This window comes from Apostichopus japonicus, chromosome 16 (genome assembly GCF_037975245.1).
Source record: "Apostichopus japonicus isolate 1M-3 chromosome 16, ASM3797524v1, whole genome shotgun sequence".
In the NCBI taxonomy this organism is placed as follows: Eukaryota; Metazoa; Echinodermata; class Holothuroidea; order Aspidochirotida; family Stichopodidae; genus Apostichopus; species Apostichopus japonicus.
Genome location: NC_092576.1, coordinates 34684747 through 34966428, shown reverse-complemented (window position 1 = coordinate 34966428; position 281682 = coordinate 34684747). Strand labels below are relative to the sequence as shown.

The window sequence follows — 281682 nt, the reverse complement described above, 5'->3', positions numbered from 1 at the left end:
TTGTCCCTTTTGTTACTGTTACTTGTCATTTAGCCTCTTAGTAAGATCCTGCAAGGATCGAAACGTTCGGCCAACTTACGTTTACACACTAAATCATTTTCTTTAAGGGAAGATAGTCGGGGCTTAGCCAAACGTACAGCATTTAACTTCTTATATGCTTAAGCTTACTGACATAAAACAGTGCCTGCTTCCTATATTTATATGTGTAACTTTTGAAATACACATCTCTTTGTTATAGACCTATTGTTACAAGCATGCAATGAATTATGCAACGAGACTAGGATAATTATGTTCCATGACCTGTTTGCGATAAAGACAGTCAATGTTTACATCCTTCACAGCTTTCGAGAAGACAAGAATATACTTTGCCGAAATCCTACCAAGGATTATGACAATGGAAACGTCAAAAATGGAGTTGTTGGTGTAAGGGGTAGGCTGAGGCGCACGCCCCTTCCATAATCCTCGATCCGTCACTGGCTACCCTGTGTATATGTAATAGGGATCAGCGCTGTTATTATGTCACTGTTCCTCTTTCTCTTCCCGGTGTCTTGGCGTTTTTCTTCTGTTCCCTCCTTTTCTCATTTTTCTCTTTCTTCTTTTTCTTTTCCCTTCCTTCCTCTCCTTCCTTTACCCACTCTTTTTCCCTTTTTTCTTTCTCTTTTTTTTCTCTCCTCTTTTTCTTACCCGGGGGGGGGGCGCCCCTAACGCCCCCTGGATACGCGCCTAGTATTGACCGCAGCTGTATGTACTGACTGTACACTAGTGTCTAATTACCGACGGTAGCAAATTGTGTGTATTTTCTGGGATCGATGGTGATGTTTAACACTTTTGCTTCACCTTATTCGAAACTAGGTCAAATTACCGGCATTAGACGTTTCTTTTTGCGCGAGGCTTCACACCCTTTAAGTAAGCCTAAGTCATTACTTCAGCTTTATCATATTTTAGTCTTTTAATATATCTACAATTATGTACAAATATGCAACACAGCCCCCATTTGCAACATTTTCCCAACGATTTACACTTATGGCATAAGCAGTATGGCCATAGCCAGTAATCTGAGTTTTGAGATAGGCCAAAGCCTTCTCAGTCTAGCCAATATGTTCTGGACGGTAACTCTATCTATAGGCTATTCAAATTTACTTAAAGGGTGTGAAGAATCGCGCAAAAAGAAACGTCTAATGCCGGTAATCTGACCTAGTTTCGAATGAGGTGTAACAGAAGTGGTAGACACCACCATCGATCCCACAAAATAAGCACATAGCTTGCTACCGTCGGTAATTAGACACTAGTGTAAAATTAAGTCAGTACATACAGCTGCGGTCAATATACCCACAGCACAATGTACAAACGAGACATCGATGAACATCTCAGATCCAGCTAAAGATTACACGTTATCACGTTTCATTACTGGCTGCATTTTGTAGCGACACGAACAAAACGTCACTTGCAAGCAACAGTAAGATAACTTTTTCAGATGGACGCGCGGTTTGGGGCGAGTCTTCAATGTCTTTTACTGTGATTTTAAGGCCAAATGACATGCACTTACCATGTTCGGACAAAGGTTTGTAGGAAAAACGACACACTGAAGACATTACTCGTGGTAACATATCACTCATTTGATGACTGTGACTGAATGTATACATGCATCGAACTTTGTGTACTATTACTTCATAAGGTGGGATATTTTGTCCTGCATAAACTGCTACATACTTTTCAACATTAACATTTAATTGAGAAATGCATGCATGCACATACCAATATGGAAGTATAACACAAAAACAGGTGTTTGTGTGAACCGGGGGAGGGTGAGGGGCTGCCTTTTCACATTATTTTCCTTGGACAACTATGACAATCTCACGGTAAAATAATACAAACAAGTTAAATGTTTATTATGTTCTTTGCAGATACCGGAAATGACACTTTCCAGACATTAATACTTACATAAAACAATCCACTTACTCGAGTCAGTAGAAGAAAGAAAAAAGTTTTCAAAGTTATTTCGTGATTACTAGATTCACTTATATCTCTCTTAAGTCATTGGTAGAAAGGCTCATGCAAAGTTCCAGTGATTAGCATTAGTCTTTGATTTTAACTTTTCAATTATAACTGTAGGTCTGGAGAGAGTTATCTACCAGAAAGTTAACGACGTCCGAGGCTTCCCCCAAAAAACATCTACAGTACTGGTTCCCTTTGTCCGCGAAAGGTCTTTTCTTACACCTTTCCATCACTGGTGACTCACATAACTCGTCCGCATGTCGCAAATGACGACTAAATATTTAACACTCTATCTGAATCTGTTTCGATCTAAATAGCATAATTCGTAGGACAAGACCATGTGGCAATGATTTTTTTTCTTCCAAATATGAAAGTTACTTTTGGTTTCTGAAAGTAGCTGTCTGAAGCTCATTCAGCTAATAATGATTAGCCAGCTGTATGCTTGCATTGTGGTTATCCACACAGGTAAATTACTAATTTACTAACATTGGATCACTGTAAACAGTTTAGTTTACGCCTATATAGCTATCGTAATAGTAATCGGTATTGCATCTCAAGTTTTAGTTATATAATACCATAGTTATTTAAAAGTATTTCCGAGGACATCAGGAATCGTGCTTGTATCTGCTTGTATCATGTGAGGGTCTTCAATAAATAAAAAATCAATAAAAAATCAGGCAGGACCCAACACACCCTTTGTTTGAACACTAGATTTACAACCGCTCTGGATTGCGTTTACGCCCACCACGCTATAGATTATCATGTGTGCCTAATTCTATCCATATATTTAATTCAAAAGTGAGAAGATAAGTTTCTTATTTTAGGACTTGCTGTATATATGTTTGTATTACTGTATGTATATCGCAGTCTATTGATACTTTTACTATTGCTTTTCTTATTTCCTTTTAGTCTTTTTCGTTTACGACCTGTGGAAAGCCGAATTTCCGATTGTGGATATAAATTCAAATTCAATTCAAATCAATCTCAAACATATTCTTAAACACTGTGGAATCATCGAATAGATTTGTATCAGTGAGGACAAAGACTTTTGAGTTAGGCAGTAAATGAATACTGAAATCAGAACATCAATAACCAGTTCTGTTTTTTTTACAGTTTTGTGTTTTACAGTTTTACTTTCTAACAATACTTAGGGGCAACTGATGACCCTTCTGAATCTAATCCTTCCTGATCAATTGGATTATAGTGTTGTGTAGGTTGTCCACAAGACAGTTGAATGAATATCGGAATAGATTCACACAATGTTTGCTCCAGAATAGATATTGCGAATCGTTGTGAGCTTTGGGTTAATCGTGTCCTTTGGGTTCATAATAGGTCATGGTGAAGTTCTTTAACACGTCTTTCGTATAACACACTGTCGAACCTATACAGACTTAACAGCTTCGGCTTTTATTTCAGCCCATATTTCACTTGTCGGAGCGGTGATTCACAAGAGTGGAGGGTCGGGATCTAGTGGAGGTGTGGGGGGGGGGGGTTCTTCCATCCATACCCGTAGCCGGTTATTCAAACGTATGTAAATTGTGGAGAAAGCAATCTAAGCGTCATAACATTTCGTTCTTGTTTTGCCTGACCTTTATTGTGTTTCGGATGAAAGTACATTTCCATTGTGTTTTTGTGGTCGACATAATATCTTTCACTTTCGGAGAAAACAGTGTGCAGTAGCTGTCATCGTGTCGATATATGTCAGTCGAGAAAAGAAGGGGAAGAAAAGTTGAAATAATCAAGAGGGAGACATCAGTATATGTATCCTTGTCAAAGAAATGTTGAATTTCGTTGACGAGTTGCGGTAACAAGCTACACTATCTGTATCACGACATCGATATCCGCCTTCAAGTAACAATTGCCCATCTTAAGTGCTTCCTTCAAAGGTAAGTTTGAATTGGTGTTTTAATAAGTGTTTTACTTTCGCTAAACATATGTTAATATACCACTCATCAGTGCATGTGTTGGAACTGCGAGAGCATTTATTGTATGACTTATGGTTCTCACTCATAAATTCACCAGGTGAGTGGTTCCTTATAATCGTTCTTGTTCAATAAATATGATAAATTATGATACTATGAATCTTAAAGTTATGCAATTATCGGAGGAAACGTTTTGTTGCAGAAATAACAACAACAGAAAAAATACTAAGCGAGTAAAATGTTGGAAGATTTGGTACAAACATGCATTGACAAGAAGACAATCGTCAGCATTTCAAAGGCGATAGTAATTAAAATTGTCAACAATCCATATCATCAAGCGCTTGCTCAATTTCAACCATGTTTCGTCACGGTCATTTCAGTTATAATAGTAAACTGCGATTGTTACTTATTTCACTGTTTGTGCATGAACAATTAAAATTGTGCGTTTTCTTTTATCATGTTTAGTAGACTAAAGGAAAACAAATTGTTAGGTAAGTTTTATACTCTGATTTTTAATTGAGCAATCTTGCCAAGAGAATATTGGTGATGAGTGTCGGTTATTAATCATATTTTCACTATAAAAATTTGACTTTTAACAAAAGTAACAGTTCAGTTTGAATAAAAATAGATCAGCAATTGAATATGTTCTTTTCATTGGACATTCACATTTTAGTTGGAAGTAATGCTGGGGCACAGTTCTCTGTTATTGTTTTGTTTTGTATGCACGTGACATCATATGAATATTAAATAACAGTGTTTTAAACAACTTTACAACTGTAATAGTTTTACTACAACTCTGCAAAGACAAGAAGTGTTAGCCCATTGGTTAACGCCGGTGCCTTCTAATCATAAGGTCCCCAGTTCGAGTCACTCCAAGATTAATGTATGCCGTCCAGTTACAGAGTTGTTGACAATTGGAAATTCATATCCATAGACGTTAAAAATGATTCTAAGATAATGACTTTGGTCAGCTTGCGGCTTTGATAAGCCAATGAGGCTTCTTTGCAAGTTCCTGCTTGCAGGGGGAAGTAAAATACATACTTCAAAAATCGTCTTTGAAAGTCAAACATTAGTCGATATATGCTGATAAGTTAGGACATAAAATATGGAATTCAAGTGCCATTAAAAAATTAATATTTAATTATAGACACGCTGTTTCTCTCGCAAACCATGTTGACTCGTGTCTATATTCAATGTAAAACGTACTGACAGCTTATAAATTGTTGAATTTTCAAGGAAGTTGCTGTAAAAGAAGATATGAAACAGTAACATCATACTTCCCCTTTCACATTAATAATGCGTCATTGTTTAATTTTTTTAATTTACAATTTAGCCTGTTTTCATTTTCATTCATTGCTTGTCACGTTAAAGTGAGTTAACCGTATGAAAAAAGGTGCAGGCTTATATCATGTGCTTTATCTTCCAATTTTGTTTTTGACTTCCCTATCTGTTGCTTACACATGTTCCTGATTCAAATAAGTTTGAGATTTTGGTTCATTGACAATATTAGGTAACATTAACAATATATATATATATATATATATATATATATATATATATATATATATATATATATATATATATACATATATATATATATATATATCTCACATACCCTAGCTTCAAGACAATGTCACAAATTGAAGAGGGATAATGTCACGCAAAGAGTTAAGTCTTCTGGTGAAACCCAACTTGAAACCTCAAAAAGAACCAGGTCTCGCAGATTCCGTCGGAAAGAGATACAGACCGCATGCAACACCACCAAAAGTGCAGTTGTTACCATTGATTGCCAACTCTCGGCAGGAGAAACAAACCTACTCTCCAAAGGTCTAAATTTTTGCCCTAAACCACGGCAAGTAAACGCTCAGAAACTTTCTCTTGACCTAAATCTGTTCTATCGACGCTTACGTCTCCGTGAATTTTTTGCCGACGAAAATGGCAATAACACCACGCAAGAAACCAACGACTTGCATTCCAATTTTAAGCCAAAAAGCTCGTGGAATCCACCCAAGGCCCATTGTGCGCCTCTTGAATCATTTATTTCGGCCATTGAAGAGGATGTCAAAACACACACCTCCGCCCCAGACTTCCGCGACAATCTCAACAAAACTGAGAGACAGGCCATTCATGAACTGCGGAAGCGCGATGACATTGTCATCAAGCCATCCGACAAGGGTTCTGCAATTGTCGCTATGGGCAAACAATTCTACAGAGAGGAAGCCAACAGACTACTCGGCAACCCTCAACACTACAAACTCCTGGATTCTGATCCAACTCAAGAAATCACACAAAACGTGAAAAGAGTCATCCAAAAGATAGTCTCTAACGGTTCCATTGACCGCAAGTTAGGCCAAAACCTCCTGGAAAACGACCCAAAACCTGGTCGCTTTTATTTTCTGCCTAAAATTCACAAAGAAGGCAATCCCGGGAGGCCCATAATATCGGGTAATGGCACAGCGACTGAAAAAATTTCCAAATTCGTGGATCTCCTCATCCAACCTCTCGTTTCGGCCCTACCGTCCTATGTGCAGGACACTACGGATTTCATCCGGAAAATTGGGGAAATAAAAAATCTTCCCTTATCTTCTCTGTTAGTTACCTTGGATGTGTCTTCGTTATACACAAATATCCCTAACGAAGAGGGCATTTCGGCCTGCACAAAAGCATTCAAACCGATACGTGGCAAAACCCCCACGAAGAAAGAATTGGCCGAATTAATGCAACTTATCTTGACCAACAATAATCTGGTATTTGGCAACAAACACTACCTCCAAATTCATGGCACCGCAATGGGTACCAAAATGGCACCGTCTTTTGCCAACATCTTTATGGGAAACCTCGAGAAAGAATTTTTATCTCGACAAAACTTGAAACCACACACGTGGTTACGTTACATTGACGATATCTTTATGATATGGACCCATGGTGAGGCTAATCTAAAACTCTTCATTGATGACATAAACTCGTTTCATCACACTATCAAATTCACTGCTGATTTTTCTGGACATGGCGTTCACTTTCTGGACACCACCGTGACCCTACAAAATGGTTCACTCAAAACAGACTTGTTCAATAAACCTACGAACAAGCACAACTACCTCTTACCAAGCAGTTGCCATCCACGTCACTGTACCAGAAATATTCCGTACAGTCAAGCGTTGCGCATTCGACGCATTTGCTCCTCTGAAGTCGATTTTGATTCACGCACTAAAGAACTGTCACAACACCTCCTAAACAGACAGTATTTTCGGGGTACTATTGAAAATGCCATCAAAAAGGCTAAAAGCAAACCCCGTACCGAAACATTGACGTACAAAACTCGTCAAACCAGTTCCAAAAGGGTACCATTGGTTACTGAATTCCACCCTGGTCTCCCACCACTGGCTAATATCATTCAGAAGAATTTTCACCTACTTCAAGGTACCGAACGCCTGAAATCAGTATTCCCAGAATTACCTGTCATCGCTTTTAAAAGACCCAGCAACCTACGGGATATCTTAGTTCGGGCATCCTTTCGGGATGACACCCCATTAGGGGAAAGCAAAACAGAAAATACAGGATCATCGCCCTGTACACAAAATTGCAAAACGTGCTTACTTGTCGATTCGACCGGGGCCTTTCAGAGCAACCAAACCAAACGCACGTTCCAAATTCGGCACAAAATTAACTGCCTATCCAAAAATGTCATTTACCTCATCTACTGCAATATTTGTAACTTACAATACATTGGAGAGTCAAAAAACACTCTTAGAATGAGAATGACACAACATAGATCGGCGATCAAAACAAAAAAGATCAACCAACCTGTTGCAAATCACTTCAATCTCCAAAATCATTCAATTGAGAATTTGCGTGTTATTGCCATTGACCAGAACGATTCTTGGACAGATAAATCTAGGAAAGCGAAAGAAAATTTCTGGAAACTAAACCTAAAGACCACGGCACCATTCGGTTTAAACATCAGAAACGATTTGCCGTCCCAGATAAACCAAAACAATTCCTTTACAATTACGACGGAATCGGATTAAAATAATCCGACGCGGATTAAAATAATCCGAATTTCTAAAACTTCTGCTCTATTCAGCAGAAATCAGTAAGTCGCTTTGCCTTTACAACCATGCCGACATCTTCTCTATAAAACAGTTTCAATTCCTGCTACTCCTTGTCACTTTCGGTGATCATGCACTGAAGAAGAGCTAGTTTTGCTCGAAAGCTCTGCAAAAACCAAACATTGGCTGTTTTACTTCCAATCACTTACCTAATTCAATTATTGTATCTCACTCGAGATCCAGCCTTTCTCTAAATGCAGCATAGTTGTTTAACAGTTTTTCCGTTATTCCTATATATATATATATATTAATATATATATATACATACATACATAAAAATATATATATACATACATACATAAAAATATATATACATATGTATTCCGGCTTGCTTTGAAATCACTTTCTGTAGCCGTCAAAATACGTTGGAATAAATACTATCATGACAAAGACGCAATGCCCAGTTAGGGTTGTCCGAATATGAAAGTTGGGGGTGTCCGTACATACAGCGGGGGCCTGGGCTCAAATCCCGGTAGAGACTGGAAGTTTGTTCACTGTTTTGGAGTTTTCAACTTATTACAATTTCAGTTATAGATAAATATTCCTTTTCATTTGTCATTTATTTCCAAGTCATTTAACAGATTCGGTTCAATGTATCGCTTTCGAGGTCCTGCGCTAGGAATGAAAATGATTTCGAGTTGGATAGCACCATGTTTGATATATAGAGTAAGGCAAATTACGTCACTAAAAACAGAACTATAGTATTGTTCAATACAGGTGACAAATTCGAACCTCTGGACGTACTGGACGTATAGATATATTTATCACATATTTATATAAAATATATATATATATATATATATATATATATATATATATATATATATATATTTATATATATATTCTAAAACAGAGCGATCATCAGACAACTTTGAATATGGTATGAGTAACAGGAGAATCCTGACAGACTACCCCACCTTTAAATTGATGAGTTGTGACAAACAGTACGCAGTCTACCCATATTGATAGCCAATACACAAGCATTACCCGAAAGTTCCAATCTATTTTCTAAAACAGTACTAATTTTCAATTATGGGTCATTTGTTATTTATCTGCCATATATGACACGTCGTGGTGAGGGTCTTAGTCTTTTTTATGTTATCATTTTAATAGAATCTCTAAAATGAAGATTGCCTTTAGTCTGTTATTTCTGATATTGGTGACGGAAAATAGTGCCGTGACTAACGACGCAGAAGAAGGCTACGATATATATCGTCTGAAACCAATGGTAAAGGTTTTCTTGTATTTCTAAAATTTACACGTGACCATTCATTTTTCTTGCTAACTCAATTATATTTTCAGTGAATAATATACATATGCTTTTGATATGTTATACACAACATGGTAACAATTATTAAAATTGTTGTTTTTAAGTTAATATTTAATGTGATTTTAAGCAAACCTGAATGAAAGTTAATTACTTCAAAATGGGTGCTGGTAATCGGCAAAATACACATGAGTACAGTTCCTGTGATATCTTGGAAGCTAGGGATATTCAATGGTCGTTCTGAGGGAGTGCAAAGTCGCCGAAAATAAACATTTATTTTAATATCACATGACTCGAATATATGTTTTTTTTTCAGCATACCTTCCCCTTAAAAATAAAGTAAATATATATCACGTTTCAATAAATACCAAATCTCGATAAAATTGCAAAACATAATTACCTATACGGAGTGCATGATACTTTGATTTGTCAATCTTTAGAACTACCATATGCTTGCGGTTCCAAAGGAATCTGTAGATGTAACGAAACGAGGAAAGGTTATAGTGTTGATTGTTCTAGAAGAAAACTGCATAACTTGTCACTGGTTATTCCATCAAATGTTACATTTGCGTAAGTACGTCTACCTCTCTAATGGTTTCTTCAGCGAAAGTAATTCTACATCTTTAATGGTTAATTATTATTCAACTCATTCAAACTCTCCAGAAATTAAAAGAAACATGGATAGTAACTGCATACATGGTACGTTATACATAATGTAATAACCCCACACAGACCAGTTTATGGAATGGTTGACAATCAACAATTTATTTGAATAAATGGTGAAAAAAGGGACTTATCAGCTAAGGTAGGATTCGATCCCTGTCTGTGTCACAGACCGAAGTCCGTATCACTCGACTACAGTGACTTTACTGGTGTGTGAAAGCGTATAAACTGGCTTCTTATAACTACCGATGAGGGCGTATCACCCAGTGCTATGATTGTACAAAATACACCCCTGTTGTATATGTGTGTGGGTGTATTAATTTTGTCGGAATAATATTCTAAAAGTATATGTGGTTTTTATTTATTAAGAATCACTTGTTTGTAGTCTTTAAACATCAATACATCTTTGTAGCAAATACAAAACATTTTGTTCTGCATTATTATTAATATATGATGATGCATTTCTTATTACACTGTTCATCTCTTATCAGCTGAATATACATACCATAACCTAAAACTTTCACAAAAGTAAAAGGATAGAGGTGTCCGTATTCATTTACCTGTTTTCTAATGTCTCAACAGTGACTTCTCTAGAAACTACCTCAGTTTGATTCCAAAGGACACCTTCAGATTGACCACCTCTCTTAACCTGTTGTAAGTTACTGTTTCCTTGTCTGATTTATATCTTAACAATATATTAGTTCTGTGTTTCCTTCAACAACAACTACAAAATTATTGCCTTTTCACCCGTTTTTCATGCCTTTATTATTTTTAAACTGTTAAAGGTATGCACTCGTTAATCACTTGAAAATGATGTGTGTAATAACTTATTAACACGTGTCAGTTGCTGCTGAGAAGGACCTATTTTTAAACGGAAAAGACCAAACACACAATCCTCTGCATAATGATTGACTGGACTAACCAGACATCTCTAAAGGTTTCGTCAGCATTTCGTTCACATATTTACAACAAGCGGATGACAGTTTACTTTAAAACGCTGAAAAGCTGTCATTTGACCCATCTAACCAAGGTACACTCACTAGTCAGACATTTAGGGACATTTGCTTTGACTCCTCACCAGCCATTCGTAAAATAGTCTTTGGGTAATGAATTAGTATGTTAGTATTTTTTTTCCACAGTAGCATCTGCTGACAGGTCTATCATGTGTTACGGTTTTATAGCACACTTCAGTTTATACTGATTAACGGCTTTGTGTTATCCAAAAAAAAAAGAGCAACAGTCAATAAAAAGTTAGTACCAGTTTCGTAGAATAACAATGAACGTTTCTTTCCTTCACAACTAATAAAACAAATGCTGTTCAAATCCAAACAATGTTTGAGAGAGAAAGTGCGATAATTATTTAATAAAAAAAGCGTGAAACCTGTCAACAGTTATCTTACTTTTCATTAATCTTTCAACGTTTGATTATTATAGTGTCTCATCCCACTTAAGTTGATTCATCATCTATTACAAACCGTTCCTAACAATAACATATATTATAAAACATGATTACATGGTGTGAAGATGATCAAGATGATGATGATGATGATGATGATGATGATGATGATGATGATGATGATGATGATGATGATGATGATGATGATGATGATGATGATGATGATGATGATGATGATGATGATGATGATGATGATGATGATGATGATGATGATGATGATGATAATGACGACGACGACGATGACGATGACGATGTTTTGTAAATAGTTTAGTTAATTGCATGCTGGCTGATATCTGCAATGTCACTCTCTTTATTATTTTTATTGTGGAACATCATAATCGTTTTGATATCACAGAATTTTTTTCTAATGACTTCGATACTCTACACGTGTTACGGTTTTATAACACACTTCAGTTTATACTGATTAATGGCTTTGTGTTATTCACAGTACAAACGTATCAAGCAATTTACAGTGGCCTCTCTTAACGTGGCATAGGCTTCTTTACAGATGTGCAAGTGATTTGTCATTGGTGGTATTGGGTTTATAAAAAAAAGAGCAACAGTCAATAAAACGTTAGTAACAGTTTCGTAGAATAACAACGAATGTTTCTTTCCTTCACAACTTATAAAACAAATGCAATTCAAATCCAAACAGTGTTTGAAGTGAAACCTATCAACGGTTGTTTTACTTTTCATTAATCTTTCAACGTTTTGCTATTATAGTGTCTAATTCCACTTTAGTTGATTCATCATCTATACAAACCATTCCTGACAATAACAAAATATACCCAATGCACAACGGATCTGACAGTACTGTTGGTAGTGGTAATAACCAGTATTTGTATTTTAGCTGAACATATGTACGAATTAGTTTAAACCAGTATTGTTGAAATTCCTCTGCAGAAATATTTCAAGAAACAAGATATCAGAGCTTCACGAGGAAACATTCTATGACACAACCCAGCTAACAGCCTTGTAAGCATACTCTCGTTACATTTATTAAATTTTAAAGTTGTCTTCTTTTTTTGTATATTCATAACAGCATCTAACTTTATTTTGGTTTACTTCATTACTTAGTATTAATGATACCACAATTAAATGATAATGTATCTTGACAGCTCTTTATTTACTGCTAAAAGTAGTATACAATCATGTATAATTTAATTTAAGCTATTCATGACTATAATTGGTTTATCTTTAATATTTAACATATGTCATGATGTTTCAAAGTTGTTGTCAGCCTAAATGCTTGTAATAATTTTTTGTCTTCTTTCTATCTCATTTGATTAGTTAATGATTTGGTATAGCTAACGACTAATGATTACAATTTTGTTACGCCTTTGAGAACAAACCAAATACATGATTTTCAATTTAAATTGATAGCATTATAGAATAGTAAGACATATTTAACTCTGCTACTAAGAGCACCTAACACGGATATTTGGTAACATAACAAGATTAGAATTAAATTGACTATGCAATACATGTTTTTATTACTATATAAACTGTTTTAACCCATACTTATTGCTTAATTAGTGTTGATTGCATATATGGTATGTTCTTTGGAAGGTAATATGGATTTCTATCATCGTTACATATCATTTTTACAGTTTGTTTCCATTTTCTTTTACAAAGACATATCAACTACAACGTCTTGACGAAATTACCCACAACAATTTTCAAGAAACTTATACATTTGTCTTTGTTGTAAGTAAATATTAAGGAAATTGCTTGCTGGCAGATATCTGTTATATCACTCTCTTAATTATCATTTTATTTTGGAACATCATATACGTTTTGAGGTAGGACCCCAACGTAGATAAAAGACACCAACACATGTGCTGAATATTCAACAAGTTGCGACACTTTTCTAATGCTAATGTTGTACTAAACTCATGTTTCAAAGCATTCGTATTGACAGTATGCACAGTTCCTAACATTTATCTGGAATTATATATATATATATATATATATATATATATATATATATATATATATATATATATATATATATATATATAATATAATGTAACGAAATCCACGTTTACTCCGAAAGAAAACATTATTAGAGAAAACCAGAGAAATTAGATATGACTCATAATTGACAAATAAGGAGTAAGTTTTAGAAAATATATTGGAATATTCGAGGCAATTAAAATACATTTTACGTTTTTTTAGAGAATGACTATGAAGATTGAAATGTTCGGAAACTGGGAATCCTGCAAAATTATCACGAATAGATTTGTTTGTGAACGTAAAGAAATCGATTGGATCTTTCGTATTAAGTCTCACATCACCGGCCTCAACAAAGACTTGGGACCCCTTAACAACTATCAGTTCTACAAGCATATATAATCCGTTCTTTGCTCCTTAATCCGCTTCCTGTATAGTCATGGTTTATTTGGTTTTAATTCCATCACTGCAACTTACACTTATCTAGCGTCATACTTTCATTGTGTCACATTTTGTACTTCTCATTCGACTGCCAAGTATTGCTGACGAAGGTCCCAGGGGGACCAATTATGAGTCATATCTTATTTCTCTGGTTTTCTCTAATAATATATATATATATATATATATATATATATATACATATATATATATATATATATATATATATATATGTGTGTGTGTGTGTGTGCTGGTGTTTGTGTGTGTGTGTGTGTTTATAAAAACATCTTTAATATTGAAATACAATACCGAAAATGACACAATCGACGAAATTTCACAATCCTAATTATATAAAATAGATCAATGATACTGATCATGATCGTGATCATCGCCATTGTCATGATAATTATAATAATAACGATATTTATAAAAATTATAGCGATTATTATGACGACGATGATGATGAAGGTGATTATAATGATAATGATCGCCGATATCACAGACACATTTGCTAATGAATTCGATACTCTGTCTAAAGTGAGTGGTTTAAAATATCAACATTAATCAAACTGACACTGTAATTTAATGATAAATGTTTGTCTTTCTAGGGATTTGTCGTATAACAACCTGAAGAGTCTACCGAAAGGACTTTTTGATAACACTACAAGCTTGAAATTGTTGTGAGTTATTTAATAAGCTTCATTATTCAGGATTAACAAAATATTCCTGAGATATTATCATAGTAATCGATTCGTCACTTGGATATAATCTACAAGTTAATATCACTTGATATGTCACAGCAGGTATGATGGACTAACAAATAACAAAGTAAGCGAGACCGAAAGATAGATATAGATATATATATGTATATCTATATATATATATATATATATATATAATATATATATAAATATATATATATATATCTATATATATATATATATTTATATATATAAAAATATATGAGTTTATGCATTTTCGAAAAAAAGTTTTGTTACTTGTAAGTCTATCATATCTGCATTGAAAAATCTAGTAATATTAACTATCAGAATTTTATTTTTCAAAGTGAAGTATTGATTACTATGAGAATATCTCAGGAATGTATTCGTCAGCCTAAATGCTTGCATTATTTCTCATTTTATCTTTTTTATTTGATTATTGAGTGAAATATTAAAGCTAACAACAATAATATTTACGATTTTGCTACGCCTATAAGAAAAAAAAACCAACAACATGCTTTGCTAATTTGAATTTGATTGCATCCGAAAAGGGTAAGACATTTAACTCTGTCTTTGTGCTACTGAAAGCACCGAACACAGATATTTCCTACCATAACAAGATTAGGAGCGAGTTGACTATGCAATATATGTTTTTTTTATCAATATAACAACTATTTTCAACACATATTTATCACTTTATTAGTGATGATTGTATTCATTGTATGTTCTGTGTGAGGTTATATGGATTTCTGTCATGGTAACATACAATTTTGTTCCTTTCTTTACTTAGATATATCAACGACAACCTCTTGACGCAATTACCCAAAAACATTTTCCAGAAACTTGTACATTTGTCTACCTTGTAAGAAAATATTAAGTAAATTGCATGCTGGCAGATATCTGTAATGCCACTCTCTTTATTTTTATTGTCGAACATCTTATACGTTTTGATGTAGAACCGCGAATTTAGAAAGGAAATATACCAGCACATGTTCTTAATATTCAGCAACCTTGCGGACCTTTTCAAATAATAATACTTCACTAAACTCTTGATAAAATCAGTCGTATTGGCAATATGAACAGATCATATCATTTATCTGATAAAAAAACATGTTACTCGAACTGCTCATACTAACAATACAAGTTCTTTGAATTGGTATATAAAAGTAGAGATTAGAACAAATAAGGACACAATTGGGTGTTAATATCAAATGAGAGGTAAAAGTAATTAACTTTTTATGAAGCTTTAAGACCAAAGTATGTAAATATGCTCATAACATGCGCAAGAAATTGCATTTAAGTGAATACTTTGTATCTTAATCATTTTAGGAGGTTGTGTTATAACAACATCAAAGAGCTCTCAGAAGACATCTTCAATGGAAATTCGAACCTTAAAGAACTGTGAGTAACCTACTTCAATATATATATATATATATATATATACATATATATATATATATATATATATATACAAACATATATATACATATATAAATAGATATATATATATATATTAATATAAATGAACATCGTAATGAGTTGGAAAATCAAGAACAGTGAAAAAAATTTCAGCCTCCACTGGGATTTTATACATATGATAATGATAAAGAATATGATAATGATAATAATTATGATAAAAACAATGATAATGACAATGATAATCATGATGAAATTATGATGATCACCGATATTACAGAAACATTTTGCTAATAATTCCGATGCTCTGCTCACATCGAATTGTTTGTAATAACTATGTGGAACACACTTACACTGTCAATTAATGACAAATGTTTCTTTTACTCAGGGATTTGTCGTATAACAGTCTGACGAGTCTACCGAATGGAATTTTTGATAACACTACAAAATTGAAATTTGTGTGAGTTATTTACTAAATTTAAGTATATTTGATTCTGCATTTGTGCTCTATTTAGTGTAGGGAAAGAGACTGATGGAGAGAAAATATAGTTATGCTATAGTAATTTGCTCAAAGTCTCAACAAAACCCAAGAAAAGGGAAAATTAACACGTGTTACCGTGCATTTCGAATCATTTGATTTGATTTATTTTGTTTTTTTCACGTGCAAATATACATACAAATATACATACAAAAAATCATAATAAATCAAAATAAATAAGAGTAAGAAAGACAGCGATAAAAGACACAAAACATGTGCGCATGTTCTGCATACGTATATCTGGTACTCAATTTCACCAGACACATAACAGTTAGCGGTTTCAGGTCCACGCTCTCTTCACCTCTCTCTTTTCTCTGATGCTCATTTTTATGGTTTGCCTGCAACTATCATTAACGCATAACGATGACTTAGATAACACTGTTACTACAGTTATAACTGTTTTAAGTTAAAAGTCTTGCTTCAATGCCATGTTTGAAATTTTCTTACGATTTTAATACAGTAATCACTGCTCATTAGTTACTTGTCTCATCCACACGCCCGGTACATTGTACACATCACACACCTATACCCACCAAATGTGAGCCTGGTTAATTCTACACACCAGCACATATACTCACTAAATGTGAGCCCTGCAAATAGTACATACCAAACACCTATACTGAAGGAAAAAAGAAACCCTCGTAGCTGGTCAATATTAACAAATGTAGAAGGTACCTCAGAAATTCTTGACATAACAATCACAATGATGTTGAAATATTAGAGAGCGGACGCGTTGTTCAAGTAGAAGGTATTCAATTGCCATTCACTCCGGGCGTTCTTCGTCAGATTTAGATATTATAGCAGACTCTGTAGTAAATTTAAAATAATTTGTAACATTCCATTGATGAATCGCTTAGCAACATTCAATTGATGAATCGCTTAGCAACATTCTATGATTTTCTTTCTCTGACAGGTCAATTTGCAACACCCAAATAACACATCTCCCGCCGGACTGTTTTCGACAAATTGAAGCTTTGAAAGTTTTGTAAGAAACAGGAAAAGGAAACAAGAAGTCGTTTAAAATTAAAACATCATAGGGTTCTTCTTTATTCCTTTGAAAATATTATTTTTCACAATTTATTTGTAATGCAAGCGATATCTGGGTACCTGTGTACAATGTGTTAAATAACACATCGTGAAGGGAAATGCAAGAAATGAAAACAAAAAAACTTATATGTGTCTACTAGGTCAAAGTTTTGAAATGATTAAAACAGAACTCATGACTGTTAGATCTTTCAGAGGTACCTAGATGTACATTACTTTTATACCATGTTTAAAATAACAATTAATCTTTTACACTAATTTTCGTACTTGCTTTGTACAATTATTATGTAAGTTCCATTTGGACAAATATCATATCTGGTGGCACCGCATGAAAATGTGATTATGGTGGCTAATTTGTTGATGGTTAGGTCGTATTAAATTGTTTCTCCTTTTGTCATTTCAGAAAACTACATGAAAATGAATTGACAACATTTTCGAAATCTATGTTTGCTAAAAATATTTCGTTAACACACTTGTGAGTACTTCAATGTCTAAGAACTAACAGTAAGCATTGTTGTATACACGTGATGTTGCCACTAGTTTCTGACTTCCTGCTATCAGGTATTTAATGATTGTAGATGATTTACACAAGGCTTGTTATTTCATATATAAAATATCATACAAATATGCGGTATATTAAATTAATACACATGCACACATCATCTTCTCTTCGATATATTTAAGCTTCCAATGCCTTTTCGATTGGTAATGCACCAGTATTTTCAACGCAAAGTTTGATATCAGCATATATGTACATACATACAATGTGCTCAAAATGTTGAAAAATGTACAAGGAAGTTGGACATTGATAATGATTAGCAGTAGTGGTTCTCGATTTGTTTTGACATGTGTGCATACTAAGAAGTTTTTTTCCCAATCCTTGAAACGAATGTTAATTTTGGTGTCTTTATCTTCCAACAGAGATTTGTGTGATAACAATATAGCACGACCAACTGCGGACTTCTTCCCCGAGACTAAAAGATTGTAAGACAGTAGTTTTAGCTGTGTATCTATATTACTCCATTTATGTGAAATGTAAATATTGCGTCATTCCTATAAACTAACATACTGTAAAACCCACATATGACTAACTGTCTCACTGAGAGATCTAAAAGTGGTAAAATATAATTGCCTGCTGCTAATTAGCGAGATAGTATAATATGTGTCACAGGGATGTTTAATCCACGCATAGAGAAATTTGTGTCAGACAAGGATTGTTTGCCTTATACTCTTGTAGTTCATACCTTGTTAAACCTTTTCGCCTATTCATATCACATTGACTGATACGTTGCCATCAGCATGTACCTGATCTAAAAGTGTCCAAATGTCTAACGAAGTTCACACGGTAACAAATAGCGGTGCACACTTATCTTTTCGATTATGTTGTTATGAGGGATGCTTAAGAATAACAGGAGCACAGATACTGTTGTATATTACGTTGATGATAGTCATTGTATTTAACAGCACTGTGTGTTACAGATTCACTTTTCTCATGGAAATATTGTTTGCAATAATCGTTATCACAATATAAAATGACGCACCTCTTTACAACTAGGGCAAATAACATATTCCTTCGGTTTACCTCTTTCTCTTAATTTTAAAATGCTTGTTTCAAATAACATAGCCTACATACCGGAAGGCATGTTTCAATCTCTCAAAAATCTGAGCGACATGTGAGTAATAATATCTTACAAACTCTTTGTGCACTTGTTTACTTATTGCTGCTGCTGCAATTATCTTTATCTAACTTTTACCAAACACATTTGTTTTTCGACAGATACCTTTCAAACAATAAAATTGAAACTCTATCGAATACCTCATTGCTTGGTTTGAACCTTGTTCACCACATGTAAGTTCTACCAGCTGTTTGCTTTATAAGGTTTCATTTTCATATTTAACAAAATTCGGTTGTCTATATTTGAAATAGGCAAATCATTAATATTACCCAATATTACACAAACTAATATATTGCGATCTTCCTTGAAGATTTCACAAGAATTATAATATTGAGACCTTCTTCACAAGAAATGTACTCATTATTTCGTTTAGAACCTTTTATGGAAACAATCTTTCATCTCTTCCCGCCGGGCTGTTCGCGACAATCAACTTGACATTCAGTTTGTAAGTTCAGTGTATATTTGATTCATTGCGGCAACTGGTGAGCGTAATGTCCAATGTATTATTATCTTTCTTAGCAGAGAAAAATATTATCGACCACTGTTGACATTTACTCGCAGTAAATGTTAATTGCACTTTATATTTTCTTTGGGCTTAAAAAATGATCGTGTGCGAATAATACTAGTAAAAATGTATTCTTCCATGTGTTAGTTGTGATGACACCGTTAAGCAGTAGTTACTTTTCACAGATGAGTGGTGTCTCCTTACAACAGTGCAATACATATATGTACTCTTAGCTCCTATAAATCGTATTTCTTTTTCATTTTTTCGAATATTCAGGGACTTGTCGAACAATAGTCTATCGATAATTCCGAGGGGACTCTTCAGTGCTTACGGTGGAAATCACGGGCTGTTGATATTACAACTGCATAGAAATAATCTTACTTTTCTATGGAATGATACTTTCCAGGGATTAGGCAGTTTAGCATACCTGTAAGAATTCAACGCTATCATGATTTTATACCAAATGGATCGTTGTAAGCTAGTCTCTTTAGACATAGTTGAAAAGACACACACATATAAGTTTTTCAAGTTTTTCTTAAGTGATATATTTAGTACTATGGAACACACATTTAGCAGATTATCAAATACGTTCTTCACTAAAAGATTTCGTAACGCTTTCTGACAGAATACTATATGTTAGTTGCCGTAGTTTGAAGTTTCAAAGTTTGTATATTACTAAGGATCGTTGGGCTCCGCTACCACATTCATTATTTTGAACACGGTTGCTTAAGGAATTTACAAGAGTGGTATTGGATGAAATGCCCGTACATGTTATTTACTCTCATCTGCCTGCAAGATAAATGGATGCTTCCACAGTAATCATTTTCTATTATGTTTTTGCAGAGTTCTTAACAGGAACCTAATTCATTCCATCGCAGAACGAGCCTTTTTGGGCACAAATCTCACATGTTTGTAAGTAAACTTTATTTTTCTGTACATCTAAGCTTTAGACGAGTGCTGCAAAATCCTTGTAAAGTTATGAATTATTAACGTTATTGATCTCTAATACAGATACCTGGTTGCGAATAACATCTCGAATGTTTCCAACAACTCGTTTGCTCTCGAAAACATTCATATGTAAGTATACACGTGCTTGGGAACAAACAGAGTTTCACAATGTTTATTATATGTAAACGTTTTAATATAATTTAAAGTTTTATCCCAAGTCCTATGACAAAGGTGACACGCGTTAACGGGTCGTTGATACCTGAATTTATACTATAACTAACTGGTTGTACATTATTGATAGTTGACATTTATTGATTACAAAAAAAAAAACTATATTCGAATGACACTGTTATCTTCCATAAATATTAATAATATTTTATTATGGAATGTAATGATGGTTGCATTGTTTATAATTTACAACTCGTATCACATTGTTCATTTACTTAATTAAAAGCGGGATTTCTCTTGAAATCCCTTCCCTGTAAAGCTGTTTGATTTGTAAACGATGAAACTGATGTGTGGTTCTTAGTTACTCGGTATTGCATTCACTGTGGCTTCTGACTTACATTCCAACGAACAATGACTATTAGGGATCGCCATAAACTAAGGACTGGATAGCTCAGTTGGGAGAGGACAGGATTACTTACTTGAAATCATAGGTTCGAATCCCTTTCAAGCCAAAGCATTTCCTAGGCAATTTTCCGATGTTCATATACTTTGTAATTGATTACATGGGGACATATGACATATTTTACTACAATAATATTCTAATGAGGAGTACATACACCATATGATTATACCCGATAATATCTGTATGGAAGTTACGATGTGTGTTTGTATATTCCATAGCCACTTGTACAAGAACAAGATCCTGAATATTTCCCAAGTAGCGCTGGACGGAGTTGGAAATGGAAGCACCTTGTGAGTGCTTTAAACATGTATCAGCTTGATCATATCATTGTTTAATACATTTTTCTTTACAATTCAATTTTTGTTCTTTATTCTAAAATCAATACATATTTTCTCAGGAACCTTATTCGAACGACAAAAGTAAAGAAGTATAAAAAAAAATCATCTGAGATAAATCTGCAGACATGCTCAAGACGATTCATTGTATGTTAATGAAACAGAGCACTATCTTGTGCTACGAAATATGAGAGGGCTTCTTTTTTTTGTCTTGTTAAGATATATGAACTGCAACCAACTAGGGAGACTACCTTTGTCTACAAACGACAATATGTAAGTTTTATTCGCTTTCTCAGTGTCTTTGGTTCACTTTTGCATTATCTTTGAAAGGGAATTGAAGGCAGCACGCAATCATAATCCTAATTGTTGATGTGAACATAGGTTTTACAATGGAAGCACTTCTTGATCCCAAGAACTAATCTAAAATTTAGCACCGACTTTTTGAAAGTTGAGAATTGTGCCGTTGGCGCTCATTGGGGTTGATTGAACAAAATCGCTGGAGATCGCCATAGATAGTGTCTTTGGTTTAATTTTAATTGTTTTATCTTACCCTTTCTCCTAACATATCAATATCATCAAAACATAAAAGCCGGTTCCCAAGTTTATAGATATATGCGTAATTTTTGTTGACAATACAGAAAATTATTTGCCAAATATTTACTAAACATGTTCACTAGTACATATCATTTATAAATCGAAGGAAGCAATGATCTTAGCATAGTAAAAGACAATTTTCTAATATCAAGAAAAGCACTTCCTGCCTGATTTTTATCCCATTTTACTGATTTTCTAAGTATCGTCTAAGCATGCACTGGTCTACATTTTCAGAGTTATCAATAATTCATTACATGTAACGTTAGTCTTAAGTCTAAGTTTTAAGCTCATGTACTTCAAATATCATTTAATTCAAGCTGAGCAAGTATGCACACAGTTCTTAACATGCCACTAAGGACTGGAGATGTACTAATATTACCCCAATTTTCAAAAAGGGTGATAAGTCTAAGCTCTGTTATTATAGGCCCGTTAGTTGCACTAGTGTTGTTTTTAAGGTCATGGAGTCTATTTTTAAAAAGTCTATGGTCTGTCACTTCAGCAGTCAGTCTTTGATCAGAGAGTCTCAACATGGCTTTGTCAAAAAAGGTCTTGTCTCACTAAATATCCTTGAGTTTATGGAAGATGTAACAAGCTCACTCAATAGGCAGAAGTCTGTAGATGTAGTGTTACTGGATTTCCAGAAGGTCTTTGATAAAGCTCCCCACCAGCGTCGTTTACTTAGGTTGAAGAGCATGGGTGTCAATGGGAATTTATTGTCTTGGGTCGGGAATTGGCTTGGTAATACGGAACAGAGGGTGGTAATTAAAGGCTGTGCTTCTTCTTGGCAGGACGTTACTAGTGGGGTTCCACAAGGGTCTGTATTGGGTCCCTTGTTGTTTGTTGCCTATATAAATGACATCGACGCAGATATTTTGTGTACAGCTAAGAAGTTTGCTGATGACACCAAATTGTATTCTGAGGTATCTTCCAAAAGCGATTCTGAGAAGTCTCAAACGGATTTGGATAACATTTTTGTGGTCTCAGGGGTGGCAAATGCTTTTTAATATTGACAAATGCAAGTTAATGCACATTGGTGGTAGCAACCAAAAGTTTCAATACAATTTTAATGGTGTGGAGTTACAGGAGGTCTCTATTGAGAGAGACCTAGGTATCTACATTGACTAAACTCTGCAACCTTCTAAATATTGCCTTGAAGCTGCTAAAAGAGGTTATAGGGTTTTAGGTATGATCAAGATGAATTTCAGTTTTCTGAAAGAGGACATCGTAGTTAGGCTTTATGAGCAGTTGGTTAGGCCTCATCTGGAGTATGCTGTGCAGGTTTGGAACCCATATTTTGCTAAGGATAAGGATGTACTTGAAAAGGTCCAGAGGAGGGCTACTAGGATGATTAGTTCCTTAAAGAGTGTTCCTTATAACAGGCGGTTACAACTGTTGAATCTCACCACAGTGGAGCTTAGGGGGTTACGTGGGACTTGATCCAGGTTACCAAGATTGTGTTTGGTTTCGACAGTTTATCCTTTACCGACTTTTTCATAATTGCTAACAGTAGTTGTACCATAGGTCATTGTCTTAAACTCCAAAAGTCACATAGTAGGATTAATATTCTAATAGGGTTGTGAATGAGTGGAATGGTTTGCAAGTAGTGTCAATGGGTTTAAGAATGCTTTGGACAAGCACTTAAAGCATTGTTATTGGGACTGAGTGTTTGTGTCTTCGGTTTTTTTATTTTCTCTCTTTATGGTCCTTGATTGGGACTTAAGTGTCCCGCCTGATCCTTTTTTCTACTAAACTAAACTAAACTAAACTAAACTAAACTAAACTAAACTAAACTAAACTAAACTAAACTAAACTAAACTGAACTGAACTGAACTGAACTGAACTGAACTGAACTGAACTGAACTGAACTGAACTGAACTGAACTGAACTGAACTGAACTGAACTGAACTGAACTGAACTGAACTGAACTGAACTGAACTGAACTGAACTGAACTGAACTGAACTGAACTGAACTGAACTGAACTGAACTGAACTGAACTGAACTGAACTAAACTGAACTAAACTAAACTAAACGATTATGCGGAATGATAACATTGTAACATAAATAAACAACATTGACATAAAATTAACATCATAAATTAAAAGATGACATTCACATCCTCCCACTCTGTCTGTTTCCTTCGTTTTTCTTCTCTCATTATAGCATATGTGTCAACGATGAAACTTTTCCCTCTTTGGAATTTCCTTCGAAAGGTACTTTTGCATTGTTAGTGTCATCCTATGAGAAGCAAGGCTTCGAATGCCAAAATATTGGTAAAGGCATGAGTGAATGTAGACCATGTCCAACGGGTACACTTGGTGGAGGATTTCGCAAGAAGTGTAGAGGCTGTCCGAAAGGTGCCGTAAACATTTGAATTTCAATCTAAAGTTCATTCTAACCAATTATAAAGCCATTTAGTCCCACTTACCCGCTTCTTGTGTCTTAGATATGACGTATATCATTTATTTCATTTTGTGTGAGGTAAATTCTCCTTTTTTTATTTTTATAGATGAGCATGTTATTTTGTATCAAGTATAAAAATCACTTCGTTTCCTAAACAGCTGACTAACTTATAATATCTTCTAATGCCCTGCACTTAAAGACATTTTTCAAAATTAAGATGCTAGATCGACTAAATGATCTTCCATTCTAGTTCAATTACTCTACCCCGAACTTAAATCAATCTCTGCATTTTTACGATTAGGTGGATTTTACCAAGACGAAATAGGAAGCATTGAATGCAAAACCTGTAACGATGGAAATTTTGTAGAAAAAGGCAGCGGTTCTTCTTTAGTCCAATGCAAAGTTTGCCCTGAAGGAACGGACAAAAATGTATCCGCTGGCTATCGAGCTTGTGTATGTAAACAAAATTACGCTCGAAAGCATCGGTTTGGGGAATGTTTTCTTTGTATTGCCGACGGCTTAAATTGTTCTGAAGATTACATATCAATTTTACCCGGCTTTTACTGGAACTGGTCTTTTCCGAATACAAAACCAGATCAGTACTTGAAATTTGTGAAGAATCTAGAAACTAAGACCGACGACTATGATAACACAACGATGCAGTATGGATACTCTATGCCGTTTGTTTATCGTTGTCCTCGAAATAGGAGTTGTGACAGTAAAGACGGTCTTCCAATGTATGGTAACGACAACTGTGCTGCTGGTTACACCGGTTGGATGTGTACCAAATGTCGATCGGGATATTATTCGGTTCTGAGTTCCTGTCATCCTTGTCCCAGTAAATTATGGGTGCTGGTAGTGTTCCTTTTTGTTGTTCTCTCGTGCGTTGCTCTACTTTCGTTCATTGTCTGGAAGAAAAACAAGATAAGCAACCAAAGATCTGTGATTGACAAGCTATCGTCAAGAATAAAGATTGTTCTCGGCTTTTATCAAGTGATTGGTGATTTATTCGAGACTTTCCACAACGTACAATGGCAAGGTCCTCTATTAATTTTCGGTGAATTTCTATCAATGGTAGTTGCAGATTTCTTTCAAGTCTTTGTTCGTCCTCAATGCATCAATGAACAATTTGAGATAAATCCTTTGCTTCAGTTTACAATTGTTCTAATATTTCCAGTTGCATTAGTCATCACGTACCTTTATCTAAGTTGTACAGTCTATTTCATATCAAAGTGCGGATTCTTCTCACTCACTCTTCGACAAAGGGCCAAACAGACAGTTTCAAAGCTGTTCACCTTAGTTGTCCTTGTGCTGTTTGTGACGTACACACCAACTTGCAATTCCATTTTCGCGGTATACCCAGCAGCGTGCTCTACGTTCAAATTATACAGCGTCGGCAATGAGTCCATAACTCTTCTTCGAGCAGATTACGGCATCAATTGTAAAGATCTTGACTCCTATCATGTTGCGGCATACATTGCTACAGCGGTGTACGTTGTTGGGTTTCCATTGTCGCTGTTGATTTTGCTACGAAAATATCATTCCAAAGGCAAACAGGCTACAACTTATGCCGATTTCGATTGCAGTTATGGTGGCTCTATTGACGAAACCACTCCACTGGTCACCGGGACCGAAAGGAGAAAATATGACTCCCCAGTTTGGTTCAGTTTTCTCTGTGAGAATTACAAGAGTCAGTTTTGGTACTGGGAGGTCATTGAGTTGACCAGGAAGGTCACACAGACTGTGATGGTTACACTGCTTGGATGGCATAACTCATTGACACAGCTCTCAACCATCGGGATGTCGGTTCTGTTTCTGACTCTTCATGCTAAATACAGTCCAATGAAAAACAAATTTGAACAGAGGTTACAGGTAAGTCCAGATAAGCAAAGCCATGTCACCATCTTCGTTGCATTATCATTCAGATGTTATAATTACTAACATCAAATCTTTTATGAAATTGATTCAGTGTAATGAACACGGAACACGGATAATAATAATAATGATGATGATGATGATGATGATGATGATGATGATGATGATGATGATGATGATGATGATGATGATGATGATGATGATGATGATGATGATGATGATGATGATGATGTTGATGATGTTGATGATGATGATGATGGTGATGATGATGATGATGATGATGATGATGATGATGATGATGATGATGATGATGATGATGATGATGATGATGATGATGATGATGATGATGATGATGATGATGATGATGATGATGATGATGATGATGATGATGATGATGATGATGATGATGATGATGATGATGATGATGATGATGATGATGATGATGATGATGATGATGATGATGATGATGAATACTAAAAGGCCCTTAGGCCCCTTACCAAACCCAAAAATAAAAAAAGAAAAGAATAAAAAAAACAGAGAAATCAAAGGAGTAAAAAGTCTAGAAAACACATAAACGAAAAATAAGCAGTATGTTAACTACGAACACAAAAAATTAAAAACACGAGAAGATTGTACAACAGACCAAAACCTATAAAAAAAAGGATAAGCACAAAAAATAGAGTTGTACAAGTAAAAGTTTAGATAAAAAACAAGTATAACACAGTAGCTATATATATGAAGTAATATTTGGTCTTGAATGTAGGCTAAATAACTTTATTCATTCGTTCATTTGTCTCGAAAGTATTTCAAATATGTTCTTTTCTAGTATCACTGTCAGTAAAAAAAAGAAGGAAACTATAAATGGAATATATGTTAAATATGAAGTTTATAGACACAATACCTCAAATTTCATATAACAACTAGTAAGTGAGCATTCTTTGTATTGATTACATTTTGGTTCCTAGTTCTTCATTTGTCATCAAAAAAATAGTCAGTGAACAGTCATTATATTGATTAAATCTTGATTTCATTGCAGTTTTTTTCTTTGGCTGCGATATTTATAAATATCATGATTGTGTCTGTACGAGTGAGCTCCGAATACGGTACAGCAATATATACTGGTCTCTTTGTTCTCGATATTTTTATCATATTTATCGTCTCAGGTGAGTAATGTTTAAATAAATGTCAACATAACCCAATCACATTGAAACGAGCTCTGAGTGTGTTTTCGGTCTGAAAGTAATTTGCCCTGTAACCTTAAAGTGAAATCAAGGAATCGAACACATATTCCATTGGTAATAATGGATAGTATCGTTATATTTCTTCTTTGTCGGAGGCTAATTCATATGCATTAAGAAATGCATGTTGCATTCGATATCGTCATAACATTTCCATGATACAATGTACAAGTGTGTTTGATTGTTATCTTATTTAGACACTCCGACCATTCTTGAAAGAAAAAAAAAAACATAATGTTGCTCCTGCTTTTCTATAACAGCCGAGTTTTTATTAAATCTTTTTGTCAAGTGTAAATCTTGTCGCCACGTGGTATTATTTTTCTCAAACTAAAGTTCCAACACGCGCTAGGGCTGCTAACACACATCTGCGTGCTGCAAATACAATTGTCCATTACGTTGAGTAACATTGAAGAATACAAAGTTTAAAACAGAGTTTTTACATTTTGAGAACTGTGTTATTTGATTGGAGATCATTCTTTAGTGCATTCTGAGACAACTTCTGTTGAAAAGAAAATATCGTGTTATGATATCGGACATTCATTTTTCTTTATAATTACAGCTGAGGCACTCCTTCTAATCATCCGATTCCTCGCTCGAAACTTTAAACGTTCTAACAGTGATTAACAACGACGTTTCTAAACTGATGACTAATAAGGCTCATGCATATCTGTATTTTAAATAAGATGTATATATTAGCATTGACCACAGTTTGTAGAAATATTCAAACCAACATATCACCATGGGAGAGAAATGGTCACTCTCCGTGAGATGTAGAGGCCTTTTGAATGGCTGTCTTTGCATTTCATGTACCTCCAAGTGCACTGTTAGAAAATGGTTAGTTTTTGCAACAATTCTATACGTACACACGCCCATTTTTCAAATAAATAGTTAAATATTTAGTAAAATATGATGTACTCGAACACTTTCTATAAAGTCAGTTGTAGAGAACATACGTCAGAAATAGAACTTTGAAAATAACTGTATATATCTATATTGGGCTGGCTTTACGGAAAACATCTGTACATACATTTTACTTTGTAAGACTGTGTATAATTATAGTTGTTTCATTTAGCATACATGGTAGAACCTGCACGTTGAGACCAGTCTCTACATTATTACACTAGCCTATATATAGCCTATGGCGCCAAAACATTTCCTGTAATATAATGTTTACCCACTAACCTGTATGCAATTCACTCTATATAACACTATATATCTATATGGAAAAATTTACAAATGTATATGTGAAATATGGTAAGAAGACGTCTAAAGATGAAAATCTGCAGTTAACCAAGGCGAGGAAAACAATTTCACTCGGATCTTTTTTTATCATTTCTGGTGACAGATCACCGTTTATTAAGTCGTGTAATTCAGAAACTGTTATCACAAATCTTATCGTAAGGAGAACTCTTTTTCATGTTTAATAACGTCTTCACGGAAATTATAAATCCGTTAAATGGTCATTTTCGCTATTAAATATACATGACGGCATCCGGATAAATTTAATTATTTCCTGGTAAGAATCAAATTCTCATGTGACGTAGACCCTTTCCTTTACTGCATTTCTTCGCCAATGGACCCTGTTGGATCTTCAACATTAGAGCTTGTGTTTCATATAATATATCAATGTACCCTGTTGGATCTGAAACACAAGTGCGTGTGTTTCATTTAATACATCACTGGAGCCTGTTGGATCAGAAACATGAGAGCGTGTGTTTCATTAAGTATAACACTGGTACCTGTTGAGTATGCAGCATGAGAGCGTGTGTTTCATTTAATACATCGCAGGAGCCTGTTGGATCTGAGATATGAGGACGTGTGCTTTACTAATTATATCACTGTTCACTGTTGGATCTGAAACATGAGAGCGTGTGGTTCCTTTAATACATCACCGCACCATATTTATATATTAAGGAAGAATCCCCTATCTTTACCGAAATGGTTAGTCTTCTGCTTAGGCAACATCAAATCTCATTTCGAATACTTAAACATTAACTAAATTGTATCCACGTTTATTATTCGTTGTATCATTGGGATAATGCTGTTAACATAGAAATATTTGTATATACAATAGTCAAACATTGTCGAATTTCACAATTACTGACCTGCAGAGCGTTTGCCTACGATTCAATTCTGTCTTTTTGATCATGCTTTTTACCGTACTTGCTGTGAGTTAATCTGAATGAAAGATATAGCAAAGCTTTGCTAATTAAATCGTCACTTCTTTTACACTCTCATAATGTAATTATAATTAATGCTAAGTCGTCTTGCTTAACTATTCATTATTAAGTAGATCAATATAGTACACTTGATACCCAATAAATTTAACCAGTCAAGAAACAATTTCTTTTCAATGATTCTACTCATCTTTGTGTTAACCTTCTTATAAATGCATGTATAATATTGTCTTCTACACGTTCTTCCTCCGAAGGACACTAAATAGCTTAATTGAATCAAAATTAGAAATGTTGATACCGTTTAAACATTCCTAATAAAAGCCACAGGAATAAAATTCCGTGTCCCACATACACAATGGACAAACCTTTCAGAGGGGAGATTTTTTGAAAAGAGACCAGAGCTTATTAACTGCTCAATCGGTAGTTACTTTATGAAAGTCAGAAAACCTAATACTGACATAAAGAAAAGTAGGTCATTTAAGAGAAAATGACGTTTGAAAGTATAACCAAGCCCCCCCCCCCCCAAGAAACATGTGAAACGATTGAATAAATATGTGGCTTGATGATATAATAATAGACTTGCTAAAGTCTTTGAACTTGCATGTCATTGCCAGTAATGAAAAAATGAGTAATCGGCAGGTGAAATTAGGACTTCAGAAACTTCAGAAAACAAATGGTATACACGATATCATAGCAAAAGCTGGATTCCTATGATTTCCTAATGCTACCGACTTGAAATTTGAGTAAATCATTTCTCATAGCTCTCTTCTACCCTTTTTTTCTCCACACCTTTCTGTCTTTGTCCTTCTCCAGCTGATTCCCTACCCCCTTTCCTTAATCCTCTCGTTGTCCCTCCACTGTTTATCTCCTACCTCCCCTCTTCCCCTGTTGGCTTCGTTTTTTCTTCTCTCCATCCCTTGTCTACTAATCCCCTTACATCAATCTCTGTGTATTCACCATGCCCATTAACATGTCTGTATTCTGTGCGTGTTTTTGTCCCTTTTGTTACTGTTACTTGTCATTTAGCCTCTTAGTAAGATCCTGCAAGGATCGAAACGTTCGGCCAACTTACGTTTACACACTAAATCATTTTCTTTAAGGGAAGATAGTCGGGGCTTAGCCAAACGTACAGCATTTAACTTCTTATATGCTTTAGCTTACTGACATAAAACAGTGCCTGCTTCATATATTTATATGTGTAACTTTTGAAATACACATCTCTTTGTTATAGACCTATTGTTACAAGCATGCAATGAATTATGCAACGAGACTAGGATAATTATGTTCCATGACCTGTTTGCGATAAAGACAGTCAATGTTTACATCCTTCACAGCTTTCGAGAAGACAAGAATATACTTTGCCGAGATCCTACCAAGGATTATGACAATGGAAACGTCAAAAATGGAGTTGTTGGTGTAAGGGGTAGGCTGAGGCGCACGCCCCTTCCATAATCCTCGATCCGTCGATGGCTACCCTGTGTATATGTAATAGGGATCAGCGCTGTTATTATGTCACTGTTCCTCTTTCTCTTCCCGGTGTCTTGGCGTTTTTCTTCTGTTCCCTCCTTTTCTCATTTTTCTCTTTCTTCTCTTTCTTTTCCCTTCCTTCCTCTCCTTCCTTTTCCCCCTCTTTTTCCCTTTTTTCTTTCTCTTTTTTTTCTCTCCTCTTTTTCTTACCCGGGGGGGGGCGCCCCTAACGCCCCCTGGATACGCGCCTAGTATTGACCGCAGCTGTATGTACTAACTGTACACTAGTGTCTAATTACCGACGGTAGCAAATTGTGTGTATTTTCTGGGATCGATGGTGATGTTTAACACTTTTGCTTCACCTTATTCGAAACTAGGTCAAATTACCGGCATTAGACGTTTCTTTTGCGCGAGTCTTCACACCCTTTAAGAAAGCCTAAGTCATTACTTCAGCTTTATCATATTTTAGTCTATTAATATATCTACAATTATGTACAAATATGCAACACAGCCCCCATTTGCAACATTTTCCCAACGATTTACACTTATGGCATAAGCAGTATGGCCATAGCCAGTAATCTGAGTTTTGAGATAGGCCAAAGCCTTCTCAGTCTAGCCAATATGTTCTGGACGGTAACTCTATCTATAGGCTATTCAAATTTACTTAAAGGGTGTGAAGAATCGCGCAAAAAGAAACGTCTAATGCCGGTAATCTGACCTAGTTTCGAATGAGGTGTAACAGAAGTGGTAGACACCACCATCGATCCCACAAAATAAGCACATAGCTTGCTACCGTCGGTAATTAGACACTAGTGTAAAATTAAGTCAGTACATACAGCTGCGGTCAATATACCCACAGCACAATGTACAAACGAGACATCGATGAACATCTCAGATCCAGCTAAAGATTACACGTTATCACGTTTCATTACTGGCTGCATTTTGTAGCGACACGAACAAAACGTCACTTGCAAGCAACAGTAAGATAACTTTTTCAGATGGCCGCGCGGTTTGGGGCGAGTCTTCAATGTCTTTTACTGTGATTTTAAGGCCAAATGACATGCACTTACCATGTTCGGACAAAGGTTTGTAGGAAAAACGACACACTGAAGACATTAATCGTGGTAACATATCACTCATTTGATGACTGTGACTGAATGTATACATGCATCGAACTTTGTGTACTATTACTTCATAAGGTGGGATATTTTGAACTGCATAAACTGCTACATACTTTTCAACATTAACATTTAATTGAGAAATGCATCCATGCACATACCAATATGGAAGTATAACACAAAAACAGGTGTTTGTGTGAACCGGGGGGAGGGTGAGGGGCTGCCTTTTCACATTATTTTCCTTGGACAACTATGACAATCTCACGGTAAAATAATACAAACAAGTTAAATGTTTATTATGTTCTTTGCAGATACCGGAAATGACACTTTCAAAGACATTAATACTTACATAAAACAATCCACTTACTCGAGTCAGTAGAAGAAAGAAAAAAGTTTTCAAAGTTATTTCGTGATTACTAGATTCACTTATATCTCTCTTAAGTCATTGGTAGAAAGACTCATGCAAAGTTCCAGTGATTAGCATTAGTCTTTGATTTTAACTTTTCAATTATAATTGTAGGTCTGGAGAGAGTTATCTACCAGAAAGTTAACGACGTCCGAGGCTTCCCCAAAAAAACATCTACAGTACTGGTTCCCTTTGTCCGCGAAAGGTCTTTTCTTACACCTTTCCATCACTGGTGACTCACATAACTCGTCCGCATGTCGCAAATGACGACTAAATATTTAACACTCTATCTGAATATGTTTCGATCTAAATAGCATAATTCGTAGGGCAAGACCATGTGGCAATGATTTTTTTTCTTTCATATATGAAAGTTACTTTTGGTTTCTGAAAGTAGCTGTCTGAAGCTCATTCAGCTAATAATGATTAGCCAGCTGTATGCTTGCATTGTGGTTATCCACACAGGTAAATTACTAATTTACTAACATTGGATCACTGTAAACAGTTTAGTTTACGCCTATATAGCTATCGTAATAGTAATCGGTGTTGCATCTCAAGTTTTAGTTATATAATACCATAGTTATTTAAAAGTATTTCCGAGGACATCAGGAATCGTGCTTGTATCTGCTTGTATCATGTGAGGGTCTTCAATAAATAAAAAATCAATAAAAAATCAGGCAGGACCCAACACACCCTTTGTTTGAACACTAGATTTACAACCGCTCTGGATTGCGTTTACGCCCACCACGCTATAGATTATCATGTGTGCCTAATTCTATCCATATATTTAATTCAAAAGTGAGAAGATAAGTTTTTTATTTTAGGACTTGCTGTATATATGTTTGTATTACTGTATGTATATCGTAGTCTATTGATACTTATACTATTGCTTTTCTTATTTCCTTTTAGTCTTTTTCGTTTACGACCTGTGGAAAGCCGAATTTCCGATTGTGGACAATAACCAGTTCTGTTTTTTTTTTACAGTTTTGTGTTTTACAGTTTTACTTTCTAACAATACCTAGGGGCAACTGATGACCCTTCTGAATCTAATCCTTCCTGATCAATTGGATTATAGTGTTGTATAGGTTGTCCACAAGACAGTTGAATGAATATCGGAATAGATTCACACAATGTTTGCTCCAGAATAGATATTGCGAATCGTTGTGAGCTTTGGGTTAATCGTGTCCTTTGGGTTCATAATAGGTCATGGTGAAGTTCTGTAACACGTCTTTCGTATAACACACTGTCGAACCTATACAGACTTAACAGCTTCGGCTTTTATTTCAGCACATATTTCACTTGTTGGAGCGGTGATTTCCAAGAGTGGAGGATCGGGATCTAGTGGGAGTGTGGGGGGGGGGGGGGGGGGGGTAGTTCCATCCATACCCGTAGCTTGTTACTCAAACGTATAAGCACTGTGGAGGAAGCAATCTTTGCATCATAACATTTCGTTCTTGTTTTGTCCGACCTTTATTGTGTTTCGAACGAAAGTAAATTTCCATTGTGCTTTTGTTGTCGACATCATATCTTTCACTTTCGTAGAAAACAGTGTCCAGTAGCTGTCATCGCTTCGATAAACAGTATGTCAGTCGAGAAAAGAAAGGGGAAGAAAAGTGGAAAATATATCAAGGAGGATACATCAGTATATGTATCCTTGTCAAAGGAATGTTGAATTTCCTTTCACGAGTTGCGGTAACAAGCTACAATACCTTTATCACCACATCGAGACCCGCCTTCAAGTATCAAGTGTCCATCGTGTGCCTCCGTGAAAGGTAAGTTTAAATGGGATATTCACACGATAAGTGTTTTACTTTCGCTAAGCATATGTTACTATACCACTCATTAGTGCATGTGTTGGATCTGCGAGAGCATTTTTTGTATGACTTATGGTTCTCACCAGGTGAGTGGTTCCTGATAATCGTTCTTGTTCAATAAACATTATAAATTATGATACAATGAATCTTAAAGTTATGGAATTATCGGAGTAAACGTTTTGTTGCAGAAATAACAACAAGAGAAAAAAATACTAAGCGAGCAAAATGTTAGAAGATTTGGTAAAAACAGGCATTATAAAGAAGACAATCGTCACGTTTTCAAAGGCGATAGTAATTAAATTTGTCAACAATCCATCTCATCAAGCGCTTGCTCAATAAACAACCATGTCTCGTCACGTTCATTTCAGTTATAATAGTAAACTGCGATTGTTTCTTATTTTATTGCTTGTGCATGAACATAAATATATTGTGCGTTTTATTTTATCATGTTAAGTAGACTAATGTAAAACAAATTGTTAGGTAAGTTTTATACTCTGATTTTAAATTGAGCAATCTTGCTAAGAGAATATTGGTGACGAGTGTCGGTTATTTTTCATAGTTTCACTATAAAAATGTGACTTCTAACAAAAGTAACAGAACAGTTTGAATAGCAATAGATCAGCAATTGAATATGTTCTTTTCATTGGACATTCACATTTTAGTTGGAAGTAATGCTGAGGGATAGTTATCCGTTATTGTTTTGTTTTGTATGCACGTGACATCATATGAATATTCAATAACAGTGTTTAAAACAACTTTACAACTGTAACAGTTTTACTACCACTCTGCAAAGACAAGGAGGGTTAGCTCAATGGTTAACGCCGATGACTTCCAATCATAAGATAGTTCGAGTCACTCCAAGATTAATGTATGTCGTCAGTTACAGAGTTGTTGAAAATTGGCAATTCATAATCATAGACGTAAAGTATGAATCTAAGAGACTGACTTCGGTCAGCTTGCGGCTCTGATAAGCCAATGAGGCTTCTTCGCAAATTCCGGATCGCAGGAGGATCTCAACTACATACTTCAAACATCGTCTTTGAAAGTTAATCATTAGTCGATATCTGCTGATAATTAAGACCATATTTAGTATATAACTCAAGTGCCATTACTTAATAATTAAAGATCACGCCTTTTTTTCAAACCATGTTGACTCGTGTCTATATTCAATGTATAATGTACTGACAGCTGATTAATCTAGAATGAATTTTCAAGGAAGTTGCTGTAAAAGAAGATATGAAACAGTAACATCATACTTCCCCTTTCACATGATCAATGCTTCATTGTTTTACTCTTTTATTTTTTATCCACCATTTAGTCTGTTTTCATTTTCGTTAATTGCTTGTCACGCTAAGGTGTTATAAACGTATGAAAAATTAGATGCAGGTTTATATGATGTGCTTTATCTTTCAATTTTGTTTTCGACTCCCATTCTGTTGCTAACACACATTGCTGATTCAAAGAAGTTAATGGTTCATTGTTATAGATAAATATTCATATTCATTTGTCATTTATGTACAAGTCATTTAACAGATTCTGTTTAAAGTATCTCTTTCGAGGTCCTGCTTTAGTAATGACAATGATTTGGAGTTGGATAGCATCATGTTTTATGTCTAGAGTAAGGCAAATTACGTCACTAAAAACAGAACTAGTATTGTGTAATACAGGTGACAAATGCACACAGTGGCATTGCGACCTTTCTTACCGGTTTCGAACCCCTGGACGTACAATATATCTTTGGACACACACAATAGATACATATATATGTATATATATATATATATATATATATAAATAAATAAATATATATATATATATATATATATATATATTATTAGAGAAAACCAGAGAAATAAGATATGACTCATAATTGACAAATAACGAGTAAGTTTTAGAAAATATATTGGAATTTTCGGTCACCCTGGGACCTTCGTCAGCAACACTTGGCAGTCGAATGAAAAGTACAAAATGTGACACAATGAAAGAATGACGCTAGATAAGTGTAAGTTACAATAATGGAATTTAAACCGAATAAACCATGACTATACAGGAAGCGGATTAAGGAGCAAAGAACGGATTACATATGCTTGTAGAACTGATAGTTGTTAAGCATATGCTTGTAGAACTGATAGTTGTTAAGGGGTCCCAAGTCTTTGTTGAGGCCGGTGATGTGAGACTTAATACGAAAGATCCAATCGATTTCTTTACGTTTACGTTCAGTGGTTGATTTGAAGTTCCAGGCAATTAAAATACATTTTAGTTTTTTTTTTAGAGAATGACTATGAAGATTGAAATGTTCGGAAACTGGGAATCCTGCAAATTATTATGAATAGACTTTTTGTGAGTATTAAAACGTAAGCGGAACCGTGAGCCTGTTTCACCTACATAATTGCCCTCTTTGCAAAGTACACAATAGAAAATGTAAATAACATTAATAGAATCACAAGCGAGGGAAGGGGGTCTTAGACTAAAGTCAACATTTAGAATCTTGACCACGGTGCCTGGGGTAATATGGGGACATATATAGCATCTAGGTTTACAGCAAGGAAAATATATATATATATATATATATATATATGTATATATATATATATATATATATATATATAAGATATATCCACAAGAAAAAATGGGGGGAAAATGATACTTTCATTTCCAACTTTATTACTTAGAACGTTAAGTCGGTTACAATATATTTCGAGCGTTAACACGGCTGTTCTTCAGTTGTGCTAATGAAATGGAAGAAACTAGACCTTATTGGTATTTAGCTTAGCATGTATAGTCCTAAAAGAGAGATCCCTGTTGAGCCCATTGTTGTGTGTGTCGAGGCGTTTTTAGTTCCCGGGTGCTTCGTTCATGAACGGTTTTGAAGAAGCCGTATAGAATGACAAATTTGAAATCAGATAAGTTGTGATTGGGGAGATTAAAGTGTTCAGCAACAGGGAAACCTGGATTATTTTCGCGGATACTTAGTTTGTGATTATTGAAGCGAAGTCTGAACTTAGTGCTGGTTTCGCCAATATAGGTGACCTGGGGGCACTTGCAACAATATAGGAGGTAGATGACATTGCTGAGTCGCAACCAAATCTACCAGGTCTCAGAGTAGTGCCTGAGGCCCGGTGGAAGAAAGCGGGGGGGGGGGAGGTGTCGAGGTGTGTGCACACCAAGCATCTAGGTTTGTTACAGGGGATGTTACCACTGTTAGGCTCATTATACTGGGTGGGGCGAGATTCGTGCGAACCAGCACTGAGCGGATGTTACGTGGTTGTCTATACCATGTCCATGTCCATTGTCCAATATATTTTCTAAAACAGTACTAATTACCAATTATGAGTCAATTGTTATTTATCTGCCTTATACGACACGACGTGGGTGAGGGTCTTAATCTTTTGTATGTTATCATTTTTATAGAATCTCCAAAATGAAGATTGCCTTGAGTCTGTTATTTCTGATATTGGTGACGAAAAATGGTGCCGTGACTAACGACGCAGAAGAAGGCCACGATATACCGTGTGAAACCAACGGTAAGGTTTCCTTCTTTTATTTCCAAAGTGTAAATGTGCCCATTCATTTGTCTCGCTAACTCAATTATATTTTCTGTGAATAATATACATATGTTTTTAATATGTTATACACAACATGGTAACATCTTTAAAATAGTTGTTTTAAGTTAATATTTAATGTGATTTTAAGCAAACCTGAATGAAAGTTAATTACTGCAAAATGGGTGCTGGTAAACGGCAAAATACACATGAGTACAGTTCCTGTGATATCTCGGAAGCTAGGGATACTCAATGGTCGTTCTGAGGGAGTGCAAAGTCGCCGAAAATAAAAATGTATTTTAATATCACATGACTCAAATATATGTGTTTTTCAGCATACCTTCCCCTTAAAAATAAAGTAAATAGATGTCACGTTTCAATAAATACCAAATCTCGATAACATTGCAAAACATAAATTACCTATACGGAGTGCATGGTATATTGATTTGTCAATCTTTAGAACTACCATATGCTTGCGGTTCCAAAGGAATCTGTAGATGTAACGAAACGAGGAAAGGTTATAGTATTGATTGTTCTAGAAGACAACTGCACAACTTGTCACTGGTTATTCCATCAAATGTTACTTTTGGGTAAGTACCTTTACTCTTTTATGGTTACTTCACCGTAAATACTTCTAAATCTGTAATGGTTAATTATTATTTAACTCATTCAAACTCTCCAGAAATTAAAAGCAACATGGATAGTAACTGCATACATGGTACATTATACATAATGTAATAACCCCACACAGATCAGTTTATCGAATGGTTGACAATCAACAATTTATTTGAATAAACGGTGAAAAAAGGGACTTATCAGGCTAAGGTAGGATTCGATCCCTGTCTGTGTCACAGACCGAAGTCCGTATCACTCGACTACAGTGACTTTACTGGTGTGTGAAAGCGTATAAACTGGCTTCGTATAACTACCGATGAGGGCGTATCATCCAGTGCTACGATTGTACAGAATGCACCCCTGTTGTATATGTGTGTGTGTGTGTATTAATTTTGTCGGAATAATATTCTAAAAGTATATGTGGTTTTAATTTATTAGGAATCACTTGTTTGTAGTCGTTAAACATCAATACATCTTTGTAGCAAATACAAAAACATTTTGTCCTGCATTATTATCAATATATGATGGTGAATTTCTTATTACACTGTTTATCTCTTATGAGCTGCATAAACATACCATAACCTAAAACTTTCAAGATAGTATAAGGATAGAGGTGTCCGTATTCATTTACATATTTTATAATGTCTCAACAGTAACTTCTCTAGAAACTACCTCAGTTTGATTCCAAAGGACACCTTCAGATTGACCACCTCTCTTAACCTGTTGTAAGTAACTGTTTCCTTGTCTGATTTATATCAAAACAATATACTAGTTCTGTGTTTCCTTCAACAACAACTACAGTATTTTTGCCTCTCCAGCCGTTTTTCATGCCTTAATTAGTTCTAAACTGGTAAATGTATGCACCCGTTAATCAGTTAAAATTAATGTGTTTAATAACCATTTAACATGTGTTAGATTTATGACCAGTTGCTGCTGAGAAGGAGTTATTTATAAACGAAAAAGACTGAACATAAAATCCGATGCATAATGATTGACTAGACAAACCGGATTTCTCGAAAGGTTTTGACAATATTTCGTCCACATATTAACAGCAAGCGGATGACACTTTACTGTAAAACGCTGAAAATATGCCATTTGAACCATCTCACCAAGGTACACTTAATAGTCAGAAATTTGGGGACAGTTGCTTTGACTCATAACCAGTCATTCGTAGAACAGTCTTTGGTTAATGAATTCGTATGTTAGTATTTTTTCCACAGTAGCATCTGCTGATAGGTGTAACACGTGTTACGGTGTTATAACACACTTCAGTTTATACTGATTAACGGCTTTGCGTTATTCACAGTAGAAACGTACCAATCAATTCATTGGGTGGCCATAGGCGTACGGGGCCATTTCGCTTTGGGGGGATAGGAACTTTTGTGCCCGAAATTTTCCGTGACACTATCTAAGCGGAGCGCCAACATCGGTTGGCGCGTAGCGTACCAGAATGTTTTTGGCAAAATATGCCTCTCAGATTGCCGGAAATGGCACTTCTGAGGCCTTACAAGTTGCATCTAAACATTCATTATTTTATAATCTCACGTTTAGAAATTTATACTTCCCCAAAATTTGGTAAATTAGAAGAAGAAAAAATGGTAACATCACTTTGACGGGGAAAACTAGGACAGTATATTATTTAACTCCTATTTAGTTACGGTATTTATTATTTTAACACAGTACTCAGCTACCCCAGAAAAACAAACATTGTTCAACGACACGTAGGCGGGAAAAATGTCGCTGTGTCGGGTGAGACTGCGATTTGTCTCAAGTATAAAAAATAGCAAAGTAGATGATAAACCTGTACTTTTAGGCTCGTAGGCACCCACCCCCCACCATCTATGAAAAAGAAAATGTTTGTTATATACACTCATGTCTGGGATGTCCAGGTATACAGTTGACTAGTTAGAAAAAAATGTTTACTGCGGGTTTTTTTTTCACTTCAGAGACTGCTAATCTCCATGCATGATTGTCACCACGATTGTGAGCGGCGTTCCCTGTTAATAATTTTGGGCGATAGTGCAAAAAGCGTGGTAGCCCAGATGAGCTGCGCTTACGGTGGTGTTACACGGAAATATTCGGGCATCATGATGCTAAATAAAAAAAGGGCCTATATTAATACTAATTTCACAAAACAAATAAAACTGAACGCTCTCCACGGAATCTTCGGGCAAAAATATGAAAAAGATTCGGGGAAGCTACTACATATTTATATATATATATTTTTTTCTCCTCTTAGCCTGCCCGAATTTTTCAGGACTTTTGCCCGAATTTCTCGTCCTCTGGAAATTTGGGGGAGGGGGCAGTCTGCCCCTGCCCCCCGCCTCGTACGCCTATGTGGGTGGCCTCTCTTAACGTGGCATAGGCTTCTTTACCGATGTACAAGTGATTTGTCATTGATGGTATAGGTAATATCACAAAAGAGCAACAGTCAAGAAAAAGTTAGCACCAGTTTCGTAGAATAACAACGAATGTTCTTTCCTTCAAAACTAGTAAAACATCTGCAATTCAAATCCAAACAACATTTGAAAGAGAAAGTACAATAACTTTTTCATCACAACAACCGTGAAACCTGTCAACAGTTTTTTTTTTCTTTCCATTAATCTTTCAACGTTTTGTTATTATAGTGTCTAATCCCACTTAGGTTGGTTCATCATCTATGACAAAACATTCCTGACAATAACACAATTAACCCAGTGTACAACGGATCTGGCAGTACTGTTGGTAGTGGTAAAAACTAGTATTTGTATATCAGCTGAAAATATAAGCGAATTAATTTAGTGTTATGGAGTTAAATCAGTATTGTTAAAATTCATCGACAGAAATATTTCAAGAAACAAGATATCAGAGCTTCACGAGGAAACATTCTATTACACAACCCAGCTAACAGCCTTGTAAGCATACTCTCGTTACATGTATTGCATTTTAAAATTGTTTTTATTTTACACTCATGACAGCATCTAACTTTATTTTGGTTTACTTCATTAATTAGTATTAATTATACCACTATTAAAAATGATACTATATATATATATATATCTTGACAGTTCTTTATTTAGTGTTAACAGTAGTAGACAATCATGTTTAATATAATTTAAGCTATTCATGACTATCATTGGTTTATCTTTGATATTGAACATATGTTATGATGTTTGGTATATATATATATATACACATATATATACACATATATATTATCAATATATATATATATGCGAAACTTCTTTTTCCCCATGAATGTTCTCTTTTCTTTCGGTTTCGTTGACGTTATTTGTAAGTCAATTATATCTGTTTTGTCAAATCTAGTGATATAAACTAGCAGATTGTTTCAAAGTGAAGAATCGATTATTTAGAATTAGAATATATCAGGAATGTATTCGTCAGCCTAAATGCTTGTAATATGTCTTGTCTTATTTCTATTTTATTTGATTAGTTAATGATTTGGTATAGCTAAAGACTAATGTTTACGATTCTGCTACGCCTTTGAGAACAAACCAAACACATGATTTTCTATTGAAATTGATAGAATCATAGAAGAGTAAGACATATTTAACTCTGCTACTAAGAGAACCTAACACGGATATTAGTGAATCGCCTATGCAATACATGTGTTTTATTACTATAAAAACTGTTTTATAACCCATACTTATCACGTAATTAGTGTTGATTGCATATATGTTGATTGCATCATTTTTACATTTTTTTTTCTACTTTTTTACCGAGATATATCAACGACAACGTCTTGACGAAATTACCCACAACAATTTTCAAGAAACTCGTAAATTTGTCTATTTTGTAAGTAAATATTAAGGAAATTGTTTGCTGGCAGATATCTGTAATGTCATTCTCTTTTTATAATATATTTTGATTGTAGAACATCGTTTTCGTTTCGATGTAGGACCCCGCATGTAGGAAATAATTAGATAACAAAACATGTACTGCATATTCAGGAAGTTGTGAACCTTTTCAAATGATAATTTATTCTCTAAACTCATGTTTCAAAGCACTCGTATTGGCAGTATGAACAGTTTCTAACATTTATCTGATAAAAACATGTTATTCATACGGCTAATACTAAACGGTACAAGTGTTTTGAATTGGAAAATGAAAGTAGAGATTATAAAGGGAAAAAATGTCCTAACTGGGTGGCAATTTCATTTAAGTGAAGTCTTTGATTCATACTCTTTTTAGGAGGTTGTGTTTTAACACTATCAAAGAGCTCCCAGAAGACATCTTTAATGGAAATTCGAACCTTAAACTCTTGTGAGTAGCCGACATATATCTGAAGATTTTTTGTTGTTTAGGGAATTGTGGTACATTCTAGTGTCTTTAATTTGAACATAAGACATGAACCGTTTTAATATGCTAGCATATTTATTCCATTGCGAACTTTATCCAATATGAAAAAAAAATCTAAACTTTAAGATTTCCGTCCATTTACCTTAGTAAACCCAGAAGACGATACTGTGCAGACTAGCACATAGAGTTAATTCTTATTCGAAAGTTCATTTAAGCAGCACATGCATATGTCATTAAATTGCCTCATGACAGGTCGAATGTTAGCTGTCACTGCCTCATCAAATCATGTGAATTATTATCCAAATGCATTTAAAACCAACCTGAAAAAGATCAGTATGACTCATTGCCTAATATATTTGGTGTGTATTAGATATAGGATAATTCGAAATGCTGATATACTTTTAAAAAGTTATATAATCTTGACAATATTGGATCTTTATTTGACATGATGGCACTGAAGTGGGCATTGTAATCATTATTAAAACGGTCATTTAGAAGTTAATTTTCGTCAATATAATAATTTTTAGTAGTAACTTAGTAAATTCTTTCTCATAGTTCACATTCTGTTATTTAAAAATATTCCACATTTTATTATTAATATAATGTTAATATAAAATGTTATTATATAATGTTATAATATTCCACATTATATAACATCCGATATCCGCAGAGTTGGATAGCAGTTCATTGATGCTGTATCACAGCAACATAAACCATTAGTTGACGAAGAAGTAAACTTTTTATTGACAAACAATGACGAAACCCCTTGACGGTAGTAAAACTCTTTCAAAAACAGATGTGCTTTTGTGTTTCACAGTAGGCAACGATATTGATTTCTACACACAAGAGTCATTACTTTACCAATGTCATTATGCTCTTTATGCGGATACGCCACTGAATTTCACTACCCATTGTTTTGATGTATCGCTATTTCTTACAGAAACCTTTACAACAATAAGTTGACAGCGGTCCCTGAAAATATTTTTCAGAATCTTAGCCAATTGTCTACCCTGTAAGTAAATAAGTAAAGTACGGGTAAAACTGATTCCCCATCATTTTTTTTTGTAAGCAACATCATACACTAACTTATAATAGTTTGACTAGTCACTATTTATTTCTGTATTTCAATTACACTTTCGGGTCACACGCAATTGTGTAACTCATTTAACACTATGAGCAATATCAGAGGTATGGACACACACTTTAGCAAGGAATTCGGAGCTGGAAGTGTACCAACAACATTTAAAGACAAAAAACCTCAAATAAAAAAACTAGTGCAGGATTACTTGACATGAATTTCGACACATATCCTAGCCCAGATAAGGGGGAAGGGGCCGGGGAGGGGAGGGATTGACAGTAGTCTATAAGGAATGAAGACGGCGCCCTTGTGTACCAGCCTATCTTTGCGTCTATAAATGAATATCAGCACATGTTGACAGTATAACTGCTATCAAAATGTAACCATTAAATATCTAAAATAGGACATAGCATTATTTTCTTTTCATTGTCCCAACTATCTGAAATAATTAGTTCAACATTATAGTGAATAACCTTGTGTTAAAGTTATAAATGATCCATTCGCCATTTGAAAAAGTAGCTTCGTGTACGTTAGTATTGATAGCTGGAATTTGGAAAGTAATAACTAGTTTCTTGCAGAAATTCAATTATTTTCTATCAGTAATCTAAAAGTCTTGTAACATACATGTTAGTGTTGTTATAAATTATTAAGTGCACTAATTTGCCATATATGCTATTTTTTGAAGTTTCGTATTAAACTATCACTTTTCATTTCAGGAAGTTGTCATTCAATAACATTAGATTGCTTCCAGAGGGACTCTTCACCAGAACGTCACATTTGAAAACCCTGTGAGTACAAGTCGCGTAATGCATACTGTAGTTCATTCGTAGGTTGAAACATATTTAACTCTTCCTTTGTGCTACTTAAAGCACCGAACAAAGGAATTTCCTAACATTACAAGCTTAGGAGCGAGTTGACTATGTAATACATTTTTTTATCACTATAAAAGCTGTTTTTAACCCATACTTATCACTTAATTAGTGTTGATTGCATATATGATATGTCGTTAGTGTGGTAATTTGGATTTCTATCATGGCAACATACATTTGAACATTTTGTTTCCATTTTTTACTAAGATATATCAGCGACAACTTCTTGACGCAATTACCCACAAACATTTTCCAGAAACTTGTTCATTTGTCTACCTTGTAAGTAAATCTTAAGTAAACTGCATGCTGGCAGATATCTGTAATGTCACTCTCTTTATTATTATGTTTTATTGTGGAGCATCGTATAGGTTTTGATGTAGGATTCCGAATGTAGACAAAAAAGATACCAACACATATACTGAATATTATTATATTTAATAAGTTGCGACACTTTTCTAATGCTAATGTTGTACTATACTCATATATATATATATGTATATATATATATATATATATATATATATATATATATATATATATATAAACATCTGTAATGTTGAAATATAATACCGAAAATGACAAAATCTACGATATTTTGCAGACATTGTAATTGTTTTTAACTACATAAATGATAATGATCATGATCATCGTCATTGTCATGATCACTGTAATAATAACGATAATGATGAAAATGATAGCGATAATTATAGCGATCATGATAATGAAACAGATAACGATAACTACAGCAACAGAGACATTGACAATGATAATGAAAATCACGATGATCACATATATCATCAAAAACAAATACTATCATATGATAATGATCATAATAATGGTGATGATGATGATGATTACGATGGCGATGATGATGATGATGATGATGATGATGATGATGATGATGATGATGATGATGATGATGATGATGATGATGATGATGAAGACGACGACGACGACGACGTCGATGACGATGACGACGATGACGACGATAATGACGATAAAGACGACGATGATGACGACGACGACGATGACTATGATGGTGATTATGATGGTGTTGCCAATGTCATAGAAACATTTGCTAATGATTTAGATACTCTGTTTAAAGCGAGAGGTTTGTAATATCAACAATGAACAAACTGATACTGTAATTTAATCAAAAATGTTTTCTTATCTAGGGATTTGTCGTATAACAACCTGACGAGTCTACCGACAGGACTTTTTGATAACACTACACGCTTGAAAACTTTGTGAGTTATTTGAGAAGCTTCCGTATTCAGGATGACGAAGTCATTCCTGAGATATTATCATAGTAATCGTTTCGTCACTTTGAAGCAATCTGCTAGTTATATATCACTAAATGTGTCAAAGCAGGTATATATATATATAGTATATATATATACATTTTCGAAAAAAATCTTTCTTTCAATATCTTTTGTCTTTCTTTAATATAACACTGTTCTCTAACATGACAAGATTAAGAGCGAGTTGACTATGCAATAAATGAATGCTTTTTTTATGAATATATTTGAACCCATACATATCACTTAGTTAGAGTTGATTGTATATATTGTCTGTTCATTGTGACGTAATATGGATTTCTATCATGGTAACATATATTTTGTACATTTTGTACCCACTTCTTTACGTAGATATATCAACGACAACTTCTTGACGCAATTACCCACAAACATTTTCCAGAAACTTGTACATCTGTCTGTGTTGTAAGTAAATATTTAGTAAATTGCATGCTGGCAGATTTCTGTAATGTCACTCTTTTTATTACTATTTTGATTGCAGAACATCTTATACGTATTGAAATAGGACCCCGATCGTAGAAAAGAAATGTTACATCACATATACTGAATATTTAGCTGTTGCGAACGTTTCAAATGATTATACTTCACTTAACTCATGTTTCAAAGGACTCTTAGTGACAATATGAACAGTACCTATTTATATGATGAAAAACATGTTACTCGTACTGATCATACTAACAATACAAATGCTTTGAATTGGTATATAGAAGTAGAGATTAGAAAAACTATGACACAACTAGATGTTAATATCAAAGGAGGGGTAATATTAATTCACTTTAAATGAAGGTGTAAGGCCAATATATATATATATATATATATATATATATATATATATATATATATATATATATATATATATATATATATATATATATATATATATATATATATATATATATATATGCTCATAACACGCGCAGGAAATTGCATTTAAGTGAATGCTTTGTATCTTAATCATTTTAGGAGGTTGTGTTATAACACCATCAATGAGCTCTCAGAAGACATCTTCAATGGGATTTCGAACCTTAAAGTATTGTGAGTAACCTAAATCAATATATATATACATATATATTTATTTATTTATATATATATATATATATATATATATATATATATATATATATATTCATGATGATGATGATGATGATGATGATGATGATGATGATGATGATGATGATGATGATGATGATGATGATGATGATGATGATGATGATGATGATGATGATGATGATGATGATGATGATGATGATGATGATGATGATGATGATGATGATGATGATGATGATGATGATGATGATGATGATGATGATGATGATGATAATGATGTTAATGAGAGTTATAGTGATAGCGATAGTGATAATGATATTTATAATGACAATGATACTGATAATGATAATGAAAATTATAATGATGATAATCATGATGAAGGTATAATGATCGCCGATAGCACGGAAACATTTGCTAATGATTCCGATGCTCTATTCACATCGAATGGTTTGTAATAACAACAATGTTTGCTTTGCTCAGGGATTTGTCGTATAACAATCTGACGAGCCTACCGAAGGGAATTTTTGATAACACTACAAATTTGAAAATTGTGTGAGTTATTTAATAAGTTAAGTATATTTTGATTTTGCATATGTGCTCTATTAAGTGTAGAGAAAGAGACTGATGGTGAGAAAATATAATAATGTTATAATAATTTGCTCAAAGTCTCAACAAAACCCAAGAAAAGTGAAAATTAACACGTGTCAAGGTACATTTGGAATCATAATAAATAAATGTACGAAAGACAGCGATAAAAAAACAAAACATGTGCGCATGTTCTGCATATGTATATCTGGTACACAATTTCACCAGACACATAACAGTTAGCGGTTTCAGGTCTACGCTCTCTCCACCTCTCTCTCCATCTCTCTTTTCACCGATGCTCATTTTCATGGTTTGCCTGCAACTCTCATTAACGCATAACGATGACTTAGAAAACACTGTAGCTACAATTATAACTATTTTAGGTTAAAAGTCTCGCTTCAATGCAATGTTTGAAATTGTCATACTATTGTAATACAGTAATCACTGCTCACTAGTTACTTGTCTCATCCACACGCCCGATACATTCTACACACCTAACACCTATACCCACCAAATGCGAGCCTGGTTAATTCTACACACCAGCACATATTCTCACTAAATGTGAGCCCTGCAAATAGTACATACCAAATACCTATACTGAAGGGGAAAAAAGAATCCCTCGTAGCTGGTCAATATTAACAAATATAGACGGTATCTCACATATGTGCTCTATTTAGTGTGGGGAAAAAGACTGATGGAGAGAAAATATAATTATGTTATAGTAATTTGCTCAAAGTCTCAACAAAACCCAAGAAAAGGGAAAATTAACACGTGTTACCGTACATTTGGAATCATAATAAATAAGAATACGAAAGACAGCGATAAAAAAACAAAACATGTGCGCATGTTCTGCATACGTATATCTGGTACTCAATTTCACCAGACACATAACAGTTAGCGGTTTCAGGTCCACGCTCACTCCACCTCTCTCTCTCTCTTTCTTTTCTCTGATGCTCATTTTCATGGTTTGCCTGCAACTCTCATTTACGCATAACGATGACTTAGATAACATTTTAACTACAGTTATAACTGCTTTAAGTTAAAAGTCTTAATTCAATGTCACTTTTGAAATTTCCATAGGAGTTTAATACAGTAATCACTGGGCACTAGTTACTTGTCTCATCCACACGCCCGATCTTCTACACACCAAGCACCTATACCCACCAAACGTGAGCCTGGTTAATTTAACACACCAAACAACTTTACTCACCAAATGTGAGCCCGGTAAATACTTCATACCAAACACCTATACCCACCAAATGTGAGCCCGGTAAATACCAAACACCTATACCCACCAAACGTGAGCCTGGTTAATTCTACACACCAGCACATATACTCATCAAATGTGAGCCCATTAAATACTACACACTAGCACATATACTCACTAAATGAGAGCCCGGTAAATTCTACTCACCAAACACCTATACTTACCAAAGGAAGAATACCCTCGTAGCTGGTCGATATTAACGGTACGACCAGTGTGAGAATTTCTTGACATAGCAATCACAATTGATGCAGTAAATTTAAAATAATTTGTAACATTCCATTGATGAATCGCTTAGCAACATTTTTTATGATTTTCTTTCTCTGACAGGTCAATTAGCAACAACCATTTAACACGTTTCCCGCCGGACTGTTTTCGAAAACTTGAAAATTTGAGCGAATTGTAAGAAACAGGAAAAGGAAACAAGAAGTCGTTTAAAATTAATTCCTAATAGGGTTCTTCTTTATTCCTTTGAAAATATTATTTTTTTACAATTTATTTGTATAGTAAGCGATACATGGGTACCTGTGTAAAGTGTGTTAATTAACACAGTGTGATGATCGTGAAGGGAAATACAAGAAATAACAAACAAAAAAAAACTTATATGTTGGTCAAAGTTTTGAAGTGATTAAAACAGAACTTATGACTGTTAGATATTTCAGAGTTGTACCTAGAGGTACATTTATTAAATACCATCATAAAGAAACATTACTTTAACATAACAATTACATCTTTTACATTAATTTTCGTTCTTTTTTTACAATTATTCTCTAAATTCCATTTGGACAAATATCATATTCTGGTGGCACCGCATGAAAATGTGATTATGGTGGATAATTTGTTGATGGTTAGGTCGTATTAAATTGTTTCTCCTTTTTGTCATTTCAGAATCCTACATGAAAATGAATTGACAACTTTATCGAAATCTATGTTTGCTGAAAATGTTTCCTTAGAACACTTGTGAGTATTTCAATGTTTAAGTACTAACAATAAGCATTGTTGTATACAGGTGTTGTTGCCACCAATTACTGAATTCCTGCTATCAGGTATTTAATGATTGTAGATGATCACATATGGCTTGTTATTTCATATATGAAATATGATATAAATATGCGGTAAAGTAAATTAATACACATGCACACATCATGTTCTCTTCAATATATTTAAGCTTCCACCGGCATTTTCGAATGGTAATGCACCAGTATTTTCAACGCAAAGTGTGATATCAGCATGAATGAGCTCAGAATGTTGGAAAATATGTGTAAAGAAGATGGATATTGATAATGATTAGCAGTAGTGGTTCTCGATTTTTTTTGACATGTTTGCAAACTAAGAAGTTTTTTCCCAATCCTTGAAACGAATGTCAATTTTGTTTTCTTCATATTCCAACAGAGATTTGTGTGATAACAATATAGCACGACCAACAGCGGACTTCTTCCCAGAGACTAAAAGATTGTAAGACAGTAGTTTAAGCTGTATATCCAGAATTCCCCATTAATGTTAAATGTAAATATTGCGTCATTGTTATAAAATAACATACTGTAAAACCTACATATGACCAAATGTCTCACTAAGAGATCTAATAGTGGTAAAAGATAATTGCATGCTGCTAATTAGCGAGATAGTATAATATGTGTCACAGGGATGTTTAATCCATGCAAAGAGAAAGTTGTGTTAGACAAGGATTGTTTGCCTTATACTCTTGTAGTTCATACCTTGTTAAACCTTTTCGCCTATTTATATCACATTGACTGATACGTTACCATCATGTACCTGATCTAAATGTGTCCAAATGACTAACGAAGTTCACACGGTAACAAACAGCGGTGCCCACTTATCTTTTCGATTATGATGTGATGAGGGGTGTTTCAGAATAACAGGAGCACAGATATTGTTGTATATTACGTTGATGATAGTCATTGTATTTAACAGCACTGTGTGTTACAGATTCACTTTTCTCATGAAAATATTGTTTGCAATAATCATTATCACAATATAAAATGACGCACCTCTTTACATCTAGGACAAATAACATATTCCTTTGGTTTACCTCTTTCTCTTAATTTTAGAATGCTTGTTTCAAATAACATAGCCTACATACCGGAACGCATGTTTCAATCTTTCAAAAATCTGAGCCAAATGTGAGTAATAACATCTTAACTCTTTGTGCACTTGTTTACTAATTGCTGTTGCTGTAATTATCTTTATATAACATTTACCAAACACATTTGTTTTTCGACAGATACCTTTCAAAAAATAAAATTGAAACTCTATCGAATACTTCATTGCTTGGTTTGAACCTTGTTCACCACATGTAAGTTCTACCAGCTGTTTGCTTTATAACGCTTCATTTTCATATTTAACTTAATTCCGTTGTCTATATTTGAAATAAGAAAATCATTACTGCTACTCAATTTTACACGAACTAATATTTTGCGATCTTCCTTGAAGATTTCACAAGAATTATAATACTGCGACCTTCTTCACAAGAAATATTCTCGTTATTTCGTTTAGAACCTTTTATGGAAACAATCTTTCATCTCTTCCCGCCGGGCTGTTCCAGACAATCAACTTGACATTTAGTTTGTAAGTTCAGTGTGCATTTGATTCCTTGTTGCTTTTGGTGAGCGAAATGCCCAATGTATTATCATATATCTTAGCAGAGAAATATATTATCGACTACTGTTGACATTTACTCGCAGTAAATGTTAATTGCACTTTATATTTTCTTTGGGCTTAAAAAATGATCGTGTGCGTAAAGTACTAGTAAAAATGTACTCTTGTGTTAGTTGTGGTGACACCGTTAAGCAGTAGTTACTTTTCACTGTTGAATGGTGTCTCCTTACGACAGTGCAATACATATATGTACTCTTAGCTTCTATAAATCGTATTTTTTTCATTTTCTCGAAATTTCAGGGACTTGTCGAACAATAGTTTATCGATAATTCCGAGGGGACTCTTCAGTGCTTACGGTGGAAATCACGGACTGATGATATTACAACTGCAGAGAAATAAGCTCACTTGTCTATGGAATGATACTTTCCAGGGATTAGGCAGTTTATCATACCTGTAAGAATTTCAACGCTATCATGATTTGATACCAAATGGATCGTTGTGTGCTAGTCTCTTTAGACATGATTGAAAAGACACCGACATATCAGTTTTCCAGTGATATATTTAGTGCTATGGAACACACTTTTAGCAGATCATCAAATACGTTCTTCACTAAAAGATCTCGTAACGCTTTCTGACAGAATACTATATTTTAGTTGCCGAAGTTTGAAGTTTCAAAGTTTGTAGATTACTAAGGATCGTTGGGCTCCACTACAACATTCGTTAGTTTAAACATGATTCCTTCATGAATTTACACGGGTGGTATTAGATGAAATTCCCGGACATGCTATTTACTCTCATCTGCCTGCAAGATAAATGGATGCTTCCATAGTAATCATTTTCTATTATTTTTTTGGCAGAATTCTTAACAGGAACCTTATTCATTCCATCGCAGAACGAGCCTTTTTGGGCACCCATCTCAAATGTTTGTAAGTTAACGTTATTTTTCTGTATATCTAAGCTTGAGACGAGTGCTGCAAAATCCTTGTAAAGTGATGCATTTTTAACGTTATTGTTTCTCTAATAAAGATACCTGGTTGCGAATAACATCTCGAATGTCCCCTACAACTCGTTTGCTCTCAAAAACATTGATATGTAAGTATACACGTGCTTGGGAAAAAAAACAGATTTTCACAATGTTTATTACATGTACACGTTTTAATATAATTTAACGTTCTCAAGTCCTATGACAAAGGTGACACGCGTTAACGGGTCGTTGATACCTGAATTTATACTATAACTACTTGGTTGTACGCAGTTTGCTTTATCACTTACACATACATTTATTGATGACAAAAAAAATATATATATATTCGAATGACGCTGTAATCTTTCATAAATGTTAATAATATTTTATAATGGAATGCAATGATGGTTGCATTGTTTATAATTTTCCAGCCGTATCATATTGTTCATTTACTTAATTAAAAGCGGGATTTCTCTTGAAATTCCTTCCCTGTAAAACTGTTTAATTTTTATACGATGAAACTGTTGTGTGGTCCTTAGTTACTCGGTATTGAATTCACTGTGGCTTCTCACTGGCATCCCAACGAACAATGACTATTAGGGATTGCCATCAACTAAGGACTGGATAGCTCAGTTGGTAGAAGGCAGGGTTACTAACTTGAAATCATAGGTTCGAGTCACTTTCAAGCCAAAGTATTTCCTGGTCCATTTTCCGATGTTCATATACTTTGCAATTGATTACATGGAGACACATGACATATTTTATTGCAATAATATACTAATGAGAAGGAGCACACATACCATATGATCACACCCGATAATGTCTGTATGGAAGTTACGATGTGTGTTTTTATATTCCATAGCCACTTGTACAAGAACAACATCCTGAATATTTCACAAGTAGCGCTGAACGGAGTTGGAAATGGAAGTACCTTGTGAGTACTTTTTAAACATGTATCTGCTTGATCATATCTTTGTTAAATACATTTTTCTTTTACAATTCAATTTTTGTTCTTTATTCTAAAATCAATACATATATTCTCAGGAAACTTATTCGACCGACAAAAGTAAAGAAGTATAATAAAAATCATCTGAGATAAATCAGACATGCTCAAGACGATTCATGCGAAATATGAGAGAGCTTTTTTCTTTTTTTGTCTTGTTAAGATATATGAACTGCAACCAATTAGGGAGACTACCTTTGTCTACAAACGGCAATATGTAAGTTGTATTAGCTTTCTTAGTGTCTTTGGTTTACTTTTTAATACATTATCTTAAAAGGGAATTGAGGGCAGCACGCAATCATAATCCTAATTGTTGATGTGAACATAGGCTTTACAATGGAAGCACTTCTTGATATCAAGAACTTATCTAAAATTTAGCACCGACATTTTGAAAGTTGAGAATGGTGCCGTTGGCGCTCATTGAGGTTGATTGAACAAAATCGCTGGAGATCGCCATAAATAGTGTCTTTGGTTTAATTTTAAGTGTTTTATCTTTACCCTTTCTCCTAACATATCAATATCATCAAAACATAAAAAGCCGGTTCCCAAGTTTATAGATATATGCATAATTTTTGTTGTCAATACAGACATTTTTTTTGCCAAATATTTACTAAACATGTTCACTGGTACATATCTTTTATAAATCGAAGGAAGCAATGATCTTAGCATAGTAATAGACAATTATAATATTAAGAAAAGCACTTCCTGCCTCGTTTTTAGCCCATTTTACAGATTTTCAAAGTATCTTCTAAGCATGCACTGGTCTACACTTTCGAAGTTATCAATAATTCATTACATGTAACGTTAGTCTTAAGTCTAAGTTTTAAGCTCATGTACTTCAAAAATATCATTTAATTCATGCTGCACATTGGTTTACAATAATTGGATGTGCAAGAAGAGTAACACTATTTCCCTAAGCTACAAATGTATTTCGCTCCTACAGAAATATTCATTGAAAACCACTTTGTATAAGCGTATACGTTTCTCTTGGCAACTTAATAAAATCCACTTTATAGATAGGTTCTTGTTAAAAGAAACTTGTCATCAAAGAGACAAAACTAGAGCTATCATGCCATTTCTCATTTCTATGCTCTGAGCAAGTGTGCACACAATTCTTTACATGTCACTAAGGACTGGAGATGTGCTAATATTACCCTAATTTTCAAGAAGGGTGATAAGTCTAAGCCCTGTATTTATAGGCCCGTTAGTCTCACTAGTGTTGTTTGTAAGGTCATGTAGTCTATTGTTAAAAAGTCTATGGTCTGTCACTTCAGCAGTTAGTCTTTGATCAGAGAGTCTCAACATGGCTTTTGTCAACAAAGGTCTTGTCTCACTAATATCCTTGAGTTTATGGAAGATGTAACAAGCTCACTAAATAGGCAGAATCCTGTACATGTTGTGTTCCCGGATTTCTAGAAGGCCTTTGACAAAGTTCCCCACCAGCGTCTTTTACTTAGGCTGAAGAGCATGGTGTCAATTGGAATTTACTGTCTTGGATCGGGTATTGGCTTGGTAATAGGGAACAGAGGGTGGTAATTAAAGGCTGTGCTTCTTCTTGGCAGGGCGTTGCTAGTGGGGGTTCCACAAGGGTCTGTATTGGGTCCCTTGTTGTTTGTTGCCTATATAAATGACATCGACGCAGATATTTTGTGTACGGCAAGTTTGCTGATGACACCAAATTGTATTCTGGGGTCTCTTCCAAAAACGATTCTGAGAAGTTTCAAACGGATTTGGATAAGATTTTTCGTGGTCTCAGGGGTGGCAAATGTTTTTTAATATGGAGCACATTGGTAGTAGTAACCAAAAGTTTAAATACAATCTTAATGGTGTGTAGTTACAGGAGGTCTCTGTTGAAAGAGACCTAGGTATCTACATTGACTCATCTCTGCAACCTTCTAAACATTGTCTTGAATCTGCTGAAAGAGGCAATATGGTTTTAGGTATGATCAAGAGGAATTTCAGTTTTCCGAAAGAGGACATCGTAGTTAGGCTTTATAAGCAGTTGGTTAGGCCTCATCTGGAGTATGCTGTGCAGGCTTGGAACCCATATTTTGCTAAGGATAAGGAAGTAATTGAAAAGGTCCAGAGGAGGGCTACTAGGATAATTAGTTCCTTAAAGAGTGTTCCTTATTACAGGCGGTTACAACTGTTGAATCTCACCGCACTGGAGCTTAGGAGGTTACGTGGGGACTTGATCCAGGTTATCAAGATTGTGTATGGTTTCGGCAATAATTTTTACCGACTTTTACATGTTTGCTAACAGTAGTTGTACCATAGGTCATTTTCATGAACTCCAAAAGTCACATAGTAAGATTAATATTCGGCATACCTTTCTTTTCTAATAGGGTTGTGAATGAGTGGAATGGTTTGCCTGAGAAAGTTGTACTTGCAAGTAGTTTCAATGGGTTTAAGAATGCTTTGGACAAGCACTTTAAGCATTGTAATTTGGTCTGAGTGTTTGTGTCTTCGGTATTTTATTCTCTCTCTTTATGGTCCTTTATTGGGACTTAAGTGTCCCACATGATCCTCTTTTCTACTAAACTAAACGAGTATGCGTAATGATTATATTTTAACATAAATAAACAAAATTGACATTATAAAATGAACATCATAAATTAAAAGATGACATTCAAATCTTCCACTCGGTCTGTTTCCTTCGTTTTTCTTCTCTCTTTATAGCATATGTGTCAACGATGAAACTTTTCCCTCTTTGGAATTTCCTTTGAAAGGTCCTTTTGCATTGTTAGCGTCATCCTTTGAGAAGCAAGGTTTCGAATGCCAATATATTGGTAAAGGCATGAGTGAATGTAGACCATGTCCAACGGGTACACTTGGTGGAGGATTTCGCAAGAAGTGTAGAGGCTGTCCGAAAGGTGCCGTAAACATTTGAATTTCAATCTAAAGTTCATTCTAACCAATTATAAAGCCATTTAGTCCCACTTACCCGCTTCTTGTGTCTTAGATATGACGTATATCATTTATTTCATTTTGTGTGAGGTAAATTCTCCATTTTTTTATTTTTATAGATGAGCATGTTATTTTGTATCAAGTATAAAATCACTTCGTTTCCTAAACAGCTGACTAACTTATAATATCTTCTAATGCCCTGCTCTTAAAGAAATTTTTCAAAATTAAGATGCTTGATCGACTAAATGATCTTCCATTCTAGTTCAATTACTCTACCCCGAACTTAAATCAATCTCTGCATTTTTACGATTAGGTGGATTTTACCAAGACGAAATAGGAAGCATTGAATGCAAAACCTGTAACGATGGAAATTTTGTAGAAAAAGGCAGCGGTTCTTCTTTAGTCCAATGCAAAGTTTGCCCTGAAGGAACGGACAAAAACGTATCCGCTGGTTATCGAGCTTGTGTATGTAAACAAAATTACGCTCGAAAGCATCGGTTTGGGGAATGTTTTCTTTGTATTGCCGACGGCTTAAATTGTTCTGCAGATTACATATCAATTCTACCCGGCTTTTACTGGAACTGGTCTTTTCCGAAAACAAAACCAGATCAGTACTTGAAATTTGTGGAGAATCTAGAAACTAAGACCGACGACTATGATAACACAACGATGCAGTATGAATACTCTATGCCGTTTGTTTATCGTTGTCCTCGAAATAGGAGTTGTGACAGTAAAGACGGTCTTCCAATGTATGGTAACGACAACTGTGCTGATGGTTACACCGGTTGGTTGTGTACCAAATGTCGATCGGGATATTATTCGGTTCTGAGTTCCTGTCATCCTTGTCCCAGTAAATTATGGGTGCTGGTAGTGTTCCTTTTTGTTGTTCTCTCGTGCGTTGCTCTACTTTCGTTCATTGTCTGGAAGAAGAACAAGATAAGCAACCAAAGATCTATGATTGACAAACTATCGTCAAGAATAAAGATTGTTCTCGGCTTTTATCAAGTGATTGGCGATTTATTCGAGACTTTCCACAACGTACAATGGCAAGGTCCTCTATTAATTTTCGGTGAATTTCTATCGATGGTAGTTGCCGATTTCTTTCAAGTTTTTGTTCGTCCTCAATGCATCAATGAACAATTTGAGATAAATCCTTTGCTTCAGTTTAAAATTGTTCTAATATTTCCAGTTGTATTGGTCACCACGTACCTTTACCTAAGTTGTGCAGTCTATTTCATAGCGAAGTGCGGATTCTTCTCACTCACTGTTCGACAAAGGGCCAAACAGACAGTTTCAAGGCTGTTCACCTTAGTTGTCCTTGTGCTGTTTGTGACGTACACACCAACTTGTAATTCCATTTTCGCGGTATACCCAGCAGCGTGCTCTACGTTCAAAATATACAGCGTCGGCAATGAGTCCATAACTCTTCTTCGAGCAGATTACGGCATCAATTGTAAAGATCTTGACTCCTATCATGTTGCGGCTTACATTTCTACAGCGGTGTACGTTGTTGGGTTTCCATTGTCGCTGTTGATTTTGCTACGAAAATATCATACCAAAGGTAAAAAGGCTACAACTAATGCCGATTTCGATTGCAGTTATGATGGCTCTATTGACGAAACCACTCCACTGGTCACCGGGACCGAAAGGAGAAAATATTACTCCCCAGTTTGGTTCAATTTTCTCTGAGAGAATTGCAAGAGTCAGTTTTGGTACTGGGAGGTCATCGAGTTGACCAGGAAGGTCACCCAGACTGTGATGGTTACACTGCTTGGATGGCACAACTCATTGACACAGCTCTCAACCATCGGGATGTCGGTTCTGTTTCTGACTCTTCATGCTAAATACAGTCCAATGAAAAACAAATTTGAACAGAGGTTACAGGTAAGTCCAGATGAGCAAAGCCATGTCACCATCTTCGTTGCATTATCATTCAGATGTTATAATTATTAACATCAAACAGCAAAAGCCTACCCTAGGTACATTTCGTTTATGAAATTGATTCAGTATAATGAACAATAATGAATAATAATAATAATAATAATAATAATAATAATAATAATAATAATAATAATAATAATAATAATAATAATAATAATAATAATAATAATAATAATAATAATAATAATAATAATAATAATAATAATAATAATAATAATAATAATAATAACAATAATAATAACAATAATAATAATAATAATAATAATAATAATAATAATAATAATAATAATAATAATAATAATAATAATAATAATAATAATAATAATAATAATAATAATAATAATAATAAATGAGTTCTTAATATGGCGCCAAATACTAAAAGAGTATTTCAAATATGTTCTTTTTTAGTATCACTGTCAGCAAAAGGAATAGGGAAACTAAATTGAATATATGTTAAATATTAAGTTTACAGACACAATACCTCAAATTTCATATAACAACTAGTAAGTGAGCATTCTTTGTTTTGATTACATTTTGGTTCCTAGTTCTCCATTTGTCATCTAAAAAATAGTCAGTGAACATTCATTATATTGATTACATTTTGATTTCATTGCAGTTTTTTTCTTTGGCTGCGATATTTATAAATATCATGATAGTGTCTGTACGAGTGAGCTCCGAATACGGTACAGCAATATATACTGGTCTCTTTGTTCTCGATATTTTCATCATATTTATCGTCTCAGGTGAGTAGTTTAAATAAATTTCAGCAAAACCCAATCACATTGAAACGAGCTCTGAGGGTGTTTTCGGTCTGAAAGTAAATTGCCCTGTAACCTTAAAGTGAAATCAAGGAATCGAACACATATTCCATTGGGTAATAATGGATAGTATCGTTATATTTCTTCTTTGTCGGAGGCTTATTCATATGCATTAAGAAATGCATGTTGCATTCGATATCGTCATAACATTTCCATGATACAATGTACAAGTGTGTTTGATTGTTATCTTATTTAGACACCCCGACCATTCTTGAAAGAAAAAAAAACCCATAATGTTGCTCCTGCTTTTCTATAATAGCCGAGTTGTTGTTAAATCTTTTTGTCAAGTGTAAATCTTGTCGCCACGTGGTATTATTTTTTCTCAAACTAAAGTTCCAACACGCGCTAGGGCTGCTAACACACATCTGTGTGCTGCAAATACAATTGTCCATTACGTTGAGTAACATTGAAGAATACAAAGTTTACAACAGAGTTTTCGCATTTTGAGAATTGTGTTACTTGATTGGAGATCATTCTTTAGTGCATTCTGAGACAACTTCTGTTGAAAAGAAAATATCGTGTTATGACATCGGACATTCATTTTTCTTTATAATTACAGCTGAGGCACTGCTTCTAATCATCCGATTCCTCGCTCGAAGCTTTAAACGTTCTAACAGTGATTAACAACTACGTTTCTAAACTGATTACTAATAAGGCTCATGCATATCTGTATTATAAATAAGATGTATATATTAGCATTGACCACAGTTTGTAGAAATATTCAAACCAACATATCACCGTGGGAGAGAAATGGTCACTCTCCGTGAGATGTAGAGGCCTTTTGAATGGCTGTCTTTGCATTTCATGTACCTCCAAGTGCACTGTTAGAAAATGGTTAGTTTTTGCAACATTTCTATACGTACACACGCCCATTTTTCAAATAAATAGTTAAATATTTAGTAAAATATGATGTACTCAAACACTTTCTATATAGTCAGTTATAGAGAACAAACGTCAGAAATAGAACTTTGAAAATAACTGTATATATCTTTATTTGGCTGGCTTTACGGAAAACATCTGTACATACATTTTACTTTGTAAGACTGTATATTATTATAGCTGTTTCATTTAGCATACATGGTAGAATTTACACGTTGAGACCAGTCTCTACATTATAACACTAGCCTGTATATAGCATATGGAGCCAAACCATTTCCTGTAATATAATGTTTACCCAGTAACCTGTATGAAATTCACTCTATATAACACTATATACCTATATGGAAAAAAATTACAAAGGTATATGTGAAATATGGTAAGAAGACGTCTAAAGATGAAAATGTGCAGTTAACCAAGGCGAGGAAAACAATTTCACTCGGATCTTTTTATATCATTCCTGGTGACAGATCACAGCTTATTAAGTCGTGTAATTCAGAAACTGTTTTCCCAAATCTTATCGTAAGGAGAACTCTTTTTCATGTTTAATAACGTCTTCACGGAAATTATAAATCCGTTAAATGGTCATTTTCGCTATTAAATATACATGACGGCATCCGGATAAATTTAATTATTTCCTGGTAAGAATCAAATTCTCATGTGACGTAGACCCTTTCCTTTACTGCATTTCTTCGCCAATGGACCCTGTTGGATCTTCAACATTAGAGCTTGTGTTTCATATAATATATCAATGTACCCTGTTGGATCTGAAACACAAGTGCGTGTGTTTCATTTAATACATCACTGGAGCCTGTTGGATCTGAAACATGAGAGCGTGTGTTTCATTAAGTATAACACTGGTACCTGTTGAGTATGCAACATTGGAGCGTATATTTCATTTATTACATCGCAGGAGCCTGTTGGATCTGAGATATGAGGACGTGTGCTTTACTAATTACATCACTGGTCACTGTTGGATCTGAAACATGAGAGCGTTTGTTTCATTTAATACATCACCGCACCATATTTATATATTAAGGAAGAATCCCCTATCTTTACCGAAATGGTTAGTCTTCTGCTTAGGCAACATCAAATCTCATTTCGAATACTTAAACATTTACTAAATTGTATCCACGTTTATTATTCGTTGTATCACTGGGATAATGCTGTTAACATAGAAATATTTGTATATACAATAGTCAAACATTGTCGAATTTCACTATTATTGACCTGCAGAGCGTTTGCTTACGATTCAAATCTGTCTTTTTGATCATGCTTTTTACTGTAATTGCTGTGAGTTAATCTAATTGATAGGTGTAAGCTTTGCTAATTTAATCGTCACTTCTTTTACACTCTCATAATGTAATTATCATTAATGCAAAGTCGTCTTGCTTAACTATTCATTATTAAGTAGATCAATATAGTACACTTGATACCCAATAAATTTAACCAGTCAAGAAACAATTTATTTTCAATGATTCTACTCATCTTTGTGTTAACCTTCTTATAAATGCATGTATAATATTGTCTTCTACACATACTTCCTCCGAAGGACATTAAATGGCTTAATTGAGTCAAAATTAGAAATATTGATACCGTTTAAACATTCATATAAAAGCCACAGGAATAAAATTCCGTGTTCCACATACAAAATGGACAAACCCTTCAGAGGGGAAGTATTTTTGAAAAAAAAAACCTAGAGCTTCTTAACTGTTTAATCAATAGTTACTTTGTGAAAGTCAGAAAACCTAACACTGACATAACTGAAAAAAATAGACAAAGTAAGAGAAATGACATTTGAAAGTATAAACAAGCCCTCACCCCAAGAAACATGTAAAAACGATTGAATATATATATGGCTGGATGATAAACTAATAGACTTGCTTAAGTCTTTGAACTTGCATGTCATTGACAGTAATGAGAACATGAGTAACAGGCAGATGAAATTAGTAGAAGACAAGGATATACTTTGCCGAGATCCTACCAAGGATTATGACATTGGAAACGTCAAAAATGGAGTTGTCGGTGTAAGGGGTAGGCTGAGGTGCACGCCCCTTCCGAAATCCTCGATCCGTCACTGGCTACCCTGTGTATACATAATAGGGATCAGCGCTGTTATTATGTCACTGTCCCTCTTTCTCTTCCCGGTGCCTTGGCGTTTTTCTTCTGTTTCCTCCTTTTCTCTATTTCTCTATTTCTCTTTCTTATTTTTCTTTTCCCTTCCTTTCCTTCCTTTTCCCCCTCTTTTGCCATATTTCCTTCTCATTTTTTCTCTCCTCTTTTGCTAACCCGGAAGCGCGCCCCCAACGCCCTCCTGGATACACGCCTGGTATTAACCGCCGATGTATGTACTGACTGTCCACTAGTGTCTAATTACCGACGGTAGCAGATTATGTGTATTTTCTGGGATCGATGGTGGTGTTTAACACGTCTGTTACACCTCATTCGAGACTAGGTCAAATTACCGGCATTAGACGTTTCTTTTGGCGCGAGTCTTCACACCCTTTAAAGATGAACGGTAGTGATTTTCAGCATTGACAAAAAAATACGATTTTATTCAAGAGTATTCTAGTTGGTTTCCGTTTTACACATGTGAAAATTCAAGTCAATCCGATGTTGGAAAAGGCTGAAAAAACATTCCTAAACTCTTTGATTTTTTAAACAAAAATGGGCCTTTTCGCGAAAAGCGATATGGTGATCACGTGATCTACAGTGACCCGTCATTATGATGATAACAAAGTGAGCTCGGCGTAGTGTTCTTCAGCCGTGTGCACTGAGTGTGTAAGTTTAGTTGCAACCTTCTCTCTATTGGACTCGCTAAACAACCTAAACCAGGGTGATGCAACAGAAAGAATGTGGACTCTACAATAAGTTTTTTTTTTATCAAATTTCCAAGCGTATGTATGCTCGAGAGAAACAAAACATCGTGTAAGTATTACTTACGGTAGCGCACACTGTCACTAATGTTTGAACAGTGTGAAAGTACCGTTTGCGGACCTACGTGAAGTTGGGCTAGAATAGGATTCCTCCTGAAGCCCAAACCACGAGACATGCATGTGAATAAACGCAATAGGAATTGCATGTAGTGAGAAAATCGTTAGAGCTAGACTAACCACTCAATTGAGTGCAAATGCGGTTGTATTTCAGGCTCAGTGGAACATATCAAAACCACTCATTTGAAGAAAGCACTTTTGAAACATAGGCACTTAATCTCGCAACACGCCAAATTATCCAAATTGTTTTTCAAAAGAACCGATTCTAGCTTACGAAAGGGCCCAAAATCCATTTACTTGTTAACTCAGGGTTTCTTACTAACGAAGAATCAGCTGACTCTCAAGGTTCACACGAAGCTCTTTTAGATGCTCTTATAGCTGCACTATGAGTCCATAAAAACTCGTGCACAGAAAATAGATGCATTTTGAGAACGAGACGCCCAGACCGAATATAAAATATTCAAAGGCTACTACTGATGAAGCTCCTCCTATAAAGTTTGAGAGCAGAAACCGGTCTAGTTGGCCATAAGAACCTACGCTAGTCTCTCCTACTATCAACAGTACACTCAATTCATCTAATACGTGCAATTATGTTTCACCATGAGGAGCAAGCTATAAGTTCATGTTCCTCGGGCCCTCCCTTAAAAATACTTCAGGTTCTTGGTAATTTTGTTGCGTTAGATAGTGTAAAACCGCCTACACCCCCTTTCATTATGTTAAACCATAACGAGCATGCTATAACTTCATGTTCCTCGGGCGCTCCCAAATTCCAAATTCCTAAATTCGTATCAATTACGGAGACGAAAAAACGATGTTTTAATTCCCTTTTTTTATAACTTTTCGGTGTGCTATTTGAAAAAAAAAATATGTTGCTTGGTAACATATAAACTATATTATATATAAACAGGAGATTTTTTTTCTGTCACTATCGTTCTACTTTAAGTAAGCCTAAGTCATTACTTCACCTTTATCATATTTCAGTCTATTAATTTATCTACAATTTTACAAATATGCAACACAGCCCCCATTTGCCACATTTCCCCCAACGATGTACATTTGGCAACTTATGGCATAAGCAGTTTGGCCATAGCCAATAATTTGAGTTCTGAGATAGGCCAAAGCCTTCTCAGTCTAGCCAGATGTGTTCTGGGCGGTAACTCTATCTATAGGCTTTTCAAATATACTTGAAGGGTGTGAAGAATCGCGCAAAAAGAAACGTCTAATGCCGGTAATCTGACCTAGTTTCTAATGAGGTGTAACAGAGGTGGAAGACACCACCATCGATCCCAGAAGACAAACACGCAGCTTGCTACCGTCGGTAATTAGACACTAGTGTAAAATTAAGTCAGTACATAAAGCTGCGGTCAATACCCACAGCACAGTATACAAACGAAACAGCGATGAACATCTCAGGTCCTGCTTAATATAACAAGGTATCACGTTTCATTACTGTCTGCATTTTGTAGCGACACGAACAAAACGTCACTTGCAAGCAACAGAAATTTAACTTTTTCAGATGGCCGCACGCGGTTTGGGGAGAGTCTTCAATGCCTTTAAGGACTGCAATTCGGATCATATCATTGTACCTGGGGGAAAATATTTACACATTGTAATTATATAAATTGGGTAATTTTTGTCAATAGGGACCCAAGTATTGACAGATAGGTATTGAAATGAGGTTTTAATTTTTTTTTATTTTTTATAATTGAGCTAATTGGATATGTAAATATGCAAATTAGGTCATGATACATACACGATACTTTCCTTTGCCCATTTGAAATTATTTTGATGAAATCTGCTGGACTTTTGATAGTTTGATGAATTAAATACAGGTAATTTTATTAGTAACATGTAATTTGATGTCTAAATGTGAGGAATATGACTGATTTTTTGACGATTTGTTAAATTTTCATTCGCGAATAAATTATAATATTTTACAGGCTACCAAATTTAGGGTTTAAATCAAAGTAATGGTCTCCATACTGGTCAAGGGCTCTTCTGGAGTGATAAGTAGAGTATGTTGTTTATCCACATCATATTTGGCACCTCAGATGTTGCTTTAACTGGAGCAAGGGTCTAATAAAAGGCTAAGTAGTACGCGCCTAATTCCAAATTTGTACAAACAATACACAAAAAAGGGAAACAAATTGCTTTGATTTTTGAAATGTCTTATTCAAGCATAAAAAACAGTTCATTCCCCTCCCTTCAATTATATCTACTACCGGGTTGCCAACCCCTCCCCTTCCCCCTCCTTCCAAACTACTTGACCTGCATGTAATACAATGGTATGGAAGTCATGCGTAACGATGAGTTATATAGGCCTATTGCACTACTAAAGTACATGTATACACAATACATACAGTGTGGCTTACCATATCAGGATTGCATCGTCAGAATCTTCTTCAGATTCAGCGATGTCGTCATCCTCCAAGGATGGATGGTCAAATTGCCATAAAAGAAGGTCTAACGCCTCTTAGTAGTATTTAGCCATGATATTACGTGAGTGATAGCGTTTACCCAACGCTAAACGACCGGTGTGAAGTTAGATACTTATTCCCCGTTCCTCGTTCGATATTCGCGTATGAGTAACTGAGCTAGCTATTCAGTTACGTGTTCGACAATGGTATCGACGTAACACCTCTGGCAAGACAAAAGCTTCTTACAAGATCTTCAACATTTGGTCGTGGAAAGAGGTTTTATCAATAGCCCATGGGTCATATGAACTCTAACGACTATGTGGAAGGGTACCATAATGCATCTTGCCCGGTCCAAATAGTTCTTGACCAACTAAAATGACCACTACTTCATCAGTTCTTAAATTAATGTAACTGGACCAGAAAAAAAATCACTTTAGGCCCTAATCAAGACTAGCACGCCTTGGACCACCTTACCAATGGGTCATATGAATTCTTGACACATTGTAGAAGGATACCATAATGCGTCTTGCACGGTCCAAAGAGTGCTTGACCAATTAAAATGACCATTAAATCAACATTTTTTTAAATAAATGTAACGGGAACTGAACTAAAAACATTTGGGCCCTAATCAAAACCAGCACGCCTTGGACCGCTCATCCAATAGGTCAGAGGAAGTCTAAGGACATTGTAGAAGGGTAGCATAATGCGTCTTGTCCGGTCCAAAGAGTGCTTGACCAATTTAAATGACAACTAAATAATTACCTTTTCAATGAGTGAAACGGGACCACGAAAAAGCTTTGGGCCCTCATCCATGCAGCACGCCTTGGACCACCAAACCGATGGTTAACATGAACTCTAAGGACATTGTAGAAGAGTACCACAATGAGTCTTGCCCGGTCCAAAGAGTGCTTGACCAATTTAAATGACCACTAAATCAATACTTCTTTAATAAGTGTAATTGGACCACGAAAAAGCTTTGGGCCCTAAATCCATGCAGCACGCCTTGAATCACCAAACCGATAGTAAAAATGAACTCTAAGGACATTGCATAAAAGTACCATAATGCGTCTTGCCCGGTCCAAAGAGTGCTTGACCAATTTAAATGACCACTAAATCATTACTTCTTTAATTAGTGTAACGGGACCACGAAAAAGCTTTGGGCCCTTATCCATGCAGCACGCCTTGGACCACTTAACCAATGGGTAAAATTAACTCCAAGGAAATTATAGAAGAATACCACAATGCGTCTTGCCCGGTCCAAAGCGTGCTTGACCAATTTAAATGACCACTAAATCATTACTACATCATCGAGTGTAACGGGACCACGAAAAAGCTTTGGACCCTAATCCACGCAGCACGCCTTGGATCACCAAACCGATGGTTAACATGAACTCTAAGGACATTTTAGAAGATTACCATAATGCGTCTTGCCCGGTCCAAAGAGTGCTTGATCAATTAAACTGACCAATTTAAATCATTACTTCTTAAATGAGTGAAACGGGACCACGAAAAAGCTTTGGGCCATAATCCATGCAGCACGCCTTGGACCTCCAAACCGATGGTTAACATGAACTCTAAGGACATTGAAGAAGAGTACCACAATGCGTCTTGCCCGGTCCAAAGCGTGCTTGACCAATTTAAATGACCACTAAATCATTACTACATCATCGAGTGTAACGGGACCACGAAAAAACTTTGGGCCCTAATCAAAGCAGCACGCCTTGGATCACCAAACCGATGGTCAACATGAACTCTAAGGACATTGTAGAAGAGTACCATTATGCGTCTTGCCCGGTCCAAAGAGTGCTTGACCAATTAAACTGACCATTAAATCATTACTTCTTAAATGAGTGAAACGGGACCACGAAAAAGCTTTGGGCCCTAATCCAAGCAGCACGCCTTGGACCACCAAACCGATGGTTAACATGAACTCTAAGGACATTGAAGAAGAGTACCATAATGCGTCTTGCCCGGTCCAAAGTGTTCTTGACCAATTAAACTGACCACTAAATCATCACTTCGTTAATGAATGTAAATCGACCTGCAAAAATCTTTAGGCCCCAGTCAAGACCAGCACGCCTTGGACCACCTAACCAATAGGTCACAGGAAGTCCAAGAACATTGTAGAACGGTACCATAATGCGTCTTGCCCGGTCCAAAGAGTGCTTGACCAATTTAAATGACCACTAAATTATTACTTCGTTAATGAATGTTAATGAACCTGCAAAAATGTTTAGGCCCCAGTCAAGACCAGCACGCCTCGGACCACCCAACCAATTGGTCATATGAATTCTAAGGACATTGTTGAAGAGTTCCATAATGCTTCTTACCCGGTCCAAAGAGTATTTGACCAATACAATCGACTAATGCATAATCATTATTTAGTACATTCATCAATATCTTCTTTTTTGAATTTCAACTCTACGTCTGTACCAGTGTGGTGATACAAAACAAAAGCAACACCTTTGGCTCACAAGTTTAATGCTAATTGGTGCTTTACAATCATCAGCATACAAAGTTTCCTTCCCATTCCGAAGAAACACAAGCGCACTCTTTTTTTTTTGGGGGGGGGGGACCTTAGCGCAACTACATTTTCAGAATGAAGTGATTTCTGTAGACTGGCAACGAACTGAAAACGTTTTTGTTTTAATTATTCGTAATTCATAGACCTTAATTTTATTTCTTTTATTCATTTCACCCGTCAACCCTTCACATATTTACAGATTTAAAGAACAGAGAAGTGTTCTTGCCTCTCTTCTTGAAAGTGGTTTTGAACGCTTTAACCCCCTTTGTTGATTCTGAAAGATTCCACTCCTACATTCTAGAGCTGACTATGGCGCTATAAACAGACAATCAGTCATCTCGGGTCAAGCGGAGATAAACTGACTTTAATAGTTTATTTAGCAAAATAGTCTTCAAATGAAATAGGTCTACCCAGACATATATTTTATGCCGAAATCCCTTTCTGATTTATTTATGATCTCCATTAGCCATAGTTGGTAATGAACCATCCAAGTTACCCTATGGTGCCATTCTATGCATTTTGATTTTATCGTGTTCCCATGCATGTGCTTGTTCTTTCTCTTAGCGATTTTTCAATAGAAAGTGTCTCTTGGAGTGTAGAAGGCAGATCCACCATAAGAAGTCTCACTAGGTTTATTCCAACTAAACATATACCAGAGTTAGTGTGATATTTTAGTTGATTTCCTTTCATTAAGTTCTACCTAAATATTAATTATAACGTCCATAATCTAGCCAGGGACGTCGCTAGAGGGGGTGTGGGGTGTCTCACCCCCCCCCAATCTTAGTAAAACTGACGATAGTTGGAAAATTTTAGTGCGACAGTCGGAATTTCCGACTGGCGCACTCTAAATTTCAAATATTCTTGTAGTGACCAAAAATTTTCGGTCAAATTTGTCCTTGAATCAGTCATATTTACTACGATTTCCTTGTCACAATGAGAAATTGTATGTCGCGATCTCTATACTCCACCATACAAAACTTCGTATGATTTTGAATACTCTAAAAAAAATGCCTAATAGAACTTCTGCACAACATATACGATTAAAACGCTCAATGCTAATCTACGGAAGCTTAAAAATGCCATCAACATAAGAAAAACTTTGCCCCATATGGTGAAATTTTTCTGTAAATTGTTTAGATAGCAAGATAAAATGTTATCAATAAAACAGAAAAATGTTGCATTGCTTACTTGCTTTAAATAAGTAATTGAACAATTTTGTGAAAAATGTTTAATTGAAAACTAATCAAATCTCGTCAATTAGTCATTTTTTGCTGCAAAATGTTCAATTGTTCACTTCATTCCATATGAGCAATTGAAAAATTTTCTGAGAAATGTTTAATTGACAACTTATCTTATCTCGTCAATTGGACATTTTTGGCAAAATGTTCAATTGTTCACTTCATTCCAATTGAGCAATTGAAAAAAATTCTGCAAAATGTTTAATTGACAACTTATCGTATAACGTCAACTCAACATTTTTCTGCAAAATGTTTAATTGTTCACATCATTCCAAATGCTCAGTTGGAATGAAGTGAACATTTTTTTTTCATTCATGTGAGTGATAAATAGCCCCACCCCACCCCCAAGAAAATAATATTAAGCGCGCTAGGAAAAAGCACTGTATTTTTGGGTAATTCACTATGTCGTCGGATATAATTTGTTGAAAAAAAGTTTCCCCTTCGTTACATTAACATAGCTTTTTTAGTCAGTAATCTATGTAGCTTATCAAGCAGATAACTTGTACTCAGTTGCTTACTCGCTTAACCAGAGTGATTAATAAGTTTGTGAAGTGAGGGCCAGTGGTACAAATGTACCGAGAAAAGTTTGGAACAAAAGTGCAGTCGCGAAAGATAGGGTGTCTGACTGACACTGATCGTATCGTTGACGAGTATAGTGCCGGGGGGGGGGAGGGGTACAAGGCAGCAGTCGGAATTTTCTGGCTCCAAAACCCATCCAGTTGGAATTTCAGCCACTAAACCCCCGATCATCAGGCCTTAGCTACGTCCCTGAATCTAGCTATACAAATTTTACACAATACACAAAACACATTCAATCCATTAGCAAAAGTGCTAGATTTAAGGTCAATTTCGCGTTTGCTAATTTAAGTTAAAATTACACTTTTTAATCACTTACAATTGTATTTAATTAATGTATTAATTCTTCGGTAAATATCAATTAGGCTATATGCTGAGTCAATTATGGAAGTATAGAAGTCAAGAGAAATATTATATGCTTAATATCCACCCACCCCCCCCCTCCCCATTTATTCTCTGATTGGATTGAAATGTACTTGCAGAAGAGAAATTTTCATACCAAATTACTTTAATCTGGTAGAATAGATACACTTTTACCAATCTATGTGCAAAGATGTTCCATACACTATTACTCAATACTTCACAAGATAAATTTGAATGAGCGGAATAAAGGACCATGCGTTCTGATTGTAATTGAATGATTCATTCAGGATGTTTCCTTTTCTCTCGTAAAAGAGCGCTTGAACATGAGGCTCGAACTAATTGATACCGATGAACAAGCTGACTGCCTACCGTCATTTAACGTCCATGGAATTAACTTTAAAAGGCTGAGAGTTCATATTAATCATAGCGTGATTGCTCCCTTGCGTCGAACCATTAAAATTGATAGATAACTGAAATAATCTGCAGCATGTTGACAGTTTAACTGCTTTTTAGCATTTGTATTCCCAAATGAATGAAATATCGGAATATCTTTCCTTCTACGAATGTCTCTGACCCACGTTAGGAGAGTTAAAGTGATATTGTTCAATGTTTGAACGTTACTGCATGTACCATTAATGCATGGTAGGCCTATATAGGGTATGGTTTATTTCTTTGATTGTTTGTCCGGCTGTAAGCTTCATAAGCTTCATTGGGCTATCATGACAGTGCATGCCTGCTACAAGCCTGCTACAGCCTTGCTACGGCCTTGCTACAGCCCTAAAAAGATGCTGTCGCTTTATGCCATCGTGTTCAAATATCTGCCACATTGCAATTTTTCCCTTTTGATTAGGCTGAAATTTCGTAAGTGATTTGAGTAAGTTAAAGTGTTATATGCTAACATATCGATGAATTCGGAAGTCATTTAGAGGCTTTCTTAAATTGTAAAAACTTTCCGACAGAATTTGGCCATGTATACAGACATGCTGCCATTAATTGGAATGCACTTAAAACGAGTTCTCTCATTTTCAGTCCTTGAGGGTCCAAAGTGCAATTTGTAATGATACCGGTTGACACTAAACGCACGATACATAACATATGAGATGGACACTCATTTAAGAAGTGATGATGTAGTGGTCATTTAAATTGGTCAAGCACACTTTGGACCGGGCAAGACGCATTATGGTACTCTTCTACACTGTCTTAAAAAATCATATGACCCATCGGTTAGGTGGTCCAAGGCGTTCTGGTCTTTATTAGGGCCCAAATGCTTTATATTCGTGATCCTGTTACATTCACTTAAGAAGTGATTATGTAGTGGGCATTTGAATTGGTCAAGCATTCTTTGGACCGGGCAAGACGCATTATGGTACTCTTCTACAATGTCCTTAGAGTTCATGTTAACCATCGGTTTGGTGATCAAAGGAGTGCTGCATGGATTAGGGCCCAAATGCTTTTTATGCGTGATCCAGTTACACTCATTAAAGAAGTAATGATTTAGTGGTCATTTAAATTGGCCAAGCAATCTTTGGACCGGGCAGGACGTTTAATGGTACCCTTCTACAATGTCCTTGGACTTTCTATGACCCATTGGTTATGTGGTCCAAGGCGTGCTGGTCTTGACTGGGGCCTAAAAATGTTTGCAGGTCGATTTACATTCATTAACGAAGTGATGATTTAGTGGTCAGTTTAATTGGTAAAGCACACTTTGGACCGGGCAAGACGCATTATGGTACTCTTATGCAATGTCCTTAGAGTTCATGTTAACCATCGGTTTGGTGATCCAAGGCGTGCAGCATGGATTAGGGCCCAAAGTTGTTTCGTGGTCCCTTTACACTCATTGAAGAAGTAATGATTTAATGGTCATTTAAATTGGTCAAGCACTCTTTGGACCGGGCAAGACGCATTATGGTACTCTTCTACAATGTCCTTAGAGTTAATGCAACCCATTGGATAGGTGGTCTAAGGCGTACTGCGTGGATTAGGACCCAAAGCTTTTTCGTGGTCCCGTTACACTCATTTAAGAAGTAATGATTTAATAGTCAGTTTAATTGATCAAGCACTCTTTGGAGCGGGCAAGACGCATTATGGTACATTTCTACAATGTCCTTAGAGTTCATGTTGACCATCGGTTTGGTGATCCAAGGCGTGCTGCTTTGATTAGGGCCCAAAGTTTTTTCGTGGTCCCGTTACACTCGATGATGTAGTAATGATTTAGTGGTCATTTAAATTGGTCAAGCACGTTTTGGACCGGGCAAGACGCACTGTGGTACTCTTCTATGATTTCCTTGGAGTTCATGTTAACCATCGGTTTGGTGGTCCAAGGCGTGCTGCATGGATAAGGGCCCAAAGCTTTTTCGTGGTCCCGTTACACTCATTAAAGAAGTAATGATTTAATGGTCAGTTGAATTGTTCAAGCACTCTTTGGACCGGGCAAGACGCATTATGGTACTCTTCTACAATGTCCTTAGAGTTCATATTAACCATCGTTTTGGTGATCCAAGGCGTGCTGCATGGATTAGGGCCCAAAGCTTTTTTGTGGTCCCGTTACACTCATTAAAGAAGTAATGATTTAGTGGTCATTTAAATTGGTCAAGCACGCTTTGGACCGGGCAAGACGCATTATGGTACCCTTCTACAATGTCCTTAGAGTTCATGTTAACCATCGGTTTGGTGGTCCAAGGCGTGCTGCATGGATTAGGGCCCAAAGATTTTTTTGTGGTCCCGTTTCACTCATTAAAGAAGTTATGATTTAGTGGTCATTTAAATTGGTCAAGCACGCTTTGGACCGGGCAAGACGCATTCTGGTACCCTTCTACAATGTCCATAGAGTACATGTTACTGATTGGTTAGGTGGTCCAAAGCGTGCTGCATGGATTAGGGCCCAAAGCTTTTTCATGGTCCAATTACACTCATTAAGGAAGTAATGATTTAATGGTCATTTAAATTGGTCAAGCACTCTTTGGACCGGGCAAGACGCAATATGGTACTCTTCTACAATGTCCTTAGAGTACATGTTACCCATTGGTTAGGTGGTCCAAGGCGTGCTGCATGGATTAGGGCCCAAAGCTTTTTCGTGGTCCCGTTTCACTCATTAAAGAAGTAATGATTTAATGGTCATTTAAATTGGTCAAGCACTCTTTGGACCGGGCAAGACGCATTATGTTACCCTTCTACAAGGTCCTCAGACTTCCCATGACCCATTTGTTGGGCGGTCCAAGGCGTGCTGGATTTGATTAAGGCGCAAATGTTTTTATTTCAGTTCCCGTTACATTTATTTTAAAAAAAATGTTGATTTAATGGTCAGTTTAATTGGTCAAGCACGCTTTGGACCGGGCAAGACGCATTATGGTATCCTTCTACAATGTGTTAAGAATTCATATGACCCATTGGTAAGGTGGTCCAAGGCGTGCTAGTCTTGATTAGGGCCTAAAGTAATTTTTTACATTAATTTAAGAACTGATGAAGTACTGGTCATTTTAGTTGGCCAAGAACTATTTGGACCGGGCAAGATGCATTATGGTACCCTTCTACATAGTCATCGGAGTTCATATGACCCATGGGCCATAGATAAACCCTCTTTCCACGACCAAATGTTGAACATCTTGTAAGAAAGCTTTTGTCTTGCCACAGGTGTTACGTCGATACAATTGTCGAATACGTAACCGAATAGGCAGCTCAGTTACTCATTCGCGAATATCGAACGAGGAACGGGGAATAAGTATCTAACTTCACACCGGTCGCTAAACGAAGCGTTTCAACTGTGGTTGACCGAAATTCGATGCCATAAAAATGCTCGAGTTGAATTTCTAGGGATTATTCACAAAGTGGAGGCGCTATTGCTAAATTGTTTCTATGTAGCCTAGCGTTTCAGTGTGGCGCTTCTGGAGAGCTAAACATGTTCTCTGGCGGGTGAGGCATTCGGAAGAAATATTTTCGGAAATCTGAACGTGTTTTGGCCCTAACGTAGACCGAAACACGTTATTTTTGACATATTTTCCCCAAGTACAGAGCCATCTCTCCACATATGTCTGCGAGGCGCTTGATTTGGGTCCTTGTATGTCTTATCTAGTTGTAGTCGGGTTAGTTGATTAAAGGTTTTCACTGTTCTCACGATTTTTTTGCAGAAAAAAAAAGTAAAAAACGACCGCTTTTTTAACGTAACAAATCTGCGAAAAAAATCCATGTGACCCCCTCGGATGAAGGTTGTTTATTGATGCAGGCTGTCTTATGTGCAAAATGTAGCTATGGGAAGCTCCCTAGTGTATTCCTATCTCAAGTAATGATTTTCTAAAATCATGGTTTTTAAGTGTCCACATATGAAACAATCGGCAGTGTAGGATATGATTTTAAGGCTTAATTACATGCACTAACCATGTTCGGACAAAGGTTTGTATGTAAAACGACACACTCAAGATATTACTCGTGCTAACATCTCACTCATTTGATGACTGTGACTGAATGTAAACATGCATCGAACTTTGTTTACTACTACTTCAAAAGGTAAGATATTTTGTCCTGCATAAACTGGTGACACACATAACTCGCCCGCATGTCGCAAATGAAGACTAAATATTTAACACTCTATCTGAATCTGTTTCGATCTAAATAGCGTAATTCGTAGGAAAACACTATGCGGCAATGATTTTTTTCTAAATATGAAAGTTACTTTTGGTTTCTGAAAGAAGCTGTCGCAAACTCATTCAGCCAATAATGATTAGCCAGTTTTATGCTTTGAATGGTGGTTAATCACACAGGTAAATTACTTATTTGCCTAACACTAGATCAACCAGCAATGCAGTTTTCTGCTGTACACAGTTTAGTATATGCCTAATATGTCTATCGTAATATTCATCAGTATTTCCTCTCAAGCTTTAGTATAATACCAGAGTTTTTCTAAAAGTATATCCACGGACATCATGAATCTCAAACTTATTTGTATACGTTGTGGAGTCTTCGAATAGATATGTGATATGTATCAGTGAGGCTAAAGACTTTTAGGTGAGGCAGTTAATGAATACTGAGATCAGAACGTCAATAACCAGTTCTGTTTTGAACAGTGTTGTGTTTTACAGTTTTACTTTCTAACAATACTTGGGGGCAACTGTTTACTCTTCTGAATCTAATCCTTCCTGATTAATGGGATTATTGTGTTGTGTAGGTTGTCCGCAAGAAAGTTGAATTAACATCGGAATGGATTCACACACTGTTTGATCCAAAGTAGATATTGCGACTCGTTCCCAGCCAGCAGTCATAATTGGGCCTCAAATCGGGCCAAATCGGGCTGCCAAATGGGCCATAATTGGGAAGAACAATTGGGGCCCATTCAGATTTGTCATTCCGCTCCACACAGGTCTTAAATCGGGACAAACAGATTGGGGCCAACAAGAGGCCCAAACTGGTACCAGTTGGGCCAGACTGATTGGGGCCCGAACCAATCCCATACGTGGACCTACCGGGTCAGCTCTCCGAGCCCAATCGTTTTGGTCCACACAGAGCCCATACTGTGCCAAATCAGGCTAACTACATGGGGGTCAAATTGACCCATTTCGGGCCCAGTTGACTATGCTTGACCCAAGTGAAATCCACACTGAGCCCAACTTGGCCAACTGTGTGGTCCAAATGTTTAGCCCAGCTGGTTCACTGTGGCCCTTAAAATAGTTCAGTTATCTACAGGTTCACCACCTCTCAGCATTCAGGAAAGTGGCTGAAGGCCAAGTTTCAATTACGACCATGGGATGGGGACGTAAAATAACAGTCCTGGGAGCATGCAGGAAGTGTTTGTACGTTTGTCTCAGCGTGAAAGTGTAGTCGCCGCTATCATCCAAAGGACGAGAGAAGAGCTGGATATAGCTTGGTTGCACTTGTGTCCCAAATATTATAGCAGCTTGTTGAATGGGGGTCAATAACACTTGAACCGTTCATGAACTGTCGTGGTACAGCAAAATTGAATTGCCTCAGAAAAAAAAATCCAAATGAAAATAAAAGTATTCATGTCTACATTCATTGAAATATATTTCCCAAGAAGACAACGATGAAATCTAAACAATAATTTATAAACTCCATAAGTACATTTAATTTTAAAGAAAAACATGAAACTCTCAGAACTAAAACTATATGCATTTTTATCGGAGGGAACATTTTGGCATTTGGAGAAACAATAGAATGTCCAGGCAAACCCTGCAAATGTTAACGATGAGGGCAAGATGCTATATATTGCACATACTTATGCATTGCAAATACAATGCAAATGTTGCTCAGGACCAACAGTATGTATGCTAGATCATCCTCTGGATCAAATGGAATCATAAAAACATGAACTCATTTAAAATCGTGACAGAAAACTAAACTTTTACATTTTCTGGCAATGCTTTATGACAAGATTATTGCATAGGTTATTTAAAATATTGCTACAGTAAATATGTCACACACACAAATATAACGTTTTGAATTTTTCCAACGACAAATGGTTTCTGTAAGTGGTTCAAAACTGCAAAGAAGTTGGAAATGTTGAAGTTAAATCTGTCATCAAAATATAAAAAAACACATAAGCAACTGTTCAAAGAAGAAAACCATGCCATCATACTGTCAATAATATGTACAGTTTTCATCTGGTAATTTGATAACTATCTCCAAAACTTCCAAACATATTCATGTGGGGTTTCTGCTACTGATAGAAGAAATTTTGATCTATAGCCTATGTAGTTTCATTCAGTGTTGGACTATCTTTTAATTGTGTATATCGGATAATGCAGGTATCATCAGTAGCGCAGCTAGGGATATTGGTCAATGAGGACAAGATTGATCTGTAGGAGCGCTTTCGACACTATCTAAGCGGAGCGCCACCGCAGGTTGACGCGGAGCGTAAAGCAATTTTTTAGTAAAGATACTTCCTAGTTCGCCGGAAATGACCCTTTCCTGGTGTTGCTAATTTGCAAATAAAGGAGGAATAAATAGGTTTTCTTCGCCAACAAAATGTGACAAAGATCAGAGAGCGCAATAAAAAAAAGTAAATAATCGCGAATAAGTAAAAAGTTGTAAAAAAAAAGTAGTAGCTGAAAAGGGCGTCAGCAGTCCATTTGATTCTGTCAAGAGGCGGGGGGTGGGGGCAAGGTTGCATCTGCCCTACTGACTGTATGGACGCTTCGCCACTGAATATCACATGATATCCTATAAGGGCTGTAGAATTCTTCTTCTATCATTCCTCCTGAGGTCGGTCTGGTTGCCTTTGCCTCCGTACATTTCTGTTAACATCCCTGTTTCGAGCTCTACTCAACCACTTTGATACGGCCTTTCGCCCCCTGTCTCTTAGTTCCAGACGTTGCATCGCTCTTTTTTAAAGCTCCTACGACTTGGAACAGCTTTGTTCCTCCAAATGCTACCCTTTTATTGCGCCCAATGAAGTTTGTTTGTAATGCCAGCTGTGTGTCCATGATGTACGTCCTTATCCGCTTCGTCGCTTCCTGGACAGTTCTGCCTCCCAAATCTGCTAGACAGTTTCCCTGGAAGAAAGAAAAGACAACAAATGTATGACAAAGTAAGTGTCATCTTGTTTTAACATAGGATTTTTTTTAAAGTTAATTTGTCTGCTCTCGAAGCCTCGCAGTTCCCTCAACAAATTCCCCAGCCAGGTATTTTTATAGACAAAATGTTCAAGTCATGAATGTGGATAGTTCAGTTGGACTACTGAACAAAAGGTTGTCAGTTTGAATCACAGATCGCAAAGCTTTTCTGTTGTACTCTAGTTCTAGGCATTTTATTTTCACGGCTCCTCTCTACCCAGGTACTAAATGGGAACCTGCAAATAACTTGTAATTATACACAGACATATCCATATCCAGGGGGTAGCAGGGTCACATGTGTATTGCAGTGATCTGCGTGGCACTATTGAGCTGGTGAGAAATCATGTTATGCCAACAATACTGAGAAAAAAAATATTCAAAGATGCTCAGTTCAGGCAAAAAACAGACACATAACTCATAATTCTAGTGAAAGTAGGGATGAAGCATAAAAATGTTCGAGTATATATGTTTGGAGTATATGTTTAGAGTCTAGACCCATCTGCAGTTGTCCTGTAATGGAAAGCAAAGGGAAAACAAACAATTCCCAGAGAGGAATCATGGTTAATGTCAATTTGGTATAGTTCCAGTGGACGAACATGAGACCGAGGACCTCGCCATTCTACCGCCGCTGCCATCTCTACTTCTAGAGATGCAAAGAGGGTACCGTATGGCACTCCTGTCAGCCAGACTGTAAAATATTCAAGTTTGCATGCACCTCTCCAAGGCTCCAAATTTAATAATTGGGTAAGTTTGGTTAATTATTAGTTAGCTTCTCAGTTACTTAAGGGTAGCCCACTTCTAGAAAATATGATTAGCCATGGTGCCTCAATATTACCAACTGAAAACTGCGAGATACCGTAACCAAAGACTTGGTCTTTCCTTGGTCTCTCCATTCTTAACACTCGAGGTAGAATAGTTTTATATATAAATATCCACATCACAAAGTGTGATGTGATACCGCTTAAAATTAACCCCGATAAACCCTTATCACGCTAGCCGAGCTGAGCCTGCAGGTACATCCAAATACTTGTTGAAGCACAGCTCGTAACTTACAGTAGAGACAAATAACTGCCACGTCTGGTCATGCCCATTGATGGCCTGTACTTCTCCATTGTCGATAGCTCTCGCCATGTCTGTGATGAGGGTTACATGAGCACCATCCAACCAATGCAGTCTAAAGTTCTGTCACCTGTTCTTTATCATTTTAATTACTGTTAACAATTATACGTGCAATGCCTGTGATGCAATTAAAGATGAATGCACTCACCAACCCAGTTTGGAATGCTGGGTCAGCCAACTTCTCTTCATATGGAGTCAACTCCGCGGTAGGGTAAAATCTTGGGCACTGGTTCTTCCTTCCTTCTTTCTTGAGCAAATTCTTCAACAGGCCTTCATGAACTCATTGGGTCTCTCTTATATCCTCGAGAAGTCTAAGGCCTTTTTGCAAGAAGGCCTTGTTAGTGGTCGGCCCCTCGTGGCAACTGATTTGGGGTAGCTGTGGCCCCACTCTTGTGCGAGGGGTGGTCGTGACTGGTGTGAGAGGGGTGATCCCGACTGGTGTGCAAGGGAGAGGTTGTAGTGAAGGTGTTGAGGTGAGGATGTCGGTGGTCAGTGTAGGTGGTGTCGGCGATGAGTGCAGTCTACTGCAAGGTGGCATTGTTACACCCTGCGATTGGGGGGGGGGTGGGGACTCCTTCTGTGAGGACGATTTCTTCCGTTACTTCGATTTCACAGGAGAGTCAACTTCGCTTACCTCGCTGTCTGCGGTAAGGTACATTGTGGAAAAAAAAAAAGAAGGAACAGTTGGTATGAAATGAGATGGGTATATATTCGAACCATAAATGTGGATACCATGGCAGGAATTAGTTATTGGCTCAGTGCCCGGGGCTCTTTTTGGACTGATTAGCTAATATTTGCCCTCCAAATGATCTATAAACATATGGGCAATTTCGCCCCCCCCCCCTGACTCTACTCTTGAGGGCTATTCAACCGCGTCGGAACGTTTGAAATGTTGGTGGGGCCAACCCAATTAGGTACGTATAGGGTCATTCCATATCAAATCACCATATATTGGAGTATGTTGTAGTTCGACATATTTGAAAAATTCCCAAATCATTTTTATGACTGGTACACAATGTAATAAGCATATTTTAAAAATTTCAGTTGCATTACTTCACAATTGGCCGATTTATCACACTTTGAAATTCCGCAATTTGTCGCCACCGTGGCATTTTGGCATTTTCTTGAATTTTGAGGTCTCATTTCTCAGCAATTAAACATCTTACTACCTTTCTATTACAGATGCAGATAGAGTCTATCCCACAGAACAGGAATATAAATATAAGGCTACAAAAATATTGTCTTGTGGACTTAGGTCAACTTAAAAGTATCAAAATATTCGATTTTTGTTCTTTTCACTACAAAATGTGTTATTTTTAGTGATGTATTGCTACTTAACCATTGCTACGGGTACTTGATTCTTTCAGAGGTTATTATGTCTGGTATAAACAATACATAATAAGGATACAATGCTTTCATGTAATTTATTTGCAAGTTGTGCAACTCTAAATGTTCTATTTCATGCTGCGATTAAGCATGAGGAAGTGTCTCAGATTTTTCTCTTTCTTGCTTAGGCCTAGACAGATTTAGGGTTTTGAATATTTTGTGCAGGGAATATGCTTAAAAGGAATTTATCTTGAATTTCTATGAGTTTCATGACCAGTGTTGTGATAGTTTTTAGAAAAGAAGCAAAAATCGGCAAAATTTGAGGTTTTTCCTATGCAACCTAAGTAGGGCCTAGGCCTACCCTAGTATAGTAATACAATTCATTTTAGTGTGACCTATACCATAAAACTTTAGGCCCTGGCCGCCTAGCATATCAAAGGGACTAGGCGAGATTGGCAAAATTGGTGCCATGAACGGAAGCTAATTCATCCCATTTATTTTTTGGCGAGTTACCAATGTTAATGATCGAGCGAGTTTCGTTTTCATAACGCTAGGCCTACACAATCAAGTAACACTAACAGTAACAACATGGCCTGATGCAATTTCTCTAGCCCTATCAAATCCAAACATTTCGATGAGTTATTTCACCCAAATGAGTCACAAACTCACAAAATAAATTGTTCCAAAAAAACTCACGTAGTACCAACTCCTTTCGAAGTAAATGATTGAATTATGAATCATATTTCCATGAAATTCGTTTTTCGCTTTTCGGAATCGGAAAGCGTTCTCGATTATTTTTTTAGCTTTCTCAGTTCTTGCCGTAGAATGTGCGATACCAATCAATCGTATGTTCGTGACCGATCAATCAAATGTTCGGTACCGATCAATCGAATGAGCGGTATCGATCAAATGAATGTTCGATACCGATCAAAAGAATGTACTATACCGATCAATCGAATGTGTGTTACCGATCAATCGAATGTACAGTATTGATCAATCAAATGTGCGATATCGATCAATCGAATGTGCAGTACGGATCAAAAGAATGTGCGATACCGATCAATCGAATGTTCGGTACCGATCCATCGAATGTGTAGTACCGATCAATCGAATTTGAGGTACCGATCAAGCGAATGTTCGGTACCGATCAATGGAATGTGCGGTACCGATCAATGGAATGTTCCGTAGCGGTTAATCGGTTGTTTTGTACCGATCAATCGAATTTGCGGTACCGATCAATTGTATCTGCCGTAGCGATCAATCGAATGTTCGGTACTGATCAATGGAATGTGCGGTACCGATCAATCGATTGTTCCGTACTGGTCAATGGAATGTGCGGAACCGATCAATCGAATATGCGATACCGATCAATCGAATGTGCGGTATTCTTCAAACGAATCTGCGACACCTTTCAATCGAATGTATGTAATGGTGACAAGTGACAAGTAGAGAGTACTTGGATCGCGCGTGCTATACGGAATGGCGGCAAAAAAAAACGCGCCTAATTCGGAAAGCAGTGTTGCCAGTTGGCATTGCCATAACGATAGTGCAGTGTGAAAATGAGATATATACATTGAAATTGGTCAGCCTAAAGAGTGAAGCCCAGGGGCGTACCGTACGGGGCGGGGGTGTTCGTGAGTTCGTCGGTAAAATCAAATATACTGATGACCTTCTTTTTTTTTCTTGTCACGTTTTAGGCTATCATTCTTACCAATTTAACATATTTTTTGCAGACTAGCCTCATATTTTCGAGCGAGATTGCTAACAATTAATTTTGGTAAGTTTGGGCTCGTACAACCCCCCCCCCCCCGCCCCACTTCCAGTCAAAATATTCACAGAACGCCCTTGGTGAAACCGTAGTAATATATGTTTGGTACTCAGTAAAACAAAACTAGGACACTTACTACCTTCAACATTAAAGAGCGGTATAGAGCACCATTTTAATCCCTATGTTCAGAGCTGGATAATACATATTATAATATAATGTGCTATATGCACTAAGTGGATGGCTGGACGACATTTTGGTGGATATGGGTTTGGTGCAACGCCACATATCTACTAGACTTCATTATAAACGCCACGCCAACAGCAATTCCTAACTCTGTAGCGAGGCTAAACACGTAATCGAAAACCTAGGTTAAGTAATTATCAAAGTTTTATCAGTAATCAATTATGTGTCGGTTTATGGTCGAGCAGATAACGGGGGTGGCATGTGAAGTAGGTTCCGGGTTCGATGGATTTTTCAACCAAGATCCATCTACAGTTATCCCATCTGAAATGACTTTCTAAATTGAAAAGATTCCATATTTGAGTTAAACATGTTGAATTGCCACTCGACGTAAAAGTTGTAATCAATAAACCCTTACCGATTTCCCGCACATTTGTGGTCGTTTTAGCGTCGTAAAAAATAACTGCTGAATATTAATCTTATTATTATTACCATTTGCAACTTAGAGAAACACACAGCAAAACGAAAGTAAATACGAAACAAGCTGAAGACGAGTTCACCTAGTGATCTGACAGTTGAAAAATGAAACGACTCCGTAAAACGAAAGCAAACGGACAGATACATCTGGTGGAGTGATAAACTTGTAAACTTGTAATATATGTTTATTATTCGTTTGATTCTGTCGCTTAACTGCTTTGTTATTTATATTATACGATTGGTTGGTAGGTACAGATATGTACGCATTCTTAGGCTCTAAGACATTTTACGTGTTGTTCACATATTTCTAATTTGGATACAGGTTGAAGGCAAATTAGAATTGTTCTTCGGCGCCAAAGTTGCAGAATCGAACCGTGACCGGGTAGTATGCAGTTCTCAAGTTTCATAGAGATTGTCAATGTCTGTCTTACCAGTCTTGTACACGTTTATCATATTGTTTCCTTATGCATGTGTCTTTTGTTTCCCTGTGGCTAAAGTGAGAGCCATCAGCGGTTCAGTTGTCCGTGAGTAATTCTATTTTCTCCGTTTAAACACTGAAACCAAAGAAAAAGCGGCTTACATGTCTGATAGTTTTGAAATATCCAGGGTACTTTTGTTAGCAAACCATTACATTTCCAGCTTGATTAATATCTTGATATTTTTGTATCGAACAGCTTACGGTTTGGTGTTGTTAACACATCGCTGTTATCAAATACCACTGCTTACAATGTACATATTTGTGCCAGAGAAGTAACACATTATAAATTGCAGTGAAAGAAAAAGAGGGTGAGGAGGAATACGTTACTTACGTTTTAATCCAACGAGAGCGGTTTCCTTTTTGAAATGAATATGTAAGTTAATATCGCTAAAAGAAACTAGTTATTATGACAGAGTTATACTTCATTGATAAATATATGAGTGACGAGGTCATATTTTATTACGTGAGAATATATACAGGGAGTATAGACATAAAGTACATCTGTCTGGGTAAGTTATGGACATTATTATTTCAAAATGAAAGTATTCATTTTGCTGGTTCCATGTAATTATTTGTTTTGAAGTTGTTATCCAAAGTATACTGCATGAGCAGCTGCGGCGGCAAGTGATAATTGCCCACATTTACGTAGTCAGTTGCCGGTTTAAATTGTAAAACTCCTTGCAGGTGCCTTTGTACTTAAAAATTGCTGCGGAGTAAAACAAATATATCAAAATCTACCAATTGGGTATCAATACAAATGTCAAATGAAAGTGTAACTCCACTTCCAGGCGCTTCGAAATCGCTACAAGAGACGATAATTTAGTATCCTGCTCCTGAATTATTGGACTAGATGAATATCAATAAAAAGTAGCAATGTTTAAATCACGATCCGATATTTTAGTTAACTTAAATGTACCTAATGTTGACCGATGTATCACCCATAATTGCACGTTTAATTCATATGTTGATGAAGTATGTGGGAATAGGGGTGCTACATAACCTTCGGCTCCAATGACCCAACGGTAATCCCCCTCATAAGTTTATAGCATGAGTCATTTTACCCTTGATCTTTTCAGGGAAATTCCTTTCCTCACCACCTTTGAAATCCTGTGCACGCTACTGTTGTGAAGGTTAATTTTATTTTCTTGCACCGTGTCTGCCTAAATGAATAGATACGTTAACGTGGAGACTAGTTTAAGTCGTGTAACAGTACATCATCATATAAACCACGTTACCTTACTTACTCATGTTCTTTGTTTCTTTACTGTCTGGCGACCAGATCCCCATTACGATGTGTCAAGAGTAGCATTATATGCGTAGTTAATGGTCAACGTTACGGTGATTGCCCTGGTTGGTGTAACTAAATAGTACGTGTACTAATACACTACCAAACCCAATAACACCTAGTATACCGTTGTTAAATACATACAATATGCATTGTAGCTACTTATGGCGGACGTACAGCACTGAAAAGTTGCACGATTTTAAAGTGACGTAAACATGTAGCTTTTTGATCCCTTTTCCGGTCACGTCACTGTACATGGGGTATTTACACAATTGTTGAAATTAGAATGACCATTTAGGTATTTTCAAATCGCATTAGATGAGCACTAAAAGGACCACCGAAATCATATTTTTTGCTTTCATAATAGGTCAACTCGTACTAGCGACCGTACACAGTTGTACCCGTAATGACACTGTAAGCTAGTGTCGGCTACTTAGACAAGCCTATTTAAGTTTGAGTGACTCGTAACAATTGCGTTCATTAACTTGTTGAATAAACTCATTTTGAAAGTTGACAGCACAGTCTCGAAGACAATTGTGGCTATACTCATTCATCTTTCTAATTGAACTCTTCTAATTGGGTGTTCTTTTTTACAAATATATTGTTTAAGTCTGCAGTAATAAAAGTTGTTGATGGTTTGAAGTATTTTTATTTCATTTAAACAATCATCGAGCAGTCGATTTAACCACTTTTTTTTCATGAGATACGACCATTTTGTGTAAAATAACAAGTATGTTTACAAATAGAAGCTATTTTGGGAAAACGTGGTCATAAACTAACAGCCCTTTACGATATAGGATATCGTTTTTTCCTCTTAAGCACCTTCTAATATTAAAATAAATGCGTTTTTCTATCGAAGGAGCAAAAATATAGCGTTAATCACAACAACTTGTATCAAATCAAACTAATATGCCTACTACTAGAAAACGTTTCAATTATGAGGTATCGTCCTTATTGTTAGTTTAATCAGTATTAATTGATCATTTGAATGCGCATTTATACATGTATTGTGCATATAACTATCAAAAATCAATGGTACGACGGATTACCGATCTCTTGTTAGTTAGGTCTACATCAACGATGTTCCTTGTTAACTATATTAAACTCTTGCTCGCAGTTTTCCTGGAATCAGTGGGCCCTACACTGCTTGTTTACAAGACCTACATACATGATGATGACACTCTCCTCAGCTTGCTTTGCGTTGCAACCAAAACATTTATCTCAAATAGTATAAATATGTCAGTTACTTGCTTGTATTTGCAGTATACATTTTTAGGCCCTAAGTGTCAGTAGCTAGCATTTCATATATACGTTCTATCGACAAATATATGTAGTCTCTAAGAGAATAGTCAGAAAGTCACATTCATATCGCCTTACCTAAAGCCACCTACAACACAAATATGTGCTAAACACTTGAAACCAATTTGACTTCCCACGCTGTACAAATGTAAAAAGAAACGACGTAACAATTAAAACCAGGATATGATCCTGTTTTCTCCATTTCAACACTTAAACTTTTCAGTTAAAATAAGGAAATATATTGGTTATTGTGTTCAAATTATTCTACCTCTTTGAATTTTATAGGGCGATAGCGAAATATACAGTATATATTCGCTTTCGCTCACCGTTTAATATTCTCAAAATGATTTCATTTTTAAAGCTATTTATAACCTCTTCATTTTGTTCCTTTAACATCTGGTCATTTAACCCAAAACACTGCAATTAAAGCTGAAAAGTGCAATAACAGATTACCTTGTCATAGTCAGGCTTTCTGTTTCGCAATGATACAGTAGTATCTTGCCTTTCGGTAAATGTGTATCTAATTCGAGGCTCACCTGCTATTGTAATGCAAATATTCAGTGCCAGATTATGGGGCACCAAAGATTTCACTACTGAAGAGAGCTGTTGGTAACAAATGCGGCTTGGATGGTTGTGTGTTAGTAACGACGAGCCTTGAATCTAGCTATTACATGCAAAGAATAACACATAGTAAACGAGTGTAGAACGAGCGCTGAGAAGATTTTGTAATGTATTACTACAGGCAGCCACGCTAGAGACAAAACATCGGGTTGAAGCCCTCAATAATAGGTTGAATCACATCTACTTAAACGAAAATAGTTACAAGCGAGGTCTCGATACCAAAGTGGATTTCTATAACAAAACAAAGTAAAGTGTATGAAAGACGAATACAAGGCATACAAAGACGACCATAATCTGCGGAGCTGATACAAACTATTCAGAACCAGAGCAATGACTGATTCACAAGTATCGAGATCTGATTCAGCTAAACTGGTGAGCAGACGTCACGTGACCCCTGTATATACAGAAATAGAGGGCGATGTATAAAATGACCAACGGCAGCACAATATCTTATGGAATATTTCATCTGCCGCTTATAAAGTGATTTCTAAAATCCGATGTGACAGTGCACTGTTCATGTTCAATGTTGAAGTGAAATGTTAAAGTAAAAGCTCACTAAAGGTTCCACAAAAGATAAACAGTCAACATAAATAATTTATTTACCACAAGTTAATGAATTTAAATAAATTACTAGTTAATATATATTCAATATCCTATTAACAATGGTTTTTAGCCATGACTATTATTTTACCTAAAGTAACTTAATTTATAATACTTTACAAATCCTATACTAAATACCTCACAACCTGGCTGTAACAAAACAACAGTAATTATGCTGTGTCTGGTGAACATAATATATGAAATGAAGGATGAAAAGCAAGAAATGAAGATGTATTATGGGCCCTTTACAGGGGTATAGAATGCTAGTAAAAAATGAGTAAGTAAATGAGGTAATTATCTCGGATGATTATCTAAAGAGTTGCATTGGTTGGGAAGAAAGCGAAAAACCGGGAGAAAACAAACAATAGATATAATTTCAAAAGTTGAACTTAGCCAAATATACAACGCTAGCATAACTGTAAACTTAATTTTGTTTTTCGGTGAACTACATTTATATTCACTGTATACCAAACTTACATCGAAACTCCTTACTTTCTGGACAAAGTACTCCTGCATTTTCCCGCGCCATCGGCGCTCAACTCACAAAAACTACCACCAAATAAACCGTAGCCTTCAATTGGCAGCCAGTCTAGCCAGCTCCGTCTGACCAGATCCGGTGCCTTGGCCTGGTCATTCAAACCATATGACTTGCACTGTTAAGAGCAATTCGACATCGCAGGTTTGTTTACGTGACAGTGGCACTCGCTCAGCTCACATTGAATTTTTTCTCCCGATTTGGTGAGGACGGTTCTTTTTAATCCCTCTGAGACTACACTTTCCATCCCTCGTACGTCTGGAAAGGGTTTTTCCTTCTCTCGTGTTCGGCCGTAGCGTAGCGTGCTTCGGCGAAATCCCTCATTATTGTCTAGTGTGGGAGTTCGTCGGTCTTGCCTCGGGTGCGAGTTGTGCTTTTGTTCCCCACCCCCCCCCCCACCCCACACTGCTCGGGTTAGATGGTCTTTTCGAGCCCCTTTGAGGCCTCCCTTGCTGAGCGGAGCATTAGCGGTTTCGTTCCGGCTTTTCTTGGGCCTCGCGTTTGGCTTGTTTGTCCTCTACGACCCCTTCTCGAACCGTTTGGTCTGTGGTTGTTGCTCCGTTGTACGTGCTGTATGCAGGTTTGGGTTACATATTTACTTGGTTGTACATATGCCTTTAGGCTGTTTAGCACTGTAGAACTGTGTTCCGGGGCTTTGGGTCACGCGACCCTTGTTCGAGCGCTCTAGAGCTCTGCCAAAGATATGCTGAACACGTAATCCTTCTATGCTACGGAAGCTTTGGGGAACCTTTCTCAATTGACCTTCGGGCCTGCTTTTGTTCTGCCCAAGTTTTGAAGGTCCACGCGCTCTTTTTGGTGGAGAACTCTAACATTGGCCCCGTCTCTTCCTCATTGGGACCCGGGTTTCGGTTTGGTTCAGAAATTTCCCTAGAGTGAACCTCTAGTTAGGCCTCCACTGGAGTCTCTTGGCCTTTCCCCTCAATCTGAAAGTAGGGGGGCTCGAATATAGTCCGTCGGAAATTTTTACGGTAGTTTTTGGCCCATAACTCCTGAAAGAATGCTCCTATATGTGTGGTTGCTGAATTGCTCTACTTGTTGGCTGTACTGCTACATCCACTGAGGTACCATAGGAGTTCTTCCGAGGCACGAACATGAGGTCTGGTCCCGCTGCTTCTCCGCCTCAATGGAGAGACTTTGTTGTTTGGAGGTTTTTCCCCCTGTTATTAAAGTACGTCACTACAGTTGTCTAATAACGTTTATATTGTTGTTCTTTCAGATCGCAGAAAGCGCTCACGACGTAGTCCCGTAGATGTCGTTTGAAGTAGTGGAGGCCTCGGGCTACTAACTCCATCTTCAGTGCGTTGATATGCAACTCCCGCCAGGCGGGCTCCCACTCCCCCAGCCATCGTTAGGGCACGCTCCTTAACCATGTAATGAAGGTTTCGAAGAGATAGAGGGGAAGTTCTTATGTTCCCGACATCGGCGTCCGAACACCTAGTTCTCTTTCGAGCTGTAGCAGTCCAACTGTGAGGCGAAAGAATGGGATCACGTCCACGAGGCTGACCATGAGCCCACTGGCCCTAAGCAAAAGCCTCGCCATGCAGGTCCAAAATTTGACGCGCAATTCTCCTTTTTAGGTGTTTGTGACCCTATCCGAAAATGGCATTAGTGTGCGGAAGTGCGGCAATCGCCATTCCGGGGATCGGCGCAAGATAAAACAATCGTTTCCAAGCATCCTCCTTCACCCAGAGTGCCCTGTCCAACTTCGTAGGGAAGAAATTCTACCTCCTTTAAAGGACCTCTACCCGTTCAAAGCAAATCGAAGCTGGGGTCGTCCACTGGTGCTTTATTTGTAGTGCGAAGCATGGATGACGACTCAGGTGCCGAGGTCTCTGCCGGAGGTTCTCCAAAACCCAATCACTGCTTGAAGATAGCCGCGGCCTTCGCAATGAGGTCAGGTGTGAGGTAGAATCTCTGTGCTCCACCTATTCCTTCGAGTCGGTTCCGGGTGACCGGACGTACTCGAAATCTCGAGTCGGTTGTCATATTTCCAAGAAGGACACTTAGGCCTAGATTTCCGGCTCGTCTAGTGCAAGAGAAGAAAGGATACTCGGGACCCGCGACCCGTTCGACGGGACTAGTTGGTCCTGTGCCAAAGGCAGAATTGATTCGGCAACCATCGCTACTACCCGGTCTGATGCCAGCTAGGGCGCTGTCACGCGGGCTTGGTGTTCCTCTGGGATGGGAGGGGGTGGGAGGCTTACGTGAGTTGTGAGAGTGGCCACGTAAACGTGGTCGAGCGGGAGTTGCAGCCGTTGGCATTGGGCCTACAACCAGGCCTCTGTCTCCTTCAAATCCACCTAGTCCACCTAGAGCAAGATCTGTACTGTAGTCAAATTACGTGCTCGTCCCAAGCACGACCGAAACGGAAAAGCAAACAGGTCGCGCACTTGATGTTGCTTCTTCCGTCCTTTGACATCGCTTCATGTAAAAGAATGGAAAAATGCAGAAGTCGGAAAGAAACGAACAAGAACGCCACTCGTATAAACCAAGTAAACACGGAAGGAAAGGTTCCCGTGAGACGGGCTATTGCCTATTTTCTGCCGGTGAGATGAAGAAAGTAAGAGCCGGACATACCCCGACGGGTTAAAGCTTATCTTTCCGGAGGAGAGCCTTGGAAGGGGCGACACGAAGTCCCCTAGTAGAGCATAACCCCCGCAAATCATGGGAGGGAAGAACTAAACACAAACAATAATACAAGTATTACACGAAATGCAATATCTGCATAGCTACGGTACAACACGTAAATCTAGCATGGTGCTTCGCACAATCGGTACACGTGTAAAACCGTAATACACAAAGTGGGCGTAATCCTTATGAAAAATACGAGACAGAAAACTGTCAAAATCAAGAGGATACTTAGCAGTGACTTGAAGAATCTGGTTGCAAACTTTGTTCGTCAGTCACAAGCAGTAGGATTCGCACAAGAAAACGTCAGTGAAGGTGAAGGTGTATATGAAAACGCAGTAAATATACACACGATAATATAGTGTGCGGTGACCTGTAGGAGAGGTCACCGAGAGCGCAGTGCTAAATTGTCAGCAGCGGTGTCTTGGTAGACTAGGAAAGTGCGTTAGTGTTGTAGGAGACATGTAACCGAAATAATGTGTACATATGGAAAGAACATTCACTCATTTAAATTAGTCATTCAATCCGTATATATTTGTTTGCAATTACCAGTCCAAAGATAAGAATAAAACGTTTACCTTGGTATTCAATTCCTGTCAAAGATCACATATTGAAAAGCATATCTCCATCCACATCAGCTTAAACTTTGATTCGTGTTGTTAGAATTGGTGTTCCCAGAAAGCTCATCACTGACAACGTAAGCCAAGATTGTTAAGTTCATTTAAACTTAAGATATTATAAAGCAGGCTGTGGAAGCAAACCCAGTCCCAAATTGTATTTCTCTCCTATTGCACGTGTCATGAACCGGTGTAATTAAATAAATTTAATTATTCAATTAATTAGTTCATCATGTGTCTGCTTCTTACACATGTTCAGTACATTCCTGCTGTGCTCTGCATTGTATGTGTTTACACAGGTGTCTTTTTTAGTGTTACTTCCTATAGGCAACACCAACATCAATTTAACCAAGATATACATTTACATCAAGTTTTGACGTGTCGGATGACATATGATTATGACAATTTAAGGAGAATTAAGAGACATTTTAACTCTAATATGAATAAGAAATATTTAAATCGCTCAGGAAAACATTGAAGACCTAAACAATAACGTCCGCAATTTCTTGAATGTATTTCTACAACTAGTTAAATTATAGGTTCATTTCTGGTCAGTTCAATAACAGACGGGTAATTTACAACAAACTCTACGATATATATCCTTTACGGTGCATTATGTATTCCCCTTATATTTTTTAAGGAGGTTAACATCATCATGTCTCTGGTTAAATATCATTTCCACTGTTATTACAAGATTGTGCTGTTACGTTGGAATGCGAGAGGTCTCGATAATTAATTTTTAACGAGACACAAGCCTGGGTTCGTTTCCGTAAGGAACACAGACAAATTGACGAGTCTAGAGAATTTGAATGAGAACGTATACTATATTGGACAATGGAGTCTGAACCAACAACAAGTGGTAATTACAAATATACAATAAATTACTCACAAACTTAACAAGATAGGATACACTTTAAAACACGCTGGTCTCTTCCAACGGCGATATCCTTCAGCGGCCACGACCTTGATGACGATGATTCTCGGTCCGTTGTACCGCGAAATTTACTGGTCCTCGACGAAGTTTCTCGCGATCCCAGAAACAGCAGTCACCTTCTTTCCGGCGATGCTCCAAAATAGAAGACGGACTTCCAGCCACAAATCGAGTGAAGCACAAGTCGAACTTTTCGCCGACTAAATATTACCAGAGTCAGTCCAAAATCAGCTTTATAGCCACCAACTCCTGGCGTAACGAACTTCCTCAACGGAGACAGAAATTCTTCACCTTCTCCGTAATAAAGACTGGAAAACTGTTTTTCACAGCAAAGTCCTCTTCAAACTTCTGAATGGAAGTGCAGAATCAATCTTGGTATCGATATCTCAATCCCTCAGAAATTACTGGCAGTTGAGCACTGACGAAATATAGTGGAATGGTATCATATGTGTCGTCGCTTGTATTCGTTCAGAAACTGAGAAACTCTCCGATCTGGGAGGGATTTTATACGATTCGCCATGTCAAGAATCATCTAGATCTTTCTCGATACACTTGACCCAGTTTATCTATTCTTGGAAGTCCTTTGCATATCTCGCGAACATTCCAGAGAATCCACGAAGATGTGTGCACAGCGGCGCAACGGGACTTCACGTAAACCGACGTTAACCCGAGACCAGCGCGTCATCATAAGGAATATACCACAACAATCGTGTATTGCTCATTACATAAATAACATCCTGACGTTAACCCGACCTAATTTCTCAAATATTGATGGTCACGTAGGCCATTTGAAATACTTTCTATATAATAACATTAGGTTCCTCACTAGCAGTAACTAGCGTTAGGCTACAATTGGCCCTCGTAACAGTGCTAACAAATACTCGTATTTGTGTTGTTGAAAGTAGCATTGTATACATACAGCAGTTATCTTATAATTCCCATGTGAATTTAACCGCCAACCTCTTCCCTGACAGGCCCTTCTATCACTAGTAGAGGCAAGCCATTGCGTCACTAGATTTCTTTATGATTTTTTTTCAAAAGTGTGTTATTTAATTATTTTATTTACGTGGCTTGTCAGTCGTCTGCTATATATATAATATTTCACCCAGAGTAACCTCCATGGTATAAAATAAGTAATACATATCATATGAATCTACGGATGGTTGCGTCGTTCAACTACTCTATTATGTGGTGTTAGATCTATAGCTACTTAAGTAAGAATCGTATTATGTATATATATATATATATATATATATATATGTATAAATATATATAAATATATATATATATATTTATTTATTTATTTATATATATGTATTTATATAATAATACATATATATGATACAAGCGATACTATGATCTGTTGACAAAAGTCTAAAATAATGTAATCTGTTTTAGCAATCAGGTGCATAGTTTTGTCATATTTATAAATAAAGTTTAAAATAAAGACTGTTAGCAAACTGCTTATCTACTAGAAAGCCTGTGTAATAGAATGTGTAAAAGTAAGTTGGCCTGACGTTTCGATCCTAGCTGGATCGTCTTCAGAGGAATCAAGCCTGACGTTCGATCCTAGCAGGATCATCTTCGGAGGAATGAAGGAATGCTAGGATCAAAACGTCAGGCCAACTTACTTTTACACATATTTATAAATAGCTTGAATCAAAATATCTCATTAAATGTGTCCTTAAATACTAATACTGATTAAATCCAACCTTTCACTTCTACCCGTTTTTTTTTAACTTCCTCTTTTTGTGGACCCAAAGCGGGCCATACATGAGGGCTAACCTGCTCAAAAACCGAGTCTGTCCCAAATGGACCACTACATTAATGAATTAACTGTTGTCAAGGATTGGTGGCCTAGGGACGAACTAAGCTTTCCAAAGCAAAAAAAAAGCATGTGTTGAACATCTCATTAATTTTTTGAAGTATGTTAACCAGAGGAGCCAAACTGTATTGTGTCCAAATGGGCAATGAGTGCGCTAGCCCTGGCCCAGCTAGGGACCAATTAAACTTAGTGAAACCCAATTGGGCCCCAACTGGGCCTGCTTGCTGTGTTGTGAGCTTTGGATTAGTCGTGTCCGTGGGGTTCATAATAGGTCACGGTGAAGTTTAGTAACACGTCTTTCGTATAACACACTGTCGGGACTATACAGACTTAACGGCTTCGGCTTTTATTTCAGCACATCTTTCACTTGTTGGAGCGGTGATTCCCAAGAGTGGAGGGTCGGGATCAAGTGTGTGTGTGTTGGGGGGAGGGGTTCTTCCATCCATACCCGTAGCTTGTTATTCAAACGTATATTCACTGTGGAGAAAGCACTCTTAGCGTCATAACATTTCGTTCTTTTTTTTGCCTGACCTATATCGTGTTTCGAATGAAAGTACATTTTCATTGTTTCTTTTGTTGTCGACATAATATCTTTCACTTTCGGAGAATACAGTGTGCAGTAGCTGTCATCGCGTCGATATATGCCAGTCGAGAAAGGAAAAGGGGAAGAAAAGTGAAAATAATCAAGGGGGAGACATCAGTGTATGTATCTTTGTCAAAAAAATGTTGAATTTCCTAACGAGTTGAGGCAACAAGCTACACTATCTGTATCACTACATCGATATCCGCCTTCAAGTAACAAGTGTCCATCTTAAGTGCTTCCTTCAAAGGTAAGTTTAAATTGGATGTTCACATAATAAGTGTTTTACTTTCGCTAAGCATATGTTAATATACCATTCATCAGTGCATGTGTTGGAACTGCGAGAGCATTTATTGTATGACTTATGGTTCTCACTCATAAATTCACCAGGTGAGTGGTTCCTTATTATCTCTCTTGTTCAATAAACGTTATAAATTATGATACTATGAATAGTCAGCATTTCAAAGGCTATAGTTAATTAAATTGTCAACAATCCCTCTCATCAAGCGCTTGCTCAATAAACAACCATGTCTCGTCACGGTCATTTCAGTTATAAAAGTAAACTGCGATTGTTACTTATTTCATTGTTTGTGCATGAACAAATGTATTTTGCGTTTTCTTTTATCATGTTTAGTAGACTGAAGTAAAACAAATTGTTAGGTAAGTTTTCTACTCTGATTTTAAATTGAGCAATCTTGCCAAGAGAATATTGGTGATGAGTGTCGGTTATTTATCATATTTTCACTATAAAAATTTGACTTTTAACAAAAGTAACAGTACAGTTTGAACAACAATAGATCAGCAATTGAATATGTTCTTTTCATTGGACATTCACACTTTAGTTGGAATAATGCTGGGACATAGTTCTCCGTTATTGTTTTGTTTTGTATGCACGTGACATCATATGAATATTAAATAACAGTTTTTTTTAACAACTTTACAACTGTAATAGTTTTACTACAACTCTGCAAAGACAAGGAGGTTAGCTCAATGGATAACGCCGGTGCCTTCCAATCATAAGGTCCCCAGTTTTAGTCACTCCAACATTAATGTATGCCGTCCAGTTACAGAGTTGTTGACAATTGTCAATTTGTAATCATAGACGTAAAATATGAATCTAAGAGACTGCCTTCGGTCAGCTTGCGGCTCTGATAAGCCAATGAGGCTTGTTCGCAAATTCCGGATTGCAGGAGGATCTCAACTACATACTTCAAAAATCGTCTTTGAAAGTCAATCAGTCGATATCTGCTGATAATTTAGACCATATTTAGTTTAGAACTCAAGTGCCATTACTTAATTAATTAAAGATCACGCCGTTTTTTTCTTCAACCATGTTGACTCGTGTCAATATTCAATGTATAACGTACTGACAGCTTATTAATCGTTAAATGTTCAAGGAAGTTGCTGTAAAAGAAGATTTGAAACAGACATCATACTTCCTCTTTCACTTGATTAATGCTTAGTTGTTCAACTTTTTTATTTTTTATCCACAATTTAGTCTGTTTTCATTTTCGTTCATTGCTTGTCACGCTAAGATGTTATAACCGTATGAAATAAATGCAGGTTTACATCATGTGCTTTATGTTTCAATTTTGTTTTAGACTTCCCATCTGCTGCTTACACACATTGCTGATTCAAAGAAGTTAGAGATTTGGGCTCATTGCCAATATCAGGTTACATTGGCAACATATCTGTATTCCGGCTTGCTTTGACATCACTTTCTGTAGCCGTCAAAATTCGTTGTTAATTTTGTTTTTTGTAAAAAAGAGACACAATGCCTTGTTGGGCTTGTCCGAACATAAAAGTTGGGGGTGTCCGTACATGCAGCGGGAGGCCTGGGTTCAAATCCCGGTGGAGACTGGAAGTTTGTTTACTGTTTTGAATTTTCAACTCATTACAATTTCAGTTATATATACATATTCATATTCACTTGTCATTTATTAACAAGTCAAGTCATTAACATTTAATAAATTCTGTTCAAAGTATCATATTCATGGTCCTGCCTTAGTTATGAGTGACAATTGATTTCGAGTGTGATAGCATCAAGTTTGATCTCCAGAGTAAGGCAAATTACGTCACTAAAAACAGAACTGTAGTATTGTTCAATACAGGTGACAAATGCCGACAGTGGAATTGCGACCTTCCTTACCGGTTTCGAACCTTTGGGCGTAAAATATATCTCTGGACCACACACAGTATATATATAGTTACATATACAGTTTTTTTTTTATATAGTTATATATAGTGACACATATATATATATATAGTGATCAATAATGATATATATAGTGATATATATATAGTTATATATATTTATAAACTGTATATATATGTATATATACATATATATATATGTTAATATATATATATATATATATATACATATATATATATGTGTATGTGTGTGTATGTATATGTATATATTCTACAACAGAGCGATCATCAGACAACTATCAACGTGTTATGAGTAACTACAGGAGAATCTTACCACAAAATCGGTGAGTTGTGACAAACAGTACGCAGTCTACCCATGTTGATAGCCAATACACAAAAATTACCCGAAAGTTCCATTTTTTTTTAAAAAACAGTACTTATTGTCAATTATGAGTCACTTGTTATTTATCTGGCTTATATGACACGTCATGTGTGAGATTCTTAGTCTTTTGTGTATTATCATTTTTATAGAACTTCCAAAATGAAGATTGCCTTGTGTCTGTTATTTCTGATATTGGTGACGAAAAAATGTGCCGTGACTAACGACGCAGAAGAAGGCCACGATATACCGTGTGAAACCAACGGTAAGGTTTTCTTTTATTTCCAAAGTGTAAATGTGCCCATTCATTTGTCTCGCTAACTCAATTATATTTTCAGTGAATAATATACATATGTTTTTAATATGTTATGCACAACATGGTAACATCTTTAAAATAGTTGTTTTAGGTTAATACTTAATGTGATTTTAAGCAAACCTGAATGAAAGTTAATGACTGGAAAATTGGTGCTGGTAAACGGCAAAATACACATGAGTACAGTTCCTGTGATATCTCGGAAGCTAGGGATACTCAATGGTCGTTCTGAAAGTCGCCGAAAATAAAAATGTATTTTAATATCACACGACTCGAATATATGTTTTTTTCAGCATACCTTTCCCTTAAAAATAACGTAAATAGATGTCACGTTTCAATAAATACCAAATCTCGATAAAATTGCTAAACATAAATTACCTATACGGAGTGCATGGTATTTTGATTTGTCAATCTTTAGAACTACCACATGCTTGCGGTTCCAAAGGAATCTGTAGATGTAACGAAACGAGGAAAGGTTATAGTATTGATTGTTCTAGAAGACAACTGCATAACTTGTCACTGGTTATTCCATCAAATGTTACTTTTGCGTAAGTACGTCTACCTCTTTAATGGTTACGTCAGAGTAAGTAATTCTACATCTTTAATAGTTAATTATTATTTAACTCATTCAAACTCTCCAGAAATTAAAAGCAACATGGATAGTAACTGCATACATGGTACGTTATACATAATGTAATAACCCGACACAGATCAGTTTATCGAATGGTTGACAATCAACAATTTATTTGAATAAACGGTGAAAAAAGGGACTTATCAGGCTAAGGTAGGATTCGATCACTGTCTGTGTCACAGACCGAAGTCCGTACCACTCGACTACAGTGATTTTACCGGTGTGTGTGAAAGCGTATAAACTGGCTTCGTATAACTACCGATGAGGGCGTATCACCCAGTTATACGATTGTACAAAATGACCCCTGTTGCATATGTGTGTGTATTAATTTTGTCGAAATAATATTCTAAAAGTATATGTGGTTTTAATTCATTAGGAATCACTTGTTTGTAGTCGTTAAACATCAATACATCTTTGCAGCAAATACAAAACATTTTGTCCTGCATTATTATCAATATATGATGATGAATTTCGTTTAACACTGCTTATCTCTTATGAGCTGAATAAACATACCATAACCTAAAACTTTGAAGATAGTATAAGGATAGAGGTGTCCGTATTCATTTACATATTTTATAATTTTTCAACAGTAACTTCTCTAGAAACTACCTCAGTTTGATTCCAAAAGACACCTTCAGATTGACCACCTCTCTTAACGTGTTGTAAGTAACTGTTTCCTTGTCTGATTTATATCAAAACAATATATTAGTTTTGTGTTTCCTTCAACAACAACTACAGTATTTTTGCCTCTCCAGCCGTTCTTCATGCCTTAATTAGTTCTAAACTGGTAAAGGTATGCACCCGTTAATCGATTAAAATTAATGTGTTTAATAACGTCTTAACATGTGTTAGATTTATGACCAGTTGCTGCTGAGAAGGAGTTATTTATAAACGAAAAAGACTGAATATAAAATCCTATGCATAATGGTTGACTAGACTAACCGGACTTCTCTAAAGGTTTTGACAATATTTCGTGCACATATTAACAGCAAGCGGATGACACTTTACTGAAAAACGCTGAAAATATGCCATTTGAACCATCTCACCAAGGTACACTTACTAGTCAGACATATGGGAACAGTTGCTTTGACTCATAACCAGTCATTCGTAGAACAGTCTTTGGGTAATGAATTCGTATGTTAGTATTTTTTTCCACAGTAGCATCTGCTGATAAGTGTAACACGTGTTACGGATTTATAACACACTTCAGTTTATACTGATTAACGGCTTTGTGTTATTCACAGTACAAACGTATTAAGCAATTTACATTGGGTGGCCTCTCTTAACGCGCCATAGGCTTCTTTACAGATAAAAACGTGATTTGTCATTGGTGGTATAGGGTTTATAAAAAAAAGAGCAACAGTCAATGAAACGTTAGTAACAGTTTCGTAGAATAACAAGGGATGTTTCTTTCCTTCACAACTAATAAAACAAATGCAATTCAAATCGAAACAATTTGACGACGATGATGATGAAGATGATTATAATGATAATGATCACCGATATCACAGACACATTTGCTATTGAATTCGATACTCTGTCTAACTTGAGTGGTTTAAAATATGAACATTAAACAAACTGACACTGTAATTTAACGATAAATGTTTGTCTTTCTAGGGGTTTGTCGTATAACAACCTGAAGAGTCTACCGAAAGGACTTTTTGATAAAACTACAAGCTTGAAATCTTTGTAAGTTATTTAATAAGCTTTCGTTATTCAGGATGACGAAAACATTCCTGAGATATTCTCATAGTAATCGATTCGTCACTTTGAAATAATCTACAAGTTAATAACACTAGATATGTCACAGCAGGTATGATGGACTAACAAATAACAAAGTAAGCGAGAACGAAAAAGATATATATATATATTTATATATTTATTTATCAAATATGTAAATTTATGAATTTTCGATAAAAATCTTTCTTTCCATAACTGTTCTTTTTCTTTCGGTTTCGTTTATTTTGTTATTTGTAAGTCTATCATATCTGCATTGAAAAATCTAGTGATATTAACTAGCAATTTTTTTTCAAAGTAAATAATTACTTATTACTATGAGAATATCCCAAGAATGTTTTCGTCATCCTAATGCTTGCAATAATTTCTTTTTCTTTTTCATTTGATTAATGGATGATTTATTATAGAAAACGACTAATATTTACGATTTTGTTACGTCTATAAACCAAAACCAAACCATGCTTTGCTGTTGAATTTGATTGCATCCGAGAAGGGTAAGACCTATTTAACTCTGTCGTTGTGCTACTGAAAGCACCGAACACAGATATTTCCTAACATAACAAGATTATGAGCGAGTTTACTACGCAATACATGTATTTATCAAAATAACAACTATTTTCAACACATATTTATCACTTAATTAATATTGATTGTGTATAGTGTATGTTCTGTTTGAGGATATATGGATTTCTGTCATGGTAACATATATTTTGTACATTTTTGTTCCAATTTCTTTATTTAGAAGTGTCAACGACAACTTCTTGGCGCAATTACCCCAAAACATTTTCCAGAAACTTGTACATTTGTCTTTGTTGTAAGTAAATATTAATAGTAATGTCACTCTTTTTATTATTATTTTTCATTGTGGAACATCGTAATCGTTTGATATCACAGAAATATTTGCTAATGATTACGATACTTTGTCCTAAGCGAGTGGTTTGTAATATCAATACGGAACAAACTGACACTCCAATTTGATGATAAATGTTCTTTTTCTGTGTTTTTTGGATAGGGATTTGTCGTATAACAACCTGACGAGTCTACCGAAAGGACTTTTTGATAAGACTGAAAACTTGACATCTTTGTGAGTTAATTAATAAGCTTTCAGTATTCAGGATGACAAAAACATTCCTGAGATATTCTCATAGTAATCGATTCGTCACTTTGAAATAATCTTCTAGCTCATGTCACTAGATAAGGCACAGCAGATATGATGGACTTACAAATAACAAAGTAAACGAAACCGAAAGAAATATATATACATATATATATATATATAAATATATATACTTTTTATATATATTCGAAATATCTTTCTTTCCATAACTGTTCTCTTTCTTTCGGTTTCGTTTATTTTGTTACTTCTAAGTCCATCATATTTGCATTGAAAAATCTAATGGTATTAACTACCAGATTTTTATTTCTCAAAATGAAGAATCGATTACTACGAGAATATCTCAGGAATGTATTCTCAATATTTCTCGTTTTTTTTTTCTTTTTCATTTGATTAATGAGTTAATTAGTATAGCTAACGATAATAATATTTACGATTTTGAAACGCCTATAAGAAAAAAACATGCTTTGCTGTTGAATTTGATTGAATCCGATAAGTGCAAGACTTATTAACTCTGTCTTTGTGCTTCTAAAAGCACCGAACACAGATATTTCCTAACATAACAAGATTATGAGCGAGTTGACTATGCAGTACATGTTTTTATCAATATAACAACTTTTTTCAACACATATTTATCACTTTATATATTGTATGTTCTTTGTGAGGATATATGGATTTCTGTCATGGTAACATATATTTTTTACATTTTGTTCCATTTTTTACTTAGATATATCAACGACAACTCCTTGACGCAATTACCTACAAACATTTTCCAGAAACTTGTAAATTTGTCTGTGTTGTAAGAAAATATTTAATAAATTGCACGCTGGCAGATATCTGTAATGCCACTCTCTTTCTTTTTATTGTCGAATATCGCATACGTTTTGATGTAGGACCCCGAACTTAGAAAAATAAATTTACCAACACATGTTCTAAATATTCATCAAGTTGCGAACCGTTTCAAATGATAATACGTCACTAAACTTATGTTAATAGCAGTCGTATTGACAATATGAACAGATCATAACATTTATTTGATAAAAAATCATGTTACTCGTACTGCTCATACTAACAATACAAGTGCTTTGAATTGGTGTATAAAAGTAGAGATTAGAACAAAGAAAGACACAATTGGGTGTAATATCGAAAGTAATTAACTTTATATGAAGCTGTAATACCAAAATATATAAATATGCTCATACCATGCGCAGGAAAAAAACATTTAAGTGAATACTTTGTATCTTAATCATTTTAGGAAGTTGTGTTATAACAACATCAAAGAGCTCTCAGAAGACATCTTCAATGAAAATTCGAACCTTAAAGTATTGTGAGTAACCTACATCAATATATATATTTATACATACATACTTATATATACATATATATATATATATACATATACATATATATATATATATATATATATATATATATATATATATATACATATATATATATATATATATTTATATATATATAAACATCAATACTGTTGAAATATAACACCGAAAAATGAAACAATCGACGTTATTTTGCAGACAATGTAATTGAAAATGATAATGATTATGAGTATCATCATGATCTTCATCATCATCATAATAATGATAATGATAATGATGATGACAATGATAATCATGATAATGATAATCATGATGAAGTGATAATGATCGCCGATATCACATAAAAATTTGCTAATGATTCCGATGCTCTGTTCACATCGAATGATTTGTAATAACAATGTGGGACACACTGACACTGTCATTTAATGACAAATGTTTCTTTTACTCAGGGATTTGTCGTATAACAATCTGACGAGTCTACCGAAAGGAATTTTTGATAACACTACAAAATTGAGATATGTGTGAGTTATTTACCAAGTTAAGTATATTTTGATTTTGCATATGTGCTCTATTTAGTGAGGAAAAGAAAGAAAGAAAGAGACTGATGGAGAGAAAATATGCTTATGTTATAATAATTTACTCAAAGCCTCACTAAAACCCAAGAAGAGTGAAAGTTAACACGTGTTACCGTACATAGGGAATCATAATAAATAAGGGTACTTACGACAGCGATAAAAAACAAACATGTGCGCATGTTCTGCATACGTATATCTGGTACTCAATCTCACCAGAAACATAACAGTAAGCGACTTATAGGTCCAGGCTCTCTCCATCTCTCTCTCTCTTTTCACTGATGCTCATTTTTATGGTTTGCCTGCAACTCTCATTTACGCATAACGATGACTTAGATAACATTGTTACCACAGTTATAACTGTTTTAAGTTAAAGGTCTTGCTTAAATGCCATGTTAGAAATTTTCATACCATTTTACTACAGTAATCACTGCTCATTAGTTACTTGTCTCATTCACACGCCCGGTATATTCTACACACAAATCACCTATACCCACCAAATGTGAGCCTGGTTAATTCTACACACCAGCACATGTACTCACTAAATGTGAGCCCGGTAAATACTACATACCAAACACCTATACTCACCAAAAGAAGAAACCATCGTAGCTGGTCAATATTAACAAATGTAGAAGGTACCTCACAAATTCTTGACATAACAATCACAATTATGTTGAATTATTAGAGAGCGGACGCGTTGTTCAAGTAGAAAGTATTCAATTGCCATTCACTCCGGGCGTTCTTCATCAGTTTTATATATTATAGCAGACTCTGTAGTCAATTTAAAATAATTTGTAACATTCCATTGATGAATCGCTTAGCAACATTCTATGATTTTCTTTCTCTGACAGGTTAATTAGCAACAACCATATAACACATTTTCCGCCGGACTGTTTTCGACATATTGAAGCTTTGAGCGATTTGTAAGAAACTGGAAAGGAAACAAGAATCGTTTAAAATTAAAACCTCATAGGGTTCTTTTTTATTCCTTTGAAAATATTATTTTTCACAATTTATTTGTATTGCAAGCGATATCTGGGTACCTGTTTAAAATGAGTTAAATAACACAGTTTGATGATCGTGAAGGGAAATGCAAGAAATAAAAAAAAAACTTATACGTGTCTACTAGGTCAAAGTTTTGAAATGAATAAAACACAACTCATCACTGTTAGATCTTTCAGAGTTGTACATTACTTTTATACCATGATATAGAAACTTCGTTTAAAATAATAATTAAATCTTTTACACTAATTTTCGTACTTGTTTTGTACAATTATTATTTAAGTTCCATTTGGACAAATATTATATACTGGTGGCACCGCATGAAAATGTGATTATGGTGGCTAATTTGTTGATGGTTAGGTCGTATTAAATTGTTTCTCCTTTTGTCATTTCAGAAAACTACATGAAAATGAATTGACAACATTTTCGAAATATATGTTTGCTAAAAATATTTCGTTACACCACTTGTGAGTATTTCAATGTCTAAGAACTAACCGTAAGCATTGTTGTATAGAAATGATGTTGCCACCAATTACTGACTTCCTGTTATCAGGTATTTAATGATTGTAGATGATCACACAAGGCTTGTTATTTCATATATGAAATATCATATAAATATGCGGTAAAGTAAATTAATACACATGCACGCATCATGTTCTCTTCAATATATTTAAGCTTCCAATTCATTTTCGAATGGTAATGCACCAGTATATTCAATGCAAAGTTCGATATCAGCATGAATGTGCTCAGAATGTTGAAAAATGTGCAAAGAAGATGGACAATTATAATGATTAGCAGTAGTGGTTCTCGATTTTTGTTTTGACATGTTTGCAAACTAAGAAGTTTTTTCCCAATCCTTGAAACGAATGTCAATGTAAGTGTCTTTATCTTCCAACAGAGATTTGTGTGATAACAATATAGCACGACCAACTGCGGACTTCTTCCCCGAGACTAAAAAATTGTGAGAGAGTAGTTTAAGCTGTGTATCTATATTTCTCCATTAATGTGGAATGTAAATATTGCGTCATTCTTATAAAATAACATACTGTAAAACCTACATATGACTAAATGTCTCACTAAGAGATCTAATAGTGGTAAAAGATAATTGCCTGCTGCTAATTAGCGAGATAGTATAATATGTGTCACAGGGATATTTAATCCACGCAAAGAGAAAGTTGTGTCAGACAAGGATTGTTTGCCTTATACTCATGTAGTTCATACGTTGTTAAACCTTTTAGCTTATTTATATCACATTGACTGATACGTAACCATCAACATATACCTGACGTAAATGTGTCCAAATAACTAACGAAGTAACAAACAGCGGTGCACACTGTATCTTTTCGATTATGATGTTATGAGGGATGCTTAAGAATAAACGGAGCACAGATACTGTTGTATATTACGTTGATGATAGTCATTGCATTTAACAGCACTGTGTGTTACAGATTCACTTTTCTCATGAAAATTTTGTTTGCAAAATCATTATTACAATATAAAATGACGCACCTCTTTACATCTAGGACAAAAAAACATATTCCTTCGGTTTACCTCTTTCTCTTAATTTTAGAATGCTTGTTTCAAATAACATAACCTACCTACCGGAAGGCATGTTTCAATCTTTCAAAAATCTGAGCGACATGTGAGTAATAACATCTTAAAAACTCTTTGTGCACTTGTTTACTTATTGCTGTTGCTGTAATTATCTTTATCTTACATTTACCAAACACACTTGTTTTTCGACAGATACCTTTCAAACAATAAAATTGAAACTCTATCGAATACTTCATTGCTTGGTTTGAACCTTGTTCACCACATGTAAGTTCTACCAGCTGTTTGCATTATAAAGTTTCATTTTCATATTTAAACTAAAATCGGTTGTCTATATTTGAAATAAGCAAATCATAACTATTACCCAATATTACACAAACTAATACACTGCGATCTTCCTTGAAGATTTCACAAGAATTATAATATTGAGACCTTCTTCACAAGAAATGTACTCATTATTTCGTTTAGAACCTTTTATGGAAACAATCTTTCATCTCTTCCCGCCGGGCTGTTCGAGACAATCAACTTGACATTCAGTTTGTAAGTTCAGTGTATATTTGATTCATTGTTGCATCTGGTGAGCGCAATGTCCAATGTATTAGTATTAATCTTAGCAGAGAAATATATTATCTACTACTGTTGACATTTGCTGGCAGTAAATGTTAATTTCACTTTATATTTTCTTTGGGTAAAAAAATGATCGTGTGAGTATATTACAAGTAAGAATGTATACTTCCATGTGTTAGTTGCAGCGACACTGTTAAGCACTACTTACTTTTCACTGTTGAGTGTTGTCTCCTTACGACAGTGCAATAAATTTATGTACTTTTAGCTCCTATAAATCGTATTTCTTTTTCATTTTCTCGAATATCCAGGGACTTGTCGAACAATAGTTTATCTGTAATTCCGAGGGGACTCTTCAGTGCTTACGGTGGAAATCACGGGCTGTCGATATTACAACTGCAGAGAAATAAGCTAACTTGTCTATGGAATGATACTTTCCAGGGTTTAGGCAGTTTAGCATACCTGTAAGAATGTTAACGCTATCATGATTTGATACCAAATGGATCGTTGTGTGATTGTCTCTTTAGACATGGTTGCAAAGACACCGACATATAAGTTTTCCAGAAGTAATATATTTAGTGCTATGGAACACACTTTTAGCAGATCATAAAATACGTTCTTCACTAAGAGATCTCTTATCGCTTTCTGACAGAATACTATATTTTAGTTGCCGTAGTTTGAAGTTTCAAAGTTTGTAGATTACTAAGGATCGTTGGGCTCCACTACCACATTCGTTAGTTTAAACATGATTGCTTAAGGAAATTACACGAATGGTATTAGATGAAATGCCCGTACATGTTATTAGCTCTTATCTGCCTGCACGATGAAATGGATGCTGCCACAATAATCATTTTCTATTATGTTTTTGCAGAATTCTTAACAGGAACCTCATTCATTTCATCGCAGAACGAGCCTTTTTGGGCACAAATCTCACATGTTTGTAAGTAAACGTTATTTTCTGTACATGTAAGCTTTAGACGAGTGCTGCAAAATCCTTGTTAAGTGATGAATTTTAAACGTTATTGTTTATCTAATACAGATATCTGGTAGCGAATAACATCTCGAATGTTTCCAACAACTCGTTTGCTCTCGAAAACATTGATATGTAAGTATACACGTGCTTAAAAAACAATTTTATTACATGTAAACGTTTTAATATAATTTAACGTTCCATCTCAAGTATGACAAAAGTGACACGCGTTAACGGGTCGTTGATACCTGTATTTATACCTTAATTAACTGGTTGTACGCAGTCTGCTTTATCAATTGCACATATATTTATTGATGACAAAATAGAAACTATTTTTGTATGACAGTGTAATCTTTTCGTAAATGGTAATAATATTTTATTATGGACTATAACGATGGGTTGTTTGCTATAGGAAGGGAATTTGTACATAATGAAATTTATTCGATTCCCGTTCTAGCCATACATTCTACTCTTTCGCATTATTTATAATTTACAAGTCGTATCACATTGTTCATTTACTTAATTAAAAGCGGGATTTCTCTTAAAATCCCTTCCCTGTATAGCTGTTTGATTTTTATACAATGAAACTGATGTGTGGTCCTTAGTTATTCGGTATTGGATTCAATGTGGCTTCTGACTGGCATCCCAATGAACAATGACTATTAGGGATCGCCATCAACTAAGGATTGGATAGCTCAGTTGGTAGAGGGCAGGGCTACTAACTTGAAATCATAGGTTCGAGTCACTTTCAAGCCAAAGTATTTATTAGTCAATTTCCGATGTTCATATACTTTGTAATTGCTTACATGGGGGCATACGACATATTTTACTGCAATAATATTCTAATGAAAAGGAGCACATACACCATATGATTATACCCGATAATGTCTGTATGGAAGTTACGATGTGTGGTTTTATATTCCATAGCCACTTGTACAAGAACAACATTCTGAATATTTCACAAGAAACGCTGAACGGAGTTGGAAATGGAAGTACCTTGTGAGTGCTTTAAACATGCATCAGCTTGATCATATCTGTGTTTAATACATTTTTCTTTTGAAATTCAATTTCTGTTCTTCATCCAAAAATCAATACATATTTTCGCAGGAACTTTATTCGACCGACAAAATTAATGAAGTATTAAAAAAAAAAGCATCTTCGATATTGCATTGAAACATGTCAAAAATGGACATGCTGAAGACGGTTCATTGTATGTTAATGAACAGAGAGCTATCTTGTTTTAAAGAATATGAGAGAGCTTTTTTTTCTTGTTTAGATATATGAACTGCAACCAATTAGGGAGACTACCTTTGTCTACAAACGGCAATATGTAAGTTTTATTCGCTTTCTTAGTGTCTTTGGTTCACTTTTGCATTATCTTTAAAAGGGAATTGAAGGCAGCACGCAAAATCATAATCCTAATTGTTGATGTAAACATAGGCTTTACAATGGAAGCACTTCTTGATCCCAAGAACTTATCTAAAATTTAGCACCGACCTTTTGAAAGTTGAGAATTGCGCCGTTGGCGCTCATTGAGGTTGACAGAACAAAATCGCTGGAGATCGCCATATATATTGTCTTGTGTTTTATCTTTACCCTCTCTCCTAACATATCAATATCATCAAAACATAAAAGCCGGTTCCCAAGTTTATAGATATATGCAGAATTTTCGTCTTCAATACAGAAAATTATTCGCAAAATATTTACTAATCATGTTCACTGGTACATATCATTTATAAAAGATATAGATCTTAGCATAGTGAAAGACAATTCTAATATTAAGAAAAGCACTTCCTTTTGTTTTATTCATCCTATTTTACAGATTTCTAAGTATCTTTTAAACATGCACTGGTCAACAAATTCGAAGTGATCAATAATTCATTACATGTAACGTTAGTCTTCAGCCTAATTTTTAAGCTCATGTACTTCAAATATAATTTAAATCATGCTGCACATTAGTTTACAATAATTGGATGTGCAAGAAGAGTAACACTATTTCCTTAAGCTACAAATGTATTGCGTACTTACATGAATATTCATTGAAAAGCACTTTGTATAAGCGTATACGTTTCTCTTGGCAACCTAATGAAATCCACTTTACAGATAGGTTCTTGGTAAAAGATATTGTCATCAAAGGGGCAAAACTAGAGCTATGATTCCATTTCTCATTTCTATGCTCATAGCAAATGTGCACAGAGTTCTTAATATGTCATTTGTATGCGGATGATTATATTGTAACATAAATAAACAACATTGACATCATAAAATAACAATCATTAATTAAAAGATGACATTCAAATCCTCTCACTCTGTCTGTTACCTTTGTTTTTTCTTCTCTAATTATAGCATATGTGTCAACGATGAAACTTTTCCCTCTTTGAAGCTTAAAAAACCTTTTAGAAGGTTAGAGCCATCCTTTGAGAAGCAAGGCTTCGAATGCAAATATATTGGTAAAGGCATGAGTGAATGTAGACCATGTCCAACGGGTACACTTGGTGGAGGATTTCGCAAGAAGTGTAGAGGCTGTCCGAAAGGTGCCGTAAAGATTTGAATTTCAATCTAAAGTTCATTCTAACCAATTATAAAGCAAATTAAGTCCAATTTACCCGCTTCTTGTGTCTTAGATATGACATATATCATTTATTTCATTTTGTGTGAGGTAAATTCTCAAGTTTGTTTTAATTTTTTTTTTATAGATGAGCATGTAAGTTTACATCAAGTAAAATAATAACTTCGTATCATTAACAGCTGACTAACTTATAATATCTTCTAATGCTCTGCTCTTAAAGACATTTTTCAAAATTAAGATGCTTGATCCACTAAATGATCTTACATTCTAGTTCAATTACTCTACCCAGAACTTAAATCAATCTCTGCATTTTTTTGATTAGGAGGATTTTACCAAGACGAAATAGGAAGCACTGAATGCAAAACCTGTAACGATGGAAATTTTGTAGAAAAAGGCAGCGGTTCTTCTTTAGTCCAATGCAAAGTTTGCCCTGAAGGAACGGACAAAAACGTATCCGCTGGTTATCGAGCTTGTGTATGTAAAGAAAATTACGCTCGAAAGCATCGGTTTGGGGAATGCTTTCTTTGTATCGCCGACGGCTTAAATTGTTCTGAAGATTACATATCAATTCTACCCGGCTTTTACTGGAACTGGTCTTTTCCGAATACAAAACCAGATCAGTATTTGAAATTTGTTAAGAATCTAGAAACTAAGACCGACGACTATGATAACACAACGATCCAGTATGAATACTCTATGCCATTTGTTTATCGTTGTCCTCGAAGTAGGAGTTGTGACAGTAAAGACGGTCTTCCAATGTATGGTAACGACAACTGTGCTGCTGGTTACACCGGTTGGATGTGTACCAAATGTCGATCGGGATATTATTCGGTTCTGAGTTCCTGTCATCCTTGTCCCAGTAAATTATGGGTGCTGGTAGTGTTCCTTTTTGTTGTTCTCTCGTGCGTTGCTCTACTTTCGTTCATTGTCTGGAAGAAGAACAAGATAAGCAACCAAAGATCTATGATTGACAAACTATCGTCAAGAATAAAGATTGTTCTCGGCTTTTATCAAGTGATTGGCGATTTATTCGAGACTTTCCACAACGTACAATGGCAAGGTCCTCTATTAATTTTCGGTGAATTTCTATCGATGGTAGTTGCAGATTTCTTTCAAGTTTTTGTTCGTCCTCAATGCATCAATGAACAATTTGAGATAAATCCTTTGCTTCAGTTTAAAATTGTTCTAATATTTCCAGTTGTATTAGTAATCACGTACCTTTACCTAAGTTGTACAGTCTATTTCATATCGAAGTGCGGATTCTTCTCACTCACTGTTCGACAAAAGACCAAACAGACAGTTTCGAAGCTGTTCACCTTAGTTGTCCTTGTGCTGTTTGTGACGTACACACCAACTTGTAATTCCATTTTCGCGGTATACCCAGCAGCGTGCTCCACGTTCAAAATATACAGCGTCGGCAATGAGTCCATAAGTCTACTTCGAGCAGATTACGGCATCAATTGTAAAGATCTTGACTCCTATCATGTTGCGGCATACATTGCTACAGCGGTGTACGTTGTTGGGTTTCCATTGTCGCTGTTCATTTTGCTACAAAAATATCATTCCAAAGGCAAACAGGCTACAGCTAATGCCGATATCGATTGCAGTTATGGTGTCTCTATTGACGAAACCACTCCACTGGTCACCGGGACTGAAAGGAGAAAATATTACTCCCCAGTTTGGTTCAATTTTCTCTGTGAGAATTACAAGAGTCAGTTTTGGTACTGGGAGGTCATCGAGTTGACCAGGAAGGTCACCCAGACTGTGATGGTTACACTGCTCGGATGGCACAACTCATTGACACAGCTCTCAACCATCGGGATGTCGGTTCTGTTTCTGACTCTTCATGCTAAATACAGTCCAATGAAAAACAAATTTGAACAGAGGTTACAGGTAAGTCCAGATAAGCAAAGCCATGTCACCATCTTCGTTGCATTATCATTCAGATGTTATAATTATTAACATCAAACAGCAAAAGCCTACCCTAGGTACATTTCGTTTATGAAATTGATTCAGTATATTGAGCACGGATAGTAATAATAAAAATAATAATAATAATTATGATTATTAATAGTAATAATAATCATAATCATAATAATAATAATAATAATAATAATAATAATAATAATAATAATAATAATAATAATAATAATCATAATAATAATAATAATAATAATAATAATAATAATAATAATAGTAATAATAATAATAATAATAATAATAATAATAATAATAATAATAATAATAATAATAATAATAATAATAATAATAATAATAATAATAATAATAATAATAATAATAATAATCATAATAATAATAATAATAATAATAATAATAATAATAATAGTAATAATAATAATAATAATAATAATAATAATAATAATAATAATAATAATAATAATAATAATAATAATAATAATAATAATAATAATAATAATAATAATAATAATAATAATAATAATAATAATAATAATAATAATAATAATAATAATAATAATAATAATAATAATAATAATCATAATAATAATCATAATCATAATCATAATCATAATCATAATCATAATCATAATAATAATAATAATAATAATAATAATAATAATAATAATGATAATAATAATGATAATGATAATGATAATAATAATAATAATAATAATAATAATAATAATAATAATAATAATAATAATAATAATAATAATAATAATAATAATAATAATAATAATAATAATAATAATAATAATAATAATAATAATAATAATAATAATAATAATAATAATAATAATAATAATAATAATAATAATAATAATAATAATAATAATAATAATAATAATAATAATAATAATAATAATAATAATAATAATAATAATAATAATAATAAATAAGTTCTTAATATGGCGCCAAATACTAAAAGACCCTTAAGCCCCTTACCAAACCTAAAAATAAAAAAATAAGAAGACAGAGAAATCAAAGGAATAAAAAGTCTAAAAAACACATAGACGAAAATTAAACAGTATGTAAACTACGAACACAAAAGTCTTAAAACACGAGAAGACTGTAAAACAGACCAAAACCTTTAAAAAAAGGATAAGCACATAAAATAGAGTTGCACAAGTAAAAGTTTAGATAAAAGAACAAGTATAACGCATTAGCTTTATATATGAAGTAATATTTGGTCTTAAATGTAGGCTAACTAACTTTATTCATTCGTTCATTTGTCTTGAAAGTAGTTCAAATATGTTCTTTTATAGTATCACTGTCAGTAAAAGAAGAAGGAACCTAAATGGAATATATGTTAATTATGAAGTTTATAGACACAATACCTCAAATTTCATCTAACAACTAGTAAGTGAGCATTCTTTGTATCGATTACATTTTGGTTCCTAGTTCTTCATATGTCATCTAAAAAATAGTCAGTGAACATTCATTATATTGATTAAATCTTGATTTCATTGCAGTTTTTTTCTTTGGCTGCGATATTTATAAATATCATGATTGTGTCTGTACGAGTGAGCTCCGAATACGGTACAGCAATATATACTGGTCTCTTTGTTCTCGATATTTTCATCATATTTATCGTCTCAGGTGAGTAATGTTTAAATAAATTTCAACATAACCCAACCACATTGAAACGAGCTCTGAGTGTGTTTTCGGTCTGAAAGTACTTTGCCCTGTTACCTTAAAGTAAAATCAAGGATTCGAACACATATTCCATTGGTATTAGAGGATAGTATCGTTTTCTTTCTTCTTTGTCGGGGCTAATTCATATGCATTAAGAAATGCATGTTGCCTTCGATATCGTCATAACATTTTGATGATACAATAGACAAGTGTGTTTGATTGTTATCTTATTAAGACACTCCGACCAATCTTAAAAGAAAAAAAAAACAGATGAATGTTGCTCCTGCTTTCCTATAATAGGCGAATTGTGATTTAATCTTTTTGTCAGGTGTAAATCTTGTCGCCCCGTGGTATTACTTTTCTCAAACCAAAGTTCCAACACGCGCTAGTGCCGCCGACACACATATGCATGCTGCAAATACAATTATTCATTAAGTTGAGTAACATTGAAGAATACAAAGTTTAGAAAAGAGTGTTCGCATTTTGCAAATTATGTTACTTGATAGGAGATCATTCTTTAGTGCATTCTGAGACAACTTCTGTTGAAAAAAAAAGTAAAGAAATATCGTGTTATGACATCGAACATTCATATTTCTTTATAATTACAGCTGAGGCATTGCTTCTAATCATCCGATTCCTCGCTCGAAGCTTTAAACGTTCTAACGGTGATTAACAACGACGTTTCTAAACTGATTACTAATAAGGCTCATGCATATCTGTATTATAAATAAGATGTATATATTAGCATTGACCACAGTTTTTAGAAATATTCAAACCAACATATCACCATGGGAGAGAAATGGTCACTCTCCATGAGATGTAGAGACCTTTTGAATGGCTGTCTTTGCATTTCATGTCATGTACCTTCAAGTGCACTGTTAGAAAATGGTTACTCTTTGCAACAATTCTATACGTACACACGCCCATTTTTCAAATAAATAGTTAACTATTTAGTAAAATATGATGTACTCAAACACTTTCTATATAGTCAGTTGTAGAGAACATACGTTAGAAATAGAACTTTGAAAATAACTGTATATATCTTTATTGGGCTGGCTTTACGGAAAACATCTGTACATACAATTTACTTTGTAAGACTGTGTATAATTATAGTTGTTTCATTTAGCACACATGATAGAACTTACACGTTAAGACCAGTCTCTACATTATAACACTAGCCTGTATATAGCCTATGGAGCCAAACCATTTCCTGTAATATAATGTTTACCCATTACCTGTATGAAATTCACTCTATATAACACTATATATCTAGATGGAAAAAAAAATTACAAAGGTATATGTGAAATATGGTAAGAAGACGTCTAAAAATGAAAATCTGCAGTTAACCAAGGCGATGAAGACAATTTCACTCGGATCTTTTTATATCATTCCTGGTGACAGATCACCGCTTATTAAGTCGTGTAATTCAGAAACTGTTATCCCAAATCTTATCGAAAGGAGAACTCTTTTTCATGTTTTATAACCTCTTCACGGAAGTTATACATCCGTTAAATGGTCGTTTTCGCTATAAAATATACATGACGACATCCGGATAAATTTAATTATTTCCTGGTAAGAATCAAATTCTCATGTGACGTAGACCCTTTCCTTTACTGTATTTCTTCGCCAATGGACCCTGTTGGATCTTCAACAGTAAAGCTTGTGTTTCATATAATATATAAATGTACCCTGTTGGATCTGAAACACGAGAGTGTGTGTTTCATTTAATACATCACTGGAGCCTGTTGGATCTAAAACATGAGAGCTTGTGTTTCATATAATATATCAATGTACCCTGTTGGATCTGAAACACGAGTGCGTGTGTTTCATTTAATACATCACTGGAGCCTGTTGGATCTGACACATGAGAGCGTGTGTTTCATTAAGTATAACACTGGTACCTGTTGAGTATGCAACATGGGAGCGTATATTTCATTTAATACATCGCTGGAGCCTGTTGGATCTGAGATATGAGGACGTGTGCTTTACTAATTACATCACTGGTCACTGTTGGATCTGAAACATGAGAGCGTGTGTTTCATTTAATACATCACCGCACCATATTTATATATTAAGGAAGAATCCCCTATTTTTACCGAAATGGTTAGTCTTCTGCTTAGGCAACATCAAATCTCATTTCGAATACTTAAACATTAACTAAATTGTATCCACGTTAATTATTCGTTGTATCATTGGGATAATGCTGTTAACATAGAAATATTTGTATAAACAATATTCAAACATTGTCGAATTTCACTTTTATTGACCTGCAGAGCGTTTGCTTACGATTCAAATCTGTCTTTTTGATCATGCTTTTTACTGTACTTGCTGTGAGTTAATCTAATTGATAGGTGTAAGCTTTGCTAATTTAATCGTCACTTCTTTTACACTCTCATAATGTAATTATAATTAATGCAAAGTCGTCTTGCTTAACTATTCATTATTAAGTAGATCAATATAGTACACTTGATACCCATTAATTTAACCAGTCAAGAAACAATTTATTTTCAATGATTCTACTCATCTTTGTGTTAACCTTCTTATAAATGCATGTATAATATTGTCTTCTACACATACTTCCTCCGAACGACATTAAATGGCTTAATTGAGTCAAAATTAGAAATGTTGATACCGTTTAAACATTCCTAATAAAAGCCACAGGAATAAAATTCCGTGTCCCACATACAAAATGGACAAACCTTTCAGAGGGGAGATTTTTTGAAAAGAGACCAGAGCTTATTAACTGCTCAATCGGTAGTTACTTTGTGAAAGTCAGAAAACCTAATACTGACATAAAGAAAAATAGGTCATTTAAGAGAAAATGACGTTTGAAAGTATAACCAAGCCCCCCCCCCAAGAAACATGTGAAACGATTGAATAAATATGTGGCTTGATGATATAATAATAGACTTGCTAAAGTCTTTGAACTTGCATGTCATTGCCAGTAATGAAAAAATGAATAATCGGCAGGTGAGATTAGGACTTCAGAAACTTCAGAAAACAAATGGTATACACGATATCATAGCAAAAGCTGGATTCCTATGATTTCCTAATGCTACCGACTTGAAATTTGAGTAAATCATTTCTCATAGCTCTCTTCTACCCTTTTTTTCTCCACACCTTTCTGTCTTTGTCCTTCTCCAGTTGATTCCCTACCCCCTTTCCTTAATCCTCTTGTTGTCCCTCCACTGTTTATCTCCTACCTCCCCTCTTCCCCTGTTGGTTTCCTTTTTTCTTCTCTCCATCCCTTGTCTACTAATCCCCTTACATCAATCTCTGTGTATTCACCATGCCCATTAACATGTCTGTATTCTGTGCGTGTTTTTGTCCCTTTTGTTACTGTTACTTGTCATTTAGCCTGTTAGTAAGATCCTGCAAGGATCGAAACGTTCGGCCAACTTACGTTTACACACTAAATCATTTTCTTTAAGGGAAGATAGTCGGGGCTTAGCCAAACGTACAGCATTTAACTTCTTATATGCTTAAGCTTACTGACATAAAACAGTGCCTGCTTCCTATATTTATATGTGTAACTTTTGAAATACAAATCTCTTTGTTATAGACCTATTGTTACAAGCATGCAATGAATTATGCAACGAGACTAGGATAATTATGTTCCATGACCTGTTTGCGATAAAGACAGTCAATGTTTACATCCTTCACAGCTTTCGAGAAGACAAGAATATACTTTGCCGAAATCCTACCAAGGATTATGACAATGGAAACGTCAAAAATGGAGTTGTTGGTGTAAGGGGTAGGCTGAGGCGCACGCCCCTTCCATAATCCTCGATCCGTCACTGGCTACCCTGTGTATATGTAATAGGGATCAGCGCTGTTATTATGTCACTGTTCCTCTTTCTCTTCCCGGTGTCTTGGCGTTTTTCTTCTGTTCCCTCCTTTTCTCATTTTGCTCTTTGTTCTTTTTCTTTTCCCTTCCTTCCTCTCCTTCCTTTACCCCCTCTTTTTCCCTTTTTTCTTTCTCTTTTTTTTCTCTCCTCTTTTTCTTACCCGGGGGGGGGGCGCCCCTAACGCCCCCTGGATACGCGCCTAGTATTGACCGCAGCTGTATGTACTGACTGTACACTAGTGTCTAATTACCGACGGTAGCAAATTGTGTGTATTTTCTGGGATCGATGGTGATGTTTAACACTTTTGCTTCACCTTATTCGAAACTAGGTCAAATTACCGGCATTAGACGTTTCTTTTTGCGCGAGTCTTCACACCCTTTAAGTAAGCCTAAGTCATTACTTCAGCTTTATCATATTTTAGTCTTTTAATATATCTACAATTATGTACAAATATGCAACACAGCCCCCATTTGCAACATTTTCCCAACGATTTACATTTGGCAACTTATGGCATAAGCAGTATGGCCATAGCCAGTAATCTGAGTTTTGAGATAGGCCAAAGCCTTCTCAGTCTAGCCAATATGTTCTGGACGGTAACTCTATCTATAGGCTATTCAAATTTACTTAAAGGGTGTGAAGAATCGCGCAAAAAGAAACGTCTAATGCCGGTAATCTGACCTAGTTTCGAATGAGGTGTAACAGAAGTGGTAGACACCACCATCGATCCCACAAAATAAGCACATAGCTTGCTACCGTCGGTAATTAGACACTAGTGTAAAATTAAGTCAGTACATACAGCTGCGGTCAATATACCCACAGCACAATGTACAAACGAGACATCGATGAACATCTCAGATCCAGCTAAAGATTACACGTTATCACGTTTCATTACTGGCTGCATTTTGTAGCGACACGAACAAAACGTCACTTGCAAGCAACAGTAAGATAACTTTTTCAGATGGCCGCGCGGTTTGGGGCGAGTCTTCAATGTCTTTTACTGTGATTTTAAGGCCAAATGACATGCACTTACCATGTTCGGACAAAGGATTGTAGGAAAAACGACACAGTGAAGACATTACTCGTGGTAACATATCACTCATTTGATGACTGTGACTGAATGTATACATGCATCGAACTTTGTGTACTATTACTTCATAAGGTGGGATATTTTGTCCTGCATAAACTGCTACATACTTTTCAACATTAACATTTAATTGAGAAATGCATGCATGCACATACCAATATGGAAGTATAACACAAAAACAGGTGTTTGTGTGAACCGGGGGGAGGGTGAGGGGCTGCCTTTTCACATTATTTTCCTTGGACAACTATGACAATCTCACGGTAAAATAATACAAACAAGTTAAATGTTTATTATGTTCTTTGCAGATACCGGAAATGACACTTTCCAGACATTAATACTTACATAAAACAATCCACTTACTCGAGTCAGTAGAAGAAAGAAAAAAGTTTTCAAAGTTATTTCGTGATTACTAGATTCACTTATATCTCTCTTAAGTCATTGGTAGAAAGGCTCATGCAAAGTTCCAGTGATTAGCATTAGTCTTTGATTTTAACTTTTCAATTATAACTGTAGGTCTGGAGAGAGTTATCTACCAGAAAGTTAACGACGTCCGAGGCTTCCCCCAAAAAACATCTACAGTACTGGTTCCCTTTGTCCGCGAAAGGTCTTTTCTTACACCTTTCCATCACTGGTGACACACATAACTCGTCCGCATGTCGCAAATGACGACTAAATATTTAACACTCTATCTGAATCTGTTTCGATCTAAATAGCATAATTCGTAGGACAAGACCATGTGGCAATGATTTTTTTTCTTCCAAATATGAAAGTTACTTTTGGTTTCTGAAAGTAGCTGTCTGAAGCTCATTCAGCTAATAATGATTAGCCAGCTGTATGCTTGCATTGTGGTTATCCACACAGGTAAATTACTAATTTACTAACATTGGATCACTGTAAACAGTTTAGTTTACGCCTATATAGCTATCGTAATAGTAATCGGTATTGCATCTCAAGTTTTAGTTATATAATACCATAGTTATTTAAAAGTATTTCCGAGGACATCAGGAATCGTGCTTGTATCTGCTTGTATCATGTGAGGGTCTTCAATAAATAAAAAATCAGGCAGGACCCAACACACCCTTTGTTTGAACACTAGATTTACAACCGCTCTGGATTGCGTTTACGCCCACCACGCTATAGATTATCATGTGTGCCTAATTCTATCCATATATTTAATTCAAAAGTGAGAAGATAAGTTTCTTATTTTAGGACTTGCTGTATATATGTTTGTATTACTGTATGTATATCGTAGTCTATTGATACTTATACTATTGCTTTTCTTATTTCCTTTTAGTCTTTTTCGTTTACGACCTGTGGAAAGCCGAATTTCCGATTGTGGACATAATTCAAATTCAATTCAATTCAATCTCAAACATATTCTTAAACACTGTGGAATCATCGAATAGATTTGTATCAGTGAGGCAAAAGACTTTTGAGTTAGGCAGTAAATGAAAACTGAAATCAGAACATCAATAACCAGTTCTGTATTTTTACAGTTTTGTGTTTTACAGTTTTACTTTCTAACAATACTTAGGGGCAACTGATTACCCTTCTGAATCTAATCCTTCCTGATCAATTGGATTATAGTGTTGTGTAGGTTGTCCACAAGACAGTTGAATGAATATCGGAATAGATTCACACAATGTTTGCTCCAGAATAGATATTGCGAATCGCTGCGAGCTTTGGGTTAATCGTGTCCTTGGGATTCATAATAGGTCACGGTGAAGTTCTGTGACACGTCTTGCGTATAACACACTGTCGAACCTAAACAGAGTTAACGGCTTCGGCCTTTATTTCAGCATATCTTTCACTTGCTGGAGCGATGATTCCCTAGAGTGGAGGGTCGGGGATCTAGGAATGGGGGTGGGGTAGTTCCATCCATATCCGTAGCTGGTTATTCAAACGTATAAACACTGTGGAGAAAGCAACCTCAGCGTCATAACATTTCGTTCTTGTTTTGTCCGACCTTTATTGTGTTTCGGACGAAAGTACATTTCCAATGTGTTTTTGTTGTCGACATACTATCTTTCACTTTCGTAGAATACAGTGTGCAGTCGCTGTCATCGCGGCGATAAATGTCAGTCGAGAAAAGAAAGGGGAAGAAAAGTGGAAAAAATCAAGAGGCAGACATTAGTAAATATGTGTCCTTGTCATAGAAATGTTGATTTTCCTTAACGAGTTGCGGTAACAAGCTACAATACCTTTATCAACACATCGAGATCCGCCTTCAAGTAACAAGTGTCCATCTTAAGTGCTTCCTTCAAAGGTAAGTTTAAATTGGATGTTCACATAATAAGTGTTTTACTTTCGCTAAGCATATGTTAATATACCACACATTAGTACATGTGTTGGAACTGCGAGAGCATTTATGTTATGACTTATGGTTCTCAATCATAAATTCACCAGGTGAGTGGTTCCTAATAACCGTTCTTGTTCAATAAACATTATAAATTCTGACACTCAGAATCTTAAAGTTATGGAATTATCGGAGTAAACGTTTTGTTGCAGAAATAACAACAAGAGAACAAAATACTAAGCGAGTAAAATGTTGGAAGATTTGGTCAAAACAGGCATTATAAAGAAGACAATCGTCAGCATTTCAAAGGCGATAGTAATTAAATTTGTCAACAATCCATCTCATCAAGCGCTTGCTCAACTACAACCATGTCTCGTCACGGTCATTTCAGTTATAATAGTAAACTGCGATTGTTTCTTATTTTATTGTTTGTGCATGAACAAAAATATATAATGCGTTTTCTTTTATCATGTTTAGTAGACTAAAGTAAAACAAATTGTTAGGTAAGTTTTATACTCTGATTTGAAATTGAGCAATCTTGCTAAGAGAATATTGGTTACGAGTGTCGGTTATTTTTCATATTTTCACTATAAAAATTTGACTTCTAACAAAAGTAACAGAACAGTTTGAATAACAATAGATCAGCAATTGCATATGCTGGTTTCATTGGACATTCACATTTTAGTTGGAAGTAATGCTGGGCCATAGTTCTCCGTTTCTGTTTTGTTTTTGTATGCACGTGACATCCTATGAATATTAAATAACAGTGTTTAAAACAACTTTATAACTGTAACAGTTTTACTACCACTCTGCAAAGACAAGGAGGGTTAGCTCAATGGTTAACGCCGATGACTTCCAATCATAAGATAGTTCGAGTCACTCCAAGATTAATGTATGTCGCCAGTTACAGAGTTGTTGAAAATTGGCAATTCATAATCATAGACGTAAAATATGAATCTAAGAGACTGACTTCGGTCAGCTTGCGGCTCTGATAAGCCAATGAGGCTTCTTCGCAAATTCCGGATCGCAGGAGGATCTCAACTACATACTTCAAACATCGTCTTTGAAAGTTAATCATTAGTCGATATCTGCTGATAATTAAGACCGTATTTAGTATATAACTCAAGTGCCAATACTTAATTAATTAAAGATCACGCCGTTTTTTTTTCAAACCATGTTGACTCGTGTCTATATTCAATGTATAACGTACTGACAGTTTATTAATCTTGAATGAATTTTCAAGGAAGTTGCTGTAAAAGAAGATATGAAACAGTAACATCATACTTCCCCTTTCACATGATTAATGCTTCATTGTTTTACTCTTTTATTTTTTATCCACCATTTAGTCTGTTTTCATTTTCGTTCATTGCTTGTCACGCTAAGGTGTTATAACCGTATGAAAATAGATGCAGGTTTACATCATGTGCTTTATCTTTCAATTTTGTTTTCGACTCCCATTATGTTGCTAACACACATTGCTGATTCAAAGAAGTTAATAGTTCATTGTGATAGATAAATATTCATATTCATTTGTCATTTATGTACAAGTCATTTAACAGATTCTGTTTAAAGTATCTCTTTCGAGGTCCTGCTTTAGGAATGACAATGATTTTGAGTTGGATAGCATCATGTTTTATGTCTACAGTAAGGCAAATTACGTCACTAAAAACAGAACTAGTATTGTGTAATACAGGTGACAAATGCACACAGTGGCATTGCGACCTTTCTCACCGGTTTCGAACCCCTGGACGTACAATATATCTTTGGACACACACAATGGATATATATATATATATATATATATGTATATATATATATATATATATATATATATATATATATATATCACAAATGATTTTCGAGTTGGTTAGCCTCATGAATTTGATCTCTAGAGTAAGGCAAAATATGTCACCAAAAACAGAACTAGTATTGTTCGATACAGGTGACAAACGCCTACAGTGGAATTACGACCTTCCTTACCGGTTTCGAACCTCTGGACATACAATCAGCGTCCATAGCCTAGTGGTTAGGTGTCCGCGTACAGAGCGGAAGGCCCGTGGTTCGAATCCCGGTGGAGGCTGGAAGTTTTTTCACTGTTCTTGATTTTCCAAGTCATTACGATTTTCATATATATATATATATATATATATATATATATATATATATATATATATATATATATTATTATTATTATTAGAGAAAACCACAGAAAAAAGATATGACTATGACTCATAATTGACAAAGTAAGTTTTAGAAAATGTATTGGAATTTTCGGTCACCCTGGGACCTTCGTCAGCAACACTTGGCAGTCGAATGAAAAGTACAAAATGTGACACAATGAGAGAATGACGCTAGATAAGTGTAAGTTACAATAATGGAATTAAAACCGAATAAACCATGACTATACAGGAAGCGGATAAAGGAGCAAAGAACGGATTACATATGCTTGTAGAACTGATAGTTGTTAAGGGGTCCCAAGTCTTTGTTGAGGCCGGTGATGTGAGACTTAATACGAAAGATCCAATCGATTACTTTACGTTTACGTTCAGTGGTTGATTTGAAGTTCCAGGCAATTAAAATACATTTAGTTTTTTTTTAGATAATGACTATGAAGATTGAAATGTTCGGAAACTGGGAATCCTGCAAAATTATTACGAATAGACTTTTGTGATTATTAAAATGTAAGCGGAACCGTGAGCCTGTTTCACCTACATAATTGCCCTCTGTGCAAGGTACACAATAGAAAATGTAAATAACATTAATAGAATCACAAGCGAGGGAAGGGGGTCTTAGACTAAAGTCAACATTTTGAATCTTGACCACGGTGCCTGGGGAAATATGGGGACATATTTAGCATTTAGGTTTACCGCAAGGAAAATATATATATATATATATTATATATATATATATATATAAATATATATATATATATATATACATGTCTGTTGGCGTGTGTTGGAAAGTAAGATATATCCACAAGAAAAAAATTGGGAAAAAATGATACTTTCATTTCCAACTTTATTACTTAGAACGTTAAATTGGTTACAATATATTTCGAGCGTTAACACGGCTGTTCTTCAGTTGTGCTAATGAAATGGAAGAAACTAGACCTTATTGGTATTTAGCTTAGCATGTATACTCATAAAAGAGAGATCCCTGTTGAGCCCATTGTTGTGTGTGTCGAGGCGTAAGATAGTTTTTAGTTCCCGGGTGCTTCGTTCATGAACGGTTTTGAAGAAGCCGTATAGAATGACAAATTTGAAATCAGATAAGTTGTGATTGGGGAGATTAAAGTGTCCAGCAACAGGGAAACCTGGATTATTTTTGCGGATACTTAGTTTGTGATTATTGAAGCGAAGTCTGAACTTAGTGCTGGTTTCGCCAATATAGGTGACCTGGGGGCACTTGCAACAATATAGGAGGTAGATGACATTGGCTGAGTCGCAACCAAATCTACCAGGTCTCAGAGTAGTACCTGAGGCCCGGTGGAGGAAAGAGGGGGAGGGGTCGAGGTGTGTGCACACCAAGCATCTAGGTTTGTTACAGGGGATGTTACCACTGTCAGGCAGCCTCAGGCTCATTACTGGGTGGGGCGAGATTAGTGCGAACCAGCACTGAGCGGATGTTACGTGCTTTTCTATACCATGTCCATGTCCATGGCCCAATATATTTTCTATAACAGTACTAATTATCAATTGTCAGTCAATTGTTATTAATCTGCCTTATACGACACGTCGTGGGTGAGGATCTTATTCTTTTGTATGTTATCATTTTAATAGAATCTCCAAAATGAAGATTGCCTTGAGTTTGTTATTTCTGATATTGGTGACGAAAAATGGTGCTGTGACTAACGACGCAGAAGAAGGCCACGATATACCGTGTGAAACCAACGGTAAGGTTTTCTTTTATTTCCAAAGTGTAAATGTGCCCATTCATTTATTTCGCTAACTCAATTATATTTTCAGTGAATAATATACATATGTTTTTAATTTGTTATACACAACATGGTAACATCTTTAAAATAGTTGTTTTAAGTTAATATTTCATGTGATTTTAAGCAAACCTGAATGAAAGTTAATTACTGCAAAATGGGTGCCGGTAAAACGACAAAATACACATGAGTACAGTTCCTGTGATATCTTGGAAGCTGGGGATACTCAATGGTCGTTCTGAGGGAGTGCAAAGTCGCCGAAAATAAAAATGTATACTTTTATCACATGACTCGAATATATGATTTTTCAGCATACCACCCCTTTAAAATAAAGTAAATAGATATCACGTTTCAATAAATACCAAATCTCGATAAAATTGCAAAACATAATTACCTTTATGGAGTGCATGGTATTTTGATTTGTCAATCTTTAGAACTACCATATGCTTGCGGTTCCAAAGGAATCTGTAGATGTAACGAAACGAGAAAAGGTTATAGTATTGATTGTTCTAGAAGACAACTGCACAACTTGTCACTGGTTATTCCACCAAATGTTACTTTTGCGTAAGTACGTCTACCTCTTTAACGGTTGCTTCAGCGTAAGTACTACATCTGTGATGGTTAATTAATGGTACGTTAAACATGATGTATTAACCCCACAGAGATCAGTTCATCGAATGGATGACAATCAACAATTTACTTGAATAAACGGTGAAAATAAGAGACTTATCAGGCTAAGGTTGGATTCGATCCCTGTCACACACCGAAGTCCGTACAACTCTACTACAGTGATTCTACTGGCGTGTGAAAGCGTTTAAACTGGCTTTGTATAACTACCAATGAGAGCGTTTCATGGCATTTTTATGATTTTGGTGTGTATGTGTGTGCATGTATTAATTTTGTCGGGATAATATACTAAAAGTTTATGTGGTTTTAATTTATTAAGAATCACTTGTTTGTAGTCGTTTAACGTCAATACATCTTTGTAGAAAAACAAAACATTTTGTCCTACATTATTATCAATGTATGATGATGAATTTGCTACAACACCGTTCATCTCTTATCAGCTGAATATACATAACATATCCTAAAACTTTCATATATTTTTCAGTACCCATTCACAATAATAAAAGGATAGTGGTGTTCGCATTCATTAACTTGATTTCTAATGTCTCAACAGTAACTTCTCTAGAAACTACCTCAGTTTGATTCCAAAGGACACCTTCAGATTGACCACCTCTCTTAACCTGTTGTAAGTAACTGTTTCCTTGTCTGATTTATATCAAAACAATATATTAGTTCTGTGTTTCCTTCAACAACAACTACAGTCTTTTTGCCTCTCCAGCCGTTTTTCATGCCTTAATTAGTTCTAAACTGGTAAAGGTATGCACCCGTTAATCAGTTAAATTAATGTGTTTAATAACTTCTTAACATGTGTTAGATTTATGACCGGTTGCTGCTGAGAAGGAGTTATTTATAAACGAAAAAGACTGAACATAAAATCCTATGCATAATGATTGACTAGACTAACCGGACTTCTCTAAAGGTTTTGACAATATTTCGTCCACATATTAACAGCAAGCGGATGACACTTTACTGTAAAACGCTGAAAATATGCCATTTGAACCATCTCACCAAGGTACACTTACTAGTCGGACATTTGGGGACAGTTGCTTTGACTCATAACCAGTCATTCGTAGAACAGTCTTTGGGTAATGAATTCGTATGTTAGTATTTTTTTCCACAGTAGCATCTGCTGATAGGTGTAACACGTGTTACGGTTTTATAACACACTACAGTTTATACTGATTAATGGCTTTGTGTTATTCACAGTACAAACGTATCAAGCAATTTACAGTGGCCTCTCTTAACGTGGCATAGGCTTCTTTACAGATGTGCAAGGGATTTGTCATTGGTGGTATTGGGTTTATAAAAAAAAGAGCAACAGTCAATAAAACGTTAGTAACAGTTTCGTAGAATAACAACGAATGTTTCTTTCCTTCACAACTAATAAAACAAATGCAATTCAAATCCAAACAGTGTTTGAAGTGAAACCTATCAACGGTTGTTTTACTTTTCATTAATCTTTCAACGTTTTGCTATTATAGTGTCTAATTCCACTTTAGTTGATTCATCATCTATACAAACCATTCCTGACAATAACAAAATATTCCCAGTGCACAACGGATCTGACAGTACTGTTGGTAGTGGTAATAACCAGTATTTGTATTTTAGCTGAACATATGTACGAATTAGTTTAAACCAGTATTGTTGAAATTCCTCTGACAGAAATATTTCAAGAAACAAGATATCAGAGCTTCACGATGAAACATTCTATTATACAACCCAGCTAACAGCCTTGTAAGCATACTCTCGTTACATGTATTACATTTGAAAATTGTTTTTATTTTATGTTCATGACAGCATCTAACTTTATTTTGGTCTACTTCATTACTTAGTATTTATTAAATATTGAAAATGATAATATATCTTGACAGTCGTCTTTATTTAAGCTATTCATGACTATCATTGGTTTATCTTTCATATTGAACATATGTCATGATGTTTGGTATATATATATATATATATATAACGAAAATCCACGTTTACTCCAAAAGAAAATATTATTAGAGAAAACCAGAGAAATAAGATATGACTCATAATTGACAAATAAGGAGTAAGTTTTAGAAAATATATTGGAATTTTCGGTCCCCCTGGGACCTTCGTCAGCAATACTTGGCAGTCGAATGAGAAGTACAAAATCATTTTGTACTTCTCATTCGACTGCCAAGTATTGCTGACGAAGGTCCCAGGGGGACCGAAAATTCCAATATATTTTCTAAAACTTACTCCTTATTTGTCAATTATGAGTCATATCTTATTTCTCTGGTTTTCTCTAATAATATATATATATATATATATATATATATATATATATATATATATATATATATATATATATATATATATATACATATATGCGAAACTTCTTTTTCCCCATGAATGTTCTCTTTTCTTTCGGTTTCGTTAACGTTATTTGTAAGTCAATTATATCTGTTTTGTCAAATCTAGTGATATAAACTAGCAGATTGTTTCAAAGTGAAGAATCGATTATTTAGAATTAGAATATCTCAGGAATGTATTCGTCAGCCTAAATGCTTGTAATATGTCTTGTCTTATTTCTATTTCATTTGATTAATTAATAATTTGGTATAGCTAAAGACTAGTGTATACGATTCTGCTACGCCTTTGAGAACAAACCAAACACATGATTTTCTATTGAAATTGATAGCATCATAGGAGAGGAAGACATATTTAACTCTGCTACTAAGAAAACCTAACACGGATATTAGTGAATCGCCAATGCAATACATGTGTTTTATTACTATCAAAACTGTTTTATAACCCATACTTATCACTTAATTAGTTTTAAATTGCATATATGTTGATTGCATCATTTTTACAGTTTTTCTACTTTTTTTACTGAGATATATCAACGACAACGTCTTGACGAAATTACCCACAACCATTTTCAAGAAACTCGTAAATTTGTCTATTTTGTAAGTAAATATTAAGGAAATTGGTTGCTGGTAGATATCTGTAATGTCACTCTCTTTTTATATTTATTTTTATGGTAGAACATCGTATACGTTTCGATGTAGGATCCCGCATGTAAAAAACAGATACCAACACATGTACCGAATAGTCAGTTGCGACACTTTCTAATGCGAATGCTTCTCTAAACTCATGTTTCAATGCGCTCGTATTGACAGTACGAACCGTTCCTAACATTTATTTGATGAAAACATGTTATTCATACTGCTTATACTAAAAAAATACAAGTGTTTTGTATTGGTATATGAAAGTAGAGATTATAAAGAAAAAAATGTATCAACTTGGTGTGAATATGTGTGTGAAAAGAGAGGTAATAGTAATTAACTTTACATGAAGCTGTAAGACCAATATATATATATATATATATATATATATATATATATATATATATATATATATATATATATATATATATATGTATACTCTCACTTGACCTGGATTACATGGACATTCGTTAGTATCCCACCGCGCTATGTGGACACCAACCGATTATGCGGACATTCGATGTCCATATATATATATATATATATATATATATATATATATATATATATATATATATATATATATACGCGCAGGCAATTGAATTAAGTGAAGACTTTGTATGTTACTTATTTTAAGAGGTTGTGTTTTAACACTATCAAAGAGCTCACAGAAGACATCTTCAATGGAAATATAAACCTTAAACTCTTGTGAGTAGCCTACATTAATTTGGAGATTTGTTGTTGTTGTTGTTGTTTGAGGAATTTGGATACATTCTTGTGTCTTTAATTTGAACATAAGACATGAACCGTTTTAATATGCTAGCATATTCATTCCATTGCAAACTTCATCTGATATGAAAACAAGTTAAGAGATTTAAGATTTCGGCCCATTTACCTTAGCAAACCCAGAAGACAGTACCGTGCAGACTAGCACATGGCGAAGAAGGAGTAAGAATAATTATTTGTGGTTATATAATGATTAAAAATGCCACTACTTGCATAGAACGTGTTATTCGATTTTATCATTTTTGGGGGGCATGATCAGAAGAGTTAATTCCTTTTCGGAAGTTCATTTAAGAAGTATACGCAATTTTATTAAATTGCCTCACTTTTTTTCAAGACAGGTCGAATGTTAGCTGTCACTGCTTCATCATATCATGTGAATTATTATCAACATGCATTCAAAACAAACTTGAAAAGTTCAGTTGCACTCATTGCCTAATATCGTTGGTGTGTTAGATATCATATAGGTTAATTCGAAATGTTGATATACTTTATACAAGTTGTATAATCTTTGACTATGCAATATGTGTTTTTATCAATATAACAACTATGTTTAACAATATTTTTCACTTTATTTATGTTGATAGAATAGACCGTATGTTCCGTGTGAGGATGTATCGATTTCTGTCATGGTAACATATATTTTGTACATTTTGTTCCATTTTTCACTTAGATATATCAACCACAACTTCTTGACGCAATTACCCACAACAATTTTCAAGAAACTGGTACATTTGTCTACCTTGTAAGTAAATATTGGGTAAACTGCATGCTGGCAGATATCTGTAAAGCCACTCTCTTTATTATTATTTTTTTTACTTTGGAACATCGTATACGTTTTGATGAAGGACCCCGAATGTAGAAAAAAAAAGACACCACCACATGTACTAAAAATATTCAGCAAAATGCGACACTTTTCAAATGCTAATGTTGTACTAAACTCATGTTTCAAAGCATTCGTATTGACAGTATGCACAGTTCCTAACATTAATCTAAAGAAAAAAAGAAAAAAGAAAGAAAAAGAATATATATATATATATATATATATATATATGTATATATATATATATACATATACATATACATATATATATATATATATATATATACATATACATATACATACATATATATATATATATATATATTTAGGAACATCTATCATGTTGAAATACAACACCGAAAATGACACAATCGACGATATTTCGTCATTGTCATGATAATTATTATTATAGCGATAGTTAATGAAAATGCTAATGATTATTATAGCGATTATGTTCATGAAACAGATAACGATTACTACAGCAACAGAGACATTGACAATGATAATCACGATGATCATATATATTCTATATCATCACATGATAATGATAAAAATGATGATGATGATGATGATGATGATGATGATGGTGGTATGATGATGATGATGATGATGATGGGTGATGAGGATTGTGATGGTGATGGAATGGTGATGATGATGGTGATTATGATGGTGATGATGGTGGTGATGATAATGATGATGATGGTGTGATGATGATGATGATGATGATGATGATGATGATGATGATGATGATGATGATGATGATGATGATGATGATGATGATGATGATGATGATGATGATGATGATGATGATGATGATGATGATGATGATGATGATGATGATGATGATGATGACGATGATGATGATGATGATTGCGATGGTGATAGGATTGTGATGATGATGATGATGATGATGAAATGGTGATGATGATGATGATGATGATGATGATGATGATGATGATGATGATGATGATGATGATGATGATGATGATGATGATGATGATGATGATGATGATGATGATGATGATGATGATGATGATGATGATGATGATGATGATGATGATCGTCGATATCACAGAAACATTTGCTAATGATTTCGATTCTCTGTCTAAAGTGATTGGTTTGTAATATCAACATGAAACAAACTGACCCTATAATTTTATGATAAATGTTTTTTTTTTCTAGGGATTTGTCGTATAACAAGTTGACGAGTTTACCGAAAGGACTTTTTGAAAACACAACCAGCTTGAAATCTTTGTGAGTTATTTAATAAGCTTTGAGTATTCAGGATGACGAAAACATTCCTGTGATATTCTCATAGTAATCGTCTCGTCACTTTGAAACAATCTACAAGTTGATATCACTAGATTTGTCAAAGCAGGTATGATGGACTTACAAATAACAAAGTGAACGAAACCGAACGAAATATATATATATATATATATATATATATATATATATTCGTATATATATAAATATATGCTTATATATATATATATATAACCCTAAAGTGTACAGTACCAGGACACGGTCAAAAAACCCACCTTGGATGGACTTTCCATTTAAAGCCACATATAAGTCTTAATGCAAATGCGTCGTTAAGGATAAATTCACCGCAGACTGGAGGGATTGATAGCAGTGCATGGAACTTGGATCGCATCTTTTATGCAACTCATTGACAGATATATCAGAAAAGCGGTAGTAACTGTGTCTTCTTTACGTACTTCAAACAATTTTTAGTACGATAGAGGGACACTTGCATATGTCCCCCTATTCACAGTTAAGGGTACAGTACATATGTTCACATAATGTGTGCATTTATACAACTCTCCGATCGGTATACGGTTTAAGTATGTGTGTCATTCATTCATTGCATGTCATAGGAAAGAATCTTATATAAAAAAGTTGACTGCATTATCGGCAATTTTAAGCAATAAATTTGCTCAAAATATAACCAGCTAATGTAGAACTTTCAATTGTCAGTATACACATTTTATTAGATTATAACAACACTATTTTCCAATGTTACGGTGTGACAAAAACACAAATTATGGTAAAGATTTCTTGATTAGAGTTCGACCTATTAAATGATAATCAGCTTTACCTAGTACCGATTAGTTTCTGTGACAATCGGGCCGATGCCTATTACCTTTAGTGGATAAGCAGTTTTATTTTAATATTTTATTGAAAAAGATAACACAATCCCGAACGTTTGCTTCAAGTTTTGCCATATGCAAGGGAAACCTTCCGATGGAACGTTGTTTAAACGATCATCACAGTAAGTCAATGGCGCTTCTCCATTGACATTACTACACGTGGGAAAACCACACTAAAGTCCCATTGACGTTGTCGCTGGAAATCAGACATGCTTTAGTCGGTGAGTTTAATTACTGCAAAGGTGATATTTTAGCACGTATAGTACATTAGGTCAGGAGAAAAAAGTTGCTTCGGGTTTTTCGCAAAAATATGCGTAAGAATATTTGCCTAATCAGTGATTAGTAATCACAAATGGTAATGCAGTAGAACTACCGAGGACTGTCGCCAAACATTTCTAGGGAATTTTAGGAGAATTTGGCGCCTTGATTGCATAATTTTATGGCATTTGAAGAAAATTGGGCGTATTTTCAAACTAAACAGTTATTTAGCTCAACAGTTCTCTAGCCAGACTAGCCTAATGTGCCTAGAACTCACAATGAACAAAGCGTAATGTCACTCTCACTTTCCAGTTTTCACCTACGGTGAAACGACCAAAGTGGTTTAAAAGTATATTGATTTGGTTTTACATTTACTCGAAACAAATAATCTTTCATATCAATCTTTAAACCTGATAACAGGAGGTTTCGTTAGATGCAAGAAGCGAAGTGAAAAAATAATAATAACGTCGTCCCTCTAAGCTTATCGCGAGTATACTGTATGATGTTAACTGCTAAAACTGGATAATATATCGAACAGCATTAGTACAAACTCGCGTGAGGGACTTGCGATACCCCTTCACGGTAGATTAGCGCACCTTCCCCGGCTATGAATAGCGCTGAATCGAACTTCTCCCGTTGTAGTTGTGGTGAATCAAAAGCGCGTAAAAATACAATCCTTGATGTGGAACTTAATAATCGGTTCCAAATAATCGGTAGCGCAATGGATTTTGCCGATGCCGGTTACCGATTGTCTGATAATCGGCCCGATGCCGATTATCTAACCTATTATCGGTCGAACACTCTTCTTGATCAGAAAATGCTGTCAATGTTTAATTAGCAAAAGTTGGTCAGATTCCCTCGGAGTAGCTATTTTGATAAGTACGGTGCTTTCCTTTTGGTCTTTTACGAAGTTCTAGTCTTAGCAGTCTGTAGTGTTCATGGCACACTTCTACCTCTCTTATCTGTGTAGCTTTAACCTCAAACATAGCTTGCTCAGATTTTTCCACCGAGGAAAACCTAATTAGCTTGGTCTTTTACAAAGCCAGTATACTTCAGGCATACTGTGGTCACCACATGACATTAAATTAGGGTACGAGTTGCATTATACTGAGAGGCATTCTTTTGTTGGTGGGGGTGGGGGTGGGGGTGTGGGCGGCTGTATTTATGGGTGTGAAGGTTTTTTGGCCACGGATTTTATTCAGTAAACTCTTGGCTCTATTGTTGAACCACTAGCGTGCATAGGGAGTAAAATGTTGGGGTTGTGTGAGTGGGGGTGGGGAGCAGACTTGTGACTATCTTGACGGATATGGCTTTAATCCATTTGGCTAGATGGAAGATCCATGTCTAGCATATTCAATGACATTGGTCAGCAATTCATCAATCATACATCCTTTCCCTCCCCCATCACAGCCTATGTTCCCTAAGCATTTTTCAATGTTACCAGAAACACAATACATATGATCACAGTACTTCACAATCCAAGCCAGAAAGCATAAATACTAAGAAAGGAAACATTCAAGCACAAAGATATTTTTAATTTAATTTTAATAAAAACCTTATGGCACGTGAACAACAAAAATAAATGAAAATCAGCAGCTTTGAAATTAATGTAGATTAAAACTGATCATTGGGTGCAGAGTATACTATGCAATTGACACTATCTCCATAGTATGAACCATTCCAAAGGTCATCAATTACTCATACACACTCTTGAAAATACAAGTTAAATGCACATTTTGTGTTGTTTACAGGAGTACACTATACTAGTCAACTTGTGAACATTTGGAATGAGAACATAATACAAAAGTACACCACAAGAGAAGTGGGGATCCCTTTCTGTTAACATTGCTGGTTATTAAATGAAGGAAACATAAGGCCTTGAAATCTTGAATAAAACATACATAGTAAACTAGATTTTAGCAGTAGTGTTGACAAGAGTCATAGTATAGCAAAGTATTCATATCTTATGTGAATTCTTTGTGAGTGCTCCATGAGAAGTTTCAATGACCAATAAACTTACATAGTATTTTTGAAAAACAAAACACAACACAATAAGCTTGACAATCTGCTGAACTAAAAAAAAAAGTTTCTGTGATTACGTAATCGATTGTCAATTGTGGTATAATTCTTGAGTTACTTGCTGGAACTACACCTGCTTGCTTGCATCTTGTTGAGAGCTTTGTGTACAGGTTCTCACAAGCAATGTATCCTTGTGTGCATGTGTGTTGGTTTATACCAATGATTGACTTTAAGCAGATCAGAGAGTGATCTTTGGTAAGTATTAGCATGCTTTATCAGGATGAGATAAAAAAAAGAATAGAATAGACAGGTGACCAGAAATGCTTTTAATATACAGCAAAAGAAAGGTACAACTACCTCAACATCTCTCAAATATTTTAAACAGTGAACTAACATTTAATAATCACATGAACAGATCTATAGAAGGAAAACTTGACCTATCTTGATGAAAAAAAGGAAAATTAGCCATGTCATAAACATGAGGCAACAGATACTGGGCTGTCAATACTGATTAAGCTGCAGTGAAAATGCACCATTACATACAGCTTTTAAACATGTTGACCTCTGCATTCACTTCTAAGAGGTTCCCTTTGCGAAACAAGGTACTGTTTATTTACATTTTCCCTGTATGCAAACTAGCAATTTATGCATCAAACTATTTGAGCAAAGAAGTACATTCGCATAAAAAATAGTAATGAAACTGTAATTGGTGTTCAACCTAGTATTTTAAGTTTGTCTATGTTATCAAACATACAGCCAACCATAACCTCCTTCTCATAACTTGGCTGTCAACTGAGAACCCTTTTTAAACAGGCAAATATTGTTTTTAGTATTAACTTCTATCATTGCGCATTCAAAGTGCTCATTTAGGCAGAAAACACCAAAAAGATGCTAATTTGGCAAATCACTGTCACAGGTGTTGCTCTAACTTGTTCTCTTCCTGCTGATGCAGGTAAAGATTGTTGCAGATTGAATCACATGAGTTCATGATATTAAGTATCAGCAACACACTGGTAATGCTCACTGTACATAACTCTGAGAGTTTATCAAGTGATGTAACCTCTTGTACATTACTTTAATTTAAAATGGCACATATAAGATGTTTAACCACTCATTTAAACAAATATGTATTCAGTTACAAAAAATTGAATCCTTTGTTTTCATTTTGAAACCTCTGCTTGAAGTTTGTTGTCTACCGTGTGTCCTTATGTACTACACAGGTAAACAGAAAGAAAACACAATTCTAAACAAGATTTGGTAAACATAAAACTGGAACAAACTCTTAATTTGCAGCCTCTTCTCACTTCTGTCTTTGTTTCAACACACTTGAACAGCTGAACATTGATACCACTCAATATAAACTTGAACAGGTTAATATTCATATCACTCATAAAAAGTTAAAAACATACATATAGAGGTATGCTTGATCTCTATGGAAAGTGTCTTACCATCAAAGAATATTCCTTCAATGGATCAGATTACCTGTATTATGCTATATAACAATCATTTATCTTATATAGTACATGATTTGACTTAAAAAAAACCCCAAATAATCAAGGACTTTATCCCTTTAATATCTGAAGCTCCTTCAGTTTGTTATTCTTGTTTACAACTTTCTAAGTATCTATTCTTTTACCATTACGTTGTGTTTCAATAATGCAAATAACATACGCATCAATTGTAAACACTTAAAGTTTAAATTAGAACACTTTCAGTAGCCTAGCTACCCAAGTTATGAGAAAATGAGATCAAGTTGGAACACAGAAGCTCTTCATTAGCAGGTTTCTCTTCCTTCTCTCTACTTTTTTATAACACTAGAACAGCTAAACATATGTGCCTACACTGCAGTGGCAGGGACGTTGCTAGAGATGGGGGTGTGGGAGTGTCTCAACCCCTCCCCCCCCCAATCTTGGTAAAACTGACATTGGAAAATTTGAGTGCGACAATCAGAATTTCTGACTGTCGCACTCCAATTTACCTAGGCCTATTCATATATTCTTGTGATTGTGAATGACCTAAATATTTCGGTTAAAATTGACCTTTAATCAGTCATATTTACCACATTTTCCTAGCCACTTTGAGAAATTGTATCTCGTGATCCTTATACTCCACCGTACAAAACTTTGTATGATTCTGAATGCTCTAAATACAAAAGCCTAATAGAACAACTGTACCAGGTTCGCCAGCTTCAATTCGGTTTACATATGTACTAATTTTGCTATTAGGTGGGTTGACCCTTCAAGTAAGTTCAGGATATATAGTCTCTATGGAATACAATAAAACACTCAAATGATCTACAGAAGCTTAAAAGTGCCATCAACATAAGAAAACCTTTGCCCCATAAGTTGGCATTTTTAGTAAACTGTTTAGATAACAAGATAAAATCTTATCAAAAATCAGGAAAATGTTGGATTGCTCAGTTGCTTTAACTGAGCAATTGAAAAATTTTCTTATCATATCTCGTCAATTGGACATTTTTCTGCAAATTGTTTCATTGACAACTTATCATATCTTGTCAATTGGACATTTGCTGCAAAATGTTCAATTGCTCACTTCATTCCATCAGAGCAATTGAAAAATGTTCTGCAAAATGTTTAATTGACAACTTATTGTATTTGGTCAACTCAACATCTTTCTGCAAAATGTTTAATTGTTCACTTCATTCCAAATACTCAGTTGGAATAAAGTGAACAATTGAAAAATTGTTCATGTGAGTAGCCCCCCCCCCCCCCCCTAATCATCAGGCCTTAGCTACGTCCCTTGTCAGTGTTTATTATATCCATTACAGTCAACACAGTAAAATTACAACACACTTAATCTATAACATCTTCATCTCTACTGATCTCGCCCTTTCCCTAAATCTATGTTGATCGGCTCGTTGAAAATTGTTGTTCTGACGGTCTACCAATCAAACATATGGTCTATTGCTTCTTCCTCCAGAAAATCTTCAATCTCATTGCGACCTAGTTGGAAAAAAAAATAACTCTACGAATTAGAAATGATTTTTTTTGCTTATAAAATTTTATGAGGGTCAGGATCATGAAAGGTAACTCCAGTGGTACTTTTTGATAGGAACACAACCAGAATGAAAACACAGTTCCTTGCTGATGTTCACTGATTAGTTTCATAGGGATTTTTTCAAAAAGCTCTATGGAAACAAGAGCAAAATTTGTGTTTGCAAATAATGCTAAGACTTGTCCCTCATGCTTGATATCAGTTGTACAGCACATATCAGCAGGTTTCCAAATATCTGCCAATGTCAACATAACAAAGTTTGAAGAACCTCCAACATTTGGTAGCTGTACTTTTGCAATTGGAATATGTTTGAAGAAATTACACCTTACAGTTGCCTGATTTCCCAATTTAAAGATATTAACATTAAGTGTTTTGATCTCATTAATATTCATGAGATAAAGCAAACATGTATTATATAATTTAATCAGGCCTTAACTTAGGCATGCATACTTACTTGGGAGCTTCTTTTCTGCAAGTCCTTTGGTGTAACATTCAAAATTTTCCACCACACACTTTGAAGCACTTTCACTCCATTTAATGTATTTCCTACCTGAAACAAATGAGGAAAATAAAAAGTGAAATCCATGTTAATTGAGCTTGAACATGACTTCAAAAATTAGAAAGAACTATATATGAAATCATGTTTGATGATACAGTTATACACCATGGAAGGTACCTGACGCCTGACATACAACACTAGGTAAAGCAACCAGAGGAAGTGTTGTCTTGCGAATGCTCATTAATATTCAGCAGATTTGAAACTATTGCAGTCATAATGTCTGAACATATGTGTACAATAAACATCTCTGGTGTTGGAAATGATTGCTGCAGCAGCTAGCTGTAGAGGCAATTGGGAAACTTGGGAATCCTCCACATGTACCTTATTCTGGTCAGGGTATGTGAAGTTGTATAACTTGTTAATAGGATTAAACCTTTTCTTCATTATATAAAGGTGCACCAGTAATAACAACCTTCCTTTCATCACATACGAATTGCTAAAAACAAGGTACTGGAAGAGTGTCTCCAGTCCTTAAATAAAACTTTACTCTGTCATTTCAAATCCAGAAAAAAGAGCCAACTAAATTTAGTCTGCTTTCTTACTAAGGTGCATCATGACGCTCAAGTAATATTTATACAAGCAAGGCCTAAAGTCATCTGTGTAGACAAAGCATAAAAACATCTTCTTTATTATGGGAGCACTTTTGCAAACATTTCCTTGGTTGAGTTGATTCCCACAAAGAATTGTACACTTTTCTTGATTTTACTTTCTTTTTCAAATTAAACTCCAGCTGTTTGCATGCCAAAGGAGCTCATCTAATGGTGTTTCTTTCAAAATAGCTGTCCTTCCTTGCTTTGACTCATTTGCCAGATTTCCACATGATTTGATTATTGCATTTACCCAAAATAAAAACTAAAAAACTAAAGCATAAACAATATTATTGTTTTAAACAGATTTCCATAGCACAATAAGAGCAATTGCCACCTTTAACTGCAACTGATTAATTCTTGCCCAAAAGTAAACTAATGGAGCATATATAACCAAGTGTGTCCTGTCTACTGAAATCAGTTTACCCTAGCTGCTTCCTGCCGATCCTTGTGAGTATGCAAGGAGGATCTGATCCCACGCACAAGGGCGATCAAGTTGTATTGTGAAGAAAGTAAATATTAATTCTTATTTGATCAGCTTTTTTTCACCATTCCAATACTGCAGTGATTGGTATATTCCTTTTGCCTGAATGCAGGCCAAATTGACATGCTCAGTGAAGAATACGACATAACAGCCGATGAAAAAACTTGAATCAAATTTGATAGTTACAAGGCAATCATGTTAACATAATGCAAACAAAAACCTCTCCCGAGTGAAAGTGTGAAAAATTGAGCCTCCCATTATCCTAGTCCCTTTATTTTCATAAACTTGTTACTCTTAAAGATTTTGTAACATTTTGTAAACACACTTTTTGACATTCCGTCATAAAGATCTCCGCACACTGTCATACTTACATACAGGTGACTTGTTGGTCATGGATCGGGATTCTCCTCTTGCTCTTTTTCTTCTCTGTTGTAAATCAGCCCTCCGCACTGCTGGACACAGCAAGAAATTAAATGAAGACCGTTAAAACAATTGAGTTTGATGAGGATACAAATCAAATACAAATAAGATAATGACAGCATGTTGTTAGTTTAAGGGTGTCAAGACTCGCTCAAAAAGAAAGTCTAATGCCGGTAATCTGACCTAGTTTCGAATGAGGTGTAACAGAAGTGTTAGACATCACCATCGATCCCAGAAAATACACACACACAGCTTGCTACCATCGGTATTTAGACACTAGTGTACAGTCAGTTCATGCTGCGGTCAATACCCACAGCACAGTGTAAAAACCAATACAGCGATGGACATCTCAGGTCCAGCTAAAGATAACAAGGGATCGCATTTCATTACTGTACTGTCTGCATTTTGTAGTCACACGAACAAAAGGTCACTTACAAGCAACAGAAAGTTAACTTTTTCAGATGGCCGCACGCGGTTTGGGGCGAGTGTTTAATGCCTTTAAAATTTCTATGCTTCAAGACTAATTGATAATTCCAGTAGCTGCATAGTCATCTTGAAGCAAATGTCACAGATTTTTCATCTCTCCTAAAACATGCAACTACTTTATCATATTCAACCAAATGATAACAGACATCAGGAAATAACTAGAACTGATGGCACCAAAATATATCCATCCCTTGACTCAACTAGCAATTACATGTAAAATTACAGTACATTACTGTAGCTTATTAAATTTAGTTGCCCAATTGCTCTCATAATGATAATTCATATCAATTGAATGATCCATCCAACCAAATTTACAAAACACAAGCATTATGGGGTCACAAAGTCTGCAGGGTTATCTTCCTTCTGTTACTGTGTAAAGGTTGTTAACCATTGCATGTGTCAGGGAGATTAAGACTGCCAGTATAATTCATTTGGAATGCAATTACATTTGCCTGAGAAGAAAAGGAACTGGAATTAGGGAAAACATAGTTCTGACTTGTATGCCACATGCATATGAGAGTCCTTCTGTACAAGAAATAAATATTTGGGGTATATTTATTAGTTATTAAGTTACACTCTATATTCTTCAATTTGATTGCTGATTTATAGTTTTGTTAAGACTGCATGACAAAAGTCAAACAGCCAGTTGTAACTGTTAACTAATACCTCTTTTGATATCGAGTAGGTCAATGATGTAGCATAGGTATTTTATTATAGGGTCTGGTAAGTTTACTACAGTTCTGTAGTTCTTTGTTTCGAGGTAGGAAATGTATTTCATAAAGGATATAATGCAGATGTTTGAGTCTTGAGAGTAATGAACAGCTAAAGCAGATACAAAATACAAAAGTTTTACTACAATGTCAAGCTGATAACTGTTTCTCACATGGAACATTACTTATGTAGCGTTCAAAATCTACAGCATAGCTAGAGGAATATAAGCCTTACCAGTTATTACATTAATACATCTAGTTCTACCATGTTCTACTTCAGTATATTATAGGTCAGTGCAGGTAATTGTCTCAGTTAAGATTAATAACTCACTTTAATAAGTCTCACTTTATTCTCAATTTGCTGAAGATTAATCCAATAACATTTTATATTTTTCGACATCATTCTTGCCATTTATCCCTCTTCCCATAATTCTTGGTGCCCCTACATATCCAGTATAATAAACTGTCATACTTACATACAGGTGACTTGTTGGTCATGGATGGGGATTCTCCTCTTGCTCTTTTTTTTCTCTGTTGAACATCAGCCTCCTGTTCTGCTGGACACAGCAAGAAATTAACTAAAAGCATTAATACATGAGTCACCATATAGTACTGACTGGCTGGGTGAAACTTCTATGAAATTTGAAGTATACAAAGAAACTAAGGCCTAGATAGGATATTCGAACCATCACCCCTCACCCCTCCGCTAGGACTACCAGTCCTCCACTCTATGGTGGTCAATGGTGCATCCAAACACTTATAATATTTTAGGTGGTTACAACTTGGCTGGGGTTGTTTTCCATGAGGAATACGTTCCAGTGAAGGTTGTCTACCATTGCATCCATGTGCCCAGAGGAAAACATGGAGGAATAATCGCAAAATCCACATGAAAAGTTGTGTGATTGCACTTCCTTACATACCTAGCTATTAAGGACACCAAATAGTATATCCACAAAACAAACACTTACGGCTGAGCCTCTAAAATTTCTTACATGAAGTTTTTCAATTGCGCCATTACTGGGTCCTTTTGTTTCCATCATTCAATTGACACAGCTTTTATCCAAAACACAATGAAATGGTTTCCTTTCTCTTACAAGTATAATTTTTGATCTTACCCATTGCCTCTTCTCGGTCTTCATTCGCAACCTGCCCTGTAAAATTTTAGAAAGAAGTATGTTCCATGATCTGTTTAATAAAGTTATCACCACCTTAATACCAAACTCTCACAAGGAGCTAAAATATTTGTCACTTTTTGTGTTGTAACTTTATTATCTCATCCTTGTATACATTTAGAGACAGGGAGATGTTTTATTCCATTGGGTCACCTGTTTTTGAACAAACCAATGGTCTGTAAACAGACAAGTAGCCTAATTTCCATCCCTTGTGGTATAGAACTGTAAGCTGGGGGCTAGTGCGCACTTAATGGGGTACCTTATGATAACCTTATGCCATTGGCTAGCAAGTACCAACTAGGGTGGGGGAATAAAAAAATGTTTAATGTCTGTGTATGTGTGGGGGTCAATTTTGACTTCACAATATAGCATATATGTGAAGTAGCCTACATAAGACAGAAAACTTTTATGTTGTCATAAGTTAGCTAAAGGGTCAAAGGTCAGGAGGCCACAGGTCAAATAAGCAAAATGTTGCTGAAAATTGCACCACAAACACCTCATCAGTGAAACAGCTCTGACTCCTAATTTTTGGTCAACCGTCCCCCTCCCGCATGTTAATAAGCACTTGTGTCCTAACTATCCTTGGTTTATAGTAACAGGCTTAGGCCCATCATTGACTTGGAACCTTGATTGAGGTGCCTCCATATTTATCAGAGTACCACCCCAGGAACAGTAGGCCAGCTTAGCTAACCCTGTTAAAGAAAGCAGCAATATGTACTCCTTCCTTAACATTGAACCTTTACAGGTATAGTCAGTTGGGGTAAAAAAAAACAAGGGGGTAGTTGGGGTAAAAAAAAACAACCCCTTTTTATAGAAGGGGAATATTTAGCCAAAGTTCTTATTTATTTTTGGTGATAGTCCTATATGTCTAGTTTATTATTATATAATTTCTGGAACTCTTAGCACTTCGCTGCCAATCACCGCTTCATCGAATCAAGCGAATGCTAAAATAGCAAAATTTGAAGTTTGTACCACATATTCGAAACTTTCTCCTGCATACCCAGCTTATATGATGTGGAGATTCCAGCAGTTACAGCATAGCAGTTAGTGATATTACACTCCCCCATGGTAGAATTACTCCAACTTCATTCACGCTTCATGGGGGGGCCTTGTTTTTTTTTTACCCCAAAAAAATGATGCGAATGGGTAAAAAAAAACAAGTACTTTCCGGCTCCAATGTGCTCCCTATTTTGCCCGAATGTATAAATTTTTCCATAATGTTGATTTAAGAGGTTAGGCAAATAGTTTTCATGTCTGTCATGTGTCAAAAATGTTAAATAATTGGGCAGAAGTAACTGAAATTGGCTCAACTCTAATGTTTCTACTATATTACACCACATTTGTGTAGCATCATATACACACTGTACAGTATGAATATGGCTGAGCATGACATATGACACGAGCGATCCATTATTACGAATTAAGACAATTTCACAATTTGTTTCCTTTTTCATGTAAAGGTAGTAGCTCATACTTAGATGTAATTATATGCAAACATGATTTTAAGATACATTCATGAAGAAAATAGCTGTTTTCTAGCATTGGTTTTTTTTACCCCGGCATTGTTTTTTTTTACCCCGAATTAAGCAAATTATGGGGGTAAAAAAAAACAACATTTTTCGCAAAAAACGACACTTTCCATTTACAAAAAAGTTATTTTTGTTAATTTCTCTTTAAGAGAATCCCACTCCACACACTTGAACATTAGAACCAAAACAATACCTCTTACTCATCAATTTTTAGAGCAAACTTTAGGTTTATTTATTTATTTTTTTACCCCATTTGACTATACATACCATTAAAAAGAATTTGTTTGATTTACAATGAAAGATGAATAAGCCTTGACTGTTTGTATAATCTATTAAAAGAAAAAAATGCAATTTAAAACTGGACAAACTGATGCAAAATTTGTCAATCATGAATATCTGTATAGGCCTAGCACATGGGCAATTTTGTGATGGAAAAGAGACATCGTGAGGTCAAAGTTCTCCCAATTCTACACATTATGTATGCAGTGAACAATATATTTGGATGAAATACTATTTGGTCTAACATGAAAAATGCTTGCAGATGGTTGTTGTGGATTATCTTTCATTAGGATCATTGATCTAATCCTTAAAACCCTCAATAACAAGCCCACTATGCTACTGGATTATTCTAATAATGTGCCCCTCCTAACTTTGTGCGTACATTTGCCCACCTCTACGTGCACAGCATGGAAGTGAAATGTCAAGGCCAGGGTCGGAAATAAGCAGGGCGAAGGGCGATTCGCCCTTATGAAAATCGCCCTCGTTATATCAGGTGTCTGTGTAAAATTAATTGTGACATGCTTTTGTTTTAGCTAGGCATTGCAGTAGCATCGCGAATCGCGCAAACAGTTCTCACAATCCCGCATAAAATTTGAAGCAGTGCCGGAGGGTCACGCACAATCTCCGCATAGTTACTGCGGTTACGGCCTCCACTAAGCAATTTCAGTGCCAATAACCTAAAATCCCCACAAATCTCAGACCACATGGTAGCCTAACTTCACAGGTGAAGTAGGTCAACATGGTAATCTTACCTATCCATCTGTTTACTCGCTCAAGTTGTGTTGAAAATAAAAATTAAAAATATCCATTAAAAACTGGAAGGTATGTGATTTTATCCACACATAAAAACATATATGCCTTAGGAAATGTCACCAGCGGAAGTAAACCTGTGTTTTCTATTTCAGTTGATGGGATATTGGTTTTCGTCATATATTCGGTGGATTGACATTATTTGCTAAATGCTCGCAAATTTTTGCTATCAAACTTTTAATGAACTTGCTATACAGTAAATTGCAACACTAGTAATAGGGCAATTGTGCTGACTTTATCCTGTTGAATGCTTACAACCATTTCCGTAAACAGCATATATTGAACTTTGGAAAAGAGCCCCCCTAAACCTTAAAAAAAACCTCGTAAATACATTAAGGGGGCGTTTCAACTTTTCTATATCCAAACTAGTCACCCAAAGCCAAATATTAATTCCTACCCTTGGTTAAGGCTGCAGTAGCTGTTATAAATTAAATTTTTGGGCAGAATTGAAAATTGTCTTCGTATTTTAAGTTAATTGTGGGCAAAAAAATCACAATAGCTCTAGACAATAAGGCATTTAACTAATGTAGGCTAAGCATTGTCCAGCCTTGCCTGTCTTCAGCAATAGGCTACTGTTGGCTAAGGCTTAACTTAGGCCTAGGCCTAGGGTATATTTACTGTATCATTTGTATCAAAAAACGGTGCTATGTAAGCATCATTCATCACTATTTATGTTTTTGTAGAGTTTTTGGGACAAAGGTCATGTAATTAAAATGAAGTTTAGCCTATCTAGGGCAAAACTGACGTTCCTGTAACTTAGGCTAGATCTTGTTAATGTTAGGCTTACACTGAGTGAGACAAGTGAGAGCTGAGCTATAATTTGCACAAATTGTGATTGGTAATCAGCCAGCTGCACAGGGAACTGAGGCCTACTTTATACTATTACTAATCCTAGGCTAGTCAATAGAGCATTTGGTAAAGGAATTAATATCTAGCAATTGCAAGAAAGTATTACGGTATTACCTAGGCTTCCAAAGTCAATCTCGACGGCTCTCATTTTGATAGTGCAACATGGATACCGCGCCGATTCGCGAACATAAGTTAGGTTTACCGTTCTTGCTTGCATACAGTGTGAACACTTGCGGCCATACGGACAACACGTTTACCACACTGTACATACGTCCATATGAGCTCTACATTACACTTAGCGACATTGCGCGGTGATGACGTCACAAGGTGTGTATACCAAATGAAAATGCGTCAATATGAACATGGATATCAGTATATGTATCACCGAAAGGGATAGGGATCGAAATTGTGACTTTCAAGGTCACAGTTCCATTGGTCAGTTTTACCAGCATTAAAAGAGCATCGATAGTAAAACATATACCGATAGGACGATAAACTAAACGAGATATATCTTGATGGGTCCCTAATAGCTAAATTTTGCACAGGTCACATATACTACTACAAAAATTGCCAAGCTATAAATATCCATTCAGATGTATAATCGTCCAATCAAAATAAAGGGGTGTAGAGGGCAGCATCCACGATCAATGGGTACTAATTACCTGTACACCGAAGCCCTCATAACAGAATGAACATACCCTTAAACATTAGGGGAACACGAATATGTTCCCCTAACGTTACTGTCCCTCTATGGTAGCATTTTTTAATATGCAATGGGCACCTAATGTGCACTTTATATAAATATATATACATATATAAATAAAAAAAATATGTAAATGTATGTATTTTCGAAAAAATCTTATTTTCCGTAACAGTTTTCTTTCTTTCGGTTTCGTTTATTTTGTTACTTGTAAGTCCATCATATCTGCTTTGAAAAATCTAGTGATATTAACTCTTAGATATTTTATCAAAGTGAAGAGTCGGTTACTCTGAGAATATCTCAGGAATGTATTCGACATACTAAATGCTTGCAATAATTCTTGTCTTTTTTCCTGTTCCATTTGATTAAGGAATGATTTAGTATAGCTAACGACTACTATTTACGATTCTGCTACGTCTATCAAAACAAAACCAAAACATGCTTCGCTGTTTAATTTGATTGCATACGAGAAGGGTATGACATATTTAACTCTGTCTTTGTGCTACTGAAAGAACCGACCACATATATTTCCTAACATAACAAGATTATGAGCAAGTTGACTATGCAATACATGTTTTTATCAATATAACAACTATTTTCAACACATATTTATCACTTAATTAATATTGATTGTATATATTGTATGTTCTGTTTGAGGATATATGGATTTCTGTCATGGTAACATATATTTTGTACATTTTGTTCCTATTTCTTTACTTAGATATATCAACGACAACTTTTTGACTCAATTACCCACAAACATTTTCCAGAAACTTGTAAATGTGTCTAAGTTGTAAGTATACATTGAGTTAATTGCATGCTGGCAGATATCTGTAATGTCACTCTCTTTATTATTTTTTTTATTATTGTGGAACATCGTAATCGTTTTGATATCACAGAAAAATTTGCTAATGATTTCGATACTCTGCCTAAAGCGAGTGGTTTGTAATATCAACACGGAACAAACTGACAATCCAATTAAATGATAAATGTTTCTTCTTTTTTAATCCAAGGACTTTGTCGTATAACAACCTGACGAGTTTACCGAAAGGACTTTTTGATAACACTACAAGTTTGACATCTTTGTGAGTTAATTAATAAGCTTTCAGTATTCAGGATGACAAAAACATTCCTGAGATATTCTCATATTAATCGATTCGCCAATTTGAAACAATCTACAAGTTAATATTCTTAGATATGTCAAAGCAGGTATGATGGACTTACAAATAACAATGTCAACGAAGCCGAAATAAATAAATATATATATATATATATATATATATATATATATATATATATATATATATATATATATATATGTATATATATATGTATATAAAAATATATAAATTTATGTATTTTCGAAAAAAAAACTTTCTTTCCATAACTGTTCTCTTTCTTTTGGTTTCGTTTATTTTGCCATTTGTAAGTCCATCATATCTGCATTGAAAATCTAGTGATATTAACTAGCATTTTTTTTTCAAAGTGAAGAGTTGGTTACTATGAGAATATCTCAGGAATGTTTTCGTCATCATAAATGCTTGCAATAATTCTTGCCTTTTTTTCTGTTTCATTTGATTAATGAATGATTTAGTATAGCTAACGAATAATATTAACGATTCTGCTACGTCTATAAAAACAAAACCAAAAACATGCTTTGCTGTTGAATTTCATTGCATCCGAAAAGGGTAAGACATATTTAACTCTGGCTTTGTTACTACTAGAAGCACCGAACACAGATATTTCCTAACATAACAAGATGATAAGCGAGTTTATTATGCAATACATGTTTTTATCAATAAAACAACTATATTTAGCACGTACTTATCACTTAATATGTGTTGATTATATATATTGTATGTTCTTTGTGAGGTACTATGGATTTCAATCATGGTAACATATATTTTTTACATTTTGTTCTCTTTTTACTTAGATGTATCAACGACAACTTCTTGACGCAATTATCCACAAACATTTTCCAGAAACTTGTGCATTTGTCTAAGTTGTAAGCAAATATTTAGTAAATTGCATGCTGGCAGATATCTGTAATGTCCATCTCTTTATTATTATTTTTCATTGTGGAACATCGTAATCGTTTTGATATCACAGAAAAAATTGCTAATGACTTCGATACTCTGTCTAAAGTGAATGGTTTGTAATATCGACATGGAACAAACTGACACTCCAATTTTATGAAAAATGTTTTTTTTTTCTAGGGATTTGTCGTTTAACAACCTGACGAGTCTACCAATAGGACTTTTTGATAACACTACAAGCTTGGAATTTTTGTAAGTTATTTAATAGGCTTCAGTATTCAGGAGGACGAAAACATTCTTGAGATATTTTCATAGTAATCGATTCGTAACTTTGAAACAATCTACTAATTCATAACACTAGATATGGCACAGCATGTATGATGGACTTACAAAGAACAAAGTAAACGAAACCGAAAGAAAATATATATATATATATATATATATACATATATATATATATATATATATATGTATATATATATATATGAGAAATAATGCAAGCATTTAGGGTGACGAATACATTCCTGAGATATTCTCATAGTAATCAATTCTTCACTTTGAAAAATAAAATTCTGATAGTTAATATGACTAGATTTTTCAATGCAGATATGATAGACTTACAAGTAACAAAAAACGAAACCGAAAGAAAGAGAACAGTTATGGACAAACTTTTTTTTCTCGAAAATGCATAAACTCATATAATTTTATATATATAAATATATATATATATATATATATATATATATATATATATATATATATATTTATAAATATTCGAAATGTCTTTCTTTCCATAACTGTTCTCTTTCTTTCGGTTTTGTTTATTTTCGTACTTGTAAGTCCATCATATCTGCATTGAAAAATCTAGCGATATTAACTACCAGATTTTTATTTCTCAAAGTGAAGAATCAATTACTATGAGAAAATCTCAGGAATGTATTCGTCAGCCTAAATGCTTGCAATATTTCTCGTTTTTTCTTTTTCATTTGATTAATGAGTGAATTAGTATAGCAAATGATAATAATATTAACGATTTTGCTACGCCTATAAGAAAAAAAAAACATGCTTTGCTGTTGAATTTGATTGCATCCGAGAAGGGAAAAACCTATTTAACTATGTCTTTGTGCTATTGAAAGCACCAAACACAGATATTTCCTAACATAACAAGATTAGGAGCGAGTTGACTATGCAATACATGTTTTTATCAATATAACAACTATTTTCAACACATATTTATCACTTAATTAGTGATGATTGTATATATTGTATGTTCTTTGTGAGGTTAAATGAATTGTTATCATGGTAACATATATTTTGTACATTTTGTTCCATGTTTCACTTAGATATATCAGCGACAACTTCTTGACGCAATTACCTACAAACATTTTCCAGAAACTTGTAAATTTGTCTAAGTTGTAAGTAAATATTTAGTAAATTGCATGCTGTCAGATATCTGTTATGCCACTTTCTTTATTTGTATTGACGTACATCGTATGCTTTTTGATGTAGGACCCCTTAACTTTATAAAGTAACAAACATGGGTGCACACTTATCTTTTCGATTTTGATGTTATGAGGGGTGTTTAAGAATAACGGGAGCACAGACATCGTTGTATATTATGTTGATGATAGTCATTGTATTTAAAAGCACCTTTGCGTTACAGTATTACTTTTCTCTTGAAAATATCGTTTGCAATAATCATTATAACAATATAAAATGATGCACCTCTTTACATCTAGGGACAAAAAAAAACATATTCCTTCGGTTTACCTCTTTCTCTTAATTTCAGAATGCTTGTTTCAAATAAAATAACCTACCTACCGGAAGGCATGTTTCAATCTTTCAAAAATCTGAGCATAATGTGAGTAATAACATTTTAAAAAAAACTCTTTGTGCACTTGTTTACTTATTGCTGTTGTTGTAACTATCTTTATCTAGCATTTACCAAACACATTTGTTTTTCGACAGATACCTTTCAAACAATAAAATTGAAACTCTATCGAATACTTCATTGCTTGGTTTGAACCTTGTTCACCACATGTAAGTTCTACCAGCTGTTTGCATTATAAAATTTCATTTTCATATTTAAACTAAAATCGGTTGTCTATATTTGTAGTAAGCAAATCATAACTATTATCCAATATGACACAAACTAATATATTGCGATCTTCCTTGAAGATTTCACAAGAGTCATAATATTGTGACCTTCTTCACAAGAAATGTACTCATTATTTCGTTTAGAACCTTTTATGGAAACAATCTTTCATCTCTTCCCGCCGGGCTGTTCGAGACAATCAACTTGACATTCAGTTTGTAAGTTCAGTGTATATTTGATTCATTGTTGCATCTGATGAGCGTAATGTCCAATGTATTAGTATTTATCTTAGCAGAGAAAAATATTATATAATACTGATGAAATTTACTCTCAGTAAATGTTTATTGCACTTTATATTTTCTTTGGGCTTAAAAAATGATCGTGTGTGTATATTACAAGTAGCAATGTATTCTTCCATGTGTTAGTTGCGGTGACACTGTTAAGCATCACTTACTTTTCACTGTTGAGTTGTGTCTCCTTACGACAGTGCAATACATTTATGTACTTTTAGCTCCAATAAATCGTATTTCTTTTTCATTCTTTCGAATATTCAGGGACTTGTCGAACAATAGTTTATCTGTAATTCCGAGGGGACTCTTCAGTGCTTACGGTGGAAATCACGGGCTGTCGATATTACAACTGCAGAGAAATAAGCTAACTTGTCTATGGAATGATACTTTCCAGGGATTAGGCAGTTTAGCATACCTGTAAGAATTCAACGCTATCATGATTTGATACCAAATGGATCGTTGTGTGCTAGTCTCTTTAGACATGGTTGAAAGACACCGACATATAAGTTTTCCAGAAGTGGTATATTAAGTGCTATGGAACACACGTTTAGCAGATCATCAAATACGTTCTTCACTAAGAGATCTCGTAACGCTTTCTGTCAGAATACTATAATTTAGTTGCCGTAGTTTCAAAGTTTGTAGATTACTAAGGATCGTTGGGCTCCACTACCACAGTCGTTAGTTAAAACATGATTGCTTAAGGAATTTGCACAGGTAGTATTGGATGAAATGCCCGTACATGTTATTAGCTCTCATCTGCCTGCAAGATGAAATGGATGCTTTCACAGTAATCATTTTCTATTATGCTTTTGCAGAATTCTTAACAGGAACCTTATTCATTCCATCGCAGAACTAGCATTTTTGGACACCCATCTCAAATGTTTGTAAGTTAAAGTTATTTTTTTCTGGATATTTAAGCTTTAGACGAATATAAAATCCTTGTCAAGTGATGAATTTTTAACGTTATTGTTTTCCTAATAAAGATACCTGGTTGCGAATAACATCTCCAATGTTTCCAACAACTCGTTTGCTCTCGAAAACATTGATATGTAAGTATACATGTGCTTGGAACACAAATATTTTCACAATGTTAAAGGGTCTATAGAATGAATCCGAGAGAAGCATCGCTTGATGGGAGCGAAATGCCGTGTGCAAATCATCCCTATGGCAACACACTGAAACTCGACTCCCAACAATGTAGACAGATACTGATCTACATGATACAGTAGTATACACGCAGTATGTACGATATATATATACACACTGATCTACAGTACTGTATGTTGCCGAGTACCACATATACAGCGCTAGCTAGATTGCAGAGTCGTAACGCTCGTACGTACTATACTAGGGAATTGTGTGTAACAACTCCCCGCTCGTACGTACACGGCCGTAATTAACTTCACTATTACACTTAGACACAAAAATCTTGGTCTAGGTGCATATAGGGCCGGGACACAGTCTACTCGAAATACACATCGAAATTGTGTCTAGCTCTACAAAGCAACGTAGGACTAGAAGAATGAATTGAAACAAAACGGCAAAATCTCTCTGGTAGATTCTTTTGAAAACTGGAAAACGCTGAAGGAGGTCGGAAGTTGCTATACCGCAGTCGAAGTAGCATAGGCCTAGGTAAGTCAAATAACTTTCATTACCGATTCAACTACGGTAAGGATGTTGATGGCCTAGCTACAAGCACTTTTGGCTAGGCCTGTAACGTTAGTTAGGCCTTACAAGTTGCATTCAGGTAATCTTAGTTAGTGTCACTGTCAGGACACATGGTAAAAGTATCTGTAATACTGTGACTAGGCCTGTCCTGAATATTTGATATGGGCCAAATGTAGTTGTATCTAGTGTAGACGATCGTGAATTGCAGCCACCATTGTCAGCTAGGGTATTCAACAAGGACTCGGGAGTTGTATAGGAATATAGGGAGTTGAATAGGATAGTAATAGACTAATCCACAACCATCAAACACGCCATTGTAATAACGCCCATGTTTTATCCCAACGAAGTACTTTAAGTTCTTTTAATCCTCGTATTCGTGCTATAAAAACGTGGAATAATCTCCAGGATAATGTTAAGAATAAGCCTTCTTACTCTGTATTCAAAAGAAAACTCCAAACTGTAATTATTTCTCACTATTGATGGATTTATTCTTGTGTGTGTTTGCGATTAAGATCATTATAAAGATTGTTAGGATTGCTTATTAACATTATTAATTTTAAGTAGAGTCAATTCGATTATTTCATCATTGTAGATGCTACTATTAACTTTTCATTTTCTATTCTTAAGTTTTTCTTTCTTTTTTCTTTTTGGGGAGTCTCCTACTTTGTTGAGCCTTACAGGCTTTATAGGAGACTTCCCGTCACACTGTAAATTGTGATGAAACAAATAAATATACAAATACAAATATAGTATTACTAGGCTACTCCTTACTAACCTAATTTTGTGCAACTATGGAATCAATTAAACTGTGCGAATCTTTTAGGCTGTGGCTATTCTTACGACTAGTCGTAACAATTATTTATAAACTATATTCTTACGACAAAGGCGAATGCAAGCGCAGTAAAGTAAATAAAGCAACTGCGCATGTAGTAGGGGTAACCCTAACCCTAAACATTACCCTAAACCTCAATCCTAACGCTAAACCTACCCGGAAATTATTGTTACTCCTCGTCGTAAAAATAGTACTCCTGGTCATAAAAATAGCAATTGCGCATGCTTAGTCGGAAATTATTCTTACGACTAGTCATAAGAATAGCCACTTTGAATCTTTTATCTAGTTTCAAATGCCTTTCGTGTCTTAAACTTCTTACCTGCCAAAATTTCTTACAAAATAATACCTGTGTTTATTAGTGCAGTTAACATCACTGTTAGCCTTACATTTCTACAAATGGCAAAGATACCTTATTTCGTTCATGGTATTTGGCATCCTCCAAAAATCCACAAGAAGATAAATAAATTGATGTCGACCTACTAATTATACTAACATTTGATAGGCCTTCCCAATATCACAGATCTATGACAGACTGCATATCCCAGATCAAAGTACTAGGTAGCAATCTTTATTTTCTGTTGGTTTTGCTAACTTTGAAAAAAAGGTAATGCCTGGCCCACATGCTTTATTGAAGCGTAAAGAAAGTGGATAATTTTCAAGTTTTACAAAATGATATTTGCATCAGGAGTCATCATTTTGAAGGAAAAGGATGCAGGTACATGTGGTTAAAATATGTATGCCTTCATAGCTAGGAGCAAACATTTGGGTGCATGTAGTTAGCGAACATAGACTAATAGTAGTCTGTAGGTGACTAAGGACAGGCCTAACTTTATTACTAATGTGACTTCTTTTTTTCCCTTTCTGATTGATGTATAATTGACTCATGGCCCACTGAAAATCCAGAAATTATGATTGATATATAATTGACACATTGCTTGCTGAAAATGCAGGAAGTATGACCAAACTCAATGCAGCACTACTACTCACCTTAGATATAAGCACCAACTGTACAAAACTAATGGAAAGTAGATGTTGTTTTCTTGCCTTCTCCTACTCCCCAGGCGACTAACACTCTAAAATCAGCAAAAAGACCTCCCAACAAAACAATGTTCCAAAGAATGGACATTTTGTGGTTAACTCCCAGCATATGATTCTGCCTATAACTTAGTGTAGCTTATGAAATAATAAACTGTGTAAAGCAACAAGAAAGTTTTTAGCAGAAGTTTTGCAAAAGCAAACTTTAAAGTGTTCATAATGGTGAAGAATAAGTATCAGATTGCAAAAATGGTTAGGCTAGTATATTACAATGGACATTATAGAATAATTTAACATACTAGTGCATGAATTTAGGATAGTTGACGATACTATTAACTTGGTTGAAAGGCCAACTGAACTAATTTACTGTTTGTCCTATGCATGCATTGCAAGGTAGGTATAGGCTGTACTTCCACCACATTCACTTTCCTAGTTTCCTTTATAGATCTAGTTATTTTGCTTCACTTGGTATGTAGCTAGGCTAAGCTTCATTCTAAGGTCAGTGAAACCCAACATACTGTAGAAAGTCACATTCTGTTTTGGTACTTTATTTAGTTTGCACTATATAGCCCTATGGTATGCAACATTTTTTTGTGCCATGTTTTCGTCAGCATTTATTTGTTTGTATTTGTTTTCAGTAGATCTATGCTTCAGAGATGCAAACTTCTCATAAAATCTATCAATGCTAATGCTACATGCATACTTTCCAATGGAACAAATTATACTTGGCCAAATTTGAATACACCAAGTTCTGTACTATTCAGTATTTACTGTTTACCAAGGCATGCACTGTTGCAACAAGAGATGAAGGAGGATTAGATTTGGTCTATTTGCATGGAATACCCTTCTGTCATTGTTGTAATATTTGCAAGTAATACATCTAGTGTATTCAAATCCAGCTTTTGCCCTTCATCTCCACTTCACCTTCTACATGTACAACATCTGCGTTGAGAGCATTGACAGGAAGTCATCCTACATATAAACTACCTTCAGTACATAGAGTTACAGTAGTCTCTTGTTAGCAGTATAAAGTCATGTTAGCTCATTAGCTGATTACCGTGAATAGCCCATGTTGACACCTGGAAGTCCTTCCTCTCCTTAAGGAGAAGTATATATTATGGTAGGATGGTGAGCCACTTCCTGGACATCCAGCCCAGGTGGCCCTTTATCAGAGTGAATTTAGAGAGTCAGGACAATACATGCAGAAGTAGCATTGCATCATGGTTCCTTAATGCCCCATGTCAAAACCTAAAAGCCCTGTCATGGCAACAGTGGGTTGCATGGACATCCTTCAACTACCCTGCCAGCTGACAATTTTTTAGAATAATGGCTCATGACGGTCTGTGAATAATTGTTGAATTCTTGCCAAAAGGCCAAGAATTTGATGGAAATGTTGTGTGTGTGTATTTGTGTACATGGTAAGACAACTGCTTGCAAACACAATTACTGAAAAGGTAAATATTACTATAAAATATATTCTGGCCAAGAAACCCTGATAAAAGTTTGCATAATCAAACCTTATAAATAACATACGACCCCAACTTTTTCGTTCTTTATCACAGCTACGTTGGATACTGTATGTGGCGAGAAAGTACTTGGCAGCCATTGATTTCAACTTTCACAGAAACCGTCACAAAGAGAGATGGAGATGGGAATGATGAGTAAGTGTTTCTGTCTATGCCCTCATTATATGCTTATTTAATATCTGTAGTGAATGGCATTAAATGTACAACCCATTTCAAATGATACCTTTTAGGCACACTTCTGACTCACTTCACAACAGAATATTTACATTATTACCATAGATGCAATTGGTGGTTTGTGGATTCGTTTATGTCTTAAACCAGAGGTTAAATGCATAACTAAATTGAAACACTTTCAAGGTATTTACCTAGTACATGAACATACAGTTCTACACTCCTTTTGATGATGTTAATTGTTTCTAGGTAGTATTTCATAGTGAAAACCATAAAGATTTAATTGACAGCAGCCTTAGAGCTTTATTGAAGATATTTGTTAAAATACCCTGAGTTGATTATCTGGAGGTGCACAAAGGAATATGCAAATCACAACCACCTCTTATGATTTCTTTTCAGGGTCAAGGTGAAGTACTCCACAGCCACCAAACAATGGCATCTGGTACCTGTGCAAGAGCCCAAAACCTAGGGATACTTTCTGCATTTCCGGAGAACATTGTGAAAGTTCTGGTAGTTAATCTATGTTCATCCAAACAGGCTTGATAAACCCTATTGATGAACCAAAAAATGATACCAAGACTGTCCACCGTCCATAAGCCAACAATTGAAGACTTTACAGAGCACACATAATCAATGGTTGTAGATTCTTAAGCTCATTTTCACAAATATATGATATGATTAATCAAACAATAAACAGTGGAAGTAAAATTATTATTGGCAGTTAAAAGATCGGTTTGACGAAAGAACATTCAAAACTGTACTATAATTTGCTATTTTCTTTCCCATTCGTTATCACAGCTTGCATTAGACCAAATGTTATGAATGTAAGCTCTTTAATTTCACAGGAGATAAAATACTGCAAGCAAACATCAAACATCGTTGTTAAATTGATGCCCAGAAAATTAAATCTCACCAACTGAAGTCACCAAAATGGTATAACACTTCTGAAGTTGTGCGTATAGTACATTTCTGGTGAAAGTGAGACACGTGAGGCAGTTTTTGTGGACATATCGGCGAGGTATGGATAGTTGCTTTGGAAGAAAAACTATCCCATTTTCCACAACTACCTATCCTTTGTTTTTCAAAGTTGTTCATGCATATGACATTGAGAAGTGTAGTCTCTATAGGTCAATATATTAAGGCCTACATATGTCAAAATAAACATGTCTAGCATGTATTGTCTTTCCCTTAAACAATATTTGGTCCTTTCCGTACCCTCAAAGAAAGTTATCTTACAATCCATGATATGCATTGAAAAACATAAATGTTTCTTAATTTGAATATGTTTTTCTAAAATATGCCAACTTTAATTCCTGCGTACTGTAGTGACAATCCTCTGATGGAAACATGTTCCTTATGCACCAAACTGCACAGGATGGGATGACTATACTATTGTAACGTCCAGTTCTGACGGCTTTCCAGTAAATAAAAGACCTATATGCAGTGTACCTGTAGGTACTATAACAAGTCCTGTGTCCCAGTATCAGAAGGTTATATCTTTGGACCATCGCCAGATTCAAAGCTTCAGGTCCATTATTAATGATCGAAAATGAACGTTTGTTTAATGTAGGAAGCAAATGTCTTGATATGATCTGCTTGGTTCTCGAGTTCTAAATGAATGTTATGAAGGGGCTCTTGCAACCCTAATCTCAAATATAAATTAGCATGTAAAACTAGCAACATTAACCACTATAATATTATTTAGCAACTATTGTCAGCCAATACTCATAGCTAGTACAGTAACTAGGTACAGTACCTCTTGATTACAGTTACACCTCTCTTTAAATGACTCCAATTCGTCATGAAGATAACAAAGAAAGGCCATGTTCGGGTATATCAGTAGACCTACTTACAGCAAAAAATTACTAGATACGACTTCATATTACAATTAGTATTAAAGAACTCGCACTCAATGATTGGATACAACAACTACTCTCCCACAACCGTGCATCAGTAATAACTACTTTGTATTCTTAACATGTGTATCAGGACATGAACAGTAGTTACGAGCCATGAGTACCGGTTGTTTTTGTATACAATTAAGGTATCTGCTGTGACACTGTTTTAATGAATACTCCAGAGGCATGCTATGTACAGGAATACTCTAAAATTAGACTATATAAAATGAATTGTTTTTGTAAAATGATGTCCACTCTATAAAAATGTCCTAAATAATAGAAGGGAGTTATTTTCTGTATGGCTGATGTGATGAATTCTCTCACAAAGACTCACATTGGTGTTGCCATATATATACATTCTTAAAAGTTCACTAAATTATAAGATCACTTCTCCAAAATAAAATATGATTTATGGATATTGTTTGCAACATATGCCTCCAAAAAATGTATGACAAGTTGTTAATTCAATCACACCCTAATATTAGCCTCGTCGTTATTGTAAAATGTTCACAGAATTGGATTAATAAGGGGATTAGGGGAGGCATTAAACCCAGTTTCCTCTCCCACAATGGATCCATCACAAGGTTTCACAATAGAAAGAAAGTTTCAGTCAGATCTGGCCAGTCAATCTCATTACACTGCTCCTGCAGTAGGCTTTACTCTGACAAAATATGGTAAGAAAATTGTACCAATTAATAGTGCCGGACTGGTTGCCAGGGGTACTTGGTATGCACCCCAGCCTTTGCCCCTGAATCATCAATTTGAAATTAAAAAAGTAAAATTTTGAAACACTTGTCAGATCTCCTTTGTTTCTTTTTCACCTTTTTGTTTTTCTAAATTTTTCCATTTTGTAGCTAATATGGGCCTGCCCAATCCCCACCAACCCCCCCCCCCCCATACCCTTATCTGAAAAATCTGCTACGGTGTCACACTTTTGTCGAAAGCGGAATTGTTGATTTTTGGAGGGGAACGCATGTCCCAACAAAATATGTCCCCTCCAAGGTGAAGAATATTACACCCATACATATGTCATATAGAATTACCACTATGTATTACATCAGTAAAAATAACTAAAAATATAAATCGGCATCACATCATGCACTTGGCCGACCCAAAAATTTATAAATTTGTTTGCCCACAGTGCAGAGGTGAACCTTCCATGTGTGTAAAAATTACCCACATGTCCGACACTACAAATTGTAACAGGTCATTCCAAGTAGAACATATAACAACTCCCTTGGCATTCTCCAATAACATAAACATCTAGGCCTAAACAGCATTCCACAGTCATTCTACTTTGATTGAGGTGAAACAGCACTTTTCACTGCCTGAGCTCCCCCCCCCCCACACACACACAATGGTACAACCCTTAATTGGACAGAATCAGAAGTTGGAGAAAAATAGAGGGCGCCTGACATTAATTGCTTGGCTGGATTCATTGTATAGCCCCTTTAATTACATGTAAAGGTTTAATATAATTTAACGTTTTATCTCAAGTCCTATGACAAAAGTGACACGTGTTGATACCTGAATTTATACCCTAATTAACTGATTGTACGCAGTCTGCTTTATCAATTGCACATATATTTATTGATAACAAAATCAAAACTATATTTAAATGACAGTGTAATCTTTTCATAAATGGTAATAATATTTTATTATGGAATGTAATGATGGGTTGTTTGCTACAGGAAGGGAAGTAGTACATAATGAAGTTTATTCGATTCCCGTTTTAGCCATATACTTTACGCTTTCGCATTATTTATAATTTACTAGTCGTATCACTTTGTTCATTTACTTAACTAAAAGCGGGATATTTCTTGACATCCCTTCCCTGTATAGCTGTTTGATTTTTATACAATGAAACTGATGTGTGATCCTAAGTTACACAGTATTGGATTCACTGTGGCTTCTGACTGGCAACCCAACGAACAATGACTATTAGGGATCGCCATCAACTAAGGACTGGATAGCTCAGTTGGAAGAGGGCAGGGTTACTAACTTGAAATCATAGGTTCGAATCACTTTCAAGCCAAAGTTGTTCCTAGTTAATTTTCCGATGTTCATATACTCTGTAATTTATTACATGGGGGTATATGACATATTCACTGCAATAATATTCCAATGAAAAGGAGCACATACCCGATAATGTCTGTATGGAAGTTGCGATGTGTGTTTTTATATTTCATAGCCACTTGTACAAGAACAACATCCTGAATATTTCACAAGAAGCGCTGAACGGAGTTGGAAATGGAAGTACCTTGTGAGTGCTTTAAACATGCATCAGCTTGATCATATCTGTGTTTAATACTTTTTTCTTTTGAAATTCAATTTTGTTCTTTATTCTAAAATCAATACATATTTTCGTAGGAACATTATTCGACCGACAAAAGTAATGAAGTAACCAAAAAAATCATCTGAGATATATATGCATTGGATCTTGTCAAAAATGGACATGCTGAAGACGATTCATTGTATTTTAATGAAACAGAGAGCTATCTTGTTCTAAGAAATATGAGTTTTTTTTTCTTTTTTTGTCTTGTTAAGATATATGAACTGCAACCAATTAGGGAGACTACCTTTGTCTACAAACGGCAATATGTAAGTTTTTTTTTGCTTTCTTAGTGTCTTTGGTTTATTTTTTTTTATTATCTTAAAGGGGAATTGAAGGCAGCAAGCAATCATGATCCTAATTGTTGATGTGAACATAGGCTTTACAGTGAACCACTTCTTGATCTCAAGAACTTATCTAGAATTTAGTACCAACCTTTTGAAAGTTGCGAATGGCGCCGTTGGCGCTCATGGAGGTTGACAGAACAAAATCGCTGGAGATCGCAATAGATAGTATCTTTGGTTAAATTTTAAGTGTTTAATCTTTACCATTTTTCCTAACATATCATTATCATTAAAACATAAAAGGCGGTTCAGAAGTTTATATAAAATGATATATGCAGAATTTTTTGTCAATACAGAAAAGTATTTGCAAAATATTTACTAAAAATGTTCACCGGTGCATATCATTTATAAATTGAAGGAAGCAATGACCTCAGCATAGTTAAAGACAATTCTAATATTAAGAAAAGCACTTCCTGACATTTTTTTTTTCATTCCATTTTACAGATTTCTAAGTATCTTTTAAACATGCATTGGTCTAAATTATCGAAGTTATCAATCATTCATTACATGTAACGTTAGTCTTAAGCTTAATTTTTAAGCTCATGTACTTCAAATATAATTTAACTCATGCAGCAAATTGGTTTACAATAATTGGATGTGCAATAAGAGTAACAATATTTCCTTAAGCTACAAACGTTTTCCGTACTTACATAAGTATTCATTGAAAAGCACTTTGTATAAGCGTATACGTTTTTCTTGGCAACTTAACAAAATCCACTTTACAGATTCTTGTTAAAAGAAATTGTCATCAAAGAGGCAAAACTAGAGCTATGATTCAATTTCAATTTCTATGCTCATAGCAAGTGTGCAAACAGTTCTTAATGTGTCACTATTATGAGGAATGATAATATTGTAACATAATTAAACAACATTGACATCATAAAGTAAACATCATTAATTAAAAGATGACATTCACATCTTCCCACTCTGTCTGTTTCCTTTGTTTTTCTTCTCTCATTATAGCATATGTGTCAACGATGAAACTTTTCCCTCTTTGAAACTTAAAAAACCTTTTACATTCTTAGCGCCACCCTTTGAGAAGCAAGGCTTCGAATGCCAAGATATTGGTAAAAACATGAGTGAATGTAGACCGTGTCCAACGGGTACACTTGGTGGAGGATTTCGCAAGAAGTGTAGAGGATGTCCGAAAGGTGCCGTAAACATTTGAATTTCAATCTAAAGTTCATTCCAACCAATTATAAAGCCATTTAGGCCAACTTCCCCTCTTCTTGTCTCTTAGATATGATGTATATCATTTATTTCATTTTGTATGACGTAAATTCTCCATTTTTATTTTTTATTTTTAATTTTATAGATAAGCAGGTTATTTTACATCAAGTAAAACAACCACTTCGTTTCATATACAGCTGACTAACTTAAACTCACTTCTAATGCCCTGCTCTTAAAGACATTTTTCAAAATTAAGATGCTTGATGTACTAAATGATCTTCCATTCTAGTTCAATTAATCTACCCAGAACTTAAATCAATCTATGCATTTTTACGATTAGGTGGATTTTACCAAGACGAAATAGGAAGCATTGAATGCAAAACCTGTAATGATGGAAATTTTGTAGAAAAGGGCGGCGGTTCTTCTCTAGTCCAATGCAAAGTTTGCCCTGAAGGAACGGACAAAAACGTATCCGCTGGCTATCGAGCTTGTATATGTAAAGAAAATTACGCTCGAAAGCATCGGTTTGGGGAATGTTTTCTTTGTATCGCCGATGGCTTAAATTGTTCTAAAGATTACATATCAATTCTACCCGGATTTTACTGGAACTGGTCTTTTCCGAATACAAAACCAGATCAGTACTTGAAATTTGTGAAAAATCTAGAAACTAAGAACGACGACTATGATAACACAACGATGCAGTATGAATATTCTATGCCGTTTGTTTATCGTTGTCCTCGAAGTAGGAGTTGTGACAGTAAAGACGGTCTTCCAATGTATGGTAACGACAACTGTGCTGCTGGTTACACCGGTTGGATGTGTAGCAAATGTCGGCCGGGATATTATTCGGTTCTGAGTTCCTGTCATCCTTGTCCCAGTAAATTATGGGTGCTGGTAGTGTTCCTTTTTGTTGTTCTCTCGTGCGTTGCTCTACTTTCGTTCATTGTCTGGAAGAAAAACAAAATAAGCAACCAAAGAACTATGATTGATAAACTATCGTCAAGAATAAAGATTGTTCTCGGCTTTTATCAAGTGATTGGCGATTTATTCGAGACTTTCCACAACGTACAATGGCAAGGTCCTCTATTAATTTTCGGTGAATTTCTATCGATGGTGGTTGCAGATTTCTTTCAAGTTTTTGTTCGTCCTCAATGCATCAATGAACAATTTGAGATAAATCCTTTGCTTCAGTTTAAAATTGTTCTAATATTTCCAGTTGTATTAGTAATCACGTACCTTTACCTAAGTTGTACAGTCTATTTCATATCGAAGTGCGGATTCTTCTCACTCACTGTTCGACAAAAGGCCAAACAGACAGTTTCAAAACTGTTCACCTTAGTTATTCTTGTGCTGTTTGTGACGTACACACCAACTTGTAATTCCATTTTCGCGGTTTACCCAGCAGCGTGCTCTACGTTCAAAATATACAGCGTCGGCAATGAATCCTTAACTCTTCTTCGAGCAGATTACGGCATCAATTGTAAAGATCTTGACTCCTATCATGTTGTGGCTTACATTGCTACAGTGGTGTACGTTGTTGGGTTTCCATTGTCGCTGTTCATTTTGCTACAAAAATATCATACCAAAGACAAACAAGCTACAGCTAATGCCGATTTCGATTGCAGTTATGATAGCTCTATCGACGAAACCTCTTCATTGGTCACCGGGACCGTAAGGAGACAATTTGACTCCCCAGTTTGGTTCAATTTTCTCTGTGAGAATTACAAGAGTCAGTTTTGGTACTGGGAGGTCATCGAGTTGACCAGGAAGGTCACCCAGACTGTGATGGTCACACTGCTTGGATGGCATAACTCATTGACACAGCTCTCAACCATCGGGATGTCGGTTCTGTTTCTGACTCTTCATGCTAAATACAGTCCAATGAAAAATAAATTTGAACAGAGGTTACAGGTGAGTCCAGATAGGCAAAGCCATGTCACCATCTTCGTTGCATGATCATTCAGATATTATTATTACTAACATTAAACAGCAAACGCCTACCCTAGGTACATTTCTTTCATGGAATTTATTCAGTGTAATGAGCACGTATATCGCAGTAGCTTTATATTTGAAGTAATATTTGGTCTCCAATGTAGGCTAACTAACTTTATTCATTCGTTCATTCGTCATGAAAGTGTTTCAAATATGTACTTGTTTAGTATCACCGTCAATAAGAGAAGAAGAAAACTAAATGGAATATATGTTAAATATGAAGTTTATATACAACTAGTAAGTGAGCATTCCTTGTGATGAACACATTTTGGTCCCTAGTTCTTCATTTCTCATCTAAGAAATGGTCACTGACATTCATTATATTGTTAAAATTATGATTTAATTGCAGATTTTTTCTTTGGCTGCGATATTTATAAATATCATGATTGTGTCTGTACGAGTGGGCTCCGAATACGGTGCAGCAATATATACTGGTCTCTTTGTTCTCGATATTTTCATCATATTTATCGTCTCAGGTGAGTAATGTTTAAATAAATTTCAACATAACCGAATCACATTGAAACGAGCTCTGAGCATGTTTTCGGTCTGCAAGTAATTTGCCCTGTAACCCTAAAGGGATATTGTAAACTATTTCTGACGATAAATCCCGCCATGCGTGACAAATTATTCGAAATTAAGAAGTTCATGCAATCAAGGAATCAAACACATATTCCATTGGTAATAATGGATATTTCTTGTTATATTTCTTCTTTGTCTGAGGCTTATTCACATGCATTAAGAAATGCATGTTGCCTTCGATATCGTCATAACATTTTTATGATACAATGGACAAGTGTGTTCGATTGTTATCTTATTAAGACACTCCGACCAATCTTAAAAGAAAAAAAAAAACAGATGAATGTTGCTCATGCTTTCCTATAATAGGCGAATTGTTATTTAATCTTTTTGTCAGGTGAAAATCTTGTCGCCCCGTGGTATAACTTTTTTTAAACCAAAGTTCCAACACGCGCTAGTGCCACCGACACACATATGCATGCTGCAAATACAATTATTCAATAAGTTGAGTAACATTGAAGAATACAAAGTTTAGAAAAGAGTGTTCGCATTTTGCAAATTGTGTTACTTGTTAGGAGATCATTCTTTAGTGCATTCTGAGACAGCTTCTGTTTAATAAAAGTAAAGAAATATCGTGTTATGACATCGAACATTCATATTTCTTTATAATTACAGCTGAGGCACTGCTTCTAATCATCCGATTCCTCGCTCGAAGCTTTAAACGTTGAACGTTCTAACAGTGATTAACAACGACGATTCTAAACTGATTACTAATAAGGCTCATGCATATCTGTATTATAAATAAGATGTATATATAAGCATTGACCACAGTTTGTAGAAATATTCAAACCAACATATCACCGTGGGAGAGAAATGGTCACTCTCCGTGAGATGTAGAGACCTTTTGAATGGCTGTTTTTGCATTTCATGTCATGTACCTTCAAGTGCACTGTTAGAATATGGTTACTCTTTGCAACAATTCTATACGTACACACGCCCATTTTTCAAATAAATAGTTAACTATTTAGTAAAATATGATGTACTCAAACACTTTCTATATAGTCAGTTGTAGAGAACATACGTTAGAAATAGAACTTTGAAAATAACTGTATATATCTTTATTGGGCTGGCTTTACGGAAAACATCTGTACATACAATTTACTTTGTAAGACTGTGTATAATTATAGTTTCATTTAGCATACATGATAGAACTTACACGTTAAGACCAGTCTCTACATCATAACACTAGCCTGTATATAGCCTATGGAGCCAAACCATTTCCTGTAATATAATGTTTACCCAGTAACCTGTATGAAATTCACTCTATATAACACTATATATCTAGATGGAAAAAAATTACAAAGGTATATGTGAAATATGGTAAGAAGACGTCTAAAAATGAAAATCTGCAGTTAACCAACGCGATGAAGACAATTTCACTCGGATCTTTTTATATCATTCCTGGTGACAGATCACCGCTTATTAAGTCGTGTAATTCAGAAACTGTTATCCCAAATCTTATCGAAAGGAGAACTCTTTTTCATGTTTTATAACCTCTTCACGGAAGTTATACATCCGTTAAATGGTCGTTTTCGCTATAAAATATACATGACGACATCCGGATAAATTTAATTATTTCCTGGTAAGAATCAAATTCTCATGTGACGTAGACCCTTTCCTTTACTGTATTTCTTCGCCAATGGACCCTGTTGGATCTTCAACAGTAAAGCTTGTGTTTCATATAATATATAAATGTACCCTGTTGGATCTGAAACACGAGAGTGTGTGTTTCATTTAATACATCACTGGAGCCTGTTGGATCTGAAACATGAGAGCTTGTGTTTCATATAATATATCAATGTACCCTGTTGGATCTGAAACACGAGTGCGTGTGTTTCATTTAATACATCACTGGAGCCTGTTGGATCTGACACATGAGAGCGTGTGTTTCATTAAGTATAACACTGGTACCTGTTGAGTATGCAACATGGGAGCGTATATTTCATTTAATACATCGCAGGAGCCTGTTGGATCTGAGATATGAGGACGTGTGCTTTACTAATTACATCACTGGTCACTGTTGGATCTGAAACATGAGAGCGTGTGTTTCATTTAATACATCACCGCACCATATTTATATATTAAGGAAGAATCCCCTATTTTTACCGAAATGGTTAGTCTTCTGCTTAGGCAACATCAAATCTCATTTCGAATACTTAAACATTAACTAAATTGTATCCACGTTTATTATTCGTTGTATCATTGGGATAATGCTGTTAACATTAACTTTTTACTGTACTTGCTGTGAGTTAATCTAATTGATAGGTGTAAGCTTTGCTAATTTAATCGTCACTTCTTTTACACTCTCATAATGTAATTATAATTAATGCAAAGTTGTCTTGCTTAACTATTCATTATTAAGTAGATCAATATAGTACACTTGATACCCAATAAATTTAACCAGTCAAGAAACAATTTATTTTTAATGATTCTACTCATCTTTGTGTTAACCTTCTTATAAATGCATGTATAATATTGTCTTCTACACATACTTCCTCCGAAGGACATTAAATGGCTTAATTGAGTCAAAATTAGAAATGTTGATACCGTTTAAACATTCCTAATAAAAGCCACAGGAATAAAATTCCGTGTCCCACATACAAAATGGACAAACCTTTCAGAGGGGAGATTTTTTGAAAAGAGACCAGAGCTTATTAACTGCTCAATCGGTAGTTACTTTATGAAAGTCAGAAAACCTAATACTGACATAAAGAAAAATAGGTCATTTAAGAGAAAATGACGTTTGAAAGTATAACCAAGCCCCCCCCCCCAAGAAACATGTGAAACGATTGAATAAATATGTGGCTTGATGATATAATAATAGACTTGCTAAAGTCTTTGAACTTGCATGTCATTGCCAGTAATGAAAAAATGAATAATCGGCTGGTGAAATTAGGACTTCAGAAACTTCAGAAAACAGATGGTATACACGATATCATAGCAAAAGCTGGATTCCTATGATTTCCTAATGCTACCGACTTGAAATTTGGGTAAATCATTTCTCATAGCTCTCTTCTACCCTTTTTTTCTCCACACCTTTCTGTCTTTGTCCTTCTCCAGTTGATTCCCTACCCCCTTTCCTTAATCCTCTTGTTGTCCCTCCACTGTTTATCTCCTACCTCCCCGCTTCCCCTGTTGGTTTCCTTTTTTTCTTCTCTCCATCCCTTGTCTACTAATCCCCTTACATCAATCTCTGTGTATTCACCATGCCCATTAACATGTCTGTATTCTGTGCGTGTTTTTGTCCCTTTTGTTACTATTACTTGTCATTTAGCCTCTTAGTAAGATCCTGCAAGGATCGAAACGTTCGGCCAACTTACGTTTACACACTAAATCATTTTCTTTAAGGGAAGATAGTCGGGGCTTAGCCAAACGTACAGCATTTAACTTCTTATATGCTTAAGCTTACTGACATAAAACAGTGCATGCTTCCTATATTTATATGTGTAACTTTTGAAATACACATCTCTTTGTTATAGACCTATTGTTACAAGCATGCAATGAATTATGCAACGAGACTAGGATAATTATGTTCCATGACCTGTTTGCGATAAAGACAGTCAATGTTTACATCCTTCACAGCTTTCGAGAAGACAAGAATATACTTTGCCGAAATCCTACCAAGGATTATGACAATGGAAACGTCAAAAATGGAGTTGTTGGTGTAAGGGGTAGGCTGAGGCGCACGCCCCTTCCATAATCCTCGATCCGTCACTGGCTACCCTGTGTATATGTAATAGGGATCAGCGCTGTTATTATGTCACTGTTCCTCTTTCTCTTCCCGGTGTCTTGGCGTTTTTCTTCTGTTCCCTCCTTTTCTCATTTTTCTCTTTCTTCTTTTTCTTTTCCCTTCCTTCCTCTCCTTCCTTTTCCCCCTCTTTTTCCCTTTTTTCTTTCTCTTTTTTTTTTCTCCTCTTTTTCTTACCCGGGGGGGGGCGCCCCTAACGCCCCCTGGATACGCGCCTAGTATTGACCGCAGCTGTATGTACTGACTGTACACTAGTGTCTAATTACCGACGGTAGCAAATTGTGTGTATTTTCTGGGATCGATGGTGATGTTTAACACTTTTGCTTCACCTTATTCGAAACTAGGTCAAATTACCGGCATTAGACGTTTCTTTTTGCGCGAGTCTTCACACCCTTTAAGTAAGCCTTAGTCATAACTACAGCTTTATCATATTTTAGTCTATTAATATATCTACAATTATGTACAAATATGCAACACAGCCCCCATTTGCAACATTTTCCCAACGATTTACATTTGGCAACTTATGGCATAAGCAGTATGGCCATAGCCAGTAATCTGAGTTTTGAGATAGGCCAAAGCCTTCTCAGTCTAGCCAATATGTTCTGGACGGTAACTCTATCTATAGGCTATTCAAATTTACTTAAAGGGTGTGAAGAATCGCGCAAAAAGAAACGTCTAATGCCGGTAATCTGACCTAGTTTCGAATGAGGTGTAACAGAAGTGGTAGACACCACCATCGATCCCACAAAATAAGCACATAGCTTGCTACCGTCGGTAATTAGACACTAGTGTAAAATTAAGTCAGTACATACAGCTGCGGTCAATATACCCACAGCAGGGGCGTATCCAGGGGGGGGGGCGCAACAGGCGCGCGCCCCCCTATTGGCCGTCACCAAAAAAAAAAGTTTAGCAAAAAAAAAAAAAAAAAAAAAATGTGAGATGTCGGTGATCGCTCAACCCCCCCCCCCCCTCCCGTATGCTTTATTTTTTGTTTGCCAAAAAAAAGGTTCTGGCGAAGTTCGGCGGCATAATAGTTTTAGAAACATAGATGGTAATTGTGTTTGTATTATCACTATAAACACTAAATGACATGCCAGCCATACTAAATTGTGCATTTTGTGTCCATATTTACTGGAAATGTTGCTTATTATTAAGGTCGAAAAATGGATCACATATGGCCATGGGCGGCGATCCTGGGTGGAGGGGGGATATATCCCCCCATGAAAATGAGTGGAGGGGATGTAATGCACCATATCCCCCCCCCCACCAAATGCCAGGGATAAGAATATTTTCATGCCTACATTTATGCATCTTCGTTAATGTACGGCTCTTTTTTAGCTTCATTTCTCGCCTACCATAAACGCAGTGCGATCTTTTCAAATAAAGCGTCTTTATAAAGCAAAAATAGTTGACTGTAGGCTTCATTGGCCCTATAACAACAAAATGTATTATTGCGCCCACGGTATTGATATAGTACATATATGCACCCTCATAGTATTCATATAGGCCCTATAGTAGGCCTACACACGTACATGTTCCCTCGAACAGCTGAGAATCTCATGTAACCAGGGTAATGCTTAATACACGTTTCACCTGGATGCCCTAGCAATCGGTACCTAGTAATGTAACTATGTGCAATTGTGTATTGCATGTGTATAGGCCTATAATAGCCTGCATGAGGCCATTTTCTTCATCGAATAATATAACAGAGCTCTTGAACATTCTAACGTTGCGCCTGAAACAAGATTGACAGGGGCAATTTTCCCAAAATAACACCCGAAATTAAAAAAAAAAAGTATTTTGAATCCTGATTATGAGATATTTCGGACATGACATCCCTGTTTTAAAGTTGGGTATATGCCGCTTGGAAACCTCGGGAAGTGCCGTTTCCGGCCATCTAGAGGGTTTGTTAATCCCAAAATTTTCTTGTACGCTTCGCGCCAACTCATGGTGGCGCTACGCTTAGATAGTCAACAAGGTCATATCCCCCCCCCCCGCCACTCGGAAGTACGGATCGCCGCCCATGCATATGACACCATTTTGCATTTCAGCCCTTCTTTGAAAGCAAAATTGTACACCCCTCCCCTTAGACCCATCCCCCAGGACGGCGATCATTCATGCCTGGCGCCCCCCTATTGGAAAATCCTGGATACGTCCCTGCACAGCACAATGTACAAACGAGACATCGATAAACATCTCAGATCCAGCTAAAGATTACACGTTATCACGTTTCATTACTGGCTGCATTTTGTAGCGACACGAACATAACGTCACTTGCAAGCAACAGTAAGATAACTTTTTCAGATGGCCGCGCGGTTTGGGGCGAGTCTTCAATGTCTTTTACTGTGATTTTAAGGCCAAATGACATGCACTTACCATGTTCGGACAAAGGTTTGTAGGAAAAACGACACACTGAAGACATTACTCGTGGTAACATATCACTCATTTGATGACTGTGACTGAATGTATACATGCATCGAACTTTGTGTACTATTACTTCATAAGGTGAGATATTTTGTCCTGCATAAACTGCTACATACTTTTCAACATTAACATTTAATTGAGAAATGCATGCATGCACATACCAATATGAAAGTATAACACAAAAACAGGTGTTTGTGTGAACCGGGGGAGGGTGAGGGGCTGCCTTTTCACATTATTTTCCTTGGACAACTATGACAATCTCACGGTAAAATAATACAAACAAGTTAAATGTTCATTATGTTCTTTGCAGATACCGGAAATGACACTTTCCAGACATTAATACTTACATAAAACAATCCACTTACTCGAGTCAGTAGAAGAAAGAAAAACGTTTTCAAAGTTATTTCGTGATTACTAGATTCACTTATATCTCTCTTAAGTCATTGGTAGAAAGACTCATGCAAAGTTCCAGTGATTAGCATTAGTCTTTGATTTTAACTTTTCAATTATAACTGTAGGTCTGGAGAGAGTTATCTACCAGAAAGTTAACGACGTCCGAGGCTTCCCCCAAAAAACATCTACAGTACTGGTTCCCTTTGTCCGCGAAAGGTCTTTTCTTACACCTTTCCATCACTGGTGACACACATAACTCGTCCGCATGTCGCAAATGACGACTAAATATTTAACACTCTATCTGAATCTGTTTCGATCTAAATAGCACAATTCGTAGGACAAGACCATGTGGCAATGATTTTTTTTCTTCCAAATATGAAAGTTACTTTTGGTTTCTGAAAGTAGCTGTCTGAAGCTCATTCAGCTAATAATGATTAGCCAGCTGTATGCTTGCATTGTGGTTATCCACACAGGTAAATTACTAATTTACTAACATTGGATCACTGTAAACAGTTTAGTTTACGCCTATATAGCTATCGTAATAGTAATCGGTATTGCATCTCAAGTTTTAGTTATATAATACCATAGTTAATTAAAAGTATTTCCGAGGACATCAGGAATCGTGCTTGTATCTGCTTGTATCATGTGAGGGTCTTCAATAAATAAAAAATCAATAAAAAATCAGGCAGGACCCAACACACCCTTTGTTTGAACACTAGATTTACAACCGCTCTGGATTGCGTTTACGCCCACCACGCTATAGATTATCATGTGTGCCTAATTCTATCCATATATTTAATTCAAAAGTGAGAAGATAAGTTTCTTATTTTAGGACTTGCTGTATATATGTTTGTATTACTGTATGTATATCGCAGTCTATTGATACTTTTACTATTGCTTTTCTTATTTCCTTTTAGTCTTTTTCGTTTACGACCTGTGGAAAGCCGAATTTCCGATTGTGGACATAATTCAAATTCAATTCAAATCAATCTCAAACATATTCTTAAACACTGTGGAATCATCGAATAGATTTGTATCAGTGAGGCAAAAGACTTTTGAGTTAGGCAGTAAATGAATACTGAAATCAGAACATCAATAACCAGTTCTGTTTTTTTACAGTTTTGTGTTTTACAGTTTTACTTTCTAACAATACTTAGGGGCAACTGATTACCCTTCTGAATCTAATCCTTCCTGATCAATGGGATTAGAGTGTTGTGGAGGTTCTCCACAAGACAGTTGAATGAATATCGGAATGAATTCACACAATGTTTGCTCCAGAATAGATATTGCGAATCGCTGCGAGCTTTGGGTTAATCCTGTCCTTGGGGTTTATAATAGGTCACGGTGAAGTTCTGTAACACGTCTTGCGTATAACACACTGTCGAACCTATACAGAGTTAACGGCTTCGGCTTTTATTTCAGCATATCTTTCACTAGCTGGAGCGATGATTCCCTAGAGTGGAGGGTCGGGGATCTAGGAGTGGGGGTGGGGGTAGCTCCATCCATATCCGTAGCTAGTTATTCAAACGTATAAACACTGTGGAGAAAGCAACCTCAGCGTCATAACATTTCGTTCTTGTTTTGTCCGACCTTTATTGTGTTTCGAACGAAAGTACATTTCCATTGTGCTTTTGTTGTCGACATCATATCTTTCACTTTCGGAGAAAACAGTGTGCAGTAGCTGTCATCGTGTCGATATATGTCAGTCGAGAAAAGAAGGGGAAGAAAAGTTGAAATAATCAAGGGGGAGACATCAGTATATGTATCCTTGTCAAAGAAATGTTGAATTTCGTTGACGAGTTGCGGTAACAAGCTACACTATCTGTATCACTACATCGATATCCGCCTTCAAGTAACAATTGCCCATCTTAAGTGCTTCCTTCAAAGGTAAGTTTGAATTGGTGTTTTAATAAGTGTTTTACTTTCGCTAAACATATGTTAATATACCACTCATCAGTGCATGTGTTGGAACTGCGAGAGCATTTATTGTATGACTTATGGTTCTCACTCATAAATTCACCAGGTGAGTGGTTCCTTATAATCGTTCTTGTTCAATAAATATGATAAATTATGATACTATGAATCTTAAAGTTATGCAATTATCGGAGTAAACGTTTTGTTGCAGAAATAACAACAAAAGAAAAAATACTAAGCGAGTAAAATGTTGGAAGATTTGGTACAAACATGCATTGACAAGAAGATAATCGTCAGCATTTCAAAGGCGAAAGTAGTTAAAATTGTCAACAATCCATATCATCAAGCGCTTGCTCAATTTCAACCATGTTTCGTCACGGTCATTTCAGTTATAATAGTAAACTGCGATTGTTACTTATTTCACTGTTTGTGCATGAACAATTAAAATTGTGCGTTTTCTTTTATCATGTTTAGTAGACTAAAGGAAAACAAATTGTTAGGTAAGTTTTATACTCTGATTTTAAATTGAGCAATCTTGCCAAGAGAATATTGGTGATGAGTGTCGGTTATTAATCATATTTTCACTATAAAAATTTGACTTTTAACAAAAGTAACAGTTCAGTTTGAATAACAATAGATCAGCAATTGAATATGTTCTTTTCATTGGACATTCACATTTTAGTTGGAAGTAATGCTGCGACATAGTTCTCTTTTATTGTTTTGTTTTGTATGCACGTGACATCATATGAATATTAAATAACAGTTTTTTAAACAACTTTACAACTGTAATAGTTTTACTACAACTCTGCAAGGACAAGTAGTGTTAGCCCATTGGTTAACGCCGGTGCAGTCACTCCAAGATTAATGTATGCCGTCCAGTTACAGAGTTGTTGACAATTAGAAATTCATATCCATAGACGTTAAAAATGATTCTAAGATAATGACTTTGGTCAGCTTGCGGCTTTGATAAGCCAATGAGGCTTCTTTGCAAGTTCCTGCTTGCAAGGGGAAGTAAAATACATACTTCAAAAATCGTCTTTGAAAGTCAAACATTAGTCGATATATGCTGATAAGTTAGGATATAAAATATGGAATTCAAGTGCCATTAAAAAATTAATATTTTATTATAGACACGCTGTTTCTCTCGCAAACCATGTTGACTCGTGTCTATATTCAATGTAAAACGTACTGACAGCTTATAAATTGTTGAATTTTCAAGGAAGTTGCTGTAAAAGAAGATATGAAACAGTAACATCATACTTCCCCTTTCACATTAATAATGCTTCATTGTTTATTTTTTTTATTTACAATTTAGCCTGTTTTCATTTTCGTTCATTGCTTGTCACGTTAAAGTGAGTTAACCGTATGAAAAAAGGTGCAGGTTTATATCATGTGCTTTATCTTCCAATTTTGTTTTTGACTTCCCTATCTGTTGCTTACACATGTTCCTGATTCAAATAAGTTTGAGATTTTGGTTCATTGACAATATTAGGTAACATTAACAATATATATATATATATATATATATATATATATATATATACATATGTATTCCGGCTTGCTTTGAAATCACTTTCTGTAGCCGTCAAAATACGTTGGAATAAATACTATCATGACAAAGACGCAATGCCCAGTTAGGGTTGTCCGAATATGAAAGTTGGGGGTGTCCGTACATACAGCGGGGGCCTGGGCTCAAATCCCGGTAGAGACTGGAAGTTTGTTCACTGTTTTGGAGTTTTCAACTTATTACAATTTCAGTTATAGATAAATATTCCTTTTCATTTGTCATTTATTTCCAAGTCATTTAACAGATTCGGTTCAATGTATCGCTTTCGAGGTCCTGCGCTAGGAATGATAATGATTTCGAGTGAGATAGCACCATGTTTGATATATAGAGTAAGGCAAATTACGTCACTAAAAACAGAACTATAGTATTGTTCAATACAGGTGACAAATTCGAACCTCTGGACGTACTGGACGTATAGATATATTTATCACATATTTATATATATAATATATATATATATATATATATATATATATATATATATATATATATATTCTAAAACAGAGCGATCATCAGGCAACTTTGAATATGGTATGAGTAACAGGAGAATCCTGACAGACTACCCAACATTTAAATTGATGAGTTGTGACAAACAGTACGCAGTCTACCCATATTGATAGCCAATACACAAGCATTACCCGAAAGTTCCAATATATTTTCTAAAACAGTACTAATTTTCAATTATGGGTCATTTGTTATTTAAATGCCATATATGACACGTCGTGGTGAGGGTCTTAGTCTTTTTTATGTTATCATTTTAATAGAATCTCTAAAATGAAGATTGCCTTGAGTCTGTTATTTCTGATATTGGTGACGGAAAATAGTGCCGTGACTAACGACGCAGAAGAAGGCTACGATATATCGTCTGAAACCAATGGTAAAGGTTTTCTTGTATTTCTAAAGTTTACACGTGACCATTCATTTGTCTTGCTAACTCAATTATATTTTCAGTGAATAATAAACATATGCTTTTGATATGTTATACACAACATGGTAACAATTATTAAAATTGTTGTTTTTAAGTTAATATTTAATGTGATTTTAAGAAACCTGAATGAAAGTTAATTACTTCAAAATGGGTGCTGGTAATCGGCAAAATACACATGAGTACAGTTCCTGTGATATCTTGGAAGCTAGGCTTCCAAGATATTCAATGGTCATTCTGAGGGAGTGCAAAGTCGCCGAAAATAAACATTTATTTTAATATCACATGACTCGAATATATGTTTTTTTTTTCAGCATACCCCCCCCCAAAAAAAAATAAAGTAAATAGATATAACGTTTCAATAAATACCAAATCTCGATAAAATTGCAAAACATAATTACCTATACGGAGAGCATGATATTTTGATTTGTCAATCTTTAGAACTACCATATGCTTGCGGTTCCAAAGGAATCTGTAGATGTAACGAAACGAGGAAAGGTTATAGTGTTGATTGTTCTAGAAGAAAACTGCATAACTTGTCACTGGTTATTCCATCAAATGTTACAATTGCGTAAGTACGTCTACCTCTTTAATGGTTTCTTCAGCGAAAGTAATTCTACATCTTTAATGGTTAATTATTATTTAACTCATTCAAACTCTCCAGAAATTAAAAAAAAACATGGATAGTAACTGCATACATGGTACGTTATACATAATGTAATAACCCCACACAGACCAGTTTATGGAATGGTTGACAATCAACAATTTATTTGAATAAATGGTGAAAAAAGGGACTTATCAGGCTAAGGTAGGATTCGATCCCTGTCTGTGTCACAGACCGAAGTCCCGATCACTCGACTACAGTGAATTTACTGGTGTGTGAAAGCGTATAAACTGGCTTCTTATAACTACCGATGAGGGCGTATCACCCAGTGCTATGATTGTACAAAATGCACCCCTGTTGTATATGTGTGTGGGTGTATTCATTTTGTCGGAATAATATTCTAAAAGTATATGTGGTTTTTATTTATTAAGAATCACTTGTTTGTAGTCTTTAAACATCAATACATCTTTGTAGCAAATACAAAACATTTTGTTCTGCATTATTATTAATATATGATGATGCATTCCTTATTACACTGTTCATCTCTTATCAGCTGAATATACATACCATAACCTAAATCTTTCACAAAAGTAAAAGGTTGGAGGTGTCCGTATTCATTTACATATTTTCTAATGACTCAACAGTAACTTCTCAAGAAACAACCTCAGTTTGATTCCAAAGGACACCTTTAGATTGACCACCTCTCTTAATATGTTGTAAGTAACTGTTTCCTTGTATTACTTATATCAAAACAATATATTAGTTCTCTGTTTCCTTCAACAACAACTACAAAATTATTGCCTTTTCACCCGTTTTTCATGCCTTTATTAGTTTTATACTGTTAAAGGTATGCACTAATTAAACTTGAAAATGATGTGTGTAATAACTTATTAACACGTGTTAGTTGCTGCTGAAAAGGACATATTTTTAAACGGAAAAGACCAAACACACAATCCTCTGCATAATGATTGACTGGACTAACCAGACATCTCTAAAGGTTTCGTCAACATTTCGTTCACATATTTACAACAAGCGGATGACAGTTTACTTTAAAACGCTGAAAAGCTGTCATTTGACCCATCTAACCAAGGTACACTCACTAGTCAGACATTTAGGGACATTTGCTTTGACTCCTCACCAGCCATTCGTAAAATAGTCTTTGGGTAATGAATTAGTATGTTAGTATTTTTTTCCACAGTAGCATCTGCTGACAGGTCTATCATGTGTTACGGTTTTATAGCACACTTCAGTTTATACTGATTGACGGCTTTGTGTTATCCAAAAAAAAAAGAGCAACAGTCAATAAAAAGTTAGTACCAGTTTCGTAGAATAACAATGAACGTTTCTTTCCTTCACAACTAATAAAACAAATGCTATTCAAATCCAAACAATGTTTGAGAGAGAAAGTGCGATAATTATTTAATAAAAAAAGCGTGAAACCTGTCAACAGTTATCTTACTTTTCATTAATCTTCCAACGTTTGATTATTATAGTGTCTCATCCCACTTAAGTTGATTCATCATCTATTACAAACCGTTCCTAACAATAACATATAGTATAACACATGATTACATGGTGTGAAGATGATCACGATGATGATGATGATGATGATGATGATGATGATGATGATGATGATGATGATGATGATGATGATGATGATGATGATGATGATGATGATGATGATGATGATGATGATGATGATGATGATGATGATGATGATGATGATGATGATGATGATGATGATGATGATGATGATAATGACGATGACGATGACGATGACGATGACGATGACGATGACGATGACGATGACGATGTTTTGTAAATAGTTTAGTTAATTGCATGCTGGCTGATATCTGCAATGTCACTCTCTTTATTATTTTTATTGTGGAACATCATAATCGTTTTGATATCACAGATTTTTTTCTAATGACTTCGATACTCTACACGTGTTACGGTTTTATAACACACTTCAGTTTATACTGATTAATGGCTTTGTGTTATTCACAGTACAAACGTATCAAGCAATTTACAGTGGCCTCTCTTAACGTGGCATAGGCTTCTTTACAGATGTGCAAGTGATTTGTCATTGGTGGTATTGGGTTTATAAAAAAAAGAGCAACAGTCAATAAAACGTTAGTAACAGTTTCGTAGAATAACAACGAATGTTTCTTTCCTTCACAACTAATAAAACAAATGCAATTCAAATCCAAACAATGTTTGAAGTGAAACCTATCAACGGTTGTTTTACTTTTCATTAATCTTTCAACGTTTTGCTATTATAGTGTCTAATTCCACTTTAGTTGATTCATCATCTATTACAAAACATTCCTGACAATAACAAAATATACCCAGTGCACAACGGATCTGGCAGTACTGTTGGTAGTGGTAATAACCAGTATTTGTATTTTAGCTGAACATATGTACGACTTAGTTTAAACCAGTATTGTTGAAATTCCTCTGCAGAAATATTTCAAGAAACAAGATATCAGAGCTTCACGAGGAAACATTCTATGACACAACCCAGCTAACAGCCTTGTAAGCATACTCTCGTTACATTTATTAAATTTTAAAGTTGTCTTCTTTTTTTTTGTATATTCATAACAGCATCTAACTTTATTTTGGTTTACTTCATTACTTAATATTAATGATACCACAATTAAATGATAATGTATCTTGACAGTCGTCTTTATTAAGTGTTAACAGTAGTAGACAATCATGTATAATTTAATTTAAGCTATTTATGACTATAATTGGTTTATCTTTAATATTTAACATATGTCATGATGTTTCAAAGTTGTTGTCAGCCTAAATGCTTGTAATAATTTTTTGTCTTCTTTCTATCTCATTTGATTAGTTAATGATTTGGTATAGCTAACGACTAATGATTACAATTTTGTTACGCCTTTGAGAACAAACCAAATACATGATTTTCTATTTAAATTGATAGCATTATAGAATAGTAAGACATATTTAACTCTGCTACTAAGAGCACCTAACACGGATATTTGGTAACATAACAAGATTAGAATTAAATTGACTATGCAATACATGTTTTTATTACTATATAAACTGTTTTAACCCATACTTATTGCTTAATTAGTGTTGATTGCATATATGGTATGTTCTTTGGAAGGTAATATGGATTTCTATCATCGTTACATATCAATTTTACAGTTTGTTTCCATTTTCTTTTACAAAGACATATCAACTACAACGTCTTGACGAAATTACCCACAACAATTTTCAAGAAACTCATACATTTGTCTTTGTTGTAAGTAAATATTAAGGAAATTGCTTGCTGGCAGATATCTGTTATATCACTCTCTTAACTATCATTTTTATTTTGGAACATCATATACGTTTTGAGGTAGGACCCCAACGTAGATAAAAGACACCAACACATGTGCTGAATATTCAACAAGTTGCGACACTTTTCTAATGCTAATGTTGTACTAAACTCATGTTTCAAAGCATTCGTATTGACAGTATGCACAGTTCCTAACATTTATCTGGAATTATATATATATATATATATATATATATATATATATATATATATATATATATAGATATATAGATATATATTATTAGAGAAAACCAGAGAAATTAGATATGACTCATAATTGACAAATAAGGAGTAAGTTTTAGAAAATATATTGGAATATTCGAGGCAAGTAAAATACATTTTACGTTTTTTTAGAGAATGACTATGAAGATTGAAATGTTCGGAAACTGGGAATCCTGCAAAATTATCACGAATAGATTTGTTTGTGAACGTAAAGAAATCGATTGGATCTTTCGTATTAAGTCTCACATCACCGGCCTCAACAAAGACTTGGGACCCCTTAACAACTATCAGTTCTACAAGCATATATAATCCGTTCTTTGCTCCTTAATCCGCTTCCTGTATAGTCATGGTTTATATGGTTTTAATTCCATCACTGCAACTTACACTTATCTAGCGTCATACTTTCATTGTGTCACATTTTGTACTTCTCATTCGACTGCCAAGTATTGCTGACGAAGGTCCCAGGGGGACCAATTATGAGTCATATCTTATTTCTCTGGTTTTCTCTAATAATATATATATATATATATATATATATATGTGTGTGTGTGTGTGTGTGTGTGTTTGTGTGTGTGTGTGTGTTTATAAAAACATCTTTAATATTGAAATACAATACCGAAAATGACACAATCGACGAAATTTTACAATCCTAATTATACAAAATAGATCAATGATACTGATAATGATCGTGATCATCGCCATTGTCATGATAATTATAATAATAACGATATTTATAAAAATTATAGCGATTATTATGACGACGATGATGATGAAGGTGATTATAATGATAATGATCGCCGATATCACAGACATATTTGCTAATGAATTCGATACTCTGTCTAAAGTGAGTGGTTTAAAATATCAACATTAATCAAACTGACACTGTAATTTAATGATAAATGTTTGTCTTTCTAGGGATTTGTCGTATAACAACCTGAAGAGTCTACCGAAAGGACTTTTTGATAACACTACAAGCTTGAAATTGTTGTGAGTTATTTAATAAGCTTCATTATTCAGGATTAACAAAATATTCCTGAGATATTATCATAGTAATCGATTCGTCACTTGGATATAATCTACAAGTTAATATCACTTGATATGTCACAGCAGGTATGATGGACTAACAAATAACAAAGTAAGCGAGACCGAAAGATAGATATAGATATATACGTATATCTATATATATATATATATAATATATATATAAATATATATATAAATATATATATAAATATATATATATATCTATATATATATATATATAAAAATATATGAGTTTATGCATTTTCGAAAAAAAGTTTTGTTACTTGTAAGTCTATCATATCTGCATTGAAAAATCTGGTAATATTAACTATCAGAATTTTATTTTTCAAAGTGAAGTATTGATTACTATGAGAATATCTCAGGAATGTATTCGTCAGCCTAAATGCTTGCATTATTTCTCATTTTATCTTTTTTATTTGATTATTGAGTGAAATATTAAAGCTAACAACAATAATATTTACGATTTTGCTACTCCTATAAGAAAAAAAAACAACAACATGCTTTGCTAATTTGAATTTGATTGCATCCAAAAAGGGTAAGACATTTAACTCTGTCTTTGTGCTACTGAAAGCACCGAACACAGATATTTCCTACCATAACAAGATTAGGAGCGAGTTGACTATGCAATATATGTTTTTTTCATCAATATAACAACTATTTTCAACACATATTTATCACTTTATTAGTGATGATTGTATTCATTGTATGTTCTGTGTGAGGTTATATGGATTTCTGTCATGGTAACATATAATTTTGTTCCTTTCTTTACTTAGATATATCAACGACAACCTCTTGACGCAATTACCCAAAAACATTTTCCAGAAACTTGTACATTTGTCTACCTTGTAAGAAAATATTAAGTAAATTGCATGCTGGCAGATATCTGTAATGCCACTCTCTTTATTTTTATTGTCGAACATGTTATACGTTTTGATGTAGAACCGCGAATTTAGAAAGGAAATATACCAGCACATGTTCTTAATATTCAGCAACCTTGCGGACCTTTTCAAATAATAATACTTCACTAAACTCTTGATAAAATCAGTCGTATTGGCAATATGAACAGATCATATCATTTATCTGATAAAAAAACATGTTACTCGAACTGCTCATACTAACAATACAAGTTCTTTGAATTGGTATATAAAAGTAGAGATTAGAACAAATAAGGACACAATTGGGTGTTAATATCAAAGGAGAGGTAAAAGTAATTAACTTTTTATGAAGCTTTAAGACCAAAGTATGTAAATATGCTCATAACATGCGCAAGAAATTGCATTTAAGTGAATACTTTGTATCTTAATCATTTTAGGAGGTTGTGTTATAACAACATCAAAGAGCTCTCAGAAGACATCTTCAATGGAAATTCGAACCTTAAAGAACTGTGAGTAACCTACTTCAATATATATATATATATATATATATATATATATATATATATATATATATATATACATATATATATATATATATATATATATATATATATATACAAACATATATATACATATATAAATAGATATATATATATATATATATATATATTAATATAAATGAACATCGTAATGAGTTGGAAAATCAAGAACAGTGAAAAAAATTTCAGCCTCCACTGGGATTTTATACATATTTATGATAATGATAAAGAATATGATAATGATAATAATTATGATAAAAACAATGATAATCATGATGAAATTATGATGATCACCGATATTACAGAAACATTTTGCTAATAATTCCGATGCTCTGCTCACATCGAATTGTTTGTAATAACTATGTGGAACACACTTACACTGTCAATTAATGACAAATGTTTCTTTTACTCAGGGATTTGTCGTATAACAGTCTGACGAGTCTACCGAATGGAATTTTTGATAACACTATAAAATTGAAATTTGTGTGAGTTATTTACTAAATTTAAGTATATTTGATTCTGCATTTGTGCTCTATTTAGTGTAGGGAAAGAGACTGATGGAGAGAAAATATAGTTATGCTATAGTAATTTGCTCAAAGTCTCAACAAAACCCAAGAAAAGGGAAAATTAACACGTGTTACCGTGCATTTCGAATCATTTGATTTGATTTATTTTGTTTTTTTCACGTGCAAATATACATACAAATATACATATTCATACAAATATACATACAAATATACATACAAATATACATACAAAAAATCATAATAAATCAAAATAAATAAGAGTAAGAAAGACAGCAATAAAAGACACAAAACATGTGCGCATGTTCTGCATACGTATATCTGGTACTCAATTTCACCAGACACATAACAGTTAGCGGTTTCAGGTCCACGCTCTCTTCACCTCTCTCTTTTCTCTGATGCTCATTTTTATGGTTTGCCTGCAACTATCATTAACGCATAACGATGACTTAGATAACACTGTTACTACAAAGAGACTAGGAAACATTTGGGTAATTAAGGAAATATGACTTTTCACTTTTTCTCCAAGTAAAAGCTGAAAAATGAAAGATGTACGAGTGAATTCAACCCTTTTACGTTGAAATGTGGTCTGTTAACCAAGGCCTGGTTTTTGCATTGTATAAGTACATGAAAAATATGACATTTGAAATATGTTGCGTATTTTCTCATTTATTTGCATGTAACATTTCTTATTTGTAAAATTCTGTAAATATACATTTATTCAGAAATGCAGGATACATAGCCATTTACATGGAATAATTTAACACAACAGTGTTACCTTGTTAATTCATAGTAAAACGAGCAGACATAAACATTTTATCTCTATTCTGGTGGATTAGATGTCTTAAAAGAGTTTGCTGTTACAGATACTAACAAATTAAGCAATTTAGCCATAACATTCACTGAATTTTGAATAAACCATCACTTACTAACAATAGCAAAGATTTTTATCAATCAAGTTGACAAAACATAGCAAAAATTTAATATATGATTATTTTTGGTATGATTTTCCCAAAGCGAACATAAAATACAAGTATTTTTTGATAAATAGTCATTTTGGGGCAAAATGGATATATTGTACAATTTTTTTTGTATCTTTGGGGCGTTCCAATACACCCCAACCAGTTAAGTGTAGCAATACACCTCTACTTGTAATAAGTTCTATCTTTGGGGCGTACCAATACGCCCCAACCAGTTAAGTGTAGCAATACACCACTATGATAAATTGTATATATCTTTGGGCGTACCAGTACGCCCCAACCAGTTAAGTATAGAAATGCACCTCTATGATAAATTGTATTTATCTTTGGGGCGTACCAGTACGCCCCAACCAGTTAAGGGTAGCAATAGACCACTATGATAAATTGTATATATCTTTGGGGCGTACCAGTACGCCCCAACCAGTTAAGTGTAGCAATACACCACTATGATTAATTATATACATATCTTTGGGGCGTACCAGTACGCCCCAACCAGTTAAGTGTTGAAATATACCACTATGATAAATTGTATATATCTTTGGGGCGTACCAGTACGCCCCAACCAGTTAAGTGTAGCAATATACCACTATGATAAATTGTATATATCTTTGGGGCGTACCAGTACGCCACAACCAGTTAAGTGTAGCAATACACCACTATGATTAATTGTATATATCTTTGGGGCGTACCAGTACGCCCCAACCAGTTTAGAGTAGAAATACACCCCTATGATAAATTGTATATATCTTTGGGGCGTACCAGTACGCCCCAACCAGTTAAGTGTAGCAATAGACCACTATGATAAATTGTATATATCTTTGGGGCGTACCAGTACGCCCCAACCAGTTAAGTGTAGCAATAGACCACTATGATAAATTGTATATATCTTTGGGGCGTACCAGTACGCCCCAACCAGTTAAGTGTTGAAATATACCACTATGATAAATTGTATATATCTTTTGTGCGTACCAGTACGCCCCAACCAGTTTAGAGTAGAAATACACCCCTATGATAGATTGTATATATCTTTGGGGCGTACCAGTACGCCCCAACCAGTTAAGTGTAGCAATACACCAACAAAATTGTGTGTGTTTCTCAAAACTACATATCTTCTTTTACACAAGTTGTTGCAAGAAAATAAGAGTACACACTGCCCAATCAATAGTATGTGTAAAACATAAGGTTTCCTAGTTATTCAGCTCAAATTCTTTATCTATAGCTGCATATCTTTCTTTCAAGTCACAGACTTCCCTCTTTGGAAGGCGATTTTTATGGGTTAAATTAAAGTCCCAGAACATTAAGGAATGGAAAGAAACTGATGGTGTGTATGGCTGCTTATTTCTTCCTTGGCCACAGTCTAGCAGTTTCCAGTCTCCAGTCCAGGATCCCTTCATCCAATGTAAAATAACCTCATCCTTTTAAATTTTAGTGACTTCTCCAAAGTATGGTCGTGTGCTTGAATCAATGAGGTTTACGGCTGCTATATTCCCAACTTGAATATAGTCAGATACTTCAATAACTTCTTTAGCAAAGTTATAACATTTATATATATCACCACTCTGAAGATCTTCAACTCTAAAAGCAAGGAGCAGAAGGGCAGAAGGACAGAAGATAGCGGTTCTTATTCTCCCTGTAACAATTATCCATTTGCAAAAACAGATCCTTCCCAAGAGTATCCTTGTGCTTCACTAGTGTCCACAAATTGCATGTAATGGTCATGTTTGAATCATGTTGGATATGCTTCAGATCAGTCATAACATATATGCAAACTTGTCACATGGACCTTTAGTGTGAATTAGGACACCTGAAAAGAAAGAGAAGAATGAATATATACTACTTCATTGACATGTATGATAAAGAGGTTGTTATTACTTGTTTTCTGCTATTAAATAAAGTTTGATAATTAACCTACTATGTGCTTTAACAAACAAAACAAAACAGTCACATAATATTTGATGGATACTAAGGCCATAATCTTTATCAGAACAACAAAATAAAGAACAGAATTGATTTGACCTCAACCAAAACAATAGGAACACTAGACTTCTTGTAACCTTAGGTGTCCATCCTTATACTATTTATGAAGATAATCAAGCTTCCCCTCTTGAGACATTGTGTTGTAAAACAAGGCATCATACAAACAAACACCCTGTATAAACACCCACACACACATACTGCTCACGCACATACATACTGTACTATACACCAACATGACATTACAATTTCATACTGTAGGATTACAATTTCTCGGAAACCAGAAAACGTGATGTTTACACTTATAATGACATAAACACTTTCCGTCTTGTGCACTCTTAGGTCACTTCACAATACCATGGAGGTAAAACAGACCTCCATGATAATATAGTACTGACCTGTTATGTGGATGTGGATGTTTTACATCCTTTTCACTCTTGACAAAATGTGGCAGATCAGTCTTTGATTGGTCCATTCCATCGACTATAAGGGTATTCAGTTCCAAAGAAACCTGGCACGCCTTAGTGCGGGCAAGATGTTACTGCTCTCCTTTTGACCTAGTAAAAATAGAACATATTATGATACAAAATAAACTCTTAACTGATACAGGGTTTACGATATCAGATAAGAAATATTGATTTGAGTTTTGATCCAATATCATTTGAGAAATAATGTAAATGATATATGGGTCAATCCATGCCAAATCAACAGATTTTTGGGTCGATTCCACGTCGACCCTCTTAGAATCGCCTGGAACTGATATGGTGTCCTGCCATATGTCTCAAAGGATGAAATTGGGCAAAAAAAAATTTGAAACTTTTTCGTTGCTAGGTTACGACCCCGCCTAGCAACCAAATTAAAGTGGCTCATGAGAGTTACATCAGCCCTACAGAAACATGCTTGCGAGGGCAAACAGTGGTAACATTGTATCTTCATTCAAGGAGACCATGTAAAACAACATTAGAAACTATTGAAATGTTATTTATTAAAAGGGTTCTGTCTAGTACTCTTTGACTCCCTCTCACCCCCCCCCAGCACCCTCCCCATAGTGCACTATGCAGATTTGTATGCATATGTGACTGAATTTTAATACTGCAAAGAGACTGCATAAACATGCATTCAAGGTATACTGAATTACTGTATTTGGTAAGGTAATCTTCTGCTTCAAATTGTCTGTATGCATGTAACTCACCCCCTCCCACCCACATCCTCTACCCAACCCTATATCAGATTAGAATATGAATGTGAACCAGTGCATACATACAGTGTGCACTATATATGTGTGTAAATGTTCAGTACAGTGTTATTTTTACACCAAGCACTAAATAAATACACACTGTCCACAATCATGTACAGTACACACTGTGTACTGGTCATTCCATTCAATACTGTGCATATTTCAATATCATTTTAAATATTTGCAATTTAGTGTATGCTTTTGCTAATTCAATAATTAAAAGACTTTCAATAATCTAAAAAGAATGTTTAACCAGTACATAAATGTGCAGTGTGTACTGTACATGTTTTTGGACAGTGTTTATTTAATAGTAATTGGTGTAGAACAACACTGTACTGAACATGTACACACATATACAGTATAGTGCATAGTGCATATTTCAATGTCTTTTTAAATATTTGCAATGTAGTGTATAATTCTTTTGCTAATTCAATAAATTAAAAGACTTTCAATAATTTAAAAGGAATGTTTAACCAGTAAATACATGTACAGTGTGTATACTGTTCATTATTTTGGACAGTGTGTATTTAATAGTACTTGGTGTAAAATAACACTGTACTGAACATGTACACACATATATAGTGCACACTGTGGACCATACCAATAATTCAGTATACCTTGAATGCATGTTTATGCAGTCTCTTTGCAGTAGAAGTCAGTCACATACTGTATGCATGTATACAAATATGCATAGTGCACTATGGGGAGGGTGTTAGGGGGGGGGGGGTGGGAGCCAAAGAGTATTAGACAGAACCCTTTTAATACATTTCAATAGTTTTTAATGTTGTTAGCATGATCTCCTTGAATGAAGATATAATGTTACCACTGTTTGCCCTCGCAAGCATGTTTCTGTAGGGCTGATATAACTCTCATATATGCCACTTTAAGCTGCCCTCCAGAGCATTAATAACTTATATAAAATATGTTTTAGCACATTCTTTGCATCATAACTATACATATCTTACTAGTTTGTATTGAAAACCAAAAATAAAACTTTTAATTGTGACCAAATTTGACCTTGAAATGCCCAAAATAGCCCAAAATATTTGTAAAATGTGATGTTTGAGGGTGCTGTTCACAGACATCGTTCGGCATATGACCCTGGAAATGCAGTTTATTGGTAGCCCTTATGCTAGTGGACCACCCTCTTAATTGTTAAGCACCTGTATGCTAATGCTAAGAAGTTGTTGTCATTTGAATTACTCAAATCAGCTTGTGCAAGCATTTTCATACATATGAACGAGGTGATTTTCGCAATTTTCGAGTCATAAATTTGAGTAGATAACACAAAATACACAACGTTTTTACTTGAGTTTCTAAAAATAGGAACAATACGCTCCTGAAAAAATGGTATTAAAAAAAATTGAAATATACCCACAGGCCCAAAATGGACCCCCAATTAGGGCCAGAAGTGAGATTTCTTAAGTTTGAGGGCGCTGTTCATAAAACGTACCACCCGCTTGACTTTTTTTTTGCACTTTTCCCGTACAACTACTACTGGGCAAGGATCCTATGGAAAGTAAAACTCAAACATGCCTTTGCTTGTGAATATAGAGCACACTCAAAGTAGGGCCAGAAAAGACCCAGGCTATCTCATTTTCTGCCATTTTAGTTACTTGTTACGAAAAATTGAGACCGATCCAATGACCTTTCTCTGAACTTTAGGGTTTATCATCTTAGTTAGGGCTACTATATCCAATTTGTAGTTCAAGAAAGTTTTTGAAAGAGATAAGTGTTAACTAGGAGCATCACTGACACACCCACACATATAGAGGACTTGAAGGAATAGATAGTCTTTCTATTGCTTTTGACTTCTGCAAGGATTCAAAAAGGAAAGCAGACATCAACTTTTAACTCTAAATTAGTAAAATATTTTGACTCACTTAAGATGATTAAGATGAACTTCTTGCAATTGTCGGCATTCTTCATTTTTCTTTCCACTCCTCGTTCTTTCCGCTACCTCTTTCAAGTACCACCCACAGTAAACTCAGTCGTCTAGAAAAATATAATGTTGAAATACTTTAATTAAGCATTTAAAGTATAAGTTTTACTTCACACAATGGTGTAAAATTGAACTGCTTAACCTAATCAAGAAAAAGTTATGTAGTGATTAGTGATAGAGTTTTATTGTGTCAATTTGAACCATGTTGTTTTTATGAATACCCATAGAATAATGCAATGAGCATGTTGAATTTTGTTACTAATTATAACTGAAGTTAAGCATTCTTTTAGGTACTTTAGAGAATTCCTTTAAAGGAGTATAGGGTGTTTAGAGTTGCTATTGAGAAGAACAAGTAAAGCTGTACAACATCTTCTCATGTTATTTATTAGACCAATTGATAGGGATGTTTGGAAATAAGACCCTAATCATTTTCCCGGACAGTTGAGGTAAATGTCCTCAAAGGTGGAAATTAAAACAATTAAAGAAGTTTGACCAAAGGTAAGCATATTTTAATTTCTGGCATATTTGGGGGAACTTTCTGAAAATGTCACTATCTAAGGGAGTTGTTCATTGACATTTCAGCAGAAAGCACTTTTACTCCTGATTTGAGTGGAGGTTGCAATCAAACTTATGTAACATGTTCTTTAGAACTTCTTTAAATCAAAATTTTTGACAATAATTCTAATGTTTTTTAAGGAATGATAATGCAGCTTTAGTGGCACACTAGCTGTGAGGTGTATTCTCTCCAGTATGTACAGTACAGTCTTTGTGCTTGCTGAAGCTGAAGCTAACAATAGAGACACATGAATTTTTCTGAAGAAATGTTTAATGGACTGCACATGTAGTTAACTAAACAGATTAAATGTCACTGGATTGTATGAAGTTAAAGCCTCCATAGTCAGCAAAGATAAAAGGATGCAATGCCTGTGGTTTTGACACGCCAGGCTAAAACCCACCAATTGTGATTGATCAGCAGACCATATACAGTACTTGAAAGTTATCATTTGTAATGTACACAGCTATTGCTTGTGTGAAATTGAATTTTGGTAAAACAGTCTTACAACAGCACTTTCGACCTCACAAGTTTCAGTATACTTTATCAATGTCTTCATGCTAGTTAATCAATTTAAAGCTACTAGCTATGAGGAATTTGAAATTTTATTCCCCTTTTCCCATGCAATGTATGCAACAATAACTGTCATAAATCCATGCACATTCACAAGATAAAATAATTAGGAATCTTGAACTCTTCTAAAGATTTCCATAAAGTATTCCTTGGAAATGATGCTTTGTTCACCAATGCCAATTTCTATCATTTCCTTATTCACGCGTGCATGGAGAGAAGTCTTTGTGTATGACACTGGAAGGTGCACTTCTGTTTTGTGGGGCATGTAATCTCCAATATGTTCAAATAAACACCTCATCCAAGCTAGTGCAAATGGAGTTTTTGTTCTCATCCTTTTCTTGCCTTTATTGCCATGAATTGCATTTTTCTTGCCAACTTGAAATTATTTCAGACAATCTTTGAATAACTTGCTACTAATACCAAAGAACATACAAAATGCTTACTCACATACAATCTTCCCACAAATTACATAAATAGAACAAGATTTGTCTCAGGTGTGACATGATCTTTCCTGATGAATCCAAATCTTGTCCAGAGTGAATTGCTTTAGCTCAGTTTCCCTCACTTCACTAACCTCTAGAAAAGACTGTTCTAGGTCATCGTAAGAAAGCGATTTGATACAGCTACCATCACAGCAATCAGATTGGAACATAGGCAGTGGATCAAATGCTTGATTGCGTCTCCTTCGTTTTTTCTCACTCCTGGTGAATAAAAAAGGTTTTGATCACATGAAGAAATTGATGCAGAAAAATCTCTGGCAATACCAAAGCTACTGCTACTACTTCCATTTGAACTTATGTCAAGGTACAACTGCAGTGAATCATTTGTTGTATCTGGAGAAATAGTACTGATGTTGTGACTCACAGTGACTGCCCCATTCAAACGACAGTGAAAGTTTTGTTTTAGTATGATTATTTAAAGTTGGTTCCTCTTCCAAATTTTCCATTTCATTATCCATGCTCACGTTCCTTTTAAGTGTATTAGGTAGGGATGTATTTCCCTTGCTTTTGTGTGGAGATGAGAAAAGAGTTGGCTCAATGTCCAATTTGTCAGGATCATCCTCTTTACATTCTGACAGAAAACTGGTAATTTGTTAAAATTTGTTAGGTTTCCTTCACACATTTTGTTTCCCATTAAAGTGGAGCACAATGACAAATGAGCACAACTAAATCTTCATTTACTCAGCTGCACACCACAATAACATGAGCCAGGGAGCTGCTACTAGCAGCTCCCTGGTGAAACAGTATCCAAAGCCTGCATTGAAAGAGTAAGTCCTCAGAGCATGACCACTGCTCAACAGTTTTACTCCCTTTCTGTGGTTAACCCTGCTTTTGAAGACTGTATATATTCACTGTTGGTTGCTGCAGTATAGACTGCCTTACACTGTGATATGAACTGGCTAGGTGTCATATGATCCTTTATTGACACACTGTTTGACCACAACCAAAGGGACAAAGTTTTCAGGTTTTATTTCCACAATGGAGTTGCAATCAGGCAAGACAATATTGTTGTGATTGATTGCTTCTGAGGTTAGTACTTTATGCAGACTGTGTAGCCCTGTTAAGAAATCTTGCACATCTGAGAGGTACTGTATGTGGATGTATGGAGGGAAAGGACTTCTCCAATGTCAGTATCAATGCTGCAATGTTGAAAAGTGAATTTTTAGTTGACAATATTTTGTCAAAATGGTACTGTTCTACCAAACTTCAGTACAACTTGTAAAAAAGGACAAAACTCATTAACTTCAATAAAATAGCCTGACCTTCAATAATTTTCCTAGCCATTGGGACACAGTCCCTAGTTCCCACAATCACACATAGTGAGAGCAACAAATGTGAGTAAAAATCTGCACACTGGACCATGCAGGGACATATATATGCCAAAACTGTTATTTGTTTTGTTATTTTTTCTTGGGGGGGGAGGGGGATGTTTGTAACTGGAAAAGCCTGAAATAAATTATAGCAATATGCACCATGTACAGTATGCAATAATGAAGTATATAAGCATATTTGCTGCTATAAAGATTAAATTTGAAAATTAGCACTTACCTAAGTTCTTAAATCTGTTCTTGGACTTGTGCTTTTATACAAGATCCAGATCAGGTCCTCTGATTTTATCAGACGATCATCTCTCCACGGGGTAAACTGATGCATTGATCCAGTCGCATTTGCACTCGAGCCGTACTATGGATCTGATCCTTGCCCGGGCCGGTAAAAAATTCGGATTGGAAATGTGTCATTCGCAGCCGGAAATCGCGTACTAGTAGTACATTTGGTCCAAAACTTTCGTTTTCAAAGTTCATAGCCTAGAGTGACAATGCTACGTTAGATTCATAGGTCAGTTATGATTATTATATTGTATTGTATCGACGATGGTCAGGAATTCAGGATGCATGCTTTTTACGAAAAACACCCGATTTCGAAGAAGAGTTGACGATAAAAATCGTGTCAGTATGGACGCTAGCAACAAGTGTAGAATTTAAAACGATGGGCTCAATATTCGGAGTTGCCCTGGGACAGGGAGTACAACGTATGTGACATGTGTCATAACACACGATGTTTTTGTGCGATTACACTACAGTATCTACTGTACTACCAGGGAGTTGTAATGGGTTGCGGCACAGCTGATCTGTCAATCACTAAAAACTAGTACGGGGTGGCCAAAGGTCATTTACGGTTAGCATAATAATAATCAGGGTTACCAGCGACAAGTAACAATAAAACGTTAGATTTGCCAAAATAAAACCCCAGAAAACGCTAGATAATCAGTTTCACTCACTTGTTATGTGTTGTTTTCAATAATTCGTTGACTGCTCGTTGCACTGATTCATATCATAGGCAGTCTAGTGATTATTTTAACAAGTTAAAACGGTTAATAACAATCAGGAAATAATACAAGAAAATTAACTGTGGATTTTACAAAAATGCTGATTCAGTCCTAATGAAAAATCCAAGTATGAAAAACCCATTAATATTAAAACAGTTCACGCGGTATTATAGTGTAAAAGCCACGGAAGCCTATAAATATATTTTATTGGGTTGCCAAGTGGTAATTTGGTCTCAAAGTTTCAGAAAACAAAGTAATTATTTTGTGAATTACCGATTTGGTGCGATTTTTGATAAAACGTATGCTGGAATCCTAGAAAGGTGAAAAAATACGCTAGATCTATTGTGTGAATAGGCTAACGCTGGTAACTTTTATAATAGTACTGTAGTAGACTTGTTTAGTTGTACTGTGTAAAAATATGCACTATGCGGAGTTCTCATCAGTATTACTTGTCAAACACACATGCATGCCTATAGTCTTATTTGTGTTAGGTTAGCCTTTCTGTAGAAGTATTCATTTGTGGTTTACATGGATACATTTGGAAAATTTCGCTTTCACTTGTTTGTAAACAGTAGCACGGTGGGATATGGGGGCAGGGGCATGGAGATCTGCCCCACATCGATGCTAACCCCAGCTCCCAACGACTTTGCTGATCCTATATAAACAACGGTCGACCTGACCACCCCCCCCCCCAACCAAAAAAAATAGCTGCATGCTTGTAAGATATATTATGGTATATTTTTCAGCCAGCTTGTGATCATAACATTAAAATCACTTGCTATAAAGAATATCATTATATCCCCACCCCCCCCGCCTCACCCATACACAAACACATACACATTTCTGTTGCGACAAGTCCATTACAATATAGTCCTAGCCTACGGCGCTCAACCCTCCGATTTTCTACAGCCATAGCTATTTTCACTTAATTAATCGCACTAACATTGACAATACATTTAAAGCCTCCTAATGTGGCAAAATACATCAAACTTCCATGATAATTTTGGAAAACAGTAAAATGCTTGTGTCTAATTGATAGGGTTATTTCAATTTTGTTTGGAATATAATTATACAAATTTACCAATTTACTCTGTGCATTGTGATCAACTCCTAGCTGAATCATGTTACAATATAAAGGAAAAATACCTAGTCTCCAACAAAAGAGGGAAAAAACACATTTTAGCAACAAGATGGAATAGAGGGCGTACTTTTTGCGACGTGGAAAACACACATATCTCTGGATCTAAAGGTGTTACAAAATCCTCCTTTACATATGTCATTGTCATTAACACAATTAAAAAGATGGGTAAAATTCAAGGTCATATGTATCAATTTGAGAAAAATATCATGTATACATTTTACAACCAAAATTGTTTATTCGCCGACTCTAGGCATATACTCTCATTTAGGATTTGTTCACATTCAGCACTTCTTATTGATTAAAATTTTCGGAAATAAGATTGGAAACTGATATGCAGAAGTTATACACAAAATCTATCACATTTAGGGTTGAGGATCTCGCCACCACCTATAGTTAGTGATGTATTGAATTCGTATAGATTATGCCCGCACGTCATTGGGGTTTAAATTTTGTAATTTTTGTGAAATAATATGTGATACGGAAAAACAGATGTACTTCGGGTTCTTCATCCATCATTACTGTCCAATTTCATGTAGTACAGGGGGGGGGGGACATCACTTACTTATGGAGGCACAATGTGTATTGTTAAATGCCGTCCTGTGGGAGGGGTGATAGGGGAAAGTTCTCCCTTCCACTTTGTGAATTTTGGATCAATTTTAAGGGTCCTCAGATGCAATCTGGTGCTATATTTAGCAACTTGAAGTAATTCTCGGGCTTGCATCTGTCCAATATTGATGTTTTTAATTTATTTAGGCAAATAAAGTTTTTTGTCTGAGTATTTTTTTTAACACTACAACCGCATCTGAAGGGGAAGGGCACCTGGGGGCACGATTTTTTTCAGGCCCCAGCCCCCCCCCCCCTTGGCGACGCCACTGATGGGTACGTCAATGGTACTTAATGGTAACGGGTTTCTTACTATCATAGGAGGCACCCCATACTATAGCCCATCTATCAACACGGGAAAAAGACATTACGATTAACATATTTACATAGACAAAATATGTACTGCACGCAGCCGCGTACACTACACATATACATATTGGTTAACATGCATGTGTGACAGTAACTTTATTGTGCCCACGCTTAGGCATTGTGCCCACGCTTGAGAAAGTATGACTGAAATATAGTAGTCTTCACAGAAACTGTTTGAAAATTAAGCGATTCAGAAGGCATTAAAACCCAATACAAACGAGTAGACCCTTTAGGAACTGCACTATTTAAGAAGCCTATATATTACAAACTTTCTTGAATCCTCTTTCCGACCCCCCCCCCGCGCCTCTTTATTTTTCAAAGGTGTTGCATACGGGGAAGTTTTGGTCTCCAGTTAGGTTCAAACCTTGTTATATGCAACTACAATAGGTTATTTCGAAGGCTTAAAGTTATGATGTATTGGCCCCATATATGCTCCATATTAAAATATGGTCACCTTTGGGTAAAATTCTTAAACCGTTTGATTACCATCTAGGAGGAATTTTACCTCACTGGGAAATTCAGTCATCTAGGTGCCTATGACATACCGATCTTGAGAGACATTTACATATTGGTATACGTTGTCGTATGTATCCGTGTCGGTTTCTTGAAAAATATACGAACTCAGAAGTTCAATGGTAATGCAGGACACTGCGAGTTTCGCCCGTGTATTATTCGACGTGCCGTGTGTATACGTACACTCAGGGACGTCGCTAGAGGGGTGGGGGTGTCTCACACCCCACCCCTAATCTTTGTAAAACTGATGATAGTTGGAAAATTTGAGTGCGACAGTCCGAATTTCCGACTGTCTCACTCTAATTTTCCGACTGTCGCACTCTAATTTCATATATTCTTGTAATTTGTGAGTGACCTACAATTTTTGGTCAAAATTGACCTTTAATCAGTCATATTTACCACGTTTTCCTTGTCAAATTTAGAAATTGCATCTCGCGATCTTTATACTCCACCATACAAAACTTCGTGTGATTTTGAATACTGTAAAAAAAACGCCTAATAAAACTACTGTACAACGTATACGATAAAAACGCTCAATGCTTATCTACGGAAGCTTTAAAGTGCCATCAACATGAGAAAAACTTTGCCCCATAGGGTGAAATTTTTCAGTAAATTGTTTAGATAACAAGATAAAATCTTACAAAAAATAAAAAAAAAATTGGATTGCTTAGTTGCTTTAACTGAGCAATTGAACAATTTTTCTACAAAATGTTTAATTGACAACTTATCATATCTCGTGAATTGGACATTTTGCTGCAAAATGTTCAGTTGTTCACTTCATTCCATCTGAGCAATTGAAAAATTTTCTGCAAAATGTTTAATTGACAACATATCTTATCTCGTCAATTGGACATTTTTGGGCAAAATGTTCAATTGTTCACTTCATTCCAATGGAGCAATTGAAAAATTTCTGCAAAATGTTTAATTGATAACTTATCGTATCAGTCGTCAACTCAACATTTTTCTGCAAAATGTTTAAGTATTCATTTCATTCCCAATGCTCAGTTGGAATGAAGTGAAAAATTTAAAAAAAAAATCATGTGAGTGAAAAATAGCCCCCCCCCCCCAAGAAAATAATATTAAGCGCGCTAGGAAACACTGTATTTTGGGGTAATTCACTATGTCGTCGAATATAATTTGTTGAAAAAAAGGTTTTCCCCATTGTTACATTAACATAGCTTTTGTAGTTAGTAGTCTATGTAGCCTATCAAGCAGATAACTCAACTCAGTTGCTTACCCGCTTTACCAGAGTGAATAATAAGTTTGTGAAGTGAGGGCCAGTGCTACAAATGTACCGCAAAAAATTCGGAACAAAATTGCAGTCGCGAAAGATGGGATGTCTGACTAACACTGACCGTATCGTTCACGAGTAGTGCGGGTGGGGGTACAAGGCAGCAGTCGGAATTTTCTGGCTCCAAAACCCATCAAGTTGGAATTTCAGCCACTGCATTCCCCCCCCCCCCCCCCCAACTTCAGGCTCGCTACTGAACGTAAACGTAAAGAAATCGATTGGATCTTTCGTATTAAGTCACCGGCCTCGACAAAGACTTGGGACCCCTTAAGTGCCTTAACAACTATCAGTTCTACAAACATGTTATCCGTTCTTTGCTCATTCATCCGCTTCCTGTATAGTCATGGTTTATTTGGTTTTAATTCCATCAATGCAACTTACACTTATCTAGCGTCATACTTTCATTGTGTTAGTATATTTTCATTTCATTTTCATTCGACTGCCAAGTATTGCTAACGAAGGCCCCAAGGTGACCGAAATTCTAATATATTTTCTAAAACTTTACTCCTTATTTTTCAATTATGAGTCATATCTTATTTCTCTGGTTTTCTATAATACTAATAATAATAATAATAATAATAATAATAATAATAATAATAATAATAATAATAATAATAATAATAATAATAATAATAATAATAATAATAATAATAATAATAATAATAATAATAATAATAATAATAATAATAATAATAATAATAATAATAATAATAATAATAATAATAATAATAATAATAATAATAATAATAATAATAATAATAATAATAATAATAATAATAATAATAATAATAATAATAATAATAATAATAATAATAATAATAATAATAATAATAATATATATATATATATATATTTATATATAAGTATATATATATATGTATATATAAATATATATTTATGTATATATATATAAATATATATATATATATATATCTGCAGCCTTATTTTCAATGAAATGCATCATATATTATTAATGCAGCTTATTTGTTATTCCCACCCATCCATACCTATACACGTACATGCATTGCATACATACATACACTCACGCATGCACACATGCATACACCATGGAGGGAAAACTGTTTTTACCTCCATGGAGGTTAAACTGTTTTTTACCTCCATTTTACCTGTTTTTTTTTTACCTGTTTTTGACCTCCATGCATACACATACTGGTAGGTATATAAATGATCCTATTCGCCAAACACACTGTTTTCTTTATTTACAACTATAGTTCTAATTAAAGGTTAAGGCCATGGCATGTCGTCAACTTAAAAAACGTTAACCTTCATTTCCTGTGTGAGAGAACGCAACGTGATAGGAATGATTACGTAATATCATCTTTCATCGGCCCTCTCGATGTTGACCGCAAACGTGGAGATGTTCAACCAGACTTTGTTGTCTTTTTTCTACCACAAACATCCGCACTATTATTTGATATCGTAAATTTTCACTGTCGTAGTTGCATACACATACGTATAAGTTTGTTAGACCAGGGAGTTGTTCAGACCACCAACGTATTTATACCCTGACAAGGTTAGACTGCTCATGTACGGATGCACCAAACGCAAAATCGTAGAGCCGAAGTTGCGAAAAAGTTCGAAACGCCTAAATAATAATTTTTTAAAATGACGAGACCAAGAAATTGGTGTGTGGCAGAGGAAGACTCAAGATTTTTCTTTTTTCGGACTTGTCCGAAGTCTACTTTTGGAACCAAAGAGCCCTTGTCAACAATTACATGAAGATTCGAAATATACCGCCGATCCCAAACAGCATTAAGGTGAGGAAAATTTTTGGACTTATTTCCGTATAATGAAATATATTTTGTGTTAAGAATAACCAAGTGGAGTTTTTGGTTCTTGCATGTATATGGGTATGCTTTTAAAATAAATTGAAAGTGCATAGCCAATCGCCCCAAATCATAGCACGCTAAAATTGCTAGGCGTTTTCAAAAAGCAGTGGCGTAGGAAGGTACTTTTGAGTGGGGGGGGGGGCTGAAGACTGATGGCCGGCCTGGGGTAGGGGTCTAAGGAGAGGGGGTGTCCCCCTCCCCTTTGGAATTTTTTGCATTTCCAGGTAGCCTCAGATGCAATTTGGTGCAATATAGCACACTTCAACACCTACTCCATTTTGTAAACTTAATTTTGTATTTTCACCAGGCCTTAGATGCAATTTGGTGCTCCAAATGAGATTTTTTTCTCATTTGGAAATGAAAAAGGGGTTTTCTGACTTGCGAAGCGGGGGGGGGGCGGAATGATACTTCCGCCCCTCCACATTTTTCACTGGGGGAGCTGAGCCCCCCCCCCAGCCCCACGGTTCCTACGCCCTTGCGGAAATGAACAAGCGCTTCTCCACAGAAAACTGCCAGATCATGAGAGGGATCCAATCACTGAATCCAGAGAGTATATAAGGATTTCCTCTCGATGGAAAGCGTCGAACAGTTTGGCCAAGTTTTCGATGCGAGCATGGAAGACCTCAAACACGAGGTTCCGCAAGCACAGAGACTCCTCCAGCGCTAGTTCGCTAACACGGGAGAGACGCCACTACCCAACCTTCTGTCGCTGACATCGTTTCTGGAGCCATATAATGATGTCTTTGCAGAGCTGTTACGCCTTTGTAAAATTGCCATTGCGATTCCGGTATTGAGTGCTGGATGCGAGCGCAGCTTCTCAACATTGAAGCTCGTCAAAACCTATCTGCGGAACACAATGTCAGACACTCGCCTTAGTGATCTCGGAGTTTTACATATCGAAAGGGAACTGTCCGAGGGGATCAATTTGGAAGAATTCGTCGCAGACAGTCATCAGCATAGGCGAATTAACCTTCGCTAAACTGTTTGAGTGAGCCCTAGACAGTGCAAAAGAAGGGCCCGAAGGGGGAATGATAACATCTTTTGTTGATTGGGGAGGGGGGGGGGGATGGTTACACTCCCAGGCCAGTCAGATATCATGCTGATCATCTTTGAATACTGACAGAAAGAGCATATAGTCTATTCAGATTTTTAAAGAGAACTATCGATGACTTTTTCAGTGATCTGTTTTATCGTTAATAATACCTATGTGGAAATAACATAAAACGTCAGCTAACTAGAGTGACCATCTGTGCCCTACATTGCTGACACAATACCCGATTTGCCACAGTTTGTCATGCAAACTGTTTGGTATGTCTTTTGTACTAGCTTAGTCTGCCCCACCAATCAGACCCTTCGCCCCCTCCCTTTGCCCCCCCCCCAGATGAAAAAGTCTGGCTACGCCACTGAAGCACGCACAGCGTAAGTAAATTAATGATTATGTTAATTCATGAAAATACGATAAATCTTTCAATAGTGCAATCGTTAACTTGTCTGTGCTTGTTGATTAGTCACTATGGCTTATATACATTCTCGTTAAAGTTTGAAATGCAATGCAGATACGGTCATAAGCAATGTATTTCATATATTTTCCGAACACATTTGACAGTTCATGAAATGTGTTTAAAAGTTGCACATCGTGCAATTTTTAAACATTGTTATAGTTTTATAAACCTTTTTACACTTTCCTTATTTATCCAAGTGAACCAAAAACGGATACTGGCTATTAAATTTATTTATATTATATTAATATCATTATAATTGCTTTTATGAAGAACACTGATTTGTGTACCATTCCGCTTTGAGGAAATACAGACAATTTTCAGATACATTTCTTTAGAGCAATCATTTGCATGTTTATGTGTTTATGTTAGAAAGCAAGGCACATCCTGTTGTGAATTCATCTCATAGTTTACCTTTCTTGAATTGTCAAATATTTGGCTGCATTCCTTGTAAGCCGGATACAGCTTTGCAATTCTCACATATCTATTTATTATTACATATCAAATATAAGGAAGTATTACTCATTTCCGTGACGTGATTCAATTCGCAATCCCGTTGCTAGAAGCTAATGTTATTTTACTCAGTCGCAGAACGGTCCAACATACCAAAGCATAAAGTTACCTCAAACAAAGTAATTCATTTTGTGCGTTCATACTGCGAAATCCTGTATTTGAATGTTTGTCAACAAAAGGTCACTCATAGATTTAGACATTTTTTTTAACAACAATAATATTTAATTTTTCAACAAATGGAGTCTTTTTTACAATAAGGGTGCACTTATGAGGGTAACGTGCTCCTTGTGCACCCCCTCCCCTCCTCGCTTCTACCGCCTCTGTATGTGTCTTAACAAAACCGGTGGGTGTGTTAAGAACAACTCCTAGATCATATATAGAATGCCAAATCAAAGGTGCACAGTCAATCGCTTCAAATGGAGTAATAACATGTTTGAGGTCGCTTTACGTTTGCATTACAGATATAAATAATTTGCTTTCTCTTTCTTTGTTGCAGGCGATTGGACCACAACCAACTCCAGTCACTTTCTTCCAACATCTTCGAAAACTTAACAAACTTGAAATACTTGTAAGTACATTCCATCAGCATAATATGTAGTTGATGTTACCATAGCTCTCAGTGGCGTAAGAAGGTACTTTTGAGTGGGGGGGGGGGGCTGAAGACTGATGGCCGGCCTGGGGGAGGGGTCTAAGGGGAGGGGGTGTCCCCCTCCCCTTTGGATTTTTTTTGCATTTCCAGGTGGCCTCAGATGCAATTTGGTGCAATATAGCACACTTCAACTCCCACTCCTTTTTGTAAAGAATTTTGCATTTTCACCTGGCCTTAAATGCAATTTGGTGTTCCAAATGAGATTTTTTTTCTCATTTGGAAATGAAAAAGGGGTTTTCTGACTTGCGGAGCGGGGGGCGGAATGATACTTCCGCCCCCCATATTTTTCACTGGGGGGGGCTGGCGCCCCCAGCCCCCCGGTTCCCACGCCTTTGTCAAAAAGTACTTTCCTGGAAGCATTCACTCTCCATTTGTTCTCAAATATTCTAAGTGAACACCCAAAGCCATTCTTACCAAGGAAGTGATACTTCCCATGTTCGTACACTACAGTACTTGCAAGTACAACTTTCTCAGACAAATTATTCCATAACCCTCTGAGAATAAAAAGGAGTTTTGACAAATATATGGTACTTATAACTTCTGTAGTTTAAGACATTGATCTCTGGTAATTCTGCTTGGCAAACCTGAAAACAAGGTCAGTGAAGGATAAAATGTCTAAACCATACCATTCTTGAAAACCCGAATCAAGTCACCGCGTAATTAACCGACCTATAACCTCCATTGTGGTGGGTTAACTGTCAGAATGCACATTATCAGTGTTTTTATCTTCATGCAGAACTGACATCAACAGTGAATACTATTGTTCTCTGACTCGAGTCAAAGGACGCTTGAACCGCAGTGTGCTAATGTAACTGCCAAGCGTAACTTATTTGTGATTGCAGGTGTCCAACCGCAGTGTAGACAAGCATTTAACGTTATACATTGAATTCGAACTTCTTCATGATCTGTCGTCATATTTTGTGTATTACTATTTTTAAGTTGTTCATGCAAACACATAATGAACACCCTATACATTGCTGTAGACTGACTTTCAAGAAAAAACCGTCGGTGTCATGTAGTGTGGCTTGTCTACAACCCAAACTGATTAGAAAAGATATTTCAATCAATTCTGACTTGATTGTGAGTGAAAAAATGCTACTTGAAGCAAGTGCAATAACAAGCAACGCTGACAGCCATTTAACAAGTCAACGAGTGACACTCCTGACGGTTTCTACTACTACAATCTGTTTCTGTGATATTTTCCGACGAACAAGAAAACGGCGACCACAGTCGCGTAGTAACATACAAGTGCTACCTCCTTAAGCTTATATTATGTACGTACGTGAATTTGACAGAAAACTTGAGGGTCAAAGGTGAAAAAGTGAAGTACACTACATGATGCGAGTTAGTATTAAACGTTAGGCCTACTTCAAGTTGATTCAATGACTAGGATATACCGGCATTTTAAATTTATTATTCCTCTCGACAATTTACGGTACAATTAAAGGCAGGAGCCCAGGAAGTTATTGACCAAGCGATTTTGCCAATTTTTTGACAAGTTCGGTTCGTTGTAATACGCCTCAAATAGAACTTAGAAGAAAAGGGGCCTCTACGGGCTCTAACTTAGGCCCTAGGTAGCGTACACACTATTTCTAGACTGAAGTCTGTGTAGGCTAGGTCACAACATCAAAGGTGAGTCCTAATTTCGTGCAGCTATTTGATTAATTCAATTGATGCTTCACGTTCCTTAACCTTCAGCTTTCATTTAAAAAAAAAACGTGTGTCTTTGTTGTTTGCACCTACAAATCTGTTAAAATTTCGTAGAAAATAACATTGTCACGTCCAACTCCAACTTAGCAAGAGCTAGGCCGTAAGCCTATTTAATCAGTGAAGCCAGGATAGTGTTAACATATCAACATTGTTAAAACGTGAAGTGCTCCTAAATCCTAATTTCGTTCCTGTTGTCGGCTACTCCAAAATCCTAAAATTTTATGGCAACTATATAATTAGTTTTGAATCAATATAATATAGTAACAAGGAATATTATTGCTTCAGAGACTGACATGCACCAGTGCAGTGAAATGCTTACAGTCTTCAATTTCATGGGGGTGAAAGCCTCATGTGTACCCCTTCTCCCCTCTGGGTCAGACATTGGGCCAAGATTGGGGTTGATATATTGGAGTCCAAGGAGTCAAAGGACACTAGCATATTATCATATTCAGGTTTACTAACTGCTCTTTTCCACTTTAAAACAGACCTTCAACATCAGGAAGTAAAGAGAAAAGAAAGGCTCAGCACAAGTTACCTGTGCTTCACAAAAAGAGGAAGAGTAATAAGGATCAGCCAGTTGTCAGCCCTTTAGAATTCATCAAGAAGGAAGTCAATGCAGCATTCTTAGGTGAGAACCCTTAGAAGCTGTCAGGTACGGTAGCAGTACAATATACTGCCTCAGGAATTGGAACTGTTGTGGTTTTAGAACAGGGGGCCCCTACTAGCCAGATTGAGCATGCCAGACAATCTAATCTGGCCCACCAAAAAACAAAGGGAAAAAAACCCAAACTTTTTGGTTCACCAATTTACTGAACAAAAAAAAAAATTGAAGAGAATTTGAATAAGCGTTAATTTTCAACACGAAAAAACATTGATCAAAGTTTGTCATAGATGCTAAAACAATCATCTTCCATTTTCAGCAATCTATTTTTGGCCTTTTGTTAGTCAAAATTTCTTCCTGTGGCTACCATGGTGGGCCCGCATACTGTATGAGTAATATTCAGCAGCCCACAACTAAACGGACAGTAGGCAGCTGTTAAATTCATTTTACACCAGTTCCTGTGCAGTGTCCTTCATACTGAGCCATCTGTATGCCTCCTACTGCATGCCCATTAAGAACTGCCTCAACTGTTGACTTTTCACCAGAAATTTACAACATCAATAGAAGTATCAGTTTTTATTTGAGTGTTATCGGGGAGGGGTCAGAACCCCATTAATAATGTGTTCATTAATTGAACATTGCTTCTCAACATACTTTAACAATCATTATAGTCACTGTGTACATTTGGTTTGAATAGTATTTTTAGCTTTACAAAGTTTACGGAAAACCTTTTGCATACCTACAGTGTGGCATTTCCCTGTCAGTTGATGTTAGCTTTGCAGAAATTTACTTACCATTGTTTTTACTTCTCCACAGGTGTTGCAAATATTGTTGGTTGGAAGTTGAGAGAAGTGAATGTGTAATTTCTCACCAAACTAAAAGAGGCTATGTTAGATTTTAACAACCACAATATCAACCACTGACTGTTATAGCAACAACTTTGGAAAACTTGGAGAATTTTTCAGAACCCACGGTGAGTAATCAGCACTTGATTATAAAGTGATTTTTATAATGGAGTGCTTCATAATTGTTTATCAAAAACCATGCAGCAGTGACTGCTTGTGTGTGCATATGTGAGAGAGAGATGCCTTAGCTCAAATTTTGAAAACTTTGATAATTCAACAAGTGCAATATGCATGAAGTTCATACTTGGTAGAAAGCTACCCCTTAGCAAATTCTCAGCTGCAATTGTTATTTAATTGCCAGTGGTCAACCGTAAAAAACCCTATAAATGACCTTACTGAAGTAAAGGTTAAGTGAAATTAGTATGCTTATCCCTCAACCGAGTTCTTACCACTTGCTGTTACTTAGTACGTCAAAAATTGTTTGAGGTCCACACCACCTAAAAATCTGAAACTTTGTTAACAGGTTATCTCACCATGTACAGCTTACATAAAGTTCACACTTTGAACAATTAGAAGAATGTATTCGGTATCTACCACCTTAGTAAATTCTTCACTGTTATTGCTTTGGGAGGGGCCAAAGGTCATATGAGATAACCAATGGTCTAAACCTGAAAACTTTGTGAATGAGCTAACTCAAAGAATAAAGCTACATAGAATGTCAAATTTGTTCCTCTGATTGAATACTTGCCATCTATAATGTTAACTTTTTTTGAGGTCAAATGTCATTTGAGGTCAATTTTAGTTAAATTCTGAAGACATATCTCACTAAGTACAGCTTGCATGAAGTTAATGCTCAGTATGAAGACACTCTTAGTAAATACTCAGCTGATAGTGTGTTGGGAGAAGTCAAGGTCATTTGAGGTCACTAGCAGGGTTTTCGTTAGTAGCCGGGACCCAGGGCAAATGACTTGCTTACTGCACGTACAGGACCCGGCTACTTTGCAACGCTCAGTAAAAAAAAAAAAAAATTTAAAAAAAAAAAAAAATTAAAATTAAAAAAAAAAATTAGACGAAAAAAATCGAGAGAAATAAATACTATATAAATACTAAATTCTATCACAGACCTAGTTGGGTATTTTTTGGCAGTAAAATCCTACTCACTTTGTAGGTACCGTAGACCTATTATCATTTTGTTATGATGGCACTTCATTTAATGCAGCAAGTGCGTCACACCCTTGCTAAGTTCGGTTCAGTGGCATAGCTACCTCCCTAGGCTCCATGACCCGAGTGTTAATAAAAAAATTCAGGAGAAAAAAAGAAAAATAGGACAGAAGAAAGGGGTGATTGGGAGGGGGCAATATCATTGACCAAACAACTGTATATTGCACCATTTTGCATCTAGAGACTTTTTAAATTGCAATTTTCCGGCAAAGGGGAGGGGGAGGGTTAGACCCCTCCCCCATGTCCGCGTACAGACAGTCCCGCCTACTTTTCAACTTGACCCATCTACTTCATTTCTCAACAAAAACCCTGACTAGTGGTCAACAACTGACAACTTTTCTAGCTGAAGAAGTGAAGTTTTGGTAAATTTCAAATTTGATAGGAATTAAGCATTTGTCTTCTATTTTTTTGGCTGTTTCGGTCAAGGTCACTCAAGGTCAGTTAATTTCAGTCTGAAAAACTTCTTAAACATGGTACCTCACCATGCACATGGCAATATTAGCCCTAGACAAGAAGAACAACATGAACAGATCTTTTACTTGACATGTGGATTCCTACACACATCATAATATTAAAAACCTTTGAAAACATGATAACTCAGGGTTGTCCACACCATATCTTTGAGTACACGTTTAGTTCTCCTTTGCTAATAGTTGCAAGAGATTTTTTTTTCATTTCACTGTGGATCCCATGTACTCAGTAGAACTCTCCCCTCCAATGCCCTACAATAACAATAGGCAAAGGAATCACTAAGACCTGTGGCTTTCTGTTTGCATGTCAATTACACCTGATCTTTGAGGACAAAAGTCTGACATTACGCTACTTTGACTTAAGTTACTGATATATTCATTTTCACATTTTGTAACAAATTTTTCTTTCAGGCAAATGGATACCATTATGAAGTTATTGGTGGCATCCACAATCCAGACAAGAATGTAAAGATACAAAACTTTGGTTAGCAAACAAGCACATCAAAATAGGGGAAACCAGGCATCAGATGAGCATTGAGGTAAAGGTGACTACTATGAATGTTGTTTTTGGTTCCTTGCTTTAGCAAAAGGAACCTATGCAGTCAGGTTGGCGTGTGTGTGTGTGTGTGCGTGTGTCTGTGTGTGTGTGCATCTGTGACGCTTGCTTGGGTACGCTCTATCTCAATAAGGGAAAGTTGGATTGATGCCAAACTTGGACTATAGATCCGCCATATGGAGAAGGTGTGCCCTATTGTTTTTGGTGCCCACAAAGGTGACCAAAGGTCAGTTATGGTCAAAAAACCGAAAATATTAAACCTGCAATAACTCCCAGTGCCAATGTGTGACAAGATTGATATTGTGGGACAAGTTGTGAACTGGTTAGGGGAGCATTTTCAAACTGAACGGTCATGTGATCCGAGGTCACCAAAGGTCAATTAATGATAAAAAACTAGTATTTTTGTGATAACTTGAAAACAAAATGTCCGTTAGGGTTGGGAGTTGCTTCAATGTTATCCTTTTGTTGACCCGCATCTGGGTGACCCTTGACCTCAATTTGACCTCTGGTGACCATTACATGTTTTTGGGGATTTTTACAGTTTTGATGCTATTTTCAGATGTCAAAGGTACCTTCTGATCATAAATGTCATCAGGTTGACCCCGTGTGACCTTTATATGCGAGGTTATATGGGGTCAAAGTTTTTCGGTCGGAGTTAGGATGGTTGTACAGACTTGTCGTTTTGTTTTTTTGGAATCAGGAGATTAAACTACACCTGAAACCAAGGTCAAAAGGTCAAAGGTCACATTAGAAAAAATGTGCTTATTTTGGGAGGAAACGAGCAAAAAAGAAAATGTTTGGTTTTGATGCTAGATTTGGATCTCAAAGGTACCTTCCGATCAAAAATGTCAATTGGTTGACACCCGTGTGACCTTCGTGTGCGAAGTTATACTAGGTCAAAGTTAATTTTCAGACATTTAATGCAATAACTCCCAGTTCCAAGGTGTGACATGGTTGATATTTTTGGACAAGTTGCAAATGGTATAGGGGAATATTTTCAAACTTAACGGTCATGTGATACGAGGTCACCAAAGGTCAATTAATGTTAAAAAACTAGTATTTTGGGGATAGCAAATGGGCAAAGAAAATAATGTTTGAATTTGTATAGTTTGATGCTCTAATTTAGGTCTCATCAATCACAAATGTCAATAAGTTGACCCAAGGTGACCTTTGTATGTTAAGTTATATGAGGTCAAAGTTAATTTTCAGACATTTAGTGTAATAACTCCCAGTACCAAGGTGTTACACAGTTGATATTTTGAGACAAGTTGCAAATGGTATAGGGGAATATTTTCAAACTTAATGGTCATGTGATCCGAGGTCACCAAAGGTCAATTAATGATAAAAAAGTAGTATTTTTGCGATAACTTGAAAACAAATTGTCCGTTAGGGTTGGGAGTTGCTTCAATGTAATCCAATTGTCGACCCGCATCTGGGTGACCCTTGACCTCAATTTGACCTTTGGTGACCTTTTCGTGTTTTGTGGATTTTTACAGTTTCGATGCCATTTTCAGATGTTAAAGGTACCTTCTGATCATAAATGTCAATGGGTTGACCCCCGTGTGACCTTCGTGTGCGAAGTTATATGAGGTCAAAGTTAATCTTCAGACATTTAATGCAATAACTCCCAGTTCCAAGGTGTGACAAGCCTGATATTTTTGGAGTAGTTGCAAATGGTATAGAGGAATATTTTTAAACTGAACGGTCATGTGATACAAGGTCACCAAAGGTCAAGTTATGATAAAAAACTAGTATTTTTGCGATAACTTGGGAACAAATTGTCCGCTAGGTTTGGGAGTTGCTTCAATGTAATCCATTTGTCAACTCGCATCTGGGTGACCGTTGACCTCAATTTGACCTCTGTGACCTTTTCGTGTTTTGTGGAACTTTACAGTTTCGATGCTATTTTCAGATGTTAAAGGTACCTTCTGATCATAAATGTCAATGGGTTGACCCCCGTGTGACCTTCGTGTGTGAAGTTATATGAGGTCAAAGTTAATTTTCAGACATTTAGTGCAATAACTCCCAGTTCCAAGGTGTGACAAGCTTGATATTTTTGGAGTAGTTGCAAATGGTATAGGGGAATATTTTCCAACGTAACGGTCATGTGATACGAGGTCACCAAAGGTCAATTAATGATAAAAAACTAGTATTTTTGTGATAACTTGAGAACAAATTGTCTGTTAGGGTTGGGAGTTGCTTCAATGTAATCCATTTGTCGACCCGCATCTGGGTGACCCCTGACCTCAATTTGACCTCTGGTGACCTTTTCGTGTTTTGTGGAATTTTACAGTTTCGATGCTATTTTCAGATGTTAAAGGTACCTTCTGATCATAAATGTCAATGGGTTGACCCCCGTGTGACCTTCGTGTGCGAAGTTATATGAGGTCAAAGTTAATTTTCAGACATTTAATGCAATAACTCCCAGTGCCAAGGTGTTACAAGGTTGATTTTTTTGGACAAGTTGCAAATGGTATAGGGGAATATTTTCAAACTTAATGGTCATGTGATCCAACGTCACCAAAGGTCAGCTAATGTTAAAAAAGTAGTATTTTTGGGGGGGGGGGCAGAAAATGGGCAAAGAAAAAATGTTTGAATTTTTACAGTCATGCTCTATTTAGGTCTCACCGATCAAAAATGTCAATTGGTTGACCTCCGGGTGACCTTTGTGTGTGAAGTTATGTATACAAGTTCAAAGTTAATTTTTTGACATTTAATGCAATTAAATCTCAATGCCAAGGTGTGAAATGGTTGATATTTTGGGACAAGTTGTGAATGGGGTGCTGGAACATTTTAAAACTTAAAGGTCATGTCATCTGAGGTCACCAATGTTATCATATCTGTTGACACGCTTGTAGGTCTCTTATATTTTTTACATTTCCGACGCCATATTTAGATCTCACAAGTGTCTTTTGATCAAAAATCTGATCACATTTTGTGATCACAAAAGTGTTGTCTATAGTGTTGGTTACTTTATGGGAACATGTAGGACCACAATTACTTGGACTATTTGAGCTCAATCTTGCTTGATAATATTATGTGTATTGTCATATACCCCAAGCAAGGAACCACAGTGCCCTTGGGCTCTTGTTATAGAAGAATTTCTGCCGAGCAGTTATTCATCTCATTCCTCCATATTGTATATTCAGGTTGCAATGACCTATGCATTAAGACATTGAAAGTGTGTATGAAAAGTCCTTGTCTACACATAACACATAACTTTGTGTTGTGCACACAGAATCGCTCTCTTACAGTATGTGAATTTTCAAATAATTGTTATCTAATCACTCTCATAGGGAGGATTAGGTACAATATTGTAGTTCCTTTGCCAGTTGGACCATTAACAGTATTACGCAACAGTTGCCATGGTAGTGGTTAGTTTTCCCAATAGGGGTCATTCATTGTGGGGTATTGCATGGTCACCGGAAGTGTTTGACTGAGGGAGGGGTAAAAGTTGTCTGTGTGGGGTGTCCAATTTTATGTCAAACAGACCTCTTAAATGGCTGTGTTGATTTTCTTAAAACTTGGTATGAAGGTGTTTTAGGGTTAAAGTCTATGTCTAGCAGACCCCCCAGAAACATAGGTCACATGTCACATCAAATTAAATTCAATGTTTTAATTCAATATTACTCCAAGGGGACACATTACATTCAAATGGAATCTTCACTTGTATAATGGGAACAACATGTAGGCTACTAATACAGGCAGACATGTGACCTCTGTCATAGTATTAATCAGATTGTAGAGGACAGCAGAGTGATAGCACTGCAATCATATGACAGTATAGTCCTGCTAACTTATCATATCAAAAAAAAAAAACATTTGCAGTCTTTGTTCATTTGTTTTTTTACTATCAATGCAACAGATAAAAAATAAATAAAATGGTTAGACTGTCAGTGTAGAATAAAGTTTTATTTCTCTCTTTTTTTCTGAAGATGACACAGAAATGCTCACACTGAGTCTGTTTGGTCTGGCCATTGCGTTCAAGAGGAAAACCATTGCAAGGAAACTTTGATGGGATGATGGCACAGAACTTACTGTGCCTATTGTTGCTAGGGATGATCCTAGATCACAGAGGATGAAAAAAATGTGTATAGCACTGATTAAAAGAAGCGTATTGAGTTTGGTGAAGGTCAAAGGTCATTTGGGGACAACAGGGAGGTTAATTGTCTTGTAGGGTATATGTGTTCATCTTTAGGAAGTGGCAACACTGGAACAGCCACATGGTCTTCTACTCTGCAAATCCTAAAATGCTTGTTTTAAGTGTAATGGAAATAAAAAGGGGGGGGGTGGGAGGGTTGGGTAAGGTTACAGTGACTTCTCTTATTATTGTACTTTTTTGGTATAAAATTATTAGTAGGGGTATGCCCATTAGAGCAATCTGAGGGTCTGAATAGTACATCCTTCAGAACTGCATTGTAAGCCACTTATTGTTGTTATTAATGATGTAATTTCTTATTGCTAAATGACACTCCGAGCAGTAGGGGGTGTATCGGTACGGACTTCAGAACTGCATTCTTAGCCACCTAATGGTGTTATTATGTTATTTCAGAACTAATGGTGTAACTTCTTGGTGCTAAATGACACTCCAACCATTAGCGGGGCGTTTTGGTACACCTCTCAGAACTGTTTTGCAAGCCACTAAATTTTGTCACTTCTTGGTGCTAAATGACACTCCAACCAGTAGCGGGGCGTATTGGTACGCCCCTCAGAACTGTATTGTAAGCCACTAAATGTTGCTACTTCTTGGTGCTAAATGACACTCCAATCAGTAGCGGGGCGTATTGGTACGCCCCTTAGAACTGTATTGCAAGCCACTTAATTTTGTTACTTCTTGGTGCTAAATGACACTCCAACCAGAAGCGGGGCGTATTGGTACGCCCCTTAATGGTGTTACTTCTTTGTGCTAAATGACACTCCAACCAGTAGCGGGGCGTATTGGTACGCCCCTTAGAACAACTGTATTGCAAGCCACTAAATTTTGTAACTTCTTGTTGCTAAATGACACTCCAACCAATAGTGGGGCGTATTGATACGCCCCTCAGAACTGTATTGTAAGCCACTAAATTTTGTAACTTCTTGTTGCTAAATGACACTCCAACCAATAGTGGGGCGTATTGATACGCCCCTCAGAACTGTATTGTAAGCCACTAAATGTTGTTACTTCTTGGTGCTAAATGACACTCCAATCAGTAGCGGGGCGTTTTGGTACGCCCCTTAGAACTGTATTGTAAGCCACTACAGTAAATGTTGGTACTTCTTGGAACTAAATGACACTCCAACCATTAGCGGGGCGTATTGGTACGCCCCTTAGAACTGTATTGCAAGCCACTAAATTTTGTTACTTCTTTGTGCTAAATGACACTCCAACCAGAAGCAGGGCGTATTGGTAGGCCCCTTAATGGTGTTACTTCTTTGTGCTAAATGACACTCCAACCAGTAGCGCTGCGTATTGGTACGCCCCTCAGAACTGTATTGCAAGCCACTAAATGTTGTTACTTCTTGGTGCTAAATGACACTCCAACCAGTAGCGGGGCGTATTGGTACGCCCCTCAGAACTGTATTGTAAGCCACTAAATTTTGTCACTTCTTGGTGCTAAATGACACTCCAACCAGTAGCGGGGCGTATTGGTACGCCCCTCAGAACTGTATTGTAAGCCATTAAATGTTGTTACTTCTTGGTGCTAAATGACACTCCAATCAGTAGCGGGGCGTATTGGTACGCCCCTTAGAACTGTATTGTAAGCCACTAAATGTTGGTACTTCTTGGTGCTAAATGACACTCCAACCAGAAGCGGGGCGTATTGGTACGCCCCTTAATGGTGTTACTTCTTTGTGCTAAATGACATTCCAACCAGTAGCGGGGCGTATTGGTACGCCCCTTAGAACAACTGTATTGCAAGCCACTAAATTTTGTAACTTCTTGTTGCTAAATGACACTCCAACCAATAGTGGGGCGTATTGATACGCCCCTCAGAACTGTATTGTAAGCCACTAAATGTTGTTACTTCTTGGTGCTAAATGACACTCCAATCAGTAGCGGGGCGTTTTGGTACGCCCCTTAGAACTGTATTGTAAGCCACTAAATGTTGGTACTTCTTGGAACTAAATGACACTCCAACCATTAGCGGGGCGTATTGGTACGCCCCTTAGAACTGTATTGCAAGCCACTAAATTTTGTTACTTCTTTGTGCTAAATGACACTCCAACCAGAAGCGGGGCGTATTGGTACGCCCCTTAATAGTGTTACTTCTTTGTGCTAAATGACACTCCAACCAGTAGCGGGGCGTATTGGTACGCCCCTTAGAACTGTATTGCAAGCCACTAAATTTTGTAACTTCTTGTTGCTAAATGACACTCCAACCAGTAGTGGGGCGTATTGGTACGCCCCTCAGAACTGTATTGCAAGCCACTAAATGTTGTTACTTCTTGGTGCTAAATGACACTCCAACCAGTAGCGGGGCGTATTGGTACGCCCCTCAGAACTGTATTGTAAGCCATTAATGGTGTTTCTTCTTGGTGCTAAATGACACTCCCTTGCAGTTGTGGGGTGTATTTGTTTCACTGATTCACTTTTGTACAGGGACAAGAGGTATTTTTCTTCCTTTTAATTCATGTAAGAAATTAACGTACTAAATTTCAGTTTATGGTCATGTAGATAAAATATAACATGAAATACATAAGTTGGTACAAACAAAGAATAATTTTCTCTTTGTGTTATTTTTTGTCTCAAATTTATGTATCTGCAGTATGATTACAATGCATTTGCCTTTTTAACTCACATTTTGAAGGTTTAAAGACAATGACAGTCATAGCGTAGATGTTACCCTTGTATATACCATATTTTTATACCCGGATGCAAACGTCATTAAAAGCAATATCATTTCTGGTAAATTTATCAATGTTGAACAGAAAGTTTTTTTCTTGGATAAAAGTCAGGTTTAAATAGTTCCTAGAAACCCTAAATGTTTCCTAACCTCTTTACAGTTATAACTGTTTTAAGTTAAAAGTCTTGCTTCAATGCCATGTTTGAAATTTTCTTACGATTTTAATACAGTAATCACTGCTCATTAGTTACTTGTCTCATCCACACGCCCGGTACATTGTACACATCACACACCTATACCCACCAAATGTGAGCCTGGTTAATTCTACACACCAGCACATATACTCACTAAATGTGAGCCCTGCAAATAGTACATACCAAACACCTATACTGAAGGAAAAAAGAAACCCTCGTAGCTGGTCAATATTAACAAATGTAGAAGGTACCTCAGAAATTCTTGACATAACAATCACAATGATGTTGAATTATTAGAGAGCGGACGCGTTGTTCAAGTAGAAGGTATTCAATTGCCATTCACTCCGGGCGTTCTTCGTCAGATTTAGATATTATAGCAGACTCTGTAGTAAATTTAAAATAATTTGTAACATTCCATTGATGAATCGCTTAGCAACATTCAATTGATGAATCGCTTAGCAACATTCTATGATTTTCTTTCTCTGACAGGTCAATTTGCAACACCCAAATAACACATCTCCCGCCGGACTGTTTTCGACAAATTGAAGCTTTGAAAGTTTTGTAAGAAACAGGAAAAGGAAACAAGAAGTCGTTTAAAATTAAAACATCATAGGGTTCTTCTTTATTCCTTTGAAAATATTATTTTTCACAATTTATTTGTAATGCAAGCGATATCTGGGTACCTGTGTACAATGTGTTAAATAACACATCGTGAAGGGAAATGCAAGAAATGAAAACAAAAAAACTTATATGTGTCTACTAGGTCAAAGTTTTGAAATGATTAAAACAGAACTCATGACTGTTAGATCTTTCAGAGGTACCTAGATATACATTACTTTTATACCATGTTTAAAATAACAATTAATCTTTTACACTAATTTTCGTACTTGCTTTGTACAATTATTATGTAAGTTCCATTTGAACAAATATCATATCTGGTGGCACCGCATGAAAATGTGATTATGGTGGCTAATTTGTTGATGGTTAGGTCGTATTAAATTGTTTCTCCTTTTGTCATTTCAGAAAACTACATGAAAATGAATTGACAACATTTTCGAAATCTATGTTTGCTAAAAATATTTCGTTAGCACACTTGTGAGTACTTCAATGTCTAAGAACTAACAGTAAGCATTGTTGTATACACGTGATGTTGCCACTAGTTTCTGACTTCCTGCTATCAGGTATTTAATGATTGTAGATGATTTACACAAGGCTTGTTATTTCATATATGAAATATCATACAAATATGCGGTATATTAAATTAATACACATGCACACATCATCTTCTCTTCGATATATTTAAGCTTCGAATGCCTTTTCGATTGGTAATGCACCAGTATTTTCAACGCAAAGTTTGATATCAGCATATATGTACATACATACAATGTGCTCAAAATGTTGAAAAATGTACAAGGAAGTTGGACATTGATAATGATTAGCAGTAGTGGTTCTCGATTTGTTTTGACATGTGTGCATACTAAGAAGTTTTTTTCCCAATCCTTGAAACGAATGTCAATTTTGGTGTCTTTATATTCCAACAGAGATTTGTGTGATAACAATATAGCACGACCAACTGCGGACTTCTTCCCCGAGACTAAAAGATTGTAAGACAGTAGTTTTAGCTGTGTATCTATATTACTCCATTTATGTGAAATGTAAATATTGCGTCATTCCTATAAAATAACATACTGTAAAACCCACATATGACTAACTGTCTCACTGAGAGATCTAAAAGTGGTAAAATATAATTGCCTGCTGCTAATTAGCGAGATAGTATAATATGTGTCACAGGGATGTTTAATCCACGCGTAGAGAAATTTGTGTCAGACAAGGATTGTTTGCCTTATACTCTTGTAGTTCATACCTTGTTAAACCTTTTCGCCTATTCATATCACATTGACTGATACGTTGCCATCAGCATGTACCTGATCTAAAAGTGTCCAAATGTCTAACGAAGTTCACACGGTAACAAATAGCGGTGCACACTTATCTTTTCGATTATGTTGTTATGAGGGATGCTTAAGAATAACAGGAGCACAGATACTGTTGTATATTACGTTGATGATAGTCATTGTATTTAACAGCACTGTGTGTTACAGATTCACTTTTCTCATGAAAATATTGTTTGCAATAATCGTTATCACAATATAAAATAACGCACCTCTTTACAACTAGGGCAAATAACATATTCCTTCGGTTTACCTCTTTCTCTTAATTTTAAAATGCTTGTTTCAAATAACATAGCCTACATACCGGAAGGCATGTTTCAATCTCTCAAAAATCTGAGCGACATGTGAGTAATAATATCTTACAAACTCTTTGTGCACTTGTTTACTTATTGCTGCTGCTGCAATTATCTTTATCTAACTTTTACCAAACACATTTGTTTTTCGACAGATACCTTTCAAACAATAAAATTGAAACTCTATCGAATACCTCATTGCTTGGTTTGAACCTTGTTCACCACATGTAAGTTCTACCAGCTGTTTGCTTTATAAGGTTTCATTTTCATATTTAACAAAATTCGGTTGTCTATATTTGAAATAGGCAAATCATTAATATTACCCAATATTACACAAACTAATATATTGCGATCTTCCTTGAAGATTTCACAAGAATTATAATATTGAGACCTTCTTCACAAGAAATGTACTCATTATTTCGTTTAGAACCTTTTATGGAAACAATCTTTCATCTCTTCCCGCCGGGCTGTTCGCGACAATCAACTTGACATTCAGTTTGTAAGTTCAGTGTATATTTGATTCATTGCGGCAACTGGTGAGCGTAATGTCCAATGTATTATTATCTTTCTTAGCAGAGAAAAATATTATCGACCACTGTTGACATTTACTCGCAGTAAATGTTAATAGCACTTTATATTTTCTTTGGGCTTAAAAAATGATCGTGTGCGAATATTACTAGTAAAAATGTATTCTTCCATGTGTTAGTTGTGATGACACCGTTAAGCAGTAGTTACTTTTCACAGATGAGTGGTGTCTCCTTACGACAGTGCAATACATATATGTACTCTTAGCTCCTATAAATCGTATTTCTTTTTCATTTTTTCGAATATTCAGGGACTTGTCGAACAATAGTCTATCGATAATTCCGAGGGGACTCTTCAGTGCTTACGGTGGAAATCACGGGCTGTTGATATTACAACTGCATAGAAATAATCTTACTTTTCTATGGAATGATACTTTCCAGGGATTAGGCAGTTTAGCATACCTGTAAGAATTCAACGCTATCATGATTTTATACCAAATGGATCGTTGTAAGCTAGTCTCTTTAGACATAGTTGAAAAGACACACACATATAAGTTTTTCAAGTTTTTCTTAAGTGATATATTTAGTACTATGGAACACACATTTAGCAGATCATCAAATACGTTCTTCACTAAAAGATTTCGTAACGCTTTCTGACAGAATACTATATGTTAGTTGCCGTAGTTTGAAGTTTCAAAGTTTGTAGATTACTAAGGATCGTTGGGCTCCGCTACCACATTCATTATTTTGAACACGGTTGCTTAAGGAATTTACAAGAGTGGTATTGGATGAAATGCCCGTACATGTTATTTACTCTCATCTGCCTGCAAGATAAATGGATGCTTCCACAGTAATCATTTTCTATTATGTTTTTGCAGAGTTCTTAACAGGAACCTAATTCATTCCATCGCAGAACGAGCCTTTTTGGGCACAAATCTCACATGTTTGTAAGTAAACTTTATTTTTCTGTACATCTAAGCTTTAGACGAGTGCTGCAAAATCCTTGTAAAGTTATGAATTATTAACGTTATTGATCTCTAATACAGATACCTGGTTGCGAATAACATCTCGAATGTTTCCAACAACTCGTTTGCTCTCGAAAACATTCATATGTAAGTATACACGTGCTTGGGAACAAACAGAGTTTCACAATGTTTATTATATGTAAACGTTTTAATATAATTTAAAGTTTTATCCCAAGTCCTATGACAAAGGTGACACGCGTTAACGGGTCGTTGATACCTGAATTTATACTATAACTAACTGGTTGTACATTATTGATAGTTGACATTTATTGATGACAAAAAAAAAACTATATTCGAATGACACTGTTATCTTCCATAAATATTAATAATATTTTATTATGGAATGTAATGATGGTTGCATTGTTTATAATTTACAACTCGTATCACATTGTTCATTTACTTAATTAAAAGCGGGATTTCTCTTGAAATCCCTTCCCTGTAAAGCTGTTTGATTTGTAAACGATGAAACTGATGTGTGGTTCTTAGTTACTCGGTATTGCATTCACTGTGGCTTCTGACTTACATTCCAACGAACAATGACTATTAGGGATCGCCATAAACTAAGGACTGGATAGCTCAGTTGGGAGAGGACAGGATTACTTACTTGAAATCATAGGTTCGAATCCCTTTCAAGCCAAAGCATTTCCTAGGCAATTTTCCGATGTTCATATACTTTGTAATTGATTACATGGGGACATATGACATATTTTACTACAATAATATTCTAATGAGAAGGAGCACATACACCATATGATTATACCCGATAATATCTGTATGGAAGTTACGATGTGTGTTTTTATATTCCATAGCCACTTGTACAAGAACAAGATCCTGAATATTTCCCAAGTAGCGCTGAACGGAGTTGGAAATGGAAGTACCTTGTGAGTGCTTTAAACATGTATCAGCTTGATCATATCATTGTTTAATACATTTTTCTTTACAATTCAATTTTTGTTCTTTATTCTAAAATCAATACATATTTTCTCAGGAACCTTATTCGAACGACAAAAGTAAAGAAGTATAAAAAAAAATCATCTGAGATAAATCTGCAGACATGCTCAAGACGATTCATTGTATGTTAATGAAACAGAGAACTATCTTGTGCTACGAAATATGAGAGGGCTTCTTTTTTTTGTCTTGTTAAGATATATGAACTGCAACCAATTAGGGAGACTACCTTTGTCTACAAACGACAATATGTAAGTTTTATTCGCTTTCTCAGTGTCTTTGGTTCACTTTTGCATTATCTTTAAAAGGGAATTGAAGGCAGCACGCAATCATAATCCTAATTGTTGATGTGAACATAGGTTTTACAATGGAAGCACTTCTTGATCCCAAGAACTAATCTAAAATTTAGCACCGACCTTTTGAAAGTTGAGAATGGTGCCGTTGGCGCTCATTGGGGTTGATTGAACAAAATCGCTGGAGATCGCCATAGATAGTGTCTTTGGTTTAATTTTAATTGTTTTATCTTACCCTTTCTCCTAACATATCAATATCATCAAAACATAAAAGCCGGTTCCCAAGTTTATAGATATATGCGTAATTTTTGTTGACAATACAGAAAATTATTTGCCAAATATTTACTAAACATGTTCACTAGTACATATCATTTATAAATCGAAGGAAGCAATGATCTTAGCATAGTAAAAGACAATTTTCTAATATCAAGAAAAGCACTTCGTGCCTGATTTTTATCCCATTTTACTGATTTTCTAAGTATCGTCTAAGCATGCACTGGTCTACATTTTCGAAGTTATCAATAATTCATTACATGTAACGTTAGTCTTAAGTCTAAGTTTTAAGCTCATGTACTTCAAATATCATTTAATGCAAGCTGCACATTGGTTTACAATAATTGGATGTGCAAGAAGAGTAACACTATTTCCTTAAGCTACAAATGTATTTCGCTCCTAAATAAATATTCATTGTAAATCACTTTGAATAAGCGTATACGTTTCTCTTGGTAACTTAGAAAAATTCACTTTACAAACAGGTTCTTGTTAAAAGAAACTTGTCATCAAAGAGACAATAGTAGAGCTATGATTCCATTTCTCATTTCTATGCTCTGAGCAAGTATGCACACAGTTCTTAACATGCCACTAAGGACTGGAGATGTACTAATATTACCCCAATTTTCAAAAAGGGTGATAAGTCTAAGCTCTGTTATTATAGGCCAGTTAGTTGCACTAGTGTTGTTTTTAAGGTCATGGAGTCTATTTATAAAAAGTCTATGGTCTGTCACTTCAGCAGTCAGTCTTTGATCAGAGAGTCTCAACATGGCTTTGTCAAAAAAGGTCTTGTCTCACTAAATATCCTTGAGTTTATGGAAGATGTAACAAGCTCACTCAATAGGCAGAAGTCTGTACATGTTGTGTTACTGGATTTCCAGAAGGTCTTTGATAAAGCTCCCCACCAGCGTCGTTTATTTAGGCTGAAGAGCATGGGTGTCAATGGGAATTTACTGTCTTGGGTCGGGAATTGGCTTGGTAATACGGAACAGAGGGTGGTAATTAAAGGCTGTGCTTCTTCTTGGCAGGACGTTACTAGTGGGGTTCCACAAGGGTCTGTATTGGGTCCCTTGTTGTTTGTTGCCTATATAAATGACATCGACGCAGATATTTTGTGTACAGCTAAGAAGTTTGCTGATGACACCAAATTGTATTCTGAGGTATTTTCCAAAAGCGATTCTGAGAAGTCTCAAACGGATTTGGATAACATTTTTGTGGTCTCAGGGGTGGCAAATGCTTTTTAATATTGACAAATGCAAGTTAATGCACATTGGTGGTAGCAACCAAAAGTTTCAATACAATTTTAATGGTGTGGAGTTACAGGAGGTCTCTATTGAGAGAGACCTAGGTATCTACATTGACTAAACTCTGCAACCTTCTAAATATTGCCTTGAAGCTGCTAAAAGAGGTTATAGGGTTTTAGGTATGATCAAGATGAATTTCAGTTTTCTGAAAGAGGACATCGTAGTTAGGCTTTATGAGCAGTTGGTTAGGCCTCATCTGGAGTATGCTGTGCAGGTTTGGAACCCATATTTTGCTAAGGATAAGGATGTACTTGAAAAGGTCCAGAGGAGGGCTACTAGGATGATTAGTTCCTTAAAGAGTGTTCCTTATAACAGGCGGTTACAACTGTTGAATCTCACCACAGTGGAGCTTAGGGGGTTACGTGGGACTTGATCCAGGTTACCAAGATTGTGTTTGGTTTCGACAGTTTATCCTTTACCGACTTTTTCATTATTGCTAACAGTAGTTGTACCATAGGTCATTGTCTTAAACTCCAAAAGTCACATAGTAGGATTAATATTCTAATAGGGTTGTGAATGAGTGGAATGGTTTGCAAGTAGTGTCAATGGGTTTAAGAATGCTTTGGACAAGCACTTAAAGCATTGTTATTGGGACTGAGTGTTTGTGTCTTCGGTTTTTTTTATTTTCTCTCTTTATGGTCCTTGATTGGGACTTAAGTGTCCCGCCTGATCCTTTTTTCTACTAAACTAAACTAAACTAAACTAAACTAAACTAAACTAAACTAAACTAAACTAAACTAAACTAAACTAAACTAAACTAAACTAAACTAAACTAAACTAAACTAAACTAAACTAAACTAAACTAAACTAAACTAAACTAAACTAAACTAAACTAAACTAAACTAAACTAAACTAAACTAAACTAAACTAAACTAAACTAAACTAAACTAAACTAAACTAAACTAAACTAAACTAAACTAAACTAAACTAAACTAAACTAAACTAAACTAAACTAAACTAAACTAAACTAAACTAAACTAAACTAAACTAAACTAAACTAAACTAAACTAAACTAAACTAAACTAAACTAAACTAAACTAAACTAAACTAAACTAAACTAAACTAAACTAAACTAAACTAAACTAAACTAAACTAAACTAAACGATTATGCGGAATGATAACATTGTAACATAAATAAACAACATTGACATAAAATTAACATCATAAATTAAAAGATGACATTCACATCCTCCCACTCTGTCTGTTTCCTTCGTTTTTCTTCTCTCATTATAGCATATGTGTCAACGATGAAACTTTTCCCTCTTTGGAATTTCCTTCGAAAGGTCCTTTTGCATTGTTAGTGTCATCCTATGAGAAGCAAGGCTTCGAATGCCAAAATATTGGTAAAGGCATGAGTGAATGTAGACCATGTCCAACGGGTACACTTGGTGGAGGATTTCGCAAGAAGTGTAGAGGCTGTCCGAAAGGTGCCGTAAACATTTGAATTTCAATCTAAAGTTCATTCTAACCAATTATAAAGCCATTTAGTCCCACTTACCCGCTTCTTGTGTCTTAGATATGACGTATATCATTTATTTCATTTTGTGTGAGGTAAATTCTCCTTTTTTTTATTTTTATAGATGAGCATGTTATTTTGTATCAAGTATAAAAATCACTTCGTTTCCTAAACAGCTGACTAACTTATAATATCTTCTAATGCCCTGCACTTAAAGACATTTTTCAAAATTAAGATGCTAGATCGACTAAATGATCTTCCATTCTAGTTCAATTACTCTACCCCGAACTTAAATCAATCTCTGCATTTTTACGATTAGGTGGATTTTACCAAGACGAAATAGGAAGCATTGAATGCAAAACCTGTAACGATGGAAATTTTGTAGAAAAAGGCAGCGGTTCTTCATTAGTACAATGCAAAGTTTGCCCTGAAGGAACGGACAAAAATGTATCCGCTGGCTATCGAGCTTGTGTATGTAAACAAAATTACGCTCGAAAGCATCGGTTTGGGGAATGTTTTCTTTGTATTGCCGACGGCTTAAATTGCTCTGAAGATTACATATCAATTTTACCCGGCTTTTACTGGAACTGGTCTTTTCCGAATACAAAACCAGATCAGTACTTGAAATTTGTGAAGAATCTAGAAACTAAGACCGACGACTATGATAACACAACGATGCAGTATGGATACTCTATGCCGTTTGTTTATCGTTGTCCTCGAAATAGGAGTTGTGACAGTAAAGACGGTCTTCCAATGTATGGTAACGACAACTGTGCTGCTGGTTACACCGGTTGGATGTGTACCAAATGTCGATCGGGATATTATTCGGTTCTGAGTTCCTGTCATCCTTGTCCCAGTAAATTATGGGTGCTGGTAGTGTTCCTTTTTGTTGTTCTCTCGTGCGTTGCTCTACTTTCGTTCATTGTCTGGAAGAAAAACAAGATAAGCAACCAAAGATCTGTGATTGACAAGCTATCGTCAAGAATAAAGATTGTTCTCGGCTTTTATCAAGTGATTGGTGATTTATTCGAGACTTTCCACAACGTACAATGGCAAGGTCCTCTATTAATTTTCGGTGAATTTCTATCAATGGTAGTTGCAGATTTCTTTCAAGTCTTTGTTCGTCCTCAATGCATCAATGAACAATTTGAGATAAATCCTTTGCTTCAGTTTACAATTGTTCTAATATTTCCAGTTGCATTAGTCATCACGTACCTTTATCTAAGTTGTACAGTCTATTTCATATCAAAGTGCGGATTCTTCTCACTCACTCTTCGACAAAGGGCCAAACAGACAGTTTCAAAGCTGTTCACCTTAGTTGTCCTTGTGCTGTTTGTGACGTACACACCAACTTGCAATTCCATTTTCGCGGTATACCCAGCAGCGTGCTCTACGTTCAAATTATACAGCGTCGGCAATGAGTCCATAACTCTTCTTCGAGCAGATTACGGCATCAATTGTAAAGATCTTGACTCCTATCATGTTGCGGCATACATTGCTACAGCGGTGTACGTTGTTGGGTTTCCATTGTCGCTGTTCATTTTGCTACGAAAATATCATTCCAAAGGCAAACAGGCTACAACTTATGCCGATTTCGATTGCAGTTATGGTGGCTCTATTGACGAAACCACTCCACTGGTCACCGGGACCGAAAGGAGAAAATATGACTCCCCAGTTTGGTTCAGTTTTCTCTGTGAGAATTACAAGAGTCAGTTTTGGTACTGGGAGGTCATTGAGTTGACCAGGAAGGTCACACAGACTGTGATGGTTACACTGCTTGGATGGCATAACTCATTGACACAGCTCTCAACCATCGGGATGTCGGTTCTGTTTCTGACTCTTCATGCTAAATACAGTCCAATGAAAAACAAATTTGAACAGAGGTTACAGGTAAGTCCAGATAAGCAAAGCCATGTCACCATCTTCGTTGCATTATCATTCAGATGTTATAATTACTAACATCAAATCTTTTATGAAATTGATTCAGTGTAATGAACACGGAACACGGATAATAATAATAATGATGATGATGATGATGATGATGATGATGATGATGATGATGATGATGATGATGATGATGATGATGATGATGATGATGATGATGATGTTGATGATGTTGATGATGATGATGATGATGGTGATGATGATGATGATGATGATGATGATGATGATGATGATGATGATGATGATGATGATGATGATGATGATGATGATGATGATGATGATGATGATGATGATGATGATGATGATGATGATGATGATGATGATGATGATGATGATGATGATGATGATGATGATGATGATGATGATGATGATGATGATGATGATGATGATGATGATGATGATGAATACTAAAAGGCCCTTAGGCCCCTTACCAAACCCAAAAATAAAAAAAGAAAAGAATAAAAAAAACAGAGAAATCAAAGGAGTAAAAAGTCTAGAAAACACATAAACGAAAAATAAGCAGTATGTTAACTACGAACACAAAAAATTAAAAACACGAGAAGATTGTACAACAGACCAAAACCTATAAAAAAAAGGATAAGCACAAAAAATAGAGTTGTACAAGTAAAAGTTTAGATAAAAAACAAGTATAACACAGTAGCTTTATATATGAAGTAATATTTGGTCTTGAATGTAGGCTAAATAACTTTATTCATTCGTTCATTTGTCTCGAAAGTATTTCAAATATGTTCTTTTCTAGTATCACTGTCAGTAAAAAAAAGAAGGAAACTATAAATGGAATATATGTTAAATATGAAGTTTATAGACACAATACCTCAAATTTCATATAACAACTAGTAAGTGAGCATTCTTTGTATTGATTACATTTTGGTTCCTAGTTCTTCATTTGTCATCAAAAAAATAGTCAGTGAACAGTCATTATATTGATTAAATCTTGATTTCATTGCAGTCTTTTTCTTTGGCTGCGATATTTATAAATATCATGATTGTGTCTGTACGAGTGAGCTCCGAATACGGTACAGCAATATATACTGGTCTCTTTGTTCTCGATATTTTTATCATATTTATCGTCTCAGGTGAGTAATGTTTAAATAAATGTCAACATAACCCAATCACATTGAAACGAGCTCTGAGTGTGTTTTCGGTCTGAAAGTAATTTGCCCTGTAACCTTAAAGTGAAATCAAGGAATCGAACACATATTCCATTGGTAATAATGGATAGTATCGTTATATTTCTTCTTTGTCGGAGGCTAATTCATATGCATTAAGAAATGCATGTTGCATTCGATATCGTCATAACATTTCCATGATACAATGTACAAGTGTGTTTGATTGTTATCTTATTTAGACACTCCGACCATTCTTGAAAGAAAAAAAAAACATAATGTTGCTCCTGCTTTTCTATAACAGCCGAGTTTTTATTAAATCTTTTTGTCAAGTGTAAATCTTGTCGCCACGTGGTATTATTTTTCTCAAACTAAAGTTCCAACACGCGCTAGGGCTGCTAACACACATCTGCGTGCTGCAAATACAATTGTCCATTACGTTGAGTAACATTGAAGAATACAAAGTTTAAAACAGAGTTTTTACATTTTGAGAACTGTGTTATTTGATTGGAGATCATTCTTTAGTGCATTCTGAGACAACTTCTGTTGAAAAGAAAATATCGTGTTATGATATCGGACATTCATTTTTCTTTATAATTACAGCTGAGGCACTCCTTCTAATCATCCGATTCCTCGCTCGAAACTTTAAACGTTCTAACAGTGATTAACAACGACGTTTCTAAACTGATGACTAATAAGGCTCATGCATATCTGTATTTTAAATAAGATGTATATATTAGCATTGACCACAGTTTGTAGAAATATTCAAACCAACATATCACCATAGGAGAGAAATGGTCACTCTCCGTGAGATGTAGAGGCCTTTTGAATGGCTGTCTTTGCATTTCATGTACCTCCAAGTGCACTGTTAGAAAATGGTTAGTTTTTGCAACAATTCTATACGTACACACGCCCATTTTTCAAATAAATAGTTAAATATTTAGTAAAATATGATGTACTCGAACACTTTCTATATAGTCAGTTGTAGAGAACATACGTCAGAAATAGAACTTTGAAAATAACTGTATATATCTATATTGGGCTGGCTTTACGGAAAACATCTGTACATACATTTTACTTTGTAAGACTGTGTATAATTATAGTTGTTTCATTTAGCATACATGGTAGAACTTGCACGTTGAGACCAGTCTCTACATTATAACACTAGCCTGTATATAGCCTATGGAGCCAAAACATTTCCTGTAATATAATGTTTACCCACTAACCTGTATGAAATTCACTCTATATAACACTATATATCTATATGGAAAAATTTACAAATGTATATGTGAAATATGGTAAGAAGACGTCTAAAGATGAAAATCTGCAGTTAACCAAGGCGAGGAAAACAATTTCACTCGGATCTTTTTATATCATTTCTGGTGACAGATCACCGTTTATTAAGTCGTGTAATTCAGAAACTGTTATCCCAAATCTTATCGTAAGGAGAACTCTTTTTCATGTTTAATAACGTCTTCACGGAAATTATAAATCCGTTAAATGGTCATTTTCGCTATTAAATATACATGACGGCATCCGGATAAATTTAATTATTTCCTGGTAAGAATCAAATTCTCATGTGACGTAGACCCTTTCCTTTACTGCATTTCTTCGCCAATGGACCCTGTTGGATCTTCAACATTAGAGCTTGTGTTTCATATAATATATCAATGTACCCTGTTGGATCTGAAACACAAGTGCGTGTGTTTCATTTAATACATCACTGGAGCTTGTTGGATCTGAAACATGAGAGCGTGTGTTTCATTAAATATAACACTGGTACCTGTTGAGTATGCAGCATGAGAGCGTGTGTTTCATTTAATACATCGCAGGAGCCTGTTGGATCTGAGATATGAGGACGTGTGCTTTACTAATTATATCACTGTTCACTGTTGGATCTGAAACATGAGAGCGTGTGGTTCCTTTAATACATCACCGCACCATATTTATATATTAAGGAAGAATCCCCTATCTTTACCGAAATGGTTAGTCTTCTGCTTAGGCAACATCAAATCTCATTTCGAATACTTAAACATTAACTAAATTGTATCCACGTTTATTATTCGTTGTATCATTGGGATAATGCTGTTAACATAGAAATATTTGTATATAAAATAGTCAAACATTGTTGAATTTCACAATTACTGACCTGCAGAGCATTTGCTTACGATTCAATTCTGTCTTTTTGAGAATGCTTTTGACCGTACTTGCTGTGAGTTAATCTGAATGAAAGGTATAGCAAAGCTTTGCTAATTTAATCGTCACTTCTTTAATCTCTCATTATGTAATTATAATTAATGCAAAGTCATCTTTCTTAGCTATTCATTATTAACGAGATCACTATAGTACGAACCTTAACCAGTTGATACCCAATAAATACACCTAGTCAAGAAACAATTTCATTTCAATGATTCTACTCATCTTTGTGTTAACCTTCTTATAAATGCATGTATAATATTGTCTTCTACACGTTCTTCCTCCGAAGGACACTAAATAGCTTAATTGAATCAAAATTAGAAATGTTGATACCGTTTAAACATTCCTAATAAAAGCCACAGGAATAAAATTCCGTGTCCCACATACACAATGGACAAACCTTTCAGAGGGGAGATTTTTTGAAAAGAGACCAGAGCTTATTAACTGCTCAATCGGTAGTTACTTTATGAAAGTCAGAAAACCTAATACTGACATAAAGAAAAATAGGTCATTTAAGAGAAAATGACGTTTGAAAGTATAACCAAGCCCCCCCCCCCCCCCAAGAAACATGTGAAACGATTGACTAAATATGTGGCTTGATGATATAATAATAGACTTGCTAAAGTCTTTGAACTTGCATGTCATTGACAGTAATGAGAAAATGAGTAATAGGCAGGTGAAATTAGGACTTCAGAAAACAAATGGTATACACGTTATCATAGCAAAAGCAGGATTCCTATGATTTCCTAATGCTACCGATTTGAAATTTGAGTAAATCATTTCTCATAGCTCTAGTCCACCCTTTTTTTCTCCACACCTTTCTGTCTTTTTCCTTCTTCAGTTAATTCCCTACCCCCTTCCCTTAATCCTGCCTTTGTCCCTCCACTGTTTATCTCCTACCTCTCCTCTTCCCCTGTTGGTTTCTTTCTTTCTTCTCTCCATCCTTTGTCTACTAATCCCCTTACATATATCTCTTTATGTTCACCTTGCTCATTAACCTGTCTGTATTCTGTGCGTGTCCCTTCTGTTACTGTTACTTGTCATTTAGCCTCTGAGGAAGATCCTGCTAGGATCGAAATATCTGGCCAACTTACTTTTACACACTAAATCATTTTCTGTAAGGTGAGATTGTCAGGGGCTTAGCCAAACGTACAGCATTTAACTTCTTATATGCTTTAGCTTACTGACATAAAACAGTGCCTGCTTCCTATATTTATATGTGTAACTTTTGAAATACACATCTCTTTGTTATAGACCTATTGTTACAAGCATGCAATGAATTATGTAACGAGACTAGGATAATTATGTTCCATGACCTGTTTGCGATAAAGACAGTCAATGTTTACATCCTTCACAGCTTTCGAGAAGACAAGAATATACTTTGCCGAGATCCTACCAAGGATTATGACAATGGAAACGTCAAAAATGGAGTTGTCGGTGTAAGGGGTAGGCTGAGGCGCACGCCCTTTTCGAAATCCTCGATCCGTCACTGGCTACCCTGTGTATATATATATAAAATATGGATCAGCGCTGTTATAATGTCACTGTTCTTCTTTCTCTTCTCGGTGTCTTGGCGTTTTTCTTCTGTTCCCTCTTTTTCTCCTTTTTCTCTTTTTTTTTCTCATCCTTCCTCTACTTCCTTTTCCCCCTCTTTTTCCATTTTCCTTTACCTTTTTTTCTCTCCTCTTTTTCTTACTCGAGGGGGGGGGGCGTGCCCCAACACCCCTGGATACGCGCCTGGTATTGACCGTAGCTGTATGTACTGACTGCACACTAGTGTCTCATTACCGACGGTAGCAAGCTGTTTGTTTATTTTCTGGGATCGATGGTGGTGTCTACAGGGGCGGATGCAGGATTTGTGACAGGGGGTCTGATTGGTACCGCCGCGCCTGGACGTAAGACTATCTAAGCGGAGCGCCACCATTGGTTGGCGCGGAGCGTTCTTGAAAATTGTTTGCTTTACAAACTCCCCCAGATGGCCGGAAACGGCACTTCCCGAGTATTCTAAGCTGCATGTACCTAGCCTGAAAATAGGGATCTCGTGTCTGCAATTTCTCAATTGATGAGAAAAAACAATCTATGAAATATGGTAATACATATCAGATGAGTTGAGATGATACAAAAATCATAATGCCTTGAGCCCCCAATCCCCCTCTCGTCCCGTTCCAATCGTTTTGGCCCACACAGAACCCATACTACGCCCAATCAGGCTAACTGCATGGGGTCCACATTGGAGCCATTTCGGGCCCAGTTGACTGAGGTTGACCCAAGTGACACCCACACTGTGCCCAATTGGGCCAACTGTGTGGTCCAAATTTTAAGCCCAGCTGGTTCACTGTAGCCCTTAAAATAGTTCAGTTATCTACAGGTTCACCACCTCTCAGCTCAGCATACAGGAAAGTGGCTGAAAGCCAAGTTTCAATCACGACCATGGAAAGGGGACATAAAATAACAGTCCTGGGAGCATGCAGGAAGTGTTTGTAAAAGTTCTACGTTTGTTTCAGCGTGAAAGTGTAGTCGCTCCTATCATCCAAAGGACGAGAGAAGAGCTGGATATAGCTTGGTTGCACTTGTGTCCCAAATATTATAGCAGCTTGTTGAATGGGGGTCAATAACACTTGAACCGTTCATGAACTGTCGTGGTACAGCAAAATTGAATTGCCTCAGAAAAAAAAATCCAAATGAAAATAAAAGTATTCATGACTACATTCATTGAAATATATTTCCCAAGAAGACAACGATGAAATCTAAACAATAATTCATAAACTCAATAAGTACATTTAATTTTAAAGAAAAACATGAAACTCTCAGAACTAAAACTATATTCATTTTTATCGGAGGGAACATTTTGGCATTTGGAGAAAGAATAGAATGTCCAGGCAAACCCTGCAAATGTTAACGATGAGGGCAAGATGCTATATATTGCACATACTTATGCATTGCAAATGCAATGCAAATGTAGGTCAGGACCAACAGTATGTATGCTAGATCATCCATTTAAAATCGTGACAGAAAACTAAACTTTTACATTTTCTGGCAATGCTTTATGACAAGATTATTGCATAGGTTATTAAAAATATTACTACAGTAAATATGTAACACACACAAATATAACGTTTTGAATTTTTCCAACGACAAATGGTTTCTGTAAGTGGTTCAAAACTGCAAAGAAGTTAGAAATGTTGAAGTTAAATCTGCCATCAAAATATTAACAAAAAAACATAAGCAACTGTTCGAAGAAGTAAACCATGCCATCATACTGTAAATAATATGTACAGTGTTCATCTGGTAATTTGATAACTATCTCCAAAACTGCCAAAAATATTCATGTTGGGTTTCTGCTACTGATAGAAGAAATTTTGATCTATAGCATAGGTAGTTTCATTCAGTGTTGGACTATCTTTTAATTGTATATATCGGATAATGCAGGTATCACCAGTAGCGGAGCTAGGGATATTGGTCTATGGGGACAAGATTGATCTGTAGGGGCGCTTTCGACACTATCTAAGCGGAGCGCCACCGCAGGTTGACGCGGAGCGTACAGCAATTTTTGAGTAAAGATACTTCCTAGTTCGCCGGAAATGACCCTTTCCTGGTGTTGCTAATTTGCAAATAAAAGAGGAATAAATAGGTTTTCTTCGCCAACAAAATGTGACTAAGATCAATAGGCAGAATAGAGCGCAATAAAAAAAGAGAGTAACTAATCGCGAATAAGTAAAAGTAGTAAAAAAAAAGTAGTAGCTGAAAAGGGCGTCAGCAGTTCATTTGAGTCTGTCAAGAGGCGGGGGGGGGGTGCAAGGTTGCATCTGCCCTACTGACTGTATGACGCTCCGCCACTGAATATCACATGATATCCTATAAGGGCTGTAGAGTTCTTCTTCTATCATTCCTCCTGAGGTTGGTCTGGTTGCCTTTGCCTCCGTACATTTCTGTTACCATCCCTGTTTCGAGCTCTACTCAACCACTTTGATACGGCCTTTCGCCCCCTGTCTGTTAGTTCCAGACGTTGCATCGCTCTTCTTTAAAGCTCCTACGACTTGGAACAGCTTTGTTCCTCCAAATGCTACCCTTTTATTGCGCCCAATGAAGTTTGTTTGTAATGCCAGCTGTGTGTCCATGATGTACGTCTTTATCCGCTTCGTCGCTTCCTGGACAGTTCTGCCTCCGAAATCAGCGAGGCAGTTTCCCTGGAAGAAAGAAAAGACAACAAATGTATGACAAATTAATTGTCATCTTGTTTTAACATAGGATTTTTTTAAAGTTAATATGTCTGCTCTCGAAGCATCGCAGTTCCCTCAACAAATTCCCCAGTCAGGTATTTTTATAGACAAAATGTTCAAGTCATGAATGTGGATAGTTCAGTTGGACTACTGAACAAAAGGTTGTCAGTTTGAATCACAGACCGCAAAGCTTTTCTGTTGTACTCTAGGTCTAGGCATTCTATTTTCACGGCTCCTCTCTACCCAGGTACTAAATGGGAACCTGCAAATAACTTGTAATGATACACAGAGATATCCATATCCAGGGTCACATGTGTATTGCAGTGATCTGCGTGGCACTATTGAGCTGGTGAGAAATCATGTTATGCCAACAATACTGAGAAAAAAAAATATTCAAAGATGCTCAGTTCAGGCAAAAAACAGACACACAACTCATAATTCTAGTGAAAGTAGGTATGAAGCATAAAAATGTTCGAGAATATATGTTTGGAGTATATGTTTAGAGTCTAGACCCATCTGCAGTTGTCCTGTAATGGAAAGCAAAGGGAAAACAAACAATTCCCAGAGAGAAAGCATGGTTAATGTCAATTTGGTATAATTCCAGTGGACGAACATGGAACCCAGGACCTCGCCATTCTACCGCCGCTGCCATCTCTACTTCTAGAGATGCAAAGAGGGTACCGACCGTACCGTATGGCACTCCTGTCAGCCAGACTGTAAAATATTCAAGTTTGCATGCACCTCTCCAAGGCTCCAAATTTAACAATTGGGTAAGTTTGGTTACTTATTAGTTAGCTTCTAAGTTACTTTAGGGGTAGCCCACTTGTAGAAAATATGATTAGCCATGGTGCCTCAATATTACCAACTGAAAACTGAGAGATACCGTAACCAAAGGCTTGGTCTTTCCTTGGTCTCTTCATTCTTAACACTCGAGGTAGAATAGTTTTATATATAGATATCCACATCACAAAGTGTGATGTGATACCGCTTAAAATTAACCCCGATAAACCCTTATCACGCTAGCCGAGCCGAGCCTGCAGGTACATCCAATTACTTGTTGAAACACAGCTCGTAACTTACAGTAGAGACAAATAACTGCCACGTCTGGTCATGCCCATTGATGGTCTGTACTTCTCCATTGTCGATAGCTCTCGCCATGTCTGTGATGAGGGTTACATGAGCACCATCCAACCAATGTAGTCTAAAGTTCTGTCACCTGTTCTTTATCATTTTAATTACTGTTAACGTGCAATGCATGTGATGCAATTAAAGATGACTGCACTTACCAACCCAGTTTGGAATGCTGGGTCAGCCAACTTCTCTTCATATGGAGTCAACTCCGCGGGTGTCTTCAGTGGGAGAGATGTACCATCTGGTAGGGTAAAATCTTGGGCACTGGTTCTTCCTTCCTTCTTGAGCAAATTCTTCAACAGGCCTTCATGAACTCTTTGGGTCTATCTTATATCCTCGAGAAGTCTAAGGACTTTTTGCAAGAAGGCCTCGTTAGTGGTCGGCCTCTCGTGGTCACTGGTTGGGGTAGCTGTGGCCCCGACCCTTGTGCGAGGAGTGGTCGTGACTGGTGTGACAGGGGTGATCCCGACTGGTGTGCAAGGGAGAGGTTATAGTGAAGGTGTTGAGTTGAGGATGTCGGTGGTCAGTGTAGGTGTTGCCGGCGATGAGTGCAGTCTACTGCAAGGTGGCATTACTAAACCCTGCGATGGGACAGGGGACTCCTTCTGTGAGGACGATTTCTTCCGTTGCTTCGATTTCACTGGAGAGTCAACTTCGCTTGCCTCGCTGTCTGAGGTAAGGTACCTTGTGGTCCTCCTGAAAAAAAAAAAAACATAAAAAAAAACAGTTGGTATGTAATGAGATGGGAATATATTCGAACCATAAATCTGGATACAATGGTAGAAATTAGTTATTGGCTCAATCCCCTGGCTCTTTTTGGACTGATTAGCTAATATTTGCTCTCCAAATGATCTGTCCTACACTAAACATATGGGCAATTTTGCCCTCCTTGCTCCACTATTGAGGGCTATTCAACCGCGCCGGAACGTTTGAAATGTTGATAGGGCCAACCCAATTAGGTACGTGTAGGGTCATTCCATATCAAATCACCATATTTTGGAATATGTTGTAGTTCGACATCTTTGAAAAATTCCCAAATTATTTGTGTGACTGGTGTACTGTATAATTAACATAGTCTGAAAATTTCAGTTGCATTGCTTCACATTTATCACACTTTGAAATTCCGCAATTTGTCGCCACCGTGGCATTTTGGCATTTTCTTGAATTTTGAGGTCTCATTTGTCAGCAATTAAACATCTTACTACCTTTTTATTACAGATGCAGATAGAGTCTATCCCATATAACAGGAATATAAAAAAAAAAGGCTACAAAAATATTGTCTTGTGGAGTTAGGTCATTTTAAAATTATCAAAATATTCGATTTTTTTCCACTAAAAAAGAGCTATTTTTAGTGATGAATTGCTCCTAAACCATTGCTACGGGGTACTTGATTCTTTCAGAGGTTGTTAAGTCTAGTACGAACAATACATAATAATGATAACATTGCTTTCCAATCATTTATTTGCAAGTTGTGCAACTCTCAATTTTCATGCTGCGATTAAGCATGAGGATGTGTCTCAGATTTTCCTGTTTCTTGCTTAGGCCTAGATAGATATGAGGTTTTGAATATTTTGTGCAGAAATGTTTATAAGGAATTTATTTGCCATTTCTATAAGTTTCATGACCAGTGGTGTGATAGTTTTTAGAAAAGAAGCAACAATCGGCAAAATTTGAGGTTTTTCCTATGCAGCCTAACGCTAAGTAAGGCCTAGGCATACCCTAGTATAGTAATACAATTCATTCGTAGTGTGACCTATACCATAAAACTTTAGGCCATAGCCGCCTAGCATATCACAGAGACTTGGCGAGATTGGCAAAATTGGTGCCATGAACGGAAGATAGTTCTTCCCATTTATTTTTTGGCGAGTTACCAATGTTAATGACCGAGCGAGTTTCGTTTTCAAAACGATAGGCCTACACAATCGAGTAACACTAACAGTAACACTATGGCCTAATGCAATTTCTCTAGCCTAATTAATTCCAAACATTTTGATGAGTTAATTCACCCAAATGAGTCACACACTCACAGAAAAAAATTGTTCCAAAATACTCATCTAGTACCAACTCCTTTCGAAGTAAATGATTGAATTATCAATAATAATTCGATGGATTTGTTTTTTTTGCTTTTCGGAATCGGAAAGCGTTCTCGATTACTTTTTAGCTTTCTCAGTTCTTGCCGTAGAATTATCACCCGAGTACTTGGATGGCGCGTGCGATACGTATTGGCGGCAAAAAAAAACGCGCCTAATTCGGGAAGCAGTGTTGCCAGTTGGCATTGCCATAACGATAGTGCAGTGTGAAAATGAGATATATACATTGGAATAGGTCAGCCTAAAGAGTGAAGCCCAGGGGCGTACCGTACGGGGGGGGGGGGGTGTTCGTGAATTCGTCGATAAAATCAAATATACTGATGACCTTCTTTTCTTTCTTGTCAGTTTTTTAGGCTATCATTCTTACCACATTAACATATCTTTCGCAGCCTTATTTTGTCGAGCGATATTGCTAACAATCAATTTTGGTCGTTAATTTTGGGTTCGTACACCCCCCTCCCTCCCACTCAAAATAGTCACAGAACGCCCTGGTGAAACCAGGTGAACTGGGCCTGCTGGCTGGGTTGTGAGCGCTGGATTAATCGTGTCAGTGGGGTTCATAATAGGTCATGGTGAAATTCAGTAACACCTCTTTCGTATAACACATTGTCGAACCTATACAGACTTAACGGCTCCGGCTTATTTCAGCATATCTTTCACTTGCTGGAGTGGTGATTCCCGAAAGTGTAAGGTCGGTGATCTAGGAGTGGGGGTGGGGAGGGGTAATTCCATCCATACCCGTAGCTAGTTATTCAAACGTATATAAACTGTGGAGAAAGCACTCTTAGCGTCATAACATTTCGTTCTTGTTTTGCCTGACCTATATTGTGTTTCGGATGAAAGTACATTTTTTTCATTGTGTTTTTGTTGTCGACGTAATATCTTTCACTTTCGGAAAATACAGTGTGAAGTAGCTGTCATTTTGTCGATAAATGTCAGTCGAGAAAAGAAAGGGGAAGAAAAGAGGATATGATCAAGGAGCAGACATCAGTATATATGTATCCTTGTAAAAGGAATGTTGAATTTTCTTAACGAGTTGCGGTAACAAGCTACAATATCTTAATCACTACACCGATATCCGCCTTCAGTTAACAAGTATCTATCTTATGTGCCTTCTTCATAGGTAAGTTGAAGTAAGATATTCACATCATACATTTCTTACTTTCGCTAAGCATATGTTTATGTACCACTCATTAGTGCATGTGTTGGAACTGCGAGTGCATTTATTTTATGACTTATGGTTCTCAATCATAAATTCACCAGGTGAGTGGTTCCTTATCTTCGTTCTTGTTAAATAAATATTATAAATTATGATACTATGAATCTTAAAGTTATGGAATTATAGGAGTAAACGTTTTGTTGCAGACATAACAAAAAGAGGAAAATAGTAATAAGCGAGTAAAATGTTGGAAGTTTGGTAAAGACATGCATTAAAAAGAAGACAATCATCAGCATTTCAAAGGCGATAGTAATTGAAATTGTCAACAATCCATCTCATCAAGCGCTTGCTCAATTACAACCATGTCTCGTCACGGTCATTTCAGTTATAATAGTAAACTGCGATTGTTACTTATTTCATTGTTTGTGCATGAATAATTAAATTGTGCGATTTCTTTTATCATGTTTAGTAGACTAAAGTATAACAAATTGTTAGGTAAGGTAAGGTAAGTTTTATACTCTGATTTTAAATTGAGCAATCTTGCTAAGAGTATATTGGTGACGAGTGTCGGTTATTTTTCATATTTTCACTATACCAATTTGACTTTTAACAAAAGTAACAGTACAGTTTGAATAATAATAGATCAGCAATTGAATATGTTCTTTTCATTGGATATTCACCATTTATTTGGCAGTAATGCTGGGGCAAAGTTCTCCATTTCTGTTTTGTTTTGTATACACGTGACATGATATGCATATTCAATAACAGTGTTTAAAACAACTTTACAACTTTAACAGTTTTATTACAACTCTGCAACGAAAAGGAGTGCTAGCTCAATGGTTAACGCCGATGCCTTCCAATCATAAGATCCCCAATTCGAGTCACTCCAAGATTAATGTATTTCGTCCAGTTACAGAGTTGTTGACAAATGGCAATTTAAAATCATGGACGTTGAATATGAATCTAAGAGACTGACTTCGGTCAGCTTGCGGCTTTGATATGCCAATGAGGCTTCTACGCTAGTTCCTGCTTGCAGGAGGATCTCAAATACATACTTCAAAAATCGTCTTTAAAAGTCAATCAGTCGATATCTGCTGATAATTTAGAAATATTTAGTATAGAATTCAAGTGCCATTACTGAATTAATTAATTCAGATAACCCCATTTTTTCAACTCATGTTGACTCGAGTCTATATTTAATGTATAACGTACTGACAACTTATAAATCGTTGAATTTTCAAGGAAGTTGTTGTGAAAGAAGATATGAAAGAGTAACATCATACTTCCCCCTTCATATGATTATTGCTTCATTGTTCAACTCTTTTAATTTTTATCTACCATTTAGTCTGTTTTCATTTTCGTTCATTGCTTGTCACGCTAAGTTGTTATAAACGTATGAAGTTAGATGCAGGTTTATATCATGTGCTTTATCTTTCAATTTTGTTTTAGACTTCCCATCTGCTGCTTACGCACATTGCTGAGTTAAAGAAGTTAGAGATTTTGGTTTATTGCCAATATCGGGTTACATTGAAGCCGTCAAAATTCGTTGGTAAGTTTGTTTTTGTAAGAAGAGACACAGTCCCTTGTTGGGGTTGTCCGAACATAAAAGCTGGAGGTGTACGAACATACAGCGGGAATCCTGGGTTCGAATTCCGGGGAGACTGGTAGTTTGTTCACTCATTACAATTTAAGTTATAGATAAATATTCATATTCATTTGTCATTTATTAACAAGTCATTTAACGGCTATATATATATATATATAGTTTTATATATATATATATATATATAGAGTTGTATATATACATATGTATATACATATATATACATATACATATATATATATATATTTATTTATTTATATATGTATATATATATATAAATGTTCTTTTTTCTGCTATTAATTAATAGAATTTCCAAAATGAAGATTGCCTTGAGTCTGCTATTTCTGATATTGGTGACGAAAAATAGTGCCGTGACTAACGACGCAGAAAAAGGCCACGATATACCGTGTGAAACCAATGGTAAAGATTTTCTTTTATTTCTTAAGTTTAAATGTGCCCATTCATTTACCTCTGTAACTCAATTACATTTTCAGTGAATAATATGCATATACTTCTGATATGTTATACACAACATGTTTTCAGCATACCTTTCACTTACAAAAATACATGAAATAGATAAAACGTGTCAATAAATACTAAATCTAGATGAAATTTCAATACATAATTACCTATTTGGACTGCACGGTATTTTGATTTGTCAATCTTTAGAACTACCATATGCTTGCGGTTCCAAAGGAATCTGTAGATGTAACGAAGCGAGGAAAGGTTATAGTATTGATTGTTCTAGAAGACAACTGCACAACTTGTCACTGGTTATTCCATCAAATGTTACTTTTGCGTAAGTACGTCTACCTCTTTAATGGCTACTTCAACGTAAGTACTTTTAAATCTGTAATGGTTAATTATTATTTAACTCATTCAAACTTCAGAAATTTAAAAGCAACATGGATAGTAACTGCATACATGGTACCTTATACATAATGAAATAACCCGACACAGATCAGTTCATCAAATGGTTGAGAATCAACAATTTATTTATATAAACGGTGAATAAAAGGGACTTATCAGGCTAAGGTAGTATTCGATCCCTGTCTGTGCCACAGACCGAAGTCCGCATCACTCGACTACAGTGATTCTACTGGTGTGTGAAAGCGTATAAACTGGCTTCGTATAACTACCGATGAGGTCGTATCACCCAGTGCTATGATTGTACAGAATACACCCCTGTTGCATATGTGTTTGTTTGTGTATGTATTGATTTTGTCGGAATAATATTCTAAAAGTATATGTGGTTTTCATTTATTAAGAATCACTTGTTTGCAGTCGTTATACACCAATAATTGTAGCAAAAACAAAACTTTTTTTTTATTATCAATATATGATAATGAATTTCTTATTACACTGTTCATCTCTTATCAGCTGAATAAACATAACATATCCTAAAACTGTCATCATTTTTTCAGTATCCATTCACAAAAATAAAAGGATAGAGGTGCTCGCATTCATTTACATGTTTTCTTATGTCTCAACAGTAACTTCTCAAGAAACTACCTCAGTTTGATTCCAAAGGACACCTTTAGATTGACCACCTCTCTTAACCTGTTGTAAGTAACTGTTTCCTTGGCTGATTTATATCAAAACGATATATTAGTTCTGTGTTTCCTTTAACAACAACTACAAAATTATTGCCTCTCCAGCCGTTGTTCATGCCTTTATTAGTTTGAAACTGGTAAAAGTATGCACCCGCTAATCAGTTAGCATTGATGTGCGTAATAACTTCTTATCACATGTTAGATTTATTATGACCAGTTGCTGCTGAGAAAGAATTATACATGAACGGTAAAAACCAAACACACAATCTTATGCTAAATGATTAACTGGATTAACAAAACTTCATTAAAGGTTTCGACAACATTTCGTCCACGTATTTACAGCAAGCAGATGACACTTTATATAAAACGCTAAAAATCTGCAATTTCACCCATTTATGCTAGGTATACATATTAGTCAAACATTTAGGAACAGTTGCTTTGACTCCTAACCAGTCATTCGTAAACAGTCTTTGGTTAATGAATTCGTATGTTAGTAATTCTTTTCCAAAGTAGCATCTGCACACATGTCTAACATGTGTTACGGTTCAGTTATACTGATTAACGGCTTTCTGTTATTCGCAGTACAAACGTATCAATAACTTTACATTAGGTGGCCTCTTTTAACGTGGCGTAGGTTTCTTTACCGATGTACAAGTGATTTGTCATTGATTGTATAGGGTTTATCAAAAAAGAGCAATAGTCAATAAAAAGTTAGTACCAGTTTCGTAGAATAACAATGAATGTTTCTTTTCTTCACAACTAATACCCAAAACAATGCAATTCAAGTCCAAACAATGTTTGAAAGAGAAAGTGCGATAACTATTTCATCAAAAAAAAAGGATGAAACCTGTCAATGGTTATTGTACTTTTCATTAATCTTTCAACGTTTTGTTATTATAGTGTATGATCCAACTTTAGTTGATTCATCATCTATTACAAAACATTCCAAATAAAAAAAAAATACCCAGTGTGCAACGGGTCTGACAGTACTGTTGGTAGTGGTAATAACCATCATTTTTATTTTAGCTGAAAATATGTACGAATTAGTTTAGTATTATAAAGTTGAACTAGTATTGTTGAAATTCCTCTACAGAAATATTTCAAGAAACAAGATATCAGAGCTTCACGAGGAAACATTCTATGACACAACCCAGCTAACAGCCTTGTAAGCATTCTCTCGTTGCATTTATTAAAGTGTAAAATTCTCTTCCTTTTTTGTGTGTTCATGACAGCATCTAACTTTATTTTGGTTTACTTCATTACTTAGTATTAATTATATATTGAAAATGATAATATATCTTGACAGTCGTCTTTATTAAGTGTTAACAGTGGTAGACAACCATGTTTAATATAATTTAAGCTATTCATGACTATCATTGGTTTATATTTAATATTGAACAGATGTCATTATGTTTGGTGTAAATATATATATATATATATAAATATATATATATATATATATATATATATATATATATATATATATATTGGTATTCATTGGTTACCTGTACAGCAACGCATTGAATTTAAACTAATCTTGCAAGTACTTAAATGTTTAAAAGGTCTTGCACCTAAGTATTTATGTGATATGATCTCGGTGAAGTCTAGTTGTTACTCTTTGCGCTCACATTCTCGAATCACACTGCATGTTCCTTGTATCAATCATAATACATTAGGCAATAGGGCTTTTGCCTACAAAGGACCTCGGTTGTGGAATTCACTTCCGGTGGAATTGATGCGTATCGACTCCTTGACCCTGGATGCTTTCAAGATAAAGTTAAGAACATATCTGTTTAAGCTTGCTTATTCTGATCGACCCGACTGGTTGGCGTTTTCCTTGTTAATGTCTTGTACAAAATTATTGCTATATAAATGCATTTATTATTATTATTATTATAATTATTATATATATATATATATATATATATATATATATATATATACTCTCACTCGACCTGGATTACGTGGACATTCGTTAGTATCCCACCGCGCTATGTGGACACTAACCGATTATGTGGACATTCGATGTCCACGTAACGCAGTTGCTCTAAACAGGCTCTACCCCCCACAAAACATATGCTCCTAGTGAAATTACGAACTTTTATTTTTGTCCACGTAATCGGTTGAAAGTGATTTTAATCATTCCAAAATTCGCATAGCGCCCTCAAAAATCTGTCCACATAATCTTGTACAGCAGCTTAACATCTAAATGAGCGTGAGCAAGCACCGTCGCTGTACAGTATCTGAATGAGAAAGCCGACGCCTTCAAGTTTGCTAATGACCTTACTCTTCACCTTTACGTAATACAGTCTACGGCCGAAGTTTACTCAACTTTAATCAAGGTTAGTACAATTGTTTAAATGGTGTAACTCGAACGATAGGGTGTCGGATTACACTATCGTGAAGTTCATGCTGGATATTATTATAGGTACGGTCCTAAAAGAGTACCGGAATTAATTCTGCAGTTGGCATAGAGGCCTACGAAGAAGTTTTCATAACGTAGAGCCTAACTTAATATGAGTTATACTGTAGTTACATCGGCTAGTAATGATAATATTAACGTTAACGTTAGGCTATACTACGGCTAACTTAATTACTCTGTTGGTGTGTTGGCTTAGGCTACACTAGTTGTAAATTACGGTACGCTGACCTTAAAAAAGGTTAGGCCTACATGCATGCATACTGGCGAGAAAAAAGTCAGTTTGGTTGTTTTCGTAGCTTAAAGTGGTAGTTATCTTTCGAAAGGAAACACTGCAGCCTTCCATGTGAATGCGTTTTGTTTACTTTAGTTTGAGGAATGACAGTCCTAATAAATGTAGACTATAGACTGTGTCATGTAAACAATGTGCTAATAAATGCACTGTTTGCCCCAAGGACTTAATGTTGTTGAGCCTACATGCACAAACAAGCCTTAACCACCCTCATGTTTCAAAAAAGTTTTACTAGTTGGGTAAATGTTGAACATTCACTGAGATTATGTTACTATCTTTTTAAGTGGGCCTAGGCCTATCCTTACTCCCGGCCCTAGGCTACCCAAGTAGTCATTATTCATGGACAGCTTCTCAGAGTGGCAAATAGATGCCCGAAAGCTGTCATAGTTTTGATGATGGTCTTGGTACGGTGCAAAATCATGCATAGGCTACTCCATATTAGTTTGGCCACTTGCTGTACCCTATAAGACTTACTAGGCCCAAACCAACAACTGTTCATCTATAGATAATAAAACAGATAACGTAGGCTACTCTTGTATGGTTTTGATTTTCTAGCCGTCCCAGATGACCAGGGTTCATTTTAGATTTTTCAATTTGCTTAGCAGTATTGCTAATCAAAATCCTGAATTGATTAGCAGTTTGGTAAAAATGGTTAGCAATTTTTTTTTTCTGTGCACGTGCGCTGCACGACAAAGATAATGTCATAAATGTATCCCTGGCACTGGGGGCGGGGGTCTCCCTCTTTGGAAATATTGACTCTCAACTCTCAGAAGAAAGTTTCAAACATATCTTTCCACTTTTAGAGGGAATGCAATTATGCAAGCATTCACAATGTGGTATATTGTTCAGTAACGTTGATATATCGAATTTCGCCGTTGGCCCCATAAATAGTTACACAAATATCAAAAATCGTGATGAATTTAAATTTTATTGTAGGATGTTCACGATATTGATTAAAATACGTCAAAAGTGCGCGAAATCATGTATATCCATGGTACAATCACACTAGGTTGCCGCCTAGCTTACCAGTTACAATAGTTTGCAGTTTTGATGTCAATAAAAAAGTGGAAGCATATCCCAAGTAAATATTCCGAAGCTAGCTACCGATAGCAGCAACTCGCTTATTATCCACTGCTATTGTCCACCACTAGTATTGCTTATTGGCGGCTGCTATTGTCCGCTGTTATTGGTAGCCAACTTCAGCTTGATGCAGACTAAGCCCGCACCGGTGGATCGGAGTACGAGTGCGAAAGTAACGTTATATTATTATTATTATTATTGCGTAGCCGCGTAGGTCAGATCAGGCATAGGCCTAGGCCAAGTAAATTATTTGAATCAAATGCGAAAACAAAACTCCAAAAGTGTCAGATAAAATAGTAAATATGAGTGTAACATTTCGTGCCAATGAATCATGCTCTGTGTGATAGTAATGTATGTGGTTATTTGGGACTTTAGGCTGCTATACTCTAGGTGTGTGTAGTCTAGGGGCCTACCTTGGGTTGTGTAGCAGTTGCGCGATACAAAGTATCATCTTGCATCGCAAATGTAAATAATCGCATCGCAAAGTGCGATGCGATACCGCTTAAAATGAACCCTGCAGATGACTGTATAAATCCTACACTGTTAATATCTCCTTTTCCAGTCTCTAGGGACAATAGTTTTGTGAGTGAATCAATTGAACTTTATTTCAAGCCATGTTCGTAGCACTCTTGACTTGTACTCCTAACATTGTACTCTTGTACAGTTTCAGATTGTGTGGACAATGCTTAATGCTTACTGTGCACTCTATTTTCTACTTTTAGAAATTAATCATTACATTCAGTTATTGCCAGGAACTGCAGAATATTGATATAGGTTAAAGCACAATTAATCTTAGGATTTTGTCTCAAAAATACCCACTGCAAGTGTTGCTAAAGTACACACATGTTTGAATTGCGTAGAATATAGAACCTGTACATTTTCCTAAATATTATAGATTTTCAAGTGCTGTCAAGCCTGTTTGTAGTCACTTGTACTCACTAACATTGTACTCTTGTACAGTTTCAGATTGTGTGGACAATGCTTAATGTGTATTTTACCTTGTAACTTGCCTAAACAAAATAGGCATGAACGAAAAAATATAAATACTGTGACTCCTCTTTCAGTCTTGCAGACAATATTTTTCCATATGAATCAATTGAACTTAAGTTCAAGCACAATCAAGCCATGTTAGTATTTTCTTGAGCTCCTAACATTGTACTCTTATACAGTTTCAGACTGTGTGGACAATGCTTACTTTGCACTCTCATTTTGTACTTTTAGAAATTAATCCAGTTGTTACATTCAGTTATTGCCAGGAACTGCAGATCATGATATAGCTTAAAGCACAATTAATCTTATGTTTTTGTCTCAAAAATACCCACTGCAACTGTTGCTAAAGTACACACATGTTTGGACTGTGTAGAATATAGAACCTGTACATTTTCCTAAATATTATAGATTTTCTAGTGCTTTCAAATCTGGCATAGTAACTCCACATTTCTTACTGTACCTTCTTCATTGTACACATGTTTGGATATTGGACAATATAACCTATTCATTCTATATTGCAGATGAATATCAATTATTAAATATCATTTTATAATAAAAAAAGGTGATTCTATTTTCCATTAACCAGCTGTATCAAGGCAATGTAGTTAATGACTTTATATGCTTTTTCAACAGGCAATGGAAAGGGCTCTTGAAGTGTTACAACCATTTCTTTTCCTGAAGATGGACGTTAATATCACTGGTAGGTTAACTGAGGGCAATGACTTGAAGTTAATTGTGTATTAAACAGATTAGAAGATTAATGACTGCTTTAGTTACGATTGTCGTTGTGCAAGTTACCTGATCTGAATCAGCCTTAACCTTCAACATTAATATCTCATTTTCCAGTCTCTGGGGAAAATAGTTTTGTAAGTGAATTAATTGCACTTAGTTCAAGCACACTCAAGCCATGTTTGTAGTCACTTGTACTCCTAACATTGTACTCTTATACAGTTTCAGATTGTGTGGACAATGCTAACTGTGCACTCTATTTTGTACTTTTAGAAATTAATCCAGTTGTTACATTCAGTTATTGCCAGGAACTGCAGATCATGATATAGCTTAAAGCACAATTAATCTTATGTTTTTGTCTCAAAAATACCCACTGCAACTGTTGCTAAAGTACACACATGTTTGGACTGTGTAGAATATAGAACCTGTACATTTTCCTAAATATTATAGATTTTCTAGTGCTTTCAAATCTGGTATAGTAACTCCACATTTCTTACTGTACCTTCTTCATTGCACACATGTTTGAATATTGTGTACAATATAACCTATTCATTCTATATTGCAGATTAATATCAATTATTAAATATTAAAATATAATAAAGCATGTGATTCTATTTTCTATTAACCAGCTGTATCAAGGCAATGTAGTTAATGACTATATGCTTTTTCAACAGGCAATGGAAAGGGCTCTTGAAGTGTTCCAACCATTTCTTTTCCTGAAGATGGACGTTTATATCACTGGTAGGTTAACTGAGGGCAATGACTTGCAGTTAATGTGTATTAAACAGATTAAAAGATTAAAGACTGCTTCAGTTACGATTGTCGTTGTGTAAGTTACCCGATCTGAATCAACCTTAAACTTCAACATTAATATCTCCTTTTCTAGTCTCTGGGGACAATAGATTTGTCAGTGAATTAATTGAACTTAGGTTCAAGCACACTCAAGCCATGTTTGTAGTTACTTGTACTCCTAACATTGTACTCTTGTACAGTTTCAGATTGTGTGGACGATGCTTAATGTGTATATTACCTTGTAACTGGCCTAAACAAAATAGGCATGAACAAAAAAATATAAATACTGTGACTCCTCTTTCAGTGTATGCAGACAATATTTGTCCAAATGAATCAATTGAACTTAAGTTCAAGCACAATCAAGCCATGTTAGTATTTACTTGAGCTCCTAACATTGTACTCTTATACAGTTTCAGATTGTGTGAACAATGCTTACTGTGCACTCTATTTTCTACTTTTAGAAATTAATCCAGTGGTTACATTCAGTTATTGCCAGGAACTGCAGATCATGATATAGCTTAAAGCACAATTAATCTTTTGTTTTTGTCTCAAAAATACCCACTGCAACTGTTGCTAAAGTACACACATGTTTGGACTGTGTAGAATATAGAACCTGTACATTTTCCTAAATATTATAGATTTTCTAGTGCTTTCAAATCTGGTATAGTAACTCCACATTTCTTACTGTACCTTCTTCATTGCACACATGTTTGGATATTGTGGACAATATAACCTATTCATTATATATTGCAGATGAATATCAATTATTAAATATCATATTATAATAAAAAAAGGTGATTCTATTTTCCATTAACCAGCTGTATCAAGGCAATGTAGTTAATGACTTTATATATGCTTTTTCAACAGGCAATGGAAAGGGCTCTTGAAGTGTTCCAACCATTCCTTTTCCTGAAGATGGACGTTAATATCACTGGTAGGTTAACTGAGGGCAATGACTTGAAGTTAATTGTGTATTAAACAGATTAGAAGATTAATGACTGCTTTAGTTACAATTGTCGTTGTGTAAGTTACCTGATCTGTATCAGCCTTAACCTTCAACATTAATATCTCATTTTCCAGTCTTTGTGGAAAATAGTTTTGTAAGTGAATCAATTGAACTTAGGTTCAAGCACACTCAAGCCATGTTTGTAGTCACTTGTACTCCTAACATTGTACTCTTGTACAGTTTCAGATTGTGTGGACAATGCTTAATGTGTACTTTACCTTGTAACTGGCCTAAAAACAAAATAGGCATAAACAAAAAAAATTAAATACTGTGACTCCTCTTTCAGTCTTTGCAGACAATATTTGTCCAAATGAATCAATTGAACTTAAGTTCAAGCACAATCAGACCATATTAGCATTAACTTGAGCTCCTAACATTGTACTCTTATACAGTTTCAGATTGTGTGGACAATGCTTAATGTGTACTTTACCTTGTAACTGGCCTAAAAACAAAATAGGCATAAACAAAAAAAATTAAATACTGTGACTCCTCTTTCAGTCTTTGCAGACAATATTTGTCCAAATGAATCAATTGAACTTAAGTTCAAGCACAATCAGACCATATTAGCATTTACTTGAGCTCCTAACATTGTACTCTTATACAGTTTCAGATTGTGTGGACAATGCTTAATGTATACTTCACCTTGTAACTGGCCTAAAAACAAAATAGGCATAAACAAAAAAAAATTAAATACTGTGACTCCTCTTTCAGTCTTTGCAGACAATATTTGTCCAAATGAATCAATTGAACTTAAGTTCAAGCACAATCAGACCATGTTAGCATTTACTTGAGCTCCTAACATTGTACTCTTATACAGTTTCAGATTGTGTGGACAATGCTTACTGTGCACTCTATTTTGTACTTTTAGAAATTAATCCAGTTGTTACATTCAGTTATTGCCAGGAACTGCAGATCATGATATAGCTTAAAGCACAATTAATCTTATGTTTTTGTCTCAAAAATACCCACTGCAACTGTTGCTAAAGTACACACATGTTTGGACTGTGTAGAATATAGAACCTGTACATTTTCCTAAATATTATAGATTTTCTAGTGCTTTCAAATCTGGCATAGTAACTCCACATTTCTTACTGTACCTTCTTCATTGCACACATGTTTGGATATTGTGGACAATATAACCTATTCATTTTATATTGCAGATGAATATCAATTATTAAATATCATATTATAACAAAAAAAGGTGATTCTATTTTCCATTAACCAGCTGTATCAAGGCAATGTAGTTAATGACTTTATATATGCTTTTTCAACAGGCAATGGAAAGGGCTCTTGAAGTGTTCCAACCATTCCTTTTCCTGAAGATGGACATTAATATCACTGGTAGGTTAACTGAGGGCAATGACTTTAAGTTAATGTGTATTAAACAGATTAGAAGATTATAGACTGCTTCAGTTACGATTGTCATTGTGTAAGTTACCCGATATGAATCAGCCTTAAACTTCAACATTAATATCTCCTTTTCTAGTCTCTGGGGACAATAGTTTTGTAAGTGAATCAATTGAACTTAGGTTCAAGTACACTCAAGCCATGTTTGTAGTTACTTGTACTCCTAACATTGTACTCTTGTACAGTTTCAGATTGTGTGGACGATGCTTAATGTGTATTTTACCTTGTAACTGGCCTAAACAAAATAGGCATAAAAAAAAAAATTAAATACTGTGACTCCTCTTTCAGTCTTTGCAGACAATATTTGTCCATATGAATCAATTGAACTTAAGTTCAAGCACAATCAAGCCATGTTAGCATTTACTTGAGCTCCTAACATTGTACTCTTATACAGTTTCAGACTGTGTGGACAATGCTTACTGTGCACTCTATTTTGTACTTTTAGAAATTAATCCAGTTGTTACATTCAGTTATTGCCAGGAACTGCAGAACATGATATGGGTTAAAGCTCAATTAATCTTATGTTTTTGTCTCAAAAATGCCCACTGCAACTGTTGCTAAAGTACACACATGTTTGGACTGTGTAGAATATAGAACCTGTACATTTTCCTAAATATTATAGATTTTCTAGTGCTTTCAAATCTGGCATAGTAACTCCACATTTCTTACTGTACCTTCTTCATTGTTCACATGTTTGGATATTGTGGACAATATAACCTATTCATTCTATATTGCAGATGAATATCATATTATAATAAAAAAAGGTGATTCTATTTTCCATTTACCAGCTGTATCAAGGCAATGTAGTTAATGACTTTATATATGCTTTTTCAACAGGCAATGGAAAGGGCTCTTGAAGTGTTCCAACCATTCCTTTTCCTGAAGATGGACGTTAATATCACTGGTAGGTTAACTGAGGACAATGACTTAAAGTTAATTGTGTATAAAGCAGATTAGAAGATTAATGACTGCTTTAGTTACGATTGTCGTTGTGTAAGTTACCTGATCTGAATCAGCCTTAACCTTCAACATTAATATCTCATTTTCCAGTCTTTGTGGAAAATAGTTTTGTAAGTGAATCAATTGAACTTAGGTTCAAGCACACTCAAGCACACTCAAGCCATGTTTGTAGTCACTTGTACTCCTAACATTGTAATCTTGTACAGTTTCAGATTGTGTGGACAATGCTTAATGTGTACATTACCTTGTAACTGGCCTAAAAACAAAATAGGCATGAACGAAAAAAATTTAAATACTGTGACTCCTCTTTCAGTCTTTGCAGACAATATTTGTCCAAATGAATCAATTGAACTTAAGTTCAAGCACAATCAGACCATATTAGCATTTACTTGAGCTCCTAACATTGTACTCTTGTACAGTTTCAGATTGTGTGGACAATGATTACTGTGTATTTTACCTTGTAACTGGCCTAAAAACAAAATAGGCATGAACAAAAAAATTTAAATACTGTGACTCCTCTTTCAGTCTTTGCAGACAATATTTGTCCAAATGAATCAATTGAACTTAAGTTCAAGCACAATCAGACCATATTAGCATTTACTTGAGCTCCTAACATTGTACTCTTATACAGTTTCAGATTGTGTGGACAATGCTTAATGTATACTTCACCTTGTAACTGGCCTAAAAACAAAATAGGCATAAACAAAAAAAATTTAAATACTGTGACTCCTCTTCAGTCTTTGCAGACAATATTTGTCCAAATGAATCAATTGAACTTAAGTTCAAGCACAATCAGACCATGTTAGCATTTACTTGAGCTCCTAACATTGTACTCTTATACAGTTTCAGATTGTGTGGACAATGCTTACTGTGCACTCTATTTTGTACTTTTAGAAATTAATCCAGTTGTTACATTCAGTTATTGCCAGGAACTGCAGATCATGATATAGCTTAAAGCACAATTAATCTTATGTTTTTGTCTCAAAAATACCCACTGCAACTGTTGCTAAAGTACACACATGTTTGGACTGTGTAGAATATAGAACCTGTACATTTTCCTAAATATTATAGATTTTCTAGTGCTTTCAAATCTGGCATAGTAACTCCACATTTCTTACTGTACCTTCTTCATTGCACACATGTTTGAATATTGTGTACAATATAACCTATTCATTCTATATTGCAGATTAATATCAATTATTAAATATTAAAATATAATAAAGCATGTGATTCTATTTTCTATTAACCAGCTGTATCAAGGCAATGTAGTTAATGACTATATGCTTTTTCAACAGGCAATGGAAAGGGCTCTTGAAGTGTTCCAACCATTTCTTTTCCTGAAGATGGACGTTTATATCACTGGTAGGTTAACTGAGGGCAATGACTTGCAGTTAATGTATATTAAACAGATTAAAAGATTAAAGACTGCTTCAGTTACGATTGTCGTTGTGTAAGTTACCCGATCTGAATCAGCCTTAAACTTCAACATTAATATCTCCTTTTCTAGTCTCTGGGGACAATAGATTTGTCAGTGAATTAATTGAACTTAGGTTCAAGCACACTCAAGCCATGTTTGTAGTTACTTGTACTCCTAACATTGTACTCTTGTACAGTTTCAGATTGTGTGGACGATGCTTAATGTGTATTTTACCTTGTAACTGGCCTAAACAAAATAGGCATAAAAAAAAAAAAAATTAAATACTGTGACTCCTCTTTCAGTCTTTGCAGACAATATTTGTCCATATGAATCAATTGAACTTAAGTTCAAGCACAATCAAGCCATGTTAGTATTTACTTGAGCTCCTAACATTGTACTCTTATACAGTTTCAGACTGTGTGGACAATGCTTACTGTGCACTCTATTTTGTACTTTTAGAAATTAATCCAGTTGTTACATTCAGTTATTGCCAGGAACTGCAGAACATGATATGGGTTAAAGCTCAATTAATCTTATGTTTTTGTCTCAAAAATGCCCACTGCAACTGTTGATTAAGTACACACATGTTTGGACTGTGTAGAATATAGAACCTGTACATTTTCCTAAATATTATAGATTTTCTAGTGCTTTCAAATCTGGCATAGTAACTCCACATTTCTTACTGTACCTTCTTCATTGTTCACATGTTTGGATATTGTGGACAATATAACCTATTCATTCTATATTGCAGATGAATATCATATTATAATAAAAAAAGGTGATTCTATTTTCCATTTACCAGCTGTATCAAGGCAATGTAGTTAATGACTTTATATATGCTTTTTCAACAGGCAATGGAAAGGGCTCTTGAAGTGTTCCAACCATTCCTTTTCCTGAAGATGGACGTTAATATCACTGGTAGGTTAACTGAGGACAATGACTTAAAGTTAATTGTGTATTAAGCAGATTAGAAGATTAATGACTGCTTTAGTTACGATTGTCGTTGTGTAAGTTACCTGATCTGAATCAGCCTTAACCTTCAACATTAATATCTCATTTTCCAGTCTTTGTGGAAAATAGTTTTGTAAGTGAATCAATTGAACTTAGGTTCAAGCACACTCAAGCACACTCAAGCCATGTTTGTAGTCACTTGTACTCCTAACATTGTAATCTTGTACAGTTTCAGATTGTGTGGACAATGCTTAATGTGTACTTTACCTTGTAACTGGCCTAAAAACAAAATAGGCATGAACGAAAAAAATTTAAATACTGTGACTCCTCTTTCAGTCTTTGCAGACAATATTTGTCCAAATGAATCAATTGAACTTAAGTTCAAGCACAATCAGACCATATTAGCATTTACTTGAGCTCCTAACATTGTACTCTTGTACAGTTTCAGATTGTGTGGACAATGATTACTGTGTATTTTACCTTGTAACTGGCCTAAAAACAAAATAGGCATAAACAAAAAAATTTAAATACTGTGACTCCTCTTTCAGTCTTTGCAGACAATATTTGTCCAAATGAATCAATTGAACTTAAGTTCAAGCACAATCAGACCATATTAGCATTTACTTGAGCTCCTAACATTGTACTCTTATACAGTTTCAGATTGTGTGGACAATGCTTAATGTATACTTCACCTTGTAACTGGCCTAAAAACAAAATAGGCATAAACAAAAAAAATTTAAATACTGTGACTCCTCTTCAGTCTTTGCAGACAATATTTGTCCAAATGAATCAATTGAACTTAAGTTCAAGCACAATCAGACCATGTTAGCATTTACTTGAGCTCCTAACATTGTACTCTTATACAGTTTCAGATTGTGTGGACAATGCTTACTGTGCACTCTATTTTCTACTTTTAGAAATTAATCCAGTTGTTACATTCAGTTATTGCCAGGAACTGCAGATCATGATATAGCTTAGAGCACAATTAATCTTATGTTTTTGTCTCAAAAATACCCACTGCAACTGTTGCTAAAGTACACACATGTTTGGACTGTGTAGAATATAGAACCTGTACATTTTCCTAAATATTATAGATTTTCTAGTGCTTTCAAATCTGGCATAGTAACTCCACATTTCTTACTGTACCTTCTTCATTGCACACATGTTTGAATATTGTGTACAATATAACCTATTCATTCTATATTGCAGATTAATATCAATTATTAAATATTAAAATATAATAAAGCATGTGATTCTATTTTCTATTAACCAGCTGTATCAAGGCAATGTAGTTAATGACTATATGCTTTTTCAACAGGCAATGGAAAGGGCTCTTGAAGTGTTCCAACCATTTCTTTTCCTGAAGATGGACGTTTATATCACTGGTAGGTTAACTGAGGGCAATGACTTGCAGTTAATGTATATTAAACAGATTAAAAGATTAAAGACTGCTTCAGTTACGATTGTCGTTGTGTAAGTTACCCGATCTGAATCAGCCTTAAACTTCAACATTAATATCTCCTTTTCTAGTCTCTGGGGACAATAGATTTGTCAGTGAATTAATTGAACTTAGGTTCAAGCACACTCAAGCCATGTTTGTAGTTACTTGTACTCCTAACATTGTACTCTTGTACAGTTTCAGATTGTGTGGACGATGCTTAATGTGTATTTTACCTTGTAACTGGCCTAAACAAAATAGGCATAAAAAAAAAAAAATTAAATACTGTGACTCCTCTTTCAGTCTTTGCAGACAATATTTGTCCATATGAATCAATTGAACTTAAGTTCAAGCACAATCAAGCCATGTTAGTATTTACTTGAGCTCCTAACATTGTACTCTTATACAGTTTCAGACTGTGTGGACAATGCTTACTGTGCACTCTATTTTGTACTTTTAGAAATTAATCCAGTTGTTACATTCAGTTATTGCCAGGAACTGCAGAACATGATATGGGTTAAAGCTCAATTAATCTTATGTTTTTGTCTCAAAAATGCCCACTGCAACTGTTGATTAAGTACACACATGTTTGGACTGTGTAGAATATAGAACCTGTACATTTTCCTAAATATTATAGATTTTCTAGTGCTTTCAAATCTGGCATAGTAACTCCACATTTCTTACTGTACCTTCTTCATTGTTCACATGTTTGGATATTGTGGACAATATAACCTATTCATTCTATATTGCAGATGAATATCATATTATCATAAAAAAAGGTGATTCTATTTTCCATTTACCAGCTGTATCAAGGCAATGTAGTTAATGACTTTATATATGCTTTTTCAACAGGCAATGGAAAGGGCTCTTGAAGTGTTCCAACCATTCCTTTTCCTGAAGATGGACGTTAATATCACTGGTAGGTTAACTGAGGACAATGACTTAAAGTTAATTGTGTATTAAGCAGATTAGAAGATTAATGACTGCTTTAGTTACGATTGTCGTTGTGTAAGTTACCTGATCTGAATCAGCCTTAACCTTCAACATTAATATCTCATTTTCCAGTCTTTGTGGAAAATAGTTTTGTAAGTGAATCAATTGAACTTAGGTTCAAGCACACTCAAGCCATGTTTGTAGTCACTTGTACTCCTAACATTGTAATCTTGTACAGTTTCAGATTGTGTGGACAATGCTTAATGTGTACTTTACCTTGTAACTGGCCTAAAAACAAAATAGGCATGAACAAAAAAATTTAAATACTGTGACTCCTCTTTCAGTCTTTGCAGACAATATTTGTCCAAATGAATCAATTGAACTTAAGTTCAAGCACAATCAGACCATGTTAGCATTTAGTTGAGCTCCTAACATTGTACTCTTATACAGTTTCAGATTGTGTGGACAATGCTTAATGTGTACTTTACCTTGTAACTGGCCTAAACAAAATAGGCATAAACAAAAAAAATTAAATACTGTGACTCCTCTTTCAGTCTTTGCAGACAATATTTGTCCAAATGAATCAATTGAACTTAAGTTCAAGCACAATCAGACCATATTAGCATTTACTTGAGCTCCTAACATTGTACTCTTGTACAGTTTCAGATTGTGTGGACAATGCTTACTGTGTATTTTACCTTGTAACTGGCCTAAAAACAAAATAGGCATAAACAAAAAAATGTAAATACTGTGACTCCTCTTTCAGTCTTTGCAGACAATATTTGTCCATATGAATCAATTGAACTTAAGTTCAAGCACAATCAGACCATGTTAGCATTTACTTGAGCTCCTAACATTGTACTCTTATACAGTTTCAGACTGTGTGGACAATGCTTACTGTGCACTCTATTTTGTACTTTTAGAAATTAATCCAGTTGTTACATTCAGTTATTGCCAGAACTGCAGAATATGATACTGTATAGGTTAAAGCACAATTAATCTTAGAGTTTTTTCTCAACAATACCCACTGCAATTGTTGCTAAAGTGCACCGATGTTTGGATTGTGTAGAATATAGAACCTGTACATTTTCATAAATATTGTAAATTTTCTAGTGCTTTCAAATCTGGCATAGTAATTCCACATTTCTTAATGTACCTTCTTCATTGTACACAGGTTTGGATATTGTGTACAATATAACCTATTCATTCTATATTGCAGATTAATATCAATTATTAAATTTTATAATATAATAAAGCATGTGATTCTATTTTCTATTAACCAGCTGTATCAAGGCAATGTAGTTAATGACTTTATATATGCTTTTTCAACAGGCAATGGAAAGGGCTCTTGAAGTGTTCCAACCATTTCTTTTCCTGAAGATGGACTTTTATATCACTGGTAGGTTAACTGAGGGCAATGACTTGCAGTTAATGTGTATTAAACAGATTAACAGATTAAAGACTGCTTCAGTTACGATTGTCGTTGTGTAAGTTACCCGATCTGAATCAGCCTTAAACTTCAACATTAATATCTCCTTTTCTAGTCTCTGGGGACAATAGATTTGTAAGTGAATTAATTGAACTTAGGCTCAAGCACACTCAAGCCATGTTTGTAGTTACTTGTACTCCTAACATTGTACTCTTGTACAGTTTCAGATTGTGTGGACGATGCTTAATGTGTATTTTACCTTGTAACTGGCCTAAACAAAATAGGCATGAACGAAAAAAATACAAATACTGTGACTCCTCTTTCAGTGTATGCAGACAATATTTGTCCAAATGAATCAATTGAACTTAAGTTCAAGCACAATCAAGCCATGTTAGTATTTACTTGAGCTCCTAACATTGTACTCTTATATAGTTTCAGATTGTGTGGACAATGCTTACTGTGCACTCTATTTTCTACTTTTAGAAATTAATCCAGTTGTTACATTCAGTTATTGCCAGGAACTGCAGATCATGATATAGCTTAAAGCACAATTAATCTTTTGTTTTTGTCTCAAAAATACCCACTGCAACTGTTGCTAAAGTTCACACATGTTTGGACTGTGTAGAATATAGAACCTGTACATTTTCCTAAATATTATAGATTTTCTAGTGCTTTCAAATCTGGCATAGTAACTCCACATTTCTTACTGTACCTTCTTCATTGCACACATGTTTGGATATTGTGGACAATATAACCTATTCATTCTATATTGCAGATGAATATCAATTATTAAATATCATATTATAATAAAAAAAGGTGATTCTATTTTCCATTTACCAGCTGTATCAAGGCAATGTAGTTAATGACTTTATATATGCTTTTTCAACAGGCAATGGAAAGGGCTCTTGAAGTGTTCCAACCATTCCTTTTCCTGAAGATGGACGTTAATATCACTGGTAGGTTAACTGAGGGCAATGACTTTAAGTTAATTGTGTATTAAACAGATTAGAAGATTAATGACTGCTTTAGTTACGATTGTCGTTGTGTAAGTTACCTGATCTGAATCAGCCTTAACCTTCAACATTAACATCTCCTTTTTTAGTCTCTGGGGACAATAGATTTGTAAGTGAATTAATTGAACTTAGGTTCAAGCACACTCAAGCCATGTTTGTAGTTACTTGTACTCCTAACATTGTACTGTTGTACAGTTTCAGATTGTGTGGACGATGCTTAATGTGTATTTTACCTTGTAACTGGCCTAAACAAAATAGGCATGAACGAAAAAATATAAATACTGTGACTCCTCTTTCAGTGTATGCAGACAATATTTGTCCAAATGAATCAATTGAACTTAAGTTCAAGCACAATCAAGCCATGTTAGTATTTACTTGAGCTCCTAACATTGTACCCTAGTACAGTTTCAGACTGTGTGGACAATGCTTACTTTGCACTCTATTTTGTACTTTTAGAAATTAATCCCGTTGTTACATTCAGTTATTGCCAGGAACTGCAGATCATGATATAGCTTAAAGCACAATTAATCTTATGTTTTTGTCTCAAAAATGCCCACTGCAACTGTTGCTAAAGTACACACATGTTTGGACTGTGTAGAATGTAGAACCTGTACATTTTCCTAAATATTATAGATTTTCTAGTGCTTTCAAATCTGGCATAGTAACTCCACATTTCTTACTGTACCTTCTTCATTGTTCACATGTTTGGATATTGTGGACAATATAACCTATTCATTCTATATTGCAGATGAATATCATATTATAATAAAAAAAGGTGATTCTATTTTCCATTAACCAGCTGTATCAAGGCAATGTAGTTAATGACTTTATATATGCTTTTTCAACAGGCAATGGAAAGGGCTCTTGAAGTGTTCCAACCATTTCTTTTCCTGAAGATGGACGTTAATATCACTGGTAGGTTAACTGAGGGCAATGACTTGAAGTTAATTGTGTAATAAACAAATTAGAAGATTAATGACTGCTTCAGTTACGATTGTCATTGGGTTCCCGGACAACTCCCCCCTGGACGATTTCCCCCGGACGATTACCCCCCCGGACGATTCCCCATCGGACAATTCAAACCTGGACAGTTACCAACCCTGACAATTGCCCCCCGGACAATTCCCACCCAGACAATTGCCAACCCTGACAATTGTCCTCTGGACAATCCCGCTTCGGACAATTACCACCCATGACAATTGCCCCCCGGGCAATTCCCCCCCCCCCCAGACAATCCCCTTCTTGGAAATTTCGACGATTGATTGACAGCCGATGTAGGCGGGGTTAAGGCTATTATTCTAGTAAAAATGGGGGTGTGCAACAAGAGATTTCATTTTTGGTTTCGATGACAATCGTAACCTATGCATTCATGCTGGCGGAGAGTGTGTGTGTATGCGTGTGTGTTGGGACAGGGGGCGGGGGGGGGGTGTAAAGCCTCGCTTGTAAATACGATATCTCAATAAGGGAAGCTTTGACCAATCTAATATTGGTGTATATGAGTAACACATTGGGTAGAAGAACCCAAGAAGAGAGAAAACTAAGAGAAGAAAAAAGGGAAAAGAGGAGGAAGGAAGGGAAAAGAAAAAGAAAAAAGAGAGAAAAGGACGCACCCACCACTTCTTTGTTCCCATCTCCATGAAAACGCGCCCACAACCCTACGCCCCACCCCTCTAATCGCTTCCCGATGAGTTATGAAACTTAATTAATGACCTTTGCCCATATAGTACCAAGACCTTGACAAAATCCGGCAACGAACCACTTTATCGATAACAAGTGATCGTGTTGTGTATTAGTGACGTCTAGAGGTCGTGCACTGACCTACATGGAGCGTGACCACTCCCGAATTTGCCATTTCCCAAAATAACCGATGTGTAAATGCTACTTAAACGGGAAGTGTTTTTTCCGACGATCTAGGGGTATTTTTTGGCAAAAAAAAATACTCATACTCTCTGTGCCAACTGATGGTGGCGCTCCGCTTAGATAGTATCAAGTAGTGTGTTACACCTATAATGGCATTCTGTGATGAACAGCATCCAAACTGCACATGTGCGAAGTGTTCGATTTCGGGAATTTTTTTCATTTCTTTCATTTCCTTCAACAAAGTTTTATAGTAGCCGTTATAAGAGGTTTAATATTTGTACACCAATAAATTAACTGTCTGAATTTTCAAAAATTCCCCGACCACCATTCTTCAACATACTTCCCTCTACTCGTGCAGTTTTGAACGGTCTGTTAGGGTTTGAAGGAGGTTTTTCTATATTGGTTGTCCATAGATGAAATGTTGTGCAACATAATGGGTATGTTTTGAAGTGAAATTATTTACGATAATTGTGAATTTCAAAATTGTGAACAAATAATGGGCTTAAAACCTCAAAAATGGTGCTTACGGGTATTGTGGGCCGCGACGTTGAATCACCTACAAAAAGCAATGATCCACAGGAGATGTGATGAAGTCGAACATGATGTGTGACTGTGTTGACATCTTCAAAACGGTTATGGATGAACAAAAAAAACTATTGGGAAATTCTTGGTTCTCAGGCAAAAGTGTACATCTGGTTGGTCATTTCAAGCCCGAGAAGTGCCATTTCCGGTAATCTGGGGGGAATCAAAACCCGAAATTGTCTTCTAAGCTGCACGCCAACCAATGGTGGTGCTCCCCTTAGATAGTAATTCGTGCCCCCCGGGTTAGAAAATCCTGGATACCCCCTGCTTCGTGAGTAGGGGGACAACATTTGGGAGCAAAAGCCTCTAAAATCGTACCAATTGGGTGCTCCCGATTGACAATTTTCTGTGGGCAATTGTCCGGGGGAAATTGTCTTGGGGGGGGGGAATAGTCCGGGGGGAAATTGTCCGGGAGGGTTATTGACCTGGGGGTAATTGTCCGGGGGGAATTTGTCCGGGATGGGAATTGTTCAGGGGGGAATTGTCTGGGGTGGGAACTGTCCGGGGTGGGAATTGTCTGGGTGGGAATTGTCCGGGGGTAATTGTCCAGGGGGGGAGTTTTCTGGAGGGTAATTGTCCGGGGGGTAATTTTCCAGGGGGAGTTGTCCGGTCACCTGTCATTGTGTAAGTTATCCGATCTGTAACAGCCTTAACCTTAAACATTAATATCTCCTTTTCCAGTCTCTGGGGACAATAGTTTGGTTAGTAAATCAATTGAAATTACGTTCAAGCACAATCAAGCCATGTTTGTAGTCACTTTTACTTCTAACATTGTACTCTTGTACAGTTTCAGATTGTGTGGACGATGCGTAATGTGTATTTTACATTGTAACTGGCCTTATCAAAATAGGTATGAACCAAAATATTTAAAAACTGTGACTCCTCTTTCAGTGTTTGCAGACAATATTTGTCCATATGAATCAATTGAACTTAAGTTCAAGCACAATCAAACCATGTTAGTATTTACTTGCGCTCCTAACATTGTTCTCTTATACAGTTTCAGATTGTGGACAATGCTTACTGTGCACTCTATCTTGTACTTTTAGAAATTAATCCAGTTGTCACATTCAGCTATTGCCAGGAACTGCAGATCATGATATAGCTTAAAGCACAATTAATCGTATGTTTTTGTCTCAACAATACCCACTGCAACTGTTGCTAAAGTGCACCCATGTTTGGATTGTGTAGAATATAGAACTTGTGCATCTTCCTTAATATAATAGATTTTCTAGTGCAGTCAAATTTGGCATAGTAACTCCACATTTCTTGCTGTTCCTTCTGGTAAGTTTACTGAGGGCATGTTAGTGATTAAGAACTTGAAGTTAATTGTGTAATTAACAGTTCATAAAATTAATGACTGCTTCATTCACCATTGTTATTGTGTCAGCGAATTGACTACTCTGTCTAGAACGCCTCTATACATCAATTAATATTCTCCAGCAAACAAATCTTATAGTTTATCGGGGCAGGCCTCAAAATGTGCTTAAAAAACGAGTTTCGTTGCACATATTTAGTACCAAGGTTTGTTGGTTGGAAGTTGTAGAGGGATGTCCTAGGAACATTTTTCACGATGTTGGATGTTTGGAGAGGTGTTATTTTTCGAGTAAACAACAAACAAATGACGTCACTCTTGTACGGTGTAAGACAATTACAACAAAGCAGTTCCTTGTCACAGCAACATGAAAATGGCATTTAAATGGTCTTGCACTTATTATAACCTAGATGTTTTTGTTGATAGTTTTACAGGGATGTCCTGAGATTATCTTAGGAGTTATTGGATGCTTGGAGAGGTGTTACCTTGCATGTAAACAACAAATGACCTCACTAGGAAGTGTGGGCTAAATTGAAAATCAGCAACGACTATTCACAGCAACATGATAATAGTTTTTAAATGTTACTAAACCTATTTAGAACCAACTTGAAGGTTTGTTGGTTGGATGTTGTAAAGAAATGTCCTTAGAATGCTTGAAGAGTTGTTGGATGCTAAAGGAGGTAATACTTCACAAGTAAACAGTAAACATATGACCTCACTGTTATAGGTTGGACGGCAATCAAAACTCAGGAGTTCCTTGTAACAGCAACATGGAAACGACATAATTTAATTGTTCTTGCACTTATTTAGAAACAGGAAGTGTTGGTTGAAAGTAATGGAGCGATATCATGATATTTAAATAGTTGTTGGGTGCTAGGAGAGGTGTTATTTTACGAGTAAACAATATACATATGACGTCACTCTTATACGTTGTACTATAATGAAAATAGAGCAGTTTCTTGTCACAGCAAGATGATAACATAATTTAAATGTTCTTGCACTAACAGTACTTAGGACAAGGTAATGTTGGTTGAAAGCTATATAGGAACGTCTGAAGAACATTTTAACAGTTGTTGGGTGCTAAGAGAGGTGTTATGTAAAGAGTAAATAATAAACAAATAACGTCATTCTTATACGTTTTACTGTACGACAATTAAACAGAGCAGTTCCTTGTCACAGCAAGATGATAAAATAATTAAACACAGTATTAAGAACCAGGATGTGTTGGCTGAAGTAAAAGAGGAATGTCCGAAGAATATTTTAAGAGTTGTTGGATTCTTAAAGCAGTGTTATTGTTCGAAAACAACAAATTTATGTTGTGTTAAACATAATTTGAACAAATGCATTTTTAAACACTGTCCGTCTCCTGAAGTCTGCCTCGAGACTCACCTTTAACGCAAATGTAGCTGGTCAAAAACGCAGTGACCAGGCAAAAATATATGTTTTTAGGTTTGGGAAAATTATAAGTAGCACCTTCCCATGAGAGAAGGACCGGATGACTCTGAGATCATGGGGACAACTTGAAAAGGCGAAACGCTCACACAAAAGTAAACATAAGGAAAAATAGTAGGTTTACTATGCACATGAATCTTGTATTAAAAACAATGGGGTCACTTAAACTTAAAGAAAAATTTAAATGATATAAATGGGTAACTAACAGATCAGAGCTGTTACATCTAACAAGATATCCACTGAACTTATTTGAAAATAAACTGCCTAAAAGTCCTAAGTTAGAACACAATCGCGGCGCGGGTCAACCAACTAAAAAGTCGCGAAATATAATTACTTCCTTGGGTTACTTCGATCAGAGGCAGGTTCACTCTGTTGTGGAAGTCACTGGGGTAGGTTTGCTCACTGAACTGCTCTTGACCAGCTTGCTCTTCACTCCCTGGTATCTGGGCCCATTGACCTATCAGCTGTCAATTAAATTACTAAATAATTACCAGGCACATTACTTAACCCGAATCTAAACTTATATATGGGTCTCATCAGTGTCCTTAAATAAATTTGTTGTTACACATCCATCACCAAGAATATTCCTACCAAAACAAAATAGCTATTAAACTGTCTATTTCTCCCACAGTTCTCAAAAGTGATAGAGGCTTGGAGCCATTACATGTATTCCTAGAAAACAAGGGCCACACAAAACAATAACTATGTTCAAAAATGACAAAGGTCACACAGGGCCACCTGACCACAAACTGTTGCCCTGTAGTAGTAGCATAAAAGCGAAACTTTAGGGAACTCCTCAATCTACCAAAGTAAGTTATTCATTGTCAAATGAATAAAACAAAATAAGAAAAAGAACGGAAAAGATCAAATGAATTAAACAAATATGGAAAATGAAAGAAAATGATCAACATAAACACTAACAAAATATTGACCATGTTATGCTTTGGTTACACAAACAGTCCTTTCTGAGTGATATGACTTCCTCGTCACTATCAACATGACCAACACCCAAAGCCACTTGCTTAGGAAGAAGTAGTCTTCCTCTGTTATGTGAAGACAGAATGTCTTGGGCAATAGCACTGTCATCCTTTCATCACAGCAGCTTCTTTGAGCTGTTTTTCAGCATCTCGTGTCAGACACTGAGACAGCTGTTCTGTCTGCCCGCTAACATATCTTCCTTTTGAAAACTTGAGTCCTGATTGTGCCAGAGAAATCTCTGTAGAGGGAGCACCGCAAATATCCTTGTCTTTGGCGCCGATGGGCCTGCACTTTCATCTGCAACAAATCAAAAAAAAATTTGTTTGGTTGATACAGTATTTTGAATTGTCCTGTTGATCCGCTGTGGTTCACATTAATTGTCTACACTGGAACTCAACTGACTAATATGCCTCCATTTATTTCAGTGTAAGTCTGGAGCCATGAGCTTGGTAGGGTATAGTTACAAACCCACACACTACAAAGGTTTGAGAACACATGCAATGCTACTTGACCGGATTTCCCATACTAAACGAAGGCCTCTCCATACATGCATCAAAGTAAAATAAACCAAGCAAGATGCTTTGATATGAAATATTTTTTTCCAAATTTTTAAAGAGCTGTAATAAGGCTATAGGTGCAACTATATCGAGTGCCATGCTGATGCTAAATTAGCTGGAAACTTACATGTGCCAACTCGCTTTGTTAGGTGTACAAAATACAAGAAGGGATCTGAGACTAGGCAATACTGTAGCATTGCCTAGGCCTATTTACTTAGTGGCCTGTATATAAGCTACATTACACGCTACATTTGTTTGTGTGTGTGCCAGTACTACCAGCAGCCATGGAGACATGCTCTGGGCTTAGTTAGGCCCTGTTTTGACAAATTAATACAAGACTAGAGGCTAGACCATAGGCCTAGGCTGACATTGAATATTGATAGGCCTAACGTTAGTCTGCCTATGGAACCTACACTGGTGTTGATTTCATTTCTTTGTTTCATGGCAAATAAAACATGACATAAATATAACAGATACCAGTATATAGTAGCTGTCGATCTATCCTTCATGGGTGCTACGTTAATCACTTCTAGTCTAAGGCAAACTAGTAATAGTATAGTATTGAAGAGCCTTGTCCTAAATTTTCATAGTTGGCATTCGTATCACTTGAGGAAGTTTTCTTGTCACAGTAATGCTCTAACATGAGTATTAGTAACAGGCCTTGAATTACCTTCATCGTTCGTGTACTGAATCATGGAAGCACCTTCTAGGTATGAAAATTTGCCACCCTCAATACTGCTTCATATCTCGGCACATTTGACGTCGGTTTGCCAACTGTTGGCTGTAAATTTCGTTAGACTTTCAGCCCATCGTTCTCTTGTTATGCAGTACGTTATGCAGACTAATTGTAAACACGTACAAACGTTACATACACACAGTCTGTGCATAAACATCACGCCGAGCCGAGCAGTTTCTGTATCAGCTGACATATCACATGCCATAAAATAAGGATTTTGATTGGCTCTTGAGTGAAAAAATCGCTGCGTTCGGAGAAGTCCTAACAACGCAAAGCGGACTAAATGAGTCCGTCTTAAACTGCTGTTTACTCTTAAGATAACACTTCCCGAACCATCCAACATCGAGAATTGTAATAAGCATATGAAAACACACCATAATATGTGATCAAACCTTGGTACTAAATATGTGCAACGACAGTGAACGATATCGAGCCTGCCCCGATGGACTATTAAGATAAATCCCTGATCACTCAAAACAGCCAACAAAAGAAGCACCAGTGTGAAAAAGCTAGAGTAGTGATTCTCTTCAGCTGAACCTGAACACTACCCCAAGACCAGATAAACAGGAAACATGTATACCCTATTGTGTCGATAGTTTATGTCAATGAAGATGAGCAGAATAAAAGAGTGGCCTGAATCTATGTGATTATACAGTACAGTGTGTTGGGGTACTTCTTTTATGTTGGAGCCCTAGTATGTGGAAATTTGATGTGGCAAACAGAATTACTTGCTATACATGAGCAGGAATATGTGTCTCCTATTGAAAATAAGTGTTTAAACAACAATTTTCAAACTTTTTCCTGAAATTCGATAGAAAAAACTAGCACACCTCAGGTATACACATTGATCATCATAAATATATCAAAGACCTTGTAATAAAATCCTATTTATTGAGTGAAATGGTTACTTCAAGTAATGTCATCAATGCACATTTTGTTTCTCATCCAAAATATAATTTTGATGGACTCTTGTTGCATGTACAGTATCCTAAGCATAGACCAAAAAACTCACCAGATTTTATGTTCCTGGATATAGCCCTATACATAAGCATGCACTTTCAATTTTGTTCTAGTCAATCTAACACTGCAGGTGACACAAACATTAGTTGACTCTCACACATACATCTTTGAAGGGATTTGGCTTAGAAATAACAAGATAAGGGCCAAAATTATTTGAGATTTACGGATATCTACTAGACATGTATGGCATTTGGCCTGTTTTGTTCTAGTTTATCCTGAAATTCAAGGTATATTTACACTGAATGCAGTTGTCACACCTGTCAGGGAATAAATTTACACTATCATTAAATAGATCATTTATCACAAAATAAATGTTGTAGGTAAATTCTACGACATATATCTTAATTATATATACGAAGAAACAACGTAGAAACTGATCAACTTGATTTTGGCGCCAACGAAAGATTTGTTTGTAAATTTATAGGCCTGTATGATATCATATAGCATCCATATATGTCAATAGAACAATGGATTCTGAATTAACATTCTTGCCTGGAGTAGCACAGTATTTACAGTTATAATTTACGCATTGTAATGCTTAGAGAGAGATATCACAGTTGAATGCTGTCTTGTATTACAAATTATGCAAATATTTTGGTGTGTCACTTTTCCTGCATCTTAATTGTGTTACTCAGTGTAAATTGCATGATAACTTATAGAATTGCTGAGATGACTATTTTCAGGTGCCTGTTACAGAGATACAAAGTTTCAAAACTTCAAAAAGTGCAACCAAACTTTTCTTTGAAATTATAGGTAGGTTATCAAAAAATTCAGAATTATGAAGAATACGAAATGGTTTCACAAGGTAATTTCCAAAGTCAAAGTAAAGGTCAAATGTTCAATTATTGATTAATGTAGTCTACCTTATATCTGACAGTGAATTGTTAAATCCCATTGCATTAGCTTTAAAGTGACACTTTTTCCATCAATATTGGACCTTTACTTTTCAAGTTATGGGTCTCCAAACTTTGTGGGCTCGGCCCACATGTGAAAATCGGCCCTCTAGTAACACTGATGTTCACTTTTGGTCACTGGTCGTCTCTGCACCTTTCAAGGTTATTAGCTTTGAACATTAGCTTGTATCAGTGGCATAGGAAGGTACTTTTTGGTGGGGGGCTGAAGACTGATGGCCGGCCTGGGGGAGGAAGGGGGTGTCCCCTCCGCTTTGGATTTTTTTTTGCATTTTCAGGTGGCCTCAGATGCAATTTGGTACAATATACAGCACACTTCAACCCACCCACTCCATTTTGTGTATAATTTTGCATTTTCACCTGGCCTTAGATACAATTGGTGCTCCAAATGAGATTTTTTTCTCATTTGGAAATGAAAAAGGGGTTTTCTGATTTGGGAACCGGGGGGGGGGCGGAATGATGCTTCCGCCCCTCCACATTTTTCACTGGGGGGGCTCCCCGGTTCCCATGCCCTTGGCTTGTATATTAATTACTGTACATAAATATTTCCCTTTCAAGTAGCGTGATTCACCTTAGCCATGCATGCAAATGAGTTTTACCTTTGATGATTGTTTTAATATTGTAAGAGTCTTCACTGGATTACTTATACCTTACTGTATTTAGTGGTTGAATTTTCCTATTTGGTGCAATTTTCATCAACAAAAGGTCGGTTTGAGAAGTTTAAATACGATCTGAACTTTCAAATCATGCCGATCTCTGAGCGTACATCCTCCCCAGGAGAAAAGCCAACGCGTTTCAGTTAAGGTGCGACTAGCGAAACCCTGCAATCGTGAATCTACACACTACAATCTTGTAAAAAGTTTTGCTCATGTCTAAAGATTCATTTGGTAGCGAAGTGCACTTATTTTTGTCTCGGCCCATTGAGAGTTTGATTTGGTTGAAGAGGTGAGAACTACTGTAGGCTATAAGACCTAGGCCTGTATCACATCCCTCCAATGTTTGTTTCGTTTCAGGTTTGCCAAACTTCTGGCTAAACATCTGCCGTATTAGTTTAGATCATAATCCTATTAGGATGTCATTTTTGTGTTAGATACTGCAAATCTGGAAATTGTTTCTCAAGGGTAGCCAAGACTTAAAAGTTCCTTAATCCAGTCCCTGCAGTCAATTATTATCAAAAACTTTTGCAATCAAATGTAAATTACAAGTAAAATCAAACCATATGAACTCCACAATACTGTTCTCACTACACAATATTGTACATGGGTTTGGATTTGTGTGGCAAATGTTAGGTGCACACTTACTGGTAATGTAATAAAGGTTTTTTAATAAAGGATAAAATAGTACATGAAATGTACATGAAACATTGACTCAACAATTCTCACTGTTAATGCTACTTTATAACTTAGTAAATCAGTAAAGAATAAAGAAAACTAATGGAGCAAGTCACTCTATTTTCACTCAAGATACTGTGTTAAATTTTCCTGATCTCAATTATATTCACATGTCTGATTTGTGTCATTTGTGTGGACAAAGTTCTCAAACAATTACAGCCATACAGTATGTGATTAATTTTGTAGATTCACAGACCTTTGATTGTGTCAACAAAATTCTCATGAATTTATACTGTACATGTAGATTGTGTTGATGGTTGTTTTATGTACAAGTAACCTCCTCATGTGCATGTTGATAGACTATGTATATTGTAGGATTCAGCCATTTAATTGGGGAAAGATTCCTGCCCCGTTCCTGACCGTTTGTTTGAACATAGTACAATGGCTGAATTTCTGTCTCTGTCATATTTTATTTTGCTCAGACCTTTTGACACCCCCCCCCCCAACCTTACTCCCTACCTGTAGTACTTTTGCAATGTATACACTAGATAACCTTAGTGTACATGTCATATTGGTAAGATCAAATTAAGGTTAGTTGCATGCTTTCGTAGCATGATTACTGTACATAGCTTCAATATGAACACACTAAATGTAGTCTGCATGACAACAAATGTGACTGCACAGCAGATAGCATTGGGCACTTCAACAACAAATTCAACATCTGCTTTGATTTTCTTGTTTCTTTGTTTGTTCTCTTTGGGTGGGGGCAGGTCAACAAGGTCAATGCAAAAAGATACTTCCTTGTTGGCAATTTAAGGACAGCAAAGGTGAATATAATCTAACAAGAAAATAATCTAATAAAACCCCAAATCAGTTCCTAAAATTGATTAGTTCTGGTCTTTAGACCTGATATGTAATGGTAGAGTACCAGTATACTCTTTATCCAACTCCCTGCTTTACCACTGATACAAATCACATGTGACAATATCATGATTCGTGGCAAGGTATATTCTCATCACATTAAATGGATACTGGCGATAACACATCACTTCACAGTGACCCTTCTGTTTACTTGCAAGTAAGCCTGTGGTCCAGAAGCCTCCCACTGCAAAGGAATTAATGACATGACAAATGGAAATATAGAGGTTATCCCATGAATAAGTGCATGGCAAAACAATTTGCAACCACCACTCAGTTTTCTCATTTTGAATGTGAGAGGAAATATACTTAAAATCATTGCAATAGGGAAGCAAGGAGGACTCTTATAGTAATTGTAGTGCATGCTACAATATTGGGACTACCAGCTCGCTCCATCATATACTGTACATGGCTGGCTAGTGAATGCCAGCTGAACATACAATCTTCACAGCAATCTCAAATTTACAGGTTGGCTACGCAGGAAATAATCCAGGCATAGATTTGCAAAGAATTTTGGCGGGAAACAATGAATTCTGCACACGTTAAGAAAATATCTCTCCTTGAGTAGCATACTTCTTCTAAACAATACGTTAAGTTCTCGACTTTTATTCTCGACTTGAACAAGACAGGTTACATTGAACGCATTTGAGTTAAAATCATCTTGCCAAAAAGTTGCAAGCAACAAATGTTAATCATGTTTATCCGCAACGACTCAGTGTTATCTGTACTACTTCAGCTCTTGCAACATAGGCACTCGTAACATTAGTATTGTAGCATGGCATTATATACTATAGCAGCGTATGGCATATATTACGTGTTTTGAATCATAATAAACCAGGGCCAAGACATTGACAAAGCAGTTTTTAATAGACCGGAAGGTGTTGCAATTGAATTGATAGACTAGACCTAATAGATTAATCCTCCATTAGGCCTTTGAATGTTCCATATGTGCTCGTCAAATTTCACTAACTAGGCGAGGTAATGTTAACATGTTGTTTCTTTTGACCAATCAGTGTCCAGGACCCTGTGTATTCTCTGTCATGTCCGAAAAAGGCTTGACTCGTGATTTACAGCTTGGTTCTGACATCTGGTTTTAGTAATCATTATTCCTAGAGTACAGTATATAAACATTACAAAATATAGTTTAGCTTTGGTCTACGTTAAAGGCCCAAACGATGAACTTGTTTCTTTGTGACAGAAATAACTTTAAAAGGACTTTCAGTAACAAAGACCCCTCCATTGAAAATCATCAACTAAGGTTGACATTCATCAGGCACTACAATGACAAGTGTTTGTTTACAAATGCAGTTGTTCAAGTTTTCTTCTTTCATCTCTCTCTGCCCAGAAAACCTACTATCTTGAAATAAAAACCTTTTCCTTTCTTTGAATTATTTATGCATGGGGAAAAGTGAAGATACAGTGACAGGCTTCTTTTTAAAAGACCTTCAGGGTATATTAATGACCTAACACAGTCCTTCAGAAATTAGAAAATTTACATCAGTCTACTCTCTTGTGTTGTGTTTCTTGATATCTTGAAAATAAATAGGCCTATATGATAAATACATGCCATATCCCTAGTAACTGATATGCAAGTGCAATCAATGTGATGACAAATAAACACAGACTGAAGCAAGGATAGAAATCCAACTGGTATCCTTGTTATTTGCTTGTAAATAAATTCATGAACTTTTCAAATGAGCCAAAAAATTCCACAATATTTGAACCTGTGTTTACTACTGTATAAACACTGGAAGTTAATCAATTGTTTTTGTTCTGATGTACAGCTGGCCAAGTTACTCCTAGGCAGGGTTGTATTTAGGCCTAGGTACAGCTGGAGCCTGACCTTGGTGATGGATTTTCACTGATGACTAAACAGCTGAAAATAACTTGCATTTTCTACAGTTTTAATGGAAATTAGTCCCATTTACAGCTTGTTCAGGCCTTAGGGAGATAAAAGCTAATGATTCACATGGATATCTTGTCCACTGGAAATACACTTGGATGCCAATAACATTTCAGCATTCAAGAAAAGATGAGATTTTCCTTTTTAAATGGTCTTAATGATTTCCTGTTTACAACGCCAACAAATGAGTGCTGTTAAATATGACTGATGATTGACTTCTTTTAGTGGGCTTAGCTTTACACTGCACTTGGCCTGCCTGTTCTTTAAACCAGGGAGTTGCTCTGTAGAAACTCCCTGTTTCAACCCAGTCTGCATTAATGTGATGTCAACTGGACCAGGAACCCGGAATATTTAATCATGTGAAAAGAGTCAAGGAGTTTGATTGGCAGAGTATATATCCCTGTATGACCAGGATTTCAGATCATATGTTCCCGCTATGTCATGCCCTGTGTATGTCATCTAGGGGTCATCAAATTGGGGCCCAAATGTACAAGGATAATCCTTTTTTGCAGTACACCCATAAGACATTGTGGTACGTAAATATCAAATACAGGAACTTTTGTACCAGGGCCTGTGCAGGCAGCAGCCAAAAAAGTTCATGTGGCCCTCACATGACTCACAAAGATAGCAGTTCTCTTTTATTGGTACAGGACCCTTTGGACCACCAATTACAGCAACTGTATACTATTTTTAATAGACCCAGGCAGCAACCACAGAAATGTGCTGTGGGCCACAGATTATTTAATCATGTAAAAGAGAGCAGGGTGGTTCTTTTAGCGATGCTAGACCTTATGGTTATTGGGTATTCAAAAAAAAACATGAAAAAAATGTATCCTCTACCAGAGCCAAAAAACATCCAAGGGCCCTTGGCCCAGACTTGATTTGTCATGAAAAAAAACCAGAATCAATCTTGTAGTTGAACAGTTTTTGCATTCATTACAACTTTTTCCTGGTTCCCATGGAACAGTCATTATGGGCCCATGGTCAACACATAATTTGATTATGTGAACAGAGCAGGATAACTATTTTAGGGTGTTGGTCCAATTGGACATTGGGGTGTCCAAAAATACCAACATTTTTTTTTCATGTAACAGGGCTGCAGAAGCAACCTCAGGAAAGGCCCAATGGCCAACACAGGATTTGGTATAAATGTGAAAATAGACAAAGGGCCCAAGATTTGCATTTTGAGAACAATTATATAAGTTTTATAATAGACATTTATCATTGTGTATAACATAAAGATTTTGCTTGCTTGCCGCTAGTGAACCAAATACAATCTCATGCTGAAACCATTATTGTAACATTATTGTAATTTATAATTCATTTGTCAATCATTGTGTCCTAATTAAGCCACAATAACAGTTATACTGTATGTATGCGGACATGAAAATAACACATAGCTTCATACAGAGCAGTTACACTGCAACCACAAAATCATCACCAGTGAACTGAGTGTTGTTCAAAGTCTCATTGCAATGTTTTGCAAATTCTATTGTATAAATTACAGAGGCCCAAAATCAGCAATTTAATTTCTATGTTCTATACCTGCCAGATATCGCACTCTAAATTTTTAAGTATAGTTTGTGTTTTGGGGGGAACTCCACGAGACAGAAGGTCCGTGAGATCGATGGTCTACATGATGGTCCATTGATAGCCCGGCCAGACTGAAGGTCCGAGCCAAGTGACAAAAACCTGAAATGACACCATTTCATGATTCCATGCACATACTAGAACAACAAAAAGAAAGCAAAAAAAAAAGAAGCAACTGTTCGAACAAAATATTTTTCAGAAAAATTGCATTTAGTTCCTCACTCAACTGAAAATTTTCAAAATTTGTCTTTTTGATAAAAGAGAAAAAGGTAATTAGAAGACCTAAACCTTTACAACCATAGCAACGAAAGGGGGGGGGGGGGGGAAGTGGCGTAAGTAGACTTTTTTCATTAGAGGGGGTCAAATAGATTGACAAGGGGGGCAATATTGTTTAAAATAGGGTATTGCTTTTATATTGTATTCTAAAATTTCATTTGGGAAAGCAAAGGGGGCGAGACTTTTGAGAGCGGCGGTCCTTCGCCCCCTTCAACCGCCCAAGCCCCCTTGCGCAAGTCACTGGTATCCACTATGAAAAGAAATGGCTGTAAATTCTTTTTAACTACGCGCTTAATCAACGTAATATTACCAGTAGTAATATTAGGGCCTAGTGATGGTTTCGGTCTTGCGGACCTCTTTTAATTTCAGTCTCACAAACCTTCAGTCTCGCAGACCTTCGGTCTCGCGGACCTTCGGTCTTGTGGCCTGTAATTGTTATTTGGTAGCATGTAGATGTCCTGTTCCAATAATTCTATCACACTTTTGGGAAGGCGTTTCCCAGGAACCAAATAGACAAATGTATTGAACTAAGGTAAATCATACTTCATTGGGTTTTTTCCTATTCAAAATACTTATTGTCTAGTAATTATATTTTTCTGTACATTGTGTTCTGTTCTTGACCACTATGCTAGCAACAATGTAACAATTGCTATTGTTTGTGTATATAAGAAGTAGCCCAGACTTGCAACTGTTTATACAGTAGTTCATCCCTACACTACAGGTACCTGTACTGTACATACAATACCTGTGTACAAATGTAGCACATGTACATTCAACCAGGGAGTTGTTATGGAACAATAACTCCCTGATTCAACAGTGGAGTATACATGCAGTAAGATGCCATTGATATCTCTCAGGTATGCATTGCACAGCTTGATAATACCAGTGAGTTGTTCCAGTAACAACTCCCTGATAAGAGCCCCCATCAAGGTCATAGGTGTAACAAAAAGGACAGTGTGCCCACTGTTATGTCTGTTTCTTGTTTATTGGTCAATGAACTGGAAGCTGCTAACATTTTGGAGGCTTCTGGCTTGTTTCACAGTCACAGTACACATGGAAATAAAATAGCAGAGGAAAGGTTGCTCCTTTGCCAAAAAAAGTTTTGAATGGTCTTGCAATACTGTTTACCTCAAAAGTGTTGAACAGGCACAAAATTAGAATTTGTTTTATATTGCGGTTTTCATTATATACCAACTTTGATTTTGGATAAGTTTTGTTTGAAACAGTTAGGTTCATTGGTCAAATTTTTTTCACACTAGTCTAGGATATATATACTTTGTCAGTGTCCTGTCTTGCAGACTCCAGTCATTCAATTTATATAATTATAAATAAATACAATGCTTGATATAGCGCTATTCAAATATGATCATAGAGCTTAGACTCAATTGCAACTTTATTTGTATTGTAAGTTGACTTGGATAAAGTGTGAAAGTCAAGTAAATACAACCACCCCCCCCTTCTTGTATCCAAGGACTGGTGCAGTATTCGATGTGGTATGTACATTCTCTAGGTGTGTCAGGCATAGTTCATATAAATTGGAGGGAAAATATGAGTGTTCCCTATCAGTTACTCTATTGGTCACTATATGTTGAATTTAATGTACATACTTTATGAAAACTTTCAATTGGTTAAAGCAAATTGCACAAGAGTCAATTTCAGGCATGTTACAAAATCAATGCTAAAAGAAATTGTGTCAAATTGAAATACCTGCTGTTTTGCACTTAAAGTTAGCATGCCTACACTAAACTAACTAACACTGAGAAGGACCTGCTTGTATCTGTCACATACTGAACAAAATTTATCCTTTTTCAAAAAGTATACACAATCTACAGTTTAGAGTGTGGGCTCACAGTAAGGACACATGCTACTGAATTTGGTTTACACATAACAAGGAGAAAAGCTTTCAGCAGTGCAGGCTTCTTTTCAGTCAGACTACAGTTTACAATGCCAGCAGCTAGATTGTATGAAACTTGTAGCTATGGCATGGTGCTCATACAGCAGATCTTTCTAATAGGGTTTAATTTTTAAGAATTTGTTGCATTTAACCACATCATAATACATTTGTTATGTCACAAAGGTGGACATTTTAATAATAAACAAAACATCGCCTATCCATGTTCTTTGAAAAGATGAAAAGTGTAATGAACGATTTTGCTTTGGCAAAGCAGAAAGCTTTATCATACCAAATCTGCAAAAAAGTTTGGCAATTGATGGTATGAAAGATTCGTGGAGGGTTTTAAATCGTAACTACTATAATGGGCCACAAACTATACGAGATATCCTGTTAATGGAAGAAGGATAGTTTTGAAGTCTCTGACCTTAATTATTGCTTTAATGTTACTTTATTTACAACAAAAATCCATTCTACTATCTGAAGGTAAACTTTGCCAGAATTTTCTCTAATAATCTGAAAGTTAAACCCATTCCAAAATTTGAAGAGTAATCAAATGGATAGTTAATGGAAATCTAAGTTACAATGTTTCTAAGTAGGTTATGTTGTAACTGATCAGAAAATTAGGGGAAAAAAACATGTAAACAGGAACAGGAGCTGATCAGACAGGTGTGGTGGGAGAACCATCCCACTTGTTGGGTTGGAAGGGCATCCCACAGAATAGCTAGAACAGCACACTCGGTACATACAGTAGGCTGCTGTTGGTGAGTAACTGATCTCTTTATATTTTCATGAAAGTCAATGGTTATTTCATGCAGCAGAGGTCCGATTGCATAAAAATTTGCAACATCACCAGTTCGCTCTTTCTATTGGTTAAATTTTCGGGCAAATCTTTAATCCCACCTCTCCTCAAATCAAAGTGGGCTTCTATACGTGCACATGCCCACCATGCAGCACACTGGTGAATGTGGTTTACATTACTGAAAATCCTTATTAGTTTTTGTAATAAATCATTTGTAATCATTGCCCAGCTCAGATGAAGGATAAAAGCTTTACTTAATACATACATGATATGTAATTAATAACCATTAAGTCAAGGACAACGCCCCTCCTCCTCCCCCTCTCCCCTCCCCATTCACACACTATGCACTGCTATCTGACATTAAATTTGGTTCAATCAAGAACGAAAAAACTTTGAGTTCAAGATTGGAAAACTGTCTGTCAGTTCAATCGACATGAAAACTACCTTTCGCTGTATGGTCCAGTCTTTGCATGTGTTGCATATTGTCTCTTTGTTACTTAATTCCCATAACAAAGACCTTCCGTAGCCTGCATTTCAGGGATATTTTTTTACAATTTACACCATCAGTATTTCACTGTTAAATATTCCAACCTCTAACACCACTTAGTTATTTATTGCCACACAAGCTTGTGATCAAGTCTCCCTTCATTTCATGTAAGAATTATCCGAGAGTTATTAGTTTCCATTGCTTCCCCTCAGTGAACCCTATGATCCCATTATGTATCATCACAAGGACATTGCATCATTTTTGTCATCACTTCTGAAATCTATACCAAATTGTACTGACCTGTCTATCTTAAATCTTATTTAAATTTTAGCCTAGCCATTGACAAAACAGCTTAATTTCTTGTGAGGTAAAGTGTCTCGCCATCCCCATACATAGACCACTATAAAAATATTAATTTCAGGGGTAATAACTGTATTGGTCAAACTGCCACACAGCTTGCATTGGGCTGATCATTATGACACATTCGTTGCACTTTGAGATGAGGAGGACTTGTAGCAATATAGTCCTAACCATTGCAGTAGGTGGGGTCTTAGTTTGTAATAGGGTCCTAGTTTTGCAGTTGATAGGGTCTTAGCTTTGCAGGGGTTACATCTCTATGTTCTGACATCTCTATGTTGCAACATCTCTATGTTCCGACAATTTTTTTTGACCAACATGTTTTCGGACCAAGTTTTTTCGGACCAAAATGTTTTTGGACCAAAATATTTTTGTGACCCAACATTTTTTTTTACTCTAAAATTTTTCATGACCAAATTTTTTTTGGACAAGCACTTTTTGGGTCATAACAAACTTTGGGCCCTTTTTTTCGTGAAAAAAAAATTGGTGGGTCCTAACAAGTCACGTCAGAAATAATGTTGGTCCAAAAAACATTGAGTCCCCCCCAAAAAATTGAGTCCCAAAAAATTAAGTCCCCCCCAAAAAATTGAGTCCGAAAAATTGGGTACGAAGAAATGTTGGTAAAAAAAATTAGTCCAAAAAATTATCGGAACGTATTCCTCGGAACATAGAGACTTCGGAACATAGAGACGTCGGAAAATAGGGATGTCACCTTTTTTGCAGGTCTTAGGTCTTTGTAGACACCCGAATTTTCAATGTTAACCATTACAGTGTCCCTCTTTTTGCTTGTTGCAAGCACATGCTGGCCACTATAGCTACTATGGCCACTATAGTGTCCCAGTAAAGTCTTACCAGACAAAAAGTAAGATCTGCATAACACACATGCTGGCCACTATAGCTACTATGGCCACTATAGTGTCCCAGTTAATAGTCTTACCAGACAAAAAAGGTAAGATCTGCTTTTGATAGGAGTATATCACTTAATACTGACTTGGCTTAAATTCCTAACTTTTAAGTACCTGCACATGACTTAATATCAAACAATATGCTCCATATCTGGATTATTTCTTTACTGAAATGTGAAGACGCAATGACAATTGGGGTTCAAACCAATAGCCTTCTCTCCCAATGATAATTTTTATTTCTATTTGATAAAAACTGTTCTGAACTGCTAATTCATTCATCATAAAACTTGATTGCTGTTTCAGGAGCATTACTTTAGGTAATAACTATATCTACTATACCAAACTTGTTGTGTAAATACATTGCTTTTGTTTCTTTTGATCCTCCATCTAGGTGCAGGACACAATGAACTGAACAGCAATAAAGACCTTCCAACTGAATACATTGAGCTGGTCATCTGTTGCTTGGAGCTCAATAATGGAAGCAGCTCCCTGGTGGAAGCCATTCCCAAAAAGATGGAAATTTATTTTGCTCCATGGAAGCTGTTTGACTGGTTAAAAGAAGCATGAGGCATTGTAGGCATGTGTAGCTGAAAATCATCCATATGACATAGCCACCATATATGGGCAAAAATAACTACTTGGAACAGTTACAATGTCATTTATTTGAGCTGGATGAGAGTGGCTATGGACGGCCATTACCACAAAAACAAGAACAAAAAGTAAATTCATTACATTACATTACACATTACAGAAATTTTCTCCATAGAAAAGAAAATTTCTTCATAAAAAGAATTACTTGGATATCAAAAATAAATTTACTCCATCAAATATAAATTTACTAAATCACATCAAAACTTACTTTACTCTTCAAAAAGAAATTTTCTTCATCAAGGATAAATTTACTCTTGGAAACTAAGTTCACCTCACACATATTAGATCTACCCCGTCCAATATAAACTCATAGCTCAACCTGTCCTAACCAAAAAAAATCCCCCAATTAATTAATTGGGAATCAGGACAATGTATCTGTTGGAAAAGATATTTGACCCATTATTGTACAAACTGATGCAGATGATATTGGAAGAGACTCTTCATGTTGGAAGAGTGGAGATGGAGATGGTGGCATATCGATAACCTATTGCAGGTCTCTCAGGACTGAATAAATTAATGAATTAAAGGTGAAGGGATTGGGGAAAAATGCTTACTATTTCTCAATCTATAGCATTACTAATAAACTGAGGTATTAGTAAACTATGGAAGATGGTGCAAATGAAGTTGTTTTGTGCCAAAATTTAAAATTGATATATATTTTTTATATAGAAATATGTCTCTCATTGTGGTACAAATATTTCAATTGGACCATAACCTTTATCCCCTGTCATTTTTGCATATATATGTCATTCATATTAATGAGTGATTAATGTCCGATGATAACATATTGAAAGATCGTCATATGACATAGTTATATTTTTGCCTAATGTATATGGTCCTTTTCCTACAGCATGTATTATGTGGTGCAAAGGAACTTTTGAACAAATTATATGTCAGTAGGATTATGCATATTATTAAACTAGTGGGCAGAGCTTAGTCAACATCATACATTTGAATGAATGCAAAGCTGAAAGTTTGATTGCTATAACTGTGTTAGTAAGACTAGTAAATATTGGGTATTGAGGTGAGCAGGGAGGGGCTTTGGGGACAGGCAGGGGATTAAATTGAGTGCAGGTTTTCACTATATATTTTGCTGTAGATGACAACACCATTGGTGTAGTCTTGCCCATTCTTTGTTGTTGTTGTTCATATCAGTTTATATTTTGAGATGTAGTACTTTATTTTAATCAATGTTTTAATGTTCAATATCAGTTTTTATTTGAGATGTGCTTTTTTTATTAAATGTTTTAATGTTCATATCAGTTTATATTTTGAGATGTAGTGCTTTTTTCCATTAAATGTTTTGATGTTCATATCAGTTTAGATTTTGATATTTTGAAATGGTAGTCCTTTTTTTATTCATTGTTAATTAAAACAAGACCAATGTCCTGTGTTCATGTGTAACACTGTACTTCTTTCATTCTATTTAACCTTTGTAAACTATTTGGAAGAGATAAACCAACTTAAAGCAACCTGATGACATTTGTTGTGTATGATCTTTTTCTTGGTTTTTCTTTTGCTTTGCTCAAGAAGAATTTGAAGGCACAAACATGGTTTATGTGTTGTAAACCTTCGATACAACTCCTTTTATATTAACATCTTTGCTAAGCAATTCGCTTCGAATATTATTATCGTGAGTATACGAGAGCATTGTGTGGACCGTCCACAAATCTTATACACTTGATCTTGAATTATTAAATAAGCCTAACCAAAACTATTTGAAGGTGTCAGAAATTTATCATGCGAGGGAGGAAGTCAAAATGGCGCTGCTTTCGACACGAAAAAAAAAAAATTCCATGTAAAATGTCTTTTATAAAGGTTCTGTAAATTTCACATTGTTCTCTGCTTCCTGCTCTACGCTGTTAGAGAGTTACAACATAACTTATTCCTATATTTAAAAAGGTAGCAAACATAACACATGACAATGTCGAAGAGGATAATTATTCAACCACCATGACAGCAGTATCGCTAACAACCAACACAAACGACATTGCACAGCCGCATATACGTATATATAGTACTGCAAATGTTCAATCTTGAAATTTATGATGTACATTTTTTTTTTTTTTTGACAGTCTTTGATCAATAATAAGCTTGCAAAATGACAGCAATGGAATGCATGCAATGTTTTCCTCAATGTTGATGATAAATACAGTGATCATTGTTTGTATATTTTTTCGTTACACCTTTTTTAGTATTTATTGCTTCAAAATGTGCCTGAAAGTTTGCAACCAACCAAATATGCATGTGCATTAACGTGTTCGTGGCAGGTCTGCTGCATTGGCCCCTTAAAGCACGCTATCGTTAGGGAAGTTTCGTAAAGATTTCAAAAAGTACTAATTCCTGGATGTCTGGACTCTCCAAATTGTTTTCAGACATTCTAAGTAAAGCTTACCTTTAACCTTCTTTTTTTTTCTTGCCCCATCTAAACATAAAGGCCTATATAAATAAACAAACAAATAACAATACTTCGAATTTCGAGTAGATATAAAAGATGTCTTGAAATTCAAATGATGTTGTCAACATGAAAATCGATGTTTACTTGGTGTTTTTTTCCAACCTTTTCCAACCACCTACAACCCCCCCCCCCCCCGCTTCAGATGTTCTCTCTTACGATTCCCATTGTCCATTTGCTTTTTCATAGATTAGTCAGAGATAGATTTAAACCGTCCGTTTTTTTGCACTGCCGATTTCTTTGAATAAGCCGTCAAGTGATATTCAAAGAAAGTATACTAATGGCCCAGGCTATATCAGGGACAAACTAAAACGAATGACAGCGAATGACCGAATGACAATTGACTTTGTACAGGGTTAATTATCATTTGCGAATGACAGCGAATGACAGCAAATGACAGCGAATGACAACGAATGACAACGAAGGACAGTGTTGAGAAGAGATAGAATGATTAACGGAGTGGAGTAAATGCGGTTATTGGTTTTCTGCGCAAAAATGATTTGAGGAAAATCGCATGTTACGTATGTACGTAGTTGCAGGGTTTTGGTGTAATTTACGGATAGAAACCACAGGGAAAGTTTTTGTGTGAGAATGCGCTTGAGTGCTGTGCTTTTTACCTCTGTAGATTTATATAGAAAGATAACTGAAGCCGTTTCAAGATTATAGTATTGTTAGTTTCTAACAAATCATATCGGGAAAATGACGTTAAATTTTACTTTTTAAAATCAGACTAACAATTTCGCTTACTATAAGGTGTGTTTTTATCTTGTCCGTACTTTACTAGATCTAGATACCCACGAAGTCTGAATTGTGATATCCGGTTGAAGCAAATGTTTGTGCTGTCATTCGTTTTAGTCAACGCAATTTTTTAGTGTGTACAACATATTGTCATTCGTTATGTGTAACGCAATTGTCATTCGTTTTAGTAACACCCCTATATCATGCACGTATAGCGATGAATCGCACGTTAAAAGTCGACAAATACCATATCGCAATATTATGTAGGATACAGAAAAGTATACTGCTTACTATAAATACCATTTCCAGATAACCAATCCCCTAATTGAAAATATTACACATTTATCAACTACTATAATTCACAACAAGAAGAATCTGGGAGGGACGCCCACCCATAAAATCTCGATATTCTACAGGAAGACTTAAACCGGTCAAATATGGGACTGTTAATATCCTTTATTAACCGAACTGGTAGATCTGTTTAATTCATGTATCATTGAGCATAAATAGATTCAAATTAAAAATAGATAACCCTCCCCCCCCCCCCCAATCTTGGTCAAACTGACGATACTTGGAAAATTTGAGTGCGACAGTCTGAATTTCCGACTGTCGCACTCTCATTTTTCCGACTGTCGAACTCTCATTTTCACATATTCTTGTAATTTGTGAGTGAACTAAAATTTTCGGTCAAAATTGACCTTCAATCAGTCATTTTTACCACGTTTTCCTTGTCACATTGAGAAATTCTGTCACGCGATCTTTATACTCCACCATACAAAACTTCGTATGATTTTGAATACTCCCAGTTCGCTAGCTTCAAGTAAGTTCAAGATATACATTGTCTCTATGTATACAAAAAACGCTGAATGCTAATCTACGGAAGCTTAAAAGTGCCATCAACATAACAAAAACTCTGGCCCATAATTTGACATTTTTCAGTAACAAGATAAAATGATATCAAAAATCAGAAAATGTTGGATTGCTCAGTTGCTTTAACTGATCAATTGAACAATTTTCTGAAAAATGTTTAATTGATAACTTATCATTATCTCGTCAGTTTGACATTTTTCTGCAAAATTTCCGATCGTTCACTTCATTCCATCTGAGCAATTGAAACATTTTCTGCAAAATGTTCAATGTGTTTAATTGCCAACTTATCGTAACTCGTCAACTCAACATTTTTCTGCAAAATGTTTAATTGTTCACTTCATTCCGAATGATCAGTTGGAATGAAGCGAACAATTAAAACATTTCATGTGAGTAATAAATATCCCCCACCCACCCCCCCCCCCCCCCAAAGAAAAAATATTAAGCGTGCCAATAAAAGCTCTGTATTTTTGGTAACTCACTTTGTCGTCGAATATAATTTGTTGAAAATAAAAAGTTTTCCCCTTTGTTACATTAACATAGCTTTTGTAGTCAGTAGTCTATAAAGCCTTCAAGCAGATAACTTTACTTAGTTGCTTACCTGCTTTGCTTAACCAGAGTGTTTATAGAAGTTTGTGAAGTGAGGGCCAGTGGTATTCAATATGTGAATGTTGGCGAGTAGAGCAGGGGGGAGGGTGGGAGAACAAACAACAGCCGGAATTTTATGGCTCCAAAACCTATCCAGTTGCAATTTCAGCCACTACCCCCCCCCCCCTCCCCCAATGATCAGGCCTTAGCTACGTCCCTGATTTCATGGAATCATCACTCCGTCAAACAAGGGTCTGTTTATATCCTTTATTTTCCGAAGTTGTAGATCTGTCTATATCATGTGTCATTGAGCGTAGAAAAACTCAAATTCAATATAGATATATAAATGTTTCACTTAATCATCACTCCGTTAAACAAGGGTCAGCGTCTGTTTATATCCTTTATTTTCCGAAGTTGTAGATCTGTGTATTGAATGCATTGAAAGTAATCACATCGTATTAACGTCTTTTTTGTTGTTGTAACACAGTAATTTCAATTGGAATATATAATCGTAAGTGTATGAGCGGATTCTGTGGACCGTCCACATAATCTTATACACATTTCATTGTATTATTTATTGATGATAAACAAAAATTAGGGTTAAAAATTGATGAACTCTATTAATTCAAAAAGACTGTGTTCTAAGGAAGGACCCCGCACCAAATATCGGCAGATTCAGGAAGGAATCAACCCGTCAAATATAGGTCTGTTTTATATCCTTTTATTACTGATTACTAATTCGTAGATCTGTTTAAATCATGTGTCATTGAGCATATAAAGATTAATATTAAAAACAGATAACTTTATCAAATATATATTTTTTGGCATGCCATACGGTTTACCTTTAGGTTAATATATTCTTAACAAAAGTTTATTTAGGAACATTGGGAAGAAAAAATGTAAGCAAGCATCAACAATCCTCGTTATTATAGGAAACCCCGAAAGAATAACCCTAATCCTTAACCCTTAATATTAGTGTGATAATACTGTTGACCGTTCACATAATAATTGTCTTAAAAGCAGCTTGTTAAGAAAGATCACAACCTAAATATTTTCTTTTGGTCTATAGAATGTATTTGGATAGTAGTATTAACGTTTTTTTTTTTTTAGTAACACACGTAATCTCAATTGGAATATATAATCGTAAGTATATGAGCGTATTATGTGGACCGTCCACATAATCTGAGACACATGATATTGTATAACATATTGATTCTTAAGCAAAGCTCCTCTTGAATATATTCAGAAATGATCAGCTAATCTAATTAACACTGACAGCCTTCTGAACAAGGGCCAAACCCTCAAATCTCGAAATATTTCAGTTAATCATCCACTCCGTCAAACAAGGGTCTGTTTATATCCTTTATTTTCCGAAGTTGTAGGTCTGTCTATATCATGTGTCATTGAGCATAGAAAAATTGAAATTAAAAATAGATAGCCATATCATATTAAATGAAAGTCGGCTTACCTACATTGTAATGAAACTTGATCTCAACTTTAATTGGGAACATTGGAAATGAACCACTCCTGTAAACTGACCTCAATGACCACCGGTGCACGGGTTATGGTTGGCATTGGTGCCCCCCCCCGCACCCTTACCCCCCGACTTAAAAAGAAAAGTGAAAATAAAACTTACTATTACCCTTATCCTGTAAGATAATACTCATAACCATTCAAATATTAATTGTTTAAAACGAAGCTGTTAAGACAATAGTGTGTATTAGGATAGTAGTGTAACGTGAATGGTTTTTATACTCATCCGTAGTAAGCTGTGCATTGAGCTACATAGCCCGCCATGTCATGAATATTTATATTCAAGTGGTATGTAATTTAGGAGGGTTAAATGCTAATTGATGTGTTTTATAGTCTTATTAAGAGAGTTATGGGTTAAGTAAATCGGTATTACCAGTGAATTTATTGTCTACAACATATTTGCATATGTTTAGGGGGATAATGTTGTTGTTGTAAATTAAATAGTTAAAGAGATTTTACGTCACATGTTGTATTGTTTTATTGCTTAGTATATGTACCAGAGTGTCACCACTTACGCAGATTTTGAAAATTAATCTATATTGTAAACTTGCATTCACATATACTAAATTCTTGTACGCAGAGATTTTTAATTTTCTTGTAATTGTAATATGGCCTGGTCCCTATTTACTACGATTAACTGATACACAAGCTAACCACGACATTTCCATAAAGGAACTTTTGACAGTATTCTCTGCTGTGCTAATGGG

At 35.6% G+C, this 281682-nt stretch overlaps 8 protein-coding genes and 5 long non-coding RNA genes across 56 annotated transcripts; 9 read left to right on the top strand and 4 right to left on the bottom strand.

The window, feature by feature from the left end:
* The first annotated feature begins 9738 nt into the window (after nucleotides 1-9738).
* Nucleotides 9739-30050, top strand: LOC139982406 (uncharacterized). Its single transcript, XM_071995236.1, has 22 exons — nucleotides 9739-9863; nucleotides 10539-10610; nucleotides 12316-12387; nucleotides 13048-13119; nucleotides 14412-14483; nucleotides 15313-15384; nucleotides 15852-15923; nucleotides 16327-16398; nucleotides 17390-17461; nucleotides 17924-17995; nucleotides 18442-18504; nucleotides 19145-19369; nucleotides 19570-19641; nucleotides 19978-20130; nucleotides 20545-20613; nucleotides 20713-20778; nucleotides 21499-21570; nucleotides 21835-21888; nucleotides 24371-24564; nucleotides 24912-26482; nucleotides 27522-27648; nucleotides 28283-30050. Exons 10-22 carry the CDS (start codon nucleotides 17964-17966, stop codon nucleotides 28345-28347), a joined length of 2763 nt encoding a protein of 920 aa, XP_071851337.1. The 5' UTR covers nucleotides 9739-9863; nucleotides 10539-10610; nucleotides 12316-12387; nucleotides 13048-13119; nucleotides 14412-14483; nucleotides 15313-15384; nucleotides 15852-15923; nucleotides 16327-16398; nucleotides 17390-17461; nucleotides 17924-17963; the 3' UTR covers nucleotides 28348-30050.
* Nucleotides 30051-34365: 4315 nt separating this feature from the next.
* LOC139982393 (uncharacterized) lies at nucleotides 34366-61910 on the top strand. 5 transcript variants are annotated; one of them, XM_071995207.1, is made up of 29 exons: nucleotides 34421-34660; nucleotides 38114-38226; nucleotides 38705-38834; nucleotides 39513-39584; nucleotides 41682-41753; nucleotides 42583-42654; nucleotides 43051-43122; nucleotides 44099-44170; nucleotides 44953-45024; nucleotides 45313-45384; nucleotides 46281-46352; nucleotides 46755-46826; nucleotides 47385-47456; nucleotides 47949-48020; nucleotides 49648-49719; nucleotides 50206-50277; nucleotides 50710-50772; nucleotides 51387-51458; nucleotides 51560-51631; nucleotides 51832-51903; nucleotides 52234-52386; nucleotides 52791-52859; nucleotides 52960-53025; nucleotides 53760-53831; nucleotides 54064-54117; nucleotides 56580-56773; nucleotides 57121-58691; nucleotides 59365-59491; nucleotides 60126-61910. In XM_071995207.1, exons 1-27 carry the CDS (start codon nucleotides 34554-34556, stop codon nucleotides 58494-58496), a joined length of 3549 nt encoding a protein of 1182 aa, XP_071851308.1. In that variant the 5' UTR covers nucleotides 34421-34553; the 3' UTR covers nucleotides 58497-58691; nucleotides 59365-59491; nucleotides 60126-61910. The 5 variants fall into 5 exon arrangements, with proteins under 5 accessions (XP_071851312.1, XP_071851309.1, XP_071851311.1 ...); XM_071995209.1 differs by lacking the exon at nucleotides 34421-34660 and adding an exon at nucleotides 34693-34788; XM_071995208.1 differs by lacking the exon at nucleotides 47949-48020 and having other exon boundaries at nucleotides 34420-34660.
* Nucleotides 61911-94265: 32355 nt separating this feature from the next.
* Nucleotides 94266-115148, top strand: LOC139982392 (uncharacterized). 10 transcript variants are annotated; one of them, XM_071995197.1, is made up of 28 exons: nucleotides 94266-94652; nucleotides 95040-95062; nucleotides 96004-96266; nucleotides 96837-96900; nucleotides 97088-97200; nucleotides 97667-97796; nucleotides 98470-98541; nucleotides 99497-99568; nucleotides 100359-100430; nucleotides 100629-100700; nucleotides 101458-101529; nucleotides 101986-102057; nucleotides 102520-102591; nucleotides 103494-103565; nucleotides 104040-104111; nucleotides 104543-104605; nucleotides 105215-105286; nucleotides 105391-105462; nucleotides 105664-105735; nucleotides 106071-106223; nucleotides 106631-106699; nucleotides 106799-106864; nucleotides 107657-107728; nucleotides 108006-108059; nucleotides 109076-109263; nucleotides 109621-111191; nucleotides 112751-112877; nucleotides 113522-115148. In XM_071995197.1, the coding sequence occupies exons 3-28, from the start codon at nucleotides 96224-96226 to the stop codon at nucleotides 113584-113586; spliced, it is 3642 nt and encodes a 1213-aa protein (XP_071851298.1). In that variant the 5' UTR covers nucleotides 94266-94652; nucleotides 95040-95062; nucleotides 96004-96223; the 3' UTR covers nucleotides 113587-115148. The 10 variants fall into 10 exon arrangements, with proteins under 10 accessions (XP_071851298.1, XP_071851297.1, XP_071851299.1 ...); XM_071995196.1 differs by having other exon boundaries at nucleotides 95037-95062; XM_071995200.1 differs by having other exon boundaries at nucleotides 94267-94652; nucleotides 96004-96075.
* A 4862-nt stretch (nucleotides 115149-120010) lies between these two features.
* LOC139982397 (uncharacterized) lies at nucleotides 120011-155499 on the top strand. Its single transcript, XM_071995216.1, has 21 exons — nucleotides 120011-120111; nucleotides 123921-124033; nucleotides 124507-124636; nucleotides 125253-125324; nucleotides 126362-126433; nucleotides 127561-127632; nucleotides 129128-129199; nucleotides 130460-130531; nucleotides 146029-146100; nucleotides 146321-146392; nucleotides 147241-147312; nucleotides 147524-147595; nucleotides 148687-148758; nucleotides 149133-149204; nucleotides 149312-149383; nucleotides 149585-149656; nucleotides 149993-150145; nucleotides 150544-150612; nucleotides 150712-151360; nucleotides 154826-154924; nucleotides 155360-155499. The coding sequence occupies exons 2-19, from the start codon at nucleotides 123931-123933 to the stop codon at nucleotides 150779-150781; spliced, it is 1461 nt and encodes a 486-aa protein (XP_071851317.1). The 5' UTR covers nucleotides 120011-120111; nucleotides 123921-123930; the 3' UTR covers nucleotides 150782-151360; nucleotides 154826-154924; nucleotides 155360-155499.
* Nucleotides 133215-145388, bottom strand: LOC139983600 (uncharacterized). 4 transcript variants are annotated; one of them, XM_071997252.1, is made up of 6 exons: nucleotides 144722-145388; nucleotides 141084-141119; nucleotides 140445-140525; nucleotides 138724-138804; nucleotides 137177-137272; nucleotides 133215-136670 (listed from the first exon to the last, which is right to left on the bottom strand). In XM_071997252.1, the coding sequence occupies exons 1-6, from the start codon at nucleotides 144822-144824 to the stop codon at nucleotides 136609-136611; spliced, it is 459 nt and encodes a 152-aa protein (XP_071853353.1). In that variant the 5' UTR covers nucleotides 144825-145388; the 3' UTR covers nucleotides 133215-136608. The 4 variants fall into 4 exon arrangements, with proteins under 4 accessions (XP_071853353.1, XP_071853355.1, XP_071853354.1 ...); XM_071997254.1 differs by having other exon boundaries at nucleotides 138724-138801; XM_071997253.1 differs by having other exon boundaries at nucleotides 140445-140522.
* A 3052-nt stretch (nucleotides 155500-158551) lies between the features above and the next one.
* LOC139982396 (uncharacterized) lies at nucleotides 158552-165044 on the top strand. The gene is made up of 6 exons (XM_071995215.1): nucleotides 158552-159121; nucleotides 159406-159459; nucleotides 160498-160685; nucleotides 161045-162615; nucleotides 163046-163172; nucleotides 163888-165044. Exons 1-6 carry the CDS (start codon nucleotides 159015-159017, stop codon nucleotides 163938-163940), a joined length of 2100 nt encoding a protein of 699 aa, XP_071851316.1. The 5' UTR covers nucleotides 158552-159014; the 3' UTR covers nucleotides 163941-165044.
* On the bottom strand, nucleotides 161567-212815 carry LOC139982400 (uncharacterized). Of its 2 annotated transcripts, none has more exons than XR_011798164.1 (3): nucleotides 212586-212815; nucleotides 174645-174715; nucleotides 161567-161651 (listed from the first exon to the last, which is right to left on the bottom strand). It is a non-coding gene; the product is annotated as an uncharacterized lncRNA (long non-coding RNA). The 2 variants fall into 2 exon arrangements; XR_011798163.1 differs by lacking the exon at nucleotides 161567-161651 and adding an exon at nucleotides 162465-162571.
* On the top strand, nucleotides 171760-225869 carry LOC139982391 (uncharacterized). Of its 11 annotated transcripts, none has more exons than XM_071995194.1 (24): nucleotides 171760-171860; nucleotides 174083-174195; nucleotides 174685-174814; nucleotides 175492-175563; nucleotides 177311-177382; nucleotides 178047-178118; nucleotides 179331-179402; nucleotides 180233-180304; nucleotides 180772-180843; nucleotides 181287-181358; nucleotides 212824-212895; nucleotides 213358-213429; nucleotides 213876-213938; nucleotides 214732-214803; nucleotides 215004-215075; nucleotides 215412-215564; nucleotides 215979-216047; nucleotides 216147-216212; nucleotides 216935-217006; nucleotides 217271-217324; nucleotides 220174-220367; nucleotides 220716-222286; nucleotides 223311-223437; nucleotides 224071-225869. In XM_071995194.1, exons 1-24 carry the CDS (start codon nucleotides 171835-171837, stop codon nucleotides 224133-224135), a joined length of 3495 nt encoding a protein of 1164 aa, XP_071851295.1. In that variant the 5' UTR covers nucleotides 171760-171834; the 3' UTR covers nucleotides 224136-225869. The 11 variants fall into 11 exon arrangements, 2 of the variants coding, with proteins under 2 accessions (XP_071851295.1, XP_071851294.1); XM_071995193.1 differs by having other exon boundaries at nucleotides 214579-214803; XR_011798155.1 differs by lacking the exons at nucleotides 171760-171860; nucleotides 174083-174195; nucleotides 174685-174814; ... (19 more) ...; nucleotides 223311-223437; nucleotides 224071-225869 and adding exons at nucleotides 196313-197177; nucleotides 199758-199829; nucleotides 200647-201254; ... (2 more) ...; nucleotides 205169-205296; nucleotides 209249-212017.
* On the bottom strand, nucleotides 182051-192188 carry LOC139982399 (uncharacterized). The gene is made up of 5 exons (XR_011798162.1): nucleotides 190705-192188; nucleotides 189231-189357; nucleotides 187472-187583; nucleotides 184750-184908; nucleotides 182051-184181 (listed from the first exon to the last, which is right to left on the bottom strand). It is a non-coding gene; the product is annotated as an uncharacterized lncRNA (long non-coding RNA).
* LOC139982401 (uncharacterized) lies at nucleotides 205309-207736 on the top strand. Its single transcript, XR_011798165.1, has 2 exons — nucleotides 205309-205529; nucleotides 205678-207736. It is a non-coding gene; the product is annotated as an uncharacterized lncRNA (long non-coding RNA).
* An 8083-nt stretch (nucleotides 225870-233952) lies between the features above and the next one.
* LOC139982398 (uncharacterized) lies at nucleotides 233953-238652 on the top strand. 3 transcript variants are annotated; one of them, XM_071995218.1, is made up of 6 exons: nucleotides 233961-234227; nucleotides 235713-235812; nucleotides 236174-236286; nucleotides 236536-236665; nucleotides 237360-237431; nucleotides 238513-238652. In XM_071995218.1, exons 3-6 carry the CDS (start codon nucleotides 236184-236186, stop codon nucleotides 238586-238588), a joined length of 381 nt encoding a protein of 126 aa, XP_071851319.1. In that variant the 5' UTR covers nucleotides 233961-234227; nucleotides 235713-235812; nucleotides 236174-236183; the 3' UTR covers nucleotides 238589-238652. The 3 variants fall into 3 exon arrangements, with proteins under 3 accessions (XP_071851318.1, XP_071851319.1, XP_071851320.1); XM_071995219.1 differs by having other exon boundaries at nucleotides 233961-234237; XM_071995217.1 differs by lacking the exon at nucleotides 235713-235812 and having other exon boundaries at nucleotides 233953-234227.
* Nucleotides 238653-239343: 691 nt separating this feature from the next.
* Nucleotides 239344-274953, top strand: LOC139982708 (uncharacterized). Of its 15 annotated transcripts, none has more exons than XR_011798283.1 (13): nucleotides 239344-242900; nucleotides 243604-243670; nucleotides 244589-244655; nucleotides 246002-246068; nucleotides 246972-247038; nucleotides 248390-248456; nucleotides 249363-249429; nucleotides 250781-250847; nucleotides 251753-251819; nucleotides 253166-253232; nucleotides 254152-254218; nucleotides 255124-255190; nucleotides 274535-274953. It is a non-coding gene; the product is annotated as an uncharacterized lncRNA (long non-coding RNA). The 15 variants fall into 15 exon arrangements; XR_011798294.1 differs by having other exon boundaries at nucleotides 243604-243758; XR_011798295.1 differs by lacking the exon at nucleotides 244589-244655.
* On the bottom strand, nucleotides 259154-269729 carry LOC139982709 (uncharacterized). The gene is made up of 2 exons (XR_011798298.1): nucleotides 261687-269729; nucleotides 259154-260756 (listed from the first exon to the last, which is right to left on the bottom strand). It is a non-coding gene; the product is annotated as an uncharacterized lncRNA (long non-coding RNA).
* Nucleotides 274954-281682: the final 6729 nt, after the last annotated feature.

Excerpts from the sequence above, each read along its gene's own strand:
- LOC139982396 (XM_071995215.1), top strand. The coding sequence starts at position 159,015 with ATGGAAGTTGCGATGTGTGTTTTTATATTTCATAGCCACTTGTACAAG. Across the intron at positions 160,686-161,044 it reads GTGTAGAGGATGTCCGAAAG|GTGGATTTTACCAAGACGAA; the intron begins GTGCCGTAAACA and ends TTTTACGATTAG. Across the intron at positions 162,616-163,045 it reads AATTTGAACAGAGGTTACAG|ATTTTTTCTTTGGCTGCGAT; the intron begins GTGAGTCCAGAT and ends ATTTAATTGCAG.
- LOC139982392 (XM_071995198.1), top strand. The coding sequence starts at position 96,224 with ATGCAGCGGGAGGCCTGGGTTCAAATCCCGGTGGAGACTGGAA. Across the intron at positions 97,797-98,469 it reads CCATCAAATGTTACTTTTGC|TAACTTCTCTAGAAACTACC; the intron begins GTAAGTACGTCT and ends ATTTTTCAACAG. Across the intron at positions 109,264-109,620 it reads GTGTAGAGGCTGTCCGAAAG|GAGGATTTTACCAAGACGAA; the intron begins GTGCCGTAAAGA and ends TTTTTTGATTAG.
- LOC139982398 (XM_071995217.1), top strand. Across the intron at positions 236,666-237,359 it reads CCATCAAATGTTACTTTTGC|TAACTTCTCAAGAAACTACC; the intron begins GTAAGTACGTCT and ends ATGTCTCAACAG. Across the intron at positions 237,432-238,512 it reads ACCACCTCTCTTAACCTGTT|AAATATTTCAAGAAACAAGA; the intron begins GTAAGTAACTGT and ends ATTCCTCTACAG.
- LOC139982397 (XM_071995216.1), top strand. The coding sequence starts at position 123,931 with ATGAAGATTGCCTTGAGTTTGTTATTTCTGATATTGGTGACGAAAAAT. Across the intron at positions 124,637-125,252 it reads CCACCAAATGTTACTTTTGC|TAACTTCTCTAGAAACTACC; the intron begins GTAAGTACGTCT and ends ATGTCTCAACAG. Across the intron at positions 150,146-150,543 it reads TTAGGCAGTTTAGCATACCT|AATTCTTAACAGGAACCTTA; the intron begins GTAAGAATTCAA and ends ATGCTTTTGCAG.
- LOC139982406 (XM_071995236.1), top strand. The coding sequence starts at position 17,964 with ATGTTTGCTAAAAATATTTCGTTAACACACTT. Across the intron at positions 20,614-20,712 it reads GGCACAAATCTCACATGTTT|ATACCTGGTTGCGAATAACA; the intron begins GTAAGTAAACTT and ends TCTCTAATACAG. Across the intron at positions 24,565-24,911 it reads GTGTAGAGGCTGTCCGAAAG|GTGGATTTTACCAAGACGAA; the intron begins GTGCCGTAAACA and ends TTTTACGATTAG.
- LOC139982393 (XM_071995207.1), top strand. The coding sequence starts at position 34,554 with ATGTTGAATTTCCTTTCACGAGTTGCGGTAACAAGCTACAATACCTTT. Across the intron at positions 39,585-41,681 it reads ACCACCTCTCTTAACCTGTT|AAATATTTCAAGAAACAAGA; the intron begins GTAAGTAACTGT and ends ATTCATCGACAG. Across the intron at positions 50,773-51,386 it reads TTCCCAGAGACTAAAAGATT|AATGCTTGTTTCAAATAACA; the intron begins GTAAGACAGTAG and ends TCTTAATTTTAG.
- LOC139983600 (XM_071997252.1), bottom strand. The coding sequence starts at position 144,824 with ATGCAAGCAAGAACGGTAAACCTAACTTATGTTCGCGAATCGGCGCGG. Across the intron at positions 140,526-141,083 it reads AGACCGAGAAGAGGCAATGG|CAGAACAGGAGGCTGATGTT; the intron begins GTAAGATCAAAA and ends TGCTGTGTCCAG. Across the intron at positions 137,273-138,723 it reads GACCAACAAGTCACCTGTAT|GTAGGAAATACATTAAATGG; the intron begins GTAAGTATGACA and ends CATTTGTTTCAG.
- LOC139982391 (XM_071995193.1), top strand. The coding sequence starts at position 171,835 with ATGGTTCTCACTCATAAATTCACCAG. Across the intron at positions 177,383-178,046 it reads ACAACCCAGCTAACAGCCTT|ACATATCAACTACAACGTCT; the intron begins GTAAGCATACTC and ends TCTTTTACAAAG. Across the intron at positions 180,305-180,771 it reads CTTGTACATTTGTCTACCTT|GAGGTTGTGTTATAACAACA; the intron begins GTAAGAAAATAT and ends TAATCATTTTAG.